Raw genomic sequence first — 243793 nt, forward strand, 5'->3', positions numbered from 1 at the left:
GTCTAATATGCAAAATGCTTCAAAGCTGGGCCCTCTTACCAGAGGTGTAGCATGTGGCCAGGGTGCCTGGACCACGTGCGTGCTAAGCCCCCCATGTATGTATGTACTTTTATTTTCATTTACAATGGCACCTAAAACTGCTTACCGACACCCTGCTGCTTATTTAGGTGTTATGCAGCATTGTTTATAAATCATGTACTTGTCCTGCATTGTCTGTACTGTTAATAACTGTGTTCTTGTGTGCTCATTTGTTTCTGTACTATGTAAGGCGCTGCGGAACCCTTGTGGCGCCATATAAATAAAGGATAATAATAATAATAATAATAATAATAATAATGTATGGGGTATTTATCTATGTTATGCCTTATGAAACAAAAATGATCACTTTGTGTATAAATAAGTCTGTGTATGGGGTATGAGAGGCGGCCCCATGCTTGTCCTGTATTATTATAAAGAAAAAAGATTTTTTTCATTTAAAATAAATTCTCTTAATGCATCTCCTACATTGGGCATCCTTTAATATTGTCACATATGGAGGTTTAGGACATTGGACACTATACTAGGCCTTAGAAATCATCCATCTAATGAGATGGAGACTTGTCGCTGCCGTTAGGGGGGAGGCAAGAGACCAGGATCTCCGTTGGCTGATGGAGATTTCCTTTCCTCTTCCCCTCATCTGCGGTGGCCAGTTTGCGTGACCCCATGGGTCACCTTAGCCGGCAGATGGTCCGCAGAGTATCCGATGCTGCGTTGGACAACGCAGCTTGGATAAGTAATGCAGCAGGAGGTGTGATATCTCCTGCTGCATTACCATACCTGCAAGGGTCGCAATTGCGATTCTTGCTGAATCAGGCCCATAGACCCTCATATTCCCGTGTCTCTGTTATTTGTATGCTTTATTTTAACAATTTCCTTTCTTAAATAATGTAACTGAATGGCCAAATATGGGTTTTAGATAATGTTATAATTCAATATCTTTTATTATCTGCAGACACAACACCGAAAATTCCGGCGTACATGAAAATACATGGTGAGTTTTTATTTATCAAATATGTTTGTCCAATCTCTATAAAGAGAAAAATTGATTGCTGATAAAAATGATGTCATCACTTTGGCTGGTAATGACAGCTGGTCTGACCCCTCCCACCAGTGTCAGTGAAGTTACAGGAAAGAGTGAGGGGGCGGTAATAGAGAGAGAGACAATATAGGGAGGGAGAAGAGGTGGGGAGAAAGTGTTGGGGTGGGGAATAGAAAGAGAGGAAGGGGGGAGAGAAAAAAATTAAATAAAAGTCAGACTACACTAGGCATTACAGCTAGTTTGTTATATATTACACTAAAATGATTTCCAATTATGCCTTACAACTTGTTCCAGGAAAATTGGCACTTAATAATCTTCATTTATCCCACATCTCTTCTTTTATGTGTTATTGTGGTGGGCAGCACTATGATTGGCACAGTGGTCAGCATTGCTGTCAAAAATGGAGGGATTGCGGCAGGTATGGAGATATCTGCTTCGGTTCCTCCTTGATAATATGTATTTGTGTGTATCCCCCTGTGACCGGACGCCTTTCGTCTAGGCCGGCCCTGATCACGGGTTAGCACTTTCGGACTCCCACTCACCGTCAGTGACCGCCTGTCACTGACTCCGTCCACTGCGCCGTGGCCGTGTGCTGAAGCTGCCACCACCAAGCTCCTTTCAGCGGTGCTTGGAACCACTTTTAGTTACACTCTGGCTCCTACCTCGGCACCTGGAACCGCTTCTGCTGCATATGCGTTGGACTAACTGCAGCCACACCTACTGATTGGTGTCGGCTGATTCCTCCTGATCCCTCACAATGGACCAGGTCTGCACGGTAGCTTGGTAGAGGGCTTGAACTTTGAGATGCTAAGCTCTTACCCAGAACAGCCGGAGAACGGAATAGCGTTTGGCGCAATTCTGTCGGTAGCAGGATTAAGATGCAATTGAAGTCAGGGAAGATGTTTATTGCTCAAAGACTTAAAAAAGATTCAACCTTCCAAATGAAGGGGTACATTAGCATACAGGATATCTTATCAAGTCAGCAGTTCTTCTCCACAAAGGATTTTCAGAGATGTACAACATACAGGGCTCACAGGCCCTCTTTTTATATCATTCTTACACACAATATCACAGGGGGGTAAATCCACCCTGGTTTCCACTCAACCAATCATGATTCCTCACATAATATAAGTTAACAACATATTACATTTCAAAGGAGTCACCCAATTTCCTCCTTTCTAATCCACCCAAAATCAGTTGGCTTCCTAAAGTATAAATTGAGTTAGCATATACTGTCTCTCAAAAGGTAAAAATAATGCAAATTTCAAGGGCATTTGTCCTTTTACGTATTTACAACTAAAACCAGTTTTGGGTTTCCCAGTTTTAACACTTTCTGAGTTCTTAGGAAGTTACACCCAATAGCAGCTCCTTAAAAAACAAACAAATTGTTTTTTTTCCACACTTGCTGGGTATTGTACACAGAGACACAGAGGAGCCTTCCTAGCCCGCATTTCAATGAAAGTGATGTAAATGAAGGGTTTGGCCATATGACGCTACTCACGCCTTCGCACAGGATTTGGTAGGGGTCTAGTCAGAAGTCTAGTTCACTAGCCCGATGCTGGACAAGAAATGAATTAATAGTGTTTGTAATCATTTATTTTTCTTTGCAGAGAAGTATACCAGCCCGGAGGCATACGAGGCCTATCTCATTCAGGAGATAAGGGAGATGGGAGAAACTGGTAAGTCTATATTTGTTAGAGATGTTTTTCATATAAATAACACAGATAGCTCCTGGCTTGCATGGCAAAGACTTGTGCATGTAGTACACGGGATTGTGCATTGTGTACGGCATGTGCAATGTATCACTGGGTCCTGTGTACCCATTTTAGAATGGAGTAACTCTAGTGTAGAGTGACAGCTAGAGGAAACTAAGGAAAGGGGTCTTCTCGTCTCCACCGGCCGGACCGCCTCTCCTTAGTTATGGTCCGCGACCGGCTGCGGAGTAGTGTAATGAGTCAGTGTGACCCATTATTATTACTGCTCTCTGATAATGCCACCAGCTTTGGGCCCTTTCACTGCTATGGGCCCTGGTGCAATGCACCGGCTACACCACTGGTAGGTCCAACCCTGCATCATGGAGGTGACTGAGAGCTTCATAGCTCTCTGATGTACAGATAATACAATGTCCTATTTATCCCTGTCTTTCTGTTATCCCCACACCATAAGAGACATAAATACTTATTCTGGTGTAATACTAATGTAATTTTCCTCATTAATAACATGTATATATTTCTGTTTATTTTTAAAGATATACTTCATCGCATTAAAGAGTACATGAAGACCTTGTGGCTCCTGGTAATTTAATTGTTCTATGCATTGTCCAATTGTCCTGATAGAAAAGCCTCAATTAATGGTCTTAATGGCATAAATTACTGTATTTCTCTGTTATAGTTAGTGAGGGGATGCAGTTTATAGACCGGCGGACTAAAAGATAGTCATCGAAATACCAACGTCTATCTTAATCCTGACGCTGGAACGCTGAAGGACACCAGCCCGATCGAGGTAAGTCCGGGGCATCCTTAGCGTTAGCCGGGTGGGGGGAGGGTTAGGTTTAGGGAGTGTAGCGGGGCTAGGGTTAGGTGTTTTGGGGGGAGGTTAGGGTTAGGCACCCCTAGGGGAGAGAGTTTGGGTTAGACACCCCTGGGGGGGTTAGGTTTAGGGTGTGGGAAGGGGGGTTAGGTTTAGGCACCCACAGGGGGGACTTAGGGTTAGGTACCCCTAAGGGAGGGTAGGGTGGGAGGGGGGAGGGTTAGGGTCCTTACCAACTGACATTGGGATCTCCACCTGTCGGGCTTCTCCTGTCGGGATTTGAACCGGCGGCTAAACATAGTGAGATTGCCAGAATACAGTATAGTTAGTGAGAGTGCTGGCACCCTGTATAGTTAGTGAGATTGCCAGCATACAGTATAGTTAGTGAGAGTGCCGGCACGCTGTATAGTCAGTGAGATTGCCAGAATAGAATATACTTAGTGAGAGTGCCGGCACGCTGTATAGTTAGTGAGATTGCCAGCATACAGTATAGTTAGTGAGATTGCCGACACACAGTAAAGTTAATGAGATTGCCAGCATACAGTATAGCCAGTGAGAGTGCCGGCACGCTGTATAGTTAGTGTGATTGCCAGCATACAGTATAGTTAGTGAGATTGCCAGCATACAGTATAGTTAGTGAGAGTGCCGGCACGCTGTATAGTTAGTGAGATTGACGGCATGCTGTATAGTTAGTGAGCTTGCCGGCACGCTGTATAGTTAGTGAGATTGACGGCATACTGTATAGTTAGTGAGCTTGCCGGCACACAGTAAAGTTAATGAGATTGCCAGCATACAGTATAGCCAGTGAGAGTGCCGGCATGCTGTATAGTTAGTGTGATTGCCAGCATACAGTATAGTTAGTGAGAGTGCCGGCACGCTGTATAGTTAGTGAGAGTGCCGGCACGCTGTATAGTTAGTGAGATTGACGGCACGCTGTATAGTTAGTGAGAGTGCCGGCACGCTGTATAGTTAGTGAGATTGACGGCACACTGAATGGTTAGTGAGAGTGCCGGCACACAGTATGAGTAATGAGTTAGTGAGAGTGTCAGCATACAGTATAGTTAGTGAGAGTGCCAGCACGCTGTATGGTTAGTGAGAGTGCCGGAACGTAGTATGGGTAATGAGATTGCTGGCACACAGTATAGTTAGTGAGATTGCCGCCACACTGTATAGTTAGTGAGCGTGCCGGCACGCTGTATAGACAGTGAGCGTGCCGGCACGCTGTATAGTTAGTGAGATTGCCGGCACGCTGTATAGACAGTGAGAGTGCTGGCACACTGTATAGTTAGTGAGAGTACCGGAACAGTGTATAGTCAGTGAGTTTGCTGACACAGTAAAGTTAGTGAGAGTGCCAGCATGCAGTATAGTTAGTGAGAGTGCTGGCACTCTGTATAGTCAGTGAGTTTGCTGACACAGTATAGTTAGTGAGAGTGCCAGCACACTGTATAGTTAGAGAGATTGCCAGCATACAGTATAGTTAGTGAGATTGCCGGCACTCTGTATAGTTAGTGAGAGTGCCAGCATACAGTATGGGTAATGAGATTGCTGGCACACAGTACAGTTGTATAGTTAATGAGAGTGCTGACACGCTGTGTAGTCAGTGAGATTGCTGACACACAGTGTAGTTAGTGAGATTGCTGGCACTCTGTATGGTCAGGGAAATTGCTGGCACATGATAGTGAAGAAGGAAAAGGGATACATATTACATAGGCAGTTGAATTCCCCTTGTGAATCCCCCTCACTCTTTGGCTAAATGTAGTTTCCTGCTTATTCCTTCTCCTCTGCCAGGCACACAACCCGGACATCTCCTGTGTGTTCCTGCATATATATCAACCAGACCGGCAAGGGGCCATTATGTGCAGTCTCCATCTGCTCCACATCATCCTCACCCACCTGCTGTTCTAGGTGCAGCTGGAGGCCATTGCTTATGACATCAGGTATGTATAATATACTATATGAACATTTCACTTTTAATGCCATGTGTGTTATACTTGATATTGGGAAGTGTATATGTACTGTGTGATATCAATTTAAAGTTTTATGTCAAATAAGGATTTTTGCAATCACATTTTATTGTAATCTGGGCCTGACTCAGAGTTGTGTGATGATGTCATTGCAGCTGCGACTCCGTACATCTTCCATACGGGATTGCGACACGCCTGCATTTTTTGCCGACACTCCCCATTACCCATACTTGCCTACTCTCCCGGGACTGCCGGGAACCTCCCAAAAATCGGGTGCAGCTCTCGGCGCCCTGCAAGAGTAGGCAAGCCCCCAGAATGGCGACGCCCCCCTGCACCCGCCATGATAGTGGGCGGTTCGGGGGGTGATGACGAGATTCGTGCCTAATCGCATCATCGTAGCCCCGCCTCCTGATTTATAATGCCAGTAATATCAGCATTATAAAGTCGGGGACGGGGTCGCGATAACGCAATCATTTCGGCACGCCCCCTTTCTGCCTACTGAAACCGCCCCCACCCTCCCTGCTGCACCGAAATGTCGGTAATTATGCCGTTACCTCCACTACAGTAGGAGTATCATCCAATCAGCTCCTGTCACTTTACAGGCTGCATTTAAAAAATGACAATTAGAAGCTGATTGCTTGGTACTTTTTCTCTCTCTGTGGCTTAGTACATCTACCCCTTATTGCTTTAGATTCATCTATTGACATACAGTACAACAGCGTTATTGGAGAAATAGCAGCGTCGCATTAGAAGTGGAGCGTGAGAAATAATTTTACTACAAGACATAATTTTTTTAGTGGGCTTTGTGGACATCCTTTAGGTGTAGCGCTTATTGCTGCCATTTTTATTGTCTATGTGTTACCTCATTGTGGTAGGTGCGCATTCACAGTTTGGGGAAAATGGGCTCTAAACCTAGTACTTTATTGGGACTAATATGCTGCGCCATCCTAGCCCCACATGCAAGATGCCATATTGTTTAAAACATGGCACCAAAAATGAAAAATAATGATGTATTATATGTCACAGAACATGCTGTGGAGTCGGGGGCCACCGCTGAGGGACCGCAGCACCTTGTGAGATCATGGTAGTCGGAAGTCCTGCAGAACACAAGTGACTCCCGAGCAGGGCCGGCAAAAAGATCTTAGGGTACAATGAAAGCTCTGCCCCCCCTTCTTTATGCAGAGATAAAAACAAATATGCGGGGTGGAATGAGGAAACGAGGCGGGACAAACACTTACATGTTTTATGTTGCTGGTCCTACTCCCGAGTGTGGAAGCACTATGGGTCAGTCCTTAACATTGGGTGTAGAATCAGGAGTGCAGGACAACAACATCAAGATACCGCTCACCAAGAGGGGAACGCACAGCAAGACACAAACTGAGGGCACGGGATGCCACCCCTCCAGAGGAGACTACCCGGCAGGACTTCCACCACTTGTGGACTCACACCATCCCCTGCACTTCCAAGAATTCCCCCGAACATTATAATAAGGTGCATTACAGTGATCAGTGACGTTTGCTGGCACAGTAACATGTAGCATAGTCCACAATAGGACATTAAGTATGATAGTACTGTGCCTTCCGAATAAAACCTAACAACTGTCACCATCTATCGCTATATGTATCATTTATTTGGTCACTCACATTGCTTATAGTAATTAACCTATAAATACTGCATTGTGTTATCCACTTTATGTTTTACAACTTACATGGTATATTCTACTCACAGGCATATTAAGAGAGGATGGGCCGACTGGGCCCCCTCCTCTCCCTGGTGGCCGGTTGCACATTGAGCACCGCAGTAGACTTTGGGCACTAGTCTGCGCATGCACAGATCACCGGGGAAATGGACAAGGATGGTGCAGCCTAGGTAGCGATTTGTGCAGTGCTGCTACCGCCGGCGTGGGACTCCAGAGAGGTAAGTATTAAAAATATGGGTGTGTGGTGTGTGCCCCCTTGGACCCAGGGGTCTGTGTTGTGGAGGAATCTTTTATATATAATACTTATCAATCAGGGGTGCCAATTATTGAAGATGGAGTCTTCAATAATAATATATGTATACTATATTTATATTAGGGATGAGTGGGTTAGGATTTCTGAAATTCAAACCCCCCCGAGCCCTCCCGATCCGAGCCAGATCCGAGTCAGGTTTGAGTTTTCCCGCCTGACTCGGACCTGAAATCGAGGCAAAACTTCATCATCCCGCTTTCGGATCTCACAGATTTTGGATTCTATAAAAGGTCCCCGCGTCGGCGCCATTTTTCACTCCGGCTGTGGACAGTGAAGAGGGAGGGTAGGAGTTGTGCTGCTGTTGTCCATAGGGGCTGTGTCCACTCCAAAGTCCATAGGGGCTAGCTGGGCTGTGTTGTGCAGTCTGTTGTCCATAGGGGCTCAGTCCATTCCAAAGTCCATGGGGGCTGGCTGGGCTGTGTTGTGCTGTGTCCCATAAAGGCTGTAGTCCTAAAGGGGTGCTGTAGTGTTGTCCAGGGGGTACTCTGTCCATCAGGGGTGCTGCCCCCAAGTGCAAAAAAACAATTCTTTTTTTTCTGTTTGTGTGCGCTGTAGCCGTGTCATAACTCAAGGGCCGGCTGGCTCGTCTGTTGAGAGGTGGTGTAATCCCAAAGTGCTTCAAAAAATAAAGAATAATTTTTTTTCTGTGTTTGTAACTTGTGTGCGCATTAGCCGCACGTGCATCAACAAAGTAGCAGCGCCAAGCGTGCGCCTGTGTCATAAGTAAAGGGTCAGCTGGCAAAGTGTGGAGAAGATGATGTTCATCAAAATGAATTATCAATTGTTCCAGGAAAACCAGCCTCCAGAAAGTACAGAGGGACCTGTGGTGGAGGATACCAGCAGGGATGAATTAATACTCTGTGCGGATGAGGATGTACACAACACTGAAGAGGGTGAGTAATCGGTGGATGAGGACGACATCTTGCCTCTGTAGAGCCAGTTTGTGCAGGGACAGATTAATTGCCAGCTTGTTTTGTGGGGACCCAAACGAACCAATAATTTCAGCCACAGTCGTGTGGCAGACCCTGGCGCTGAAATGATTGGTATGTTAAAGTGTGCATGTCCTGTTTAAACAACATAAGGGTGGGTGGGAGAGCCCAAGGACAATTCCATCTTGCACCTCTTTTTTTCTTTGCATTATGTACTGTTTGGGGCCTAGTTTTTCAAACTGCCATCCTGTCTGCCACTGCAGTGCCACTCCTAGATGGGCCACGTGTTTGTGCCGCCCACTTGTGTCGCTTAGCATAGTCATCCAGCTACCTCGGTGCAACCTTTTGGACTAAAAACAATATTGTGAGGTGTGAGGTGTTCAGAATAGACTGGAAATGAGTGGACATTAATGTTATTGAAGTTAATAATAGCATAGGAGCAGAAAAACACACAAATTATGTGATTTTTAGCTGTTTTTATGCTTGTTTTCCAAAAAAATACAGATCCAAAACACAAAACCCAGAACCCAAAACACGGAAGGGTGGTTTTGGCAAAACAAATCCAGATCCAAAACACAAAGAAAGATCCAGACCCAAAACCAAAACACGGAAAGTGGCCGGTGCACACCCCTAATTCATATATAATTATAAATATAAAGTTCAATTAACATACATTTTATCATATATATATATACCAATGAAAGATTAATCAGCGCCACCTGGATATAATTTATACACAGATAGAACAGAACTAATACTTAATAGCACTATCCCCTTTGGTACTGGGTGTCAGCTGTAAGCAAGAGATATGGGCATAGCAGTGGTATGCTGCTATTGCATAGAAGGATATTAAGCAGTGAACTTGATACACAGCGACAATAGTGCTAATTTAATAAATAAATAAATACATGCTTGGTCTGTAAAATGTCAGTGCAAATGAATACAATCAGATAAATAATGTGTATAAAGTGTCTGTGCAAAATTAGCTAGTTGTGATAAAATAACTCCTAAACCTTATTTAAAGGTAAATATTCCATTCAAAGGTCAAACATAATTAATAACATTGCCAATAATAGCCCTTAAAACATGATAGTGAAAATGGCTGTGCAGTAATAAAGTGCTTATTAGACCTCCATGTGTCAATGGGGTAGATGTATTATAGCGGCACTTAACGTGCCACTATAACGCTTCCCACTTCGCCTCTTTACCGAGGCGAAGCAGGAAGCACTACCATATACTATACATCTCATCGGCCGGAGAGGGGGAGCGTTAACTCCCCCCTCCGGCGCTACCCGCTAGAGACAGCACCCGCTAGGAACGGACCGGCACTCTGCTGGACTGCAGACAAATTGCTCCTGTGCCAGCTACATAAATGCATAAACGTACCAGGAGAAAGCGGCACTAGGAGTCTATCAAAAAAGATTTTTTTTTTATAATCATATAATTTTATTGGGGTATCAATATCAGAGAAACAGCAAAACAAAAAGCAAATTTCAATCCCCAAGGAGGCTTAAGGAATGAAATAGACAGTAAATAGTCATCAAACAGATAGATAAACAACAGGTATAACAATATGCTGACATTGAAATTGAACTTATCTTTTCTTTTTTCCCCATTTTCCCTTTTTTCTGCAAAACCTTAACAAAACAATAAGAAGAAAAGCGAAAAAGAAAGAAGACAAAAAAAAAAGAAGAAACTATATTAAGTGAATAAAAAAGTACAAATTAAAGGTTTAGAAATTATGTAGAGAGGAAAGTTAGGGAAGAGAAAAAAGAAAGGAAAAAAAATCAAGGAGCAGAGAGGGAAAGAGCGAGCTGGGGGGATAGAATAAAAAGTTGGAAGAAGAGGTACTGAGGAATAGAGGGGAGAAGAAAGAAAGAGAAAAAGAGAGCAGAAGGCAGATAATTATGAGGAACCAGGAGGGGTCACACCATGAAAACCGTACCAGGGGGACCAGATTGCGTTAAACCTGTCCACCGTGTTGTGTTGGAGACTCGTGATATATTCCATTTTGGCCACAAACCAGACGCGGTTGAGAAACTGTTGACGAGTGGGAGGGAGTGATTGTTTCCAAGAAATAGCAATCTGATATTTGGCGGCACAGGAGATGTGTAGGAACAACTTATTCTCATAATTTGATAGTTGGCAAACCGGGGCACACAGGAGCAACGAAGCAGCAGAATGTCAACAAAGATTTAATTGTGATCCTTCACAATATCAAAGCCAACATTTCGGGGCTATGTGCGCCCCTTTGACAAAGGGGCGCACATAGCCCCGAAACGTTGGCTTTGATATTGTGAAGGATCATAATTAAATCTTTTTTGACAGACTCCTAGTGCCGCTTTCTCCTGGTACGTATATATATATATATATATATATATATAGATACAGTCAGGTGCATAAATATTGGGACATTGATAGAATTTTCATATTTTGGCCTCTATTCACCATCGCATTGGCTTTGAAATGAAACAAACAAGATGTGCTTTAACTGCAGACTTTCAGATTTAATTTGAGGGTAATTACATCCAAATCAGGTGAACGGTGTAGGAATTATGTGCCTCCCACTTTTTAAGGGGCCAAAAGTAATGGGACAAACTAAACAATCCTAAATCTAACTTTCACTTTTTAATATTTTGTTGCAAATCCTTTGCAGGCAATTACAGCCTGAAGTCTGGAACGCATATACATCACCAGACGCTGGGTTTCATCCCTGGTGATGCTCTGCCAGGCCTCTACTGCAAATGTCTTCAGTTCCTGCTTGTTCTTGGGGCATTTTCCCTTCAGTTTTGCCTTCATCAAGTGAAATGCATGCTCAATCGGATTCAGTTCAGGGGATTGACTTGGCCATTGCATAACATTCCACTTTTTAGCCTTATAAAACTCTTTGGTTGCTATTGCAGTATGCTTCGGGTCATTGTCCATCTGCACTGTGAAGCGCCGTCCAATGAGTTCTGAAGCATTTGACTGAATATGAGCATATAATATTGCCCGAAACACTTCAGAATTAATTCTGCTGCTTTTGTCAGCAGTCACATCATCAATAAATACAAGGGAACCAGTTCCATTGGCAGCCATACATGCCCACGCCATGACACTACCACCACCATGCTTCACTGATGAGGTGGTATGTTTTGGATCATAAGCAGTTCCTTTCCTTCTCCATACTCTTCTCTTCCCATCACTCTGGTACAAGTTGATCTTTGTCTCATCTGTCCATAGGATGCTGTTCCAGAACTGTAATGGCTTTTTTAGATGTTGTTTTGCAAACTGTAATCTGGTCTTCCTGTTTTTGAGGCTCACCAATGGTTTACATCTTGTGGTGAACCCTCTATATTCACTCTTGTGAAGTCTTCTCTTGATTGTTGACTTTGACACATATACACCTACCTCCTGGAGAGTGTTCTTGATTTGGCCAACTGTTGTGAAGGTGTTTTTCTTCACCAGGGAAATAATTCTTCTGTCATCCACCACAGTTGTTTTACGTGGTCTTCGGGTCTTTTGGTATTGCTGAGCTCTCCGGTGCGTTCTTTCTTTTTAAGAATGTTCCAAACAGTTGATTTGGCCACACCTAATGTTTTTGCTATCTCTCTGATGGTTTTTTTTGATTTTTCAGCCTAATGATGGCTTGCTTCACTGATAGTGACAGCTCTTTAGATCTCATATTGAGAGTCGACAGCAACTGATTCCAAATGCAAATGTCACACCTAGAATCAACTCCAGACCTTTTACCTGCTTAATTGATAATGAAATAACGAGGGATTAGCCCACACCTGTCCATGAAATAGCTTTTGAGTTGATAATCCTATTACTTTTGGCCCCTTAAAAAGTGGGAGGCACATATAGAAACCGTTGTAATTCCTACACCGTTCACCTGATTTGGATGTAATTACCCTCAAATTAAATCTGAAAGTCTGCAGTTAAAGCACATCTTGTTTGTTTCGTTTCAAAGCCATTGTGGTTGTGAATAGAGGCCAAAATATGAAAATTCTGTCAATGACCCAATATTTATGCACCTGACTGTATATATACTGTATATATATATACATATATGTATATATATATATATATATATATATATATTTGCAAATACATGCATTATGAATTATGATTCCGAAAAGTGAGTTCAAACGTGAAATTCAAGCTCTGAATATCTGATATTCATTTACAGCATACATGCCGACTTTGTGGCAGCCCCTTCCCAGGAGGGGGCTGCCAGGTTGGTCCAGCAGGGAGATGTTGCCCATAGCAACCAATCAGATTCTACTTAACATTTAACAAGCATCTTCTAGAAGATAATAGCTAGAATCTGATTGGTTGTTATGGGCTACATCTCCACTTCTAAAAACTATCACTTTAGTAAATATACTAGAGATGTGCGCCGACCCCCGTGTTTTGGTTTTGGATCTGTATCTCCTTGTGTTTTAGATCTGGCTTTGGATCTTTATCCTTGGTGTTTTGTTTTTGGGTTTTGGATCTGTATTTTTTTCAAAAAATTATATAAACAGCTTAAACTACATAAGTTGGACTGTGTTTGTTCCTACAGTATTATTAACCTTAATATCAATAATTTTCAGACATTTCCATGCATTTTAACCACCTCACAGCTCACAATATTGATTTCACTAATTTGCACCAATATAGGCCAAAGGCTACAGCGAGCTGGCTGGCTAAAGTAAGCAACAGAGCAGCAGCACAAATGCACGGCAGTTTAAAAAAATATAGGACATCTATGAAACATTGCCACACAACAGTGGCAGACAGGATGGCAGTTTAATAAACTATAATAATGTCAGTCGTCAATGTTCCAAATTGTGCAGAATGTAAAGAAAAGAGGTGCAAGATGGAATTATCCCTCCCACCCACTCTTATGTGGGATATTAAAAAGGACATGCACAGTTTAACAAACCAAACACTTTAGCCACTAGGACTGACATTTTCGTGGCTGAACTCCTTGGTTTGTATGGGCCCCCACAAAACATTTTTTGGAAGGTCTACCTTCAATTATTAAGGAGGAGGTTGATGATGAGGGTGTTGGTGGTGGAGATTGCATGTGCTTGTCCAGACTGCTGGTAGCTGATACTGGACTGCTTGTTATTAATTTACAAATTATTATAATTTTGTTAAACAAATTGCATGAACTCGCTGCAAATGACGTAACCGTTAGGAGGTGCCTGGATGGTTAACGTCCCTTCCTCTGCTAACTTTGGCTTTACAAATGGAACAGATGCCTTCACAACTGTTGTCAGAATGTAGATTAAAATAATTCCACACCCAAGACGTGGTTTTTCTGGCTTTCTTTTTATCATGAGCAAGAACTGCTGCCACTGGTGGCTGATTTACGCAAACAACATCCTCATTAGCATCAGATAGGACACAAATTTTCCCCTCATCCTCCTTTTGCACTTCCTTCACACTTTTATCCTCATTTTTTATTATTTCACCATCTAATACTAGCACAGCCGTCATGGTGTCAGTGATCCGCTGTGAAACTGGGTGACAGCTGTTATACTTACTTCTTCTATCAAAGGACAGTTTAATAGTCAATTGTTTTTTTTTCAATTACTACTAGTAGTAGTCTTCTTGGTCCCTTTCTGGGATGAAGATCCACCCCCAGCAGCAGCAACAGGTTTAGCATTCAAGGATCCTTCTGAGAAATCATGGATAGGAGAGGAGTCAGTCATGCTTATGAAATTGGATGCAGGACTACTTCCGATCACCATTGAGGATGTTGATGATGATGCAGGTGTTGGAGATTGCAGGCGCTTGGATCCAGAGAGAAGGGAGCAACTAGGTGACACAATGGACTGATTGTAGTTACGTTTTCTTTAGCCAAAGTTTCTAAATTTGAAATACCCTTTTCAATTTGATGAATGCGCTGCAGGTGACGTAACAGGGAGGAGGTTCCTAGATGGTTAAGGTCCTTACCTCTACTCACTGTTACTTGGCAACGGTTACTGATGGCTTGGTAAAGGTTGTCCGGATTTGGGTAGAAATAATTCCACACATGAGAAGTGGCTTTTTTGGTCCTTTGCCCAGGCATGACAACAAGGGGATTTTTCCTACCATGGGCAACAACTGTTGCCTGATTTACAGTTTTTACACAAACATCCTCGGCATCAACATCCTCATCATCCTTGTTGTTATCGCCAACTACGTAAATATCCTCCTCATCCTCCTGGTGCAAATCCACAGAAGCATCCTCGATTTCTACATCAGCATGTTGACTTGTGCTGCTCATCCCCACATTTGCAGAGGGCACACAAATGATGGAAGGAGGATCCTCTTCAAGTACAGTATTAGAAGGTCAGACTCACACATGGCAACCGTGGACACACTTGGACTATCCTCAGGGATCTGTGACTTTTCGGAGCACACAGTTGGTTCCGGTGTCTTACTCGTCTTAACAATTTAAATTTTTTTTGTACCTCCCCTACAAGCAGAAGGGCTTAAATCATCACAGCTAGAACCACCAGTCATAAATAAAGGCCAAGGCCTTATCCTTTCCTTGCCACTTCATGTAGTGAATGGCATATTGCTTCTCTAAAACTAACTTAGCTTTAGACATTTTTTTCTTTAACAGGGTAAAAGTTGATTTTACATGGCCTGACTTAAGTCCTGGTGCATCGGCCTTCATAGATGAAGTTGACGGCCTTGCATCGTCATCATGACTGCTGCCGGCAGCTACAAGACTGGTATGTGGATCCTGCTCTCCTGTCATGTGACCGTCGTTCATACTCACTGCGGTCTTGCAGCAGTGTCACCAAGCAATTATAGTGCAGCTAAGTTGCGGCTAATGCACACAGCCACACAAAAAAACAAACTGGGGAAGAGCACCCCTGACTGAGGCAGCAGCCCCTTGATAAATGATACAGGCAGCACCCCTGCACAGCTACGTTGCTGGTGATAAGTGTGGCTAATGCGCACACTCACAAAAACACACTGATTGATTTATTCATTTTTTTTGACACTTAGGGGGGGAAAGCACCCCTGAATGAGGCAGCAGCCCCTTGATAAATGACACAGGCAGCACCCCTGTGCAGCTACCTTGCTGGTGATAAGTGTGGCTAATGGGCACACATACACAAAAAAAAACACATTGATTAATTTTGTTTTGGCACTTGGGGAGGTGCTTAATTTTTTTTTGGCACTTGGGGGGAGAGCACCCCTGATCGAGGCAGCAGCCCCTTGATAAATGATACAGGCAGCACCCCTGCACAGCTACGTTGCTGGTGATAAGTGTGGCTAATGCGCACACTCACAAAAACACACTGATTGATTTATTCATTTTTTTTGGCACTTAGGGGGGGAAAGCACCCCTGAATGAGGCAGCAGCCCCTTGATAAATGACACAGGCAGCACCCCTGTGCAGCTACCTTGCTGGTGATAAGTGTGGCTAATGGGCACACATACACAAAAAAAACCACATTGATTAATTTTGTTTTGGCACTTGGGGAGGTGCTTAATTTTTTTTTGGCACTTGGGGGGAGAGCACCCCTGATCGAGGCAGCAGCCCCTTGATAAATGACACAGGCAGCACCCCTGCGCAGCTATGTTGCTGGTGATAAGTGTGGCTAATGCGCACACACACACACAAAAAAACTGATTGAATTTTTGGGGGGCACTTGGGAGGGAAAGCACACATGAACGAGTCAGCAGCTCCTTGATAAACGACACAGGCAGCACCCCTGTGCAGCTATGTTGCTGATAAGTGTGGCTAACACACACAAAGAAAAAAATAAACACTTTGATTTTTTTTTTTGCCACTTGGGGGGAGAGCACCCCTGGACAAGGCAGCAGCCCCTTGATAAATGACACAGGCAGCACCCCTGCGCTGCTACGTTGCTGATAAGTGTGACTAACATGCACACACACCGAAAAAAAACCACTTTATTTTTTTAACACTGGGGATGAAGAGCACCCCTGATGGACAGAGCAATCCCTGGACAACACAGCCAGCCAGCCCCTATGGACAACAGCCAGCCATCCCCTATGGACAGAACAGCCAGCCCCTTTGGACATCAGCCAGCCCCTATGGACATTAAGCAACCAGCTCCTGACAAGTGACAACAGTAGCCAGCCCCTATACACAGCAACAGCACAGCACAGCGATCACAGCCCCCTCCTTCCTCTTCACTCCACAGCGGGAATGAAAATGGAAGCTATCACGGGGAACTTTTATACAATCCAAAACCCACGAGAATCCGACAGCGGGATGATGACGTTTTGCCTCGTTTTGAGATCTGAGTCAGGCGGGAAAACCCGAGCCGACTGGGATCTCGGCTCGGATTGCTAAATTCAGGTGGGTTCGGATCTCTGATATCCGAACCCGCTCATCTCTAAAATTTACCCCTAGCAATCTCCCTGATTGCACATTATCCACATTATGAAGATGTTATAAATTAAGTAAAAGGGGATATATACATTCAAATGGGATCATTAGTATCATTTCACTGCATTGGTTTTAAGGCACAATGATCCCTATGGCTCCATGCATTTTCAGAAAGTATCACTGTGTTTTCAACATCAATTAAATCTTACTGACTGCTTTGGGGCTCGTTTACATTTGGATGAAAGTCACTTTTATGACACGCCTCTCAGATGTAGCAGTACACGCCCACTTTACCGCCGCGCTCATAGGTGTTGCTTTCACAATCTCCCTGAGATGCTTTTTCAAAAGTAGGCAAGTATGCTCCACCCCCATGTGCAGACACATGTGACCAAGTATTGCTGTCATGTGCTTCACTATGTACCTGGAGTATCCCCCAAAACTCCAGGATTTAAACATTTTGAAAACTTAAATAGAGAAAACAATATTATGTTGTAAATAGAAATGCTTTTATTTGTCTTTCCATTTTTTTGAAATTAATGACTGTATTTTATTTATTTTTTTAATTAAATTATATGATACGTAGCATAGTATGTTCCTCTAATATTTACAGTAAGTACAGTACACCATATATGACATAGTTGTTTTAAAAAATGCACAAAACCATAACAAGAGGTTTTTATAATCCTTTCAAAACATAATAAAAATACTGGGATGGATCACTCCGAGGAGCTATGTAGCACTGTTTTTTAGCAGTTTAATACTTGTTCACCCTTAAAAAGATTAGGAACTTACGAAAGGGAACACTTGCTGTGCACAATGAAGCAGTGTTGTTATAAGTACAATAGGCCTATGACCCATAAACCAAGGTTTTTATAACATTTGAAGAATCCCTCAAAAAGAATAAAAATATAAAGTTATAGAATAGGCCGATGATCTATAAACCATTGTTTTTACAACTTTGAAGAACCCCTTGAAAATAATAGAAATATACAGTTATAGAATAGGCCGGTGACCTATAAAGTATTGTGATTACAACTTTGAAGAACCCTTGGAAAGAATAAAAATATAAAGATATAGAAAAGGCCAATGGACCTAGATTGTTACGTTGCTATTAAGATTTTAATACAAACACACCCAGGGGCCTATTAACGCCCAAAGGGGCTCTTGTGCACCGAGCCCCCTCTAAGAAGCACTCCCCCCCAAGTCCTGCATCTTGCCTTGTGCCAGCAAGTGGGTCCCTCCTCCTCCGTGCCATCATCTTCTCAGTGATGTTCGGGAAGGTGGCACATGCGCACAAGAGAGCAAAGGCACAGTGCCAGAGACTTTGCTTTCACTGAACGGTGCCATCTTCCTGAAGATGTCACTGGGAAGATGGCGTCGCGGAGGAGGGAAGACCCACTTGCTAGCAAAAGGTAAATATACTATGGGTTCAGGCTGGGGCGCCAGAGTGGGGGGGCGGGTACTAATTACCCAGACTTGTTAGAGTGGCCCGGATCCGACGCCGCCCCCCTTCCTCTCTCCTGTCTGCAGCAGGGGCAGTCTCCTTTGCCTGTGGGGGAGAGCTATCACACTGATGGCATCCCACCCCTGGATTTGCGCAGGGCTAAGGGGCTCACAGCTTTATATAAGACTTTTTATAAGATGTCTTCACACAGTCATAATCAGTCAGGCTGAGTATCCAGACCATCACTTCCATCTCACTGTCAGTCATGGGTGATGCTTTTCTACATATAGGGGCTTATGTAATAGGGTGCAACTTGCAGCCGATTCGGGAACGCCTGCGTGTCTTCCCGTATTTTTAAAGTGGCAATCATTTTAAAGGCAAAACCAGCTTTGCCAGAAATAACATTCATGTGCTGTGGTAAGCGGATATACAATCATTCTATGTTAGCATACATATATCATATATATTTTTAAACTTAAATATATATCAAAATGTAATATATACAAGAGATATGGCCTGTGCATTATCATATATTAGTCATGTTGCGAATGGGTTACTAGCATCCATAGTTTCATTGAACCAGTACATTTCCCATTTTAGAAACATATGGAGCAATTCTGGTAGTGGATCCCATCATGTAAATATGTTGGCTTTTCTGGTGATGGATCACATGATGTACTGTATGCAGTATGTACTGGGATATGCTAGAACATTTTGAGTTAATTGCCAAGATGTAATATATGCAATATCTATATATATTTACTAGCATGTTAGCATGTCTTGGGCAGGGCCGTAGCTAGGGTAGTGCAGCCGGTGCCATCGCACAGGGCACCACAGGTCAGGGGGCGCTGTTTGGGCCTGTCAAATTTCTGTTTATTATCCTTCTCACTTGTAGCTTCCTCTTATTTCATCCCCAGCATCTCCTGGTCTCCCCTATCACTTCCCTGGCCTTTCCCCATGAGGCCATTCCCCTTTTTTGGGTGTATTGTTCCTTTGAAAAATGAGGGGGGCGCCAATGCTCTTTCTGGCACAGGGCACCAAAAAGTCTAGTTACGGCTCTGGTCTTGGGCATACCTGCCTACTCTCCCAGGACGATTGGGAGCCTCCCGAAAACTGTCATCTCTTAGCTCAAGGGCCTTGGAAGAAAATGTGGGGCAAGTTGTTTGTTGCACAATGTGGAGGACATAGATGAAACATCATTGATAGAAATGGTAAGTAGAACTAAGGTAACAGTTTTATGTGATGTTAAAAATTTAAATTTTTTTATTAAGCTCTCCAACTTAAACAATGCATTGCCATTTAAAACACTGTCATTTTTGTACATTGAAATCACCATGTCATTTTGCCATTCCACAGCACCCTCACCATTAAAATACTGGAAGTATTTTTCCTTATTTACGTGCACGTTTAGAAAGACCTCTAGATAACCCTGACTCCATTGGTGTCCATCTCTCAGCTTCCTCAGGACACTCAATGGACCCATCAAAACCTAATGTTCGTACAGAGGTTACTCTGCGTCTTACAAAGTTGTGTAGGACATAACAAGCCAATACAACCAAGTGTATGTTGTTAATTCTCAACTTAATGTTAGTATGAAAATTATGAACTGGTTGCGCAATATTCCAAATGCTTTTTCTACTACCCTCCTTGCCCTTGAGAGCCTGTAATTAAAGATCCTCCTCTTATGGTTGAGTCCCCTTTGGGGGTACGGTTTAAGTACATTGGGGTGTAGTGCAAAGGCCTCATCCGCAATATACAACAAAGTTGAGCCCATATTTGGTGTGGCTAACGGAGTGGTGCCTTCTTGAGACTATCATAGAAATCCATCTGCTCCAAATCCCAGTCAGAGACTCTTCCAATTTTGCCATCATCTAAAAATATGAACTTGTAGTTTGAATTGACAAATGCCATAAAAATTCCTTATAGTAATAGGAACCACTTGAGGGGGTGGCATTAACCGAACATGCTTCCCAACAATGGCCCCTCAGCAGATGGAAAAATTCCAATGTTCTTCAAAATCCTCAGTTGTGGAAGGCATCTGTAAATATAAAATATTTATAGCATTAAAAATGTGGATATCGCTATAGATATTAACATGACAATTTTTATATTCTGGTCCTATGTATTGCGAAAGGATCCAGAAGAGAATCTTCTGGTTTCTGATGAACCTCCAGCTTCCACACAGACACCTACACCAGTCATCCCATCTACTGCCACTGTCCAGCCCATTAGGAGAGATAAGACAGCAGCAGCAGCAGAAGCTACAGACACCCACACACACCATGTTCTGCAGTCCATCATTGCAGTCCTCAATCGGAGGACCGAATCTGTGAGCACTATTGGGACTGCCAAACTTAGGGAAAAGGAGGGGTTTAAGGCTGCAGAAAAGATTTTACTGGAGGCTTTGGTGAAGGTTTATATAGGGGAGTTGTCAATGAATAGCTACATTGCTAACCTTATGGCCCACAGTGAGGCTTTCAGGCCTCTGTACCCATCACCCCCACCACACATAGGTTTTAGTGACCCAGTACAGTCGCTGCATGTCTGCCACCCCCAAATCCCTACACTGTGTCCCAAAACTTCAACTCCAGCAAGCACTAGCGGTTCAGTGGTGGTTTGTACTACTTTGACCCCCCCGCCAACACAGTTTGTACCACTTTGACCCCCAGTATCAGAACCTGTGATGCTTGCTTTGTTTATAGTTGTAGGTTAGGATTTATATTTATTCAATGTTATTGTTCTACTGTTTATATTTTTATATTTAGTTATGTGTTATAGGGTTTTTATGGTGCGTATCCAATACACAAGAAAAATGAGCGATTGAACGTTTACGACATCGTTATCATTCACTCGCTCATTAATCATGCAGTAATTATGCCGGCAATGACCGGTGATGCCCGCTCCCGCTGGTCGTTGTCGGCATTTGTCATTGCCTGAACATGCAGGCCAACCTGACGAGATCGTCAAGTTGTGCATATTTGCACCTTATACACTGCACAGGATGATGAACGATTACAATGTTGTAATCGTACAGTCGTTCCACTCTCGTGTAGTTGATACACACCATTAGAGTTTGATCATGTTATATTTTTCTAAAGCTTTATATGTTTATTTGAAAAGTTTAGTAAAAGTTTTATATTTCTGGGGGCGTGGCCTGGATGAGCTAGGAGAAGGAGGCTGACTTTACAGCTCCTGGGCCCAAATATCCAGTAATAGCATCCTGTACCCTCTGACCGGACTCCTGGTGTGGCACATAGCTGGATACTTACCTCTCCACGCTCCTGGAACCAGTTGGGCAGCCTGTTCTTTCTGGTGGCTGTGTTGTGGTTGCAGGCTGTCTCCTTCTGCAGCGTCTCATCACCGCTGGCGCCATCTTAGATTCCACTCTGGCGGCTGCTGCAACTCCTGGCTCGGGCACTGAGTTCCCTGTCATCCTGGTCGGTGTCCTGGACTGGTGGGAAGGTTTAAGACCCTGCTTCAGTTACTCTGCGGTTGTCTGTGGGCTCCTGTTGATCCACGAAGCACGGACCTGTCAGCCAACTTGTGGTTGGCTTCAGAGTGTGCTGCTGTTCCTGCTTCCTTTGATAAGAGCGAATCTCCTCTGGTTAGTGCCCTGAGTTGTTGGGGAGGCGGATGACCATCCCATAGTGCCCCTCTGAATCAGTAAAGGACTGCGGACTGAGGGTGGACCTTCTGCTTCTATCCTGTATATCCTGGAGTGCAGCTGCAGTTGTACTTATTGATGTGCTAGATTATTTCTCTCTGCACAGTTCTACGACTCATTGCTCACAGTACAGTCTGCCTCCCTGCACTTAATGCCTGACATTGTAGCTTACCCACAACAAAACCATCATTTACACTAACTTCCTGTTATAATATATTGTTATTACGTTCAGCTGCTGAAGCGGCTATACCCTCACATCCTATCATGGAACTTTTCATTACAGCTATTGCCAGATCAGAGGAATAGCTTGTAGCACGGGTGATGAATCTACATTCTGAGTTAATTCTTTCACATTATGATTTCCTGCACATTGTCTCTCAGACAGCCGCAAAGGTGGTCTGTGATCATGACGTGGGGAAAAGCAATGCCTCTTTTAATGGCTGCCTGAACACCATCAAACCGTGGAGCGGGATGTCTCAGATACCATTTGCTGACAGTGATCGGTACTTCGCTGTTTCTCCAATTTCTCCTTTGATCTCTGAATATGGCGACCCCACTTTGTCAGCAACCAACCAGCTCCTGGAGTTATCCTCCTCAGTGGTTGCATTTTCTTCCAAGATTGACGTTTTTCCGGTCCCTGAACATTCTGAATCGTATGAGGCTTTTCAAGCTCAATATATGGATATACTCTCCATCGAGGCTGCAACTAAATCCCAGACCGTTGAATTTGCAGCTTATGGGCCCTCTGTACCTGTGACGCCTCTCCACAAAGCCCATCTTTTTGCCATATACGCTATGCTGAAGATTCTGATTCCAACAATTCAGCATTATATGTACCCTTTTGCATATGTTTGGGTGGGTTGGTCCAAAGCTCCTTTTGCTTTTAATATTTTGCCAGAACCTGAGGCTTGGCCATATTAGTACTCCTTAGTCTAATGTACTTGTTATATTTATTGATGCCGTATCGATTTGATTTTCCATTTTCCGCACCAATATACAAGTATATATCCTGATTCTTTAAATGTTTATATTTTTCAAGCCACAAACAGTACCATATTTCATTTCAATAAATTGAGGAATTTCATTCCTCTTCAGATATCTGGGAGCCGGGGTATGACTACTGTTTAGTTACTTAAGTCTAATGCCCCTGCCAATTATTATTTATCCTGTACAATTTATATATGTTTATATCAATATATATATTTAAATATTATTTTGTTTGTATTTAGGCTGGGAGGTGATAGGGTTTAATCCTGATATAGACAGTCAGGTGCATAAATATTGGGACATTGACAGAATTTTCATATTTTGGCCTCTATTCACCACCACAATGGCTTTGAAATGAAACAAACAAGATGTGCTTTAACTGCAGACTTTCAGATTTAAAGTTGAGAGTAAATACATCCAAATCAGGTGAACGGTGTAGGAATTACAACGGTTTCTATATGTGCCTCCCACTTTTTAAGGGGCCAAAAGTAATTGGACTATCAATCAAAAGCTATTTCATGGACAGGTGTGGGCTATTCCCTCGTTATTTCATTATCAATTAAGCAGGTAAAAGGTCTGCAGTTGATTCTAGGTGTGACATTTGCATTTGGAATCAGTTGCTGTCGACTCTCAATATGAGATCCAAAGAGCTGTCACTATCAGTGAAGCAAGCCATCATTAGGCTGAAAAATCAAAACAAACCCATCAGAGAGATAGCAAAAACATTAGGTGTGGCCAAATCAACTGTTTGGAACATTTTTAAAAAGAAAGAACGCACCGGAGAGCTCAGCAACACCAAAAGACCCGGAAGACCACAGAAAACAACTGTGGTGGATGACAGAAGAATTATTTCACTGGTGAAGAAAAACCCCTTCACAGCAGTTGGCCAAATAAAGAACACTCTCCAGGAGGTAGGTGTATATGTGTCAAAGTCAACTATCAAGAGAAGACTTCACAAGAGTGAATATAGGGGGTTCACCACAAGATGTAAACCATTGGTGAGCCTCAAAAACAGGAAGACCAGATTACAGTTTGCAAAACAACATCTAAAAAAGCCATTACAGTTCTGGAACAGCATCCTATGGACAGATGAGACAAAGATCAACTTGTACCAGAGTGATGGGAAGAGAAGAGTATGGAGAAGGAAATTAACTGCTCTTGATACAAAACATATCACCTCATCAGTGAAGCACAGTGGTGGTAGTGTCAAGGCGTGGGCATGTATGGCTGCCAATGGAACTGGTTCCCTTGTATTTATTGATGATGTGACTGCTGTGACAAAAGCAGCAGAATGAATTCTGAAGTGTTTCGGGCAATATTATATGCTCATATTCAGTCAAATGCTTCAGAACTTATTGGACGGCGCTTCACAGTGCAGATGGACAATGACCCAAAGCATACTGTAAAAGCAACCTAAAGCTGGCCACACACTAGACCAACTTACATCCAACCAGCCAACTTGTTGATTGGTTGGAATGAAAATCTGGTAACGTATGGGAGTAAATGATGATCAGCAATTTGCTCCTAAATGCCAGAAAACAGATGAAAATGGTCGTTCAGACAAGTTTGTTAAATGTTTGATCTAAACTATTTGTTCAAACAACAGTTTTGGTCCATTTTCCAGCTTTTGGGAGCAAATTGCTGATTGTATTCCTTATCAGATTTTCATTCCAACCAAACAACTAGTTGGCTGGTTGGACAGATAATCTTTAGATGTGTGGCCAGCTTAAGAGTTTTTTAAGGCTGAAAAGTGGAATGTTATGCAATGGCCAAGTCAATCCCCTGACCTGAATCCGATTGAGCATGCATTTCACTTGATGAAGACAAAACTGAAGGGAAAATGCCCCAAGAACAAGCAGGAACTGAAGACATTTGCAGTAGAGGCCTGGCAGAGCATCACCAGGGATGAAACCCAGCGTCTGGTGATGTCTATGCGTTCCAGACTTCAGGCTGTAATTGCCTGCAAAGGATTTGCAACAAAGTATTAAAAAGTGAAAGTTAGATTTAGGATTGTTTAGTTTGTCCCATTACTTTTGGCCCCTTAAAAAGTGGGAGGCACATATAGAAACCGTTGTAATTCCTACACCGTTCACCTGATTTGGATGTAATTACCCTCAAATTAAATCTGAAAGTCTGCAGTTAAAACACATCTTGTTTGTTTCATTTCAAAGCCATTGTGGTGGTGAATAGAGGCCAAAATATGAAAATTCTGTCAATGTCCCAATATTTATGCACCTGACTGTATGTGATTTTTAGATTTCTGTTCCTGTCTTTATGTCGAGGACGGATCTGTTTTTGATTTCATTTATTGTTCAGGCCTTGTGGGCTGGGGTCGGTCTACACTAGCTTAGGGCCATCCAGTTTTTTTCCCGTTTTATTATTTTCAGTAGGGAGGGGGGTGGTTTTTTGGTGCAGCAGCTCCTATGAATAAGGGCCCTTCTCTCCCTCCCCTTCTGAGCACGCAGGAAGCACACTATAGTGACCACATAGGCAGCAACAGCTTCTGCATGATCCATTTTCACCGGTAAAATAACCAGAGTGGAACCAACAGTATCAACAGTAGAGTGCAGCAGCTTGGTATGTAGCAAATGTTCACACAATACAATAGTGAATTTGAACTTAAAATTAATTTGCATTTTTAATACTGAAAGAACAATTATCTGACAGTGTGTATAGACACTATATCAGCAAAATGATTTGGAATCAAAGGGATCATTTAGAACTAAATGATTATTGGGGACTGTGTGTAAGCTTTTTATCAGCTATTTTCATGATTGTTTTGAGCGCTCTGAATTGGTCTAGTCGTTAGAATCGTTGGGCAGGGCACCTCCTGGAGATCACATAGCCCCGTCCACAGCCACTGGCGCCTAAGGGGAGAGACTTCCTCCTAAGTGCACACGTCCCTCACCCTCATGTCCCCTCCTTCCCACCATTCTGTGCACAAACATCCCCGTGTAGCCGCCAGTGCACCCCTTTCCTGCATTTTTAAGAGGGGCTGTGGTCATGTGTCATCAGCATCAGGGCCAGTGGCTGCTCTCTATAATGTGTGGTATAGAATACAGATTGAAAGCTCCACTGGGGCAGGGATTGATGTAAGTGAATGACTAGATATTCTCTATACAGCGCCCTGTGGGCGGCAAAGTCGCTTCCGTCCAAAATGGGGCGTGGCCTAATTACCATAGGTCACACTCCCTTAATGATGTATTAGGGGCGTGTCCCGTTTAACGTCAGGCTGGGGGCGAGCCCAGCACTCCTTCAGCAGCTGGGCTGCCCCCAGCCCTCTCCCTGCACTGAAATCCATTCAGCTTCCTCGCGGTCTGGCACTGCCGCACAGCTGGGCAGGGGGGGTGCGCAATCTCCTGCGGGACACTTCGGCCCGCATTTGGAACAGTGGAGCAGTGCCCGAGAAAAAACGGGACTGTCCCACTGAAATCGGGATGGTTGGGAGAGGTGTGCCCTCTATGGGGTGGCACCCCTGCTCGACCACGCTGGTAGAACTTACCTCAAGCCGGCCCTGATGCCACTTACCCTCCATCATGACCCCTTCCATCAGGTACACAATGCTCTGCTCCTGGACTTCCCACCTAATGTATGATTGCAGCCACCTGCTTTGAACTAGGTAATTGATGAGAAAGCTATTTCACCACAGGTGACTGCAATCATAAATTAAGAAGGCAGTACAGGAGCAGAGCATATTGTACCTAATGGAACGGGTCATGTTGGAGGGTCAGCCACCATGGCCAATGCTAGAGGGTCTTTGTTGGTAAAGATAAGAAACGCCATCCTCCTTCTGTCTAGGGGCAGAACTAGGGGAGACAATGGAGGTGCCTGCCGCCAGGCTCCAGCACTCAAGGGGCACCTCCTCCATTGTCCACAATATATTCACCCCAGTTAGGGCTGTAACTATGTACCAGGTGTGTACCATGATGGCCGCCCAATACATGGCACCTCTTCCTGGCACCTAAGAAGCCACTATACACTAGTGGAGAGCTCCGTGTCAGACCACCAGCATACCCTCCAACATTTTCCTGTAACAACCCGGTACATGGGGGCGTGGCCGCTGATAAAGGGGGCGTGGTCACAGAAAAAGGGGCGTGTCCATGGGGGCTGGAGGCATCGTGCGCTGGTTGGTTTAGAACTTGCAGTAGTGTTATACTGCAAGTTCTGTATAATTATCGGTACTGGTGGCGTCAGGGCAGAGAAGCACGGAGGTCGGAGAAGATCCGGCTGGCACTCAGCAGCGCTGCGGGAGTCCTGTGTCCCAGCAGCGCTGCTTAAGAAATCTGGTGAGTGTACCCAACCGGTACAGACCACTAAAAAATGGTACTGTACCGGCTAAAACTGTATAGTTGAAGGGTATGCACCAGGTGCCGTCTCTGGCTATCTATAGTCGGTACCAACTCATTGGTATTGCTGCTCCTCAGCAGCTTCTTTTGTCAGTGTGTCATGTCCGGCGCCACCTTACCCACACCTCTCGGTTTCACTCCTCCATGGCATGCCTATATTCTGTGTGCAACTGTGGGTGCATTTGCTTGTGAAATGCAACATTACAGTGTCAGCGGCTGTGACGGGGGCACCCAAATTATAACTTGTCTCCGGGATGAATTTACGCCACTCTCTGTACGGAGTAAAGTAAGGACTCACACACACACACACGCACCAGCTCAGCTGCCCTCTCTGTATGACTCACACACACCAGCTCAGCTGCCCTCTCTGTATGACTCACACGCACACACCAGCTCAGCTGCCCTCTCTGTATGACTCACACACGCACCAGCTCAGTTGCCCTCTCTGTATGACTCACACGCACCAGCTCAGCTGCCCTCTCTGTATGACTCACACGCACACACCAGCTGAGCTGCCCTCTCTGTATGACTCACACGCACACACCAGCTCAGCTGCCCTCTCTGTATGACTCACACGCACACACCAGCTCAGCTGCCCTCTCTGTATGACTCACACGCACCAGCTCAGCTGCCCTCTCTGTATGACTCACACAGGCACACACCAGCTGAGCTGCCCTCTCTGTATGACTCACACAGGCCACTTACGGAATGTCTTAAACATGGCGCCCCGCATCTGATAGGCTCTTCCCATTTCCCTGTGTCATTCTCCATCAGGGATACAATCAGTGCCAGTGGAGCCCCTGTGAGTTCAGCCAATCAGCGCCGCTGAGCTCCCCGCCGCCCGCAGAGACACAGGGAGGTCTCAATGACAAGGAGGCTCTGCCGCCATTTTCCCTGTTTCTATTCTGCGGGCGGCTGGAGCCGGCTCGGGCTGATTCCTCGCACTGTACCGGCTGAGCGGCACCCTCATTGCTGTACAGAGAGGTGGGTGAGTACCCGTGCACCCATGGCCGGGGAGCGGGCAGTGTAGGGGTCACAGTGCTATGAGCATCCTACATAGAGCTCTGCCTGTGCTATTATCCCATAGCGGCAGCTCTTTCATGGGGGCTCATTAGAACGTTATTATCGGGCCTGGGCATCCTGCTGGGTCTGCAAGCACCAGCATCACTTGAAGTGAAATGTGTATGCTGGGACTTACAGTTCCACAGCAGTTGACGATGCCTTTGCCCTCCGTTATCTAACCTACAAGACTGATGTATAGTGACTGTGGTGGCTGCATCATCCCTTTGGGGGGGGGGGGGGGGGTCAGGATATATGTCACTTGCATTGTTATGGCTTGAGCATTTAAAATATTTCCTGTATTAAAATGACATTAAATGTATTTTTTTTATTACAGTAAATGTTTTTTCCCCGCTTTGCGTGTAGTTTTCCCTGCGTTGTGTCCTATTCGATGAGTAAAAAATCCTGTTTTATGCATATATTATCTTTCAAAATACTAGCATCTGCTGTCACCTTAATAATCGTATCAAAGCGTAAAAAGATAAAATCTGGTGGACCTCCCACTACCAGGCAGCATTGTCTGTAGGGTTGTTGCATTGCCTGCTCTGCTCTCAGCAGCTGACCCTTGTACTCCTACCTTAAGCTGGGTACACACTAAACACACATGGCGATATCGCCGATTATCCCGCACCAACAGGCTGATATATTGGGCGGTCCGTACACACTGGGCGATCTGATGCTCGATATGAACCACCACCACCTGCATTGCACTACATGGAATCGTCAGCCGAATTGCCTGATCTTACATGCAGGCCCGCCAAGAGCCGCAGCAGGCCTGTATAATGGGGCGTGGCCTAATCGCGGGAGGCGTGACCACGCCCCCTTCCCCCACAAAAAAAAGCTTTGCAGTGCGCTCGCTGGGGAGGGTGGGGGCGCTCTGAGCCCCCTCAGCCCTGCTCAAAGCCAGGGGGGGCGTGATCAGTGTGATCGCTCCCCCCCACAGGCTCAGCAGCCACGAGCAGTCTCCCACTGCAGCTCAGCACACAGCGTGTGCTGGGCTGCTTTGAGGGGGGGATGCCGGCCCCGGGCCCCTCAGGAAGCCCGGGTAATCTGTACCCGCTGCCCCCCCCCCCTCTCGGCACCCCTGCTTACATGCTGCACATAAGATCAGGCGATGAGGCTGACAAACCCACGGGAGCGCACACTACACGATGTGGTGCATACACACTACACATTTTTAACGATTTGTCGTTCCGATGTGTCGGAATCTGCCAAATTGTTAGATATTGTGTAGGGGCCATAAAAATGGTGGATTATCGGTATACATCACAACAAGCCCAGGTAGCATTTACTTTGAGCATTGGGTTTACCACGTAATGCAGCTGTGTCATTCCTCATGTCCCTTCCAGTATTTCCCACTAACATTATGAGGTTGCAAAATAGATCAATTGATTTTAAAACTAATAATGTTGTCCCGGTTAGAAACTACAGCCGCACATATAATGTAACACCGGACTCCTTCTAGCATAATGGAAGGAGTGCGGAGTTTGGGACTTCCACCACTCATATTTGCTGGACAGTTCATCTTTATGAATGTTTTTTTTTTTTTTTAAATTGTGCATAAATACCAGTTAAAAGGATTTTAAGAGCTATATTCACCCGTCTTGCACCCCTCTATGGTTACTCGAGTTTGCAACTGCTGTAGTAGATGGAGTGCTGGATTTTCATGACCGCCTGTAACGGTTCTTTGCTATGGATGTGAGATGCACATAGATCAACCTCTTCATTTGATTTGCTGCTGCCCTGTCCAGTCAGAGGCTACATTACTCACATTTAGTCTATGCTGATATTAGTTGACAGCTAATAGGGGTAGGTTAGCTTCCCAGGGGAATAATGGCTGCATATGGTTAAAGATAGTGGTACGGAATGAGGCGGCATTGAAAGAACGGTTTATATAAAAGTGTACCAGTGTCTTTGTTCGGTGATGGAGGAAAAAACAAGTGGCAATAGTATTCTGACTTGGCTGAAGCCAGTAACGGTAGAGGTAGCAGTATAAGTAGTTGTTCCTCCATCCAGAAGCTTGTTCTCATCCACAGCCCCGCTGCATCTGATCTCATTCTGTGGAGATACAAGGTGATCTGCAGAGATCCCAGCTACATGTGAGTTTTATGGGAATGGCCACTGATAAAGTCCCATTACAGGGAAGGAGAGCATTTAGGCACAAAACGATTTCAACTGGAAAACGAAATTTAATGATCAGACCGCTGTTTGGTGTTGTCAGTTTTACAAGCTGTAAAGCCAAAAACAACTGTTGTTTCTCTTTAATCAGGGTTCACATGAGATTCCTAGAAGTAAACTATATTTACAGGAATCTACTATAGTTCCAGTTGGGTAACAGTGGTTACACAAAGGGTACTGTCACCTATCATTGATATCACCAGATCTGCAGCTATACAGGCATACCTATACAATAGTGGAATTAATTCTGGACACTTTAAAAAAAAAATGTTTATTTGATATTTATGCAGAAAATTCATATTCTGCTATACCAAATCAATACTTTAATATTTTTATTTTAATCTATGATGTTTCTACTTAATATTTTAACATGATTTGTCAGAGAGAGAGAGAGGAAACCGAGAGAAGGGGAGAGAGAGAGAGAGAGAGAGTGAGTTAGTTTTGAAATACACTGACCAGCCACTGTCAGTGGTGAAGATGCAGGCTGTCACCAGTCACAGCAGGCAGCATGCTGACAGGATCCGGGAGCAGGTCCCATACAGCATCCATGCAGGCTCATGTGCTTTGTTCAGCACTCAATTCATCCAGACTGTGGCAGCCTTTGCAATCAATCTACTTTAAAATCCTCACAGCTAGTTGCAGCTCTGGTCAAAGTGTGAATAACGACTAAAATGGCTCAGAATACCTCGAAATGTGTTGACTGGTCGCCTGGGAAGAGAGGCAAAGCCATGACGCTTTGTGTGGAAGGGTATACCTACGAAAAGAGGTCGGGCGGTTTGGCAACGAAGTTGGGTGTAAAGAAACTCTGCATACTGGGAGAAAGCCCACGCTTACAAAACAAGATGAGCGCAGAATTTGTCGCCTGGCCCTGCAGGACTGGCAAAGGTCTGCAAAAGGCATCAACAACATAATGAAAACATCTGCTGTCCCAGTTTGTGACCGAAACATACGAAAAAAACTTTGTGACAATGGTTTGCGAGCTAGGACCCCGAGAGAGAATCCGTATCTAAACCAGAAACGTATAGATTGGGCTCTGACACACAAGGAGTGGACAGAAGAAGACTGGGACAAGATTATTTGGAGTGACGAGACCAAAATCAGCATCTTCGGGAGTGATGGAGTGAAATTTGTTCGGTTGGCCTAGGGAAGATCTTTTGCCCGAGTACACCACGGCAACTATGACGCACCCAGTGAGTATGATGGTGTGGGACGTTTGGCTGCTGTTGATGGCAATATCAATGCCAAAAAGTATCAAGAAGCAGCGCTGGACGAGAAACTGTTGCCCACAATCGAGGATTTGTTCGAAGGTAACCCACAGAAGTGTATCTTTTAGCAGGAGGGAGCACCATGCCACACCACCAACAGTTCCATGAAGTGGTTCGGTGATCACCAAATCACTGTCCTGCCTTGGCCAGGAAATAGTCCGGATTTAAATCCGATAGAAAATCTTTGGTCAAGGCTTAAAGTGATGGTATCACGACAAAATCCAAGAAACATAGAGAGAGCTGATGGAAGCCATAATCCAGGCCTGGTACCACGTGTTTTCACCTGAAGATCTGGGACGTCTGGTTCACTCGAAGCCTTGACAAAGCGAAGCTGTTCTTAAAAACAGAGGATATCCAACAAAATATTAATTGTGTATTGCTGAAATTGCATACATGTATTTTTTTCCCATAATAAAAGCATACCTGTAAATTGTACTGAATTTTTCCCTGGAAATTTGACAAATGACAACTTAAAAATAAATAGTAATGATTATACTCACATATACTTTCATTGGAATATAAATTATAAGTGATTATAATGTAAAAATAATGAATAACCGCAAGATTTTCTAAATTTCCTAAAAGTTTCCAGAATTAATTCCACTAGTTTACAGCTATAGCTGTTGGCAAAAAAAAATAATAATAATAAGGAAATTGTTGGTGTGACACTTTCCAATGTTTTTTTGGGAATTTTCGATACTCTATTTTACTGGCTGCCAACAATTGCCAGTGTGACACTACATTAACCTTGAAGTGTGTAGCAATGCATTTGCTTTGTGTATTGTTTCTTAGAAGCTATATATAGATCCATTAAGGGCATGCAATTCAGTTGAACAAATCTAGCTAGCAGCTCTCTAATACAAGCAAAGACATATGCTGTCAGCCTACATGTCCTCTGTTGGGGTGGCTCTGCTCCGTGTAGCCCTGTAACTGAAGTAGTATCAGGAGGAGCAGGCTCAGATTACAGGTAGGTGCAGTAAGGACACACCAACATAATCACCTCTACCACACAGCAGCCCAGTGAAAAATGTGGTTCCTGGGTGCTGCAGTCAGTACACTTTGGCCTCTGTGGGAAGGATGGCTTTATCTTGGGTGAAAGTGTCCTGAGACTGGAGGAAACTACTCATATTGGTGGCCTTTGTCTGATGAGCTGTTGTACTTATGTATGGTGTGTATATATATATATATATATATATATACCTTATTTGTCGTCAATAGGTATATACTTCTGGTTTGTAATTCCTCTTTAGTCTTTCTCTAACACTAAGCGATGTGTGTACACAGCGATGCGACATACGACCCTGCTGCAGACGGGCCGACACATCGGATGATATTCGCACCCCCCTGCATAGCACTACATGGGATCGTCAGCCGCATCGCCTGATCTTACATGCTGCACATAAGATCAGGAGATGCGGCTGACGACCCCACAGGAGAGCACACTACACAATGTAGATATTTTACGGATTTGTCGTTCCGATGTGTCGGAATCGTTAAAGATATTGTGTAGTGTGTAGGGGCCTTTAAGCATGTTCATCAGCTTTCTGGAGCCAAAGTGTATTTAAATGTCATAATCTCAATAGGATAAGTGTCTCCTGAAACAACTATCCTAGGACCAGAGAAAATAAAAGGTGCTGTTTCTGGGGAGATGACTATTACTGCACGTATAGACCCTCTGTTTTTTAAATTTCAGAAACTGACTCAAAGATGCCAATGGACCGAATTGAAGCTGGAACAGAACCTAGGAAATTTAGGTATTGTCTGCAATACTCATCACATATGAACTAGGTGTTCCCTCACACATTTTCTACAAAATACATATAGTTTGTCTTTCAATTTAACCTTTTATCAATATTCTTGGAACACTTTACAAAGAATGTGTGATCATCCACATAATGAGGAGCCGCTTCTTAGTAGACATAGTCATAAACAACTAAATTGTGTGTGTATATGTGTTTATACACAAATACATTTATAGTCTTACTGATTCCATTGCTTTTGGGACACACATGCCCCCTTCAAGGAATATTTATCAACTAGTACACCTAGCTGCATGACTCTAAACCTCTGGAAATGGCCAAAAAATATATATACCTTTCCATCAAATTGTGGGGTCTGCTACTACAGACCTGTTTGTGGCGGTTATTACAGAGCCTCTGTATTTGTGCTATGGAGATGTGATGACATTTTCTGTCATGCTGGTCTTTTTCTGTGGACTTACAGGCTTGCATCTCTCTTACGATTGGCCATTTGTCGGTTCTGCTCACTAATATGTAAATAAAATGCTGAGCATACACTGTCCAATTATTGGTCCGATCAGCTGATAATCATCTGAACGGCCCGATAGTTAGACAGTGTATTGCCGCGACCTAGCAATAATTATCGGTCTGTTGGATATGCAAAATTATCCAGCATATCCAATAATTAGTCGGCCGCATCTGGCAGCGTGCGCACTGCCCGCTGACCATCCGTGATTTTCCTGGTACTTCACAGGAGAGGAACAGGGTAATGTTTCCTCCCCATGGGTGGAATGCAGATATCGTGGCCATTCATTGTGACATATCTCACAGTGTATGGCCACAATATCTAGCGTTCCCACTAGGCTGTTTTAGCGGGGCGCGGCGCCCTGCCCTCTTTCTGGAAGGCAAAAAGCGCCCTGCCCTAACAGCCTGCGGGAACCGTCTTCACCCGCGGGTCGCAGTGTCCCGCGGGTGAAGAAATGTGCGGTGACCCTGTCACCGCCGGAGAATAGACGCCGGGCGCATGCAACCCGGCATCTATTCTCCCTGTCTGCAGGGCTTGGGGGCTGCTGCCCGGCGTGTCCGTAAATGCCAGGCACGCCCCCAAGAGTGAAGAAAAGGGGACGCGTCTTATAGACACGCCCCCTTTTCGATGATCACGCCCCCTTCTCGGTCGCGCACGGACATGCCCTCTCTAGCTCCGGCGCCCTGCCTCCCGCCGGAGCTAGAGGGAACACTAAATATCTGATGGGTTTCATCTTGTCAGATAAAATGTCTGTCGGTCTAACAGACATTTTAGCTGACAGTGTATGCCCAGCATAAGTATTGTCTGAAATGAAAAGATTTAATACCATTGGTTTGTCCTGCACATACCTGTGAACTTGTCTTCTATTTAACAAAACAAGGGGTCGAGGAAACCGCAGCAGAGGCAACTACAGCGGAAGAGGGGACCGTGGCATGAAAGTACATGGCTCATTTGGAAGAGAAAAGTTTTGCGATAAACCCATGAATGGCATTGTACCAATGAGGTGACAGCGTTGCTTCTCATTATATTATACATGAATGGATATTGTAGCTAGCTTGCTAGGGACTTTTTTTTATTCTGAAAGAGTAATTCCTGTAAGTTGGATCATAATGTGTATAACGTAAAGTTAGTCGAATTTATGATAAATATTCGAATGGTGTTTTGAGAGCAGAGTAAAATGTATGATGTCAATAGTTTTAGTCCCCGTTTAGTTTCTCAGGATATTTGCCATTAGAGGAGCTGAATAAAGTGGTTCACAGAGTGTTAATTTGAAGGCAATACTGTTTCCCTAATTCCGTATTTGCACCGCTTGCAGACGTGGCATGGGCCGAATGCATCCATATATGGACCCTCGCGGACGTAGAGGAATAAGGGGACGGCCTCCAGGATTTATGCCCCCTCTTCATCCTAGGGAAATGGGAGAGCACTTTCCCCCACCGCCACCACCTCTTCCTCCACTAAGGTTCTCCAGCATTATTCCATATCCTTTTATGCTTGGTAATAAACACTTCTACCTTTTTTTATATAATGATTTTGTTTTGTCTTTTGCCTTCTCCCTCTCCACATGAAGACGTGGACACCCCCTGCCACCACCACCGGGACTGATGGGATTTAGAGGAATGCCGCCTCCTCCCCGCGGTCGGGGTATGTTGCCGCCTCCGCCAAGGGGAAACTTTTCTCAGCCAAGAGGGTAAGTCCATTTATTTCTCTCACCTAAACTCTATTTCCTATAAATAACAATGTAATAAAATATATTTGTAGAGGCATAGCCTTAGCTAATGACCATATAGAGGAGCCATGTTAATATTGCATGCAGTACTTTGTTATATTTGTATATATAAATATAGTACACATTTAAGTCATGTTAGCTTTTGCTTTTCTTTAATTTAATTTAAACCAGTTTCCCATATAGCAAACACTTATGATTTTATCCTTCCACACAGCTTTCCCAATGGACGCGGTGCAGCACCACATCCTCCGCCACCTGGCCGGGGCCAGAGATGGCCCGCACCGCCAGGTGGCAGACGCTTTTAAAGAGACACACTGTTTACAATCCACAGCAGTTTTTATGTGGCCGGAGAGCGAAACCCTCTTTGTTTTTGACTTTTTATTGCCAAAAAGCGTTTAGTTGAGTTTCGAAAGAACTTCTTTTTGTTTCCCAGCAGCCCTCATGCATTAAGTGGCATAGAAAAATAAAATGCCAAACTGCATTTTATAAGACAAATGATATCTCTTTGGACACTTTATCAAAAAACACGTATTGCATAATAAACTGTGTGGACATTGGCTCTTGCACAACGGGACAGAACTAACAAGATGGGTCAAGCATTAACATAATTATAAATCTAAGTATTGGACTTCTGTGCAACGTTTTTAAGATTGCTCTGTGTTTTTCTTTGTATTACAAGCACTCTATTTTAATTTAAAAGAAAAAAAAATATATACTGTCATACATTTTTGTAATGCTAAGTGTTAAAGCTAAACATTGTAAACACAAAAAATTTGGTATGTTGTGAATACTTTTAGAAATTAGAACTAAAACCCTTTCTAGTCGTGTATAAAAAGCTTGACCTGGATTGAATGTTAGGTTGTGTAGTTAGTATAATTTGTAATCTGTAACATTTTAGTGGCTATGTAATGCACACGTTTTATTTGCATTACTTAGGACCTTTTTGAATAGTGTAATTTGTTTCTCAGAGTTTAACGTTCACACAGATCTGTATGCTTGTAAAACCTTTTTGTTTTTTTTTGCAAAAATGTATTCTGCATCTAGAAATTGTTTTTAGAATGTGAGCATATACTATCCTTTAGCCAATTGAAACTGTTAAATTGTATTGTTTTTGTAAGTGTAATTTATTTTGGTATAACTAAGAAAAACACTATAACTGTAAATTTTATTGGGGGGGGGGGGGGGGGAATCCCCTTTTACTCTTATGCTGAGGGCTGAATTTCAAGATAAGGGTTTTGGAGCTTAGCCTTTGTGCTCTAAACTCCCAAAGCTGACCAGTAAAACACAAATCTGAAGAGATCAGTAAATTTGAGGATGACACAATTCCGAAATGGATGAGTTTGTGACTCGCACATTAAACAAAAACTGTTGACGTTTTTTGTTTCCATATTTTAAGAAAATGTTGCTTAGTTCTGTTTTTACTTTGTAACACTAAACTGTTTGCTCCTGCCTAAGATCGTATTTATTCAAAATGTTAATACATTTTTTTTTTATCCGAATATAAATGTAAATCGTTTTTGGCTTGTGTTTTTACATTCATTAGCAAGGTCAGTCTTCTAGTGATTTTAGTTTTTTTGCTGATGGAAGGTGTGTCTAAGCTTTGTGTTGCAAATCTTCCCCTCTACACCGCTAAAATGAAATCCTTGGTCTACATACCTCTCCATATATGTAAGCACCTACATACCTGTGCAAACGTATATGCAGACTTGGTATTTTCTTTATTATATAAAGTAAAAACACAACAGCATAGCTGCTAATTTATATGGAAACTGGCTTCTGCTATTTATACCCCCGCACACACACACACAATGTAGGGAACTAATGAAAACTGACATTGTTCACAGTATCTATTGCCTATGAATAGTGAAGACTGAGGTTTTGTGGACTGGACCATGAGGGTGCATCATTATAACTGTCAATTGGTTCAGACCCCAAAATGTCTGTCTCCATTTTGTGTAGGTGATGGGTTCACTTTGATTACTTCATGAATAGGAAATGTTTGTATCAGTTTAAAAAAAAATGGATAATTGTAGAACTGTGGTGCGTTTGTTCAGCCGTTTTCCTTTACTGTAACTAATTTGGCCCTGATGCCCTAACTAGTCCTTGTTACGCCCACACTGGTGTGCGAGATGGGGCGAAGGCCTTTATCTAGATGATGTTACGTCACTGTCAGACTGAAAGGATGCTGTTATTGTCACCCATTGAAGCACATTGAAGATGGTGCACAGGCCATTGAAGAACTTGCCACAAGGTGAGAGTGATTCTAATTTGTTTTCTTTTAACTGTGTCCTCATCTTCTGCGATTTCTTTAGCAGGTAAGGCTTCAAGTTCAAAGACTATGCTGTCATCTGGAACTGTAATTATCTTTCCGTCTGTGCTACTCCCTTCTAAGCTACATGTACACCAGAATAATTGATAACACTATAATCCTGTATACACTTTCTTACACTGTTTCAAAGTACGCAAGTGCTTGGTGTGGAATGAAGGTTCAGGTCCCACTGCTTTATTAGCCAAACTCCCCCACACAATTTGGGAGCCTGGAGCAATGTGGTTGCAATTTAGCGACATATGCTCATCGATCCCTCTGTCCTGCTTTAGCCTTTTATATCAGTAAGAAGCAATGACCTAATGTTGGGGAGGCGGTGCAAAATTCTTCATAATTGACAGAGTTCCCTGAAGCCAGTAGTAAAAAGAATTTCCCAGCCCCCAATTGCTTAGGTAATCAATTATTAAATAGTCTCTGAGACCTATGTCAGTGGTGATGGATCACTTTTAATGTTGGATATGTTCCTGTTCACCTGCTTTATAGAAGAATTAACTCTCTCCTCCCATAAAACTCCAAGTTTCTTATATGCACTAGGTAATAAGGGGTGTGAATTACCAAACGTTTTCACACTTTTTTTCGTGATGAACGGCAAGTAATAGAATCAACAATTTAGTATGCTTAATTTTTTTCATCAATAACAAACCCCATTACCTTATCAGTACAGGTTTTAATGAATGGTATGATAAGGGATTAAATGTATTGGGCTGCAGACAGGGCCCCTATTCTCATTTCTTGAGTGTAGCTAAATGATTGCTGGATTCCATTCTCCAGTCTAATAAGGGGCGCAAAAGTAATGTGGAGGGATTCTCCCCTGTAGGGAGGTTCTTTAGTCATACATCCTGTAGCCAAACTACCAGCCAAGGTAGTTTAAGCAGTACTACAGTTATAGGGATAGACTGTTCATTTATCACACGTGATTCAGTTGTCACTGCGCTGCTGGTGTGACCCCTGCCTTTATATGGGATGTATAATGAAATGTCAATTCTCACAGTCCAGGTCTTATTCAAGCTTAACCCTTTTACTGCCAGTAATGTTGGGGCATGAAGGGTGTTGTGAAACACCCATCCCACATGTAAAGTGGTCACTATTACCATACACTATGAGACACTAGTGATGCGATCACTGCCTCTGCTCCCATGCGAGATGACTCCTTTCATCTGGTGCCTCTAGTACAGTTATTCCCAACGTCTGTCTTCAAGGCACACTAGCAGTCCAGGTTTTAAGGATAACTACACCTGAGCACAGGTGACTTAATTAGTATCTCAGTTATTTTCATTTAACCATCTGTGCGCAAACATGGATATCACTAAAACCTTGACTGTTAGTGCGCCTTGAGGACCGAGGTTGGGAATCACTAACAGTCAAGGTTTTAGATTCCAACCAGAAAAGATGGCAAAGCCTTTAAATAAATTGTCATTGATTCATTTGGGACAAGCCATTTGAGTATTCTATGGCGGACGGGAAAGCTCCTGGGGTAAAACACAGCAAACGCACTGATGCGTTTCGACCCTCCTAATACCCTAAGGAAAGTGAGGGCAAAGAATTTCCCAGCCCCCACCCCCTTAGCTGCTCAATTATTAAGCAGAACCCATGTGAGTGGTGAAGGAACAGTTTATATTTTGAAAAGGTTTCTCTTTTATCTGCTTATGACGAATGTACCAAAATTCGCTTAATTTCTAGAAGGATCATACACTAAGTTCCTGGTTTCTATGTTAGGTCAAGTCCTGTGGTAAATACAAAGAGATTTCATACTACTTCCATGAGGAACGAGAACTCCATGCTGAATGTGGGCTAAAGGACTCACTTGGACAACCCTAGCTGAGGATGTCACACAAATGGCTGAAATTAGCAGTACCATTTGTGAAATGTAATATAGGTGATAATAAGGAGAGTACAAATTGCAGTTGTAGCCGACTTAGGGCCGTACTCAATTTGAGGCGTTAAGTCCGGAACCTCGGTAATTTACCGCCGATGACGTCATTATCGCCTGTTTTAGTTTTACCCCGTGTTCAGTTTGAAAGACTTAACGCCTAGGCGGAAAGTCAATGCAATGTATTAGGCGGTAAAGTATCGCCTATGAATGGTTCAGAATTGGGGTTTTGGGGTGCAACGTTGCGGGAACCCCCGTGCAGCCTTCAGACAGTCCCCCAAAGGTAAACTGTCATCTTTTTTTTTTTTTAAACCACTTAAGGGTACCCCAAAAATTTACTTTGATTTTGGGGGCAAAAAATTTTTTTTCGGGGGACTTGACTCTGGGGGGTCCCCAAGTATGCCCCAGGTGTTTTTTTCATTGCAGGTGTTTGCGGCAGGTGGGTTTTTCACGATTTTTTCAAGTCACTTTAGCAAAATATTCTGAACCCCATTTTCAAGTGCCGCAAATTTGATGGGCATATTGTTTTGCCCTACAAAAAAAACTTCGAAATGGTCTTCTGCATCACCTTATTCAAAGCCGCATTTATGCACCTGCCGCGGCTATTAGAAACCCCGACCTCCTTCGGGAGTTAAAAATGGGGGTACCCTTTGTCATCCCCTATGTCTACACATCTTTAGGGGGGTCCCTTGAATATTTCCCAAAAATTCCCGTTTTGTTTAACCTGTAAAAAAACGGGGTAAAAATTTACAACAAAAAAAAAAAAAACGACATAAGGTTCCCCCCCCCCCCCCCAAAAAGCCAAACCAGCACCAGGCTTGCCGGCCAGCCCCATATTTTCTAAAAATATGGGGAACAAAATGTGTAGGGTTCCACCGTATTTTAGAAACCAACCCAAGGCTGCAGGGACCAGTTCTGGTTTTAAATATAGGGGTAAAAAAAAAAATGGGGGGATCCCCCTACATTTAAGACCAGCACCAGACCCAACCGACTGGGGTCTAATGCCTGGAGACCCAATCACCGGGGCTCCAGGTCCAAAGCATTAGCACCCCAAATCGGTCAGCGCAAGCCGGTGATTTCGGGGGAGGCGGGGACCCCCCCGAGCACCACAGGCTTACGCTGAAGCCCTTCACCATACCCCTGGTTCGGTGGGTATGGGGGCCAAATAATGTAAAACTATTGTGTTTTATAGTGGAACTACAAGTGCCAGCATGCCTGCCACTTTGCACTCGTGGAACAAGTGCCAGCAGACATGTGGCACCTGTAACTTCACTGTAAAATAAATAGTTAAAAAAAAGACAAAACACACACACACCGTGAAAGTATAACTTTATTACACACACCTACCCATTCACACATACTTACCTATACCAGATGTGTCTGTCCCCTTGTCCAGCAGAATATCCTTAATGAATGGGTCTGCAAATAAAAAAAATCATACTCTCCTATATCTTGGCGCTGGTCTCCGCAGTAATCCAGGAACTTGGCAAAACAAAAAAACGATTTTACACGATCCATGCAACAGCTATCAGTATATGTATTGCCACACATACTGATAGCTCCCGAATGCCAGCTGACGGGACTGAACGGGGCTCTGCAGTCCCATCAGCGGCAGCGCTAACTGTAGAGCGCCCGCTGATTGGCTCCGGATACTGACCGTTCCCACGTGGGCGATTCACACCACGTGGGAACTGTCAGTAGCCGGAGCCAACCAGCGGCCGCTGATTGGCTCACGGGACGTGCCAGTTCCGTGCATGTCCTGTCAGCTGGCATACGGGAGCTATGAGTATGTGTGGCAATACACATACTGATAGCTGTTGCATGGATCGTGTAAAATAGTTTTTTGTTTTGCCAAGTTCCTGGATTACTGCGGAGACCAGCGCCATGATATAGGAGACTATGATTTTTTATTTGCAGAGCCATTCATTAAGGATATTCTACTGGACAAGGGGACAGACATATCTGGTATAGGTAAGTTTGTGGGAATGGGTAGGTGTGTGTAATAAAGTTATACTGTCACGGTGTGTGTGTGTTGTCTTTTTTTAACTATTTATTTTACAGTGAAGTTACAGGTGCCACATGTCTGCTGGCACTTGTTGTTCCACAAGTGCAAAATGGCAGGCATGCTGGCACTTGTAGTTCCACTGTAAAATACAATAGTTTTACATTATTTGGCCCCCCCCATTACCCACCGAACCAGGGGTATGGGGAAGAGCCCCGGGTTTCAGTGTAAGCCTGTGGTGCTCAGGAGGGGAGGGACACTTCTTTGGGGGGTCCCAGACTCCCCCGAGATCACCGGCTTGCGCTGACCGATTTGGGGTGCTAATGCTTTGGACCTGGAGCCCCGGTGATTGGGTCTCCGGGCTGTGGCATTAGACCCCGAAAATTCCTGGTTTTTTTTAAGCCGATCCAAGTATCGCCGGGTCCCGTTTTCGCTTACTTTCAAATTGAATACGGGGATATGTCGGCACGCTCGCGATATTTTTAACGCCTACAAAACAGGCGCAGTCAGCGTTAAGTCTGGGCCGCGTTAAATTATCGCGGCTCGACTCAAATTGAATACGGGCCATAGCTGGTAACTTGCAGAAGATAGTTGGGCCTTTACAAAAACATGTTCAAACCAGACCTACAATGCAAGTTCCCAAATTGAGGGGGCATAGAATGACTAACATGACCACAAACCAAATATGTAACGATTAAGAAAGTCTGTACAAAGTGGATGATACAAAAGGTACCAAAACATTACATATATAATACATCAGAGCATATATAGAATTATAACTAAAATAAAAAAATAGTTATAGCCCAAGAACCATTTGACTTAAAAATCAGAGTTGAGACCATTTGGCCCCAGGGTATTGAGATTGTATAATATATCCACTGCATTTCTGTTTGTGCAAATTAGGGCAAGGAGTCCTTATACTACAATGATGGTCTTCTCTCTCAGTGCCCAAGAAACTTCTTCTGGTCTGCCTGGAGCACTTGTGTTCAGTTTTAAAATGGCTTGAGACAGAATGGCTATCTTTAATGTTTATTATGCAGGTTTTTCAATGTTGTGTTGCAACATTCTTCCTATCTCCATTTGTATGATGCAGACTGAATGCTCGGAGTCATAATTGGTGTTCTACACTAAGGGGGTATATTTACTAAACTGCAGGTTTTTAGAATTGGAGTTGTTACCCATCAGATTCTAGCTATTATCTCCTAGAAGGTGCTAGAGAAAAAAAAAAAGTAGAATCTGATTGGTTGCTATGGGCAACAACTCCACATGTAAAAACCTGCACTTTAGTAAATACAGTATACCCTTAAGAAGGATAATATATGCATGTATATTGCTAGTTTCTGAAGTATCAGATTCCCTATACCTTCTGAAGTCTAGGACATTAGTTTCTGGGATCAGGGTGTAGTCTTTAATTATGGTTTATGTCCCCTAAACCCACATCTAAGTAGTAACCAGTTTGCTATAGGGAAATTTTCCACACATTTATTGTGTGTTCAGCTACATGTGCAATACTAGCCATATATACTGTACCTACCCTTCTCACTTATACTTTTGCAACCACTGGTCATAGTTAATATTGTTATATATATATATGCATGTGAGAAATGTGCGAAAAGGCAGCAATTTAGGCACCCAAAGCAGGACTTTAGACAGGGTTAGCTGCTATATATGCACCTAAACCCTGTGATTGGGAGCATGCACACTCAAACGGAGCAACAACTGATTTGCATTATTAGAGCCTATTGCGTTTGGGCACCCCAAAAAACAATTAAATCACCCCAAATGACATTTGTGGAACTAACATATACTGACAGTTTGGATTGCTGTTACTTTGCTTTTTAACTCAACTGTCTGTGGAGCAGAGCTGCAGGCAGGAGCCTAAAACCATACACTGACGTTATATGCTTATACTCACTGGTCTGTATCGTGCCAGTGCCCTGAAGAAACTAAAGGTTTTTACCCCCATGTTGCAACAAGAATATAGGTGACCAAACGCATACAGTTTTCACAGTCTTGTGGGTTCATCTACTAGAGGCATATCCATGTTATTGTGATATATAGTTCTAGCCTCATGCCTTCATTTGTAGTACCCTGATCGGAGGTATTCCACCACGGTCACGAAAGGTCCTGCACAAACCTGATGTTTACTTCACCCAGAGTAATTTAACAGTTATTTATATTCCACAGCGCTTTACAGAGACTATTTGGTCATTCATATCAGTCCCTGCCCCAGAGGAGCTTACAATCTATATTTCCTACCACATGCACACAGTAGGGTTAATTTTGTTGGGAGCCAATTAACCTACCAATATTTTTGGAGTGTAGGAGGAAAACAGAGCACCCAGAGGAAACCCGCGCAAGCACAGGGAGAATATACAAACTCCACACAGTGCCGTAGCTGGGATCAAACAACCTTAGCGCTGTGAGGCAGTAATGCTAACCATTACACCATCTGTGCTCTCAGCCAAATCCCTTTATATATTCAGGATAGGAGGATTTTGTATACTTTTATGCCATTACTTGTTCTCATGGGAGAACGTACACACTGCCGTAGGACAGTCAGTAAACCTCCGACTTAAGTCAAGTCACTTTCTACCTAAAATTCTGATCTTACAGTAGATATATACATGTTCTATAGGCCATTCAAAGTATTGTGGACCCAAGAAATATTCTACAGTATTAAATTACAAACCAATAACTGTCTTAGGTAGGAGATTTGTAAATATTTCTCTGCAGTATTCCCAACTATGATCTGAGAGTGCCAGAACTGCCACCATATAGCAATAAGCCACTTGCTGCATAAGGACAATATTTACTACTCCTTCACTAGAAGCTACATATTAAACAATGTGAAACAATTTATTTTTATTATCACAAGTTTAAATAAGGATTCACAGAGGCATAAAAGCAAAATTCATGAATGTTCCTTCTCTTCCTCGCTGTTCAGCTCATCCCATATTGGCTGTTTCAGGTGCTCAGGTACTTTCTCCAGCTTAGTCTGTGGGAAGCAGAACAAAAAATTCATTCAGACTCTGAAAGCTAAAGCAGCATGTGACACAGCAGTGTTCTGCAGATGGCACAAGTCACACAGCGCTTCCGGATATACCCAACATCAAACAGCTAAACTTCTGTCTTACATCCTGTACATCTCACCTTTGTTATCTCTAGTGCAACACCTTCCGGGACATTGCGCTGGATATACTCCAAGTACACATTCGCTGTGCTTCCAGTTAAGTGCTTTAACTAGATTAAAGAAAATATCAAGGTTTAAAACCAGTTATAGATTAATATAGTTTGCTATGTCATTAACAGTAATTACACTTTCATTAAATCGCAATCCAACAGAAGTTTATTTTTTTAATTCCACAGTCTAACTTACCTCCAGGCATCTGTAATGTGTCCTCATCTCATATTGCACTCTGTGTTTTTTAAAAATGTGGATTGATTTTAAAAGGGTTAAACGTTCAATCTTTCTCTTTGGCTCATACCTAGTGAGGATAAAATATAGCACAAATATAGGTTCAGCCATCAACACTTACCAGGAAATATTAGTGAACATTAGTCTAAGTTAAAGATAATGGTGGTACTGCCGGTCCCAGCAGGCCTGTATCTACCACCAACTTACATGTATATACATTAGACAGAGCTCTTCTAATTTGATAAAACAAAGATCCTCCCATACTTCAAGTATAAAACTGATTGCATAGAAATATGCTTAAGCCATTGAGGATAGTTTGGCTACTAGGCAATACAGCTATGATAAATACAAACAGGCGGTGTATGGAGGTTCAGGAACATCTCTTGCAGAGATGTAAATACACATTTATAGAGTTGCTTTTCGCAGCACACCATTACACAGATACCTACACCTTCTCCACATTGAGGCCAAGTTCTTTAGCTGCCAGGACTGTGAAGTACTCATAACTGTCCAGCACCGTTTTGTCATGACCTTTTGCTAATACTTCTATTTTCTTGTACAGGATGTCTGGTTCATCTGTGATGCTTATCTGTATAAATTGAAATAAATCATTCAGAAATATTTTGTGTCCACTTGTCTTCACTCTCCCAGGACTGAGTACAGATGCATGTGTACAGTACTTTACTGACCCAAGACAAAGGCTTATTAAAGGTCAAATAAAATTCAACCCTGTTTAAGTATAGAAAGGCAACTGCTGAAGCCAGATGCTTTTTATTTGGGTTTTAATGAACGTCTGCTTCTATGGCAATGTTATTTTTGAATGCCTGCTGTTCAGTGTTTATACACTGGTATTGTGAGAACGCTGAAAGGATTTCATAGAGCAGTTGCTCCTAGTGTTGTCATATTTAAATAGATCATAGTTAATGCCATGGATTGTATACTTAAGGACTCTGCTTATTAATAAATGTATACAGTGCAAGCATACTCTGTTGCAGTTTACCATTAGGACATAACAGTAATAAAACAAGACAATGACAGTCAGAGGTAAGAGGGCCCCTGCTAGCAAGCTTATAAATCTAAAGGATAACAAGAGTAATAACCGAGGTCAAACGCTAGATATTGCATATTGGTTCCATCAGACTGCAAGAGTAAGTGCTCTGTGGTCAGAGTGTTGTTTGTGCATAGAAAGAGAACATGTGAGTTTTATGTGAACTGCATAGTGGTAATTTGGTAGAGTAGATCAGAAGTTCCCAAACTCTGTCCTCAAGGATCCAGGTTATAAGGTCCAGGTTATAAGGATAATCATGCTTGGGCATAGGTGACTTAATTAGTACCTCAGTCTTGATTTAACCATCTGCTTAACCATGGATATCCTTAAAACCTGGGTGCCTTGAGGATTGAGTTTGGGAGCCTCTGGCATAGATTGTGAGTGGTTCAGTAATTTGATGAGCTGCTGTAGAGGTAAATTTTCAGGGTACGGTTAAAGCTTTGCAGGCTAGAAGGAAGTTGTGAGGGGAAGAGAATTCCAGAGAGTGGGTGCTGCCCCAAAAAGAAAGACCTGGAGCCATGGAATAGGTGTGGAGGAGTCATAGCCTTAATGTAGACAAGGTCAGTGCGTACAAAGATGTGTGAGAATAGCCAGCATAACTAAAAAATTGAAGATATAAACTATTTGTTTTATTCAGTTGTGCCGACTAGTATGTGAATGATAATTAACGGACTCATCAACATCGGCCACGCTAAGATCTATTAATGTTTATAGCTTTCTCTCCCAAAAGGAAAATAATGGCATCCACATAAGAACAGCCAGGCTAGATCATAACAATTACCAAAATATGAAATTGAATCAAATTATAGGGTGACACAGAATCTTTAGGGCCTGACAATAATCTTACACATATATGAATGAACACAATAATAGTACATGTATAGTCATGAGCTAGCATGGATGTTGGTATAAATTTCATACGTGCGAGTTGCGAGTGAACAAACAGTGGGAGACTCAACTTAATACCCGACATCAGGCTGTATGAGGTGGACAGTCAGGAGGAATAAGATATCCTGGCTTCTATGTTATGTACACCTGATGATTATTTGTATTATTGGGTGGGAAATACTAAGGGTAATTCAATATGGAACGTAAACTTCGCTGTCGAAGTTTACGTTTCATATTGGAGCTTTTACCTGGGATAAAGTATCGGGCGCGCGCCCGCTTATCCCCATATTCAATATGAAACGAACGAAAACGGGAGCCTGCGAAGTGGGATTTGCGTAAAGTTACGAAATTTTCCTTAAAAAAAATTGTAGGACCCCCCCTAAAGTTGTAAAAACATGGGGGATCACTATGGGTACCCCCGTTTTAGCCTGTAAATGAAAGTCGGGGATTTAAATAGCCGCAGCAGGTGTTTTTTTTCCCGACATTGAAGAAGTGTTACAGAAGAGCACTTAGGTTATTTTTTTCGTTTTTTTAAGTGGTTCCATCAAATTTGGGGTACATGAAAATGGGTACTAGCATATTTTGATGTCCCTAAAGTAAGTTTTTAAAAATTCTGCAATTGTGCACCTGCCGCTATAAATCTATTCTAGAAAACACCTGCTGCATACTTGCAGAAAAGCCCTGAACCTATTTCCCTATTCTTAAACAATTTTTTCCCTTTTTTTTTTTTTCACCCCAATTTTTTAATTTATTTTTTGGGGTGTCCCTATTTTAAAAAAAAAATTTAATTTTTTTTTACACAGCTTTTTTAAATGTCATTCCCAAGGGTGCAGGCTATTTTTTTAAGCCTGCACCCCTAAACCCCAATTCTGCACTTTTTTTCGACACCTATTCAATGGTGAAAAGTTATCCCCGGTTTTTATCAAAGACTTTTCGAACCTGCGAAAAGTCTTTGAAATTGAATACGGTGTAAAACTAAAACCTGCGATAATGACATCATAGGTGCGATATTAACGCAAAAACACAGTTTACGCTCCCATATTGAATACCCCTATAAGCATGGTTAATGCATTGTCTCCTTCATCCAATGGCTGGACCAGATTCAGATCCGCACGCAATTCTGATGCTGACATAGTTGAGTTTTGATTTTTTTTTGTAACCTGCACATGTGTAGGCGCAACTGCACTGTAGTGAGGGAGACGCACAGAATCACATCTTGGAAAAGCTCTGGGTGATCCTGGGAGGTGACTTAGTGCACACGAAAATGGTCCATTTAGTGGGCGTGTTATGGGAGTGTCACTGAAATCGGCTGCTTGCACAGACGCAGACATAGGAGGTCATACACCTGACATAGGGCTGGTGCAAGTTTTGATGGTGCGACCGATGATGGTATCTAAAGATGCACCAAACTATTACTGAGTCTCTGGATGTTAAGTGGATGTCGCAGTCCTTGCATATTCATAGGCATGGAGGTACATAAGGGAAGGAGTTTGTATCACCATTTGCATAAAGTCGCAGATGAGCGCCTGAGTATAGATGCTGCTGCAGACATTCTGGGTCAGGCACGTCATTGACAATTGTACATTCTGGTAAATGGTACAAAAAGATGGATGAATAATGGAGCAGAAGATGCAAAAACTTTAAAATACTGCACAATTAATTAAACCCACAGTGCAGCACAAATCATGTGAAAAAAAAAAAAAAGTGTTCATCCACATATACACTCCAAATACTACAGTATCAAAGAAAATATTCCACACAATACAAGGTACTTGGTTATTACTGCATTTTCTTAGTGTATTATAATAAAACAAAACACCATAGTGAAAGCAACCATGACATAACTGCAATAATCCCCAAATATTTAGTAAAGGTAATAGTAGTCAGTATGGACCATAAAGCAGACAGGTCCCACTTTTAAAATGTCCTGTTTGGGAATCTAGAAACAAAGGTCTCCCTTGTGTGGAATATTTTCTTTGATACTGAAATGGTAGAAAGAAGCAGGAAAGTCAGCCCACGACGTACCTGGAGATAACAGCAGCCACCTTCTTCCTTAATGACCAGGTTTTAGGTTTTGTTTTTTAATAAAAGGTGCCAATATATAGATACTCTACATCAGGGGTATTCATGTAGCCCTCCAGCTGTTGTGGAACTACACATCCCAGCATACTCTGCCCTAATAGCAAAACTGGACGGTCATGCTGGTATGTGTAGTGCTACAGAAGCCGGAGGGGCACATGTTGAATACCCCTGCACTACATTCTTATCAGTACCATAAATTGTACAGGAACATATATAGTGACGTCATTTCATTATTACCAGCACTCAGACACTTACCAGCTTCTGGACTCTGGATTGTACATCATTGGGCTGCGGTTCTGGGGGCTGTGTAGTTACAGCGTGGCTAGTATTTCTAAATATACAAATTGGTCACTGAAGTCAACAGGTTTCAAGATGTGACAAAACAAGTCAGTAAGTGTTGGTACTTAGCAGCTTAATACTCATCTAGTTTACACACTTTCATACAAAAAGGACTCATTTTCACAATGTTGCATCTAGTTTATCCAGCTAAATGTGATCGTTTTTTTCTATTTATAATATTACTCAATATGAATAGTACATTTTACCTAGAAATATTAGTGCTATTGCATAAATATAAAAACATTGTTACTTATCCCGATTACACTGACCCCAAATATTGTTAATTACTCAAATTATATGACAAGATTTTATAGACCAATTACTATTCTCACACTGACGTGAGTGCAAAGGATAAACCTTGATCGAAACCCAGGATACCACTAAAACCACAGGCACTCCACATTCATCTGATTACCAGTTTTTTTTTTAAACTTAATGAAATATAATGATACAATTTTCTCCAATAATGCTGCATAACACCCTAACCAATGAAGCTAAATACATATTAAAATACAAACTAAATTAGTTCTACTAAATAAACTGAACAAGCCAACAGTAACAAAACTTGATACTCTTGTGTAGTTTTATTTTTCTTTAACCAATAGAACTACCCAACAAAATCTTCCTAATGCTGGGCATACACAGCCAGATAAAATGTCTGTCAGACCGACAGACATTTTATCTGGCCGGCTGCCAGCCGCAGATGTCGCCGGCATACACTGTGAGATTGCTCTTAGTGTATTCGGCAGACATCCGCGCTCCGCCCCCGGGGGAGGAGACATTTCCCTGTTCCAAGGAACACAGGAAATGTCTGTCGGCCGCGGCTGGGCATACACTGCCCGATGCGGCCGACAGTTTACCGGGAAATATTGCATCGGCCGGGCATGCTGGACAATCCGGCATGCCCGACCGAGCAATATTTAACCCTCGGTCGCCCCCCTCCCCCCCCACACGCTACAATTATCGGAGCGATCCACCGATATCAGGCGGATCGCCCCGATAATTGTAGCGTGTATGGCCAGCATTACTAATAACCTTTCACTGATCTTGTCTGCCTCACATAAGGATCATACCAGACCACCCCCACCCCACCCATTACAGCTGAGCAAACTGAAACCTTACATCAATAGAAAGAAGGCATCTGCCTCTCCAATATGATGAGCTATATGCTGTGAGGTTGCAAATTAGCAGGACGCAGTTTAAGAGTGGATATTGCATCACGTCACGAGGCGCATACACAATATATATATATATATATATACACACACATACACACACACATATACATACACACACACAACTGTACTGTATCCTCAAGAGAACTTTCCCCAGACACATCTTACATTCAGTCGCTTCTAATGTCTGTACTACATTACTTACAGTAGTCTGTATGTCTGTGTAACACTGCACAAACAAGAGGGAAGGGGCCATTTTCTAGGCACCTGCAAACACAAAAGCCTATTTAAAATGAATATAAGACATCTTCTAATACCATAGGTATGAATATACAGAATATATTGGCCAGCGGTTTATGACTAATGGCTGCGACCGCTTTTAATGAATAAGTAAATAGTGCAACATATTAAAAAAGGAAACAGCTATAAGTTGTGCAATGACACATACTGTATGTCCAGTATGTTGCCTGTTAATCCTCCATGTCTGTGTACAGCGCTGCAGAATTTAGTTGCACCATATAAAGAAAATCCTAAGTGAAAAAAAAATTGTGAGTGGATATTAATGCAGCATATATATATATAATGTAATAGGGCTATGTGGGAAGAGGACTTTATCCCAGCCCCCAATGACTGTAGACAGCTGCAGGGAACCCTCTGTAGGCACTGCCCTGCTTTTTGGGTATGATCAGACAGGCATATAGTGGCAGGAACACTGACCAGCTGCGACCTTCCTAGCAGCGAGCACGCTACGACTTGTAGTTCCCCACAGCATGCAGCCTGTCTATGTAAGGGGACGGTCGCCGCCTGTCTGCGCACAGCCACCTGGCTATATACGGGTCCCGCCTTACCTGACACCGGTATACCCTGCGGCAGAGAAGGGCAAAGCCTCTGTACGCGTTCATATTTACAGCATGACAGTCGCTTCCGGCGCACGGTGTGACGTACGCAGAGTGGGGGCATAGAGTCTCAGTCAGAGAAGAAAATTTCGTCTGTTCTAGCCGCCAAATACCACAGAGAGGACATACCTCCACCCTTCCTGCTGCCGCAAGCCTTCCCCAATCACCTTCCGACAGGCGGCGCTATGCCCAGATTTCTCTCAGCGCTGTTCTAGATTTATGAGTCTGCTCAGCTGCTGAATGAGCTGATGTCAGTAGGGATAGGACATCGAAAGAAAACATTGGAAGTACCGATGTTTTTAACATTGAATGCAAAACATTATTTAGATATAAACATTGGTTCTCTGAAACCGATGTTTACCGATGTTTTTTTTTTTTAAGCAAACTATTTAATCATTTAATAGACTAATAAACTTATACTATTTTTTTTATATATATATATATATATACATACACAAAGCAGCACAAGAGGGTATTTGATTTCAAGGTGGCATTTTAAATTAGATGTGTTTGCACATGTTTTTATTTTCTTGCTGCAGTATCTGCAAATAGCTGCTTTGGGCTCATTATCTTTTCTATCAAAGTGTTTCCACAAATGACTTTTGGGTGGTGCCATGTTATTTGTATTATCAGTACTCACTATTAGTGACAGACAGTATTGCAGAAGTGTTGTGTGTTACTGCTGGCTTTGCTCGCCACGCTTCGGGCACGGTGGCTCACTACACTCGCCACATAGTTATATTCCCCCTCTATGCCCACTTGGATGGTAGGGAATGACGTTGGACACTGGCTCATGATGTCATGGTCAATCTACGGAAGGGGATCTAGTTGTTACCCTCTCAGCTCCTCACCAATGATGTCACTCCAGACACTGAGGCACCGCTGGGTCTGTCACATGCAGAGTGCACATGCAGTGAGGGCCTGACAGTGACACTGTGAGACTGACAGCTCAGTTACCAATAGCTGCAGCAGCCAGACACCCCGGCAGCCAACCAGTGTTCACTGAGAGCAGCACCAGTGACAGTGAGCCAGGGATGGGACTGTCCTATGTGCTGCTGCTATTTGGCTGACCAGAGTGTCTGTCACTCTGTCAGCCACCTCCCCCAGCAGCAGCATGCACACAGCAGCTGCTTTGTACTCAGTCAGTGTTTGTACTCTATTCTTAATAGTTGTAGTTTTAGTTGTAACTGACTATAAAACAAGGAGAGAGCCAGCTGGCAGCCCAAAGCAGTGACAGCACCACAAAGTGTTACAAAAAAATAAAATAAAAAAACATTGGAAAAGCAGGGAAAAACATCGGGGGAGAAATCTTGCGATGGTAATGAAACATTGAATCAAAAACATTGCAGGGTTAAACATCGAACATCGAAACCATTTAACCGATGTTTCCGATGAAACATCAAATGATTCCCATCCCTAGATGTCAGTACCCTGACTCCTGGCTGTATGCACTGTGCTGTAGTGTAAAGGTGCCCACACACATAGCGATATTTTACACGATCTGGCCGATTTCGACACATTGGAACGACAGATCGTGTAAAATATGGCCAAATCGTGAGGAAATCGTGAGTCCCCACTCACGATCACGATGCGATGCGCGTCCCCGCTGGTCGCACATCGCATCTTCAGATCTGCCTTGCAGTAGGGTAGATCTGACAATCTAGGAGGCGATGCAGTGTAAAAAGTCTGACTGCAGGAGAGATCGTTTGAAGATTGGACACCAAATCGTGTGCAGATCATGTGTAGAGCTGCCGGGGAGAGTTTCAAGGGAAATCGTACACAAATCGTACACATCGGCTGATCGTGGGCAGATCAGTATATCACACCTCAGCATATCACACTCATTCCTGAGACGCTTACCAGTGTACAAAAGGTCCCCCTGGACAGTTAAGCTGCATACACACACGTAAAGATTTTCTGTCCAACCGTTCAACTAGTTGATTGGTTGGAATGAAAATCTGGTATAGTATGAAAGCAAATAACAATCAGCAATTTGCTCCCAAACGCCAGAAAATGGACTAAAAACTGTTGTTTGAACAAATTGTTTGGATCAAACATTTAACAAACTTGTCTGACGACCATTTTCATCTGTTTTCTGGCATTTAGGAGCAAATTGCTGATCATCAGTTACTCCCATACGTTACCAGATTTTCATTCCAACCAATCAACTAGTTGGCTGTTTGGACAGAAAATCTTTACGTGTGTATGCACCTTAAAGGTGGTGTAACCCTATTAATTATCATTTCAAACTAATTACAATGCTTATAAAAATAATCGGTTGCCAGGTAACACCTTTCATGTGTAGAAACAACACCCATATCTGCCAGCCTCGCCATGCTTCTGGTTTTATGTTACAACTGCAATCACATTGGACTGGGGATAACTGACATGTTAAATATGTAAAGTGGAAAAGTATTACTAGCAATATTGTTTATTTGTAATGCTGGCTACACACTACTAAATACAGAGTTAAATTGAACGATATATCTGTAGACAATCACCGGGTGTGTACAACCTATAACGCATACTGGCCTACGTTTGTAAAAGTATTTCAGGGAGATTGTAAAAGCACCAGCTAAAGTGGGCGTGTACTGCTACATCTGAGAGGCGTGTCATAAACTTTACTTACATCCAAATGTAAATGAGCCCCAGAGCAGTTATTAGATCCACTTGTTGATGAAAACACACTGATACGTTTCAGAAAATGTATGTAGCCATATGCTGGCCATACACCTGCACGACCCGCATTAGATAAGATTCACCTCACGACTCCCCAGAGCTCACTGGCAGTCCCGGCGGCACAATTAGTTGTTTTTCTTTGTACACGATCTGTCGTACGATCAAACGTGTGCCTCACGCGCTCATCAGGAAAAAGTCATTGAAATGACATGAATGGAAGCACGATGCATCGCATGTACAAAATACACGGTACAATCTGTACACGATACGATGGACCATATGGGCTGCACATCTGATCATATGATACGTTTTAGGAGCTGCGGTAGCGCGCATCGGATCGTATCCTACTTAAATAATACATGATTTTTACACAATTCATCGTACGGCACGTCAAAAAACGGGCAAACGGGCCAAAATGTGCAGGTGTATGGCCAGCAATAGGGATCATTGTACCTTATAACCAATGCAGGGAAATGATACTAATGATCCATTTAGAATGTATATATATTCTGTCTTTTTTTATATAACAGCTTCATAATGGGGGTAAGGTGCAATCAGGGAGATTATTAGACTCTTCAGGGAGTCAGGGAGATTGCTACTATCTCAGGGACAGTTGGCAAGTATGCCCATATGTCTGTGAACAACGTTGCTCACAAACATATCGTAGTACAAGGTAGGAGGACCCTGCTTATGAGAGCTTACATAGAAGGAATATACATAAATAGGATGTTACTTAGGGGTCTATGTACTAAGCCTTGTGGGGAGATTTATCAAAGCTTGAAAAGCAATAAAGTGGAGAGAGTTAAAGTACCAACCAATGAGCTCCACAGTTTATTTTTCAAACGCAGCCTGTAAAATGCTTTGATAAATCTCCCCCATGGAGAGAGATAAGGTGGATGGAGATAAAGTACCCACCAATCAGATCCTAACTGTCACTTTAGATACTGTGAAAAATGACAGGAGCTGATTGGTTGGTACTTTATCTCTGGCCACTTTATCTCTCTCCAAGGGTCAGTACATAGACTGTAAGTTAGGAGTAGAGATGGTAGCAGAGGAATTTGGAGGTCTGACAGGCTTGTCTGAAGAGATGAAAGGACATGAGAGTGTGTCTCACAGATCAGGAGTTGCACATGCTAAATCCTGTAGGTGGGAATGCAAAGAAATAATCCTTATGGCAGTGAGGCGGTGCAGGGCCATCTTAACATATGGGCACACTGGGCAGCTACCCAGAGCCCCACGATTTTAGGGTCCTTCGAGCTGGGGTGGGCTGGGATGGGGGGGCATCTTCATGGAGTGCGTGGCTGTTTACTCCTTGCATAGGGCAGCCAGCTGAGAGGCAGGCAGACATATGGGTAATATGGAAAATTACTAACAAGATAATCACTGAATAAATTGTTCCATGAGTTGTTCATGGAAGCACCCAAAAGGGGGCAGGGGGAGAGGGGGCATGAAGGGGCAGTATAGAGAGTGATGGAAAGCAGTTAGCATATTGCAGGTAGAAGATATAGTAACAGCAGATTAATACCAAAGCATACTAGGGATGGGCAGATCGATTCATTGTACTAAGTTGAGCCACATGGCTCAACTCAGTGGTGTGTCTCAGGACACAGCACTTAAGAGCTGTAGGAAGCAGAGGTGCCAGAGACTCTGAGTGAGTCGCTGACAGCTCTGCCCCCCGCAGCCCAGCACTGCAGCTCAAGGTCCTGCACTGACTCTCCTGAGTCAGTGCAATGCCCCGAGCCCTGGCAGTAGCAGCGTGACTCAGAATAAGTCGCTGACAGCTCCGCCCCCTACACTGCTGATCTGACTCAGTGCAGAAGTATGATCAGGTCGGATCAGCAGTGTAGGGGGCCGCAGCTGCCACTCACTCTGGCTCCCACTGACAGCGAGGCTAGAGAGGTGGGTGGGTGTCTCGACACACCAAACGCTGAGTGAATCGAATCATTCAAACATCTGAATGATTCGAGTCATTGTGTTGAGACACTCACTCACTAGCCATCTTTAAAGCATAATGCTTCTTTGCCTAGGGCATGCGCTATCATATAATACAATGACCTGATATCTGTAGTTACTAATATGTTTACATTTAAGCATGACTGAGGCCAATAAGCAGTATCCTCTTACCCTGTGAAAAGCAATGTTGAAATAAATACAATACTATATGAGGGATTTTAAGACCATTTAATTTATCCTTTTAAATAATTATTTCTATTGTAATAACAAAAATGATATCCAAAATGTGGGCCCAGCTATGGGCACCAGGTTCGTCTCTAGTTACAATCAGAGAACAAGCAAACAGGTGCTAACCTTCTGGGTAAATATATCGTACAATGTAATAGTGCTAATTAGCAAAACCTTACTTAGAGCTGCCCCTCCACATGTGGGGGAATACTGGATACCCCAAGAATAAATAAAAAAGTAAAAAGAAGTGTAAGGCGCTAGTCAGTTAAAAGGTATTTTTAATTACATGAAAATAAAAAATTATCACATATAATATATAAAAAAACACAAAGTCTCTTATTAGGCTATAAAAATAGTATGCACCTATAAGGCTCTATATGTAGTCCAGATATTTAGACAAATACATGTACACAATATAATGCTAAAATCAAATAACAATATGATACAATTATAACAGGTAGAAAAAGGAGGGGGATTTAACCCCCTATTGTACCTCAGCACACTGAATAATACCTGCAACAATATATGAAGACTATATGGTCATAGAAATTCAGAGATATTAGTTGCATGCATTTGCAAATACATGGGAGGCTGCTGGGCCACGTCACGGCTTCTCTGTTACCAGCAGTCCCTAACACTAAGGGTTCACGTCCGGGGCACAGTGCACCCCAAAAAACGTCCAGCCCAGGATCCCCCCAGGGCATCACACGAAAATGGAAAAAGAGTGACAGTGCAGTGTAAAGTATAGCTGTGTGTGAGTAATCATTAAGTGTGGAATGAGAGGTTAAAATATATGTGAAAAAATACATGAATAATAAACAAACATAAAAGGTGATGTGAAAAGCAACTATGTGTATTAAGTGGTGATGCCCTGAGGAGGCCCAGCCAGACCAGTCCCGGGGGCCCTACGCTCAAACGCTCACCCCAAACGTAAAATATACCAATTATAAGGCCTCATGATAAAGGCACATATATAATTTTGTCAAATGTAAGGCCTCATGATAAAGGCACATACATAAATGCATCCAAATTGAGAGCCAGCTTACCTGGGAGTCACCCCTGGGAACTCCAACTAGCACTACTAGAACCAGCATGCCCTACTAATGCTGGCTCCTTCATGCAACTCATAACAAACAAACAAAAATGGCAGCTGCTCAATCAATCCAGCAGTACTAATCAGGTGCATGAAAGGGAGGGGTCACACTAAGTCACACACTGTGCCCCGGACGTGAACCCCTTAGTGTTAGGCACTGCTGGTAACAGAGAAGCCGTGACGTGGCCCAGCAGCCTCCCATGTATTTGCAAATGCATGCAACTAATATCTCTGAATTTCTATGACCATATAGTCTTCATATATTGTTGCAGGTATTATTCAGTGTGCTGAGGTACAATAGGGGGTTAAATCCCCCTCCGTTTTCTACTTAGTGTGACCCCTCCCTTTCATGCACCTGATTAGTACTGCTGGATTGATTGAGCAGCTGCCATTTTTGTTTGTTTGTTATGAGTTGCATGAAGGAGCCAGCATGAGTAGGGCATGCTGGTTCTAGTAGTGCTAGTTGGAGTTCCCAGGGGTGACTCCCAGGTAAGCTGGCTCTCAATTTGGATGCATTTATGTATGTGCCTTTATCATGAGGCCTTACATTTGACAAAATTATATATGTGCCTTTATCATGAGGCCTTATAATTGGTATATTTTACATTTGGGGTGAGCGTTTGGGTGTAGGGCCCCCGAGACTGGTCTGGCTGGGCCTCCTCAGGGCATCACCACTTAATACACATAGTTGCTTTTCACATCACCTTTTATGTTTGTTTATTATTCATGTATTTTTTCACATATATTTTAACCTCTCATTCCACACTTAATGATTACTCACACACAGCTATACTTTACACTGCACTGTCACTCTTTTTCCATTTTCGTGTGATGCCCTGGGGGGATCCTGGGCTGGACGTTTTTTGGGGTGCACTGTGCCCCGGACGTGAACCCTTAGTGTTAGGGACTGCTGGTAACAGAGAAGCCGTGACGTGGCCCAGCAGCCTCCCATGTATTTGCAAATGCATGCAACTAATATCTCTGAATTTCTATGACCATATAGTCTTCATATATTGTTGCAGGTATTATTCAGTGTGCTGAGGTACAATAGGGGGTTAAATCCCCCTCCTTTTTCTACTTAGTGTGACCCCTCCCTTTCATGCACCTGATTAGTACTGCTGGATTGATTGAGCAGCTGCCATTTTTGTTTGACAATTATAACAAGCTCAGACCAAGACTTATGATTCTACTCTAAATGATGTTGAAAACAGCAGCAATATGTTCTACAAAGTAGAATATAGTAACACATAAAATACAACAATTGTAACACTTTCAGTATAAAAATGCATTTTCTCAGTTTGGAAAGAATGTATATTGTACCTTTTGTAGAAAAAACATTCACAATATATTTGTAACAAAGTGTTCTTATGCCTAAAAGTGGTTCAAGCAGGCATAATTAGTAAGCTTACACTGGAAAAATGAGCTGCAATTGTATAGTTTGCAACAAAAAAAAAAGTAGTATTTCAAGCTTTGAAATAGCAAGGCTGTGGATTTATTAGGCATGGGTGGCAGGGAGAGTAAGATTCGAGTGGCATGCATGGACAGTACATTTTTATATTTTTATTCCGAAACTCAATCCCCGGTAGTATCCCTTATGCACACTTTGAACTCAGAGTATTTTAGTTCAGAAACCACATGCTTTATCCAGCTTTCTCGATGGTCTTTATCTGGCAGTGAAGTTACTGGAAGCAGTGTTTAAATTACCGCTTCCTTACAGACTAATGTTACTGACATATGCCCCTTCCTGACAGGCTGATGATACTGACATATACCCCTCCCTGACAGGCTGATGTTACTGACATATACCCCTTCCTGACAGGCTGATGTTACTGACATATACCCCTTCCTGACAGGCTGATGTTACTGACATATACACCTTACAGACAGGCTAAGATATAGGGTCAGTGGGTCACGAGAGCACAGTCTCTGTTCTGTGCACATGAAGGGCGCTTGCGCCTACTCACCACATGTGCATACTGCTCAACAGGGTCTAGTTGGGCAAATTTTACCCTGGATCAAGCACTCAGTACTGGCCCTATGCAGACATGCATTGTGTTAGTCAATGTCTGCTTGTGCATTTTAAAAAAACAGAATAAAAGGAAGAAAATATCTTTAAATATTTTAAGGCTTAAGAATTTTTAAATATAAAAAGTAGACGGTAGGCGCTCTCAGGGTACTTCTCTAGCTAACTAAACCACTAGCAGCTTACTCTATGAGGTGTTCCAACCTCCTATGATTTATAATAGCAGTTGTGGGGGAAGGGTAAGCGCTCTGTGGTATAGAATGGTGTGTTATTTGTCCCTTATTGTGTATAATACTCATTTATTGGTACCTGATAATGGATATTATATAATGTATACTGTGGAGTTATGTGTGTTGGCTGTATCCTAAACTATGAGTTTGTGCAAAATATTATAGCTCTGGGCTTCTAATCCAACTGGTCAGCAATAACTGTAGGCAGAATCTTCAATTAATAGATATAGGGCCTAATTCAGACCCGCTCGCGAGCGCTGAGCGCTCGCAAGTGGGTCGATGTTAACCCAGTGCGCATGCGCACGATGGAGGCGGCACCGTCATGTGCATGGGCGAGGCCAAGATAGCGATGGCCAAGCCGTCGCTATGGGTCTCGCTACAAAGGGGGCGTGCTGTTGATGGTGTGTGACAACACGCCCCCTTTGGTGGGCGTGTCGGGGGCGTGGCTGGCCAGACGGAGGCGTTCCCATGGGAACGCCTACCGTCTGGGGCCGGCCCCACTGACATCACAAGTGATGTCAGTGGGAGTGCTTTCGGCTCTGATAGAGCCGAAAGCACTCCTGGGCTTGCGGCAACGAGACCCTACCACAAGGGTCTTGTCGCAAGTCCGATGGTCGCGATGGTCTTCACCATCGCGACCATCATCATGGCCGCTCGCTATAGCTGTGGGTGGTCACCCACAGCTATACGAGCGGCCAGGAGGCCGCTCTACAAATGAAGGACGGCCCTGATTCAGAGCGAGCGCTCTGTCAGAGCGTCCGGCTCTGAATCAGGGCCATAGTCTGTGTGTATAAAGTCACTGGTGACAAAGATTGTGAAAAAGTCAGTTCAGAATTATAAAATATATCTGCTTGGCAAAAACTGTAGGCAGTGTTTTCAATAATACTGGACTGGAGGTGTAGTCCTAATCCTATATGTTGCTCCCGTTACTTCTTGCCTGTTGCGTGCATTGTAAACACCTTCTCTTTCCTCTACTTCACCTTGGGTACCTCAAAACAATGAGTGCAGTATCAGGATTGTGCGGGCACTGGTGGTGCAGATATAGGTAAGTTGGATGGTACTTATCAAAACAGCTTCTGCTGGTCCTCCTGGTAACTGGCTCCTGTCCCAGTGGGTGTGAGTGAGAGGGTATGTGGTGCTATTTACTAATGATGATACTGATGGGAGTATATGAATTAAAATGATACGATTTATTAACAGATGATTACATAGCCATCAATGCATAAATATAAGTTCTGATCTTAACAACATTGAGTCTGTCTGGGATTACATGAATAGACAGAAGTGTACCTAGAAGCAGGCCCACCAAGAGCCGCGCCGGGCCCGGGTAAAAGGGGGGCGCGGTCTAATCGCAGGAGGTGTGGTCACGCCCCCTTAGGTAAAAAAGAAGTTTTGCAGCGGCGCTGCGCGCTGGCAATGGGGGCGCAGTGAGCTCCCTCAGCCTGGCGCATAACCAGTGGGGGTGCGATCAGCTTGATCGCTCCCCCCCATAGGTATAGGAGACTGCTGTGGCTGCTTCTTAGCAGCTGCGAACTGTCTCCCTGTGCAGCCCAGCACACAGCAGCGTGTGCTGGGCTGCTGTGATGTAAGGGGGGGAGCGGTGCCGGACCTGGGCCCCCACCGGACCCCTCCAGCAAGCCAGGGCAATAAGTACCCGCACCCCCCACTCTTGGCGCCCCTGCCTAGAAGAATTGATGCTGTTTTGAAGGCAAAGACTGGTCACACCAAATATTGATTTGATTTAGATTCCTCCTCTGTTCATTAAATTGCATTCTGTTAATTTATAAAAATAAACTATTAACACTTGTATTTTTTAAAACATTTTTACTTTGCAGCATTTTTTCCAAACCTGCCTAAAACTTTCGAACACCAACAGCAAAACTTTTTAATCCCAGGATGCTTCGGTCTTTCCCCCTTCAGTTTTGTTAACAAGCCCAAGGCAGGAGCACAATAGGAGAGAAGGAAGTAGGGTAAAAGTGAGGATGGGCCACGCTTCGGGCTGTGGTGACAAATGGGGGATGTATCTATAGTGGTGGTGGGGGAGGGAGGGGGGTGTGAAGTCGCTGCAGCGTACAGTAGGGGTACCTGGTCCTACTGATGATTAGAAGTAAAAGGATAGATGTTATGTGCGCTCCTTGGATGTGGGTGCAGGTTGGGGTGGGGTAGGTGAAAGGGGGGATTATGTGTGTGGCGAGGAGATGACTAGATGCTGAATTTTGTCTGGTGTGTTGGTGTGATGGGTGGTTGTGTCTGTGCAGGTGGGGTAGGTCGATATTGGGAATGAGTGTGGATTGGGGATATCTGAAGTGGAATGAGTATATAAATCAAAAACAAGGCAAGACAAATAAATTGAATCCAATCCTGTTTTAGACACAGTGCTCCTCTAGGATGGTGATATGGTGTTGTACTGGTAGGTAATAGTATTAAAGTATTAAAGTCTTAGAGTGTTCAGTCCTCTTGGGAGAGGTGTAGCCAGGTATATTCCTTGGTTGGGAAGTGGGTAGAGCCTTTTAGGGGGCTCCTTACTGTGTGGTCCTTACTACCAGCACATTCCCCTGCTGGACCTATGGTGTACAGATTTAGGAACCGGGATTACCTTTGTGATGATGCTGTGAGTACCTCCAGATGGCGACAACCCGCACTGGTGAGGAAGGATGCTTTCCTACCGGTAGGTGTGGAATAGTTCCCTCACTGTCAAGTTGTGTTGATGTAGCCTTTCCCCTACCCCACCCCAACCTTGCACCCACATCCAACACCTACCCTTTTACTAGGAGAGAGCACCCACATCCAACACCTACCCTTTTACTAGGAGAGAAGGAAGACTGGTACACTGAGGAATCACACAGAAGGAAACAAGTGACCAGGAGAAGAAACTCATAGAAGCTAGGAGTGTCAGGGCGGGTGCCCTGTGGACCCTATGGACTCCAAAGAAATACAGTTAACCTAGGTAAGTTTTACCATAACTCTCCTTTTCTTCTTCAGGGTCCATAGGGCTCCACAGGGAGACAATGGGGATGTCCCAAAACAGTTGTTCAAGGGCGAGAACACTCCTGAGCTGATACGAGAACCCTACGCCCGAAGGAAGCATCCTGAGAGGCAAATGTATCAAAGGCATAAAACCTAAGAAAGGTGTGTGTCACAATCCGATACAAGGAATTCCTCTGTGGAGGACAGGGAGCTGGGGGGTTAGGATGACTAGGAGATTGCTTGAGAAGTGACAGTACTAGTTCCCTCAATAAAGGTCAAACCCAGGTGATGACTAGACCTAACCAGAGGCTCGGAGTCTAACCCACTCGGTGGTCTTCACCAGTGACCCCTCCTATTGAGATTTGGGTTTCGCCCGCACCGAGTGAGCAGGTCACGGCCCTCTGGTTAGGCACCTGGAAGTAACGAGGGGACCAGGGACTGACACTAGTATAATGAGTGGAATTACGCACTGGTATGCTCTATGAAGCTTTGCAGGATTCAAAGGCAGGATACACCAGTAAATGACACAGGAGACCCATGCACATGCTAGTAGGAAGTGACGAGGAATAATGGAAGGTCAGATACTAAATGCTTTGGGTAACTCAGAAGATCTGTACGCGGGTAGTGTAAAGGAAGCTCAGTAATCCAGACAGAGAGGCACTGGGTGCACAGTGAACCCAGACGCAGGGTAGTGTAAAGACACTCTGTAGATCCAAAAGGGAAGACCCTTGTTCAAATGGGAAGTCTGTAGCTATCAGGCTAGGGACAGGCGAACCTCTGGGGGGAGGCTCATTGTCTGGGATTTGAGCAGATGGGGTATCCCGTTCCACCTGGAAAGGATCAGGTGTTGTAGAGACCTGTAGTGAAACTGGGCGAACTGCACCATGTCGAAGGTGGACATCATTGATCCCAAGGCCTGCATTGCAGAGTGAATTGACACTCAGCGATTGTGGAGCAGTCTGCGTAGTTTGTGTTGGATTTCTGAAATTTGTCCGTTTTGAAATTTTAAACCTTTTATCGGGCATATTCTAAGCTTCACTCTGGTAAAACAACCTTTTGTCGCTTAAAAAGTGTTTTTTTCTTAGGAGCGGGTTCATCCTCTTTAATTTGTAGAATAGTTTTAATAGCTCTCACAAGAGCAGGGATATTTACAGTAGTTTAGAGGGTGGCTCCTCTTCTCCTGAGATGGAGTCAGAATGAGAGAGATCTGTGTCTTCTGCCTTTCCAAATCATAACTGTGTAGATTGGGAAGATACTGTATCATAGTACGTAGGCTTAGTAGGTAAAGGCTTTTCTTTTTGCAGCATTTGCTGAAAAACCGTGGAGGTATTAACCAAACTCTGTACTGAAGTAGACAGTACATCTACCTATGGGGGAGGCAAGGATTTGCAGGGAGTACTGTACCTGCTGTGGACATCCAATAGGGCGAGCTACCACGGGGACTGCTACTAGGTCCGCAAGATTTGCCAGCATTTGTGGAAAGGCAGCCCAGGGTGGGTCCTGAGGGAGAGACGCCAGGGCTGATGGGCCTGTATAACAATACAGAGACCATCCTGAATGAGGTCCTCTGTGGCTAAGCACGCAGAGCAGGACTTACAAGACACCAGAGTAGGAGGAGCAGCATCAGGCTGCTTGTTGTTCTTTCCTCTGCCAGACATAGCCACAAGAATAACAAAATACACAGTATGATACAGTGCAGTGAACACCGTGGATAATATGGCACAGTGTAAAGTATGTGATAGCCCTCACAAGTATCTGGGAAATGTGAGATACAATGAACCCTCTATACCTTAGTATGTCAGGGTATAGTAGAATAAAGGGAAAGGTATAAGCTGTACAGTATAGATAATAGATATTAGCGCTAGCACAAGTCACATACTGTACAAATGCAGAAAAACATTACATGTTTGCAATGGGCACTAAAATCAACTACACAGACCATAGTGGCTGGTAGGATATAGCGCTGTATAACCTGGCCCGTGGGAGAGGTATACAGGAAACTGGACCCAGCATTCCCAGAGACCTGCTTGCAGAAAATGGCTGCCGCGAATCTCTGGGAGGGGGGGGGGGGCGGAGGGTGAGGAAGGAGCAGCTCAGGGACCAGGCTGGGGGAGGGGCTGCAGGGAGAGCATCTTCTCCCCTTGCTGACAACCACTGGATCCCCTGGCCTCCTTACTTATTCCCTGTGCCAGTATGTTATATGCCCCAGTGGTTTAGTGGAGTTGTGGGTGCACCATTGTCCACATCAGCGCCTCCGGTCTGTCTCCAGAGACCGGAGGCAAGACTGTGTAACAATGCGGGTTCCTGCGAACAGGGTTCCGCCTTACCTGTCCACTGAATTCCAGGCTGCAGTCTGGGGTCCAAGGAGCCTGCTAGCTAGTCCCCCTTGGAGCCCCACTCAGAGGGGTGATGGGGCGGCAGCACAGACATTTGGAGGACAGTCTGGTGCTGCTCGCCCATTATAGTTAAAAAAATATATAAATAAATTAAATCATAAAATAGAAGCTTGGCTGCTTAATACAGCCCCGTTAAAATGGTGGTCCAGCTCCTGCCAGACACCAACTAAACTGAAGTGCCCTTAGGCTGTGGACAGGGTATAGGGGGAAGGACCAGAGCATCCTGGAATTGAAAAGCTTTGCTGTTGGTGTCTGGTCCTCCAGGTCCCACCTACACCCCAATGTCTCCCTGTGGAGTCCTATGGACCCTGAAATACATATTTATATATATAATGACATGCAAATGGCAGCACTCCCGATTCCGACATCTTCAAGGGATGAAATGTTGGAATAATCAGGCTGTACTTGTAAAACCATATTGCAAGACTCCCAGTGCGGTCACTTTCATGTCATTGTATATTTGGGACTATTTAGTCCAGCTATAGCTAGCAAAATGCAGAGTGGAACGTTGTTTCCCATTTCTATATACACATTTGAAAGACACCAGAAATCATCCAATTCCATTGTCTTTTATTGTAAATTTTAGGTACAAATTGGACAACAAATACTGCCCTCTTCTGGTCAAGGAACATTAATAAGGCAACCATTTTACAAAGTACTGATCTCCAAGTCACATACAGTGTATTTGAAATACAGCAGAAAAACAGCTCTACATTTACTGTAAAAAAAAACCAAAAACAGTTTCTGAAATCTGTAGTTCACAATAGAAAACAAGAAATCTTCCCACAACAAAGGCAGTAGAAATACATAGAAATATGATAAACACAAAGCAATGTCATCTTGTCTCTTATTCTGTAAGGAACTATACATATGGCTATTGTCTCTGTTTTTATACAATTTAAATTCAAAAGCTTAAAAAAACATATTTACACCTCATCAATGTAAAATATAACAGCAGTTAAATACTTCCATAAAATATATTTAATTTGTCATAAAATAAATTCTCAGTACTCTGTATATACACTCTCTGATGGGGCCTGAATTCAACAAGGACTGCAAAAGACTATGGACCAAAAGTACCAGTGTGAGATTTGCAAAGCACAAAGATTTTGTTGATTTAGAGCGGCAGTTTTATGCAATACAAAACAAGGTTGGTTTTATATTGTTAAAAATTGCTGCTTTAAATCTTTGTGCTAAATCTCCAAAATCTGAGCATTTTGCAAATCTTGCACTATATTACATTTAGGCCTATATTCCGATATTTCTGCCTAAACATAGGTGAACTAATTAGCGGCTCAGTAATTTTGTCAACCATATCTGGTTTATAACAGGTCTTTATGTCAACATGAATAGAAATTCCCTCAACATGACCTCTTTACAGTGGTTTTCCACTGCCACTCTACCAAGTCGGAATTTTGTGGTGTTATCTTTCCTGTGGCTTCAGTCCGTCACTTCTCAGCTACTCACCTACTACTTGTTGCGTTGTTCCTGGCTGTACAATATATTTACTAAATAGATGTTTTCGAAGTCACATATTCCCTGCGGCTTTGACTGCTGAATGTAAAACGACTATAGTAATAAAAGCTAAAATCGGCTAGTTTTGCAAGTATTGTTATTGTCTTTTTAAATCCAGCAGTCAGCAGTCAAAGAGAATTGGCTTTGAAAACCTGCTGTTTAATAAATATACCCCAGGGTATAGCAACCCCAGATTCTCTTAGACAGAAGTTAGCAGTTAAGACTTAAGTATTGTTAATGTAAAAGTCATGCATACATTATTGTGAGTTCAGAACCCCACTAAAGTGGAAATTTTGTGTATACATGGCGGAGGCAGCCATTTTAAGCCTTCTCAGCTTGTAGTTGACAGGTACAAAATGGAGGCTCTCACCCCATCCAAAATTGACCTCCACAGCTGTAGTGACAAAATCTCAGTTGCAGAGGAGAAATGGAGTCACAAAAGCAGAGGAAAGTCTGGGTTCAGAATCTTTACATAAATACTATATCCAGTGTTTCTTTTATTATTTTCATTAGTTTGAGGCCCTGTTGTTGATGAAGAGCCCAGATCAATGTGATAGGTGCACATTTAACAGTCAGTAAATAGAAAAGAACCAGTATAACAGCACTATGATATACCCTTTTAATAAAAATATGTTCTCTTAAAACATTACTAAAATAGTATCAGATATTTAACAAACTTTGCTTATAATGTCACATTACATTTGTGTATAAAATACAACTTAAATACAGTGGGAAACCAATTTGTTTTAAAAAGTGTTGAGAAAAAATGTCAGTCGATTACTTGGGTTATCACTGGTTAGAGCCTGAGGCTCAGGGGAAGAATTTTAAAGTCTCTGGATCTGCTATTTGCAGCAATAGTTCCTGAGGCCACTGCCGGCTCAGTAACACAAAACTGGCAAATATCACAGTCCTTATATGGTGACAGGGGTAATTGGGGGGACCAATCACAATCCTCAGTTTCTTGACTGCAGCCTATGATTGATCCTTCCACCCTCTCCCTCAGACTGAAAGCGGAGGCACCAACTCATGGTACTCTGACTTGAGGGAGGGGTTACTTACTAAAATATTTTCCTAGGTTAGATCGCAGCTTTAATGCGGGCTGTAACGATAGTTTTATGTTTTTAAATTCAGGTGCATAGGTGAAGACAGCCTTCGCATTATAAAAGCTCTGTGGTAATGACGCACTTGTATGCTGCAGTATGTTGCACAAATTCCTAAGGTAACCTTCATCTTACAGCTTGAGGATATGAATGCTATGGCCTCCTCATAAATATACAAAAACAAATGGGATTGGAAGCATGTCTGAGGCAGCTACCATGTCTGAAAAGTCTTATTATGTATAACTAATTCTGACCCCCATATTATTGTGTAACGAGCAGATCATACTGAAATCTCTGCAGTAATATAGTATTTAGCCTAGTGCATTAGACCCACATTTTAAAGCAACAGATGGTCCCTTCTGCCTGATAAATGTTGGTACCCAGCTCAATTATTATACTTTTCAAACATTCTGGACTCCATTGAGAAAACCTTATTGCTACCATAAGCTTGCAAGGGCTTAATGCATCTCAGTACAGTGTATATAGAGGGCTTTATTTATAAGAAAGTGCTATTGTATTACATACACACAAGTAGGGGCAAGTGACATCACTAAGTGCCTTTAATGTTAGTGATGTCATTAGTTCCCAGTGAATATACTTTCAAAGGGATGTAGTTATGAGACCTGAGGGCGCGATGCCGCCGGTCTCAATACTTAAGATAGGAGTTGAAGTACTGACGCCTATCTTAATCCCAATGCAGGAACGCCGAAGGACGCCAGCCCGAACGAGGTAAGTCCGAGGCGCCCTTAGCGTTAGCCGCAGGGGGGGAGGGTTAGATTTAGGGAGCGTAGCGGGGTAAGGTTTTGGGGGGGAGGCTAGGGTTAGGCACCACTTGGGGGGCAGTTAGGGTTAGGCACGAAGGGTGGATACTTAGGTATAGGCACTAACAGGGTGGGTTAGGGTGCGGGGTGGGGAGGGTAAGGCTACAAGAAGGGAGGGTTATGGAGAGAAGGGGGAGGGTAAGTATACTTACCCGACCCCTGTCGGGATACCAACCATCGGGATGCCGCTGTCGTATTCTGACAGGAGGCATCCCGACAGCCGGCATTACATACCCATTCCGCTTTCAAGTAAAAATTGGGTAAGCTCAGAAAATGGCTGCCTTCATGGTGTGGATGACAGGTGCCTTCTGTCAGTTGCAGAATTATCTCTCCACAAATAAGTGAAGCCTTCAGTCTCTAACAGGGTTAATGGTTTTTAAGTTAATTACAGTGACAATAATCTGCGAATATAAAAACTTCCATCAATCACTTAACTTAAAACATTTTTTGTACACTAGTTAATATAGAGTCTACCCATCGTTAATGATGGCGCCCAATTATTCAACCGTCCTCCACCTGTTACCTTTCCTATCCTGCTCCATGACATTTCCAGAGTGCTGCTGTTTCCTACACGTAGTGAATGCAGCCATTTTGTTTCATACAAGGACCAATGACCTGACAGAGGGATTTGAGGGCAAGTCTTCATCAGACAGTGAAAACGGACAGGCTGCACTCTCTTGACTATTGGGTCAACTTACAAAATGGTTTCATCCATTGGGTACAGGTGAAAAGTGCACTTTAAGGGGCCTATATATTAATAATCGGATTTTAGACCCAATAATTACAATCAGTTATTGTCGCTTATTGCGGCAATAAAAAATTATATAACGCCAAATTAAGAAACACACATAGGGATAGATTCCTGCAATATATTATATAATATATAATGCAATCACTTTACTTTCTGGTTGTTGACCAAGCGCTACTGAGCATACGCCATCATCAGACTGTGCATGTGTGAGCGGCCACTGTGCAATCTGTTGCATATAGGCTACATTTAGCTACTGGGGCCAAGCTCAGGATATAATATAGTAATATATATTATATATATATTATATAATATATTCACAATATAGCAGCCCCCATAGAAAACTATTGCGTTCCAATATCTCTTTGGAAGGGCAGAACCTTAGTTTTTAAACATGTCAATTTGATTACAAAATCAGAATTGGGCAACATATGTAATGAAGTGCCATTATCTCCTGCCAGTCTGATTAGGCAGCCATTTCATTTTTTTCGCCAGACTGGAGGCGTCTTTTACTACAGTGTAACATACTGTACAAGACCACAGAGCAGGACTGTACCTGAGACCATTACCTCTATCCCTGAGTACTTGGTTCATGTGGAACAGTTAGAACCAGTTCATCAAATAAACTCTGCTGGATTGATACTTCCTTAGTGTTTACTTGAGTACAGAGATTACAAACTCATTAACCATCCTACTAAAATAAAAATTACAGGCAAATTGATTTGTGCTTTTGGGTCACTTGTGGGCCCCCCGAGATAGACACAAAAGGTCCCTGTGGGGTTAAAATTTATCTTTGGTTAGAACAAGAAACTAGAACATGAATGCAATAGAACAGTCGTTGTCAGCCCATATGTTAATGTGCGAGGTCCATTCACAGAGGTGTATAAACACTCCAAGGTCAAAAGGGTAGCAAATGTGAGCTTAGGCCTGTGGATCGTTGCCCCAAATGTAAATGACTGTGTGATTTCACACAGGCTGTAATGATCCCTAAGTCAGCCATCTTTTCCCTAAGTCAGCCATCTTTTCCCATAATCCCTAAATCAGCCATCTTTTCCCATGATCCCTAAGGCAGCCATCTTTTCCCACACCGAATACAGTCTGTCAGAGAACACTATTCAAACACCTGTATGAAGAAATGTAAACCTAGTGCAGAAGGGGAGACATAATATAAATAGGACATAACTATATGTAAGCAGCTCACTTTTTGATAAGACAGTTAGGGGTATATTTACTAAAAGGTTGATTTTAATCAATTTTGAAATATTTTACATCAATCTAGATCGATATTGTGTTTCTGGGGCTAAATCACACAATTACTAAAAGACAATTTTTGATTTTGTTTTGTTAAGTGCTAGTAAATGTGTGATTTAGCCCCAGAAACACAACATTGATCTAGATTGATTTAAAATAGATCAAAATCTATTAAAACTGACCTTTAATAAATATATCCCTTAGTCTAGATGTGTAGGCTATCACCACAATAAACTAAAAAATTAGCTTTGGGTTCAGCACTACTTTACCATACCACCTCCGCTGGGGTCCTCACTCCCTCTTACAGTCCCACGCAACATTCCACTGCTCTTCTTATTCACAGGAGAGATGATTAATACCCACCACTTGTTTAACATAGGCCGGGGGAGAAGAGAAGAGTAGAGGGTGGTCTCTTACACCGATGGGTGACCCTACCTAGTGACCCTAGTGGATCTGACAAGAAGAGCCTGGACGTAACGTCAGTTCTTTTTTCTTTTAATTTCATCTCTACAAACTTCACCTAAAAGTTAATTTTTTGTTTCTTTAAGGGGGAAAAAAAATGCCAAAAAAGGGCATCCGGGTTTCCCCATTTGATTTTGGCTCAAAGCTTACACACAGAAAGCATTACCATAAAAATTGCAGTTGATTGACTTAAAAGGACAATAACATCTAGAATTAAAATAATTATAGTGCATTTAGACAGCACAGTAAGTTGAAAGCTGCAAAAATGTTTCTGCAATGTCCCTAAGAATAGATAATGCTTAATCGATGAATATGTGTTGCCAGGCACAAGTTGTACAAAATAACCTATTTACATAATAACGTATCAGAAAATGTCAGTTAACCTCTATTTACTTACATTCCAAGTATCACTCACCGGGATCGTGCTTACGCCTGACTGCTCACACACATATGAATAAAACATTTACATGCATTCAAGGTCTCCTTTACCATGAAAACTGTTTGGGAGACTAAAGTGTACTGTACCCATTGCCTACACAACGCAAGCAGCCATTTTGTGGGCTGTAGCAATATTCACAAAAAATGCAACTTTCCTGGCAACAAAGTGCCTTTTGGTGATATCATCAGTTAGTTCTGAGTTGATAGGATGAAATCTAATGCAGGAGAAATGTCACTGGTTCGGTCTCCAAAATGGCTGCCTCTACTGGGTATAGGTGACACATGTTTTAAGTATTTTACATGGACACAATTCTTTTCTAATTACATTGTAAACAGCTGAAAAGACAGCACACAACTATCGTGTGTGTGTGTGTGTGTTTGTGTATAAAATGTATTTTTATTTTTGCAAGTAAGAATAAAAATAGTCCATTTTGCCACAGTTCTTTTTATAGCCGCCATAATCTATGTTAGTGGCAATACGGCATCAAAAATAATTTTTTTATGGAACCCACCTATTGGCAAGTTATAATCCTATTTCCATATTGTATTCTGTGAGAGGAAATAGAGGCTTGTCCAGTTGCATTGGTGGACAATACAGGACACCAAGCTACAAATCGGCGCCATCTTGCAGCAGATCAGCGTCTTCATCATCCAAGATTAGATCGGAGTGCATGACCTCTGTCTCCTCCAGGACATCCTCTAAATCCTGGGCCACGTCATTATCGAAATCCTCCTCCATGGTTTTAATCAGGCTGAAGTGATCAAACGCTGTGACACTGTCAGTGGGTAGAGTAGTTCTCACTATGGTCTTTGCAATAGTGTCCGCCATCTCGGCTGCTACAGCCGCTTTCTGAGATCTCTGCCTCTGCTGCTCCTCCTGCTGTCTGTGAGTTTTCATGTGCGCATTGCGACTCTTGATCTTGTAGAATACCCTGGAGTAGATGGTTACAGTATTGTTATACATGGTTGATATAGGTTTTGCTCCTATTAACTCTTGGTACATTATTGTAATAGTATGTGTTTGAGTTACCCGACAGTCAAGAACGTCAACATGAAAAATGTTCGACATGATCATAATGTCGAGATCTAACATGTCGTCACCAGAATGTCAACAGTACATTTTTGGGTTATTTTTAGGGTTTTAGGGGTAGGTTTAGGGTTATGGGTTAGGCTAAAATATGCAAAAATGTATTTTAACATGTTAAATTTATGAACATTTCGACATTTTATCCATGTCGACATTTGTGAATGTCAACATATTGCTTGTCGACCTAATGTCCAAGGCAACATTCTGAACATTCAGAACCTCTTTATCAAGTAAATGTATTTTGTCAGCAGCAAAACCTCTCCATAGAAGACATTAGCAACAGTGACAATTTAGGGAACAGCTCAAACTATATGTTTTCTGGAACAAAGTTGAATTATATTTATTGTATAGGGGCACATTAAAATATGAATATTGATTACATCTACTGTTGACCTATCACTAGATTCTCAACTGTTATTGTTTACTTTTACTGCATAATGCTACTGTTGATAGCCTTCATAGCAAGAACGGAAAAATCTAACACTAGAGGGACTTGGTGACAGGACACCCTGCACCCACATACAAAAGAAGCAGCCATTTTATTGTTGCTTATCAACTAAATATGAACTAGAAACCACACGGGGTCATAAAGCTGAAGCAGCCATGACGTGAGTTGAACCAGTACATGAGTGAAGCCTATCATTTACTAGAATTAGTTTGCAATAAAATCATAGGCTGTATTCCAGGAGAATTGGTCTATTCTATAATATGGTGGCCCCCAATATATAGCTTAAACGTTATGAGAAAGAACCTCTACAAATACATTTCATTTATACTAATTTTTGATATATAAAGCAGGGGAATTTTTTTAGTGGGATAATTATTATTATCCTCTATTTATATGGCACAAGGGTTCTGCAGCGTCTAACAAAGTACATAAACAGCTGATAAGAACAAGAAAACATTGACTTACAGTACAAGACAATGCAGGACAAGTACATGGTATATAAATACAGCTGCATCAGTGGTCACAGCACTCGAATAAGTAGCAGGGTGGCAGAAGTCAAGGTTTAGGTGCCGTTGTAAGGAGTATGGAGTAAATTATAGTATAAGTAAGGGAAGGAAAAGTACATGGGGAAGAGAGCCGCTGCTCATGAGAGCTTACATTCTAATGCGGAGGGCAGACAGGGGTGACACACATGGGGTAGACAGTGAGCATGGGACAGAGGGTTAGGATGAGAGATGGATGGCTTTGTCTTGAGAGCCTGTTTGAAGTTTTGTAAAGAGGTGGAGTGTCTGACAAGGAGAGGGAGAGAATTCCAGAGGTAGGGAGCAACACAAGTAATCAGTTGGCAAGAGAGGCAGAGTGAAGAAGGCGGGCAGGAGTGTAAAGGGGGATAAGGTCAGAGATGTAAATGGGAGATGAATGGGTGAGGGCTTTGTTAGTGTGAATTGAGTTCTGAAGGGGAGACAGTGTAGGGCTTGTAGGAGGGGGAGGCAGATGTAGTGCGTTTGGAGAGGAAGATGAGTCAGGCAGCAGCATTGAGGACAAATTGGAGTGGAGAGAGGCGGGAGTCAGGGAGGCCAGATAGGAGGAGGTTACAGTAGTCCAATCTGGAGATGACCAGTGATTGGATGAGGTCTTAGTAGCATCCAGAGTGAGAAATGGTCTGATCCTGGAGATATTAATGAGATGGAAATGGTAGAACTGCGAGAGGTACTGAATGTGTAGTTGGAAGGAGAGGGGGTATGAAGGATAATTCCAAAACAGCGCACTTGGGGTCTATGGGAGATGATTGAGCTGTCAATAGATAATGAAATTGTGGGAAGTGAGGTTATGCGGGAGGGTGGTAAGACGATCAATTCAGTCTTAGACTTGTTAAGTTTAAGAAAGTGCTGGGACATTCAGGAAGAGATAGCAGAGACACAGTTAGAGATAAGAGTAAGGAGGGAGGGGAGCGGTCAGTGAAGGAGAGGTAGATCTGAGTATCATCAGCATAGAGATGATATTGGAGGCCAAAAGAGCTGATGAGCTCACATAAAGAGGGAGAATAGGAGAGGTCCAAGAACAGAGCCTTGGGGGACACCTACTGTTAGTGGAAGTTTAGGGGAAAAGATGTCATGAGAGGAGACAGAGAAGGAGCGGTCAGAGAGGTAGGAGGATAGTCAGAAGAGAGTGGTCATAGAGGGGGAAAGGGGAATTGGTGAAATCAGAGATATCACAACTGTGAGTAAAAACCATATGGGAGGGTGAGTTAGGCCATTGGGAGAGACCAAACAATGATGTGAGGGTAAGGAGTTTAAAGGCAGAGAATTCTGTCAGGCTATCGATAGGGATATTGAAGTCACCTAAGATAATGGAGGGAAGAACTGAGGAGAGGAAGTGAGGAAGCCAGGAAACAAAGTTGTTAAGGAATTTGGAGGGAGAGCCTGGGGGATGGTAAATGACAGCTACTTGAAGGTGAACAGGTTGGAAGAGGAGTATAGCATTGAAGCTCAAATGAAGATAATGCAAGCGACGGTTCAGAGGGAATGAGTTGGTAGGAGTAGCTGAAGGATCCCAATACTACCACCATGGTGACCCCTGGGCAGGGGCTGTGAGAGAATGTGAGGACCCCAGAGGAGAGAGCAGCGGGAAAAGTGGTGTCAGAGGGGGGAATGCAGGTTTCAGTAATGGCTAAGAGATTCAGGGAGTTTGAGATGAAAAGGTCATAGATGAGGACCAGTTCATTACAGGCAGTCCCGGTGTCAGGTTTGACATTGTGGGATCCCCTACTGAGGGGTTGTGATCTTGGTTTAGGAAGAACTCGGGGTGAGAGGCCTGGATATAAGAACTCCTCATCCACGGATCTTGGATGTTGGCGAGACCTGGTCAATGGTGCGGAACCTAACCTGCAGGGAGGTGTTCGCCAGTGAGCCCTCCAAGCGGGATATGGGCTTAGCTGCACCATGCAGGCAGGTCGCGGTCCTTTGACCATCCAAGATCCGTGGGAATAGAGACTCGAGATATCAATGGCCCAGGGGAAGTGCCTTACAAAGGCACTGCTACACAGGGAGTACACTGAGAGTTTAATACTTGTGAGTATTCCTGGAATAAAGGATTGACACACTTTTCCACAACTGGATAGCACTTGTACTGCGGGGTGGCACACAAGGGAAACATTTAGGAGAGGAGTGCTGCCGCACTTTAGCACTGTGGGTAGACACACAAAGGATACACAAGGAACGGTGTGTGGCCACACTTAGCCACACGGAATGGCACTGGTAATATACACAGGTTGAGATGGAATGGCACTGTAGCTCACAGGAGACACTGGTAAATTAAATGTTCAGGCATAGATGGAATTGTACTGTAGCTCACAGGAGACACTGGTAACTTAAATATTCAGGCAGTGATGGAATTGTACTGTAGCTCACAGGAGACACTGGTAACTTAAATATTCAAGCAGTGATGGAATTGCACTGTAGCTCACAGGAGACGCTGGTAACTTAAATATTCAGGCAGTGATGGAATTGCACTGTCACTGAAAACAAAGCTCTCAGGCTGGGATATAATCAGCACTGTTGCTCACAGACAACACTTGTAGCTTGTAATTGGTGCAGCTGTGAAACACTCAGGATAACCTTGTAGCTGGGAATCACAGAACTGCATACACAGGTAGAGATATTAATCACCCTGGTGCCGAAAGGAGACACTGGAACTCCTACACAGGTAGAAAGGAAATAGCACTGCTGCTCACTGAGAAATGCTGGAACTTAGGCTCACAGGAGACACTGGAGATTAGGTACACAGGCAGGGATGTTTAGTTGCACTGCTGCTCATAGGAGACACTGGTGATTTAAACATGGAAACCAAGGAAACCTGGAACAAGACTCTGCTAGCACATAGGAGAGACAATTGTTGATCAGGCAACTTCCTGGAGTTCTGGGGGCAGATTTATACCCAGGGGTAGCAGATAATTGGAGCACAGCATCAGCTGACTGAGATCATGCTACCATTGGTTAGGAGGACTGTCACATGAGAGGAACTGTCATGGCGGCGCCCATGATGGGAACTCCGATCCCCAAAACACACAGCCGACCATGGAAGTCCACAAAAGCACCTAGGGCAGAATACTCAGCATTTCTCCCCTCACTGCACCAGACGTCTGACCACAAGGAAGTCAGGGGAAGCCGGCACCAAGGTAAGAGATAGCTGATCCTAGGCTGAACCCTGACACCTGGCATTCCAGAGGGCACAGGAGAGAGGGACAGATTTAGTAGGAGAAATCTGAATGAGATTATCAGAGTTGCTATAGCGTGGAGATGAGATAAATTTGGGGGATCAAGATGAAGAGAGTGTAGTTATGGTGCGGGCTCCTGAGTTAGGAAGGGAAACTGCAGAACGTAGGCATGAAGGGAGTTTAGTGTGACACATAAAGAGATAAGGGAGGGGAGGGAGTGCCTAGTGGTGGAGTAGTAGGACCATGGTTGGACAGAAGTGAATGAAAGTGGAGTAGCGGTGGGGGAAGGAAGCAGAGGGGAGAATAGCATACAGAGGAGTGGAGAGAGGGGGAGGAGGAGGCGGAGGAGACTAGGGGGGAAGGATAGAGGTGGGAACGGGGCAGAATAAAGGATTAGATAGACACTGAGTAATGGGGGGTGTTGAAGAACACATGGTCATGGTGTGGATGAGGTAAATTGGGTGAGGAAGCTAGAAGAAGGAATGGAGGCTGTATGAAAGAGACAGTGCAGTAGATTTGCATAATATGTAGGTAAAAAGTACAGTGTTGGTAAATAAGTATGCACAACAAAAACTTTTTTTATTAAGTGGCATAAATCTGGAGATTTTATAGAGTGTGTTACAAGATAGAGATGTTAGGGTGAGGGGGGATGTCGACAAAAAACAATCGCAATTCAGACAGTAAGGGAGAAAAAAAACAAAAAAACAATTGTGAGTCAGACAGGTTACAGATATGTCAGTGCCTGTGATGTGTCTTTCTAATTATTGCCAATTACTGCACCAAAGGTGCTAATTTTATATGTTTTTGTAATTTTTCATTGAAATTACATTTGATATATTTTTAATTCCCCCATCATACTTCCTTATATGGCTGTGCAGTATTCACACCTCACATTGAATTGGGGGTGAACAGGATGCTGTGATTTTGTGTGAAATAGGTTGTCTGTCTCTAGTATTACTCTGAGTTTAATTTAATGATTATTAAAAGTTATTTTTTGATTAACACATACAAGAGTGCCCCAACACAGAGTTCCTGTCTCACGTTTCTGTTTATGTAAGGCAGCCTTGCAGATCTTCATTGTAATAGATAAAAATACTCAAATAATTTAGTTTTTTTAATGCAGAATTCCGAATGACCACACATGTGGTTTACCTAACTTTTCTTATGAAAATGAAAGTAATGGAGCATACACACGGTCAGATTTGTCAGATTTGTCAGATGAACGACTGAACGATTGAACGATTTGAACGATTTTACCAAAGTTTTGAACGATTTGAACGATTGAACGATTTTTGACTACATTAAAATGAATGGAATCGTCCAAGTCTGACTGCAAACCCATCAGATGTCAGATATCGTTATCTGACAAACGGGAACGCGCATCGTTGATCGTCCATCGTTCAGGCATGTCAGATATGAACGATTTTCCTTCAGATATGAACGACTGAACGATTTTTAAATCGTTATCGTTCATATCTGAAGGAAAAATCTGATCGTGTGTATGCACCATAACAATTCTTTTTAACAGGACCATAAATTCCTCTATAAGGAGAGTTAACAAGTATAAATCTCTTTCTTACTTGCCGCAGACTTTACAAGGGAATATTGATGCCACGTCCGTTTCTCCGCTTGTGGTACTGTGCGCAGGAGAACTCTTCACAGAGCCGTATCCACTCTGAGATCCTGTCTTTGGTCTACCTGAGCCAGTGGTTGGAAAAATCTTGGTTGGGATACTTGTTCCTCCATGAATACGAGCATGGCCATTCAAAGCCTGCTTTGAGCAAAAGATCTGGAAAAAGCAAAAGAGTTACATATATTTAGCCATCTCACCCAGCAAGTCAACGCAGCCAGCCGGAGAACTATTCAATCAGATTAAGGGTCTGATTCAAAGGTGGAGGCTAACACATGTGCGGCTGCAATTTATTTAGGTTTTGCAGCTGCGATAATATACAAATTCTAGTATCAGCCTTCCCCTTGTGTACTTGCGAGCATCGGACATTGCAAGCCCATAGACGCCCACTTTCAACATCCGTAGACAGTGCAAACTGCCGGTGGACTCAAACACTGCACCATTGGCGCACCAACGCGATCACCATAGACACTTACGATGCGTTATGGCTGGTGCAGTGTCTCCTTCTGAACTTTCTCTAAGAATGGCCCCGGTGGCTGCGGCTCTGTGTCTTAGAATGCAGCCGCATTCACTGATGCGCCTGTGACACTCCCATAACGCACCCACGAGACGGCCTTCTTTTGTGATCACTTCAAGCCACCTTCTAGACAGCACCCAGGAATGCCCACGGCTTTCCACCACCAGCTTGAAAGGGATAATTTGTGGACTCAACAGAGATATCTGCGTACACATGTGCTGTAGCGCTTTCCAGGAATTTTTGAGCATGCACATTAGCAAATAATCTCTCAACTGCACAAACATTGACACAGCACCCCGGGGCTATTCAGTTACTGTCTGCAGTAAACCTCGAGTGTGCACTCAACACGGATTTCTGCACACACCTCAGAAGGGTGCAAATAGGAATCTGCTTTGTGTGCACCCCCAGGGCTTACTGCACGCAGTAATTACATAGCTCCAGGCATTTAACCCAGAATCTACGACTAACCGTGCGTTTGTTGTGGGATATAACTGAATAACTCTGGGCACTTAACCTGGGTGCTAAAGTCCGTGGTAAGTCCCATGGCTAATAGGATCTCCCCTATATGCTGTGTTGGGTCTACAAGAATTATATTACTTTTGAATACCCCATATTTCTATTTGTTATTGTAAGGAGAGTCTACACTTAATAGCACCTGACTAAGCAAATGTAATACAAGCAAATGTAATATTTTTTATCTTGAGTTTTTTCTGTACGAAATGCTGAATATATCCTTCTTAACGCTCTGTGACCAGGTGCCCAATAATTTATTTGGATTGGGTACAGGATCCCGTTGGTCGGAATGCCAGCAGTCAGAATACCGACATTGGCATCCCGACAGTCAGAATCCCGACACAAGTAAGTATACTAACCTTATCCATCCCACTAACCCACTTTTCCCGCAGCCTCCCCTCCCCCGCAGCCTAACCCATACCCTCCCCCCCTACAGCTCAACAATAACCTTCCCCTTAGTGCCTAAACCTCCCCCTAACCCGAATACTTACCATCGGAATGTCGGCGGTGGGGATTCTGGAGGCAGGATTCCAACTGCTGTCGGGATTCCGGGGCTGGTATTCTGAGCATCCTGACTGCCGGGATGGTGACTACTTCCCATTTCTTTAATTGATATACCGTGATTTTTTTTCTGATAAGTCAGATATCCATTGTTTCAAATAACTTGTGCTATGCTTTCGGGGACTAACATGGAAGGGGAGGGAGAGGAGCATTTTCAGGATTTAACCCCAGGGGTGGTAGCTGAGGATTGGTGTCCTGTCCCTTAATATACCACTGGAATAACAATATGCCTTCCTATTGCTCCAGTACAATTCACACAGTACTGTTGATGACAGGTTTGGAGAAGGGACAAGATGTACTTACAGCTCCACAGTTTCCCATTTCACACACAAAGGAGCCGGCAGGAGGGCCGAGGATTGCGCTGACATGATGGTCCCTCTCTGATGGGTGCAGGAGTTCTGGGGATTTCTGTACTTGCTCACAGTCATGTTCATATTGTCTGTGTGCAAGATCCTCCTCCTCATATGCATCATCAATACTAGTCTAGGAAAGAAACTAGCATGAGAATAGCCCAATGGTGCACCGTGGATATAGGCAGGTTACTTAATGATGTTTGATAGAAAAGTCCAGGAGTAGAGCATTGTGTACCTGGTGTAAGGGGTCATGTTGGAGGGTCTGGAACCGACTCTTTCTCACCTTTGAAGCAAAACTCTCACTCACTCCCTTATTGTCTCTCTCTCCCAATCTCTGCACTGACTATAGAAGGCCACACATCTCCCCCCTACATCTCCAACCTCATTTTACCTACACTCCCTCATGACCCCTCCACTCTGCCGAAGAGCACCACCTCACTAACACATGGATTACTTCTTTGCAACCCCCCCCCCCCCCCAACACAATGTCTGCTGACCTATGAAACACACTCTCATGGCCTTTTAGATTAGCTATTAGTCTCCAAGGCTCCAAGCGTGCCCTCCACTCTCGCTGCTTCAATCAAGCCCTTCAGTCCTCCTAACACCTCTACCTTTGCTACCATCTATACTTCACACTTAGGGCCGGATTCAATTAGACACGAAAAGTCATCATCCGCGAAAAAGTTTTGTTCATTTCCGCTTTTCTGCGTTCTATCTCCAAATTCAATTCCAGGACGTTTGAGCCTTAGCGGAAACTCAATGCAATGAAACACGTGGAAAAGTTTCTCCAATGAATGGCAGGCAGATAAAAGTGCAAAATCTCTATTTTGGGGTGCACATGTTGGGAATTGATTCAGAACCCTTTGGACACCCCCCGGAAAAGGCCAAATCAGCCACACAAAAGAAAAATGACCTCAAAACACCTCGAAGATTACATGTCATTTTTGGGGCAAAAATGAAAAAAGTGGGGGGACAAGGATAAAAACTAGCGAAATAGGTTTCTTGGGGGGCTGTTTGGATGGGCCAAAGGTTTTTGGGATTGCAGGTGCATGCAGCAGGTGGATCTTTCACCGGGCCCCCCAGCCGCAGCATCAGCCCTGACCGCTAGTCAGCCCAGGCCAGGGATCCCTGGGGAGTTGAGTACCCCTCCAATAAAGGGGTACCCCTCTCCAGGGCACCCCTGGCCTAGGCTGATAGCCCGGGGCTATCCCCAGCACCCTAGGGCGGTGGGTGCCGGGTTGATAGTGTATGTGTAATGTAAAAGAAATGGTTAAATATTGTCTTTAGTTGTGGAACAACACGTCCCAGCAAGCCTCCCCCGCATGCTGGTATATGGAGAACCACAAATACCAGCAATGCGTAAAAAACACAACTTACACTGTGACAGTAAAATGTTATTATAACATACATGCACACTCACACTCACTATCACACATACTCACCTAGTATCCAAAGTAATCCATAGGGGTTCCTATAAAAAAAATCCATACTCACCTCTCCGATGCGTAGGTCACCTCCTCTTCTCCAAGTAGGCATCCAAAGGGTGAAAACAAAAAAACGGGTGTTCCCAAATCCAAACGGACTGAGCAAAGCTATGTGTTTCCACATAGCTTTACTCCGCGCGAATGACCGGGGCACACGTGGTCCCCGTCATTGAAGGAGCCGCCAGCCAATCAGCGTACATCTCCGTTGGAGCAGCTCGCTAATTGGTTGTGTGCGGTCAGCGTGTCTCCCCATAGACTTTTATGGGGAGACACGCTGGGGGAGATTTCTCTATTGAAGTCTATGCTGGGAACCGCGACATTGCTGTAACCACAAGGGTGACCTCAATTAACACACAAGCAGCCAACACATACAATATGGTATGTGCTGGCTGCTAGCTCGGGAGAGATTTGCAGAGAGAAAACACTGCAATCTCAGGTGAGTAATCTCCTGCAAAACGAGATACTCGGGAGAGATATCTCGTTCTGCTTCACCATCGGCCAACTCGTTTAGCCTCAAATCGCCTGTTGGTAAATTTGGTGAAAAAAAAAAGGGATTAAATCACCCGAGTTTTGGCAAGTACCAGTGAGATAAATCACTTTGAAAATCGGGACCATCTCGAATCTTAGTAAATTTACCCCCTACTGTCAGTGCATCTTATTTTGGAGTACACACTGATTCCCCCAATCTATTCAGTACTTTCCAGCTGTTATGCATTTGCCAATTTCCGTTTTCGCGTCCCAAACAGGCAAAGGTGGCGGAAAGTACAACAGGAGAAAAGTCTGTGACTTTTCGCGGCTAATTGAATACGGGCCTTAGGACCTGATTCAGAGCCGGACGCTATTTGCGCTCGCTCGTTCAGAAAAAAGGTGTGGCTATTCAAATGAACCGTTCGCTCTTTGCGGTCTGTTCACGCCTCTAGGTCTGAACGAGCGTACAAAACATGCGGTCGTTTTTTGGAAAACTACGCCCCCTGGCCGCTCGCATCCTACGTCATGTCCGCTATTTATTAGATTAATTGAGTACATTGACCAGCGTATGAACTGCTCGCTATTCTTGTGGTTGGTTTTTCCTACCGCAAACTTGCGAGCAGTTCTGACTATAAAATAACCCAGTGATGTGGTCAATGACGCTGCTGTATTAATTATGCACACCCATAAAACGCCCGTTTTGACCTTTAAGCACGCCTGCGTTCTGATCTCCACTCCCCGTTTTCAAGCACCTTCCCCTGTTACCACCCACATACGCCTCCTCCTGTCACTCAAAATAGCAGGCATTCGCTATTTAGCGAACAAACAATTTTCGGCCGCACTGACTGGTTCGCGCATGCGTATTACGATCCGTACGCATGCGCAGTTGTGCAAACGTCGCTCGGAACGAACGAGCGGCCGCTTACGAGCGGCTCTGAATCAGGCCCTTAGTGTCATTCTGTTTGGGTCTGCTGCCCTCTAGGATGTAAGCTCATATGACGAGGGTTCTCTTCCCTTGTGTTTTCCTTCCTAATACTGCCCCCCAGATATACTAGCCCTGTTTTCTCGAGCCCATGCTCCTGGGCACTGTCTACCTCGTATCACTGACACTCACTGACTTGTCAATAGCTGGATCTGCAATTCTATGTTCTATTTATCGTCTATAAACTTGTTGACTGGTCATTGTACAATTTTGTATTACGTAATTATGTATTATTCGTTGTTGCCTGTGTATTGTTTAATACTGTTAAATGTGTTCTCTGTTCACCTCCTGTATCAGCGCTGTTTACCATTTGTGGCGCCTCACACATATAAAAGATTATAATAATAAAGTAAACACAAAGACAGCATGCAAGGGAGATCCGGTAAACATATAAATGGTTCAGTAATGCCATATCTCAGAGGTTCCCAAATGCGGTCCTCAAGGCTCCCCAACAGTTCAGGTTTTAGAGAGATCAATGGCTGAGCACAGGTGGTTCAATCAAATTGACTGAGGTACTAATTAAGTCACCTGTGCTCAACCATGGATACTTCTAAAACCTGCACTGTTGGGGAGCCTCAAGGACCGTGTTTGGGAACCTCTGCCATATCTATTTTCTAACTCTGTATTCAAATATATGATGTAGAAGAGGTTAGTTTTGATATATGTTACTACTAATCAGCTTCTACCTATCATTTAAAAAAATGTTAATAAAAGTGATAAATTGGAAAGTGATAAACAACCCCTGTCATCTTACAGGCTGTGTTTGAAAAGTGACAGTTAGGAGCTGATTAGTTGGCAGTTTATCACTTTCCAATTTATCACTTTCCAGAGCTTAGTACATCTCCCTCTAAGGTTTTTATGTACTAAGCCTTGGAGATAGATAAAGTGGATGGAGATAAAGTACCAACCAATCAGCTCCTAACAGGCACTTTTCGAACACAGCTTGTAAAGTGACAGTTAGGAGCTGATTGGTTGTTACTTTATCTCCATCTACTTTATCTCTCTCCAAGGCTTAGTACATAGACCCATAATATGACTATAAGCTTGTGATGTGCATTAGATAACAAGGAGGTGGTTGATACAGCACTTAGGGTGCAGTAAATAATAATGCTGTCTGATTTAGAATAAACCCTGCTTTCTCTCATTCATATTATATGTGCAGACTCTCCTTATTCCACATCCTGGGAAAGCTAAGTGTATATATAGGCAGCGTTATGAGGGTGAGGTAGTTGATCACCTGGGCTGGATATAATTTACCTTATATCATTATTACTAACAGTGAGCAGGTAATCCCTGCATGGTAATGGCTGCACACATTCTCCCTCTGTGTAATCACTATATTACTGTCCCAGCAGTAACACGATGACCCTCAGGTAAGCTTCCTGTACACGTTGGACAGATACAGAAATACAGGGACATTTTATAGCTGCCCGGCGAGGTCACATCCCCACTAGTACCTCTGTGCTACCAATATATGGTGCAGCTGCCCATGTCATGGACTCCACCCATATCAGCAATAGTATAGCACATGGCACCAGTGTAATATGATGGTTGGCAGTGTATACAGGACAGATACCAGTGTATACAGGACAGATACCAGAAACACCCAAGGACACATACAGCAGCCATAGCCCATGTATCAGAGGCCCATTGTGACCCACATGATGTCACTGGCTATATAATCCCCTGGTCACACTGGGAGTCACCCTGTTACTGCGATCCCTGCAGAGCAGGCAGGGCTTCAGATAAGTTCTGAGACTACAGGCTGCTACTATAACATGTCCGCTCAGCAGAGCGCATCACGTAGAACCGCGGGATATTCTGACACTCACATGCCGCCTAATATAGGCTGAGCTGCCAGTCACTTTGATGATTGGGTGAAGGCTGCTCGTTATCTGCCCTGAGTATGCAGGACCGGCGTCAGAACCCATGTATAGGGATGGCAGCACCCCACCGTCCCCGTGCCCTGCACCAACCTCTGCCCACCCCTCACAGGTTGGGATGGTGCTATCTGTATCCCCAACTTCTTCAACCTTGGATGAGAATAGTGCTAAGAAAATTTCCCCAAACCCTGGAGCCAGCAAAGGACCAGAGCAGAACCAGCAGGAGGCAGTACAAAGACAGTCCAGCATCCATTCCCCCTGTTTATCCCACATCCAGACCCGGGTATAGTGCAGGCATCCACCGGTGAGCTACTGCAGTTCCTGGGAGAGTATGTATGTCAGCGGTGCCCCAACCTGAGATACCTGAGCCCTGAGAAAATCAAAAAAAGAAAGAGAAAAGAGAAAGACTCCATGTGTGGGGCACACTCCTATAGTAATGAAAATTAACAAACTATAAAACTATGCATTTTATTGATATTCATTAAAATAAAGAAGGAAAAAATGGCTAGGATCACCTATCAGGTTAATGTTTAAACAATACAGACAAACAAACAATTCTCCAATCATAGGAGATACACTGAGATATTCCTGCAATTTAACTTTGTATATTTTACCAATGTCTATGGAAAAATATTATACAATTTTATAATAATAGAAGTATCTCTCAGAATCCACAAGACAAGATATTCAATATTGAAATATACAACATTAGATATAACCGGCAATCACTGTTATTTCCTATATATAATGAAATCTACAACATTTGATATAATCGGCAATCACAGTTATTTCCTGTACATCTGGCTTTAGTAATACAGGTATTCAGGATTGTATATAGGCAGATTTATAGTTGGCATATATCTCAATGAGGGAATAGGCAGTGAGTCTTCCTATATGCGCATATACTCCAGAAAAATCAGCACACTAAGGTGCGGGAAAGGCGAAATAATAACAAAATAATAAATAGTAATGGCTGGATACTTATCGTAAGCCCAGTGACAGCAGTGCAACCTTTTAAAGCTGGCCCCTAGCCCGACGGCCGTTTCGGTGGTGAACCACCTTCATCATGATGAAGGTGGTTCACCACCGAAACGGCCGTCGGGCTAGGGGCCAGCTTTAAAACCTTTAAAAGCTTGCACTGCTGTCACTGGGCTTACGATAAGTATCCAGCCGTTATACCATGTATCTGTGACATCAGCCATTATATTCAGTTACAACATGGCTCTGTATTGGATTGTATTTATATACTAAAGAAACTTGATTTTTTCTTAAAGGTGTTGTGCTGGTCTCTTTTTATCTTTTTACTCATTTGAGCACAATGTTATTTATATATATATATATATATATCTTTTTCCCCTTAGTTATTGACTAATTGACTAGTATAAACCCAATGACTATGTTTTTACATGCATATTGTTTCCATGTGTGTATGGACTGACCTATGCATTCATGATAATAAAAATATATGTTTGTATATATGTGTGTGTATGTATATACATACACAAGCACCCTACTACATTTTTTGTATTTTTGCCACACATATATATGTCTTTCACATGATTTAAAACAGATATATTTCATATACATTATATTCACGTACGCTCATTAATTAGTTTGTACACTCCTATGATATATATTAGTTACACTTTTTTACACTCTATCCTTGTTAATTTCTAGGTCTCACATTTATTATTTTATTTTTCACAACAGTATTATTGTATTTCCACATTTATTCACTTTTAACTATTTACTTTCAATGATTACCCCCAACAACACATTTTTATTTCTATACATGAACTAGCATATTCAAATATGAGATTTAATTAAATATGCATAATCTATATCTCAATATTAATAAATAGTAGCACACCCTCCATTTATTTATATAAATGAATCATCACCAACTAAATTCAATATATGAAATTTGAATAAATTATGCACAATCTACATTGTATTCGAAGTGAACACTTTTTATACTCTGTATCAACAGTGAGATACACCTATGTATGGAGAAAAATTATCACATGGCAATTGCCTTTACATATTTCTTATATTTATTCTTCTGATATTTTTTTTTTCATATATTTTATCTATATTTAATATAATTTTTTACTATATTATAATAAACTGCACTTGTTAGGTGTACTGCTCTAGTCAAGTTGTTATTAGAGAAATTAATCGGTCTTCCATTAATTTTTAAAAATGTCTTGATATCTACAGAGAATGGTTAATTTTGTTTGTACTGATATAAACATAGATTACTTTGTATTTACATAATGAGAATATCGACAATAAAAAGAACTCTATCTGCATATGTGTTCGTTTGTATGAAATCAGTTAGTATATGATTCAATATGTCTGCGTGATATGAATATTAAGAATGCAGCACAATTACAACTAATATATATGATTTAATATATGACTGGGCGAAGGGAGTGTTAACAGTGCAACATAATGATAACTAATGTTTAAATCATACCCTTCACTATTGGAGGTAAATAGACATGGAGGAGAATTAGTTTTATATATATGTGTGTGTATGTACTTATATATGTATATATATATATTTATTTTGATGTATTAAATACTCCTTTGTGATATCTATACATATCTACTTAGTATATCTTTGCAATTCGGCAGCGATAAGGAGGCAGTAATTGCACTAGCTATAATGAATCTCTCTATAGCCTTAGATATTGATAATTATATGACAAAAACAAGGATCACATGCCACTAACTCAATTAATGAGTGACACATATAATTATGAACACTGGTATTCTAATCATTATATTATTATATTTTTGTTTAACTTTGAAACTTCTCCCTTACTTCAGTGTAATCATGAGCACAAATTTTAAATTACATTGTTGCTAAGTCAGCTGTCACTCTGACAAGCTGAAAGCGCTTCACTGAATGTATGAACATGATGTCATCTTAAAGTCCTGCCCCTCTGCTGACATTACTTGTGGACTGGCAGATCCATCTGCCAATCTGACATGGTAACCTATCAGCTAACAGCTGACGTTATTTAACTCCGGTCTGAATACCACAGCCTTGTGCTTCCTCGACAAAGCATCGGCGAAACGTGCGTCGGTCAGCCTGCTGGGGGCTCCACAGTGCGCACTCTGGACACCTGCACCACGGATACCACGATTGAAGGGAGACTGAGTGTCAGGTACTTCCTTCTACTTTTTACTACTCTCTCATTACTGCCAGCCGCCGGGACTCTCTGCGCTGCTCATTGGCAACAGGGACAACGGTGTGATTAGGCTTTAAAAGCAGAAGCAGCTTATCTATTTTCATTGTGCCAATACTAGGGACTCTCATTTCCTGGCCTCTATTTATAAAACGGGAAACAGCAGATCCCAGGTATATAAGTACACAACTCTTTCACCTATATCTATCATATGTCAAAAACAAATTTTTGTTACATTTAGCCTCCCAGGTAGAACTGAGGGACGCCTCTACTACCAATATTGATTATATTATAGTGGTTTTCCCTGGTGTTTAGCATTTTAATTGTGTGCATTTTTTCATCTTCATACAATTTATTATTTTGTTATTATTTTGCCTTTCCCGCACCTTAGTGTGCTGATTTTTCTGGAGCATATGTTTTTTTTATAAAATTTCTGCTACCGCATATAGGAAGACTCACTGCCTATCCCCTCATTGAGATATATGCCAACTATAAATCTGCCTATAGGCAATCCTGAATACCTGTACTACTAAAGCCGGATATACAGGAAATAACAGTGATTGGCGATTATATCAAATGTTGTAGATTTCAATATTGAATATTTTGTCTTGTGGGTTTTGAGAGATACTTCTATTAATATAAAATTGTATAATAATTTTCCATAGACATTGGTAAAATATACAACGTTAAACTGCAGGAATATCTCAGTGTATCTCCTATGATTGGAGAATTGTTTGTTTGTCTGTATTGTTTAAACATTAACCTGATAGGTGATCCTAACCATTTTTTTCTTCTTTATTTTAATGAATATCAATAAAATGCATAGTTTTATAGTTTGCTAATTTTCACTACTATAGGAGTGTGCCCCACACATGGAGTCTTTCTCTTTTCTCTTTCTTTTTTGATACATATAGTTTACTCCCAGAGTGCACCTTCTACCTATATCATCTGTATACTGACCCTTCCCACTCATCATATATTCCTGTGCAACCAATTCCTTTCCACCTACCCCAACCCCTACTCATACCCAGAGAAAATCACTCAGTGGTTCTGTGATGCTGACTTATGGCTTCTGCAACACTGCCAAGAACACAGCTTCATCACTCCAGCCAACGTGGTTGTTGTGTATATGATATACAGAGAGGCCATTGGTGACTACTTGGACAGTGAGGTTGAGCTAAAAACCACATTCCTCACCTGCCTCTACTTGGCCTACTCATATATGGGCACTGAGACAGCCAACCCACTAAGGCCCTTCCTCGTAGAGACCAACAGAGAGGCTTTCTGGCAGCACTGACTGACCATCGCAGACTGCACCAGTGCCAAAATGATGCAGATCAATACTGACTCCAATTACTTTATGCAGGCATTCCAGGACCTGTGTAATGGGGGCATTATGCCTGGAAAGATCCACAAGGCTCTGTGTGTGTCTCCAGCCTCTGGAACCTTGGATGAGAAGAATGCCAAGGAACTTTGGAGCCAGATGCAGAACAAAGCAGCACCACCAGGGGGCAGTGCAGAGACAGTCCAGTGTACATTCTCCCTGTGCACTACATCTGGAACCTGTTATTGTACAGGCATCTACTGGTAAGCTCCTGCAGTTCCTGGGAGAGTATGTCTGCCAGCGGTGCCCCACCCTAAGAGACCTGAGCCCAGAGAAAGTTCTATGATGGTTCCGTGATGCTGACTCATGGCTTCTGCAACAATCACTCCAGCCAAAGTGGTGTTTGTGTATATGATATGCAGGGAGGCCATTGGTGACCACATGAACAATGAGGATAAGCTACAAGCCATCTTCCTCACCTGCCTCTACTTGGCCTACTCATACATGGGCACTGAGACATCCTACCCACTGAGGCCCTTCCTTGTAGAGACAAACAGAGGAGCCTTTTGGCAGCGCTGCCTGACCATCGTAGACTGCACCAGTGCCAAAATGATGCAATTAAACACTGACCCCCATTACTTTACACAGGTATTCCAGGACCTGTGTAATGAGGACATTAGACCAGAAAAGCAGCAAAATAAGAAATCTGTGCTGACATCTGCACTCACATGGATGCGGTGAGTGGCGTCCTCGGCAAAAAGGAAGATTCTGAGGAAAAAGACCTAAACCATGGACACATAACTGGTCATTTGATCAGATGAACATTTCTGGATTGCGGTTTCCATTCAGCCGTTTCTAATGACAACCAATAAAGCAGACTTTATTGTTTGCATTAAAACAAAACAAAATCCTGTTTTAAGTTTTATGTACATAAAATGTGTGATTTATATATGTTTATTTATGTAATGACTGTGACTGGTTATTGTAATTTAATCATGATGACATGATTGCTTTGTTCTGGAACCACTTCCGAAAATTATCCCTTATTGGCGGGGGGTAGTTTAAATATTATAAGATCAGTACTCTACTACAATGCCTTGAGGAAAACCCAATGGGTTGAAACACATCGCCATGGAGGTGCCGCATTTGCTAGCGCAATTCCGGAGAAAGTCATATACGACTCTCCAGTTTTAGAAAATGCTTTAAATGTATGGAACTATAGTAAGCGTAAGGCTGGGTACACACTGGACGATATGTCGGCCCGACGAGCCAACATATCGTACCGCTTATACACATCTGACTAATGTAATGAACGACAACCTGCAACTGCGCCGCATGCGATGTTGTCCGTGTAGAACAGCCAACATTGCATACGATCATGTGAGCGCGCATGTTGCCCGTACACACTAAGATATATATGGTCGATATGTCGTTCCGATTCGGCCGGAAACGACATATTGTGCCAACATCGTCCCAGTGTGTACCCAGGTTAATACCTGTAGAAGAATACTGCACAAGAATTGGGCAAAGCAATGCACTGGGGCCCGTACCCACCCATTCACAGGAATACAATATGTAAAAAAAGTCAATAAAATGAAACCTTTACATTTATTGGTACTTTAAAAAAATCAGTGTTTAGTGGATACGCATCGTAAGAGTGTACATTTATTCTGCTGCTAAGCATTAATTATGACCCATATATTATTGTCACATTTTAAAATGTAGAACTTAATCTTCATTTTTGTGTGTCGTGCATTTATACCATGAGTCATTGTATATTTGAGAAATAATCCCCGGGGGTTAACCACAAATATTTAGTATCCCCCGGCTGTATGAACAAGGGACCACAGCAAGTATCTCCGATACCTGCTGTGATCCTTCCATTCCCAGAGACAGACGCATCCCCCATAGGTTTCTATGGGGATGCGTTGCTGCCAAATTTACCAACATCCGGACTACGAACAGGGGGGTTAGGTTTAGGCACAAAGAGGGGAGGGTTATGTTTAGGCACTAACAGGGAGGGTTAGGGTGCATGAAAGGAGGGTTAGGGTTAGAGGCAGAAGGGGGAGGGTTAGCATAGTTACGTACCCATATCGGGGTTCTGAGCATCGGGATGCCGCTGTCGGTATTTTGACAGCTGGCATCCCGACTGCCAGTATTTAATACCCAACCTCAGGAAAAAGCCCTGACCCTGATGGCTTTACCATCAACTATTATAAGGGCTGTGAATCAGTGAGAGCCTGATAAAAGAAGGTGAATATGTTGGGAACGACAGGCACCAGCAAGGATATGTACATATTTTTAAGGTCATAGCCCAAGTACTGTGCAGGAGGGGAGAAGGATCTGTCTTTTATCATTTTGTAACCAAGTAATGTGCTGGAGGAGTTGTTTAATAAAAAGCATATATTTTGGAATAGAGATGGTCTGGTGCCCAACTTAATGTATCTGCACTGCACACCCACCACGTACCATCACCTGTGCCCACACAAGAAAACACTTTGCTGTAAAGCCTGCATGAACTGGGACCCCTATACATCAAGGAGGAGGTGATCTGTCCACTCACGCACCTCATATCAGCTACACAGTGAGGTTACATCTATTTAAATAGGTCCTTTACTATTTGTGATTTCACTTCCAGTAATAAAAGAAAAAATAAAGTTAAATAAACCACACAATTAAAAACACAAAAACACACACAACACAAATAGAATTATATATAAACAATATTATACAACATTGTTTTAAAAAATATATATAAAAAAATTCCTTATTTTTTTTAACAAGTCCTTAAAAAACATCCTGAATTCCCCCCAGAACAGAGTAGTGAGACGACTGCACACAAGTGATCAACTTACTGTATCATCTTCATTAACTTCAACAAGCCGTGTTCTTTGTCTGCGGCCCATCTGTGTAATTTTTTTCCAAGTATAATAATATTCTACGCACTGTGACACAGTCTTTGTCTTTATCTAGAATACAATAAGATTCGTATCACTGATATTGCATGCAGTACATTTTCATGACTGTAATTCATCTTTTCTTTATTTATCACGTACGGCTGATACAGACCCCAGGGTTTATATGATTGGGTGAAAAAGTGATGAATTGGAAGTGTTTTTGGAAAACACAAGAAGAAAGAAATACCACACAGAAAACCAGTGTCAAGCAATGCTTTCTAGGTGCTGCAAAACTACAAGTCTCAGCATAACCTCTGCTGACAGAGTACACAGGGCCTAATTCAAACCCGCTCGCGAGCGCTGAGAGCTCGCAAGCGGGTCGATGGTGCCCTAGTGCGCATGCGCGAGACCCGCATAGCGATAGCCAAGCTGTCGCTATGGGTCTCACACCAAAGGGGGCGTGCTGTCGATGGTGAGGACAGCACGCCCCCTTTGGTGGGCGTGCCGGGGGCGTTGCTGCCCAGACGGAGGCGTTCCCATGGGAACGCCTACCGTCTGGGGCCGGCCCCACTGACAACACTAGTGATGTCAGTGGGAGTGATTTTGGCTCTGATAGAGCCAAAAGCACTCCTGGGCTTGCGGCAGCAAGACCCTACCGCAGGGTCTTGTCGCAAGCCCGATGGTCGCGATGGTCTTGACCATCGCGACCATCTTTTTGGCCGCTCGCATAAGCTGTGGGTGACCAGGAGGCCACTCCAATTTTAGGTAGGAGGGCCCTGATTCAGAGCGAGCGCTCTGGTCAGAGCGTCCGGCTCTGAATCAGGCCCACTGTACCTAGTATTTACACTAAACCAAGAGAGGCTTAGCATGCTTAAGCTTGTTTTTTACAATGTATTTTTATATAGAACTTTCCTTCTTTTTGTATACAGTATATGATCCATAGGGTTTGTTTTAGAGACGGACACATTGTCGATATTGGATGCAGTGGAGCGATTATTTAGCACTGCGTATCTGCCAAAGCCGCACAGCGAACAAGTGGCGATGGATTAGAGTGCCAGTCAGCGTTTGGGGGCGGTAACGGGGGCTGGCTAGAAATAGGCAGGTGTGTCGGGACTATTTTCTGGGTGTGCTTAGTGAGTGTCTGCAAATGAATTTGCAGCTGGAGAGACCCGGCATCTAAGGAGAGCCGCTCTGCCTGAGACAGCATAGGCTTACTCAGAAGATTGATGTGGGACCGATGTTTCTGCTGTTGTATGTAAGCGGTGGATGTGAGAGGCTGGAGGTGGGCATTTTAGTGCACAAGACATCAGCTAAGTCATCATCATATTTTTGCAAGTCTGCTGAGTACGGAATCGAAGTCGCAACAGGATTTGCATCCATCTCTAAATCAGGCTCATAGTTCAATTAATCCATACAGCTATACAGATATGGCAGAAAGAGTATTTACCATCTTTTGAACATGGAAGAAATCTTTGTTGCACATGTTTAATGCTTTGTTAAAAGTTTTTTTCTCAGTGTTGCTCCAATAAACCGATCCTGCAAAAATATGTATAAACACAGTATTAACGATTTTGTTATTGTATAGCTTTGGGATACTGCCACTAAGGGCAAGGACTGAGTCTGGGGTCTTGATTCTGTAAGTAAGGGTTACACAGTCTTCTCTTCCTGCAATTAGCACATCTATGTTGAATATGCATGGCTGGATGTCTGTATTTACTATGTACAGTATACTATATTTAGTAAATACTGTACAGTAAAAGTGACAGTAAAATTAGGGTGATGGAGATATCAATGCTTATATGAAATAATTATGACAATTTGTTTTTATTGGTTAAAATAAGTAATCAGACAATGAAGTATAACATCAAGAACAGTTGACAAGGTGGTAGGAGAGTGAGGAGTTTCAAAAGTCACGGAATTACCATGATTGGCCACAGGGGGAGCAGAAATTCAAGAAATGAGTAATTGGGTTCCACAGCAGAGAATTGGGAGGACTAGTGGAGACTGAAAAACCATGACTCATACCGAATACAAGAGACAAAATTATACTATGTAATATAACTTTAGAGATTATGGACCCTCTTTATTTTATTAATAATAATAAAAACAAAATTAAATTGCAGTGCTTTTTACCCACCATTAACATAGGATTTCACAGTGTCACAAACTACACAGGCTATTTTTTAGACCTGGCAAGTGATTTGGAAGTGTAAATGCAGTCTAATAGTGAGCTATTCACACAACCAAAGTCATGACCCTACTGTTGCAAGAATAAGCATCTCTTTATAGGTCTGGTCATGTTGATGACTGCAACAGTGGAAACGTTTGATCCTTCTGGTGCAAGGAACTGGGTGGATGCGGCAGTTCATGCTGATTCTAGGTTAGATGCATAAAGCAGACACTCTGGGGTGTATTTACTAAAGTGTGTGTTTATAGAAGTGGAGGTATTGCCCACAGCAACCAGTCATATTCTAGCTATTATATTCTAGAAGATGCGAGATAAATGATAAGTAGAATGTGATTGGTTGCTATCGGCAACAACCCCACTTCTATAAACCCACACTTTAGTAAATATACTTCTTCTATAAACCCGCACTTTAGTAAATATACCACCTCTATAAACCCACACTTTAGTAAATATACCACCTCTATAAACCCACACTTTAGTAAATATACCACCTCTATAAACCCGCACTTTAGTAAATATACCACCTCTATAAACCCGCACTTTAGTAAATATACCACCTCTATAAACCCACACTTTAGTAAACATACCACCTCTATAAACCCACACTTTAGTAAATATACCACCTCTATAAACCCGCACTTTAGTAAATATACCACCTCTATAAACCCACACTTTAGTAAATATACCACCTCTATAAACCTGCACTTTAGTAAATATACCACCTCTATAAACCAACACTTTAGTAAATATACCACCTCTTTATACCCGCACTTTAGTAAATATACCACCTCTATATACCTGCACTTTAGTAAATATATCACCTCTATAAACCCGCACTTTAGTAAATATACCACCTCTATATACCCGCACTTTAGTAAATATACCACCTCTATAAACCCGCAACGTTTCAGGATGCCGACGGTCGGAATACCGAAAGCGGCAACCCTCCCACTAACCCTAATCCAGCCCTCCCGCAGCATAACCCTAACCAACCTGTCCCGCAGCCTAAAGCCGGGTACACACTGACAGATATATCTGTCCAATCTGTCTGGTGGGAAGGAAAATCTGGTAATGTATGGGAGCAAATACCAATAGAAATTTGCTCCAAAACCCTGGAAGACAGACCAGATTTTCCTTTCCACCAGACAGATTGGACAGATATATCTGTCAGTGTGAACTCAACTTAACCCTAACCCTCCCCTCCCGCAGCCTAACCCTAACCCTCCCCTCCCGCAGCCTAACCCTAACCCTCCCGCAGCCTAAAGCTGCGTACACACCTATAGATATATCTGTCCAATCCGTCTGGTGGGATGGATAACCTGGTAATGTATGGGAGCAAATAACAATAGAAATTTGTTACCAAACACTGGAAAACGGACCAGATTTTCCTTCCCACCAGACAGATTGAACAGATATACAGTATCTGTAGGTGTGTACACACCTTTACTCTAACCCTCCCGCAGCCTAACCCTAACCCTCCCCTCCCGCAGCCTAACCCTCCCCTCCCGCAGCCTAACTCTCCCCTCCCGCAGCCTAACCCTCCCCTCCCGCAGCCTAACCCTCCCCTCCTGCAGCCTTACCCTAATACTTACCTCAGCAATCTGCCGGTATTCTGACAATTGGGATGGCGCTGTTTGTGTTGTGACCGTCGGCACACTGCCGAGATGGACTACATCCACCTATTTGAGACACAAATAAGGTCTGATCCTGCTGTATTTTAGGAGATAAATGTAAATGAATGAAGGGTGTGTCATTACTGTGTAGTGACATTACATTCTACAAGGTGCACAACCATGTGGGTCTGCACTTAGAGTGACTGCATAGGAGTGGCAGGTATTTACTGTACATTCTGCCATTAGAGAATGGGCCTTACTGTTTCTTAATGAATAGCTTGTATTCTAGCGTACTGCAGGTGTGTCTACTTTACAGAAAAGCCTTTCAGTGCAGTCCTCATCCTATTACTTCTGAAATTCCACCCTATCATCATTGTTTTATTGTTCTGAACTCTGATATCACTAGGAATTTGTTTACTGCATATTGTTTTACACCTTTATAAAACATTTTAAAATAGTTTTTGTTTCCCCAACAATAACCTGTATCTCGGCTATAGGCAATTTGTAGAATTATTTCTCCTTCTATCTACTTAAGTGTGTTTGACAATGATAAAGTACTAATGATTATCTTCATCTAGATAGTGTTACATTACCCCCATTGCGCAATGGAACCTACCATCACACAGGTAGTGAAAGGATAAGGAACACTAAGTTCAGTTCTTTTTAGTTCATTGCAAGGTTGAGTCATGTAGGGTCAGTGTTACCAGGTCAGTCAGGGATGAATGGTATTTGTGGTTTGAGTTCTATTATGTCAGACCAGTGTCTGAACAGCACAAACCGTTACTTGTGTATTTCAATGTTATGTATTGTATGAAATTTAATTAACCCAAATATAAAAAACCCCACACACAATAGATATCTCATCACATACTTCTCATACTGTTACATTTTGAACCAAACTATTAAGTTTCAATTAATTTAAATGATTTATTATTTTCCTTTGTACTAAAATAATGTTGCCATTTAGGAAAGAAGCCAGATAAACTTGCACAACTGTTTTTGGTAGATGTAGTCACTCCTATTCCAAAAGCATGAAACAACTTTTTAGACTGTAAGCTCTTACGAGCAGGGCCTTCTACCCCCTTGTGCTTCTCCATAGTTCAGTTTCATCTACTTCTTACTCACCACTAGGGCACCTAACACTTAGTTGCTTATTCTCTGTTGCTTATCTGGGTGTTATGGTCGCTAATGTAGCAATGTATATTATCCATGTCCTGGTCCTGTATTGTATTGTTCTGTAAGTCGTTTGTCTACAATTTGTTTATGTACTTTTGTAAGGCGCTGCAGAACACTTGTGGCCCCATATAAATAAATGATAATAATAATAATAATAATAATAATAATAACAATAATAACTAAGGCCGCTACACACTACATGATATTGCTAACGACTTGGCCGATTACGACGCATCGGAACAACAAATCGTTCATATCGTGCAGTGTGTATGAACTACATCGTGCAGTGCGCGCTCCCCTGGGGTTGTCAGCCGCATCGCCTCATCATTTTTACATGCAGTAAAATCAGGCGATGTGGCTGACGATCCTATGCAGCCCTATGGAGCGGGGGCAGCTGGCATATCGGGTGGTCGGGCACTGGATCATCCAGTGTGTACGGACCGCCCGATATGTCAGCCCATTGGCGCTGGGGTTGTGGGTCGCATTGCTGGGTACACGATCATTTAGTACCCAGCTTAACCCTATCCAGCTTATCACCCCTGGTGTGAAATCTAAGAACTCGTAGCCATATAAAATCACTCTCTCAGGCTCTCATATGGTCAGAGCCGGCCCTAGCCAAATTAGTGCCCTGGGCAAGATTTTGGGTGGTGCCCCTTCCCCCCCCCATGGGATCCTGAAGAAGCGTGTGGCTTCACAGAAAGGGGCCACTGTGCTGTGGCCCCTTCCCCCATTGTGCTGCACTCCCAGCACCTCACCCAGCACAGCACCCATCACAACACCCTTCTCCCAGCACAGATCACAGCAGAGTACCCCTCGCCCAGCACCCCTGTCCCAGCAAAGCAGAGCACCCCTTACCCAGCACAGCACCCTTCACCTCTCTCCCAGCACAGCACCCACGCTTACCACTAGCCGTCGTCCAGGCACCACATCCCGCAAACCACCGCTGGCTGTTCCGCCACTGCCCGCTCACTGTTTGCTGCTGTTAGGCCTGATCGGAGCTGTCAGCTGAGCTCTGATAATAGATGCTGCACAGTGACAGTAGCAGCTGCCATAGTCTCTCCCCAGCCATGCCCCAAACCTCTGCCGGCACTAAGTAGGTGGGTTTGGGTACCCGTAGGCATTCCAAATGCCCCAGACATTTGCTTAGTTTGTCTATGCATAGGGCCGGCTCTGCATATGGTCATGGAACTAGGGGGTGCATTGCTACTTATACAATAGAATGTATAAAATGTATGTAGATGATTAGAGACTTGGGACCTGATTCTCAGTGGCACGTACTGCTGATGTGGGACGTTTTCTCTACTTCTGTGCATATGTCTATGTCACACTGCGCATGCACCCGGATAGCATGCACATAGACAGCCTGATTCCGATGTGGACAGAGTTAGCATCGCTGCTGCGTCTATGCAAAAGCAGCAGCAGGCGCCTGTAGTAGAAAGACGTTTCCTGCATGCTGTAGTGATCTGCAGCTGCGTTCGAGGACGCAGCTATCGGATCAATTGCGTGAACATCGGCCATCTGAGTAACCCCCAGAAGACGCAGACCTTGGCCTTGGCACTCCCACAAAACCATTTTGTGGAACGGAACCAGGTCAACGCCCCCTCCCCGCCACCAAATGGCCGCAGCCTGTCAATCAGCTCCTGGTGGTGGCAGGGAGGTCTGTTAGCGAAGGCACTGAGATGGTCCATCTTATGGGCGTGTTATGTGAGTATCGCGGGATTGTAGCTGAAAGTGATTGCATAATGAAGTGCTGAACCGCTCACATAGCACTATAAATCGTATGGAGAAACTGCACCGGCCATACGACCAGATGGTCTGATAGGCCGGATGGCAGTGCTGGACTAATTGGGGATCTCAGAATGCAGCAGCGTCGTCACACTACCCACAGTGACATAATGGCGGCACGTCACCGCACTCAGGGCCTGATTCTGATTTGGGAGTAAAGTGAGAAAGAGCGAGTAACTGCGCACCTGGACAATGCAATTGAAGGAGTACATATACATACGTTTTTTGCATGCAGGGTAAATACTGACGGCTTCTGCATGTAGCCCACAAACGCTGGACAGATTTATTTTTGCAATGCAATTTAGATTTGAACTAGGACACGCCCCTCCCAAATCTAAAGCTCTCTGCACTTTTTGAATCTGTCCCACCTGCAGTGCAGCATGGTTTTACCAAGGTGCACACTTACTTGCTCTTCCTTACTCTATTCTCAAATCAGAATCAGGCCCTCAGTACACTGCTCACTGAGCTGTGCCCATGGCCATCCTATAGCAGCACGTAGTAAACGCAACGCAGGCTCAGTGTACTACCAGCACTGGCTGCAGGAGGAAGACAGATGTGGAGCAACAATATTGTGCATAGAGCCCAACCATCAATGGTTCCGATCAGCGAAAGCACCAACGAATGGTGTCTGCGGCCATACATGCACGGTACAGGAAAGCCATCGGGAGGAAATTTCCCTGATCCCTGTACAGTTATCTACCACACACTTTATTTGGGGCAACATTGTCAACGCCGACACACATAAACCCTAAAAGTACACACAAAACATGATAATGGTTTATCCAGCCACTGATTTATCATCATTAAAACAAAATGATGCAATTTGTGCAAAGGGGAAGCACTAACATATTGCTACAAGTGAAAGTACTGCAAAGACCTAGAACGAGTGTGGTATGATATGTCGACAGTCATAATGTTGATGTGGTCATAATAATGACATTGATCATGCTGGCATGGTCACAATGTCGACATTGATCATTTTGACAATCCTTGTGTAGACAGTGATGAAATGTTGACATATCAGAATGTCGACATATCGGCCATGGTGGCCCACCAGTAATTTTCCTGCTCCTGACGGCTGCAGCGGCTCCATTAATGCTTCCGGATCCCAACGGTCATGTGACCATCATATTCCTCCCCTGTCCCTAATTTCTACCCCTAACCCTCCTTCTAGTGCCTAAACCTAACCCCTCCTCCGCAGTTGATCTCCAACCTCCCCCAGCAGCCTATCCCTAACCCTCCTTGTGCCTAACCCTAATGTTGACATTCTGAGAATGTGGACATTTCACATGTCGACATTCTGTGAATGCCGACATGTTGCGTGTCAACATTTTAACAATGTCGACATCATAACTCTTGACTACATCCCCCTAGAAATGCCTATCCAACACTTATATCATGTTCTGCATCTGTTCTAAATATTTACTAAAGACAAGCTGTGTATGTTTGTCCTCTGACGGCCTAGCTCGGGCACCACGCAGTTCGTACTGCTGCAGAGCAAACACATCAAATTCAGCTATAAGGTTCTGTTTACAAGAAATTACAGAGGTAATCATTTCAACAACATTTCTGTCTTTTCCTTGTAACTGTACATTCAGTTCTTTCAACAAAGCTGTCAAATCAGTTGAAAAATCTAAATCCGGCAGCCAGACTTCATCTTCTACAGTATTGCTTATTCCACATCAGACTGGCAACGCATTCATTTCAGACAATAGATCCCTACATCTATGCAGAAGTTTATCTATGCTCATAAAAAGCTCGTTGGGAGCTGCTTCATTTTTAGTGTCACCATCTCCTTTTTACCAGATTATCTATCATTCCAGCACACTGTGATGTGTCGGTCAGATCTGTTGGGTCATGGAAAGAACTGAACAGAAAGCACAGTCTTTTTGCTCTTTTTTTCAGTAGCTCCAACAAATCCCCAGCCATGAATTCTCAGTGTTGTATGGCAATGTTATATATAGCAGAGGAAACAATATCAGATTTGTTTGTGCAGTTTTGAAACAATATTTTTGCTACCTCTAAAAAGGCCTCTGTGACAATTTCATGTAAAGATATCTTGTGCTTGGCAAGTGTGTGACTCACACAACTCACACAACAACACCCTTGTGGAGGTTTGCTGGGCCCTGTAAAGATTTACTGTTGGGCACTAAGATGCAATTTTATTTCTTTATATTTCTTCTTTTAGGTTCACTTTTAACAGGTAAATCACTGTCAGACTTCCTACTTTTAAAAATCCCTCTCCAAATTCATTTTTTTGCAATACCTATGTGTGAACGGCAGATCAGACATGGAAAACTTGGAATCAGACATAAAAAAAGACAATTCCTGCTACCGTCCAGTTTTTAGTTTCCTGAAACCGGGTGCCACATTCACACCGAGTTCAACGTGTACCACTTCCACAGGAAAGGGCACGAAAAATGTCCACACTCCTATCCCTTCCCTGGATAACTTTATAGACTGTTCATTAGTACATACATCTCTTCAAGTGCTGGAACTATATTCAATTAAAAGCAAAAACATTATCCAGTTGTGTAATTGGAGCTTGAAATACAGAAGTACTTGTGCATGTCCAGCTTTATTGCCATATTTGGCTGATCACTTCAAATTTGTTTATAACCTGAATCGTTGCTAAATGACTACATATAAGTGGAGAATTATACTCTGGCATCATTAATCACAGCTTTAACTGTATTAGCGCCAATATCATGTTTAAATAGTGTTCTTCCTTTTATTTTGATAACCAATAGTGGGGTGGCACTGTATTCATTTACTAGTGTTTCATTACATCCTTTTCTCTACATACAAATGGAGGACACTTCTAACCTGAGGGTATAGAGGGAGCAATGCAAGATTTGGAACTTAAACTGCTAGAGCACGTTTGTAATGTATTTCCTCCCCTATATAATCCTTACTTATTTCTTTCAACAAAGCCCCCAGAATAGGACTAAATGAAAGAATTGGACAGTAATATTTACAGAGTCGTGACGGGTGGGACTATACTATCCCCCAAATGGATTTAGAGAAAAGGTTTTAACGGTAAATTTTCTTTTACATCATTTTTGGGGGACACTGCTAACCTTGGGAATGTCCCAAAGCTGTACCGAGGGGACGGTATACTCAGCAAAGCTGTTTGAGACAGACCACCATACACCGTAACATTATAGATATGTGCCCAGGGAATCCTCCCAGCTCAGGCTTTATACCACTACATACAAGAAGCTCCGCCAACCTGGAAGATCTGGTCATGGGGCCATGAAAATGAACAGACAGAAACATAATCCTGCCCCCCAAGATATGCCTGGCCTGATCTGACACTGGCCGCCTAATTCATGTACCCCCTAATGGACCAGAAGGACAATGATTACAGAAAAAAAGCTTTTTAACCGCAAATATACTGTAGAAGTGGAAGAGAGAAGCTATAAACTCCTGTAGAGATATTTTAGCTCATTGTTGAACAGTGTCCCTGACCTATGTGTAAGTCTGATGAGAACAATGCTGAGATATCACAGACAGCAACCCGTAACAGATAACAGACTCCTTTTCTTATTTCAAGTTTTATATTAATCTATCCTTAATCAAAACAGGTAAGCTGTAATTATTATCAGTTCCTATTATGTAGGGGCTTGAAATATTACTACTTTTCCTATATCGAAAACTTATTACAAGTTCACTGTATAAAACGCCATGGTGTGCGTCCAAAAAGGGGCTCAGGTAGACCTTTACCTTCCCTAAAAAATATCAATCTGTTCTCATATGGATCTTTTGCACCAAAGATCTGGTGGAAGTGGGCACTGTTAATGATGGAGAATATAAAACCAAGCAGATGGATAGTGGTATTACGGTCACATAGATGGGTACAACTCAGCATATGGGTGTATATATGAATTTAGTTTCACACATCTTTAGCAGCTTTTTTCACCCTTGTCTTGTGGCTTATATATATATACACTATGTAGACAAAAGTGATTGGACACTGACAGCAAATAGATCAACTGTTATGATTCCTGGAGGGAATTGACGGTATGATGTAGAGCCAACTGACGACAGCCTTGAGGGCTGGAATGTATAGTACTAGTTGTGCCGAGGGCAAGAGGTGTGATGCAGCCTGTGGGCTGTAGAAGCAGCCCCGAGGGCTGGTTGTGGCCTTTATAGTCGTGGCCAAGGGACTGATGGTGTGAAGCAGCCTTTGGGCTGTAGGAGCAGCCTTGGGGGCTGATTGTGGCCTTTATAGTCGTGGCCAAGGGACTAATGGTGTGAAGCAGCCTTTGGGCTGTTGCAGCAGCATTGAGGGCTGATAGTGACCTGGGGCCCCAGGACCGTTGCAGCCTTCGGGCTGATGAGACTCATGCGAGGTATGCAACAATAACATGGGGCTGCTACCAGTGCCGCCGGGATGACACTGGCGACGGTGTGCCAGGTTGCGCACCTGGAACGCAGAGTAGCTACCAGTGCCGCCGGGATGACACTGGCGACGGTGTGCACAAGTTATGTATAGGCTTATGACAAGGCACAAGTTATGCATAGGCTTATGTCAGTGCACAAGTTATGTATAGGCTTATGTCAAGGCACAAGTTATGTATAGGCTTATGTCAAGGCACAAGTTATGTATAGGCTTATGTCAGTGCACAAGTTATGTATAGGCTTATGTCAAGGCACAAGTTATGTATAGGCTTATGTCAAGGCACAAGTTATGTATAGGCTTATGTCAGTGCACGTTATGTATAGGCTTATGTCACTGCACAAGTTATGTATAGGCTTATGTCACTGCACAAGTTATGTATAGGCTTATGTCACTGCACAAGTTTCTGGACAACAGCAGGGGGGTATGTTTTGCCATTCCACCTTAAGTACAGTGACCAACTGTGACACTGAAGAAGGTCGGGTCGGCCTAGAATGCACCCGTCACTCCAATTTGTCCCAGAGGTTCTCAATGGGGTTAAGATCTGGGCTCTGAGCTGACCAGTCTATCCGGGTTAGCGAAGTTTCTGTATACCAGTCCAGCGTCGCCCTGGAAACATCCTGATGATCTGGTTGACTACAGGCTGATCCAGACCCTCCTACTTCAAAAGTGGGGTCACATGAACGAGCAGGAAGTAAAGAATGACAACAAAGGTGTTCTAATCCCAGTCTAATGCAACCTATAGCCATCCGCCTTAAATAGCCTTATATACCATCGGGCTGGTTTTCTATCCCAATCCACCCCTAGTTATCAAAGCAAGGTCTATTAAATAGAGTTTACTCAGGTGGGCTTTTTTACTGGTGGGCATTTTAAAATACATATGATTGTAATTTACTTGTATACTATAGGCAGCAGCAGACATTAATAGTAAAAAGCCAATTTTTCCATGACTCAACCCCCGATGATTTTTATGCAATTAAGGCACACCCTAAAATTTATCTACCAGTGTCTCCTATTGTTTAACTATAATTTGGTGTAGGTTTTAGAAGAAAGTGTGTGCGAAGATCAAGCTATTTTATATTTTGACAAGTGATCACCGAGTGGAGGAAGTAGGAACCTGTATATGCATGTTGTGCTTAAGGTACACATAACCTTCAACTATATAAGCAAAGGCCAAGAATGCAGGTTACATATACAACAGGTTAGAAGATACCTTGTAGAGCAATTTGTATAGTAAGCAGTATCAGCTTTGAGGATGCCAAATAATTTAGCAGATTATGGGCCGTAATCAATTAGACGCGAAAAGCCGAGATCCGCGAAAAAGTATCGCCGATTGTGATTGTACGCCTATCGGAAACTTATCTCCGTATTCAATTCCAAATAATTTTTTGCATACGCGGAAAGTCAATGCAATGTAATAGGCGAAAAAGATTTGCCTCTGAATAGCAGAAGAAAAGAAGAGCATTTCTTTTATTTTGGGGTGCAATGGTGAGGAAAACACTCAGAACTCTTGGGACAGCCCCCAAAGGACAACTGTGTCAAAAAATTCCTGAAAAAAACTTAACACCCCAAAACAGTACTTTCATTTTGGGGGCGAAAAAGCACAAAGTGAGGGGACAAATGAAAAAATGATCGAAATAAGGTTCTTGGGATGCTCTAAGAAAGGGCCAAGTGTTTTTGTGGTTGCAGGTGCTTTTATGAGGAATTTAACTTTTGTTAAAGATTCACTTTAGAGACATTAAAAGATGCTTGCACCCATTTTCAGGTACCCCAAATTTGCCAGGACTACTTATTTTCTCCAAAAAATACTGCTTTATGCCATTCTTCACCACTTGTGCAGAGACGCTAATTAGAGGCAATTGTACCAACTTAAGTACCCCAAACAGTTTCATTAGGACTAATCGGGCACTACTACATTGATCCCCAATGTTTCTGCATCTTTTTGGGGGTTCAGGCTGATTTCCCCAATTCTGACACCACTTTCCGCCTGTTCTGACTTCGCGTGTCGCCGTTTTCGCGTCTTTTGGAATGGAATACGGCAAATAGCGAAGACGCGCACGATAAGTTTCCGCGGCCAAAAGACACAATGTAGATGAAAAGTCCGGCAGGCGGAACTTTGTTGCGGGTGCGAAAGTAATTGAATACCGCCCTATATGTCAGTGATGTCACCAGTTCCTACTGATTTGATAGATTGCATTTGGCTATTTGTTTAGCCGGCAGAATGCTGCCTGCACAATGTAACTGTGTCCGCCTATCAACCCAAGGGCATTTTAATCAGAAAGCCTGTACTACCTGGAAATCTCAAAGAGTCAACATGATTTTAATAAACTATACAATTCTTGTGTATCCGGGACTTTGCTGGAACACTTTAATCCGGAAAACTGGTTCAGCATGTATTGCTACAATGTTCAGCTCTCAACGATAATCCAGAAGAAGTGGATGATTTTTTAGTATTGCACCTGCTCTGTAATATTCTGTAATTCCTTAATATTTAACTTGAAATACTCAATAAAAATACAGAAATTAGGAATTATTAGCTGTCAGATAGAGAGGTTGAATCCTGTATTTACATAAACACATAGTGAAAGATTCAGACAGATATAAAACACACAGCTTCTTAGCAAAAAAGTATAACCACCACTATAAATCAGTAATAGACAGGATTGCCATTATTTGTACACATTTTAGGAGCTGGTTAATAAATTGGTTTAAAAAATGTGCTTATAATAAATAATTCTGTGCAAAGAAAGAGGGACAGGAGTATCTGGTTGTAAAATAGGGACAAGCCTTTAAATGGGTATATTGTTTGGTAGGGGGGCACAGCTATATAGTGGGTGGTGTTTGGATTGCTACAGGATCTACGGAAAAGGTTATAAGCCAATGAAGTTGAAGGAGAAAACTACCAGAACTTGAAATGATTGGTTTGCGTGTTCTGCATATTATTTTTCAGTTTCCTGCTGTGTTTTCCTGGCTTCTTTCTTTAATTCAGCCACTTATATCATGTGGCAAAGTTGCTGGTTAGTTGGTTTGGATATTACACGAGAGCTGAGCAGCGTCGTCATAACAACAGTACACAATTCTACAAAATGATAACAAAACATGCCTGAGAAAGCACGGAAGGACAATAAAGAAATGTATTTAACAAAAGTTCCATGAGGTTTTTTAGCCAATTTCCACATAATTTAAACATAAAAAAGAGAAAAGTCCCTTCAAGACAATAAATACAATAAGGTTCTTTAGGATCCATTCAAATATAGAAATGGATAAAAACACATGGGTGTAGATTTACTAAAACTTCTCAAAAGGAAATGTGGAGGTACAGTATTCAGCATACAACCAATCAGATTTTAGATATCATTTCAGTATTTCAGTGACGCACACAGGGGGGGGAAGGGGGTTCTGATTACCCAGAAACCCCTCTAGTGGAACAAATGTTTTTCTGGCTATGCTGCATGCCTGCAACTGGAGCCCCGCCCCTCGCGGCATTATGCTTGGAATGAAATGCATTTTAGTGATGCCTATTTAACCCATACTATGTCCATGGTTCCATGTGTTGCCCATTTATAAATACAATCTGTTGTACTAATAGATACTTTATGCATGAGCTATATGACAGGTTGCGCTGTGATATTTTATTAGGAACATTTACATTTTGGAACACACTAGTGAGAAAAGCTCCATTCACTTATCTGTCCTAAGTTTAATGCGTTTTTTAAGCATTTATTACTACGGGAAAAGCACCATAAAAGCAGATAGGTGTAAAAAAAATTCTTAGTGTTACAGAACAAACTATACTAAGGACAGCAACTAAGAAAAAAGCTTCGGAAGAAAGAAAATAGATACAGCTGGTTTAGAAATAAAACAGAAAGGGGTCATAAGAAAATGTTAGGCAATATGAACCATACCAAAAATATTTAGATCTTGTAAAAGTTTATTGTCAATGCACAAGTTATCTATAGGCTTATGTCAAGGCATAAGTTATGTATAGGCTTATGTCAAGGCACAAGTTATGTGTAGGCTTATGTCAAGGCATAAGTTATGTATAGGCTTATGTCAAGGCACAAGTTATGTATAGGCTTATGTCAAAGCACAAGTTATGTATAGGCTTATGTCAAGGCACAAGTTATGTATAGGCTTATGTCAAGGCACAAGTTATGTATAGGCTTATGTCAAGGCACAAGTTATGTATAGGCTTATGTCAGTGCACGTTATGCATAGGCTTATGTCACTGCACAAGTTATGTATAGGCTTATGTCAAGGCACAAGTTATGTATAGGCTTATGTCACTGCACAAGTTATGTATAGGCTTATGTCAAGGCACAAGTTATGTATAGGCTTATGTCACTGCACAAGTTATGTATAGGCTTATGTCAGTGCACGTTATGCATAGGCTTATGTCAAAGCACAAGTTATGTATAGGCTTATGTCAGTGCACGTTATGCATAGGCTTATGTCACTGCACAAGTTATGTATAGGCTTATGTCAGTGCACGTTATGCATAGGCTTATGTCACTGCACAAGTTATGTATAGGCTTATGTCAGTGCACAGGTTATGTATAGGCTTATGTCAGTGCACAGGTTATGTATAGACTTATGTCAAGGAAACAAGTTATGTATAGGCTTATGTCAAGGCACAACTGGCAGAAGGAGTCATTATTTTGGTTTTGTATGTGTTGAGTGTGTATATGTGTTTCAGTGCAGTATATGTGTGTTTAGTGCAGTGTGACTTGTTGTTAGCGAGGGACAGCATATAGTCTGCATGGGAGCATTATATTGACTTGTACAGGGTTGGGTACCGATGCTGGCATCCTGACAGGGTTAGGATACCGACACCTGCAAGTAAGTATACTAACCCTATCCCTAAACCTAACCCTCCCCCACACAGCCTAAACCTAAGCATTCCCACGCCACAGCCTAAACCTAACCTCCACCCCCGCAGCCTAAACCTAACCCTCCCCCACACAGCCTAAACCTAACCTCCACCCCCGCAGCCTAAACCTATGTCCATACCCTCCCCCCCCTACCTCCAACCTAACCCTCCCCCTAATCCCAATACTTACCGTCGGGATGCTAGTGCCGGGATTCTGAGCACCAGCATCCCGTCGCCGTGATATAAACTGCATCCCCTTGTACAGTAAATAACTCCCTCTTGCTGGGTAGACTGCATGCCAATATTAGCAGCAGAGAAAGGAACCTCTCACACCCACTTCTCTGTCTGTATGTGGTGCTGCACCATATATTAGACATGCTGACTGACTGGCTGCAGTTATTCTTTATTTGGATAACTACTTACATTCCCCCTACTAGTTACACCTGCCAGTAATACTCATATCTGAAAGAGAAATATTATGCTCAAAATTATTATAATATTATATATAATATAATATTATCATCTTCGTATCATGTACATTTTATGCTGACCTAGTTATCTAAAGCATATCTCACATTGTGATCAACATGGTTTATTATTAATGCCCAGACAAACGACTATAATTATACAGTGGAAAACCCAGAGAGTGTCTAAAGCTGCATACACACGGTATGATCTGCACAACCAACGATATCACTGAACGATTTCCCCGGACAAACGATACTGGGTGTACACACTGAGAAATGTCTACGATAGATATCTTTCAGTGAAGTCATCCTGCCACATCTCTGAACAGGTAAATCTTGATGACATCATCCAAGTTGGCCTGCATGTACGGACAACCATAGATATCGTTATAATCCCTGCGAGAACGCGCATCGTTGGTCGTTCGTTGTACGTTCGCTGCATAAAAATGAACATATGAACGATTTATCGTTAACAATAGCGTTATCGTTCATAGATATCGTACCGTGTGTACGCACCATAATAGCCTTTAGTTGTGGCTTAGAAAACAAAAATTCAAACCAGACAGGGGTATTTTCACTGCCCAAAATGGTATTATTCTACAGCAACATTTCCACAGCACGGCAATTTCCGTACGCCACAAATACACTTTAAAGGGAACATTACCAATATCAGCTCTATAAGTACCCACACAACAAGGAGAAATCACTTATAGGTTTGTTTAAAAAGACACAAATCAGTTTTTGAATATTCCTCTTTTATTCCCACTCTTTCCTAGGTGAGGAGGGTCCAACTAGATTAACAGGTAAGGGCTATTGAGAAATGAGGGAGTGCAGTGGACAAAAAATTTAAATCTCACCAACATTGTATGTTCTCCATTATTCTTCAGAGTAAGATGCTTCACATTTAAAAGTGAACTGCATGAAAACATAAAATAAAATCCCTCTCCTGCAACTAGCAGGACTGCTGGAGGGCTGAGTATGGAGCACTAAGGACAATGCCAGCCAAAGAGCTGCAGACACGCTCCCAACATGCTGTAGCCACACTTCAGCATTGCACTGATGCAAAGAGACACAAAATGTAACATTGTGGCTTAGTTATGCACTGACATGGTTTGACCATGTATCCTTCATACTGGGGCCAAGCGTTGCTCATGTCAGCACAGCATATCAATACGTATCTATCAATATGTGGCTGGAAAAGGGGGTTGTAGGGAAATTGTGGATGGATAATACAGCAAGTCTACTGGAAAGCTTTTACCTGCATAGTGGTAATTTGCTAGTGGGTGACTTTTCATTCTCGATGTGTCTTTTAAAAGCAGCATTTCCAGAGCAACCTGTATTAAAAAGACAAGAAAGGTGTTTAATTAAATGTTGTTTTTCTGCAGTGTTGGACAGTCAGAGTTACAGTCATACAAAATACAAATGATATACAATAACAGAACCAATTACTGATGCGAGCTTACAGTCTATAGAGAGAGTACAGTACATGGAGGACATTTTCCTGTAAAGCTGGGTACACGCTACACGATGTGTACCCAGCACGACTTCGCTGGCGACGGGTCCGTGCATACTGCATACACACTTGCCAATGCCGGGTCCGACGGGGGGAGCTACGTGTCATGCTGCCTTCTGTCGCTTGCGACCCACGGGAGCGCTCACATCATGGGTACACACTAGATGCGCTCATATCATGGGTACACACTAGACAATGTACCCAATGTGTCGCCCTGAGACATCCCGCGGATTGGACGACATGTCATCTAGTGTGTACCCTAACTTAATTCACTCACTATGTGTAACACTTCTACACCTGTCATACAGATGTGTCCTCATACAAGGTGGCTTTAGTCGTGGCTAACAGCCAAGTCCCTAGCTACGTGGTTGTTTCTCGCTCAAAATGTGCATCTTATTTTTGATCTGCGACATTTGTACATCTGTGTGCAAATTAGTCTGAATCTGCATGTGAAGTGCTAAGATGCAGCGGCCGCTGCCTTTTCCCACGCCAAGTGCCGTTGTGCTTCATCTGCGACTTTGTACATATTTAAAACAAATTAGTGTGTGGTTAAAGTCGCAGCCTGGCGTCTCTAGTACACTGAGTGGTGTTTCGCTGCTATTGCGATAGGAATAAGATGCAAACTTTAAAGAAAAAGACATTACACCACTCAGCGTGTCTCATTAGCGCTCTGTGCCTCGCGTCTTATGACGTACAGACGCTAGGTATATGAGACCACCACCCTGAAATCCTTCAAAAACAGACTCAAGATTTACCTGTTTACTCAAGCATTTCAGTATTGTCCATTAGTTACTAAAAAAAACACAACCCAAATGCTTAGTTCTCTTTTTTGTTTAGCTTATTTTGTATCTTGTGTTTTTTTAAATAAAAATGTAAAGAACTTTGAGTCCTATTAGGAGAAAATTGCAAAGTAAATATTATTATAATTATTCTCTGTACTCCTAGAACGTTCTATATTTAGCTTTGTACTGCAACATGGTCTGCCAAGGTTATACCAAACTCAGAGGCAAGGATTTCATGGAAATTATTTTAATGCTATGCATCCTTTGTTAGCAAATTAACAGTATGTAGCCATTGTGTCGACATTCAGAATGTCGACACCAAAATGTTAACATGGTCTGAAAGTTGCCATTGAGAATGTTCACATGGTTGAAAAATTGACAGTGAACACGTTGGCATTCACAATGTCAATACGACATGTCACTGTCAGACTTATGGTTAGACTTCGGTTAGGGTTAGTTTGCGCTTGGGGCTCTAAAACTGAAAAAACGCCATGTCACACATTGACATAACATTCTGAATGGTGACATTACATATCACACCCCAATTTAACACATACATTATAAACATTATGGACATTAGGGAAACTGATGACAGAGCATGGGTGTTCTTATACATATATGTATAATTTAACCAGCTGTCAGAAGGATCAGTGATCTCTATTTTCTGTGTCACTGTAAAATGTAGTAAATCACCTGTGTGCAAGCACCTTTGTAACATTACCTATGCTATATGTGTATGTAACCTTTATGGCACAGTTACACAACTGTTACAACACCTGCATGAAGCAACACTGGTGCATACCTGGCGACAAGGAGGCAGCCGTATGGAAGGTGCCGGGGACATGGCACCACAATCGCATCACTGTGACCCTTATACAAAGCCCCAATTCCCAGCATTGTAAAGTGGGGGGTGGGGCCACAATGATGCGATTCAATGAGAATTGCGTCATCAAACTGCCTGGACCGCCCACTTCACTGGAAAATTCTTGGTACATAAAAATCCAGCCTTTCAAACAGTGCCAAGCAACTGTAATGCACTATTTGTTTGGACACTTTTTTCAGAACGGCTATCCTTAAAACCTGGACTGTGCCTGGAGGGCCGTGGTTGGGAAACCCTGACCTAAACTATAGACGGGATTCCAATCTCTTAGGACAGGCCTGGCCAACCTGTGGCTCTCCAGCTGTTGTGAGACTACAAGTCCCAGCATACCCTCCCACTGATCAGCTGGTAAAGCATGCTGGGACTTATAGTGTCACAACAGTTGGAGAGCAACAGGTTGGCCAGGTTTGCCTTAGTATAATAAGACATGGCTTGCTGTAGTTTATCATAATAGTCTAAAATGACCCAGTTGGACAATCTCTGTTATGTTGCACAGCACTAAGTCTGACCATTCATAAGAGGATTTTTGGTACTCACAGTTAAATCCTTTACTCTGAATGCATCCAGGGGACACTGATAAACATTGGGGTACAGAGGGCGCTGTGTTGGAGTAGGCACTTCTGTAAACTAAATACTTGTTTGCTGCTATCTCCAACCTCTCTACACTCTTCAATCACCTTAGCCTCCAGTTTATAACTAACCAAGCTCATAGAAGATATCCAAATCAAACACTCAAACCAACAAAGCACTCAAACAAAACAGAGTGAAGAAGAGATGGGACACTGGGCCTGGGTCATAGCCGGACGCTCTTTCAGAGCACTCGCTCTGAATCAGTGCCCTCCTTCTCTTTTTTAGAGCGGCCTTCTGGCCGCTCGCATAGCTGTGGGTGACCACCCACAGCTATAGCGAGCAGCCAAAAAGATGGTCGTGATGGTCAAGACCATCGCGACCATCGGGCTTGCGACGAGACCCTTGTGGTGGTATCAGAGCCAAAGGCACTCCCACTGACATCACTTGTGATGTCAGTGGGGCCGGCCCCAGACGGTGGGCGTTCCCATGGGAACGCCTCCATTTGGCCAGCCACACCCACCAAAGGGGGCGTGCTGTCACTCACCATCGACAGCACGCCCCCTTTGTAGCGAGACCCATAGCGACGGCTCGCCCGTCGCTATCAGGGTCTCGCGCATGCGTACGACGGAGCCGGCTCCGTCGTGCGCACTGGCCCAACATCGACCCGCTTGCGAGCGCTCGGGTCTGAATCAGGCCCACAGTACCCCTTCCCTCCAGATGGATTTAGAGAAATGGATTTAATGGTGAGTACCAAAAATCCTCTTATTTTCTTCCATCCAATCTGGGGAACGTTGGTAAACCATGGGGACGTTCCAAAGCTGCTCCTACGAGAGGAGTATATTAAGATAAGGCTATGTACACAATTATTATTATTATTATTACCAGTTATTTATATAGCGCACACATATTCCGCAGCGCTGTACAGAGAGTTTCTTACCATTCATATCTGTCCCTGCCCCAGTGGAGCTTACAATCTATATTCCCTATCACATGCACACACACACTATGGCAGTGTTGGCTAACCTTGACACTCCAGCTGTTATGGAACTACATAACCCAGTATGCACTGCTACAGTTTTGCTATTAGGGCATGCTAAAACTGTGGCAGGGCATATATAGTTCCACAACAGCTGGAGTGTCAAGGTTAGCCAACACTGCACTATGGTCAATTTGTGTTGGGAGCCAATTAACCTACCAGCATATTTTTGGAGTGTGGGAGGAAACCGGATTACCCGGAGGAAACCCACGCAAGCACAGGGAGAATATACAAACTCCACACAGTTAGGTCCGTAGTGGGAACCGAACCCACGATCTCAGTGCTGTGAGGCAGTAATGCTAACCATTACACCATCTGTGCTACCCACACAACTAAACATCCAAAATAAAGTCATTAAATACAAACATTCATTTGTAAACCTCAGAGAGCAGCCGCTCTGTAATCAACCACCAAACTAGTAGCGAGCCACAAGCATGAGAACAACCTCAAAAAGCAACCTCAAAAACTTACTAAACTTATGCATGTTTGAAAGAAGCCTTAAATTACAAGGCCACCACTATAACATTACCAGTCATCCTTTCTTGTGTGAACCCAAAATCACTAGAAGACACTTTAGCTTTAGTAATAGAGCTAAGCTATCAATAATAATCCACACCACATCAACGAGTAAGAGTTAAACAATACACCTTGAAGCAGGAATAACAAGATCCCAGGCAATATGGAAGAAAGGAACAACTTTTGCCCTAATAAAGCGCACAAAGGAACTCAATCAGACCCGCTCGCAAGTTGCGGTCGCTCGCTTGCAAAAAGGGGCCGGATATTTAAATGAAGTGCTCGCACTGCGGCGCGTAAGGACGTCCACTATGTTTTAGCGAGCTACGGCAAAGTGCACTCGCAAGTGTCTAAGACGCCCCCTTGCCACTCACAACACACGTCACGGAAATGAAGGATTAATCGGGACCATCGTGAGCCATCGGAGCTGCTCTAAGCCCTTGGGGTTGCCTTAACCTGCCGCAAGCACAGCGATCAGTGCTGGCTGAAATACATACAGGTGACGTGTACAATGACGCTGCTTTGCTAATTATGCACGTCCTTTAAACAGCGTTCTGGTGGCCAGACACGCCTGCGTTCGCACATCCACTCCCCCGTTCACAAGCACCTTCCCCTGTTACCTCCCACAAACGGTGCTGTCACTCAAAGCAGCGACCTGAGAATGGCTTATGAGCAACCAAAATCAGATGGCAACGAATGGCTTGCACACGCAATTATACGCATGCGCAGATGGCCGAAAATTGCCCAGAGCGAGCAATTGCGCCTTAGCAAGCAGGACTGAATCAGGTCCAAAGTACAGAGACAACCTCCTGGTAAAGAACCTTAGCCTACAAGGTAAGTGACACAAATGGCAGAATCAGCAATGCCGAAAAAGTGCCATGAGTAGACCCCATGGAATAATCTGCGGAACATGGCAATTGAATGTGGAGAACCTAAGGAAGAATCTGAACCCCATAAAACCATACAAGGTACATTGAAGAAGATAGATAAAACCAAAGACCAACCCCAAAACAAGCGGGGCTGCAGCGCAGTCCAAAAGTTAAATAGGGGCGCCACACCAAACGCTTCCAAACATCGCCGGCCAAAACTCCATGGCAGTTGGTGTGGCGCCCCTTTTTGAATTTTGGACTGCGCTGCAACCCCACATCTGGAGCCTCCACTGGTTGTCGCCACATACACCATTCCTTAAATCAGCCAAATATCCTATGTTTGGAATGCCACAGACATTGCAACTCACCCTCGCCATAAACTGCATCTTTATACCATGTCCTTTGTGACAAATATACTAATCCTAAATACCTAGTACACTATAAGAAAATGAAGATGTAAAATTCAGGAAAACGTACACAGTCTGGGTACAAAGACAAAAGACAGAGCTTTGATACGAGCGACTAGCGCCATTTCTCGCTCCACGAATCGTAATGCTTAATATTTGACTTTATACCAATGCCTTTGCGACAAACATACTAATACTACAGATGTGTCCACATACACCTATCCTCAAATTGCACCAAATAACCCTGTTTGGCACACCATCGACTTTTGCGACTAAGCCGCGGCATGCAACTTTTTATTAAAATAATCTCTGACTTGATACTAATTCCTTTGCATCAAAAATACTAATTGTAAGCACCAGTACACTATAAGCACATTTGTATGGTACTAAGATGCAAAATTCAGGAAAAATTAACCAAGCACAGTAATTGCTAAACGTGGGGGACATCTAAGTCGCACCAGGCTTCTCGCTCCATATGCTGCAAAAAGCAAAGGTGTATCACATCTGTCACATACACAAATAAATTGCTAAGTATGAGCCTGTTTGCATTCACATCACTCTTGATCAATGGAGATACATGTGGGAAATTATTCCCTGGCCCTTATGACGATCTGATTGGCCGAATAAGGGAGCCATGATTCAGCCCCCCAAAAATTGTAGTCTCAACAGCCCTGCCAACAAGTTAACCAGTTAGGAAAAATTACTGTTATGGAAATAAGGTCTAAATATGGTCTTCCCGGATAAGCAGCCGCCAAGCATGATCGCAAACCTGCATTGTATATTGATATACTAGGTTAAGCACCAGAAATACTGAAAGACATCCCCTAGTCCTTGGCCTTCTTGCACACCAGGGGAAGCTAAGAATTTATAGAAAAACACAATAGTTGCAACTGCAATGGGACAGTCATAACACCCTCGAGGAATACCTGCAGATCCATGGATCTTGCAGTCAACCTCAGGCAGACCCCACTTTTCAGCAAGCTGGACAAAGACCTGAGCCTGAGCTGGGAGGCCATTCTCAGGGAGAATGGCCTGAATGCTCCACGCCATTCACCAAGCATTCACCCCGCTGGGATTACAACTGCAAAAATGTAGCCTGGAGATACCATATCATGCATCAGAACAACTGTGGGATATATAGGACAGGGAGATGATGGGGTTCATCTTAGAGGAGCAGATGAGCTCATAGCACAGTCTCAAGAACAGGTATGTTTCCAGGTTTAAAGTTCCTACAAGCAAAGGTGCTGCTTAACCCACTATCCGTGGCCAAAGTGGTCCACACCCAACCGAAGAGAGGGGACTAAAACGGTGATAGCGCCATGTCAATCACCACTAAACCAGGGAGCCTCTGAAGAAGTTTGGATACCAGAGAGTGGAGTTTGCAGCACCATATTTGCCACCTAACCCATGACTGTCCTGCAGAGAATGACAGAAGCAGGTGTTAACATAGCAGAGCTCTTTGCCTGACCTTGATAAGGACAGCACCATCTCTTCACTGACAGGGATGGATTACAGCGTGTCTGCTATCATCTGAAATGGGACAGGAGGAAAGAGCCCTAAATAGCTTTTAGCAAGAGATCTCCCAAAGAAGGTCCACCATTTCAGAAAGAAATTCCACTACATAGCCTCCTAGATGATGAAATATATAAAACACCATCCACCAGAGCTTGTGACTTGCACAAGAGACCCACTCCTGGAGCATGTCACAGAGAAGCGAGGAAAGAAAAATCGCCCGATTAGGGATCCAAGAGGTCTGTGCCTCTAATGCTTGTGACACAAGAATACTCAAGGGAACGAAAACACAGATAATCAAACACCACTGAAGGACAATTTGCATATCGCAGCAGCTCCGCTCTGAAGGATAGTGCTAGTGCCAGTCCGGAGACCTGCATCTCCAACATGGCCACTTTATCCCAAATGACCTGCTGGAGCCTTGTCTAGAATTCATACTAACTGCACATTCCGGCCTCTGTTTTTGAACTACCAGATGGAAATAAAACCTGGCCTGTCGAACCTGGTTGAAAACAACAGGAAACCAAACCCAGAAGCACAACAGTAACATTTAGGAAAGGAGGCATGACAGAAAAATAGTGGCAGTACTGAACCTAAAAAACATAGAAACATAGAATTTGACGGCAGATAAGAACTACTTGGCCCATCTAGTCTCCTAACATGTGGAGAGTATATACACAGAACATCTAAGTCAATCAGCATACAATAATGTATTTTAAACACAATTTATTAATACCACTAATACTATACCATACTAATACCATGCCATAATCACTGTTGAGCACAGTAACAGAATATATAAAATAAGCCAAACAATAAGTTCACAGGAGGCAATGAAACATAGGCCCGTATTCAATTTGAGGCGAAAAGTCCGGATCCGCCATACTTTTTAGCCGATGACGTCATTTTCACCTGTTTTGCCTTTACCCTGTATTCAATTTGAAAGACTTTCCGCCTAGGCGGAAAGTCAATGCAATGTAATAGGCGGAAAAGTTTCACCTATGAATAGCAGGTGGAAAAAAGTGCTGAATTGGGGTTTTGGGGTGCAACGTTGCGGGAACCCCCCTGCAGCCTTCAGACAGTCCCCCAAATGTAAACTATGTCAAAAATAAAAAAAAAACACTGAAGGATTCCCCAAAAAATGACTTTGAAAAAGGGGGCGAAAAAAAAATGTTGGGGTACAAAGTTAAAAACTAGCGAACTTGACTCTGGGGGGGTCCCCAATTATATCCCAAGTGTTTTTTTGATTGCAGGTGCATGCGGAAGGTGGATTTTTCACAATTTTTTCAACATCACTTTAGCAACTTTTAAATATGCTGACCCCCATTTTCAAATACCCCAAATTTGCTGGGATAAGTTATTTTCTGGAAAAAATACTCCTGAATGCTATTCTGCACCACGTATAAAAAAACGCAATTTAGCAGCTATTAAGGCCGTTTAAAAACACCAAATACCTTCAGCAAGCCAAATCGGGGGGTTCCATAGGTAACCCCCATGTCAGAGCATCTTTTGGGTGGTGTCAGGCTGATTTCCCCAAACTTGACAGTACTTTCAGCCTGTTCAAGTTCGCCGTGTCCCGTTTTCACGTACTTTCAAATTGAATGTGGGGTAAAGCAGGAACGCGCGCAATACTTTTCCGCCTACAAAACAGGCGAAGTAGGCGAAAAGTCCAGGACGTGAAAAAGTATCGCGGCTCGGCTCAAACTGAATAACATAGTGTTATCAAACAGAGCATAAATAACAATTTTTCGTACCAATGTGAAGATGTGAGTGTCACCTTGGGTTAAAAAGCAGGGGGTTTCCGGAATACACCCTGCTAGACACTCACTAATTGTGGGGTCGATGTATGAAGCAGTGAAAATAGTGGAGAAGAGGGCCAGTGGAGAAGCTGCCCATGGGCAACCAATCAGCTTTGAGGTAGCATTTATCATGTATATTTTATAAAATGATAGGTAGAAGCTGATTGGTTGCCATGGGTAACTTCTCCACTAGCACACTTCTCCTATCTTTTCACTGCTTCATAAAGCTACCCCTGTGTTTTGTGTCAGAATCAGAGCCAAATAACTGAGTAGTGTGATAGTAGTAAAACATAACAGGTGAGCTAGTTAGTTAGTACCCAATCTAAAACATAGAGATAGTAGCGTGACATAACAGGTGAGCTAGTAAGTCAGTACCCAATCTAAAACATAGAGGTAGTAGCGTGACATAACAGGTGAGCTAGTAAGTCAGTACTCAATCTAAAACATAGAGATAGTAGCGTGACATAACAGGTGAGCTAGTAAGTCAGTACCCAATCCAAAACATAGAGGTAGTAGCGTGACATAACAGGTGAGCTAGTAAGTCAGTACCCAATCCAAAACATAGAGGTAGTAGCGTGACATAACAGGTGAGCTAGTAAGTCAGAACCCAATCTAAAACATAGAGGTAGTATCGTGACATAACAGGTGAGCTAGTAAGTCAGTACTCAATCTAAAACATAGAGGTAGTAGCGTGACATAACAGGTGAGCTAGTAAGTCAGTACTCAATCTAAAGACATTTAGGGCGCAATTCAATTGTTTATGCGGTCCGGATCTCCCGTCTAAAGTGACAGGAGATCGCGGGCCGCTATGTAATTGCTGCCATTTTTCGCGCTAATCGCGCCCAAAGTGGTCGGGGTTAGCCGCGTAAAGCAGCTACCCTCGACCAAAGTGCTGGGCGCGACCGCGAAAAGTGATGTTTGGGCGCCCAAACTGGTCACTTTTCGCACATTTCAGCTCTCACCCCCTGGGGCTGCGAGCTGAAATGGAGCGTTGACAGCTGATCGCGCCCGACAGGAGCAACAATTGAATAGCTCCTTCGGGTGCGATGGGGGCTGGAAACAATTGAATTCCGCCCTTAGAGTAGTGTGACGTAACAGGTGAACTAGCAGTATCGGGAGATAGCAGGTAACATAGCAAGACTGTGCACAATTAAATTAAATGGATGCAAACAAGTACAACATTATATACATAAGGACATAAGTACTCATTAACACAGCAGCGAAAGAATCAATAACAGCAGCAAAATAAATAAATAATTATTAACATAAAGGACTACATCATCAGAATTCTAGATTGGCAGGTTATTTTTCCTTACACCCAGTAAGACAGCTTCCTGCGAAGAAGTGTTGCTTATGGGGCTGAACACAAGCCCCCCTCCTCCAGTGGCCTAACATAAGCAAGCATAATGTTCTCCAAGAAAGTGAGACTGCCACCATCTAGAACCTCAGAAATGTATGCTTGGTAGTCCTTACTGACCAATGTATTCCACCTTGAAGGTCATGGCAGTCGGTCCTGACCACAGCATGCTGCATCTGCATGCCCTTATGGGAGAGACTGGGGTTTCTTGCTGCTGCAACTCCCAGACTGCTTTCTGGTGCTATGCTGGTTTTCTACAGCCAGTGGCTAGAGCAATCAGACTGGGTCTTCCTGAAGTTCCAGGTTGCTGTAGGCCCTGCCCAGAAGGACATAGAAGGTGGATGGAGAGGAGACGGCACAGCTGCCAGTCTGTCTAAATCGCAGTTAAGGACCCATTTATCAATAATCACATAGCTGGTGAGGGTTCCATAGGCAACAGCAGCACAATACCATCTTCAGATGGCATTAGCTGCAGGGGCCAAACTTAAACTTGGTAAATCTGACAGCATCGCATCCCCCATAGAAACCTAAGGGGGCTGTGGCTGCTGTCAGAAATGGATAGATATCTCCGATCCCTCCTTCATACCTTGAGGTGATACTAAATATTTACAGGTATCCAGTTTTTGGGGAATATGTTGCAAATATTTAATGATAAATAGGCCCCTTAGAGAAACGGGTTGCAGAACTGTTCCAGCCACGGCTTCCAGAGCACTGCTTTCTGGATCATGTACCACAGGATCAGCTGTATGGGCTCAACGCGGAAACGCAGCCACTTCTCTACCTTTCAAGCGGACACAATATCCTGAACCAAACAGCGATTATGCTCTCCTAATAGACAGACTCCAGCGAATTACAAACAACCAAGGAGCTTACATTGAGAGCCACATATCCCGACTGCCTCTGTAGATACCCACATCTGCCGCTCCTTCGAGGGGGAGCAGACAGCATCAGACAAGTGTTTGCTTTACATAACTACCTACTCCGGCACAACGCTCTATACACCCCATTGTTTATCAGTGTCCCCCAGATCGGATGAAGAAAATATAATTTCAAACATAAAATAGGCAAAAAAATAAAAAAATTTTACCATGAAGTCTCCTTTGGCTTCATAGAGAGAATGCAAAGCATATTCCAGATTGGTTCCTCCTCCTGGTAGTACACTGGAGCACGACATGCTCAGGAATACTTCCACTGAATAAAGACAGCAAGGAAAGCTTAGTACAGCTGCATGGAGAGTACAGTACATGTCTTCCTTACAATGATATGAGACCGGAGACAATTCAAACCTCATTGCTGCGGTATTTGGATAGAAAATCGACAATGAATAGGTCGACAGTCAATAGGTCAACACCAGATGGTTGACACTGCAATAGGTCAACAGGGACAAAATGTCGACAGGTACAAAAGGTCAACCGGTTGAAATTATCGACACACAAAGCATTGACACATGTTTTTATGATTTTTCAACATTTTTAAGTTTAGGCACTGGGTTAGGGATAGACTGCTAGAGGGGACGGTTAGACATTAGGGGGGAGGGTTAGGGAAAGACTGCTTGAGGGGAAGGTTAGGGTTAGGTATTAGGGGGAGGGTAAGTGTTAGGCACCAGGACGAGGGTTATGGATAGGCTGCTAGAGGGGATGGTTAGGCATTAGGAGGAGGGTTATGGATAGACTGCTAGAGGGGATGGTTAGGCATTAGGAGGAGGGTTATGGATAGACTGCTAGAGGGGATGGTTAGGCATTAGGAGGAGGGTTATGGATAGACTGCTAGAGGGGATGGTTAGGCATTAGGAGGAGGGTTAGGGATAGGCATTAGGGGGAGGGTTATGGATAGACTGCTAGAGGGGATGGTTAGGCATTAGGAGGAGGGTTAGGGATAGACTGCTAGAGGGGACGGTTAGGCATTAGGAGGAGGGTTATGGATAGAAAAGGAAGCTACAAGTGAGAATGAAAATAAACAGAAAATTGATGGGCCCGAACAGCGCCCCCTGCCCTGCAGTGCCCTGTGCCAAGGCACAGGTCGCACCACCCTAGTTACGGCCCCGGTGTAAGCAGACTCAGAGACAGTAAGCAAAGGAACAGGAATAGAAGTAGGGGTATTACGATCTTGCACCAGACACCATACTTCCTTGCCATAGCACTAATTAAATATTATGGGGGAGATGTAATAGGGTGTGACTTTGGAAAAAGGTAACACAATCAACCCGGCACCCACCGCCCGGGGTACCGGGTATAGCCCAGGGCTATCAGCCCAGGCCTGGGGTGCCCTGGAGAGGTGGTCCCTTTATTGCGGAGGTCCCCAACTCCCGAGGGATCCCCGGCCTGGGCTCACTAGCGGTCAGGGGTAATGCTTTGGCTGGGTACCCGGTGTGGCAATACCCCACCCCCCTCTGCTAGAAAGAGTCCGGTGCTGGTTATGGAAATTACAGGGGACCACTACTAATTTTGTCCCCTGTATATCCACAACCAGGGCTGCCGCAGCTGAGCCCAGTGCTGGATATTAAAATACAGGGGACCCCTACATATTTTTTCCCCTGTACTGTATTTTAAGAACCAGGAGAGGCTGGTTATGCTTGTGGGGAGGGAATGCAGGTAATTTTTTTTTTTACTGTGTACTTTATTTTTACAACACAGAAACCTTCACGGATCTTACTGATCTGTGAAGGCTTCTGTATAACTCAGACCTTTTAATGCTAGTCGTAATAAAAGTCTGAGTTTTCATAGGAGAAAACTCCCCGGTAATCGCATTACGTAATAGCCTTGAACTCACAAGTTCGCAGGCTATTACATTTGGTGAGTTTTGAGATAAACTTGGCCCTTTACATGTGCGAGAAGGTCTGAGTTTGGCTCATACAAAAAACTCACACCCTATTACATCTCGCCCTAATATCTAGGGTAGACACTAATCATTACTAAAGTTCAATATGTTTGCCAAACACCTTTTTGCTTTGATTCTTCCCTCTCCATGTGCGGCCATGGCCTCCATACCAAACTTGCTCTGCGCAGTGTCTTCTTGGACGATAAGCGATGCTGGAGGTCCGGAATTTCTGCCTGGAATCTCGGTCCAATATTGATCCTCCTTAAAACACAGCAGTTTTTCTGAATTAGACATTATAATTTATTAATAGACAAGATCCTAACTGATGCACTGTACTCACAGCACTCAGGAACCGCATAGTGCGTACAATATATTTACACAGAAGCTCAGTGCAACAGGACAAAGGAAAGCTAGAGGACTACAGTACCGTAGAAAGACCAGCTTAGAAAAGATGCTTTGTACGTGGCAGTTGCCTTGTGGTTTATATCATGCATTTTGTCTATTTTATGTTATTCACGGCTGTTTGCTTTAAAGCATTATTATGGTTCAATCTGCATTTAATAGAGGACACCAGTACAGATTTATTTAAATTCCATTCTATTATGTGCTGACACATTAGTAATCATATCCCATGTACAACAGAAGCTCACAAGATCAGCATCAATAATAATATTTTTGTAGATGTTAAGTACTGCCAGTGCTCACGTTACAATTTTCAATTGGAAAAGTTGCGCAAAACAACCAATCAGCTTTTAACTATCATTTATCAATTACATTATATTACATTACATTATATTACATTAATACAAAATGATAGGTACAAGTTCATTGGTTTCTATGAGCAACTTCTCTAAACCTATAGGTTTGATGTATCTCCCCTTGAATCTGACTGGACAGACTATCTAGCACAGAATAAAGTAAAATAGATTATATGAAAGAGTTACTAAAATTCGTGGCGGGACTGTATGAAATGGATTCATTAAATGTTTAGTATAAATTTATGAGTATACATTGGGGGGTAAGGGTGATTTAGAGTTGAACGTCTGCAGAGATATGCAGCTGCATGCATTTTAATATCTATAATTTCAATTACACGCATCTTAAGTTACGCGCAATCTTAACTCATATAGAAGCATCCAGGGCTAACACATAATCAATATATTATCATCATCATTAACAACTGGAAATCGACACCCGAGAGTGCAGAAGTTATGCTTGTAAGGAGCATAAGGAGTAATATATATGTCCCTCTCAATAAGACACACCTGAAAGGGGCACACTTAGCTTGTGTCTACATGTCCTGGCTTGTGAACAAGCTGATCTGCTTTCAAAGTCAAGATCATGTCGTGAAGAATTACAATGTGCAATTGCCCCTGTGTTTGACTCTTAAACACCCCCTTAATGTGTAACTTAGGGCAGACTCCTTATTATTATTATTATCAATTGTAAGTTCTGGAACATTATTATTTTTCCTACTTGTAGACAGGAGTTCTACCTACCCCCAACATCATGACCGTATCTCAGAAATCCGCAGTACTAAATAAATAATATAGTATAGTAGACATGCAGTAAAGTAGACATCATGGCCCAACTCACGTCATAAGAATGCAGAAAAAAGGTTATATTAATACTATGAAAGCCTTTTCTATAAAGTAGCTTACAGTTTAAGTTTATTTGTTAATATGGATATTATACAAATAATATATACGTATCTATCATATCTTACGGTTTTACATCAACGGTGTGTTCTCCAGGTCCTGGTGTAGCACTGGTCCCATCAATGCTGTCTGAGAAACATATATAGTATGACATGTGTTACTTATTCATTATTACCTGCATCCCAAGTGGGAACACAATCACTGAAGCCCATAAGGAAATTTGGAGCAAGCTCAATGATGTTGATTGATCCGCTTCAGAGACCCCACTCTGCTTGTCTGAGCATGAGCGTGTGGTAGAGGAGGGGCTTCTGGAACAGATAGATCATCATGGCCGGGTCCCCCTCATTGCAGTACTTCTGCCACTACCTGCAGCCATAAATTAGCCCCCCTCCCCATTATACAATAATTGCCTACCTTTCTGGAAAATCCGTGAGACTCACAAATTTAAGTTCCCCCGGAAACCCGAGAAGAGCAGGCCACCTCCTGTATATTACCCATTTCCCCAGATAAATTGTTAAATGCGTAACAACGCGATCTGCCTCACTGTAGCCCCCCTTTGCCTGAGGACACAAATCACGGGATTTTGCTGGGAGGGGCTGGCCCAAGGAAATTCAAATCACGTCATCGCACCCCCCACACACTTCTCTCTAGGTAGAAAAAGTATGTATTATACTACTGCATTTTATACAGTTGCATGATCAGCTTTACTTGCACATGTGCCATACACATAGAGAAGGAAGACATTTTGCAACTGCTGAGATACAAGTTGTGGTTGAATCAATATTCTTGGGAAAGTGGTCTAACAAATCACTAGGGACAAATCACATCGCTGCTGTATGAAGGGTCTCAGTAATGTCATGGACTTCTAGGCTGCATATTTAGGAACATTGGTACAGTTCACAAAATGGCTGCCACAGCAGTGTATAAGCAACTATTAGGCATGCATTTCACTCACATTCATCCCAACCATTTCTAATAATATCTCAGCCATCAAGTGCTAATAAAATATCCTTTTTTTTTTTATCATTTTGGTGTCTAAAAGCTAACATAAAAGTGATATAAAGCTAACTACTAATCTACTAATGCCCATCGCTTCCTTTTTGGTGCCAAATGAGTGCAACAGTCAAACAATCCTATTCCCTTAAATAATGTTCGCTTAGCTGCATCAGGCCTCTGAAATTTGGAATCTTGAAATCTCTGGTACAAACGAGGTACATAGAGTTTTAATGCATATTCATTTTGAAAATAAAATACTTACTAGGCCGACAAAGCAGCACTCTTGGTGTGGGTGTCAGAGGGGTGAGAGGAAGGTGTGCGTTGTGAGTGGCCGTGATGACGCTGCTAAAAAGGCCAGATCCCTGTCGCACAGGACTGAGCATAGGAGGTGGAGTGTAAATAGGCATCTCCTGAGTTCCGAGCAGCAAGGGGTCCCCGATGAAATAAGGGGAGCGGAGCTGGCTTTGGTACAGTGTTGCGCCTGAGTAAGTTGCATTCGCACAGTAGGAAGGGGGAGGTATGAATAGTGGTTCGGGTCTGTGGCGATACTTTCTCCTTTCCTGCTGAGGTTTGGTGCTTTCTGCCGCTTTGCCAAATTTCGTACCAGGGTGGTGAAGTTTTCTCATAATTTCCTACATGATAATTCACAATATTAACAAACTGCAGCCTAATATTCCTGTATATTATATAACATAATTTCTCACAATTAATTTCCAACAATGTGTAATAAGTTATGTGGGGGAGGGGGCGGGGGTGATTACTACATTAGTCCACTTCTTGAGATTTGTGTGGTTTACTAGGACACAATAGGGTATGTCCTAGTCACTAGTGTCCTTTACACAGTGTGGAGCTACAACCTTCACAATGGGAGTCTTTACCTAACCTTAAAAAAATGCAAGTGCACAACACATTTTATATGCAACTGAGCCTCTATTACCATACAGCGCATACAAAGGTATTTGGCACCATTCTGTATGTCCATGTTTTATGCAAATGTTTGAACTATTGTGTTTCTTTGTACGTTACATGCACATATAAGCAAACAGGAACACCTGACTTTAATGTCCTGCCTTTTTTTGTTTTCTCAGTATTAATGCGTTCAGCCTATAAATAGCTCCTAGATCAGTGGTGTCAAACTCTGGCCCTCCAGCTGCTGTGGGACTACCGTACATATCCCAGCGTGCTCTGCCATAGTTTTAGCATGCCCTAATTGCAAAACTCTGACAGTGCATGCTGGGATGTGTAGTTCCACTGCAGCTGAAGGGCCCCAGTTTGACACCACTGTCCTAGATGGTGTATAAGGCACAATTTGTAAAGTGGTAGCAGGAATCTGGTGACTGCTCTTTCTAAAGGTGGAATACAATTTGTCTGTTTGGCTGCCATTGCTGTTGCCTGCTGCTTCACAGCTGATCCGCTGTTGCCCCTACCGGTTCCCACTTCATAATAACAGCATTTACAATTCACCAGGGCAGCTCTAGCAGGGCAGAAACTTGATGATAGCGTATTTGTTGGAAAGGTGGTAAGCTATGAGCGTGCCATGATGACAGTCACTGAGCTCATCAGTATGGCTCAATTTACTGCTGGTGTTTGACTATGGAGATTGCAACACTATAGGCTTGATTTTATTAACTGTAAGCAATGGGTGTGGCTGAAATGCCCAAATATTATCCACATATACTTGTGCATGCAGTGTATGCTAAACACATTGGTGCAGAAAGCCATTAGTGGAAGATATTTATAGTCCAAAATGTTCTTTTATACAAAAGCCAGTGCAAGAGCTTAATGCAGAATATGTGGAATAAGCTGTGCCAGCAGCTAGGAACAACTTATATCCAGGTATCCACGAAGGCAACTTTTTGTTCTGATGTTGTTGCCACTGCTCTGCTTATGAGGGCATTTCTAATAGTTACTGGGGAAAAAAAAACATTTTGTGAAATCAATGACCTAAGTTTACATTGAGCAATAATCTTGCTTAACTGCAAACAGTTACAAAGACAGCCTGAAAAGGATCCTGGCAATAAATACTACATGGATAATTATTAAACATTTTAAGGATGGGTGGGCTTATTTCTGTGTTAATATTGTTTTAGTAAAATGTGCAAGGTTCCATGCCCGAGGAACGAAAATGGGGGTTCTCGTTCTAAGCAAGCCTCCCCCACAGCTTCATGTCTATTGTGAGGTCCCCTGCCTTAGGACTGCTTAGCTTGCCCTACAACCATTGCTTGAGCAGGTGGAGGCAGCTGTTTCTTCAGCCCCAAACGTATGGGCCGGGAGCTCTTCCCATTGACAACTGTTAGAATTGTACCGGTCTGTTCTAGGCATCGCAGGATGGCATCCCTAACATAAGGGAGAGGTTCCAGGCAGGGGTGTCTTAAGAGAGGAGGGGGCCCGTGTGCATTCTCCATGCAGGGCCCCCTTCTCTCTCCCCGGTGGCTGGCAGCCGACTGACGCAGCTGGCCGGCCATCGCAGAAACAGTAGACTCTGGGCACTAGAGTGTGCCCTGAGTCTACTGCGCATGCGCAGAACAGCAGAAAAATGGCGAAGGCGGCCATTTTCCAGTTTTCTGTGCAGCGCTGACACCCGACGCAGGACCACGGACACATGAGTTTTAAATTATATGGGTGCAGGGTGTGTGGTGCGGGGCCCCCCTGGACCCTGCACTCATTATTAGATACGCCCCTGGTTCCAGGGGAGAGACCTCAACAAGGACTTTAACAGAGGGTGAATCTAGGCTAAGACACAAAGGGGTATATTTACCAATGGTCGATTTTTTTAGGTGATCTTTATGTTGATTTTAATCTAAATTACTAACAATATCTCTCATTTACTCTTATTTCAAAATCGAATGAGATGTGGGTCAATTTTCAAGGGCGTAAAAATGGTCAATTTGGAATGTGCACTTCACAAACACCAACAAAAGCACCTACAAAACCAACAACAAAATCACCTGCAAAATCAGCAACAAAATCACCTACAAAATTGACAAACGCTTCCTTATGTACTATTGGGCTAAACATACCACATGCACAGTAAGTCACAAAAACTCATTATAAAAAATCTGGCTCACACCCAAGCAAATTGAAAGGGTGTTTTGTGGAGAGAGAAGGGAGGAGAGTTCAGCAGGAGAGTGGTGATTGCATATAGGTGCTTAAACAGTGAATTCTGAGAGTTTTGTCCTGTCCATTTCCATATTGTTATTTTGAAGTTTGCCTTATGTTTTTGTCTTGTCTTATAATTTTTAGTCTTTGTCATTGTTTCTGTGTGTGCCTGGGGAGTGTGTGTGTTTAAGTTTTGTGTTTTCTCTAGTGTAGTTTGTGTATTTATTTTTCGATTTGTTATAGAGGCTGCCAGTAGTAGGGCAAGACAGAATAGGGAGGTAGAAGATCCAGTTGATGAGGATAGTGTGATGGAGAAGGTAGGGGGCCAGGATTCCAATTTGGGGGAGGAGCCTCAAATTCACCTGTTTTTTAATAGTCTATTTATTTGGGTATTTTTCTGTCGATTTTGAAGTTGATTTTCAATCGGACTTTTAGTAAATGAGAGAATCCTGTAGTGTTCTATGTGAAAATATCGATGTTTGGTTGATGGTCGATTTCGGTTGGGATTGGTTTTATAGTTGATTTATAGTCGATTTTGCCTTTAGTAAATCCCCCATATGAAAATCACACAGAAAATCACCTATAAATACACTAAAAAGCCAAAATCAACCTTTTGTAAATATACCCCAAAGTCCATAATTTGGTGAAGTATTTTTGAATGCATAAATTATTGAAGTCTCTAAAATTGCACCAACACAGACACAATGACCATTAATACAAAACAAAGTCTCAGTTGCTGTTGGAGCCCAAACATACATGCACTAGTTGGTCAGACTTTAAATATATAGTGTGTGTGTATATATATATATACATACATACACATATATTATTACTATTATTGTAATTAAGAATTTTAGATTAAGATACTACATTATATAGAATTGAAAACATAGAAAATTGCCTTAAAAGTGACACTGGCCCAGCCATCAGCAACAGAGGATAAACACAGCAAGAGAAGCGGACGGAGACAAGCACTCACAGAAGATGCACATGAGCTGACCGTCTTTGGAGTGGACGGCGGGGAGTAAGTCATCCTTGTTAAGACGGGCATTTCGTCATCGGACACACTGCTCTCCGGCTGATCTGCTCGGCAGCTTAGCTGTGCAATAGGCTCAGGAGACGCAAGCGTTACAGGCACAGAGACAGGCATGACGATGGGGGTGAGGTTTTCCTCCTCACTAGTTTGTGGCTTCTCACCTTCCTCCTGCACAGATAATTACAGACTTTCAACCTAAATTACCCACTATCCCGACACTAACAAAACTCATGGAAGACAAACTGCTTACAGCTTTCATGTAGAGATCAGTTCACTAACACAACCTTCATTATGGAAATAAAGTGACCATTCCTGTCCAAACTAAGTAGGATTAAAGCTCAAGCTCCTTAGACTATAGACAGGTAGAGTAGAGTTTATTGCAGCAAACTGTGCACCATAGATATGGACTAAAGAGGCCGTCTGCCTTCTGTCATGTTAATGCCTTGGTGTGCACATGCCCTTCTATAAGGTTTACTGAATGCCTTACTTTTTCTTTTTGCAACTCTCTAACCTTTTTAAAAATACCTATCATTGAGCCTTTTTAAGTTCCACTACTCTTGGTAACCCACAGTTCTGCTGGGCTCTCTGTAGCAAATATAGATGTACAGAAATGACTGAAAATACAGAAGGAAGGTAAAAAACAAACAATGTATACTACTTAAAGTCACGAATATAGGGCTTGACTCTGAAATGCATGCAAATCTGAATGTGGCTGTATCTTGTGGTGTTTAGCCAACTGCGCTTGTGCCGCAGCAGACATAAGTAACTTTGAGCCGCTATGATTGATTTTGAGACATACACATCTCAGTCGCTTCCCACGGATAGCAGGCTGTTCCTCACTGAGTGGCAACTGGGCAGCAACGGTCTGCTCACACATAAGAGAGGCATCCCGTGGGCGTGCTGTCAGAGTTGTGAGTTGATCTCAGCCGTGTATATGGGTTGTGAACACCATTTCAGTCGTCTCATCTGCACCAAGCATGGGGTAGGTCAGTGGTTCTCCAACTCGGTCCTCAGGACCCCACACAGGTCACATTTTCATGGTCACCCAGCAGGTGCACAGGTTTAGTCATTACTCACTGACACATTTTAAAAGATCCACAGGTGGAGCTAAACATTTCAGTTGTGATTCTGTGAGGAGACCTGGGAAACAAGATCTGTTTGGGGTCCTGAGGACCAGTTTGAGAACCTGTGGGGTAGGGGTAAGTGCCATTACTAGTAATGACTGCTGCTCTCTCAGGACTGGGAGCAGGGTGATCGTCACACTTGTGACCCCAATTTTATGCAAATCATGCCCATAGACAGCAAGTTTTCAGGGACAAACAAGAGCCTAAAACTATTAGTTATTATTAACAATAATTTAATTTAATTTAAAAAGGAAAACAAGAAATTGGGCCAAATAATAAGTTGTCACAAATATGTAGAAAAAAAACCCAGCAGCCCCCGATGAAATAGCGCCTGCTAAGATTCGCGTTAGGAGGTATCCCCTTTTCTTCCACCTCTGAATTTTTCCCCAAATTGGATGTTCTTTTGCCCCTACCGACTATCCACTAACAGCCATTGGGGTAGATGTATGAAGCCCAGAAGCGGTATACGCGCATGTTAGGTCGCTGATACCGCTTCTCCCCGATGTATGATCGGGGGTCTGGGCGGTAAATGACGGGGGCGCTTTGCGCCCCTGTCATTATCGCCGCTGCTATCTACAAGATAGCGGCAGGGCCATGTACGAACAGTCATACCGCATGACCGTTCGCCGGCTGTAGCTGCTGGGGCGGCTGCCGGCTCGAGGCTGCACGCGGGGATCTCGCGATATTTGCAAGATCCCGCGCATGCTCAGTGGAGCCGGCAGGGACAGAGACGCAGGGCATCAGCACTAGGCTGACGCGCTGCTGTCTCTAGCGCAGGGGTGGGGAACCTTTTTTCCGCTGAGGGCCATTTTGATATATATATAACATTCGCAGGCCCAGTGCAGGCCACACCCCCTCCGTGTGACGTCACGTGGCGGCAGGGCCACAATTGACGGTGATTACAGCAATGCCCGGAGCATCCTGAGGATGCTCCAGGGAGCTGTAAGGGTTAGTGGTGTGACCATCTGAAGAGTCCAGGCGGCACTACTGCATAGATTCTGGCTGCAGGACACCCTGCTAGCCAGATGAGGCTAGCAGAAAAAAGCTCCGAGGGCCAGACCAAATGATTCCGCGGGCCTTATATGGCCCCCGGGCCTGAGGTTCCCTCAGTAAAGAGGCAAAGCAGGAAGCGTTATAGCGGCACTTAACGTGCCGCTTTCATACATCTACCCCAATGTAAAACACATATATTAGCTCACACCTATATTGATCCTGTGTGGCTGTATGTTGGTTGATAATGTTTTTCAACAAAATTGAATTGAATCTCCAATGTGTGGAAATAAAAAACAAAGTGCAAAGTTCCAAGTTTTAAGCTCTAGTATTAGTTACCGTCATCAGTGGATGTATTAGGATAGAAAAGTTGAAGGTTGGAGTCCCTGGTGGTTGCTCCTGGTAACCAAAGGAGTATGGATTGAAAACTGGAAAACTGTCCCTTGCAGTCAGGTCCCTTTACCTGCCGCTTACTTATCTCCACAGGTAGATGGATAACCTCTAGCAACACTGCAGCGAGATTGCCGTGTATGAGTAGTAGTATCCCTCACGCTGCCCCGGGGCTCCGTGTGAGGTATCAGCTCCCGTGGCCACATACCTGTGCCGGATATAGAATGCGGTCTGTGAGGGGTGTCTCGGAGAGATACGGTGGCCGCTGATAATGCCGCTTGGCAGCTGTTATTCCTTACCCCGGCTGGAAGATATGCACGATGTGTGGATCTCCGGACCTGCTTTCTCTGGGGACAAGCTGTGCAGTCTATTCACTAGCGGTAATAAGTAGTGAGCTCCTTGGAGATACTACTGGTGTCAGTCCATCTCTATACATGACCTTCTTTTATTTGACCACAGATACTGTTTACTAGTGTGTACTCATATTGGGGTAGATGTATGAAAGCGGAAAGTTAAGTGCAGCTATAACACTTCCCGCTTCGCCTCTTTACCGAGGCGCAGCAGGAAGCGCTACCGAGGAGATGTAAGAACATCTCATCGGCCGGAGAGGGGGAGCGATAACTCCCCCCTCCGGCGCTACCCGCTAGAGACAGGAGCGCATCAGCCTAGTGCTGATGCCCTGTGTCTCTGTCCCAGCCGGCTCCACTGAGCATGTGCGGGATCTCGCAAGTATCACGAGATCCCCACGTGAAGCCCTGGAGCCGGCAGCAGGGACAGCGCTGTCCCTGCTGTGGGTATAGGCCAGCGCCAGGCTGTAGCTGTCGATAACGACATATATAGCCGGCCGAACGGTCATGCGGTATGACCATTTGTACATGGCCCTGCCGCTTGGCGCTGCTATCTTGTAGATAGCAGTGCCGATAATGACAGGGGCGCATAGCGCACCTGTCATTTAACGCCCAGACCCCCGGTCATACATCGGGGAGAAGCGGTATCAGCGCACATAACGTGCGCTGATACCGCTTCTGGGCTTCATACATCTCCCCCATTATTTATTATTATTGTTTAAGTGGCCAAAATCTAGTTGTGGGATTATTATATACACACATTTTATCCATTTTCATTATGTTTTTCTTTTTATTGTTAAATATGTGCTTTTGTATTCTATATATGTGGAATACATAATATATATTTATTAGCTAAAGCCTTGTTCATTTGCAAACTGTAGGGGGTGATATAGCGCTGCTTCCTCTTTTACATGTCACAGATACAGTATGTACTGCATGATTGAACACTGGACAGTGACTTCCAATGCTTTGTCCGCAGCAAAAGCCGCAAAAAACAGCGCAACTTTAATCATTATAACAGCACCTTTTTTAATAAGTCACCTGAAGTTATGAAATACATTTAAGTGAGGGAAACTTGCAGTGAAAACATTGCAAGCTATGGCACACACTCTACTGCAATAAAGTCTGTTTTACCTTTAGGCCTCTTGGGACAAGGAACCTAGATAGGCTCAAAACCTTGCATTCTAAATATGCTTAGTCTACTAAAGAAACATGTCAATAACAGGTTCTTTTGAAAATGTATTAAAATACAAGGAATCCACCTCAGCCACTTGCAGAAAGCAATATCATAAATGACTACAATATAAGAAAACGTAAAAGTACATTACACTTATGATTACGATTACTCATGGTACAAACCTTTATACTAGGAATTATTACCATCTCCTGTCAACAGTGTTTATATAGCAATATAAAAAGATTCAGCTAAAAAGCTGGATATACAAGTTCAACAAGACACCTGACTGTATGTTTTATAGTATATCAATGCAATGTCTTTGCAAACATAAGATACAATGGCATTTACATAAAGCAAAGCAAAGAGCAAGCAAGCATTGCATTAACCGCTCCAGTGCAAGGATGAGCAATGAGTATGTTTATTTGTGGACTCTTGGGCACCAGCACTGAAGAGGTTAAGGGGTATGAGTATTAACAACATATAGGATATGTGGTTACCTGTTTAAGGATTGTGGCCGTTCTCACCCCGCCATGTGACCTCAAGTGACCGTTCAGAGCTGGGAGGCTCTTGAATTCTTTGAAGCACACTGAGCATGTGAGCCGGTTTTTGGACTCCAGACGGTCTGTGTACAACCTGCTTGACCCATTTAAAAAAACATTTAAAAAGAAGTTTCCGAACATAGCAGCTTGTTTTCCATTCTCATCTCAGTATATATCAAAGTTGTCCACATGGGGCTTGCGACGAGACCCTTGTGGTAGGGTCTCGTGGCCGCAAGCCCCAGAGAGCTTTCGGTTCTAACAGAGCCGGAAGCTCTCTCACTGACATCACTGGTGATGTCAGTGAGGCCGCCCACAAACGGCAGGCGTTCGCTTGGGAACACCTCCGTTTGTGAAGCCACCCCCCGGCCATGCCTACAAAAGTCGTCGAGCTGTCGATCAACATCGACAGCCATCCCTTTTGTAGTGAGTCCCGGAGCGAGCACTTTTTGCGCTCGCTCAGGGGTTCGCGCACGCGCATTGCACATGCCACGCGTGCGCACTGGCCCACCATCGACCCGGTTGCGAGCGCACAGCGCTTGCGACCGGGTCTGAATCAGGCCCTAAGTCCTTACTGAAACCACTGGAGAAAAATAAAGCAATTAGTCAAAGTTACAGTAGAAACTACCCAAAACAATAATTTAATAAAGTCATATACAAGGTGGACAACTCTGTTAATTTAGAGCAGGGGTAGTCAACATTCGGCCCTCAAGCTGCTGTGGAATTACACATCCCAGCATGCCCTGCAACAGTTTTGCTATTCGGGCTGTTGTAGAATGAGGGTCGATGGAGTTGGTGAGAGACTGATTCTATGCTGTGACGGTGGGATCCTCCAACGCCACACCTATGGGCTGCCCAGAGGATACAGCCCAGTTGGGTCTGTGGCAGCCGAGCCAGGCCAGTGGCCCATTTGTGTATCTTTAATGGGTGCAAGGTATGTGGTACACACGGGCCCCTGTGTCCAGGGGGGCCCACGCCACAAATACCCTGCACCCATATAATTATACTCACCTATCCGGACTCCCGCATTGGCCAGTGAAATCACGGTTTGCGCATGGGCAGTAGAGTTGTCTCCAGGAACATAGGGTGGGCGACATGTTTCTGGATATCTGCAGGTGCGCAGTAGACTCTGGCACAAAGTCAGATTCTAATGCGCTGCCGGAGAGGAGGGGGCCCACATGGAGGTTGCACACGGGCCTCCTGCTCTCTTAAACCACACATGACGTGGTCATACCTGCAATTAGCGGGCAGTGACTTTCTGTGAAGATGTGTGAAGACTAGCTCCCCTTGATAGTTAGGGCTGAAGAAGTGAGGCCCTGAATGGGGTCTAGGTTGTTCCTTATTTTCTGTTGCTGTATGCTGGCGAAAGCACCATTTTGTTTGTTTAAACCTGAAAAAAAAAAATTGTTGATTTAACATCATTAGCTAGTCTGCGCACAACTTCACAGATAGTCACTGTCTTGCCTGCTTCTTGCAGGTATGGCCACAGGCCTCCTGGCCATCATTGGCCTGTTTTGGCTGACCCAACCCCACCTGGGTTGTATCCTCTGGGCAACCCATAGTAGTGGCTACACCCCTTTTTAAACTTGTGTAGGAGGATCCCACCATCACAGCACAAATTCAGGGGCTCACAAGCCAGTGGCGACCCTACCTCATTAGACACCCGCTGCAGGCAGGGACAACTGGGCTTGCAGAGCGCGCGGCTCTGGAGAGAAAGGGGGCGTGGCCTCGTGGAAGAGGGCATGCTGCACGTAATGCTACAGCGCAGCACCCGGCTCCTGTCACTGAGGGGGAGTCGGCACTTTGGTGTCACCCCTCGGTGGGTGACACCCAGGTGCGGCCTGCATTCCCTTTGTGACGCCACTGTCACCAACACCACCTAGCTTCATTCTACTACAGGCATGCTAAAACTGTGGCAGGGCATGCTGGGAAGTGTAGCTCCACAGCAACTGAAGGGCCACATGTTGAATACCCCTGATTTATAGTTTTATACTTGTTTTAAAGCCATTTACCTTATAAACAATGCTGAAAGAAGAAAGCAGTTATTACATCTAGCTAAGTCTCATGATTATAACCTGATCTCCGAAACAGAAATCAGTATAGCTTCCAAAATCACTTAAGTTTCAGAAATCGCTGCAGAGGGGGTGATTCAGCTGCGGACGGATATGCTATCACAGCTGCTTACATGTTAGCAGCTGAGATGGCTGTAATATGGTAATGCAGCAGGAGGCGTCGAACCTCCTGCATGCATTACTGATCTGAGCTGCGTCCAAGGACGCATCATCGGATCAACTGCAATCCCTCGGCCGGCTTAGTGATCAGGGGTCACGCAAGGGGTCGGTCGTCGCAGATGAGTAAAAGGGGTCAGGAAATCTCCTTCAGCCGACGGAGTTCCTGGCCTCTCCACTCCCCCCCAATGGCGGCGACGGACTCCGTTTCCCAAAATCTCACCGCCTGGAAATGGCAGCAGACTGTCAATCACTGACAGTCTGCTGCCGGACAGCGTGCGGGATCGTAGACCCGTATTGCACATGCACAAATCGGGAATCTGCATGATCCCTGTCACTGGGTCCGAGCTGAATCACCTCCTGAAATACAGTAACTCTGCAGACCATTGAAGACCATGCTGGGAACAATCTCCCCTGCTGTTTGTAATCTCTGTATGCTAAGCCTTGCCAGGATCAAAGATTGTGAATTGATTATGCTGTCTGCCACAGTCTGAATGTATCGAGTGCTGAGCTGCTCATGAGGCTGCCAGATACTCTGCTAAGATCCTGGGGCGGCTGCTGTAAGATGATATAGTGAAATGCTAATAATGCACACTGTTTAATGTCAAAGTTTATCATGCAAACACAGAGGGCTGACTAACTCCGTATTTCATGTATGCGGAATTGATTATGCTGTCTGCCACAGTCTGAATGTATCGAGTGCTGAGCTGCTCATGAGGCTGCCAGATACTCTGCTAAGATCCTGGGGCGGCTGCTGTAAGATGATATAGTGAAATGCTAATAATGCACACTGTTTAATGTCAAAGTTTATCATGCAAACACAGAGGGCTGACTAACTCCGTATTTCATGTATGCGGTTGTTGGAAAAGTGATACAACACAGCACTTTGGAAAAGATGACAGTGTGACAGTGTGTGTATGAAGCCAGCCCCTCAGCCCCAGAACCTGTTTATGTTAAAAATGCCCCAGTTTTATGGGATTGTGTGACAGTGTGTGACTCTGGTGAAGTTCTAACCTAGGCTAAAAACCTAATCCTTGCACATATATATATATATATATATATATATATACACACAATATATACACACAGTATTTGTCATATATATATATATATATATATATATATACATACATACAGTATTTGTAATTTATTTATTTTTATTTTTTGACTCCGCAATGCAAAGCTGAAAGGTACCTGTTATCTGGAGAGATTGTCTGAGGTTGCGCATCCGACACATGCTGTAAAAAAGTTGAAATATTCTCGCAATTTAAAAGAACAATACAGTAAAATAATAGTGCATAGTGAATGAGTTTGTTAAAAATAATAATTATTAGCAACAATGGTAATAGCAATATATGATTTATTTCTCACATATAGGTAAATGGGTGGGAGAGGTCAAAATTTTTACATAATTTCAGGGGACAATATAATATGTGGCATGTTATAGATGATGTGCACCAAGGTGCATTACTATCCCAATCATGATTCGATTCTGGAAATAAGGGGAGACACCGTGGTATACAATAATATGTGACAGAAGGAGGATTACTAGTATACTGACTAATTATGCCACCTGTCTCACTGGAAGGGACATGTATCAAGCATTGAGAGAGAAAGTCCAGCAGTTGAACAAAGCAACCAATCAGCATCTAATTGCCATTTTAAAGACTGTACTAGATAAATGAGAGTAAGAAGCTGATTGGTTGATTTGGCCAACTTCTCCACTTTATCTCTCTCCAAGGGTTGATACATCTCCCCATTTGTCAGCTGTGGCAAGTCTTCACCTGCTACATATTAAAGAGTAAATAGTAAGGATCTGTGTCCCTCTTACACAGACCATTACTATTTCCTCTAGAATAGGAAGCAGGGCAGTCACCCATATTATATACAAACCGGTTGCTCGGGCAGGTTCTCAGGGCCAGAGTAAATCAGTTCAAATCAAGGCAGTCACATAGAGAATAACCTGGATATCCTAATGCTGATTTCTTCCTCTACCATGCACTAGACTCCACATTTAATGTACAGCATGTTACTTTACCTGTGGCCACACAGTATTTGGAGAGTGGTGAGCTCTCTGACCGCCATGCAAGTAGGATGTATCTTGTGCTAAGACCTGCTGGTGAGGGGCAGCGTTGGTCATGACTCCCATATTATCCTGGCTATAGCTGTTTATAGCGTCTGCATTTGGTAGACTCACAGGGCTGTCGATGAGAACTGGAGGTCGAACTTCATTATTATATGGCTTTTGTGGACTGAGTTCCTGTTGCAGCTGCTGCTGTGGCACCGTGTTCTGTTTGTATGAATACCTGAGTGGCTGGGCGTTCTGATACACGTACTGAGGCACGGCACCCAACTGAATAAGCTGCACGCTGTGAGACTTCTCCTGCGCATAATGCTCAGCCTTGGAATTACATTCAGTGTTATACACCAGTTGTTGGAGTTGCATGTGATGATTATGGGATTGCTGCACATTGTGGTGCATCTCTTGCCCTGCGGGCTGCATCTGGTAATACTGAGACATGTGACCAGAAAACAGGCGCTGCTGCTTCATGTCCTCAACTAAAAGACGCTGCTGTCCAGGCTGATGCTGTTGCATATAATAATGAGTCTTCTGCATGTCCTGTGATTGCTGCGGTAGTACCTGACGAGACTGCACTTGCTGTCCAAACTGGTGGCCTTGTTGCATTAAAGATGGCGACTGCACCTGAGAAGGGTGTTGAAAATACTCATAATAAAAATGTGACTGTTGCATGGGCTGTAGCTGATGCTTCTGCTGTTGGTTTGCTAGTCCTGGATACATTTGTTGAGAGACCTGAGGATATCTGTCCAAAGTGGTTGGTTGAGCTTGCTGCTCGGAGATTGGTTTGAGTGACAGCAGCTGCCGGAGAGTACTGTCGCTGTCCATAAGTGACGACTGTTCCGGTGCACCCTGAGACATGGCATGGATTCTTAAGTTCTGCCTGGCAAATACCTGCGTGAAAGAGTCCAGCTTATGCAAAGCTCCGCTGGTCACTTTAGGCCGATTGTCATGTGGAGGATAGTAAGACACCTGGTTGGCATCTGTTACATCATTTTGTGCCTGTGAATTCCACTGTAAGCTTTGGTCGAAGCAATTTAAATCACTGTTCTCCTGAATGTGACTACCAGATCCCACGTTTGTCCAGTGAGCTGTCCGGGATGCGTCAACATGTCCAATATTTTTAGATCCAGAAATTAACGTGACATCTCTGGAATCTTGGGATAAATGGGGGGAGGAAGAGGACGACTCCGAGGCATTTATATCCAGCGAGTCATAAGTGTGGTTGAGCACCTGGCTTGGCACCTGATGGTGCATTTGTTGATAGTACAAACTATCACTGCTGTTGGAAACGAGATGTGTCTTGTATAGCTGCTGATCCTCCATGGTGACTTGAGTAATCTGACCTTGTAGGAGCAGTGCCCATATAGGATAGTGTCCCTGAGAGATGGGTAGGTAGAAATAAAGAGTCAGTTAAGTATTGAACGTGCCCATTTATTTGGATGGTGTAATCCTTGGAGTTATAAATGTAGAGGATCCTCAAAGGGTAAATGTTTTGCCTCTTCAGAAGGTGAGAAATAGTAGGAAAGTAATAATCTTGTGGAACAGGAGTCCATCTGCAAAGAGGAAACACAGTCATTTAAATGATCCACTGCCACGATACTTGAGTATACAAAAGGGCTTTGCCAATGTCCGGCCAATGGCATCATTTAATTCCACTGCCCAGGAGACAAATGAATCAGTGGGAGTTGTTGAGCCAGGAATGTCTGATGTGCTATATCTTCAGGACAATGGCGGTGATGAGAAAAGCCATAGGGTAGAGTAGCTTTATCCTATGTTTTAATTGGAATAGTTTTTTTTCAATTAATTACAGGGGTGGGTTAAAAGTGACAGTGGGCCTGATTCAGAGTTGGACGCAGAGGAGTGATTTGTGGCTACTGCACACGTCCCAAACCAATATTGCTGGCTACAAAAACGCAGGTGTGTCGGGACCATTTTCTGGGTGTGCTCTAGTGAGCCTATGCAAATTCCCGGCATCTTAGGTGAGGTGAACATTCTGAGACAGCATAGGGTTGCTCAGATGTTCGATGTGCACCGATGTTTCCAATGCTTCATCTTTTGTACGCAAGAGGTGGATGTAAGACGCCGGATGTGAACATCAGGCAAATGATTAGTTAATTAAGTGGGTGTGCGCACTTTTGTGAGGATTATCAAAATATTATTTTACATTTGTACATGACTCTGGGTCTAATTCAGAGACGGATGCTAATGCAAACACAACTGCATACTCTCACGGATCGCGCCATTAACACGGTCACGCATGCCCGTGTTTTTCTAACCCCCCCCCCCGGTTACTACCCCCAAATGCTGACTACCTGTGAGTGGGTCCTCTGTGCATGGTCGCTGCGTATACACATTAGCGAACGATCACTTGGTCTTGTGTCAGTCTCTGAATCGAGCACTCTATGCATGTTACACATGCCGATATCCTCATTTTGCCTAAAACATGCTTACCATTTTCAAAAGACGTTACCAATAGACACCTTTTTAGGTAAATGTAAAAAATATTAGAAGTGAACCCAAATAGAGTGAGGTAAAACACATTATCAGGGAGAATTATTTATTTTTGTTATCCTGGGACACAATATGGTGGCTACATCTCTATGCACAGATTAGACACAAACATACAATTATACCACATTCTATAAAGACAAAAATTAACATTAAATGAGGATGGGAAAAAAATGTAATTAAAAATTAATCCTGAGGAAAAAAAAACCTTAGAAAATGAATGTGAGCTTTTAGCTGGGCAGGAAGGGCCTAAGATGGAGTTGCAGATGTCTGTTACCAAGCTACTGTATATAAGATTACTCAGCCGGGGCAGTGCTGTAGCGGTACCACGTTGCTATGGTAATATGTAAGCTTGGGCCGCCACTGAGTACAAATCGATAGCATTTGACAAAAAAAAGCTCTAAAAGCTGAATGCTATAGATGGTGACAAATACTTTCACCTATTGCAGTATTTAGATGTTCCCCTAATATTCCATAAATTGAGAACAATTGGGGGCAGTTTGTACTAGATTCTAGGGATTATGATATAGCAGCCGTCCTCAAGAGAAGATTTGTTTGGAAGCATGATGGCAATTAAAAGTGGTGGGTAACCAATCAGAAAGGGGTAGATTTGATTGGCGCAAACTTTTAAGGAGTTGGCTCTATGCAAATCTTCAAAATACTAATTACCTAGGTGCTCTTCTAGTTCAAATACAATATTACCAGTCACCTACGCCAGGTGGGCAACCAGTCCAGGTCATATAGATGTAAAGAGAAAAAATGTAGGTGTGTGCGTGATTTAAAGAGAAAAAGCTCCACTAGCGAATTTGAAAACCATGGATATATATATAGTATACATAGTAAAAAGGGATTTTCTAATCTCTGTCACATCGTTTAACTTTTCCTGCATTGAATCTACTATCCTGGGGAGAAGCCAGCAGTTAATAATTCTATTTACTAACATGTCTCCTCTCTCTTTGTTTCAATGGTCTACTAAGATGGCTGTGTCTACATCCTGGGAACTGTTTGCTTGCAGGACTCCACTACCTATGTTTAAGTACGGAATTAAAAAGAAAAAAAAAACTCCTCTACTTAAAGCACATACCGTCTATTTAATGTATGTTCTTCATCTATGACCGCTCCATTGATATTGCCCTCTAATGTGCACTGGTCAAAAAGCGTTGTTACTGCATTTAGCACTGGAGAAGCTGCTTAACGCGGCTAATCCCATGCATTCTCACACAAAATAGTGGCCGTTGTGGGAATTCATTGAATAGCTCCTGGGCAACAATTGAATCGCCCTTAAAGTATTGTCTCTTCATTTTAGTTTTCATATTTATTTCACTCACAGAACTTTTATTTTATTTTTTTCTTCCTGTTGAGGTAAAGTTCAAACCGTTTCCTGTCAGGTGAGTAAATATGTGTAGGTATAATCTATTTAACTGTATATAGTGAAGATTAGACAAGCAGTATATAGAATACGCAACAGAACATTTGTGCAACAACCAATCAGATATGGGGGCAGATTTATCAAAGCTTGGAGAGAGATAAAGTACCAACCAATCAGCTTCTAATTGCCATCTTACAGGCTGTGTTTGAATGACAGTTAGGAGCCGATTGGTTTGTACTTTATCTCTCTCCAAGCTTTGATAAATCTGCCCCCATATCTGATTGGTTGTTGCACAAATGTTCTGTTGCATATTCTGAACGGCGATGTTCATCCGACATATCGCGGGTACACACTGGCCGTTGGGCAGCAGACACATTGGCCCATCAATTGATCGGCCAATGTATCTGTCAGTGTGTACCCATCTTAAGACTTTTAGCAGCACACTGAGCTATTTACCTTTATCTATGCAGACTAAACAAGCATCTAATATCTAATTGGCTGCTATAATTTTAGTTCACATTAATATCTAAATGCAACATTCTTGTTAGGGGAAAAACCGTACAATAACAAACAGTATTTCAAATGGATTCCTGGTGAATATTGTAGTGACTAGACAAGTTCTAATAATAACTAAACAAGTTACCTGATTGTAGATACTGAGGAAATAACTAGACTATGTAGAATAATGCTCCCCCGCTGTTGTGGAATTACAAGTGCCAGCATGGCCTGCCAGCTTTTGAAAGAGCAGCATGGTATTTGTAGTTCCACAACACCCACAGAGTCCCAGACTGCCCAATTCAGTTCTATAGAGTTGCAATTAATGACTATTGCTATCTGTCCTGTGATCCTGACATCATCGTCGTCAATTCAGACTGGGAAGAAGACTCCAACATGCTGAAGAGACAACGTTTCCCTCAAAAACCATAAAACAGCATTAAAAAACTAACTTCTGCAGAAGAAATACATTGAATGAGTAATATTTACTTTTATATACCACATAAACATTTAACTTACAATACTGTACTTCCTTTTTGTTAGTTCTAGTACCCTTCCTTCAAACCTATAAATGGCTTTTTTCCAGTAAATGCATGTTCTGTCTTGCTTATCTAATAAGTCCCACTAGATTTATTTTTCATAGGTGCAGCGATTTGCATTACTATATTTGAAACAGGAACTTTGAAACCCTTTATAGGGTGTGTAAGGTTTTTTTTTCCTTAAACAAAATACATTCCTATAAGGAAAGTTTATCACTGATAAAACAAGCCCACAGTTCTTTTTTACCACAGATATGGAAGACCTATAATCAGATGTTCTTACTTTGAGTGTGTTGGGATCCAGACAATTGATATCCTTACAGATCCTTTTTAAAACGGGAGAGAAATGATGGCTTAGGTGTCCCTAGAAAACGAAAAGAACAAATACTGTAGGTTAGGGCCAGGGGGGCAATAAGCAATGTATGGGACATAAACTGTTATATACAGTAAACCTTCCCCACTAGTTTGCAAATCGATTTTTAAAGCTGAGTACATACTATACAATATATTGGTCAATCTGGCGATCCACAATGGATTGCATTGACCATCATATAGTGTGTACCCCCAATTAAAATTGTGGCATCATACAGCGGATTGTGTAGTGTGTGCAGCAATGTGCTATATGGATACATCACATTGTTGCTAGATCGGGGCATTGCTGAGGTGTGTACCCAGCTTTACTCTCAATTTTAATCATGATTATCTTTATAATTAAAATAAAAAAATCTTACAATGAATTTGCCATTTGCCAGGTCAGCTCTCTTCAGCTTGGGATGTGTGATTTATGGTGAAAGGTAAGAGGGTGAAGGAAAGCAACATTAAACTCTTATGGCAATAAGGGACCCTGGAATATCTGGCAAATGGCCCCATATTTAAAGCAAATGATAATGTACTGTACAGTAATTAAACACCAAACATACTATGAAAGATTATTCCGAAGACTGCTTAAATTTCATGTTACAAAAATGATATTATTAAATTGAATGCTAATAAACTGTCTAATTTATTTGAATGAATACAGTGATTATGGGGCCCATTTATTAACGAGTTTTAAAACTCGTTGCATATGATGATGGCGCTCCAGCCAATCAGCTCCTAACGGTCATCCGTTTGAAAAATGACAATTGGGAGTTGATTGGCTGGAGCACCATTTATCATACGCAACGAGTTTTAAAACTCGTTGCATATGATAAAACTCGTTGATAAAAGGGCCCCTTAATGATTCCCTTAATTACATACACCTTTGGTGCTCCCCAGATATTTTTAGGCTGATCTGGGCCCCAAGGTTAAGACTCTTCGATATTACAATTGTATGCGAGAGTGAAGGAGGTGTAGATGTGTGTCTCTTATCTAATGTTTAATATTGCGGTTTGTTATAAAAAAAAAGTTTTAAATAAAGGCAATTAAAAAATGGTAATTATATATATTCATGGTTGACTAATCTCCCGGAATGGCCGGGAGCCCCCCTGAAAATCGGGTAGCACTCCCGTCCCCCGGCAAGAGAAGGCAACTCTCCCGGATTGGTTGCTGCCTCCCAGACGGGGCAGCCAGAAAGTTGGTAAGTGTCACATCCGCCGTAGAGGATTCCCCTTTGTAGGGAGTGAAAGCTGAGGTCCTGGGTTGAGGGAAGAATCGGAGGCGCGGGGCCTGTATATATGATCTCCTCATCCACGGATATCAGACGTTGACGAGACTAGTCCAAAGGTGCGGACTTTAACCAGCTGGGAGGTGTTCTCCAGTTCTCCAGTGACCCCACCAATCGGGATATGGGTTTTAGCTGCATCCAACTGGCAGGTCGCCACCCTTTGGACTGGTGTCTGATAACGTGGGAATAGAGACAGATATAAATGGCCCAGGAGATATACTTCTAAAAAGAAACACCAATACAGGAGATAGCTTTATGTACTATAATGCTGATAGTGGTAGGTGTCCTGTAATGAGAAGGAGAGCACTCGAGAGTCGTACACTGGAGAGGAGTCTAAACGCTAAACTGCATCAAAAGACGCTATATCTAGTACACCAGAAAGGGGTCCTTGACGCAATGCTGCGCTGAGATAGGCACATAGATTGATACACCAGAAAGGGGTCCTTGACGCTACTTTGTGTCGGAATCCGGCATGAGTAATGTACACTGGCAAGATGATATGGCACAGTTACACAGAGAGTCGATATAGATGGCACACAGGCTAGATGTTCTGGACGCACTGTTGCACAACGAGTTGGTATAGGGGCACACAGGCTAGATTAGCCCTGGCCAACCTGTGGCTCTCCAGCTGTTGTGAAACTACAAGTCCCAGCATACCCTCACACTGATCAGCTTGTAAAGCATGCTGGGACTTGTAGTTTCACAACAGCTGCGCCACAGGTTGGCCAGGCCTGGGCCAGATGTTCTTGATGCACTGTCGCACAAAGATCTGACACTGGTTTCACAAGGAATCGCAGAGGAACCTGGAACGAGGTAACAGGAAGGATACACTCAGAAGCGACAACGTTGCACAGGCAACTAACTTCCTGTTGCCCAGAGACCGGCTTTATGCCCTGCAGTAGCAGATCATTGGTGGACAGCGTCAGCTGAGCGCCATCATGCTACCATTGGGTACAGGGTAGTCAGGTGATTCAAACTGTCATGGCTGCGTCCATGACGGCAACCGTAGTAACCAAGGCACAGCATAACCAAGGAGGTCTACATGTCACTAGGAATAATACTCAGCGCGTCACCCTCCACCGCACCTGGCGTCTGACCACGCGAGTGACCAGGGGAAGCCAGCGCTGAGGTGAGTAACGGCAGATCCTAGGACGCAACCTGACCGTAAGTATGTATATATTTTTGAAGTTAAGGAGGGTTGGTCTGTCCATGTTCTATTAAAAAACAAAAATGCATGAGCAGTTTAAAAATAAAATCATTCACAATTAATTATAACTACTACAAATTTTCGCATTTGATTATAACTCTATAGTTGTCATTGACCAATAAACTGGCTAATATTTTTGCTCAGAAATTGATGGGCTTTTTTTTATGATTGAATTAGGTCAAAATCTTTTTAGAACTTTTCTAATACGATTTTTTTTTTTATATTATTTTTATACACAGTATATGATAAAAATAACAGCTTTTATGGTATACAGTGCATGAACCTGAACATTAAAAGCTTTTAAACTATTTAACCTCCTTAGGGCCGTATTCAATTAGCGGCGACAACGGTTGTTATTTTCGCAATAGGCGAAAACTGACTTTTTCGGCAAAAAAAAGGCGATATTTTCGCCAAAAACAGGCGAAAATGCAATTGGCGAAAAAAACTGGAGGAAAGTTTTCTCCATTCCAGACCAGGCGAAATTTTTTTTAAAATCCCTAGTTTTGGCTAAAAATGTGATTTCTTTCAGAACCCTTTGGACACACCCCCTAATGATAAATGACCCCCCAAAAATTTGTAAGTTGTGCACTTTGGTGAAAAACAACCGCGCAAATTTTGGGTAAAAAAAACGAAAGAACATTGAAAATGGTTTTAATGTATTGGGTCTGATTTTTCGTAGGACGGTATGGATGTGTGAAGTATTTTAAACATTGCACGCGGTCACAGCAGGCGGTTTTTTATGGTTTTTAAAATTGCATTTGTACGACAGGAAAATATACTTGCACCCATTTTAACATATCCCAATTTACGTGGAACAGTAATTTCACAGAAAAAAAATTGCTTCCTATCATTTTCAAAGGTTTTTTTTTTTCGCCCAAAATTGTGCGGCCCTTTTTCGCCAAAAAGTGCGCAATTTATGAATTTTTTTGGGGGGGGGTAATTTATCATTAGGGGGGTGTCCAAAAGGTTCTGAAAGAAATCCCCACATTTTTAGCCAAAAATATGGATTTTGCATTTTTTTTCGCCTGGTCTGGGATGGAGAAACTTTTTTTGCCAATTGCGTTTCTGCCTGTTTTTTGGTGAAAATATCGCCGTTTTTTGGGGGGAAAAACGTCCGTTTTCATCTTCGGCGAAAAAAAACGGCCGTTTTCGCCGCTAATTGAATACGGCCCTTAATAGGCGGTCACTTATCGATATTCACGATATTCTTGATCGTTACAGTATCACCATAATAAAAAGGATCCTCAGGTGGCGCTATCTGCTACACGGTAAGTAATGAAAAGATCACATTTTATTTTCGCTTTGCATTATTAACTGAAGATGAAGGCACTCATGGTCTGCCTTGTAATACATTTCGGAGAAGTGGTATTAACAACCTTTTTATTTTGCAAAAAACACAATTACCAGCACTGCAAGAACTATGGTAAATAGAGAAAGCCAAGATAAAACAGGAATCAATATGGGACAGCCCACTGCACATCCCCCTTTTACCCATTCCCCTCATACAATATAGAAATAGCAAATATACAACTCAAATTGGCCCTTTTATTGTCATGGGATTCTATTATAAGATGCCCTCAAATAACATAAACAGCTTGATAATCCCTTCCAGTGCTCATCCATACGGCTCAAGCATAACTTTTATTTCATTAACATCAAAATCCATTTTCCCCACAAAATAAAGGGTGTCGAACCACACCAGCGAGGCTAGCCGGACCCTATTCAACTTTCTCTTATTGACTGTAAAATGAGATAAAAAATGTCAAAGTATTCAAGTGCTTTCAATAACAGTAATAAAAAAACCAATGAATTCTTGGGACCAAGACAAAATACCTCCCATCCATCTAATTAAGCAGAATTGTCTTGATAACACACAGGATTATCAATAATATTTAATATTAAATATCAAGAGAAGCTTATGTGTCCTTGCTCATCTAGCCTCAATACACCACACAGTGCGATATGCCAGGCGTGAGTGAGCAGCCAGCTCCCAGGCATCTCTGCTAGCATCGGGCATCTGTTCTTTTGCCGAAGATGGGTCTAAGTTGCAATATGATGTGACTAGTATGCACAAGGAGACACTGCTGATTTATTTGATATGCGACACTTGTATATCTGTGTGCAATCACAATTAAAAAAACAGCCTCACAATCCAACTGACTGAGGGGTCTATTTATCAAGCAGTGAAAAGCATAGAGAAATGTACCAGTGGAGAAGTTGCCCATAGCAACCATTCAGCATTGAAGTAGCATTTATCAAGTACAGTCTATCAAATAATAGGTAGGAGCTGATTGGTTGCTATGGGCAACTTCTCCTCTGACTCATTTCACACGTTTCACTGCTTGATAAATAGACCCCTGAATCATAAAGTTTAGAAGATGTATCAAGAAATTTGTTAGTATTTATCAAGTTAGTGTAAACAATGTTGTTAGTGGCAATAAACAGTCTTTAGGAAGGTATGAGTGAGATGACCTCCTGCAGAATGGATATTTCGTTGTATTATGCTGATGCCGGGGAACATAAGTCACCAGAGAGGTAGGTTTCCACAAGACCTCTACGGTGGTGCTCCTTTATTAAATATGTAGAAGAGGTGCAAAAATCGGCAAGATGTGTCAATATTGTATATACAAATAATGTAGTATTTTATAAATAGACCTCTAAGTGTCACTGAAAGCAAAGCAAACTCTTTTTCTACATGATGTTCTACATTACACCTTTGTCTGCACCTAGAGACTTTTGTGGTAAAGTAAGGTTCAAAAACAAACCCACATCCTTCATACTCCATCTTGTTGAACAGTGTATTGCAAATTTCTGATGGAGAGATGCATGATATAGCCATGGTATTGTCATTTCTGTACTTTTTTAGATTTCCCATGCAATCATTTCTTCTTTATAATAATCCCTGAAAACAGCCACCTTTAAACTAACTAAAACTAAACTTAAAGAAAGTGGTATACTAGAGGAATGAGATTCAACATATTAATGGGAAACTGGTGTCCTAATAGACACACTAAGATTATAACAATATCTGGTATGGAGTTTACAAACTACCAAGGCGCTTTCATGTGTACAGACTCAACCGTTACAGTTACTACAATTGATCACCCACCTACGTGCCTTCTTCTTGGAAGTAATCTGTGGATACCTCCCTGAATATTGCATGTATGCTGAAAAGCGTTGGAAAGACTGCCCCAGTAGCTGACACACCAGTGTATACAGATGTGACCACATACATCTATCCTCCATGCGCTACAAGTCGCGCCACACCTAGAAAGGGCCTGTACAGTTGTGGCGGTTGGTGTAAAAGCAAAGGCGTTCCGCTTACAGACACACAAACCTCAGCATTAGCCCAACGGATTCTTAGAGGGGTAATCATTATGAAACGTTAACTTCACTGCCGAAGTTAACGTTTCATATCAGAGTTTTTTTCTGCGTTAAGTCTGGTGCGCGCTCCCGCTTATCCCCGTATTCAATATAAAATTAACGAAAACGGGAAACTCCGAAGTTGGATTTGCGTAAAGTTACGAATTTTTCCTTAAAATAATTGTAAGACCCCCCTAAAGTTGTAAAAACATGGGGGAACACTATGGGTACCCCCGTTTTAGACTTTAATTGAAAGTCGGGGATTTAAATAGCCGCAGCAGGTGTTTTTTTCCCGACATTGAAGAAGTGATGCAGAAGAGCACTTAGGTTATTTTTTTCGTTTTTTTAAGTGGTCCCATCAAATTTGGGGTACATGAAAATGGGTACTTGCATATTTTGATGTCCCTAAAGTCAGTTTTTAAAAATTCTGCATTTGTGCACCTGCCGCTATAATTCTATTCTTCAAAACACCTGCCGCATACATGCAGAATAGCCCTGAACCTATTTCCCTATTGTTTAACAATTTTTCCCCATTTTTTTTTTTTGCACCCCAATTTTAAAGTTAACTTTTTTTGAAACAGTTCTTCAGGGGTGCAGGCTTTTTTTTTTAAGCCTGCACCCCTAAACCCCAATTCTGCACTTTTTTTCGACACCTATTCAATGGTGAAAACTTATCACCGTTTTTTATCAAAGACTTGTCAAAACTGCGATAAGTCTTTGAAATTGAATAGGGTGTAAAAGTAAAACCTGCGATAATGACATCATAATTGCAATATTAAAGCAAAAACGATGTTATCGCACCCAAATTGAATACCCCTGTTATTAGCATAAGTTAGAAAATCAAGCTTCCATGGCGGCCCGCAACTACAGCATACTTGCCTACTTTTCCGGAAAGTAGGTAAGCACCCAAAAATCATGTGGCGCTTCCGGCCACCAAGAAAGTCTGCAAGTCTCCCGGCCACCTTCCCCCTAACACTCCCCCCTGCAAATACTTGCACCACATCCACCCTCGCAGCGGGGCAGCGCGGGGGGGTGTTACCTGAGTCATGCTACAACGCGTCATCGTGACCCCACCCCCTGCTTCACAAGGCAGCCAGAATGCCGGTACGACCTACAGCTGCTTTGCGCACTACAAGAATCAGACCCAGAATGTGTCTGTACATTTCTGCAGCAGATTGAAGAGGTTGTATTGACCCACATTGTATCCATTGAGTCCGTTAAGTTCAATACAATTACTCTAGCATCACCTTACAAAATAGACAACATAACTATAGGTGCAGCGCTGGGACATCCCAAATAGAATCACAGCTAATATTGATCCAATGTTAAATTTCTATACATTACAGATATAATTACTTTTGTATATTTTAAATGTATTTTAATATTTCTTCCCTTGGATACTTGAGACACATACAGCCTGGTATTGTTGTGTCCTGATACACTGTTTGGGAATCACTGTGTTTCTAGCGATGTAACAGACACATACACACGAATACTGACCTAGTGTGGAAATAGTCTGCCTCCCATGTGAGTACAGGATGGCTGCACTTTAAAAACATAGATCATTATGTTTGACATTTAGCAGCTGTAGAAAAATGATGAATTCATTTACTTATACATAAATTATCTTTTGGTTAATTAGGTTAATGGGCTAGGAAAGATAGCTGTATTGCCATGAGGGTTACCGAGATGCAATTAAAAGACTCACAGCAACATTTAATACCGGTGTTTTCATTTTTATTCATCACAGAAAATATAAGTTACGTGGCCACTCTGTGCACATAATTCAGAAGTTCCCATTTATAAGTGTTCAGGAAAAGTAGGGCATGAGATCACTGTAGGAGCACAGACAGAAAATACATCCTGATGAACAAGTTTATGGATGACAGTGTCCTATCAATCATCATTACCATCTGTATGGGCTGGGTTGTAGTGCAATAAATAATGAAATCATCTGACATGGCTTATTTCCCAGAGGAAGGCTTTTCCTAGAAATTAAATTCATCTTTGACATAGAATACATGTCATTACACATTTTTAAATACTACCTGAAACTATATTGCAAACATAATGTATTTTGGAGACATACATATGCACTGTCACATGAATAACTAGTGAGATAAGTGTTGGAAAGGTCACTTTGGAGTATTACCTCATTATCTATCACAGCCATCTATTTGTTTTTTTAAATAAATGCCACTGAATGTACTCTGGGCCTGATTCAGACTCGGATGCTATTTGCGTCCGCTCGCTGGCTAAAAGGGGCCGGCTATTTAAATCATGTGCTCGCACTGCGTCGCGTAAAGCCGCCCACTAATAGCGAGCGGCCGCACTATGCGCTCGCACCTGTATAAAGACGCCCCTTTGCCACTCGCAACACACGTCATCTCCGGCAGTTGTAGGATTAATCGTGAACATCGAGAGCCATCGGAGCTGCTCACAGCGCTTGTGGTAGCCTTTTCCCACCACAACATTGCGAGCAGTTCAGGCTAAAATACAACCCAGTCACGTATGTAATGACGCTACTTTGCTAATTATGCACACCCATTAAACTCCTTTCTGACGGTCGGGCACATCTGCGTTCGCACATCCACACCCCTGTTTTCAAGCACCTTCCCCTGTTACCACCCACAAACAGCACTTTCTGTCACTCAAGATAGCGGCCCGACTGCGGGCTACGGGCGAGCACATTCCCATCGCAATGACTGGTTCGCGCACGCACATTGCGACTCATATGCATGCGCAGATTGCGAAAAATCGCTCAATGCGCGCAAGCGCAGCATAGCGTCCGGGTCTGAATCAGGCCCTCTGTCCATCAAACTGTCACTTGCTACATATTAGTTCTGTGTTCTTCATTTGCTACTCAAAGTAGATGTCTATGTGACCAGTGCTCTGTGTGATCGTTTGCAGGCAAACATGAAAAAGTTAAGTAAAAGTAAAAACATTAATTGGATATCTTGCCTACTATAACTGTATGACACCATCATTTTTTCCTACTTAAAAATGCTTGCTTAAGTCTCATTTATATCTTCAAAAAAAATCACAACAGTGAGAGAACATCAGGGACAGTCTTTATTATGTCTTACAGTTGTGTTTTAAATTTTTTTATTACAATGGCGGCGATTCAATTCAATGCGATGTTGAATAACCCCGGGAGGGAGCTTCCGAAGCTATTCAGTTCAGCGCGGTTAGGTCAGAGAATGCCAGTTCATCGCAACTTAACCGGGCGCGCGGCTGTTAGCGCAGCGCTAAGCCAGAAAACAGCCACGGCTCCGGCACTTTTGTCGGATTTCTCCTCGCATCCCAGGAGGGTGCGAGAAGAAATTCCTTAGCCCGACCAAACATGGCGCTGTATTGAATAGCTTCGGGAGCTCCCTCCTTGAACTATTCAACATCACATTGAATTGAAACACGGCCATTGTGATATGTGTAGCTAGAATGCTAATTCTTGTATAATCTGCACCAAATTAAAATATAGATCAGTACCTGAACTCCACAACTTCTGAAGACATGTAAAAAGGGCTCTGATACAAATTACTCAAACCTGTAGAATCCACGTGAATTAATCAATGTAGTCCTGTTTATCTTCCTGATTAAATGTGAAGATGTATAAAATATTTCATCTGGTGATGATGGCAATTTCCAGTAGCTGCCAGCTTGCTCCATTGTGCTGACTAAGTATTCACCCATTCCTGATGTCCTTGATCTCACCTGGGTAACTCTTTCCATCATATTCAAGATAGAACCAGTCACCAACATTAACTACATCATCTGAAGGCACTAAGTTCATCAGTAGAAAGAAATGAAGTTGAAAATGTTTTGGCATCTGCTGTGATACAATTTTTCATGTATTGTGTCCTGTATTTCATGGAATGACACAGTGGCACCATGGGGTGCCTGGGGCACTTGAAGGGGTGCCATGAGCTGGTGGTCCAGGACCAAATCAAATTATTTATAGTCAATGTGAAATCAGTGCTGGTAGCTGCCAATCATAAACTATGTGGACAAACAGAAGCGCAGTCATGTCCACCACTACATAACTGGCCCTTAGGAGGACAGGTAAGCACTATTTACATCATTGAATAGTTTTTTCTGACTTTCTCAATAAAAAACCTTTGGCCTAGGGGTGCTGTGTAAAAAATGCTGACATTCTAGGCCGCCGTGATTCAAAAACATTTGGAAACCACTGCTATATGGGCTTTGCAACTTAATGAAAACATCACTGGGCTGCTGTACTTTAGCCTTGGCATGCTGGCTGCTAAAGGGGAACACCGCCTTCAGAACATTTGTATTACTGCACTGCAGATAGATTTGTAGGATAAAAGACAAAAAGCTAAAACAAAAATTCCCTACCTGAAGTGTGCCAGAATGCCTACGGGACAGGTGACCTTGAAAAAGATTGATGTTAAAATATGGTGGTAAGGACTCCAGGTTTATGACAGAGAAATCCAGGGGGCAACTTGGAGGCTTTTCTGAGAACCTGCTCCATATCCTGAGACAGAGCACCTGAGGAACTGTGGGCCTGATTCAGAGCCGGACGCTATTTGCGGACGGTCGTTCTGATAAAGGGGGTGGCTATTTAAATCGCTCTTTGCGGTCTGTTGCCGCCTCTATGTCTGAACGAGCGAACAAAACATGCGGTCGTTTTTTGAAAAATATGCCCCCTGGCCGCTCGCACCATACGTCATGTCCGCTATTTAATAGATTAATCGAGTACATCGAACAGCGTATGAACAGCTCGCTATTCTTGTGGCTGGTTTTTCCTACCGCTATACAGCGAGCAGTTCTGACTTTAAAACAACCAAGTGACGTGGTCAATGACACTGCTGTATTAATTATGCACACCTATAAAACGCCCGTTTTGACCTTTAAGCATGCCTGCGTTCTGATTCCACTCCCCGTTTTCAAGCACCATCCCCTGTTACCACCCACATACGCCTCCCTCTGTCACTCAAAATAGCAGGCATTCGCTATATAGCGAACAAATGTTTTTCGGCCGCACTGACTGGTTCGCGCATGCGTATTACAAACCGTACGCATGCGCAGATGTGCGAACATCGCTCGGAACGAGCGAACGGCCGCTTACGAGCGGCTCTGAATCAGGCCCTGTTTTCATAGAGATAAGCTGTTCATCACTCCAGTCTGGAAGACTTACCCCAGAATGCACACCCCAGGTAAGGGAATTATTTTTTTTTTATTTTTCTAGAAGGTGTAAAAGGGTTTACTCTAATTTCAACCCTCTTTTATTACTTATTTGAGGAATATATGTGATCCAGACATCCAAAGATTGAGTGCCTCAGGGGTCTATTTACTAAGCAGTGTTAGGAGACAGAGGCCCTGATTCAGAGCCGGACGCTCTGACAGAGCGCTTGCTCTGAATCAGGGCCGTCCCTCTTACTGTTTGGAGCGGCCTCCTGGCCGCTCGCATAGCTGTGGGTGACCACCCACAGCTATAGCGAGCGGCCAAAATGATGGTCAGGATGGTCAAGACCATCGCGACCATCAGGCTTGCGACGAGACCCTTGTGGTAGGGTCTCGCTGCTGCAAGCCCTGGAGTGCTTTTGGCTCTATCAGAGCCAAAAGCACTCCCACTGACATCACTAGTGATGTCAGTGGGGCCGGCCCCAGATGGTAGGCGTTCCCATGGGAACGCCTCCGTCTGGGCAGCCACGCCCCCGGCATGCCCACCTAAGGGGGCGTACTGTCAATCACCATCGACAGCACGTCCCCTTTGGTGCGAGACCCATAACGACGGCTTGGCCGCTGTTATTCGGGTCTCGCGCATGCACACACAACGGAGCCGCCTCCGTCGTGTGCATGCGCACTTGGGCAACATCGATCCGCTTGCGAGTGCTCGCGAGCGGGTCTGAATTAGCCCCAGAGTAAAAAGTGATAAGGTGCCAGCCAATCAGCTCCCAACTGTCATCTCACAGGCTGTGTTTGAAAGATGACAGTTGGGAGATGATTGGCTGGCACCTTATCACTTTCTTATCACTTTTCACTCTGTCTCCTAACACTGCTTAGTAAATAGACCCCGCAATCTGATATTGGAAATTGAAGTATTGATACAAGTTTCATCTTTATTGAGTAAGTGTACAGTAGTCAAGACAGTGGGCCTGATTCAGAGCCGAACGCTCTGACCAGAGCGCTCGCTCTGAATCAGGGCCCTCCTACCTCATTTTGGAGCGGCCTCATGGACGCTCGCATAGCTGTGGGTTACCACCCACAGCTATAGCGAGCGTCCATGATGATGGTCGCGATGGTCAAGACCATCGTGACCATCGGGCTTGCGACGAGACCCTGCGGTAGGGTCTCGGTGACCGCAAGCCCTGGAGTGATTTTGGCTCTATCAGAGCCAAAATCACTCCACTGACATCCATCTGACTCCACTCCACTGACATCACATCCACTGACATCACGCCGGGGGCGTGGCTGCCAGACTGAGGCGTTCCCATGGGAACGCCTACCGTCTGGGTCCGGCCCCACTGACATCACTAGTGATGTCAGTGGAGTGATTTTGGCTCTGATAGAGCCAAAATCACTCCAGGGCTTGCGACGAGACCCTGCGGTAGGGTCTCGGTGACCGCAAGCCCTGGAGTGATTTTGGCTCTATCAGAGCCAAAATCACTCCACTGACATCACTAGTGATGTCAGTGGGGCCGGACCCAGACGGTAGGCGTTCCCATGGGAACGCCTCAGTCTGGCAGCCACGCCCCCGGCACGCCCACCAAAGGGGGCGTGCTGTCACTCACCATCGACAGCACGCCCCCTTTGGGGCGAGACCCGGAGCGACGACTTCCTCGTCGCTCGCCGGGTCTCGGACATGCGCACGACGGAGCTCCCTCCGTCGTGCGCATGCGCACTTCGGCACCATCGACCCGCTTGCGAGCGAACAGCGCTCGCGAGCGGGTCAGAATCAGGCCCAGTATTTATTAGTGATTGGTCTTAATTATTGTGAAACATCTGAGACTCCCATCATATAAAACTGAAGAAAGACCAAACAGTGAAGCGCTATCACCTGAATATCCTTTGCATTATCACTTTCTAGCTTGGTGCTAAATATATAATACAAACATCCTCAGTGTACATTAATATAATTTACAATACATACACATACACCATCCAATGTGACTAAATTGTAATAAACAAAAAAAAACACCATATAAACATCTATGCTCCTATGCATGTGAAACTGGAGAATGCATATATGCTTTGGAGGGCTCATACAGTATTGCTGGCAAGCGTGTTCAGGAAATATTTATAACCTATATCTTGGTGCTCTGTCATTTTCTGTCACGTGTAAACCATTCTGACATTCTTTACAGTAACAAGAAAACATTAAATGCTGTATATAGCTTATGGAACAAACCATCAGAACAAAAATTAGGGAAATCTCCATTAACACAAATAAAAATGCACTCTGGGAAAATACTTATAAAAATTTAAATGGGAATGTTTTATATTATAAAATAAAATGGAGGTTACTGCCAGTGAGTCGGTCTGTGTACTGAGATGTCTTTAGATATGGACCTTCGCTCGGAGGCTCCTATCTAAGTCACATACAGAGAGGCTATCTAAACTCCTGTAATAATTCCCCTCTCTTCCTCCACCTTCCTCTCGCTGTTATGTGTGTTGCAATGCCGAACTGCCACGGCTGAGAACAGGAGTTTCATGATCCTACAGAGGAGCGTAGTTGACCTACTGTACATAGGGAAGGTCTAGCACTCACCTAGTCTGCTACCCATCCACCTCTTCCTTCTCCATTATTCCCATATATGCAATGCACACAAGTGCTTGATTAGGTTCAGCTGTCTCAACTGGAACCAGAGCGGACGAGGAGGGCAAGATGGGATGGGATGTAGGGTCAGACATTAGGGTCAATCAGGTACCTCCCCCGCAATTTGGTGGGCTACACCGGTACTGGTATATTGTTTGTTTTGTGTTTTGTTTCCCTTCTACCCTTTGTTGTACTACTGTGATGTCTACATTATATTTGTATACCTCCCTTTAATGCATCATTCTGCTTGGAGATAGCTTTTATTATTTTTAGTAGTGTTTTTCAATCATTGCCATTCTTGTAATTTTGGACATTTTCATATTATGAAATTTAATAAAATAACAGCAAAGGAAAGTTGATAGCAGGTGCTGATCCTCAGCAGAAATGAACTACACTATAATGCTCTTCACATTTTAATTATACCAGTAGAGAACACACAGCCAGCTTAGCTGTGAGGATAGAACCGTGCGTGATGTCACACTTCAGGATATTAGGGTAATAAAACCTTAATTATTATTTCTCACAGCCTATGCTGAAAACCAAAGGAGGGAGGGGGGTGTCTAATCACACTCCGCCTGTGACTGGGCCTCCAATTTACACCCCCTTACCACCGACATTTAAAGATATTGACAAGCTTTATTGATTTGCTGGTTCAGAATTATTTGACTAATTACTCTTCCTGGTCTGAGCCCCTACAAGCAACCATTGTTACCAGGGCATCCAGCTAGAGTAGTGGCATGTTTGTACAATACTTTCAGGGGTAATAATGCAGCTTTAAGTTTATATTAAATCAAAATTAGATTACAGCATGAAGCCCCCACAAATGAACTTAAGGACTGTTGACCAAAGACCAAATTGTGAGCACTTACACGTGTGCAGCAGCGACAACAATATACATGCATGCAGTGGCAGCAACATGGAGGCAGTTTTTTCCAGTGACAATTGGGTAAATAGCTATAAATAGACATTGAATAAAGTACTGTAAGTCATCCTAATCATATTCACTGCTCAAAGTCAACCAGCTCACTAGCTTTTCCAGAGCTTATTCTTATGAAATCCTTTCACCTAGCTCCAGCTACCCTGAGAACTCCTGCTTCCTGCTATAACAAATGGAAGTTTTGGATTGAATTTCATTTAACACTCTGAGGAAAAGAAATCCATATATATATAGATATATCTATATCTAGAGTTTGAATCAATATTTCCATTTGTAACAGCAGGATGCAGATCGGCCTAAAGTGGTCTAGGCATGCTGCGGCTTCAGAGGGGTCAGCGGAACATGGCTCGAACCCATAAGTAAGGGAACAGCTGTTGCCTGGGTCTAATGCTGCGTACACACTAGATGATATGCTCCATAAGCGATATCATCTAGTATTTCCCCTGCCGGGCTCAATGTCGCTAACGACATTGAGCACACACACTGAACGATATCGTTAACTATATCGCTCAGTGCCGGCACACTCCCTCATCCCTGAACATGCACAACCTGACGATATCGTCAGGTTGGCCTGCATGTTCGGGCGATGAACGACATCTTCAATGACCCTCGGGAGCGCACATTGTTGGTCGTTCACTGACCAATGTGATATTGGACGTGATGAAAGATAACGATATCGTTCAAATTGTCCAAATTATTGTCTAGTGTATGCGCGGCTTAAGTGTATAAACCAAGTAGTAACCAGCCAACTAAATATATATATTTGGAACTGCTCTGACCCAATCATCTAGCCATCACAAAATGGCCTGTCAGAGTCGTATAGATTCTTGCCCATTTTTCCTGCTTCCAACAAGTCAACTTCGAGAACTGACTGCTCACTTGCTGCCTAACATATCCCACCTCTTGACAGGTGCCATTGTAGCGAGATAATCAATGTTGCTCACTTCAACTGTCAGTAGTTTAAATGTTATAGCTGATGGGTGTATATATACATATACATTTTTATATATACACATACACATGGCCGGCTTGGGAGCCGTTCAAGCAAGTAGCTGCACAAGGGCGCCACATCATTGGGGGCCAAGTGCGGCAGCCACCTAGGATTACCATAGGCTGTGTCTGGGCAGAGAGTGACACTGTTTTGCAAAATGCTTAGCTCCCGCAGGACACGCTGTGACTGTGTCACTGTCTCCCCATCCAATCGGTTGACGGACAGCGAAGGAGACAGGCTTTGGCACCCTGTATTCAACTGCCGGTGCAGTGCTTCTCACCTACAGCACACGTAACACTACTGTCCTGACAGGGGCTCAAAATACCGATGGTTGCTCTCCCTAGGAGCGCCTCTTTTAGAAAGTGCTCCGTCTCCGTATGGCACGCCTCCCGTTAACGTCAGGCTGGGAGCGAGCCCAGCACTACGTCAGTAGCTGGGCTGCCCCCAGCCCTCTTCCAGCACTGAATGGATGCCACATCCATTACTATTCTGCGGGGCCAGCTGCGGTGGTGGAGGTGCCCAACCTCCCGACCGCCTGCGAGACACTTCGTCCCATGGGTGGAACTGTAGGGCAGTGTCCAAAAAATGGGACTGTCCCACTGAAATCGGGAATGGCTGGGAGGGGTGCACCCTCTATGGAGTGGCAGCCCTGTTCGACCGCACTGATTGAACATGCCTCGAGCCGGCCCTGACAGCTGGCGAAGGATCATTTTCCAGGAACCGTTCCTCTGCATCCCTGCTCCCCTCCCCCAGTGTCTTCCGTGCTGCCGATCACAGCTGATTTTGAGGTTTCCTACCATATGGGTAATTCAGTCACATATCATTATGACATAAGTGATGTTGTAACTCCTCTATTGATCTTAGGCCCTGCTAGATTGACAAGGTAACCCTGTATTTGAAGACCCAGGGGTCCTCTATTGATCTTAGGCCCTGCTAACTTGACAGGTAGACTGTGTCTGAGGGGGAACAAAGGAGTTGGGTATCCATCAAAATAAATGCCACCCAACAATCAATATTGATTCCTTGGTGAGCAGCTACGCGTTGCAGATGTAACATACCTCTTTCTTGTGAAATCCCCTACAGCAGAAGTTCTAAAGGCCTCCGTTGTAAGTGTCCTGAATCTATGAGTTACTTTACTACTATTATTTTTCTGCATGTATAAACTTGTAAGTCATATTATTAATAATTTTTGTAAATTAAGCCTTGGAAATATTTTTTGGGATAAAACATATAATCTAGTACATTCTTCATGATTCTTATTGAACCTGTTAGCCTGTGAGGCCCATGCTAATGACCTATGAGTAATTGGGTGTGAAATAATTATATTTGTTCGGGAAACGCAAAGACTCAGTGACACTCTTTAGTGGTGGCAGTGAAATTGTGTATTTATCGGTAAGCGACTAAAGTGAGCACCGTCACGACCTAGCTGATGAAAACCAAAGGCAGCAGCACCAAGACCGCAAAGCCTTAAAAGAGGTGGTGCAGCAGCGGGAAGCACTGGCTAGAGATGCTTCCACGGATGTCACAACTATGTCTCCAGCTCCATATGGCTATTCATTCAGGGTGATTCAAGTCAGCGCAATTTGAATAGCGATGGGAAGAAGATCCCGGAGCTATTAAACTGACTGCGCTGTGCCCTGCACTTAGTCGGGAGATTCTGGTTACCCATACTTGCCAACTCTCCCTCATTGACAGGGAGACTCCCTGAAATAGTAGCAATCTCCCTGTCTCCCTGAAGAGACTAGCAATCTCCCTGACTGCACCTTACCCCCATTATGAAGCTGTTATATTAAAAAAATACAGAGATATATACATTCAAATGGCATCATTAGTATCATGATGTCAATGATCCCTATGGCTACATGCATTTTCTGGGCAGTATCAGTGTGTTTACTTTTGATTTGGATGCAAACCAGTATTATGACACGCCTCCCAGATGTAGCAGTACACGCACACTTTACCACCGCGCCCAAAGGTGCTGCTTTCACTATCTCCCTGAAATGCTTTTCAAAAGTAGGCAAGTATGTGGTTACCGCACCTTAAGCCGGGTGTTAAGTTGCGGTAAGCATCATTCTCTGACCTAAGTGCTGGCCGTGATGCTCTTCATGCTTGCGCTAAGCCAGACAACAGTTGGATTTCTGGTCGTACCTCAGACATGGAAGGTAGTGTTATGCACCCAACTAATTTTGATGACACCTGACTTTAAAAAAATTTTTGTGGTGCAAACAGATGCATTGGATGTAGGGATAGGTGCTGTACTGTCTCAGAACAAAGAGTCTGAAGAGCATCCTCTCATCTATTTAAGAAGAAAACTGACTGTACATAAGGGAAACTACAGATGTGTCCTCATACATCTAGTCTCAAAATGCCAAGTGGCGTGAGATGCCTGGCATGATTGAGCTGCTAGGTCCCATGCAACTGCTTGTGCCGAGTCCCTTTTTTGACAGAAAATTTGTCTTAATCGCAATGCGATGCAACTAACATGCACCAGGACTGCACTGATTAATTTGATATGCAACACGTACATCTGTTTGTGGCTGTCTGTAAATGAAGCATAACAGAACTTGGCATAGAAAAAATCTACAGCCTCTGCATCATAGCATTCGGTAACAGAAAATGGAAAAATTTCTTTGGCAGAGTTGATTAAAGAAAAGTCTTACTTTTACTGCCCTTCAAAAAGTGTGCATGACAGATGTGAAGTTGTGGCCAGCGCACTCCGCCGTGAGGTCCGACCAGGACCCCAACCACTCCATTAGGCACCTCAGACCAGTTGCCACCCCTCTGTGAAGTTTTCATCCAAATCCATCCAGTGGAAGGCCTAGAATAGGCTCCCTGGGTCAAAGTTCTGTCCAGCGTCCCCGGGTCAAAGTTCTGCCCAGCGTACACCAACGGGAGGTCCGATCAGGACCTCAACCCCCTAATATTTCTTCTGGGATCCAATTTTAACACTTTTTGAAGTTTTCGTACAAATTCATCCAGTGGAATACTCAGAACAGGCTTCCCGGATCATAGTTCTGCCCAGCGTACACCGACGGGTCTTACGACCGGGACCCTAACCCACCAAAAACCTGGATCCAGCGGAAGTCTTCATCAGATGACTGCCGGAAACTAAAGAAATGGCTGGAGTTGCTGGACCCGGTAGACCACCTGGGATATTTTGTCGACATTTTAATCATGTCTACATTTCAACAGTGTTAACATGATGAATGTTTACCTGGTCGATGTAGACATTGCCAGCATGTTGACATGCTGCATGTCAGCACTACGACCAGGCCAATATTCTCATGTTGACTAGACCCTCTTAAAAGATAAAGAAGAAAAACCTAAACAAACAAGAGTGTTTGGATTGTTTCAAAGTTATCACTAATAACAGTACGGGAATAAACAAGATTTCTGCGACACATACAGGATGTAAATATAGTACAGCCATGGCCAAAAGTTTTGAGAATGACACACGTATTGGTTTTCACAAAGTCTGCTGCTTCAGTGTTTTTAGACCTTTTTGTCAGATCCCAACAGTAAAGCATCCTGAGACCATTCATGTGTGGGGTTGCTTCTCAGCCAAGGGAGTGGGCTCCCTCACAATTTTGCCTAAGAACACAGCCATGAATGAGGAATGGTACCAAAACATCCTCCAAGAGCAACTTCTCCCAACCATCCAAGAACAGTTTGGTAATGAACAATGCATTTTCCAGCATGATGAGCACCTTGCCATAAGGCAAAATTGATAACTAAGTGGCTCGGGGAACAAAACATCAAAATTTTGGGTCCATAGCCAGGAAACTCCCCAGACCTTAATCCCTTTGAGAACTTGTGGTCAATCCTCAAGAGGCGGATGGACAAGCAAAAACCCACAAATTCTGACAAACTCCAAGCATTGATTAGGCAAGAATGGGCGGCCATCAGTCAGTATGTGGCCCAGAAGTTGATTGACAACATGCCAGAGCGAATTGCAGAGGTCTTGAAAAAGAAGGGTCAACACTGCAAATATTTTGACTCTTTACATAAACTTAATGAAATTGTCAATAAAAGCCTTTGACACTTATGAAATGCTTGTAATTTTACTTCAGTATACCATAGTAACATCAGACAAAAAAGTCTAAAAACACTGAAGCAGCAAACTTTGTGAAAACCAATACTTGTGTCATTCGCAAAACTTTTGGCCATGGCTGCACAATATTTGGGGATAATTCCAGAGAGCACTGTGGCTCATATTACTCAAGTTCCAACTTAGTTTTCAGCAAAGTGTATCTGCTTCACAGCTTCACTATTGCTTTAATATCGTATTTTGAAGAAGCTTTGAAGAAGCAGTGCACTGTAAAGAGCAAATTTTCCCTGCCACTGTCTAAAACCCTTATACAGTAAATGGCACATCTCAAACTAATACTGTTCCATCATTTTACTCACATAATATCATGAGCTATAACAAAATAAATGTTCACTATTGAAAGTAAGGATTAAAATTCTCTTTAATAACCAGTTAACTGACTAATATATTTTCCAAAAATGTCTCCAAAATTGTCGATTTTTTTAATTATGAAATTATGTAAATAATAGCTATTTAAACCTGATTCAATGTACTTTTTTAAACAAAAATGCAAAATCAAGTGGGGACACTGGGTGCGGAGCAGCAACTCCTGAGATCTGCGACTACACTGCAGCTGCTGGATGATGCTGGGGCAGGGCTGCCCAATCATGTGGCCACAGTTATGGGGACACTCTGGGGATGGACCTACAGCCAGCACCATATGGGTAGTGTCTTTGAAGTGCCAGATCACATGGTCACAGTCTACGGGACACACTATATGCAGAGCACCTGCACTGTGACTGCAGTGCTGGGTGGGGGGTACAGGTTGCCAGATCACTGTGGCCAGCAGTGATCGGGACCAACTGGAGGTGGAGCAGCAAGTGTATAGAGACCAGGAGATGCCTCTGAGATTGGCGGCTGCTCGAAAAATAGCTTTTGGTAGCCGCCTAGTGGGATTTTCTGACTGGTCGCATCAGATGCGACCATGTCAGGGAAAGCCCAGCCTGGTTGGTTGCATCTGATGCGCCCACACAAGGCAAGTGGTTAAATGATTAATATTTTAATATCTTTGTCCTGGAGTGTTAATACTCCAATATGGCAACAGACAATAACAGAACCAACCGCTGTGTTTAATATGAACAAATTGTAAAACATATACACTGGTGGGTCCTGGAGAGAAGAGTTCCTATAACAGACTCACAAACAATAAGAAATTAAAACACTACTGCCTGAGAAAGCGGACTGCAATCCATGAAACGCGTAGCTTTTGGACACCACAAAGTGATATTATTGATTTAAAAAAATCTTATTTGATTTTTTTATGCATTATTGTCTTATTTTTGCTTTCATTCATAAGTCTATAAATCGGACATGAGGATGTCACATTTAGGAAAAAATATATATTTAAAAAAATTAAAAAACAAAAAAAGCTAGGAAATTTGTATAACCTTACATTCATAAATAAATACATTTGCTTGTCACATAATTGTAGATACTATAAACATAACATATTGCCTGACATATTACTATCTACAAGTGTGCCCCCAATAAGAGTTGTCTTTTCTTTTGTTGCCCTATGCAAACATTTCCCCTTTTTATGTGTACATAACCATGGGGAGCACCACCAACCGTATCTATTTAAAGATTGGATATTCAAAATAATCCTTTTTATTGTTGGCTAAAACTTACTGAATACATAATTAACTTGAGAGGGGTATGCCCTGTGCGGGACTCCCCTTTTCCTTCCAATACGAGTGTTGTAAACAAAATAAGCTACTTTTTTCTCATCAATATGCAGTGATCATATGAAAGGACACAGTGTTCTTTTTACTTTGCGCAATCAGCTGCAACAGTCACATTTATTTGCACAATTTTATAGAAAATCGATTTAAAAATTAAAAATTAAAATTATTGGTCTGAACATTTATTTATATTTTTCTGCAAGAATCCTGTAATTGTGTATCAGTCCGATTATGTTTATCTCTAAAACATGTATTGTAGTTGTTGAATGAAGGAGAAGTTTTCTGCAATTATTTACTCTTTTTCTCTACGTCAGTGGTTCCCAAACTGGGGCACTTGCAGGGGTGCCACAGGTTGGTGGATCCAGGACCAAATTAAATTATTTATGGTCCATGTGATAGGCAAAACTAGAACTGATGGCTGCCAATCATAAAATATGTAGACAAACCTGTCCACCACCACATAACTGACCCTAAGGATGACAGGTAAAGCAGTTTACTTAATGTAATATATATTCAAAGATTTTTCAACAAAAACTATTTGCCTAGGGGTGCTGTGAAAAAAAATGCTGATACTGTAGAGCAGGGGTTCCCAAACTTTTTAGAATCATGGCGCCATGGAGTATCAGCATTTTTTCCAAGGCACCTCATGGCCAAAAGCTGAGAAATTCAGCAAAAATGAAATGTAGTAAATTGCGTTTATATGTCACCCTTAGGTTCAGTTATATGGTGGTTGGTTGACAGGGCTGCACTTCTTTTTGTCCACATATTCTTTGATTGGCAGTCATTAGCACTGGTTTTGCCCATCACATGACTAAAAGTAATTATATCTGGTACTGGAACACCAACCCGAGGCACCCCTGTAAGTGCCCTGAGGCACCCCAGGGTGCCACGGCACACAGTTTGGGAACCCCTGCTCTAGAGCATATTATTTAAAATAAATTAATATAAATTTTCATAAATTTCTTTTTATCACGGGTTTATTAGTTTGCTTATTTACATTTAAAAAATCTGTCCTATTTCACATTTTGAAGAAGATACAATTCGTTACATAGGAACCAGGGCCTGGAGAGAGGAGGCATTTCAGAAGTCAGGAAGTTATACACATATGTGCTATAATTGGACAGTAGAAATAGAGAAAAACCGCGCTAATATACAAGCATAAATCTAAAAAAATATTTAATAAATAATCAATGATATGATAAAGAGAAATGACATAAATGGCATTAGGTACATGTACCACCAAAATATAATAAAGATAGAAGGAAATAATACAATATTAAGATAATAAAATGTTAGTATATAAGACAATTGAAAAAAATGATAAAATAATGAAGTAAAGGAATGGTGGTGTCATATAGATGACAATAAATTGTAAATAAATACAAATGTTCTCTGTTAATAACGTCTCAAGCTGTACTGTGTCCCAGAAATAAATCAATGGTCTGTGATTTGTACACAGTCAGATGCAACAGTTGCAAAGGTTAGTTTCCACAGATTAAAGTCAATAATACCTGTAATGCTACAGTGTATCCGCTTTCCGTGTCAAGTCCATATAGGTGAATAGTACAGGGATAAACGTGTTGGTAGGAGCCACTTTACTTGAAGCCGACCACAGAACACCCCGTCAGCCGCTACCGCATCCAGGAGGAGCCGCTCATTGGCTAAGTCCACGTGGGTCCCAGCCAATGAACGGCCCCTAATGGAAGCCGCCGCTGATTGGCCGTCGGCCGGGAGACTGAACTCATTAGCAAGACTGTAACAACATGCTGATACATGCTGTTACAGTGTGTCCGCCCACAGAATTGGATATATGCGGAGAACGTCGCGGGACATAAGGGTGAGTATTGGATTTTCTTTCAGGTTTTGCACTAGGATACTTTACGATGACAAAGGGACGTGAACATCTGGCAGCAGGTAAGTCTGTGTGTGTATGTATGTATGTATGTATGTATGTGTCTAATAAAACTTTAATTACACGGTGTGTGTAGTGTTTTTTTACTAATTTCTTTACCGGTGAACTACAGGTGCCAGCAGGCCCTTAATGCCCAGCATGCTGGTACCTGCGGTTCTCTCCAAGTACCAGCATGCCGGGGAGGCTTGCTGGCACCTGTAGTTCGACTGGAAAGACAATGTTGATTTTTCTAATTTTACACAACACCGACACTATCAACCCGCCACCCACCGCCCAGGGGTGGCGGAGATAGCCCCGGGCTATCAGCCTAGGCCAGGGGTGCCCTGGAGAGGGGTACCCCTTGATTGGAGGGGTACGCAACTCCCCAGGGATCCCCGGGCTGGGCTGACTAGCGGTCAGGGCTGATGCTGCGGCTGGGGGCCCGGTGAAATGGCTCCCCTGGCTGTGGCATCAGCCCCCTGCTAGTAAGGGTCATGGGCTGTTTTTAAATATAGGGGTAACCCTATGCAATTTTTTGCCCCTATAATTAAAACCAGCCCAGTTCCTGCTGCCTTGTGCTGGTACCTAATTTACGGACAAACCCTATTCATTTTGTTCCCCGTAATTTTAGGTACCAGGACAGGTTGGCAAGTCCAGGGCTGGTTAGTGTTTTGGGGGGACCTCACGTCATTTTTTTCACAAAATAAATAAAAAAATTAACAAGAAAAAGAAAAATTAATTCTGCATGTTTCTGCAAATTTGTAAATTTGTGTGATGTATGTTTTTGGTGAAAAGTACTTCAGAGTTTGGCCGATGGAGAGAAGATTCGCGATTGCAAACTCGCCCGAGTTTTAGGAGTGAGATGAATGAACTCTCTCACAAACAAACCCGAGTTTGCCTTAGTAAATTTGCGAGATGAAAAACATGCCTAAAAACACTCGAGATTGTCATCTCGGCCAAACTCGATACTTAGTAAATTTACCCCATGTGTCAAACCTCTGAGCTTATACTTGTTGTCCGCTAAAAGTAACTTTTTGGAAGAATTCAAGAAAAGTGTTAATTATGTTTTGCCTGTTTTACCCTAATTTACAAGATAAAAATGTATTTATTTCAATATGCTGTCAAAGCCCCTATCTCTTCTGCAGGAAAACAAAAAATTGGTCAATCAAAAAAGTTATTTCTGGCGAAGTCATCGCAGGATGAAAATGCAAAGACTGTTCCAATCATGGCACATGTATGGATCATTAATTACAGTGACATTTTTAACTAAAAAACATTTTTTTTGTGTGAACGTATATCAGCGTACTTTCATAGTTTTAAAAAAATATACAACAACAAAAGACAGAGTAGGAGATTGTTACCGTAAAAAGTGCTGAATTAGCAAATCTGCTTCTGAGTAAAGTTCTCGGATTAGATGATATATAAACAGTTTCAGAACCAGTGTTAAACTTTTGAAAACACTCATAGCTAGGAATATTTTCTTATGTTGCGTAACAGCTGCCAACAGTTACTGCAATTACTGTAATACTGAATAGAGATGGGAGGTAGACTTTCTCACCTCAAAAAGATTAAAAAAAAAAAATTAAAAAAAAAAAGCCACAGTCGGGGATATAATAAGAAACACAAAAAAAATGAAAGAAAGAAGTCACACAAACTTTTCTGCATTGATGCAGGGGGTGTGCCCATGATAATTCAGGTTGCAGGAACAATCAATTAGGTGCTGCATACATGACACTGTCTGGAAAATGGGGTGGAGGCAGAAGCGCGCGCATCTATGTCTATTGGCGGTCACCAGTCTGTGACTTTATGCAAATGCCGATACAAAGCTTTTCCCTTGTGTACATCCGTGAATCCGAATGTGCAAGGACTGAGCCACCCACTGTCAGTGTCCGTAGACTGTGAAATACATCTTTGGATACCACCATCAGAACTTGCATCAACTCTATGGCAGGTGCTGCTTCTCCATCTGAGTATGGCCTCTATCAACTGTGCATTCAACCACTTTCACCAACATGCCCGCGACACTCCCATAACACACCCATCTCTGTCACCGCTTAGGATCGCTCACTACATTTTCAATGCACTTCTCTCTGCATATGCCTGAAATTTCAGCTGAGACTCATGACACAATTGGGATGCAAGTGCAATGCAACTTAAAAGCATGCACAGTAGCAAAAAATCTCTCCACTATGCCCGTAATCCGCCACTGGCAGGACAACATCCACCTCTACGGCCGACATCCACCTCTGGCAGTACATCCACCTATGAATCAGGCCCAGTGTCTTCTTTGCAGACAACATGTCTCTGGTGCCCAAGAGTCCTGCGACTGTGCTAAAGACTACTGTACATCCACAGATGATCTAGTTTTTTCCCAAAGCCTCCAGCCTCCTGTTTGAGATTTTGTCTGTGTTAGGTCTTCTCAGAGTATACAAGGGAGATGTATCAAACTGACTAAAGAGGACAGGTTGAGTAGTTGCCCATAGCAACCAATTAGCTTCCAGCTATCATCTTATCGAATGTACTTGATAAATGATCGGTACAAGATGATTGGTTGTTATGGACAATTTCTCCACTTGTCCCCTTTAGAAGGTCTGAAACATCTGGCCTACAGTCTCAGCGTACATAGCGATTCCTCTAACCAACAAGGACTAAGGACCCGATTCACTTATTTCATTAGTAACTGGGTCTTTGTATGCAGCGGTACTGCGAATGCCGCAGCCGCTGTCATTTATACAGAGTTGCCCACCGCCTGCATCTCTAATCCATCGCTTGCGTACACTGACGCATACTCGTTCGCACCATTGATCTTCTGAGCAACCCTTGCTCAGAATGTCTGTCGGAACAAAGCCACCAGTGCAACTTCATACACAGAGCCGCAGACCATTAAGCTCCCACAAAACGATTACGACATGCCAGCATTTGACTAGTAACCACCCGTTATCTCCAGTAAATGCACACTGACTGTCAATCACTATGTGTTCACAATTCCTACTGCGATTGCCGTCAACACTTCCAGATGCATGCATAGTGCAACTAAGGTGCATGCACATGCTAAGCTAGCCTAGCAGTAAGCAAGTGTTCTTCTGTCCCATCCCCTTTTAGAATGCAGTGGGACGACACAGATATAAATTTATCCTATGAAAGAGTCCCTTTCTTCGGAATCCATGTCCGATATGAGTAGCACTAGGCTGTTTACCTTGGTGGCTCAGTTATATCTGCACTATATGCCAGACTTAATTACCAGAAAGATCAGAGGTCATCTGCACTGCCTGCACTCCAAACTCCTAGGTGGCACTGATAGTTCAACACGATGCCTCACTCTGAGTGTGTCCAGTCCCTGTTACAGTTAGTGTATCGCAGCTCCATTCTATATATTCTATATATCCTGAAGGGGAAGACAGGAGAGGGTTGAGGAACTAGTTAATCTTTAAAATGAGTTGACAGTTGACCCTTACTGAAGTGAAATGTAAGGAGGAGAAACCAGGAAACATGAGGAGGAAGGGGCCAAATACAATTCAGTAGCCCACCAGAATACAAGTTCCTGAATCAACTGATTTAATTAGCTGGTGCTTTTGACCCTGAACTTTCAGGACTTTCAAGACGAGTCAAACTCCCATTCCTCTTATAATATCTCCTTGCACAGTTTTTTCCTTAGACCAGCTCTTTAACCATTTGGTATCGGGATGATTTTTCGACCCAGGTTCAATGCTTAGGTCAGCCATTGTAGCTTGGCTGTCAAAGCTGACCTTCACTTGGGTGGGTACACTTCTGTAAGGTTTACACAATGGGGGTCCCAAGATAGAGATGATGGAGCTTGCCTCTAATATGTTGGGCTTCTTCCTCCGAATAAGTTAACGCGTCTTTGATTTCAAGTTAGCAGCCAAATCCCAGCTCACTGGCTCAAATACTGATTGACAAACAATAGTTTGAAAAGCCCTTTTGTAATAAAAAAAGCCATTATTTGGAGTAAAATTAGACAATAACGTCATAAATCTTAGCACTCAAAGAGAAGTACAATTCTCCTGCAAGACCTTCTATAATTTCCCAGTTGTTAAACATGCATGAGAGTAATCCAGAGGCCACAGACTGCTTCTCTAGGGCAGCATAGTCAGTAAAGAAGCGCATCTAACCTTTTAAAAGGCTAGGTAGAAAGACTATTAACAGTAGTTTTCCCTCCTGACTACTAGCTTAAAGTCTTGGGAGTGTCAGTAGAAGAGGCTGACCTCCTCCTCTTTGACAACTCTAGATTGTGCTCCATGCAGTGGCGTAACTAGGGCAGGGCGAGCAGGGTGCGTGCCCTGGGCGCCGTGGCCAAGGTCCGGCCCGCCCTAGTTAGCCACCAGTGTACCGCTGACCGCAGTGAGTGCGGTCAGCGCTACACATTTACACAGGACCGGCGCTAGGCTTCCAGCGCCGGTCCTGTGCTGCACACCTGAGCCCGTTCCCTCCCCCTGAGCGCTTGCCCAATAGCGCCAGGAGGCGGGCTCAGGCTGTGCATAACACACGCATCACCGCCAGCGTTGGCGGCGATGCGTGTGTTAAACAGCAGCCAATGAGAGTCAGATAGACTCTCATTGACTGCTGCAGCACCCACTACAAGAGCCGGACGAAAGTCCGGCTCCTGCAGTGGGTAATGGGACAGATGTCATGACATCATGACATCTCTTCCATTATGCTGAGCGCGCCACCCCGGGAGGACTGGCGGGCGGCGGCGGGAGCGGTGTCGCGGTCCGGAGCAGCAGCGTGGATTCAGGTAAGTATGTTTTTATATTTTAAAAAAAAAAAAACATGTCAGCACTACTGGGGGCACAACGGGGGAGGGGGGTGGCTACTACTGGGGGGACCTCTACTGGGGTGGGGGCACAACGGGGGGGGGGTGGCTACAACTGGGGGCACCATTATTGGGAGGACCTCTACTGGGGGGGCTTTTACAGGGGGCACTTAATCGGGAGGGGGAACCTCAACTGGGGACCACTACTTGGGGGGGGGACTACTACTGGGGGCATTACAAAAGGGGCCTACTACTAGGGGCACTGCACTGAGGGGACCACAACTCGGGGCAATAACAGGAAGGACCACTACAGGGACCACTGGATAGGGGGGGTCACTACTGGGGGCCTGCATCAGGGGGACCACTACTGGGGGCACTGCATGGGAGGGGGGGGACTACTGCTGGGGGCACTATATAAGGGGCTTACTGCTAGGGGCACTGTGGGGACCACTACAGGGGGCACTAGATAGGGGGGGATCACTACTGGATGCCTGCATAAGGGGGACCACTACTGGGAAAACTGCATGAGGGGGACTACTGCTGGGGGCACTATATAAAGGGCACTGCATAGGGGGGGCTACTACTGGGGGCACTATATAAAAGGCACTGCATAAGGGGATACCACTACTGGGTGCACTGCATTGTGGGGACTGCTACTGGGGGCACTGCATAACATGGAACACTACTGGGGGCACTGAGTAAGGGGAACTAATTGGGGGCTGTATAAGGGGGACCACTACTGGGGATACTGTATAAGGGGCACTACTATGGGCCTGCATAAGAGGAACCACAACTGCATACTGGGGGTACTGTATAAGGGGTACTACTGGGGTTAAGGTGCATATGGATAGGAATGTTCAGAGTGAAAATAAAGGGGTGTGTCATGTTGACATTTTTAAGTGACCTTCGGCGCGCGCACATATCGGGTTGTTGGGGTGGGGAGCTCCCTTTTCAAATTTGCCCTGGGCTCCAAATACCCTACTTACGCCACTGGCTCCATGTCTGGGTGCTCAGCATTATCATTTAGGAATACTGAATATATCCCAAGTCCTAGCTGCCTGCTGCTGGACACAAGGGTCATCTCAGATGTCATTGATCACCAGACAGGTATGAGTCATGATTGCCCCATATCTGAATTAATCCTGATGACGACTAAAGTCAGGGAACTGGGGGCTCGATTCAGACCCGCTCGCTAGATACGTACGCTCGCTCGATGCGTATGCAAATTCAGCTAACATCAAGGCAGACGATCGCACGCCAAGGCATAAGCACGCCCAATATGTATTGGCATGCGATCACCCTGTGTATGCAGACGCCCACCTGCCTGTCTTAAGACGCCCACTAATGCACATCACCTCCAGGAAGTGTATGCAACCATCGTACCATCGGAAGCGAACGCAGGGCTTGTGGTTGACCATAGCCTACCGCAAGCACTGCAAGAACTTCAGTGTAAAAATCCAGCCAGGTGACGTGTACTATGACGCTGCGTCTTAATTATGCACGCTTTGGAAACGGCGTCGAGACGCTCAGGTACACCTGCGCATGCACCTCCACTCCCCCATTTTCAAAGACTAACCTCTGTCACCACCCATGAAAGGCTTCTCCGGTCACTCACTCTGAGGGGCAGTCTATGCGCAACGAGCGTACGCTTCCCACTTCACTCGGATTGGTTCGAGCACACGCACTGCAATGCGTATGCATGTGCGCAATGCAAACATCAGCAGACTGCGTGCGAACGCTTCCTAGCAAGTGGGTCTGAATCGGCCCTGGGATCCATCCTGTCCATCTTACTATCCAGCTACCTACTGGAGTTGCTGATACAGGTAAAGTCCATTGTACACCTAAGGCTACATTTCAACGTAGCTCATCCTTCTCTACAGGAGATATTGTCTTCACCTTTTGCGAAACCAAAGCACCACACTCTACCAAAACCGTGGTGGGGATTATGGTTTTGACTCTGCTAGTTGAGATCATATAATCAATTGCACATGTGCTCCATTCAAAAGGCACTTCTATGCTAGTGGAATAAGGGCCTGATTCAGAGCCACTCATAAGCGGCCGCTCGTTCGCTCCGAGCGATGTTTGCCCAACTGCGCATGCGTACGGATCCTTATACGCATGCGCGAACCAGTCAGTGCGGCCGAAAATTCATGTGCTCGCAAAATAGCGAATGCCTGATAATTTGAGTGACAGAATGAGGCCTATGTGGGTGGTAACAGGGGAAGGTGCTTGAAAACGGGGAGTGGAGATCCGAACGCAGGCGTGCTTAAAGGTCAAAACGGGCATTTTATGGGTGTGCATAATTAAAACAGCAGCGTCATTAACCACGTCACTGGGTTATTTAATAGCCAGAACTGCTCGCAAAATTGTGGTAGCAAAAACCAACCACAAGAATAGCGAGCAGTTCATACCCTGGTCGATGTACTAGATTAATCTAATAAATAGCGGACATGACGTAGGATGCGAGCAGCCAGGGGGCGTAGTTTCCCAAAAAACGACCGCAAGTTTTGTTCGCTCGTTCAGACCTAGAGGCGTGAACAGACCGCATACAGCGAACGGTTCATTTGAATAGCCAACCCTATTTTCTGGACGAGCGAGCGCTAATTGCGTCCGGCTCTGAATCAGGCCCTAAGTCTATAATACATCTTGAGAAATCTATATGACTATTTCAAAGGTGGTTGACTCCCACAGTTGAGGGATCTTTCCCATTTTATGGCAAGGAGGCCCTTCTCAGTTCCAGTTTGTCCATTAATCAATACAAACATGACAGTCTACTAAACAATTTTTGCTTCATTACCATGCCCACAGTACATAGTCACCCTAGTAGTCAGCCCTACTAATCGATTTTCTGGGATTCAGGGCTATTTATATTACTACTCAAGGGCTAGGCCATGAAGGTCCAGGCAGACAATGTCACAGTGGTACCTTATCTGAGCCATCAGGGGGTACTTGCAGCTCCCAGCCCTGCGGGAAGCATCTAGCATTCTGCACTGGGCAGAGCACCAAATATCTCAGCGACCTACATCCTGGGATTGGAGAACTTGTTGGGCCTTGCCTGGACCCAAACAAGTGATCCCTTAATCCCTTCAAGATTTCTGCTAATGGTGTCATGACCAAATCACAAGCTCTCCCTCTACTTGTGCCAAGTCCTATGTTTATTGATACACTGGTGGCTTTGTAGCCATCACAGTTGGTCCACACTTATCCCTCAGATCCATCAGAAAGTCAGACTTGAAAGAATATGAGTTATTTTCTGGTCTTATATATCAGCATAAGGGCCTTGCTTACCCTGTTATTCAGATGATTATGTTGGTCCAGAAGCCTTTGTCCTTCCACATCAATCATACAGTTTGAAAGTTATAAGGAACAGAGGGCCTGCTTCAGACCCGGTCGCAAGCGCTGTGCGGGGGCGTGGCTGCCCAGACAGAGGCATTCAAATGGGAATGCCTACCCTCTGGGGCCGGCCCCACTGACATCACAAGTGATGTCAGTGGGAGAGCTTTCGGCTCTGTTAGAGCCAAAAGCTCTCTGGGGCTTGCGGCAACGGGACCCTACCACAAGGGTCTCGTCGCAAGCCCGATGGTCGCGATGGTCTTGACCATCACGACCATCATCATGGCCGCTCGCTATAGCTGTGGGTGGTCACCCACAGCTATGTGAGCGGCCAGGAGGCCGCTCTAAAAAACAAGAAGGCCGACCCTGATTCAGAGCGAGCGCTCTGTCAAAGTGTCCGGCTCTGAATCAGGCCCAGAGTTTAACTATTCCTCCACATATTCTCCTCCTGCTGTAGAATGTGACTTTGGTACATCCCACCATCTGTTTGTACTTATGTTAAAATCCTTTGTCTAACTAAAGTCTGCTAAAAGTATAAATCGTATTCCCAATATATGCAATGTACACAAATGTATTTATTTATTTGTTATCAGTTACTTATATAGCGCCAGCATATTCCGTTGCGCTTTACCATTGGCAACAAACTGTAACAGAACAAGACTGAGTAATAACAAACAAAGATGTAAGAGACCCTGCTTGCAAGTTTACATTCTATAAGGAAATAGGCATTAATACACAAGGAGGTGCTACCTATTGCATATTGGCCTAGCCAGTTTGCAGAGGTTCTTGGTGGGCTGTATGTTCCAGTCACACAGGAATGTTGGCCTAGGCTCATGAGAATGTGAAAGTGAAGATAAAGGAAATATGTAAAGTTATGGTGGTTATGTGGGTGGTTCTGGAATTTCATAAGCTTGTCTGAAGAGGTGAGTTTTCATGACCAAATCACAAGCTCTCCCTCTACTTGTGCCAAGTCCTATGTTTATTGATACACTGGTGGCTTTGTAGCCATCACAGTTGGTCCACACTTATCCCTCAGATCCATCAGAAAGTCAGACTTGAAAGAATATGAGTTATTTTCTGGTCTTATATATCAGCATAAGGGCCTTGCTTACCCTGTTATTCAGATGATTATGTTGGTCCAGAAGCCTTTGTCCTTCCACATCAATCATACAGTTTGAAAGTTATAAGGAACAGAGGGCCTGCTTCAGACCCGGTCGCAAGCGCTGTGCGGGGGCGTGGCTGCCCAGACAGAGGCATTCAAATGGGAATGCCTACCCTCTGGGGCCGGCCCCACTGACATCACAAGTGATGTCAGTGGGAGAGCTTTCGGCTCTGTTAGAGCCAAAAGCTCTCTGGGGCTTGCGGCAACGGGACCCTACCACAAGGGTCTCGTCGCAAGCCCGATGGTCGCGATGGTCTTGACCATCACGACCATCATCATGGCCGCTCGCTATAGCTGTGGGTGGTCACCCACAGCTATGTGAGCGGCCAGGAGGCCGCTCTAAAAAACAAGAAGGCCGACCCTGATTCAGAGCGAGCGCTCTGTCAAAGTGTCCGGCTCTGAATCAGGCCCAGAGTTTAACTATTCCTCCACATATTCTCCTCCTGCTGTAGAATGTGACTTTGGTACATCCCACCATCTGTTTGTACTTATGTTAAAATCCTTTGTCTAACTAAAGTCTGCTAAAAGTATAAATCGTATTCCCAATATATGCAATGTACACAAATGTATTTATTTATTTGTTATCAGTTACTTATATAGCGCCAGCATATTCCGTTGCGCTTTACCATTGGCAACAAACTGTAACAGAACAAGACTGAGTAATAACAAACAAAGATGTAAGAGACCCTGCTTGCAAGTTTACATTCTATAAGGAAATAGGCATTAATACACAAGGAGGTGCTACCTATTGCATATTGGCCTAGCCAGTTTGCAGAGGTTCTTGGTGGGCTGTATGTTCCAGTCACACAGGAATGTTGGCCTAGGCTCATGAGAATGTGAAAGTGAAGATAAAGGAAATATGTAAAGTTAAGGTGGTTATGTGGGTGGTTCTGGAATTTCATAAGCTTGTCTGAAGAGGTGAGTTTTCAGGGAACACTTGGAAGGTGTGGAGACTAGAGGAAACTCTTATTGTGCATGGGAGTGCATTCCACAGATTGGATGCAGCCCAAAAAAAGTCCTGTAACCGTGAATGGAGTAATGTGTATGGATGAGAGACACGGATCTTGTGCAGAGCGCAGATGTCTTGTTAGGAGATACTTTGAGATAAGCGAAGAGATGTACGTCAGTGTAGTTTGGTTAATAGGCTTATGTGTAAGTTAAAACAATTTGTATTGAATTTGGTAGAATACTGGAAACCAATGGAGGGAATAATACAGCAGAGCAGCAGACGGTGAACGTTTAGTGAGGAAGATCAGCCTCGCAGCTGCATTCAACATGGATTGTAGTGACGAGAGTCTGTTTTAGGAAAGACCAGTAAGGAGACTATTGCAATAATCAATGTGGGAGACAATGAGTGCATAAATTAGAGTGTTTGCTGTGTCTTGTGTAAGATATGGTCATATTCTGGATATTTTTTTAGATTATGTAATATGATTTGGAAGCAGACTGGATGTGGGGAACAAAGGACAGTTCAAAGGCAAGGATGACACCTAGGCGAGTTTGTGGGGGTAATATGTTCCTAACTACATTGATTTATAAACATATTTAGAGATGAAGAGGAATACTCACTTCAGCAACATTTACAAAACTAAGATATTCAAAAAAAATTGTGCAAATCAACATAACATTATTATAAACAAACAAATGTTATGGAAACACATCTACCATAATGTGCAGCATCTACATTACCTGGAAACAAAGTGATCATTTTGCACAACTATTCTGCTAAACAAATCCAGTACAAACATCATAGTTATAAATAAAGTTGTGCCCAGCAATGGGTAAAGTTGGTGAGCTTCTGAGCTAAGACATACATGTGGCATAATCTCTCATGGGTCATTGGTTTTAACAAAGGACTATTCATAGATACACGAAATGCAGATTTTTACGCAGTTGAGTGATTATTGGTAATTTGCGCATTTGTCTGAGTTGTGCTGCGCATGCATTAAGTTCCATTACCGTCCTCGCTCTCAGTGAAGACTTATTTGCAAAGTGATTGATGGGCAGGAGCCGTTTGTGGGCAGGAACGGGGATGGCACCAATCCCGTACGTAGTAAAATTGGCCCCGGCACCTCAGATCCCATGGCCATTCTGCGCATCCAAAGGTTACTCAGAAGGCTGATAAATCGACTGATCTGTGACTGATGCTGCCTCTTTGTACACAGGGGGTCATTCAGACCCACTCGCAAGCGGCAGTACGCTCGCAAGTGGGTCGATGTTCCCCACTGCGCATGCGCACGACGGAGGGAGCTCCGTCGTGCGCATGCGCGAGACCCGGACTGCGACAGCCAGGCTGTCGCTCCGGGTCTTGCACCAAAGTGGGCGTGCTGTCAATGTTGATTGACAGCACGCCCCCTTTGGTGGGCGTGCTGGGGGCATGTCTGCCAGACGGAGGCGTTCCCATGGGAACGCCTACCGTCTGAAGCCGGCCCCACTGACATCACTAGTGATGTCAGTGGGAGTGATTTTGGCTCTGATAGAGCCAAAATTACTCCAGGGCTTGTGGCAGGGAGACCCTACCGCAGGGTCTCCGTCGCAAGTCCGATGGTCGCGATGGTCAAGACCATCGCGACCATCTTTTTGGATGCTCGTATATGCTGTGGGTGGTGACCCACAGCTATACGAGCGTCCAGGAGGACGCTCCATTTTAATGGAGGAGGGCCCTGATTCAGAGCGAGCGCTCTGGTCAGAGCGTCCGGCTCTGAATCAGGCCCACAGTCTCTTAGAACACAGGATAAAGCAAGCTACAGCAGTGCGTCTTAAGGCACAAATGCCTGTTACTCTAGCCCTTTCTGAGTGTGCTGCAAGCTGTCCTTTTAAACGCTATGCCTGCTAAGAGAAGGAATGAGTGGCACATGTGTGTGCCTACAGAGACAGGACCAGGAGTGGGGAAGCTGGAGAAAGGTGCTGCTAGAAGCAGCATGTTACAAGGGCACTGCTGTAGGCCCTAACAACATCTATATAAAAATAAATATATAAATTTGCTTCAAAAATTATATTTGCACAAGTTTCCCCCCACTGCTGGCTTCATAATTATCACAACAAAGAGTTCTGTGTACACTATGTATATGCATTCATGTAGAAAACCCCTCAGAAGACATTGAACGCTTCGTACACACCTCCAAAATCAGGATCACCTTAATAATGCCCATCTGCTTTAAAAAACAGGGCCAACTTTTGGGGATATTCTATTTCTTTAGTGTGGAATTCAGTGTGCTGTTGATAGTGGCGGTAGAGAGCTCCCGGAGCTATTCTATTCAGTCTGCTGTTTAGTCCGAATATAAACCAAGTCGGAGAATGCTGGTTCCCGCGACTTAACCTGGGTGTTTAGTCGCAAGAACCGGCATTCTCCGCCTAAAGTGCCAGGCTGCGAGGCTGTTAGCGCCGCGCTAAGCCGGAAAATGGTCTCGCAGTCGGCACTTTAGAAGGATTTCTCCTTGCACCCTCAGAAGGGTGTGAGAAGAAATCATTAGTCGGACTAAGCAGTGTGCTGAATTGAATAGCTCTCAGAGGGCCTGATTCAGAGCCGAACGCTCTGACCAGAGCGCTCGCTCTGAATCAGGGCCCTCCTACCTTAAAATGGAGCGGCCTCCTGGCCGCTCGTATAGCTGTGGGTGACCACCCACAGCTATAGCGAGCCGCCATGATGATGGTCGCGATGGTCAAGACCATCGCGACCATCGGGCTTGCGACGAGACCCTGCGGTAGGGTCTCGCTGCCACAAGTCCTGGAGTGATTTTGGCTCTATCAGAGCCAAAATCACTCCCACTGACATCACTTGTGATGTCAGTGGGGCCGGACTCAGACGGTAGGCGTTCCCATGGGAACGCCTCCATATGGCAGCCACGCCCCCGGCACTCCCACCAAAGGGGGCGTGCTGTCACTCACCATCGACAGCACGCCCCCTTTGGTGCAAGACCCATAACGACAGCTTGGCCATCGTTATTCGGGTCTCGCGCATGCGCACGACGGAGCTCCCTCCGTCGTGCGCATGCACATTCGGGCACCATCAACCCGCTTGCGAGCGTCCTGCGCTCGCGAGCGGGTCTGAATTAGGCCCAGAGTTCCCTCCCGGCACTATTCAAATCCCGCTGAATTAAATTGCTCCCTTAGATTTAGATGTATTATATCCTTTAAATTAGGGATGTGCAGGCTCGGATAGGTTCGAGTTTGCACGTGGAGTTCGGATTTTTCCCTCCAAAAAAACGGAACTCAGAACGAGGCAAAACGTCATCTTACATGGACGAACATCATCATTCCTGGTCTTTTGTCCAGGAATGATGATGTTCGTCCATGTAAGATGACGTTTTGCCTCGTTCTGAGTTCCGTTTTTTTGGAGGGAAAAATCCGAACTCCACGTGCAAACTCGAACCTATCCGAGCCTGCACATCCCTACTTTAAATATTCAGTCCCTCAAAACTGCTCCTTTTCTTTTTGTGTAGATCAGTTACAGAGTCTGGCACATAGCTGGACATATCTCGCTTGAATTAGGAAATACCAATCATTCCGCTGAAGATTTACTCAAAACATAATCGACAACATTTTGCAGTTTCAATTTCTACTCTATTTTCCTTTTTGTAATTAGCACATTTTTTAATCATGATTGAGGACTTTTTTTTGTAGCTGCCAAGGAAGCATAAGGTATATTTTTTTATATACATGCATTTAGTTACTTAGGTTTTCCTCTGAACTCACTGAAATGGGGAAGAAAATGTGACCTCACCAAACATCATACAATATATAACATTACACAACATCCTCCTCTAGCACAGTGTTGTGGTCTGTTAAAAAAAAAAAAAGAGCAACTTTTCTAACACTAGCACATGAGCTAACAATATAAAAAACAAAATACAAAAAACAAAATCCTAACATTAAAGAAACAGCCTGTTGATTGATCGAGCAAAAAACTCTATCACTTGCCGGCACGATTTACCACACTGCGCGGATCACATGGGTAGAGAGAGGGAGTTAAGCCTCATCTGAAACACCTTAGACAGAAAGTGCCATCATCGTATTTGCTTACTAAGAAGGCACAGAGCCAATGTCACACCTAGACTAGGAGTAATGTCATGGCCTATTTCCTTACATATATAATTTAAATAGCAGATGAGGAGTTTCCCTCTCCAGGGCTGATTTTATACATAGGTGTAAATTAGTCCTGGGTGCATGAAGTATAGCCCATCTATGCTGCACTGCAAGGGATACAATTACAAAATGTTTTCATTCTTTTCATGCTAGGCATATACAGCCTGCCCGTGCATGCTGCAAATAAATACTGACTAGATTATTTTATAATTGGGCTATTCCGTTACACCTCTCTAAAATGGTTTGTATATTTGTCTTGCAGCCCAAAATGATTTTTTGCTAGGTCAAAATTTACACCCATTTGCTGAATTTGCTCCTGATACTAAAATTCTAAAGCCCTGTTATACGGTGCTTTCTTTGTGTGAAACGCTCCACTCTTTCAAATGAGAGTGCCCCTGAGTGGTACAACGACGGGGAAGACTGGTTACCCCTGGCTGTGCTAGCATGCTGTGTGACATTGCCGGGTAAGTTGGAGAAGTCTATTTATGAAATGAGCTAAATGAAGTTATTGTCTGGACTAGTTTAAGGAAAACAAGCATTTATTTTTAATAAATAGCCTTTAATTTGGTGCCAGGGGTTGTTGGGGGGTGGATGGGTGGGGGTATAGGTTTATTTTATAAAAGTGAATGCTATTCATTTGATATTAGGGCAGGCTGGAAGGAAATAGGCCTATTTAAATGTGAATGCTACTAAAATGAGTGTTAGGCTGATTACTGTGGTGCACACGTCTCCATGTTCTACTGATGTATTAGGGGGTGGGGCAGGCAGACAGGTTCCCACACATAAAGGATATGTGCGCCTTCAGTTACATCCCCCTGTAATTAAGACACACATTTTTCAGCATGTCATACCTGGAACTTGACTTAATAAAGTAAGTCATATCTATTAGAGTTGGGAACCTCTGTTAAAAATTATATTATCTACGCGCCTTGGTCCTTAATTATATTTTCCATTAAGTATTTAATTATAAAAACCATAAATACACAAAGTCACAACAATTCATCGGTGCATCAGTTCACACAATCAAAAGTTAGAGGGGAACTCCGTTTTTAAAAGTATAGCTAATATTCATATTATGCAAACTGTGGTGTTTTTGTAAGTTCATGCAAGTTCATGCTATATGAGCAGTAGTAACTCTCCATCCAAGAGGGGGAATTCAATTGTTTTTGCGCACCCGATCGCTCGTCTAAACTGACAGAACCATATTCAGGTTTTTGTGCATGTCGCACCCAAATAGACAGGGTTTAGCCACAGCTAAACCCATCTAAAGTCCTGCGTAGCAGGCACAAAACTGCAACTTTTCGCCAGTTTCTGCTTGCCGCCTTAGGAGGGTGCGTACAGAAAAACAATTGAATTTCCCCCACAAGAGTTTAGACCTCCGCTGAGCATCAAAGACAAATTATCTACAGACATCAAACTACTGTGCTTCTCAGGACTGCGAGTTCTATAAAGCAATGCCCTGTTGATATACAAAAACTTTAAAATAAAGAAACATATGAAATGCTGCATGTGTAATATAAAATGCGTCAGGTGGGATCATGTATTAATTTAGAGCTGCAACGTAGGGGAAGGATGCAGCACAGGGGGTGGGACCTGTATATACTAAAATATATGTACTAACAACGGAAATAAGATCTACAGGTTGCAGCTGCAAAGACTAAAGAGACACACAGTGGCAAACTAGGATTTCTAGAGGGGGGTTTCCAAATGCTTGAATTTAGAGTGTGGCCGGTCCATGAAAAGGGAATAATTAGCATTTACAGTGCATCCGGAATGTATTCACAACGCTTCACTTTTTCCACATTTTGTTATGTTACAGCCTTATTCTAAAATGGAATAAATTCATTTTTGTCCTCAATATTCTACACACAATACCCCATAATGACAACATGTTAAATGTTTTTTTACAATTTTTGCAAATTTAATAAAAAAAAACCTAAGAAATCACATGTACACAAGTATTCACAACCTTTGCTCAATATGCACAGCCATTTTCAGATCTCTCCAGAGATGTACAATTGGATTCAAGTCTGGGCTCTGGCTGGGCCACTCAAGGACATTCTCAGAGTTGTCCTGAAGCCATTCCTTTGAAATCTTGGCTGTGTACTTAGGGTCGTTGTCCTGCTGAAAGATGAACCGTCGCCCCAGTCTGAGGTCAAGAGCACTCTGGAGCAGGTTTTCATCCAGGATGTCTCTGTACATTGCTGTATTCATCTTTCCCTCTATCCTGACTAGTCTTCCAATTCCTGCCGCTGAAAAACATTCCCACAGCTTGATGCTGCCACCACCATGCTTCACTGTAGAGATGGTATTGGCCTGGTGATGAGTGGTGCCTGGTTTGCTCCAAACATAACGCCTGGCATTCACGCCAAAGAGTACAATCTTTGTCTCTCTTTGGCAAACTCCAGGTGGGTTTCCATGTGCTTTTTACTAAGGAGTGGCTTCCGTCTGGCCACTCTACCATACAGGCCTGATTGGTGGATTGCTGCAAACATGGTTGTCCTTCTGGAAGGTTCTCCTCTCTCCACAGAGGAATGCTGTAGCTTTGACAGAGTGACCATTGGGTTTTTGGTCACCTCCCTGACTAGGGCCCTTCTCCCCCGATCGCTCAGTTTAGACGGCCGGCCAACTCTAGGAAGAGTCTTGGTGGTTCCGAACTTCTTCCATTTACGGATGATGGAGGCCACTGTGCTCATTGGGACCTTCAAAGCAGCAGATATTTTTCTGTACCCTTCCCCAGATTTGTGCCTTGGAGGTCGACAATCTTGGACTTCAGGCTTGGTGTGTGCTCTGACATGCACTGTCAAGTGTGGGACCTTATATAGACAGGTGTATGCCTTTCAAAATCATGTCCAATCAACTGAATTTACCACAGGTGGACTCCAATTAAGGAACATCTCTAGGATGATCAGTGGAAACATGATGCACCTGAGCTAAATTTTGAGCTTCATGGCAAAGGCCGTGAATACTTATGTACAAAAAGCAAGAGGCTGAAATGGACCTTTGGTCTACCTAGTGGCTGTAATACACCAGCGTGGGTCTTTAACAAAAAAATAAAGTTGTTGTATTTTTTACATGAAATGCTAAATAGGCATCTCAACTGCTCTCGCATATGCCTCATACAGAGGTGCACGCAGTACTGTACCAATATTTGTGCAGTTGAGCAATTTTTTTGCTACTACGCATGTGCGAAAAGTCTAGAAGACGCTTACTGTGCACACGCAAACCAATGTGTGCGATGGCGTAAGCATTTGCGTATGACATTGCTATGGCTTGAGAAGACGTCTGCAATCAATGGGCGTTTCTGGATGGAGACTGGGAGATGATCGCAAAAAGAGGAGGAGGCATGGGTGTGTTATGGAAGTGTCATGGGTGAGTTTTAGCATGTGGCTGCGTTCTCTTTCACAGCACCGCAGCCACAGTGTCCGTATTTTGAGGAAGATACAAGTGGAGGCTGTACGCAACGTAGGGGCTGCTCATGGAGTCAATGTTGCGACTGATGGTGCGCTGATAGTTGAATGATCGGATCCACCAGCGCAGTTGAGCATTACTCACATATGCAAAGTGGGGGTCGATCCCACAGAAGAGGAAAGCTCAAGCCGATATTTGCATATTTTCGCACTTGCGAATCCATAAGAAATCGCACTTCTGAATCAGCTCCACAGACCTACCACTTGCCCAGTGTAAGATATGATAGTCTTATACTGTAGCTAGATAATGGCTAACATTAAAACACATTTTAACCATTATTTCTTTAAACAGTCATCCTGTTAAATCCTTCAGCTCAAGGTCATGGAGAAGTCACGCACTTGACAGGTCACAGAAATAAGTTTTCCATGTCACAGTACATACTCTACAAACATGACATCAGTTCATAAATATAGAATTGCAGGAAACGTCCTGGAGCTATAGAAATATTTTTACTTCCCATATATTTAATATCAACCGTTTATGACTGACCAAAACTGTACAACATTTTGAATATATGAAAATCTCTTCGCAATGGGGCACATTAAACACTCGTATCATAGCGGAGAGAGGTGTAGACAGCCAGCTTAAGGACTCCATGTGAATCACTGAAGTCCTGCATATGTATAAATACTTTTACTGACTGCCTGAAATCATATAAAAAAACAAACCAATTTTTACTCACACATAACCTATTATTTAATGTATTTTTCACATTATAAATCCGAAAATATGAATAACCTGGCTTTAATTTCTGTGTCCCCATGAAGGCAAGGTCCAAAAATATGGTACATAAATATATTTCTTATAAAATCAATACATCACATCAGTGGTTCCCAAACGTTTTCACTTCACGGGACCCTTAGTGTCTCAACAAGCAGCCATTAGGAAAAATAATATACACACATTGAAAAAAGAAAAAATACATGCAGATGGTGCTGAAGGCACGGAGCTGGGGAGACATGGGAGGATGTGCTGGAGAGACACTCGGAAATGGGAGAGACATGAGACATGGGGGGTGATGCTTAGACCAGGGCTCAACAAATCCCGGGAGGCCAGGTCGCCATGGCTACCAGATTTTGCTGCCTGGCTACCAGATTTTGCAGTGAGGGAGGAAGCAGATACTCATCAGCTCCAGCGGAGATTAGTGCCTATAGTATTGCGGTGATCATATCATGCACAAGAGTGCATGTGCTGAGTGTCGCCTGCGGTGACTGCTGTGTCTGTGTCCGTTCCGGCCTGTGCTGACGACTCCTCTCCATCCTGGCCTGCTCTGATCCCTGCTGTCTCTCCCAGTCTACGCTGACCCTCCTGTACGTCTCGGCTGTCTACTGTCTCCTATCTCCGGCTGCATAGAACTCTCCGGTAGTAGGGTCTATGCGTGGCCAGGGATGGCGGAGCGGCTTCAGAGGGATAGTGGTGTGACCACGAGGGGAGGGGGTTTTTCTTGTACTTTCTGGCACCGTTGTTTTATATGAAATGTGGTCCGTTATTACTGGAGGGTGGAGCAGGAGAGATGTGCAGAGCAGTGAGAGGGCCTCCATTTTACTATATCCATTCAACTGTGACCATTTTGTGGACTAGTATAGTGTGTATAACAGTTGCATAAAACACAGAGCTGTGCTCATTACTCCCTCCTGTAATTTTTTTTGGGGGGCGGTGGTCTGGCTCCTACAATTTCATCCTGGCTCCTAGATTTTAGAAAAATTTGTCAAGCCCTGACTTAGACACATGGGGGGATGAGGCTGAGGGACACAGGGGGGAATGAGGATGAGAGACACAGGGGTGAGGCTGAGAAATACGAAGGTGGGGGCTGATGCTGAGAGACACGGGGTGATGAGGCTGATGGACATGGGGTTGAGGCTGGGAGACACGGAAAAGGGATGAGGCTGAGAGACACAGGTGGGGGATGAGGCTGAGAAACACAGGATAGATGATGCTGAAGATAAAGAAGACACAGAGATGTAGCACGAGTGACACAGCAGGGATGGCGCTAAAGGGGAACAGAAGAGAATAGGCTAGAGAGATACAAAAGGTATGAGCCTAAAGATTAACACAGGAGGGATAAGCCGATGGGCGACTGGCCTGTACCTACCAGGGAGGGATGGAGGACCCAAAAACATGAGTGTGCTGGGCCCCAGAATGATTATGGCTGCGGACGGAAAAACAGTGGGCAGACCAACTCAGATGCATGTACAATAATAAATCAAAACTTTACTGAAAAAGTGGTACAATAATGAGTGTCTGCAGGCAACAGTGAAACATGGTGGAAGTTCCTTGCAAGTTTGGGGCTGCATTTCAGCAAATTAAGTTGGGGATTTGGTCAGAATTAATAGGGTCCTCAATACAGGCAGGTACTTATCCATCACGCAATACACTCAGGGAGGCGTCTTATTGGCTCCAAATGTATTCTGCAGCAGGACAACGACCTCAAACATACAGCCAATGTCATTAAGATCTATCTTCAGCATAAAGAAGAACAAAGAGTCCTGGAAGTGATGATATGGCCCCCACAGAATCCTGATCTCAACATCATCAAGTCTGTCTGGGATTACATGTAGAGACAGAAGGATTTCAGCAAGCCTACATCCACAGAAGATCCGTGGTTAGTTCTCCAAGATGTTTGGCACAACCTCCCTGCCGAGTTCCTTCAAAAACTGTGTGCAAGCGTACCTACAAGAATTGAAAAATTGATGCTGTTTTGAAGACAAAGGATGGCCACACCAAATATTAATAATAATAATTTTATTTATATAGCGCTTTTCTCCCATAGGACTCAAATTCGCTTTATATTAATTTGAGTTAGATTTCTCTTCTGTTCATTCACTTTGCATTTTGTTAGTTGACAAAAATAAACTTCTATTTTTGAAAGCATTCTTACTTTGCAGCATTTTTTCCACATCTGCCTAAAACGTCTGCACATTACTACAGTAAATACTATATATTACACAAGCAAAATTGCAATTTCAGACCCTGTGCATTGCAATATGGTTGGTCCAGGTGTAAATCTAACTACCAAATAGTTCACCTGGATTTGCTAGGTAGTCTAAAATGTGGCCCCCATAGTGTAAATGGTCAGTCATCACCATCACCCCACAGCACCGGCAACAAGAAAAGAGAAAAACATACTACATGTACTGTAAGTCATGTTCAGAAAGTAAAGCAATGGAATGTAAAGACAGAATATGCTAGCACTATATAAGCAAGCTTTAACAAAATAAATAATTAAGTAATGATCACAAATGAGTCAATTTATAACCTAAGGTGTCCAGCTGTGACCCCCCTAACCACCTTCCCCCCCGCGCGCCCCCTCCTACCACACACTGCTTGTTTGGAGATTTGTACTGTGATTATTATTCTGTTTCATCAATGTGTTTTGCACATACAGTAATATACTTTTGTATAACTCTCTATTAGTAGTAAATTACAATTGTGCCCATGTGTATTGTGGGTGCACTACTTTCTGGGACTTGTTACTCTAGGCTAGTAAATTACCTAGGAGGTACACACATGCTTAACGTAATAGTCCACCCTAGCCCAGACATTATCCAGAAAATACATCTTTTGAGACATGAAACACATTTAAAACAAAATTACACATGTTTATTTTGTGGCATGTGCTAGTATCTATGGCAATTTGAGGCTAAAAGTCCAGACTTTTTGCCTGCTGGACTTTTCGCCTCCTTCGCCTGTTTTCCAGGCGGAAAAGTATTGCGAGCATGCCCGCTATTCCTCGTATTCAATTTCTAAGTAGGCGAAATCGGGAACCGGCGAAACTTTAATCAGCAAAAAAATACGGGAATTTTCGGGAAATAATTATAGGACCCCCCTAAAGATGTCCAGACCTGGGGGATCACTATGGGTGTCCCCATTTTTGCCTGCAGAAGAAAGTCGTTTTTTTTAAATAGCCGCGGCAGGTGCATAAATGCGGCTTGGAAGAAGGTGATGCAGAAGAGCATTTAGAAGTTTTTTGGGGGGGAAAAATAACTATGGCCATCAAATTTGGGGTACTTGAAAATGGGTGCAAGCATATTTTTAAGTCCCTTAAATGATTTAAAAAAAATTCAGAAAAAGTGCACCTGCCAATACTCCCACAATGAAGAAAACACCTGCCGCATATAAGGGAACCCCTCTGGACTCCATTCCGCAAATTTAGAAGTGTGTTCCCTATTTATTTTTTTAAACCCCAAAATTTAAAGTATTTTTTTGGGGGTGTCCCTATTTTTCTTTTAAAAAACTCTTTTTAACACAGATTATTTTTAGGGACCATTCCCAGGGGTGCAGGCTATTTTTTTTTTAAGCCTGCACCCCTAAATCCCAATTCTGCACTTTTCTTCGCCTGCTAAAGGCAAGCAAAAATGATCCCCGTTTTTTTTACATTGATTTTTTGCACCGGCGAAAAGTCAATGACATTGAATACGGGGATATTGGAAATTGGCGAAAATTACATCATCGGCGATAAATTCTCGCCGATAATGGACTTTTCGCCCCATATTGAATATGAAACTATGACTAAGTACAAGAATGCTGGGATTTTCAGACTAGGGGGAAGATTAAATTAGTCACGGTAATTTATTGCAGGATAATTAATCGCCGTGGGCAATTTAATTAGCACCCCATAACAGGGATTTCTTTTCGGAGACCCGAAAAGAAATCCCTGATAATTGTGCTGTTATCGAGTAATAACAGCCAGATAACACATGATCCGTGAACTTTTCATGGATTCAGTGTGTTACCGCCCGTCAACACGTTCATTTAACGGGCACAGCTATCGGGCGAATTTGGGAGGCTAATTAAATAGTCCGGGGCGTAAAAGCCTGCGGCTACCTCCAATTATTACCCACAGTAATTTACAGCGGGTACATGAATTCCCCCCTAGATATCTTTGCATTCTAAAGCGAGGATACATTCAGTCCCTATAACATTAAAGCGAAAAGGGAATGCTTTTTTGGACAGCTCTGTTGTTAATATTCCCCAATCACATCAAAGTTATGTTGACTGAGAGTACAGTGCCTTAGAACACTTCTATGCAAGTGTGTTGTCGCTTTAGAATGACTTTTGCTGCTTAGTAAGAAGATTGCGGCAATCTAAAACCTCAGTGTGACCCTGTCCCTAATTTTAAAATAAGGACCCTCAGTGTCCTGAAATCCTCAAATAATTTCTTAGTTATTTAACTATTTTAGTGATTCATACAGTCTACTGTTTACGGCAGGGCTGCCACCAGGAAAATTGGGATAGTGTTAATTAACAGGGCAGAAGCACAACAGAAACATAATAGAACTGTTGTAAAACCTAGATTAAAGAAAAAATATACATTCTATATACAGCATTTTAAAAAGAAACAGTACTTTTGTTTTGCTACACAAGGCATAACTTATAAAAGTACAAAAAAAGTTGACATAAACATAATTCTACAATTAAGTCTAGCGGTGATAATCCTTGTGAGCATTTTGCTTTCTAAAGGCATAAAAACATATTTACCAAAATAGAAAGATATGTTTATATAAGCATTATTTTATTTTTATTACATTTCCGAAAACAAATGCTTGCAGTTTAAAAATTGGCTTACTCATTCCAAATGAAAAACAAAAATAAGGTAAATACGCAAATATTTAACAAAATTCTATAGTACAGAAAGATGTATTAAAACTTTACAAAATTATATTCTCTATTGCAATTTTACTGGAATAAGCTTTAATTGCATCATAAACAGAATTAGGCAATATTTACCGATACAATAAGACAATGTTCTTAAAAACACAAACTCAAAATATTAATATATATCCACAGTACATTAGAATAATGGATTTTGTAGGTCACATACAAGTATAGAATCGTCATTGATAACATAATTTTCCAAATACATCTGCATTTTGATGTAAACTATGCCTTAAAATGACGACAAAAAACTTTTTTAGAAAGTAAACACTGTCATCTAGAAATATATAACTGAGCTATCAAGATTCACGAAACTAACAAGCCAGAGCATGAGCCGAACATCACTGTAATACGGAAAAGTATTTAAAGATCTATGTACTGTAGTTTCCCGTACATCACAAATCAAGTTGGCACTATAGGAGATTAATAAATGACTTACAAAAGGTAATATAACAGAGTTAATTAATAACTGCTAAAGAATGAGAATTTACAACATGGAGTTAAGTGTATTAAAGACATTCAACTGACTAAATAGAAATAGGCATACTCATATTGCTTTCTTTTTAATGCAACAACTATAAAGTTATTAAAACAAATGTACAAAAGAAAACATAGAATCAGCAGATAGCTGATCCAATATGGTGTTTGCAAAATTATTGAGATAAAATAAAAATTAGGTACAATACCTGAGTGAGATTCTACATTTGGTTTCCTTTTAAAAAGGTGAACTCCAAAATGTTTCATTAGTCTTTGTTTCCTTTATTCTGTAACCAACATAAGACAGAATGAATGGTTAGATGACTGCAGGTTATGGGAAATTCACGGTAACTAATACAGGTACAGTGACAGAACGGGGGGGCGGAGGTAGGACCGCAAGTCTACTGACAGCGGCCAAAAGATAAGGAGCATATAATTCTAATTCAACAGGACCCATGATAATGTAAAAGGAATTGAGAAATTAAATACTGTATGCTAGCATTTTCCAAACTGGGTGCCACAGTGCACTTATAGGGTTGCCGCGCCGGACCTTTTTTATTATCAGAATAATAGCCAAGTCTCTGGGGCCATGTGGTTCTCCAGATTTTGTGAGAACCGAATTAGGGAAGGGACGGGTGGTGGTGACAAAAACAAAGCAGCAGCTCCAGTGCTTCCTTCGTGCTGCTCTTTAGTGAGACTCAGGGGTCAGAAGAGCATGTGCAGAGCACTGATTGGTGGAGCTCAGCATATGCTCCTCTGACCCCAGCAGAGAGTGGGACTACAGCGCCAGTATGGAGGAAGGAGCTGCTGGTTACACATCGAGGTGAGAGGTACCTTAGTGAGTCTGTCTGTCTAACTGTGTCTATGTGTGACCCTCTCTGCCACTATGTACGCATGTATGAAGGGGTCTAAGTGTGACCCTCCCTGCCTGTATGTATATGTCTATGTGTGACCATCACTGCCTGTATGTATGTATGTATGTATGTATGTGTCTATGTATGACCATGCCTGTATATATGTATGTGTGTGTTACCATGCCTGAATGTATGTATGTGTCTATGTGACCCTCCCTGCCTCTATGTACACATGTATGAATGGGTCTATGTTTGACCCTGCCTGTATATATGTATGTGCCTGTATGTATGTATGTATGTATGTATGTCTGTGTCTATGTATGACCCCCCTGCTGTATATATGTGTCTAGGTGTGACCCTCCCTGTCTGTATGTATGTATGTATGAATGTATCTATGTGTGTATGTGTGACCCTGCCTGTATATATGTATGTGTGTTACCATGCCTGTATGTGTATGTATGTATGTGTGTGTGTGTCACACTCCCTGTCAGTATGTATATGTCTATGTGTGATCCTCCCTGCCTCTATGTACGCATGTATGTATGGGTCTATGTGTTGTCGAAGTCAAATAATTTAGTATGATCGTTTGCAATTATTATCTGACGATCTAGTCGTCTGTTGTCTAATAAAGGGTAAATCGGACGCTACTTTGCGTCGGCGCAATCCAATGCGCACAATTGCGAACCCACCACACACATACACTGATTCACATAGCGCACGCACATAGTCTTATATGCTTACACATAGACACTAGTTTGTGTAACCACATGCGTACACATAGACGCCCACATGTGTCCCCACATACATACATATGAACATTTCCTACATTAATGCACAGATGCACATACGCGAACGCATATGTATATAATGGTTCCTAGTTACAATAAGTTAATAAAGAAAGTTAATAAAGATCTTTTTAACAAGTAATTATGATGAGATATGTACTTAAATAAGATCTAAGGTTTAGAACATAGTAGACATGTCATGTTTGGTATTATATTAAATCACTGTTCATTTGCAGATCTCCGGTTCTATCGGCAAGGAGATCGCATCATGCGTTGCAAGTTACGAACTATAGAGAGTTATTGGTTAGCATGTTAACATTTTGTATGTAGTGTCTGTAGCCAGTTTAACCAGTTCTGTGACCCTCACTGCCTGCATGTATGTGTCTATATATGACCCTGCCTACCTGCATGTATGTATGTATGTGTCACCCTGTCTGTACATGCATATGTATGTGTCTATGTGTGACCCTGTCTACCTGCATGTATAGTTCTATGTATGACCCCGCCTGTATGTATATATGTATGACCCTGTATGTATGTATGTACTGTATGTATGTGTTTATGTGTGACACTGCCCAGTGGCGTAAGTTCATCCCAGATGCCCGGAGGCAAGTTATAATTTGGTGCCCCCCCCTGTCAAAGCAACTGACACTGTTATGTTGCAATTCGTATGCAGACAGGCTATAGATAGACGAAGGCAGAACTGACGGTCTGACATGGAGCTCTCCACTAGTGTATGGTGGCTTCTCAGGTGCCGGGAAGGGGTGCCATGTATTGGGCGGCCGTGACGGTACACTCCGGGTACATAGTTACAGCCCTAAGTGGGGTGAATATGTTGTGGACAATGGAGGATGTGCCCCTTCAGAGCTGGAGCCCGGCGGCAGGTGCCTCCATTGTCTCCCATAGTTCTGCCCCTGACACTACCTGTATGTATATGTCTTATGAATACATAGGACGTTAATATTGTAAGAGAACCTCACTTGATTTTGCTATTATTACATTAAATTAGTGTGAGAATTTCCAACGGAACCTCAAAGCTAATTGAAATTCTCCCTGCGCCTAGGGGTGCTGCAAAACAATTCTGAGACAGTAAGGGTGTCAGGAACCAAGAAAGTTTGGGAACCATTGCTGTATGTCAAATATTATCCAGGCAGGAAAGCAAGAAAGTTTTGACACCAATCAATTTATTCTGCAACACAAGTTACAATTTGGAACTTCCTTTTCAATTCCTGTTTTAATTTCCTGTTTTTACATTTAATGTTTCTAAAGCAACCACATTCTTTGAGTTTTTGCAATAGTTATCTTTTTGTATTATTATTTTGAATACCAACCAACTTGCAAATATGACTCCCTCAAGGTTACATATCAGAACAGCAAAACAAAAAGAAAAACATTTTTAAATAAAATGCATTAAGCAAAACAATCTATGCTAACAACAACTACTTAACAAAATATATTTGTTATTGATAGAAAATAAATAAAATTATAGAACATGAACAGTGCACTAGATACGTTCTAGTCTATGGGGTCGATTCAATTACCTGCAAATTGCGGACGCAATGTTCTGAAATGTGAACCAGTGAACCTAACATCGCCAAAAAGTGTTCACGCCCATAGCAGTTCATACAAAAATCATGGGTGCCTTATATGGTAAATAAACATGCAAGTCGCACCCGTATTCACAGGTAACTGAATAGATCCCTATATATTATCTTGTGTATTAATATTTCCAAGCAGCCTGAATTGAACAATAATAATAACAAACAAAATCTTATATAGCATAGTAAAGCATAAAATATAGTAAGATATAATAAGTACAACATAAAATAAGGTATATTTTATAACTTTAAACATACAGACCCATAAGCACCAACATTTTAATGTTTTACTTACACCAGTTATGATGTCAATAAAACTGAGCCTTAAACAAGAATCTGAGTTGCTAGCAAAGCAAAAAAGCAAATAACTTTGTACCTTGGTACAACCATGCTGCACTAGAGCGCCTGATTCAGATGTAGGGGCTTATGTTATAGGGTGCGATGTGGTGCCGCTGCGGGAACTCCTGCAAGGCTTCCTGTATTTTTAAAGGGGCAATCATTTTAAAGGCAAAACCAATGCCCCAGTTTCCAGGAACGCAACCTGGCACTGCCCCACCCCCAAACGTCTGCAGCCTGTCAATCAGACTACGACACAGGGCACTGCGACTATGATCGCAGGACCCGTTGTGTACATGCGTAGAACGGTTCCTGCGCTTGCTCCACATTATCGGATAAGTACGTAAACTAAAACAATGAGATTTACAAAAATTTAGATTTGAGAGGGGCGTGTCCAAACCAACTTTAAGTTGCTCCTCTCCAGGAGAAGCCCAGAGAGGAGATGCAGCTGACCACTTAGGTGGTGGGGCGGGGCTCTTCACGTCACTAGGCCCCGCCCCCAGCACAACAAAATGTCATGAATAGAGAGTCCGTGTGGAGGGGACGGAACTAAAATGACGCACATCGCGTTATTTTAGCCTCGCCCCCTCCATACGAACACTGTATTATATCCCATCCTGCCAATTTTACTAGGAAGTGGGCAGGGTGTGGGAAATTCTTCCAGGGGAGCGGGGAACTACCCGGAAAATCTCCCACACCTTCCGGCAGAGTAGTCAAGTATAGTCCAAATTCAAATATAAATTGCAGTGTAAAGAAAAAAAGCTGTCCAGCATTTGCGGGCTACATGCAAAAGCAGTCAGTGTTTACCCTGCATGCAAAAATATAAATAAATGTATTTACACTCCTTGCATTGCAACATGGTGCAAAGTCACCTTGCTTTTATTGCTTTGCTCCCAACTTTGTATTGTATTGTATTTATCACTAAAACAGAATTTAAATGAAACAAACCAATAAAAATTACATCCAAAAAAGAACTATACAAATACCTTAATACTTTCTATATTGAAATGAAATACAGTATATAGCTGCTAAACATAAACTACTAGTTTCCATCAACATCCTTTCTGTCTAGCATGACATGGCAATTAAACTACAGTAGTTTCCCCTGCAAGACACTAGTTTAATAAGAATGTTAGTTACTGTACTTTTGCTTTTTGTTTTTCTCACCAAAAGAAAAATGTAAAAGTTAATAAACATTTAGAGATCAGTTGTGCATGCTCTATGAGGACCACCCTAAAAATGATTATTAGAATCCCCAGTAATTTATTGTTTTAAATTTTCGATTCGAAGAACAGATCGATTTTACTTAAAAAAATAAAAATCTATACTCTTTATCGCAGTCAAAATTGCAGTGTACTTGGGGCCTGATTCAAAGATGGTCGCTATTCCGAAGTTTACGCAACTGGCCAATGTTTTGTCTACTGTGCATGCGTCTGTGCCACACTGCGCCCGTGCAGCGATGGTCTTGCAATGGCGGTCACAGTGAGGATATATTCGCAAAGTGATTGACAGGCAGGAATCGTTTGTGGGCGGCGAGAGGGAGTGGCGAGTCCTGTGGATAAATAGGCTAGCTTCATATAACCAATGGTACAAAACAGTAGGCAGTCAGTGTTGCTGGAAGCTCTCTGTCTGCTGTGTACATGTGTGATGTCTTCTGCACAGGTAGGAGCATCAAATTATTCACCTCAGCATAACATAAATTGATCAGCCACCCCCACTCATGCTGCAGCTGATGAACAGAGGAGGAGAGATCAGCATAGAAGCATAATCAGGAGGGTAAGTACATACCCAAAATTTCTATCTGTCCTGTGCACAATAGTCTGTAAGAGCCTGATGCTGTTCTTATCCTGTTTTTTGAGGTGCTGTTTATTCTGGTGAGACATGGGTTACAAGTGAATAAGGGGTGCATCGGGTGGACAATATTGCATTTGAGAATGCACAATAGATGGATGAACAACGCTTATGACTAGTAACTTTGAAATTAATCAATGGGGTAGGTGATGAGCTCACACAATAAATCAAATATTATATATATAAACACAATAAGGCAAATCTCCTGGTATACAATATAATAATGTTGGTATAGTACACATGTGTATGACTCTAAACGGCTTGGTTGGATAAGAAATAGCTATTTATTGCTGCAATTTCATACAAAATAAATAATGTAGAATATAAAAATACAAATCATCCAAATACTTAATATTCAATTCCATATAACAATAATATAAACATAAAACAAATATATAAAAAAGAAAGGAATAAATCCAAATGTAAAAAACATATCAAAACAATATATAAATGATGAGCATGGAGAAAATGATGGTATAAATGAATGGATGAATGTGATTATTACAAAAATGAATGCTAAAATAAGCAATAACCATTGGTAAGTCTCAGGACCTCATTCAGAGTCGGTCGAAGCGGCCGCACGGTCGTACGGAAAAAGGGTCCGAATATGCAAATGATTCCCTCGCAAGTTGCATCCCTAAGTTCGGATCGGTAGTTGGCCGACCAAGGGGAGGAAGCGGTCGGAAGACAAAAAAACATGCCCCCTTCTCGTACGCATTGCACGTCATCTCCGGGCATATAAGGATTAATCGAGACCATCGGGAACCATCGGAACTGGTCGTAGAGCTTAAGGTTGACCATACCCTCTCTTAAGCTCTACGATCATGTCAGTGTAAAAACCTCCCATGTCACATGTGCCATGACGCTACTTTGTTAATTATGCACTCCCATAATCCGTATGCACTCCCATAAAACGCCGTTCACATAATGAGGCACGCCTGCGTTCGGATCTCCACTCCCCCGTTTTCAAGCACCTTCCCCTGTTACCACCCACAAACGCCTCCATCTGTCACTCAAACTACCGACCTGGCTGTGTTCAAGGAGAGAGAAATTTCTGATCGTAGCGGCTACTTTTGCGCACGCGCATTGTGAACTTTACGCATGCGCAGTGTAGTGAACATCGGTGGCGTACGACGGTGCGGACGCAATGACCGACTCTGAATGAGGTCCTCAGTTCCAAGGGGGCAATCGACTTAAAGTGAAATAAAACTCAGTCACTGGTCTCAATAAAGTGATCTGGAATAATATCCAGCTTGTAGGTATTTACCAGACTTGTGTAGAAAAGTCACATCCCGATGAACATGCAGGAGTAGCTGCACTGGCGAGCTTGAATGAATAAAGCATAAGACTGGAATGAAGTAACATGAATGGTGCCGGTCCTGAAACTATCCATATGAGATCCTAATGTTAGAGTAGTCGATGTCAGTGGGCTGCTAGACGCGTTTCCCTGTGGAATGTCCCACAGCTTCCTCAGTAGCAAGAAGAATATTGCATTTGAGGTTATGCTCAACCAGGGTCTAATTCAGAGATGAACGCAATGATGATTCCGTACACAGATAAAGCGATTATTTGCCATTGCACATGCATATAAGTCACACTGAATGTGCACTGCGATCGCATTGCGATTATGGGCGCACATATGAATACACCACACAGTGATTGACAGGTTGTCAGTCACTAATTAGAGGTCCCAGGGAGGACTCCAAGGGTGGTATTCAATAGTATCGCCCTCTTAAGCGTCCGACAGGAGCTATTCAATTGTTGCTCCTGTCGGGCAGGATCAGCTGCCAGCGCTCCATTTCAGCTTGTAGCCCCAAGAGGGTGTGAGCTGAAATGGGCGAAAAGTGACCTGTTTGGGCGCCCAAACGACACTTTTCGTGATCACACCCAGCACTTTGGTCGGGGGTAGCCGATTCACGCGGCTAAATCCGACCACTTTGGGCGTGAAAAGCAGTAACAATTGAATAGCGGCCCTTGATCTCCCGTCACTTTAGACGGGAGATCCGGACCACGAAAACAATTGAATACCGCCCCAAGTAAGCTGGCTCTCAATTTGGATGTATTTCTGTATGTTCCTTTACCATGAGGCCTTACAATAGACAATTACATGGCCCACAGTGAATACTGTTATCATGCAGTGTAGGGACCACCAGTAGCAGAGAAGCTGTAAAGTTGGCCTGGTGGCTTACCATGTATTTGCAAATGCATTCAACAAATATCTTTTCACATATTATTGCAGGTACAATTTAGTGTGCTGGGGGACACCCCCCTTTCTGTTTTTTTTTCTTTTGTTAAGTTTGACCCATTCCTTTTATGCACCTGAAGAGTATTAACAAATTGATTTGAGCAGCTTCCACTTGTTATGTTAGCGTTTGGGGGTGGTAACAGGAGTGTGATCAGAAAAACGCGTGTCTGTACGTTTATACGCCGTTTCGTGGGTGTGCATAAGTTAGCATGAGAGCCCTCTGCCTGAGAGGAGAGCTTCCAAGTCTGCGGCAAGTCAGATCTGCCACGAGGGTAAGATGGCCGCTCTATGTGCGTCGATGTTACCGATATTTACGCAGGTATGCATCGTCACAGACAGGTAAGAAGGCAGCAGTGGGCATCTTTATGCTCGGATGGTCTTTGCAAACATTAGCATATATTTTTGCAGCTGCGTTGCGTACAAAAACGCAGCTGCGATCTCATTAGCGTCCATCTCTGAATTAGGCTCCTAAAGTGGTGCTGGACTATAAGTTCTGCTGGACATTAATTTTGCAGGATAAGGAGTTTGGTGCTGGACTCTATTTCCCTGCTGGACTTGACTGTTCTGCGGGACTTTATAGCAAAGCTTTGTAATCTGCATTACTGAGGACATCGAGTGACTATACCAGCAACCAATTACATGCAGTGCAAGTGATTATTGCCATTAGTATATCATTACTTCATCCACTAATGTAATTAAATCATGTGAGTGTAGCGAAATCAGGAAGGAACACATTCCCTGTTTTGTACCAGATAGGTTATATAAAGGTAGCCTCATCATTCACAGGAATCTATTTGAGCGCTCTATTTATTGTGTTGATTTTATATATACTGTGTATGGGGTTAGGACCCAAGACATCCGCTAAGTCATTAGCATATTTTCGCAAGTCACCTGCATATGGAATTGCAGTCGCTACAAGATTTGCATCCATCTCTGTATCAGGTCCTTATTTCCAAGCTTGCAATACATCCACATCTGCGGCCAACTTGCGTGCAATTGCGAATCAGCCCCTATGTGCACACATAACCATATTGCATAGGAATTCATATTGATCTCACCTTGAAGCACTACAGCACACTATTATTAAGTAATGTTAACTATATTTGATTATAATTGGTAAATACTTGTCTTTAAATACTTCTCTTCAATAATGATCTTAGGAAGCCTTGAGAATAAAGCCTCACACATGAGCATACCATGCGGCTCGATGAGAGAATCATGATCAACGTTCATGACACATTGTCAGGAGAATTCTTTCACTGCAATGTCCAGTAAGAAAGGAAAGGGCTGCTAGGGGGTTTGAGTCTTTATTTGGCCTACCAAGGTTTCTTGTGGACTCACTATTCTACACTTAGCAACATCTGTATACTCTGTTGTACAGCATCATTTTTTAATTAGTGTTCACCATATGAAAGGTGACACTTAGGAGGTGATTAAATTCTTAGTAAAATATTTAGATATTCATTTGCTTCGTGCAACAGCCATTATTTCCCGTGATAATGCCATCGGTTATCCACGTTAAGCTGCAGCTGATATCAGAATCAGTAGTGGTCAGCTATGGTTCTCTTCTCCTACCGGTCAGGTTCAGGTACATTGATGACAACCACTGGCTTAAAAAGGCTGACGATAGGTAGATATAAAAATACAGTATATATCATTTTATATTTTATTAATATATATTTATATTTGTCCAGGTCTGGTCTAGAATGGATAAACAACAACAACAAAAATAATAATAATAATAATAATAAATAACAGAGAAAAGGTATAAATGTAATATACCCTAAACTCACCAAATATCAGATAAAGGGTCTAATTCAGAGAGGCATGCAGTGGCCATAGCGGCTGCGTCTTTTTTGCGGTGCCTAGGCAGCGATAATATGCAAATGCTGGTTTCAGTCATCCCTTTGTGTACTAGCATGCGCCGGGGTGTGCAAGCCCTGAGCCGCCCGTGCACACTGCAACACCGCCGGTGGTTCTGAACAATCCCCCATCAGCCTATGGCAGGTACAGTGTATCCGTCTATACATGGCCTCTGTGGCTGCGACTCTGCATCTGAGAACGCAGCTGCTTTCACTAACACAGCCGCGACGCTCCCATAACACGCCCACAAGACAGATTTTATTGTGTTATCTTCAGATCGCCTCCCAGCCACCACCCAGGTTTTCCCTCGCCAACGTTGATACTAGTGGTCCGGTACAGAACAGCGCATTTGTGCGTACACACAGGGTGACACATGCATTGTAGGAGTTTCCAGAATATTTAGCACAAGCGCGGTAGCAAATAATCGCAAACTACATGAACATCAGCAATGTGTGCACTTAGTGTTCACCCAAAGTGGCAGTAAAGTGAAACTGATGAGGAACCACACATTAAATGGTTTATGATAAAAGCTTAAGATACTGTGACGGGGACCATTGTGTTGCAAAGTGTCTTCCTGTGGTTAACAAATGTATAATAACATTTCTGCTTAACCAGAAGCTGATTGAAGAGTTTGTTGCTCCGAGTGTTGTTGTCACTATAGTTTTATCTCAGAGGCGGTAATGGGAGCGCACAAGTCTCCTCAAGTACTAACAGCAGGAAGCCAGTATACAGTACAGCTTTTTAGGTGTTTGTGTCTGCATATTTTTATGCCAAATTATACACACAACCCAGCTGGTGTAGTGGTTAGCATTACTGCTTTAGAGCACTGAGGTCTTAGGTTCGATTTCCACTAAATCCCTAGCTGCGTGGAGTTTGTATGTTCTGGGTTCCTTCCACAATCCAAAAACATACAGAGAGGTTAATTGGATTCTGACAAAAAAATTAACCCTAGTGTATATATGTGTGTGCACTGTATATGTGGTGGGGAATATACTGTAGATTGTAAGCTCCACTAGGCAGGGACTAATGTGAATGGGCAAATATTCTCTGTAAAGCGATGCAGAATATGTGTGCGCTATAGAAATAACTGGTGATAGATAGATAGATAGATAGATAGATAGATAGATAGATAGATAGATAGATAGATAGATAGATAGATAGATAGATAGAATACTTGGCAATATGATCAACACTGTCACCTTGCATAAAGTACATTGGCATGGATTCACCGTGAGGGCTAACCACCCAAGCATGGTAGAGTATCTGTTCAATGATATCTTCCACATTTCTGCTGCTTAACCAGAAGTTGATTAAACAGTTTGTTGCTCCGAGTTTTATAGATTTATCTCAGAGACGGTAATGGTCATAGTGAGATATAGTAGGTGCTGCTCCTATACCACAGTATCAAGAGTCCCTCCATCCTAGTCATCATATTTCTCTCTTAGGACCAATACAACGCCCAGGTAATGTGCTGGGTCAGTGTTCAGCTGTACAACCTACGTTGAGAAGAGATTACGGGGAAGATGTAGCAAACCTTTGAAAGAGAACAGGTGGCCATTACAGCCAATCAATTTCTAGCTTTACATTATCTAGTACATTTTATAAAATAATATCTAGAATCTGATTGGTTACAATGGTCAGCACCTAAGTGTCCTCTTTAGAAAGCAGCTGCGAAAATATGCTAATAGTCCAAAGCCTACCTGAGCATAAGGATGCCCACCGCTGCCTTCTCATATGCTTACAATGTAAATATTGGTAATATCGACGCACATCGAGCGGCCGTCTTGCTCTTGTAGCAGGTGTGACCAGCCGCAGACTCGGCACTCTCCTGACACACAGAGGGCTCTCATGCTGCGTAGGAGATCACAAGGGCTAATTTATGCACACCCATGTAACAGCGTCCAAACAGTCAGAGACGGCTGCAGTTTTGTGACCACCACTAAAAGTTGACTATCTGTCGCTCACTTTGTGAATTAATCCTCGGTGTGACCATAAGAGCAAAGCAAGACTTATACTCATGCACACTGGCAAACAATCGCTCGATCTGTGTAAATATCGCCATTGTGTCCATCTCTGAATCAGGCCCTCAGTATTTACACTCCCAAAAATGTTTTGACACAAATGATCTAAGATTACTAGGTAGAGCTTAATATGCTGGTGTGATGTGCAAAGGAGGAACACACAAAGATTTGGTGCTGCTTTGTAGGCTGCAATGGGTTGGGTATGAAATACCGGCCGTCGGGTACCTGCTGGCGTCGGGATTTCGTTACCTATCTTTAGTCTCGGTTCGGGCTTCCGATGATGAGATTCTGACGGTCGGCATACTAACTACATCTCGGCCTCAATATTTAAACTTTAAAAACAGTCAATAAAGGTCCAACAAACAGAAATGCATCCCCACTAAACATTCAGTCGGGTGTGGTTCAAAATGTCGCCAGTTTAAAGGTCAATTTTCAGAAGGTTGACCCCGGAAGGTTAACTGGTTCTAAATGTCAACAGTAAAAAGGTTGACATGGTCATTAGGTCAACAGGGTTAAATGATTGACATGGTCAAAAGGTCGATATTTAACATGTCGACCAATGCTTACACCTAACCCTATACCCAACCATAAAAATCATGAAAAAACGATGTGTCATTATATTAGTTTCGACATGTTAAATGCCCTTTTGACTGTGTCGACCTAATGACCATGTCAACCTTTTTAATGTCGACATTCAAAATGTGTCAACAATCTGGGGTTGACATTTTTATTGTCTTCCAATCGTTGTTCTTTGCAAATTTTATGAGAATATTATTATTGTTTATAGTAGAGGGTTTGATGTATCAGGCAGTGTAAATAGTGGAGAAGTTGACCATAGCAATCAATCAGCATCCACCAATCCTTTTATAGATTGTACTTGATAAATCCTACCTCAAAGCGGATTGGTTGCTATGGGCAACTTCTCAACTGATCCACTTCTCTACTCTTTTCACTGTTTGATACATTGATCCTTGCAATTCATGCAGCGCTGTACAGAGAATATATATCATTCATATCAGCCCCCGCCCCATTGATGCTTACACTGTAACGGTAGTTGTTCTCCTAGTCTCTGTTCTTGGACCTCTCCTATTCTCCCTCTTTAGGTGAACTCATCAGCTCTTTTGGCCTCTAATATCATCTCTATGGCAATGATACTCAGCTCTACCTACAGTGTACCTGGTGTTAACCACATATGGTATGCAATGCCCCTTTAAGTTTTTCTTAATAAAATATACTTTTATCTTCAATATCCACACCATCTGCTTCCATACCTACTTTTGTTTGATGCTGTTCATATATATCACCATGAGGAATTTGGTCGTATAAAATAAAGATGCGTACACACTGGGCGATTAAAGTGGACGACTGAACGATAACGATATCGTTATCGTTCAGTCATCCACTTTATCGTCCATTTTTAACACCAAAACGATGAACGATAACGACAATGCGCATTCCCGTGGGTCGTTCGTCATTATCGTTCATCGGGTAAACATGCAGGCCAACCTGACGATATCATCAGGTTGCTGCATGTTGGGGAATGGGGGAGAGAGCCCGGCGCTGAACGATATCGTTAATGATATCGTTCAGCGGGTGTGCTCAATGTCATGAACGACATTGAGCACACCCTGCAGGGGACACACTAGACGATATCGCTCAGGGAGCATATCGTTTAGTGTGTACGCTCCTTATGACTTTGGAGGAAGATAAAAAGAAACCTTTATGTGTATACATCATATTGCTAACAAGTAAGCATACATGTAAGCATTCTTACTGTATGGTGGACTGTTTGCACACTAGGTGCCTTCTAAGGAAGTTGGATACAATAACGATAAAGATATTCTTGGATGAGGACTAATTCACCACTTTCTGTAGAATTTAACACAAAGTGTGTAAATGAGTTTGGACTCTAAACCTTATCACACCATTAAATATTTGTTTATGTTTTTTACATATTGGAAACAACATTTGGAAGAAGTTCTACATCTGAAGGATTTCTGGAAACATCCATAGCGCGAATATTGTAAGGCCGTTCTTTTCTGTATCTACCTTTTCTCCCCTGACCTCTCCCCCACTCCCTCACTCGTATCTCCAACTCTCTCTGCTATTTCATCCTGGATGTCCCAGCGCTTTCTTAAACTTCACATCTATATAGGAAAAAATTCTGAAGTACCCTGGGCACAATTGACACAAAATAGCAGCTGACTGAAAAATCAATAGATAGTACCCTTCACTACAATCTTGATTAGCAAAATAAATAATATGGTGATAATTCAGAGTACGCTGGTGTCACACAAATAAAACAGTATACTTTCCTTAAAGTCATACACACTGGATCTTGTGTGTAAATTAAATTCCTCTGAATAGATGATTTTTCATAACATGAAAAAGATCATGCAGAAATATGGTGCAGTACGTCACACACTATTTTATTTCACACAACTTCCAATATGTACAATGAGAGTGAACTAGTAATCATAAACATATACTAGTCTCCAATAAATAACCAATATGACAAAAATCCACATGGCTTAGAAAGTAGGAGAATTACCAGAAGTCTCCTTGAAAAGGGCCTGTAGTTTGTAATCTGATGGAGGTCTCCGGAAACCTCATCCACAGTCCTTGTCCAAGCCAATCTCCGGGTATCCCCTGTCACACTGGGCAAACGCGCTTCGAGGGACAACAGCTCCCTTCCTTAAGGCAGTGACACTTTGCTCCAAAGGATTCTCTTATATACCCTTAGTCTAATGAACTTCCAGGTCTTAGGTCACAGACATTAACAGGGTCTTAAAACTTTATAAAAATACATCATACTTAATTTATAGGACTAAAACAATTATCTTCCATCTTCTCCTTAAGTTCGGGTCTCAAATTAATCAAGAATAAAGTCTCAAATGTTTTAAGAGAATTTTCACTGGACTGGAAGTACGTCATAACTACTTCTGGTTTCGGCACGCGCTGGTATTTTCGATAAGTACAGTCCGCTTCCCCAATCTCTCTTTTAGTGGGGCTTGTCTCCTCTTGTCTTCAGGTTACCCCAAACATCTTCCCCAACTGTGGGCTCCTGGGTCAGGGGCAGCACAGCTGGCCCGAGGTACTTTCGGTTTTCGCGGCCATCTTGTATGTGGAAGGGATACTTCTTTGTTTTTTCTATGGACAAGTGGCCATTTATAATGGGGCAACTTGCCATGGTCAATGTAAAAGATCATAATGCTTGCTGCCATCTTTAAAATGGGGCAATAGCCATATGTAATAAGAAAGAAAACATATCTGTAATTGATTCATAAATAAATAGTAAAATCCAGTCAGGGCATTAATATATGGATAAAATTCATGTATAGATACAATTCATACATCAAAATGCAAAGTGATGAGCAGCAAATGAGAATAAATATATATAGTGCAAATGCATAATAACAAGTGCAAATGCATAATAATACCCCTATATAAAATTAAAATTGATCATAACAACATCCCAAAGTGCATAAAAAAAGGAACGGTGTACCATGAAAAGTGTTTCACATTCCCGATATAAAAATACTGATATTAATAAACTAAAAAAACTAAAAGATTCAGCGGATAACGGATTAAGGAAGAGATAAATATACTCCAGACTTTGGTACAACCATTTCAAGAACTCCCGGAATATATAAAGATAGAGAAGGATATTGAATACAAAATTATGAAAAACACGAGAGATATTATCAAGAATAAACTAAAAAAAATTTAAAAGGGATCACGAATTCTATAAAGATGGAAAAGGCGACATATTTAGGGAAGCTACCAATGATGGATCAACATATTCTATAGAAGACACAGTGGTAGAAGAAGAGGACTCTATAATTATAACAGAAAATACACAATTACCAACTTGTTCAAATAAGGAATATGATGGAATACACAAGCATGAAGGAAGATCTAAAAGGGACGCTCTCAACTCGTCATATAAGTAAAGAAAGAGACAAAGGAAATTGAGTGGGATCCCTCAGAATAAACATCAACAAAACAAGGAAAAATTATAACAATAAGTATGAAGCACGTCGGATCAGCTGGACGTTTGAAGAACCTATCTATAGGAGTATACATATGGGAATGAGGAGGAAACCACAATGGAAAAAGGAGGAGAACAAGTGATGGTTGGCTGACTAGATATGATTATAATGAGAATGACCATAATTATATGAATATAAAATATGGGAACTGGAGAACAGGCCAAAGGAGAAATCCCTCCCCATATAGAGAAGATAGATATCCTCAGAGAGAGGAGGAAAACACCCCTTTTTTAGACAGGGGTCGAAAATTCAGGAGGAGATGGTGAAAAAAGAAAGAACAAGGGGAAAAAGATGGGGGAGAAAGAAAAAGAAGAAGAAAAAAAAGAAGAAAAAGAATGAAGATGACCCTAATAAGAATGGAAATATGCCAAATAACCAAATAGGAGAAGTAAATCAAAATCAAGGAAAATTTTAACCTCAGCAAAAGTCCTTTATTGGGAGATGAAGAGAAATTACTCTTAAAAGAATTAAAGTTTTCCCTTAGTAATGACATCAACCAATTCAATACATTTGTGGATGTGGAAAACTTTTTGAGGAAATTGACTATGAAAAAATAATTTCAAGAACAGGAACAAGAAAAAAACAACAATAATTCAAGAAAGAGAAGAAAATAGTTCAAAAAGCGCTGTCATATCACTGATATTAATAAAAAATGTTTTAAAAATATTTTTTAAATATTACATACAATAATAACAACATAAAACATAGGTAAAAAAATCATATATCACTTATAACCAATAATCCATCATGATTGATAGCCATATACAATAAAAATGAAAAAAAGAAAAAGGAAAAAACCCTTGGATTGTCTGTTATTCAATGATTCTATCTTGTTAGTAGTAACAATTACTTTTTTGTATCCACTTATATAAACAGATTGTATCCACAGTATTTCTTTTAATTGGTTACGTTTTAGTAGTGCTTCATAGAAAAAAATGTCCAAAAGACTGAAAAGTACTGAGAATCTCCAGTTAATAATATTTAAGCTCTTTTTTGCTTTATCTGGAAAAACAGCATGTGGGAGATATTTGAGTGTTCATTCCCAATTTGCATAACTAGTATTGCTAAAGGTGGCCAAACATAATTGCAATCTGCCAATTTATGGCGAAGTCCCGTTTCTCCCACAGTTTTACACTCAAACTATAGGACTTGTAGGTAGTGAGAATATCAATAATCCCTGCTGCCACTTTACGTTCATATCATAAGTGGTGAACAACTGCGGATTGTTGGGAGGCAGTGGTGGATATTAAACATGAATTTGTTCTCACCGCCGTTGATTTCCCTTTGGTGATCTGAATCACACTCGGCAGGAATATTAGACCACCGCTGCTCTCCGTCTGTGGCTTAGACTGTGGGAAGCCCTGAGGAGTGTTGTCGGTGTTGACCAGTCAGCACTTTCCAGTTAGGGGACACACAGTAAAAACAAGTCTCTACGGGTTTCTCCTGAGGAAGCCGCTGAAATGATTGGAGGCGGAGAAACGCCTCCAATGTCGGCAGCGCTTGGGGCTGCCCAGCGTGTCCGTAAGTGCCGGGCAGGCCCCCAAGAGTGATGAAAAGGGGACACGTCTTATAGACACACTCCCTTTTCAATGGCCATGCCTGCGTTTCGGGCGCGTGGCGAAGGTGCGCGTGCGGAAATGCCATCTCTAGCTACGGTGCCCTGCCTGCCGCCAGAGCTAGAGTGAACACTGGATAGTGTATCCTTAGGCAAAAAAAATCAATTACAAAGTAGCACTCATCAGTATGTGTTCATCACAGAATATACCAGACATCATAGAAAAATAGAATCAATTTTCAAAAGGCATTGGCATCTTCTGTTAAAGGATCCGATATTAAGAAAGATGATTCCGATTAAACCTCCATTTATATATAGGAAAGCTCCCAATCTGAAGAAAAAGTTAACGAGAAGCACTTTGACCACAGAAAGTACACACCCCATTAGGAATAAGGGATTTTTTAGGTGCTGAAGCTGCCTTGCGTGTAAAGAGGTTAAAAGTTCATCTACTAAATATATGGACTTTGTAATTAATGGGCAGACACATAAGATAAATTAATTTATGACATGTCACACTACTAATGTGATTTAGTTTATAGAGTGCAGCTGCCACTTGGTACACGTAGGTAGAACCAGCAGAGCCTTGAAGACTAGACTTGGGGACTATCTACGGAATATCAGGAAAGAGGTCACTACACATTCTCTCTCCAATCATTTTAAAGAGGTCCATAGTTGTTCAACGAAAAGGAATCATACATTTTATGGCAATAGAGAATGTAAAAGATACATGGGAAAACAGAGATGAAGAAACGAGACTGGCCAAGAGGGAAATGAATTGGATATTCAAATTAAAAACATTATCCATAAGAGGGCTAAATTTAGACTTTGAGCTGAAATGGTTTCTGTAGGGGTCCATAAAAATGAATAACCCCCACCATACCACTATATCCGCTGAACCTTTTAGTTTTTTAGTTTATTAATATTAGTATTTTTATATCGGGAATGTGAGACCCTTTTCATCGGACACCCCTCCTTTTTTATGCACTATGGGATGTTGTTGTGATCAATTTTAATTTTATATAGGGGTATTATTATGCATTTGCACTTCATATATTTATTCTCATTTGGTGCTCATCACTTTGCACTTTGATGTATGAATTTTATCTATTTTACTATTTATTTATGAATAGATTACAGATATGTTTTCTTTTTTATTACATATGGCTATTGCCCCGTTTTAAAGATGGCAGCAAGCATTATGATCTTCTACATTGAACATGGCAATTTGCCCTATTATAAATGGCCGCTTTTCCACAGAAAAGACATAGAAAATGTCCCTTCCACACACAAGATGGCCGCGAACAACGTTTGGTGTAGCCTGGGGAAAATAGGAGACAAGCCCCACTAAAAGAGAGATCGGGGAAGCGGACTGTACTTATCGACAATACCAGCGTGTGCTGAAACCGGATGTAGTTATGACGTGCGGCAAAAAGTCTCTTAAAACATTTGAGACTTTATTCTTGGTTAATTTGTGACCCGAACTTAAGGAGAAGATGGAAGATAATTGTCTAATAAAAGTCCTATAAATTAAGTATGATGTGTTTTTATAACGTTTTAAGACCCTGTTAATGTCTGTGACCCATGACCTGGAAGTTCATTAGACCAAGGGTATATTTTCTTTGGAGCAAAGTCACACTGCCTTGAGGAAGGGAGCTGTTGTCTCTCAAAACGCGATGGCCCAGTGTGATAGGGGATACCCGGAGATTCGCTTGGACAAGGACTGTGGATGAGGTTTCCAGAGACCTCCATTAGATTACAAACTACAGGCCCTTTTCAAGTAGATTTATAGTAATTATCCTACTTTCTAACCCATGTGGATTTTTTTCATATTGTTTTATTTATTGGAGACTAGTATATGTTTATGATTACTAGTTCACTCTCATTGTACATATTGGAAGTTGTTTGAAATAAAACATACTACACCATATTTCTGCATGATCTTTTGTTTTTCATGTCATGATAAATCATCTATTCCGAGGAATTTCATTTACACACAAGATCCAGTGTGTATGACTTTATTTATTTATTTATTTATTACCAGTTATTTATATAGTGCACACATATTCCGCAGCGCTTTACAGAGAGTCCCATTCACATCAGTCCCTGCCCAATCTAGCTCCTCCCTTTCCTTCAAACCACACATTCAGTACCTTTCATAGCGTTCCCGCTTCTTTCACGGGGTGCTTCGCCCTGCCCCTTTTTTAAAAGTCAAATGTGCCCTGCCCCTTTGCCAGCACTCTGCTGTCCTCCCAGTGACCTTTTACAGGATCGCCATGCTGGCTGCAGAGCTGTCTCAGCTCACTACAGCTGCTTGGCTCCCCCGGCGAGGAGAGTTTGGGGGCAGCCCAGCATCTCCGTGAGTGCTCAGTACACCCCTCACAGTGATGAAATGGGGGCACATCCCAAGGACACGCCCCCTTTTCTAGTGACCATCCTGCCCCCTGGCCACCCCAGAAGGAACACTGCTTTCGCAGCCCTGCTGTTTCCATCTCAAAATTATATGCAGGATCAGATCTTTTCTCACCCTGGATGCTACTAAGACCCTCATTCACACACTGGTTATCTCCATATTGGACTACTGTAACCTCCTCCTATCTGGCATCCCTGACTACCATCTCTCTGCACTCCAATCTGTCCTCCATGCTACTGCTTGGCTCCTCTTCCTTGTTACAACTCACGGATGGATAGTGGATGCTAGACCATATTTTGGGATTGGCGAGACCCAGTACTGAGGCGCGGTCTAACATGTCAAGAGTATTCACCAGGGATCCCCGCAAGGAGGTTTGGACTTACCTGCGTCCGACACGGAGGTCGCAGCCCTCAGATATGGTTCCCTATTACAGGTGCTGCTGTACTCTGGATAGGAGTGGAGTACGATGAAAACGTACAACGTAGTCGACAAGCCGGGTCAGAACCAAAAGACGGTACCAGGGAGCAGATGTATGCAGGTCACGGAGGATAGCCAAGGTCAAAACCTGAATACCAAGCGCAGTACAAGGGAATAGACAAATTCAGGTCACAAACAAAGCCAAGGTCAGGAAGGAGCAGTAGTAATCACTTGGGAACGCTGGAGTATGGTTTGGGAGCCTATACTCTGGCACAGGAGTGTCCTCAGGAACCCCTTATATAGGAGACTTGAATTTGGCGCCCATGTGACGTCAACTATGGTATGCCTGGCTGAGCAGCCTGCGCGGCCCTATGGGAGCTACGGCCGCTATCCGGAAGAAAAAGGCAGGACTGCACCACAGCATGCCCCAAACGGCTGCAGGGAGGGAGAGCCGGCTGGACACTGAACCTCCCGCCTGCTGCCTCATAGGATACCAGCGCTGCCGGACCGTATGTAGATGCCGGGATCCGGCACGCTGTAACATTTCTCTACAAATATTCTACAACTGTCTCCCCTCTTCTACAAGTCCTACACTGTCTCTCCTTCCCCTTTAGAACCCAATTCAAACTTCTCACACTCACTTATAAAGCCCTCATTTCCCTTCACACACCTGGCCGCTCACTTTGCTCCACAAATGCATACCGCCTCTTCTGCCAACTGATTACTTTCTCCCACTCCTGTCTCCAAGATTTTGCCCGTGCTGCTCCCAACTGTACCTCTTTAATTCTCCACCTCTCTAATAATCTTCAAATGGGCTCTTAAGACCCACGTCTTCATCAAAGCCTTCAGCTCTCATCCTAACCCACTGCTCCATGATTCTTCCTCACTGTCTACCCCATCTGTGTCACCCATGTCTGTCTGCTCCTCCTTTTTAGAATGTGAACTCTCATGAGCAGGGCCCTTTTCCCTCATGTGTTTCTCCTTCCCTTATTCATAGTCTCAATTACTCCAAACTCCCCACAAAGGCACCTAACACTTGATTGTTGATCGCTATTTCAGCGAAGTTTATAAACCATTTCCCTGTCCTGCACTGTTTGGTAATGTTAACAACTGTTTTCTTGCTTGCTCATTTGCTTTGCAATGCACTGTGGAACCCTTGTGGCACCATATAAATAAATGATGATAATAATAATAATAATAATAATAATAATAATAATAGAAATATCCATAATATTGGAATACATATGGACTAATTATGTATATAGGTTCTATTTTATCATTTGCATTACTTACTGCTTTTTATATGTCATTAAGTAACTGCATATGTTTTAAGGTTTATTCTAATTGGCTGTTTTGGTATGTTCATTACAAGTATTATACATGTTTTAAAGGTTTTTTAAGCATATATGTTTACATCCATATGACTCTATTTACATACTTTTTTGAGTGTGGGAGGAAACCAGAGTACCCGGAGGAAACCCACTCAAGCACAGGGAGAATATACAAACTCCACACAGTTAGGGCCGTAGTGGGAATCGAACGCATGACCTTAGTGCTGTCAGGCAGTAATGCTAACCATTACACCGTCTGTGCTGCCCATCTTCTTTATTCTCCTCCTTCTCTTGCTTGCACTGTAGCCCTGCCATCATGCCTGCTATACTCACTGTTTCCACAGTAAAAGGCACACAGAAGTTTCCTATGCGTGCCTCTCTCCTCATTCCTCCAAAGTGTGCCTCTCACCCCTATCATTCCCCAAGTGTGTCTCTGGGGTGCACCCTGCAGCTCTTACAGCCTCCCCCCCTCCCCCCCTCGGTCAGAGCTGTAATTACCGAGGCAGCTTGTCCTGCCCCCTCTGCATGACGTCATGCTCTCCGGGAGGCGTGGCCGGCAGAGGCACAGAAAAGGCCTGTTACGGCCCTAGGATTAGGCATCCATAGGTAGTTATATGTGGAACACATGAACAGGGCACACAAGCAAAAATCAAGACTTCATTTTATGAGGTGAGACATTTACATGAGATTACAGAGGTACTGAAAAGGGACTTTCCTTGGTTAGCAGGTTGCCACAGACTCTTATTCTCACCACAAAAGGACTTGATTTTTACATTTGATTGGGAAGTATTCTATCACCCTATACTTGTAATGGAACAGAATTTGATGCAGATGTATTTATAGCTGCAGAAATAACCATGTCATGTAAACACAAACACAAAAGTGCCATATAATAAAAACAGTCCACAGCAATTTACCCTATCCAACTAGGGGCCTGATTCACTACGGATCACACAGCTGTTATAGACGCCCAAAACCAGCATAGAGACGCCCACTACCGCTTTCGCACATCTGTAATACTTTGCAATCCTGCGTATATATCGGGAACATCGGACCCTCACGCACAATTACAGCAGGTCTGACCTTACTCAGAAATTGCGAACCTCGTCACTCGCAGTAAGTACACAAGCTGCGTATGCCGTCGCAGTGGCTAATTTATGCACGCCCAAATAACGGAGTTCAAGCGGACAGGCACGCCTGCGTTTCTTCGACCACTCCCGTCACCACCCCCAAACGCTGACCTGACGTTACTTACTCTGCGATGGTTTTGTATGTGCGTAGGCGAACGCAGTGTGATCGCAATGCTAACTTGCACACATGCCCTGCGGTGCATACGCATGCACAGTATGCAATAATCGGCTGCCTGCGTATGCTATCACAATAGCGATCCATGCTGAATTAGGCCTAAGAGTCACTGTAGCTTCAATTCAGTGTTCTTATAGTTACATAAACTCATGAAGTGTTCCAGAGATTGTGGTTACAGTTGAATGTGCAACCATTTATTTACGTGGTGACACATAGGATGCCACGGACTACAAGTTTGATGGCAACACAAATGAGAACGATCATGACAAATTAAAAAAACAAACACATTTTGGATTTTGTTAATGCTTAGGTTAAACAGTACTGGCGGGTAATTTTATATTAAAGGAAAATCAAATTTCATTAGGAGGATATGAATACATTACAGGTGTAATATAAGTACACTCTATCTATGTGAGTTCTCTAGGTATAATTTAGGAATACATACCATTTACCAGTGGTTGGGATGCCGGCGGTCATAAGACTGACAGCAGCATTCTGATGTCTAGAATCCCTACAGGGGCCGGTAAGTAGTCTAACCCTCCGCCTCTTTCCTGATAACCCTCCCTCGATGGTGCCTAATCCTAACCTCCCCCTGGTGGTGCCTAACCCTAACCTTTCCCCGGTGGTGCCTAACCCTAACCCCACTCCCCGCAGCCTAACCCTAACTCTCCCGGGTTGGTGCCTAACCCAAACCCCCCCCCCATCCCTGGCCTAGCCCTAACTCTAACCCACATAGTTACCATCGGTATGCCGGCAATCAGAATTTCTTTGGGATGCCGGCATCGCGATTCCCGGCGTTGTTATACTGACGTCCGGCATCCTGTCCGTCGGCATCCAGACCGCATCCCGTAACTTATGCCCATTTTGCTAACAACTGTGCAGCAGTCCCATTGAGCACACACAGGGAATCCCAGCATAGCTTATTTATGCATATTAGTGGCTGCAGTCATGCTAAATAGTGTGGGGTCTAACTGAGGATGAAGGTAGGTGTGGAGTGGCCTTAGAGGAAGAACAGACTTGCTGCAACACTGAGGCTGGATTGAATAGAGGCCAGACAGGAGGAGGGTGCAGTAGTTGAAGCAAGAGAGAAGAATATCTCTGTAGGAACTGTTATTTATTTTCATTCTATGACGTTACTATTAGCTACTTAATTTACTATGATAGCATTATTTTTTCATTTACTCTGGGGGCACTATTAGTTAATTTAGGATGAGAGCTCTGTTATTTATTAAATTTAGGACGTAGGTAATAATTGTAGTACAACATGTGCATGCTGGCATTTGCAGTGCCACAAGAGTATGCACTTTAATTTAAGAGTATTATCCTGGTACCTATTGGCCAAGGGTACCATAAAGGGCCCAGTGCTACTCAGTATTAGGTCAGTACTGTATATGTGTGGGGTCTCAAGCCTGATAAGGAATAGGATGGGCTTTTAGAAAATGTGAGGAATGGAATTTTATATTATTTTTTCACTTTATTTAATATTTTTTTTCTGTTCTGACCGGCATGATAGCAGTAACCACATGCAATTTAAGGCAACTTGCCTGTCAACTAACTCTCACTAGGGACCTTACTCAACAGTCTGCTGAACGCAGATTCCCGATGGTCGGACTGCGCATGTGCAGTACGGGTCCTGCGTGTTCGCACGCAGTTCAGCAGCAGACTATCAGTGAATGATAGTCTGCTGACGTTTATGGGTGGGAGTGGGCGGCGACTCCCTCCGTTCCCCGAAATGGAGGCATGTTGCCGCTGTTGGGGGGAGGGAAGAGGCCAGGATCTCTGTCAGCTTACAGAAATTTCCTGTCTTCTTTGTTGTATCTGCGGCGACCGGCTTGCGTGATCCCATGGTCACTCAGCCGGCCGATGTGATCATAGATTATCCAATGCTGCGTCCGTGATGCAACCTGCTGCATTAACATAATTCCAACTACGGAATTGCAAAGCTGATTGCGTGCGGCTTTGCAATTCCGTCCACTACTGAATCACCCCCTAGGTTTATAAAAATCTGATTACACAGTCATGAGTATAAGTTATTTAGGTCTCTTCCTATCAGAGATCACCTTGTTACTGGTGGGGAAGCTTACTAACTTGACCAAGCTAGCACTAAGGACCAGATTCAGAGGTGGATGAAGTGCCAATGTTTGTGCAGTTGAGCAATTATTTGGTACTGCATATGCGCAAAAAGTCAGAGAAACCCCTACAGCACATGCCTACCACTGACTATACGCAAAGATCTCTGTTTTGAATGGAGTTGCTTGTAATAGAGCTGGTGGCGTAAAGCCTTGGACGTTCTTGTGACTGGGAGGTGGCTTGAAGTGAATGCAAAAAAAGGTTGTCTAGGGTTCCCTCTAAAAAAGCCTGCCGGGAGCGGATCCCAGTGTCCCATGGGTGGTGAAAACTGCATTGTAGTGATCACAGCCGGTGAATAGATGCCGAGCGCATGCGTCATTCACAGAGAAGGGAGAGCTTGGGGGCAGTCCGGCATGTCCGTAAGTGCCAGGCATGCCCCCATGAGTGATGAGAAGGGGTTGTGTTGAAGACAAACACCCCTTTTCTCATGACCATGCACCGGAGTGCCCTTTCTCTAGGTCTGGCACAATGCCTTGTATCAAGTATTGATGGTCATCGCGATGGTGCACAAAGTGTTTAAGTCCACTGGCGGATTTCCACTGTTGACGGACATTAAAATTAGGATTTTGGCACTTACCAGTAAAATCCCTTTCTCCGATTCCACAGTGGACACTGGAGCTCAAGACACTGGGGTATAGACGGCAGGATGAGTGGAGCCGGCACTTTAAGTCTTTAAGTGTGAGTGAATCCTCCCCCTCTAACCCCCAGAAGCCTCAGTTAGAGAATTGAAGCCCAAGGAGATGGAACAGAATCAGAAGACATAAACTGGGAGATGGAATCAAACAACAAGGATGGAAAAGCCGCATAGAAACATACATAACAAGAATGTATGCAACATGTATAAAACAAATGAACACAATGGCAGGTAAAACAGTGCTGGGGGGGGCATCCAGTGTCCCCTGTGGAATCGGAGAAAGGGATTTTACTGGTAAGTACCAAAATCCTATTTTCACCTTCATCCACCTTGGGACACTGGAGCTCAAGACACTGGGGCCGTCCCAAAGTTACCGTCCTCCGGGTGGGAGAGCCCTGAGTAACCGGCAAAACCCTGCGACCAAAGCAGACACAGAGACCTCAAAGGCCACTTTATGAACCAAAAACGCAAAGGTGGTCCACGGCCCACACAGAAGAATTAAACTGCTGAGGTGCCACGCAGGCAGCCCAAGAAAAAACCCACCACACGAGTTGAATGCGAAGATAGAAAACCAGCGAAGCCGGGCACTAGCAACATACGCCTGTCGGATGGCCAAATGGATCCATATATCCTTATAAAATATATTTTCTAACGTCTGAACCCATATCCCCTATTTCAGGGAATATTCCCTAGTCAACGAGCGCTACTAAAGGCGCTTATGCCGCGGGAATTACTGCATAGCTCCGCCTATAACTGGCCAGGTCCCCGGGCTCTGTTAACGCTCTGCTGGTAGCCTCCTTCCGGATCATAAGAGCGGAGGAGCGGGAGCCGCTAAGCCCCGTCCCCAGCCCCAAAGCCCGGCAAACTGAATTCAGCAATGTGCTGCAGTAGGATTACCCGCACACTAAGAATGAGCTGGGGAATCCTCACTGCACAGTAACTCCGACCCCTGTCCTCCCACTGGCGTTAGGCATTACGCAGACCACCACACCATGAGTCCCCTATATAACAAGCAGCACTGTCACCCCTCTATCATATAGGGAGCGCAGCATTGCAAGCGGGGGAGGGGGGCTGGTTGCAGGACTTAATTTGCCCGCTAGCCGGGGAAAGACATTTACTTACCGCTGCTGGCGATCGGGTCTGCGGCTAGGCGTGGGGAGCACGAACGCAGCTTCTGTATTAAGCTGTGGCGTGTCCCTCTCTGAGCTACTGCCAGGGTGCCAGGAACCCGGACACCCACTCTAGAATAGCGGTGGCGGGTCCCTCCTGATGCCTCCGTGTAGTAGGCTGACAGATGCAGCTCCCTGTCAGCCTGTCCTCAATGCTCTAGGAGCTATAAAATAAAATAAAGATAAAATAAAAATAAAATTATATTAAGTGTAGGGCTGAGCTCAGCCCCAAATGACCAGCTCTCTCGGGCACAATTCTAAAACTGGGGCTTCTGGGGGATAGAGGGGGAGGAGTCACTCATACTTAAAGATTTAAAGTGCCGGCTCCACTCATCCACCCGTCTATACCCCAGTGTCTTAAGCTCCAGTGTCCCCTGGTGGATGAAGGAGAAAGTGATCATCTCAGGGCTTGCAATATCTGGCACTCACAATTACAGAAGGGGAAGGTTGAGACTAGAGTTTGCACATTGTCGCAGCAGCGAATATGAAAAAAATCACAGCTGCATGTGCATTAGCATCCACCTTTAAATAAGACCCTAAGAATCTCTGTATTTGGATTGTACTACACAGGTACATAAGAAGCAAAGGGGGCGGATCTAGGCTCTGTGTCCAGGTGCCAAGTAAAAAAATAATAATCAGGGAGCTCTGTACTATCGATGGTCTAGAACAGGGGTGGGGAACATTTTTTCTGCCGAGGGCCATTTTGATATACTGTATAACCCTTTTCCCTCCCCTTAGTCCTTTAAAATAATCTCATCCAGCTAAACAAAATCCCAATCCCAAAAAGTGTATCCCAAATACACTCCCAATCTGCCCAACTCGTTTTGTGCAGAGGTAAATCACAATTTATCTCCACATGGTTTGACATTCATTGACTTGTTAATAAATCAATCTAGTAGTTACAACTTTAACCTCAAACCATCACCTGCCTTGTCACGATTTCATACCTCTCAGAAGAGTCTACTGTGGTTATTTCACCACACACTGTTCCCACTACGGTGGGATGATCATAGTCATTGTTGGAGAGAGACATTACTGCTTATGTCAATATGACTAAAACTGAACCGTGTGGTGGGTGCGATAGTGTGACAAGGTGAGACTGGAACTTCTAAAAAGTTACAAATACCTGCTTTCCCACTCACACTTAAATGGCACATATAATGGTATTAGTGTTTATCAACTTTATAAAAAGCTGTCTGGAATAGAAACAAAATACAAAATGTTTGTACAGTATGCAAAGAACTTATTGCCACCATTATAACCACCACTATTGTCTAAGGTTCCTTTGGGGTCTTATTCAGGCTCTGGTTGGTAGTTTTTGCAGGTAATTCATTTGTTGTCTTTTACTTTTCTAGCCTTTAATAGTTAAATTAGATCTAGAATCGGATATTTTCTATGGGCAACACCTCCACTTTTAGGATTGACAGTGCACGTCCCTACCAACACCAGAGCCCTGGATCTCCCTGCTTTTAAATTTATCAATATATATTACCTAAATAAGGTATATTTTTACTTTTTTTTTTTTTTTTCAATTTCAGAGAAACAAAAAATCTCAACTTCTAAATTGATAATGAACACTTAAGCGGCCCATACACAGTGCGATTTTTTGCACTATATAGCCTATTTAGATCAATCGTAACGACCAATCATGTACATCGTGTGCGGTATTTGTACGATTACGTAAATCTGCCTCGTAGATCTAATGGAAAAACGGTAAGATTATCATGTACGATGTGCCACACATCGTATGCTTTTTGCTTGATGAACGATCCGATGTACGATGTACGAGGTCTTACATAATCCCTAGCAACTCTCCCCCTCCATTTTGTTAGAGACGACGCATCGGTATCGTATGATCATATGTACAATAGTACACCATTTTTCCAAATCGTATAGAGAATTTCAAGGGAGGAATCTCAAGGGAAATCGTACAACACATCTTAACGTTAGGAAATCGCACCGTGTATGGCCGGCATAACAGTAGATGTTGCTGCCTTCAAGATATAAGATTTAGAGAAACCAGTTTATTAAAGAAAAAACACAAGGACAAGAAAGTAAACCCAACAAAATTGTCAACATTTTTTATATGATTTTTGATATCTTATGTTGTGCTCAAAATGCTTTTTTTTTTAAAACATATGTAAAGAGGAAAAATGTTACATTTCCAAACCCTTCTAGCTCAAATACTACATGAGATTTTTTTTCATTAATTATTATTATTATTATTATTATTATTATTATATTTGAGACACTTTCTTATAGGGGGGAGGGGGTGTATCAAGCCTTGGAGAGAGATAAATTACCAACCAATCTACTTCTGTCACTTTACAGGCTGTGCTAGCCAAATAACAGTTATGGTGCATACACAAGGTCAGATTTTCCTTGAGATCTGTACAATAACGATTTAAAAAATCGTTCAGTCGTTCATATCTGAAGGAAAATCTGACATATCTGACATGTCTGTCGGATGAACGATGAACGATGCACGTTCCCGTTTGCCAGATAACAATATCTGACATCTGATGTCTTTGCAGTCAGTTTTGGACGATTCCATTCATTTTAATACAGGCAAAAATCGTTCAATCGTTCAAATCGTTGGTAAAACATTCAAATCGTTCATCGGACATATCTGACCGTGTGTATGCACTATAAGAAGCTGATACATTGGTACTTTATCTCTCTTCATTGTATCTCGCTCCGAGGCTTGATACATCTCCCCCCTAAATATGTGCAAATAAAATCAAAAGGTAAATTTGCATTGAATCACTTGACATGGAAGGGCCCACTGAGCATGATCCAGAACCAAGCATATGCAAGTACAGCAGATGCAGAGTCGTACACATTTCTAATCGTATCTTCGTTTGAAGCTAAGGAAGTGTAACCGGGCTATAACGGATCGTTCTCACGTAGACAACCGAAATTGAGGTCTATGCAGGTTGTGCCGATGTCGGGGAATGGAATTCCCCTATTGAGTCTATCCAGGTCTCAAGTTAGGTCAAAGTAAATGAGTATATTGGGTGAGATTTTAAGGGGTTACTAAGCAACACTATGTAGTGCACGAATATAAACTGTAACCCATGGCAACCAGTCTCGAAGGTTCTGCACATAGCACCATTTTACAAAAGCCACTAAATCTAAACCACAAGTTGCTTTACACAAAGCTTGCACAGAGTTATAGGTAAAGGCTTCAATACATTGAAGGACTTTAGCATTTGCAATGTAGATAAGAGCAAACTATTGATCTACTTAATCAGTTGATCACATGTGATTAGGATCGATTAGCTGTACATTGATGCAGCTTCTATATCTAAAGTTAAATCAGGCAATGATTATATCTGACCAATCACATCTGATTGGTCAGATACAAAAGATTACCATAATGCGAGTTTATCCATTTTGTTTTTCATCTGATGTACTGTAGGCATAATATTCATATCTTTTATATTTTTATCATTATTTCAATGGTACCTAGTTGTGAAGGCTCTGCAGCTGCCAAGAGCACATGTAACTGCTTTGTGCCATGTTCCTCGGGCTCCCATGTGTCTTGATTATCCCAGGGGTGGATTTCATGGCCAAGACAAACTTCAGAATAAAAGAGTGCCCTAGTTTCCCATTTCAGAATTAGGAGATCCCTATATCTACCAGACATCAATAGATTTTAAATTACTACCATGAATGTTATTCACACTTGTGGTTCCAAACCAATGAAGTATCAGTGGATGCCAGGTAGAGATGGTTGAAAATTTCAAAGTGGTACGATGACCACAAAAGAGCTATCGGCTATGGATCCCGATTTCAACTTGCAGTTATCATTTGCTGCTTGCATTTGCCATTCACGTTGGAGGTTCTCTAATCAGATTTGAGGTTTGTGTTCACCAGTGATGTTACTGCTTTTGAACTTCAAAATATTATTTTTATTTCAAGTATTTCAACATTTAGTTTTCAATCAAAAATTTTTTGCAATTCGATGTCTGCTGGCTATAAACATACTAAAATGAACACTGTTGAACAGACCAGAACATTTTTTAACCTGTTCTAACTTACAAGAAATTCTGACAACTTTACAAATGTAAGAACCGATTTATCAAACTCCAACAGAGGGTTCGGTATGTTTGACAAAATGTCGACAATGAGGATGGGGCACTGTGAGGTCAAAGCTGGCATGCCGACATGTAAGTCATTTTATTTAAAGCATTTTGACAGCATCATATTTGAAGTTGTAAAACTGACATAGTTAAAATGCTTTCAATTGCATGATTAACATGTTGGCATGCCGGGTTCAACCTCACAGTATCCTCATTCTCATTGTTAGATGCAGAGTTTTTAGCAACAGGAATTTATGTAACCAAATGTAATAAATAGGAAAGGTATCAGTACATTACAAAACAGAGATCCTTTGGGTTCTATTATACCTACTGCAGTTAAGAAAAAGCCCACAAAGGTGTACATATCCTTCAGGAAGCAGGAAGCTATCCTGAGGCCTACAGAGAAGACCTTTCTACGCTGTACCTGGATATATTGCGGTTTCCTTTAAAGGTGTGTAACTGCATACACATAAAAGAATGACAGGAATATCAGCTTTCTTTGGGCTAGATGTACTAAGCCTTGGAGAAGTGGAGAGTACCAACCAATCAGCTCCTGTCATTATTCAAACACAGCCTGTAAAATGACAATTTAGAGCTGATTGGTTGGTACTTTATCTCTCGCCAAGGTTTAGTACATCTCTCCCTTTGTAAGTGAATGTATACATAACTTATTTTGTGCATATTTCCTCTACAAATCAATGTTAACCTTTATTACCTTTACAAAACAAGAATAATATTTAGCATAGGGGCATATGTAGTATACAAGTCACCATTTAAACCGTACATCTTCATGCCCCTGACAAGTCAAGTGCTTTTTGCAACACAACCTATTGTCCGGGCTGCAAATGCTAATGCATGAAAGGTTGTACTGTGGGCCTGATTCAGACCTGGTCGCAAGCGCTGAGCGCTCGCAACCGGGTCGATGGTAGCCCACAGCGCATGCGCACGACGGAGCCGGCTCCGTCGTGCACATGCGCGAGACCCGGCTAGCGACGGGCAATCCGTTGCTCCGGGTCTCGCACCAAGGAGGGCAAGCTGTCGATGTTGAGTGACAGCTCGCCCCGTTGGCTGCCCGTTTGTGGGCGGCCCCACTGACATCACCAGCGATGTCAGTGGAGAGCTTCCGGCTCTGTTAGATGAACGAGACCCTACCACAAGGGTCTCGTTGCAAGCCCAATGGTCGCAATGGTTCTTGTCCATCGCGACCATCATCAGGGCCGCTCGCTATAGCTGTGGGTGGTCACCCACAGCTATACGAGCGGCCAGGAGGCCGCTCCAAAAAAAAAAAAATGCCCTGATTCGAAGCGAGCGTTCTTTCAGAGCATCCGGCTCTGAATCAGGCCCTGTGTTCTAAGGCTGGGTACACACATAAAGATTTTCTGTCCAACCATCCAACTAGTTGATTGGTTGGAATGAAAATCTGGTAACGTATGGGAGTAACTGATGATCAGCAATTTGCTCTTAAATGCCAGAAAACAGATGAAAATGGTCGGTCAGACAAGTTTGTTAAATGTTTGATCTAAACAATTTGTTCAAACAACAGTTTTTGTCCATTTTCCAGCGTTTGGGGGCAAATTGCTGATTGTCATTTGCTTTCATACCTTGCCAGATTTTCATTCCAACCAATCAACTAGCTGGATGGTTGGACAGAAAATCTTTGCATGTGTATGCAGCCTTACATTTTCAATGCAGCGTTCAAACTTTAGAATGCAATGGTGAGAACAGCTGTCAGTGGCAGTATCCATTGCTGGCTCCCAAGGCCAGGGGCGACGAGAAAGGGGGAGCGGGTACTAATTACACAGGCCAGGACTATTTCGAGGGGTCCGGCGGGGGCCTGGGACCGCTGCCCCTTTCCTTTCCCTCGTTTTATTTGTCAGCAGGGACCAGCGTTTGGAGGGCATGCTGGTTCTTGTAGTGCCATTAGGAGGACTTAGTGGTGACTCCAAGGTAAGCTGGCTCTCAATTCAGATATATTTGTATGTGCCATTATCATGTGGCCTTATATTGGGCAATTATATGACCCAAATTGGATATAGTTATCAGTTTTGGGGAGGGGTTTGGGGTGTGGTGCCCCCCGGGGTTGGTGTGGCTGGGCCTGGAGGCTTAGCCATATTTTTGCAAATACATGCAACTGAGATCTCTGAATTATCTACCACCATGTAGTTCTTCAAATTTTATTGCTGATTAGTGATCTTAGTGCTGGGGGATTACTTTTTGTTGTTTCTAGTATAGAATAACCGCTCCCTTACATGCACCTGAGTGATATTACTAAAGTGGTTGAGCAGCTACCAACATGTATTGCATATTTGTCAGCAGCCCAGCACACGCTGCTGTGTGCTGGGCTGCAGTGGGTCCAAGTGGTTTCTAAGAGGAGCGTGGCCATGCCTCCAGTGGTTAGGCCACAACCCCCGAGTGTAACGGGGCCTGGGCCGACTCTCTACTGCCCTGCCTGAGGCTGCCGCAGGTACACACTGATGAAGATGATGGCCACCAGCACTAGCTGGCTGCTTCTGATTGGCTGATTGTGAATTGACTTCTGAAGCGTACAGGTGCTTTCTTCTTTACTTTTGCCTACCGTATATACTCGAGTATAAGCCGAGTTTTTCAGCACATTTTTTGTGCTGAAAAAGTACCCCCTCGGCTTATACTCGAGTGAAGTGTAGCGCTGACCGGACGGAGTTCGGTCAGCGCTAAACAGCACAAACACACAGCCGTCGGAGCTGGCAGCTGTGTGTTTGCTGTAATCAGCAGCTGCTGAGAGTCTGTCAGACTCTCAGCGGCTGCTGCTGCTCCCACTGCGGGAGCCATCTTCCGGCTCCCGCAGTGGGTGATGGGAGACACGTCGTCATGACGACGTCTCTCCCATGCAAAGCGGCCGGAGGAGCGGACAGCGGCGGCATCAGGAGCGGGAGTTTCTAGTAAGTGATTTTTTTTTTCTATTCTTATTACGTCTCTCTCTACTGGGGGGGGACTACTGGGGGCACTACCAGGGGGCGATTACTACAGGGGGCACTACCAGGGGGCGATTACTACAGGAGGCACTAAAAGGGGGGATTACCACTGGAGGAACTACCAGGGGGGGATTACTACAGGGGGCACTACCAGGGGGGGATTACTACAGGGGGCACTAAAAGGGGGGATTAACACTGGGGGTACTACCAGGGGGGGATTACTACAGGGTGCACTAAAAGTGGAGATTACCACTGGGGGTACTACCAGGGGGGGATTACTACTGGGGGCACTAAAAGGGAGGGATTACCACTGGGGGCACTACCAGAGGGGAATTACTACTGGAGGCACTGAAAGGGGGGATTACCACTGGGGGCACTACCAGGAGGAATTACTACTGGGGGCACAACCAGGGGGAATTACTACTGGGGCACTACCAGCTGCTGCCATTTCCCACCCTAGGCTCATACTCAAGTCAATAAGTTTTCCCAGTTTTTTGTGGTAAAAGTAGGTACCTCGGCTTATATTCGGGTCGACTTATACTCGAGTATACTCGAGAATTTGTTTTTGTGCTACTTTCGTTCGTACACAAGAAGCACTATAATATCTGCTGTATTACAGAGGGTTTTTTTTTTTTAAATAACATGAAACAGCGAATGTATTTTTTGTTATGAAAACAATTATTAAATAAGTTTTATGCTTATATGACCATTTTGGGTGTAAGAGAGTGGATCCAAAAGCCTGTATCCTGACGTAGTGGTAGATGTCGCCCCGTATTGATTTTCTGTATGTATGCACTGGGGGTCTTAGCAGAACACTGTGGAAAACTACAGCACAATTCTTCTTTTATTTTTGCAGTTATTGAATAATTAAATAGAACATCACAAAAAGTTGAAAAATGGAGAATCCGGAAGAATAAAGTAAACTGAATTTTGAGCCGTCATTGAATATATGCAAAAGAAGAGGATGACGCCTACTGAAATACACATTCGTGGGAAGACTTTTGCGTCTGATAACGATGTCATGACTGCTGTACAAGACTGGTTTGAGGACCAATCACCAGACTTTTTCCTGCACGGAATCAAGAGGTTGGAGCATCGATGGGAGAAGTGTATTGAAATAAATGGAGACTATGTCGAAAGATAAAAATAAATGCCATTTGAACTTAAATTTCTCTGTTTTTCATGGCCACCGACTTTTGGATCCACCCTTGTATGTGTATCTGGATGCAAGTATACATACACCTGGCACATACATGTTACTGGTTTATGTATAGCATACACACTGTATGCCGAGTCTGTATTACACATGCAGCTGTCTTTCTCAGAAATTGACTAGGGGCAGGGGGCACATAAATAAAATATTTTCCTAGATGGTAGTGCAGCTGCCATCAGCATAAAATGCAATACATGCTGCTTAATATAAAAGACCATAAATGTAAATAAAAAAACAAAAAAAATGTTTCATATGTTAATGTTACTTTCAGGATGTAGGTGTTCCTGGTTCACAGTAAGCATTCAGACTATAAGCATGCATTGTGAGAGCGTTCTTATGCAGGCAAGTGTAAAAATGAGGACAGATGCTCTACTGAATTTGGGAGTGGCAAGTCCAGTAAAGTTTTGTTTAATGACTTCTATTAAAATGAACCTGGCATCCTGGTGTGTATGGTGTGTAGTTTGCTGAGACTACGTAATACATTTCTACAGTTATGTCCAGCTATATTGTTGCCAATCGGGCGCCACGCGTAATGCAAGACGCGCGTACGTGAGCGGATACACGCACTGCGTACGTGACCACGCCTCCATAGAAATGCATGGTGCTATTGCAGTGTGCACCATAACGTAGCGTGGCGTATGTCGTCATGGGGAATCGTATGGCGCGGTGCGTGCGCACCTTTGTGGCGCGATCAGCCACGATGTAACTGGGCGCCTCTGTAGTTACTTAAACAAAGAATCACCACCTTGTAACAAATGCATAAATGACAACTGAAAGAAACATCTATCGAAATGAGAATAAAGCGGGCTGTACACTATGATAAATTTAGAACTTGCAAAATAGTTTTGCGAAAAAACATGTAAGAACAATGCTTTATTCTAATGGGTCACCGTACCCAACAATCTTTTCATAGCTTAATATACAAAATCTCAATTTTACCTTAACTCACAAGAAGTTTTTTTTTTAAAAACCAATTGGGCGGGATGTACCGTATCGCGGATGCAATGCTTAGTACATCCCACCCAATAGGGACACCTTCGGTATGGGTACATGCCGAAGGTGTCCCAATGAAAAGCCCATTGGCTTCTATTGGGTAACACCAGCTGAAGATGGCGTTACCCATCGGGATAAAGCTTTGTACATATGGGAAATGCGGTAAAACACCCGAAAACTGCATTTTTGGGGGGGGTTGTTACAGCATTTTCCCCTTTTGTACGTCCCACCCATTATGTGTTAATTTGGTAACAAAGCAAAAGGGGGCACATCTATCACTGCAGAATAAACTGACCAGGATTGAATTCCTGACCCTCTTTCTTCTAGAGCAGATTGGCGGCGGCAGCGACCACGACTATTTTGCGGGATTGAATAAAAATACTTAGTGATCCTTATAATGTCAGTGCGCACTAACTCCTTGCTTACTCTACTGATCAATGACCGTTAGTGAACACGGATGGTAAAGAAGTGATGCCTCTCCCAGGTGACCCTTAATAACCTTCCTATGGGGGCATGATCAGAGAAAGATTCAGGGAGCTGAGCGAGGGACCGAAGGCAAAGTGGGGATATTGTGATGAATGTCGCATCCTCCCCTATTCCCTGTGTTGAAATCCTGCATCACCTCTCAGCTGCATTATATGCAATACCTCAATATTACAGGGTACCAGGAATCTAGGTACATAGAGACACAAGAGTCTGAGTATATACCACGCTCATTTAATAATATTCATTTATTTATATAGCGCTTTTCTCCAGCAGGACTCAAAGTCACTTTACAAGCATCGAATGCATAGCACAGAGCTTTAGTATTACAGCAAGAAGAAAACAAACCAACAAAACAATGAACATAGTGAACAGGGACAATGAACATTTTTCAGGGTTAGTGCAGCCATTTTGGGTAATAAATTCCACAGGTTACATAACCCACCAACGAAAGTTACCAGGGGAGGCAGCCATTTTGGGTGCGCTACATAGGTTACCTTAATCCATTTCAGGGTATTTGAAACAGTCATTTAGGTACAGGTACCAGAGTATTTTATTTATATGTCTCAGATTATATTCAGTACCTCAGTAGTTAACAAATTGGTATCACAATAAAGGCCACTTAAATGCATTACAGTCTCAGGGCCTGATTCAGACCCGGACGCTATGCTGCGCTTGCTCGCATTGAGAGATTTTTCGCAATCTGCGCATGCGTATGATTCGCAATGCGTGTGCGTGAACCAGTCATTGCGATGGGAAAGTGCTTGCCCGTAGCCCGCAGTCGGGCCGCTATTTTGAGTGACAGATAGTGCCGTTTGTGGGTGGTAACAGGGGAAGGTGCTTGTAAACGGGGGTGTGGATGTGCGAACGCAGGCGTGCCCGACCGTCAGAAAGGAGTTTAATGGGTGTGCATAATTAGCAAATTAGCGTCATTACACACGTCACTGGGTTGTATTTTAGCCTGAACTGCTCGCAATGTTGCGGTGGGAAAAGGCTACCACAAGCGCTGCAAGCAGCTCCGATGGCTCTCGATGTTGCCGATTAATCCTACAACTGCCGGAGAGGAAGTGTGTTGTGAGTGGCAAAGGGGCGTCTTTATACTGGTGCGAGCGCATAGTGCGGCCGCTCGCTATTACTTAGTGGGTGGCTTTACGCGATGCAGTGCGAGCACATGATTTAAATAGCCGGCCCCTTTTAGCCATCGAGCGACCGCAAATAGTGTCTGGGTCTGAATCAGGCCCTCAGTACATGAGAAGTAATTCAGGAAATTGACACTTTGGGCGCAATTCAATTTGTTGCAGCCACCTACGCGCCTGACGGAGCTATTCAATTGTCGCTTCTGTCGGGTGTGATCAGCTGCTGGCACCAGCATTTCAGCTTGCACCCCCGGGAAGAGCGAGCCGAAATGGGCGAAAAGTGACCCGTTTAGCCGCCCAAACGGCATTTTTCGTGGTCGCGCCCAGCACTTTGGTCGGGTGTAGCAGTTTTAAGCCGACCTCATTGGGCGCGATCGGGGCGATATTCTAATCAATTGAATCTCGCCCCGCGATCTAAACGGGAGACCAGGTGCGAAAACACAATTGAATTGCGGCCTTTAAATCCACAATAGTCATGGTTTGGGAATTCAAAGGCTTATTTCAAAACATAATGCAATGCACACAAATGTGCTGTAACCCACAGCTACCAATCAGATGTTAGCTTTCATTATCTAAATTGTGCTAGAGAAATTACATCTATAATCTGACTGGTTGATGTTTTCGAGAACATTACATTATGTTATTAAATAACCAGCAGGGTCTGAAGCCTTCCTTTTTCCAAAAGATAAATAAAATAAACGTAATTAAATTAGCAATGCATTGCAGGAAAGTATATTTTATCTAAAAAAAATGTAAACAAATCCAAACTCCCTTCTTTACCCCCAATAGGCCTTCATCAAGAGCTCACGTCACAAACAGTGACTTTCAGATATGGACAATAAAATAGCCAATGCTTCTATTTTTATGAAAAAAGGTGCCGGTACTCACTTAAAGTTACAAGCTGATACATGATTTATAGTAGCTTCCATGCTCTGGGCAAGTTTTAAGATGCTTATTTTATTAATTGTTTAATTTATTTAACTGATTTCTTACTCTTTTACTAGTTGTATCATCAGAAAAAAAGTTCTGCAAATAGTAAATATTTATACTACAAATTTAAGAAGGTTTTTAAAATTAATTAATGTAGATGAAAAAGAGTTACCAAATTGAATCTGTCCCACAACATACAATGTTAAATTAATGCTTTTTAGCTATGTACTGTCGGAGGAAATTAGTGCTTTTTAAGTTAATGAAAAACTATTTGCATATTACAGGAAACTAATAAATTTTTTATGTGGTGCTAGTTTAATATCACAACAAAAAATTAACTTTGCTATAAAATATTTTTAGAATTCTGACCTGGCAGTTGCTGGTGTTATATTTGGTAAAATCCGACACAACCAGCTGCCTCGTCCATGCTCCATAAACAGGTATTTATTTATTTATTACCAGTTATTTATATAGCGCACACATATTCCGCAGCGCTTTACAGAGAATATTTGGCCATTCACATCAGTCCCTGCCCCAGTGGAGCTTACAATCTATATTCCCTATCACATGCTCCCATACACACTAGGGGTATTTTTTTGTTGGGAGCCAATTAACCTACCAGTATATTTTTAGGAGTGTGGGAGGAAAACGGAGTACCCGGAGGAAACCCACGCAAGCACAGGGAGAATATACAAACGCCACACAGTTAGGGCCATGGTGGGTATCGAGCCCACGACCTCAGTGCTGTGAGGCAGTAATGCTAACCATTACAACGTCTGTGCTATCCTATAGAGTTTATGCTAAAGTCCAATTTATACTTCTTTTGATTTGTGACAATAATGACCAAATAGAATAAAACAAATATTATTTTGCTGTAATAAGTCTATTTTTAGTTTTGTGATAGCTCCCTTTTGAGAAAAAAACCCCCCTCACTTATTTTACATAAATCTTTTAGAAAGGTTTTCATAGTTTAATGCAGAACTTTTAGCTAAGGCAAAACACACAGATTTCAGGATTATCTCCTATAGAAGTGGTACCCAAACATTCTTGAATCACGGCACCCTAGAAGAGTATCAGCATATTTTCATGGCACCTCTAGGCAAAACAATTAATATTGAGAAATTGAGCAAAAATGATTAAAGTAAATTGTCATCCTTAGGGTCAGTTATGTGGTGGTGGACAGGATTGCACTTCTGTTTGTCCACAGATTTTATGACTGGCAGCCACCAGCACTGGTTTTGACTATCGAACTGACCATAAATTATTTCATTTGGTCCTGGGCCACCACCCACGGCGCTTTTATAAGTACTCCGCATTATCCCAGGGTTCCACGGTAACCCACGGCACTGTACTCCTTGTAAACAAGAAATTATGCAACAGTAGAAATGGAGTTTGTGGAATTCAAGGTTATATTTCACGCTCAGTTATAGAAACATAAACAGTTCACGTCTCACAAGGCTATCATTTTTTCTGTGTTTTACTCATGAAAAGAATATAACAATACTTTTTAGGCCTGCTTTTATAGCTGACTGACCCAAAAATATTCTGGGATACGCCAAAATGCTCAATATGCAAAAAAACTCAAACTCCATTCAATTCAACGCGAATTATATACCCCCGGGAAGGAGCTCCCGGAGCTATTCAATTCAGTGCGCTGTTAAGCCCGACTAAGGATTTCTTCTCGCATCCCACCTGGGGTGCGAGCAGAAATCCGACAAAACTACAGGCGTGATGCTGTTTTCTGCCCTTAGTGCTGCGGAAACAGCATCCCGCGGGCAGTTTAGTCGGAGAATGCCGGTTCTGGTGCCTAAACACCATGTTTAAGGCACGAGGGGCTAAAGAACCGGCATTCTCCGGCAAAACAACGACCTGAATTGAATAGCTCCGGGGAGCTCCTTCCCGGAGCTATTCAATTTGCGTTGAATTGAATCGAGCTCAATGTAAGAAGATTCTACAAATAACACAAAGAACTTTATATATGCTCAAACAAAGATACATAAATAACAATAACTCCCATATTTAAAAAAAAAAACGTATGTGCCGCAGCCCTTACAACCGTTGGGACTGACGCTGGTGTTATAATGTTTGTGATCAGGTTAGAGTCGGCATTCTATCACAACAGTCATGCTCTTTCTAGGGATAGAACACACAAATCAGGTCAAAGTACAATATAAAGCTGCATTCCTGAACAGAGCTCTGAGATACGTGCCAATATATTTTTTTTATCTGCTCTCCCTCCCTTCAACAGCGTTTTGTTATTTTTTTTTAGCAGCTGTACCCGTTATAGACAATGATATATTAAGTTGAGGGATGAGAGAGCAGTTTCATTTTTTTTTTGGCCGTTATCATTACTAAAAATAAAATTGATATGTTTGTAAATCAGCACCAAGTACAAAATTGCATTGCACATTATGCTCGGCTTGTACGCTATTTAAGATAGGGATTGTTAAACACTGTAGGGAACACAACGACAGTACACACGATGATGTGAATGCTGTAAGGATCATGAGTGCACTATACACTTTTTTTGTGCACCCCTGTTGTGTCCAAGTGTGTATTTTAAAGTATGTGTACTTTGCATGCTTTCTGTGTAGGGATTAATGATCTCTTGTAGAAGTAGCCATATATATCATCAGTACTCACTTGCACCATCCCTATCCTTGGTGCAAGAATTAATCTCTTCATATGCTTACCTCTGAATGGTACACGACATACTACTTACTGTATGTGCGAACGCCAAGTTGTCATCCAGCTATGCCTACTCAGCTGCGAGTGAAGATACAACTGAAATCCGTACGACTCAGAATTGCCTGTATTTGCTCTAAGGGGTATATGCAGAGCCGTAACTAGACTTTTTGGTGCCCTGTGCAAGAAAGAGCATTGGTGCCCCCCTTATTTTTCAAAGGGACATAAGGTACCCAAAAAAGGGTCATGGCTTCATGGGGAAGGGCCAGGGAAGAGATAGGAGAGGCCAGGAGATGGTGGGGATGAAATAAGAGGAAGCTACAAGCAAGGATGATAATAAACAGAAATTTGACAGGCCCAAACAGCGCCCCCTGACCTGTGGTGCCCTGTGCGATGTCACCGGCCGCACTACCCTAGCTACAGCCCTGGGTATATGTATCAAAGCTTGATGTGAGATAAAATTGTGAAATATATATCACCAACCAATCAGCTCCAAACTACCATTTCTTAAACACAGCCCGCAAAATGTAAGTTAGAAGCTGACTGGTTGGTGATATATATGTCACAATTTTATCTCACATCAAGCTTTATACATATGCCCCTAAGTTACATATGCAAGCTTCGACGCATGCGCATGTTGGCAATATTCACGAGACCAGTCCACAGACGGGTTTGTTGTGCAACTCTGAATCAAGACCAATCGGTCTAAATTATCACTAGTATATAATTTTAACTGTATAATAACACCAGGAACACAGAGGGGTAAATTCAATTAGCTGCGAGGCAGTAGGTGGGAAGGTTGTCACTGTAACAGTGTAGAAACGCTGGCAACGGCAACTGAACTCACCCCCCTCACAGCCCAATTTCGCCCCGGACTCGTATTTTTTTTTACGCAGCCCAACAGGCTGAAAAGAAAATGCCACCAGTTTGGAGCTACTGGAAGTGCAGCAAATAGCCGCACTTTCCCGCTGGATGAAGTGCCTCGCAGCTAATTGAATCAACCCCAAAAAGTCCTCCTTGTTTGGAGTTCTGACTCCTCCTCAGGTGGAGAGGTTTTTACTGTATTTATTGTCTGGCCTGAGTAGTGTTCCAAAAAGAGCCGGGAACAGAATGAACCACCAACTGGTCAAACAATACCACTAACATATGTGCCATTTCTAGTAGAAGAATACATGTGCAAGACTTTAATAATATCTATATTCTGTTTTCAGTGACCTTGACAGAATCTTTATGTCTATATTTCTATAGCCACTTGCTGCTGGTCAAAGGTCAGAACTACACAATTACACATATTTTTAACATGAGCGAAGGCGTCTACGTAGGCCCTGCCAGAGTTTGTTTTATATATATATATATATATATATATATATATATACTTAGCTATTTAATACATTTTGATTAGCACAGAAATGTTACAATTAAAATAATTGCTGACTTAAAAACTTTTTGTGTATTTTTTATCCACACTCAAAATCTATAATAAAAAAAAATATATATTTAATTTAATTAAAACATTATGCCTCAAGTCCAGTGTAAATTCCTGAAATCTACATATGTACATTATAGGGACTGCATGTATGTAATTGCTGCAAAGTCCCAGACTGAATACTATTAAATATAATGTCATTAGAAATGGTCAAGGGCAACAATAAAGCATGTAACCAGCAGGTCACCTATGTGTCCGCCCTGCTGTAATCAATGCAAGACTCACATTCATTTAATTAATAAGTAACTTAATCAATCCTCATAAGCCCTTCTAAAATCTTGCAAAAAATTCCAATAATCATGAAAATCGAGTTTTGTGACCAGTCGACAAAATGACTCCACATTTCACTGCAAACCGTATAATTCTCTCTGCATTTTTAACACTTGAGTGCATATAGCATTTACATACAATGGAACATTTCAGGTAGATATGCAGCTTCAAAACCTCTTGAGTATTAGACTGCGTTACAATAAGCAAAACTGTAACAAATATATGTATATATATAAAGCTTGCTTCAAAATAGACTGCAGCTGTAGAATTCTGCAAAGCACATTTATATTGACAGCACTTGCATTTACACAGCAAATAATAAAGAAACTCGGTTTTACCCATATTATGTGTATGTGTATATATATATATATGTGTAAATATGTGTATGTATGTATATATATATATATATATATATATATATATATGTATATATGTAAATATGTGTGTATCTATATCTACATATATATATATATATATATATATATATATATATAATTATATATATATATATTTCAATAAAGATTGCAAACGTATCAGCTCTCTGCTACGTTTGTGCACTTCTGCCAGTTAAAGTGAAAGTCCCAGTACTCCGATCTATTGTAAACCAGTAAGAACTGTCCCCACCCCCACACTGTCAAAAAGCTGCTTGAGGTTGGAGTCTCTGCCCCGCTGTTATTTCCATATGTCACTTTTTGACAGCAACGTGGACTTGTGTGAAGTGTCGCAAGTCAGCGCAGTCGCATATGATCGCAGTCGCAGCAGTATCGCCTAACAGACGCAACAGCAGCCCAGCCAGCCACGAAAGGTGGCACCTGACAGCTCTCCCTGGTACAGCCTGCAACAAGTGTGCCCCGGTCAGCCCCTGAGTGTGCAAGCTGCAGTCCTGAGTGTGCAAGCTACAGGAACAAATGCATCACCAGTCTCACATTTATTGCAATGCACAATACACAGGACACACGTATTGTCTATAAAACAAAAATTACATTTGACAAAAAAATAAAAAATAATAATAATAATCAGAAACTACCTTTTTTTTCTTCGTCTTTTAAACTTAATTTCCAACAGGAGTTACTTTCATGGGGGGTGACATTTGTAATAAATAAAGATATCCGTATGCAGTATATCACAGGGAGCTAGCACTCAGCTGCTGCAGGGGGAACTGTGTATTTTGGCCATGCAGATCATTCTCTCCCCTTCTGCCAAGCAATCTCGAAACCAAAGCCAGTTCCTGAAGTTTGATGTAAGGAGCCCGGCAATTGGTGTGTGCCTGGCCTGCCCTTCATTGGTTACTGTACTCAGCCCCAGGATTGGCCTCTCTGCAGTTGCTGTCTGTCTGTATATGTGTTTTCTCCTCCTGTCAGTTTGTGATAATGTTGCCTCATGATTGGTTAATTTAATTATCTTTCATGTCAATTTTTTATCTGTTTCGAAACTGCAATGTGGGAGGTGATCATTCAATCAGGAAGCAAAACAAAAAAAATAAAAATTCATATTAAAGCTCTGGAATGAAGAGGCTACAGCTTTTATAATGTGAAGTCAATATCAACTGCAGACTTTGTTGTGCTGAAGTGTTATAGTGTTCAGGGATAGTTGCTAATTTCCAGAGACAGTCCTGTGTTTTAAAGATTTTTCTCTATACATTTGTAACCTGGGCAGGAAATAGTTATGTGGTCGACAATACGTCAACAGTATTATGCTGATGGGAGAATGTCGACACGTTGTTTAAATCATTTAAACCGTGTCGGCATTATAACTTTAAATATGATGCTTTACAATCATGTTTAAAGTTATAATGCCGACACAGTTAAATTGCTTTAAACAACATTACAAGTGTGTCGGCATTATCCCGTCTGCATAATGCTGGCAACATATTGGGTGTCAACGGCATTAATGTCGACCAAACACATGTGTTCCGCCTGAATCTTATTTTCTGCAATAAAATGTGAATGCATAATAAATTCCCTCTTCTTGTGTGTGTTAAATATGGCTCTGACCATCTGCTTGTTCTATATGCTTTAGAAGTTAATGTTAATGAGCAGTAATTAAAATGTAAAACCACTATGTCTTAATGTAACTTCAGTCAAGATGACATAGTGGGTATTGCAGCGTTTCAGAGATCGCCAAGATGCTGTTTTTATGAGCTGTATTTTGAAATTCTGGCAAATATTCTATGGTTGCCTTATTTGTACTCTCCCAATGAGACAATTAGTGAACAGTTGTACTTGAGGATATATGCACAAATATATAATTTTCTGTATTGTAATTGCTATTTTTTTATTTGATAAATATCACTTTTAAAAGCCAGGGCTTATTGCCCTTTAATTTGCATTCAGCAACACAAATCTAAACATGCACATGTCACTGCTGATAAAATGAGTGACAGCATCTATTTTGGGGTTGCAGTAATATTGATGGAAACACAGCCTATATCAGTTCACTAGGAAATAGTAATTCATGAGGTCTGTTATGGCTAATATTCATGAGACATGACTTGATACTATGAATACCCCTAAATTGCTAGAGAGAATTAATCGCTGTCCAGACAATAATTGTGGTTCCAAAGCACAAAAATTCTTATTGCATTCAAAAAGAAAGGTACACGCTTTGATCTATCACAATTAGCGCAAAGACAATTAAATACAAAAGGTACAGCCAATACATACGCAAGCGCTCTGAATCCAGATTCCCGACATCAAACGTGAAGCCTCCGTCATAAGAAAGAAAGAAGATGACTGACTACAGGCCTGAGAGCGCTTGAATATATAGTGGACAACACAATAGGAACGAGCTGGCATAATTTCATTGGTTCTTGTTCTTGTCATTCTGGTACGATGCAGGTCATAGGACAGTTCATATGGTGACAACAGGGATGTGGTCCATCCTTCCAGACGAGATAACACTACATACAAAGTACATATTCTAACCAATAATTCCCTATAATCCATAACCACCGAACGTAAAATGTGACTCCTTCGCCGATAGATTCAGATATCTGGAATTAAACAGGGTGTCAGTATGATACCAAACATAACATGTCTACTAAGTTCTATACCTTACATATCATATATGTACATTTTACACCATAGTGATTAGCTAACAAAATCTCTAATATTACGCTCAATGCTAGGGAACCATTTATATGTATGCTTGCATAAAGTAATGTGAGATATTTACAGGAATTCATCAGTGTGCGTTGTAAGTCTGAACGCAGCGCAAACATGCGCTGCGTGTATGTGTCGTGCATATAGCTCACAGTGTTATATAGCGCACACAGAAAATTACACTACTAAGACTAACGTTGATCACCCATATTCAATGAAAAGGGTGATTGGTGCTAACCATAATCATTATACTTATAAAAAATGTATAGAGACTCTTTAGCCAAAATCACAGCTTTACAGAGACAATCTAGATCACTATGCAAGTTTCCTATAGTATAACTTCCACTCAGACCTAGTGTCCATATCCGTTCACATATATATAATTTAATCATAAAATAGAATAAACTCACAGACAGCAAAATATAGGGTATACAGAGCAACTCTCCCTAATTATGTAAAAACGACACAATGTCTATACTTTCGTTAAGACCCCTAGGGGCAAGGGTATCCAATGAGTAAATCCAATAAGATTCTCTTTTTGAGAGTTCTAATTCCCTATCTCTCTCCATATGGTCTAATTTTATATGCTCTAGAGCTGAAAACTTGAAGCTTCTACAATCTGACCCATGCACTTCTTTGAAATGTCTGGGTAGACTGTGAATGCGGATTTTATTCCTAATATTTCTCAAGTGCTCTTGGATGCGTATTTTCAGACATCTCTTCATTTTCCCTATATAAACTTTGTTACATCCACATGTGATTTTATATATTACAAATTCTGTATCACAAGTTATTCTATCCTTAATCGTGTATTCATTCCCTTGTCATAAATCCAATAAAAGGGTGATTTGTCCATAAATTTACAGCAAATACACTTCCTACATGGAAAGCAACCCCTGCTAAAAGGAAGAAATCCAGAATTAATAAAACTAATTTGTTGTCTATTCTTAGATCTTAATTTGCTAGGTGCTAGGATACTCTTCATATTTCTAGCCTTTTTTAACACAAGTTTAGGTTTCTGTGGAAGAATAGGGCCTAATATTGGATCCTTCAATAATATATTCCAGTGCCTATTCAATTCATTTCTTATAGATTTATTTTCTCGATTGAACTGAGCAATAAAAGATCTATAATTAGAAAACCTTTCATCAGGGATCTTTGTTCTTTCTATTAACAGCTCATCTCTATCTAAACTAAGAGCTCTCGTGGTTGCTTTTTCTATTTCCTCCTTCTTATAGCCTCTTTCACTAAATCTATCTTTCAGCATTTTCGACTGTTGATGGAATTTAGCTATATTGTTACAGTTCTTTATCAGCCTTAAGAATTGGGCATAGGGTACATTTTTAATCCATGCTGGAAAATGGCAACTAGAAGCTGGAATATAACTATTAGCATCCACGTTTTTAAAATGTGTACTCGTATTTATTAGCTGATCGGGCTTACTTTCCAGTACGACATCAAGGTAATCAATACTAGTGCTACTCTGTTTAAATGTAAAATCCAAATTATATTCATTTTTATTAATATAAGTTATAAAGTCCTTAATACTATCGTCGTCACCTTTCCAAATAAGAACTAGATAGTCAATATAACGACTATATAAAATAATATTGTTCTTATCAAATTCAGAATTAAAAATATACTGGTCCTCCCATTGTCCCATTAATAAATTAGCATATGAGGGCGCCACCTTTGTACCCATTGCCGTACCTTGCTTTTGTATAAAAAACTCGTTTTCGAATACGAAAAAATTATGTTCAAGAATAAACCTTATTCCATTCAAAATAAATCCTCTCTCTATATCATCCATACTTGAAACATTACAAAGGGTCTTATTAACTGCTCGATTCCTACTGATAACGCGAGGTGTTTTGGATATTGTTTTTAAACCTTACTTATTATAAGAAGAAATGGAATAATTCACATCAATACCAACTTTAAAAAAAATGACAATGTTTTACTTCAAAAGCAAATCAATTCTACATGTATTATGGTATTATTGTCAAAGCAGACTTACAATCCAAAAAAAACATTAGTTCAGCAACAGTTACAAAATGACTATTTGCAATGCCTAGCATAGACTCCCAAGGTGACAGTCAGCCCTGTTTATACTTACAGCCCAGCGCCCCGCGACTCTCTCGACCTATGATCTCTCCTGCTCAACCCGACTGAACGACCCCTCCCCTTTTTGATCAATCTTTTATACTTTTTCCTCTCTGCTACTGACATATTCTAAAATGACGAATATTAATTAATTAATTCAATATTCATGCGCACTAAATATTTCACTAATTATATATTTTAATCATAACAAAAACCTATAATCTCCTTTCTATGTTCTCAAAATACTGGTGACCGCATATAGGCCAAGGCTATCCTGATTAGCTCCCTCCTTGTTTAGCCAGATATGAGACCTACTGTCTCCTAGTCTGTTCATACTCAACTAACCCATTATTCTGTCTTGCTAGAGAAGAAATGGTTTTGATCAGTTCTAATTTATACCTATTTCTGTAATAACATTTATACCTTTAGATTATACAATATTAAACAATAATAACTGTTGCTTCAGACACACACCTGCCTACTTTAGAGAGAAGGTAGACCTCATCTCTAGGCCTGAGGCCATTCGACACATGTCGGTCCTCCGCAACTTACAACTAATATATATTCTGAATCATTTCTATGTACTCTTAATTGCAATGAAAATAATGAAAGACATAAGCATGCATATATTCGTGAATTGCTAAAGGAATATGTACGGTCACATATTCCGGCGTTATCAGTTCCATCCTCATGAAATTTGAGGGGTCATAACTCCGAAAAAAGTTCATATCTCTGAAGAAAGTTCATATCTCTCATAGATTGTATCGTCTGATTTCTTCTTAATGCACTGGAACATCTTCTTGAAGCATTTCACTAATATATAGAAAATCAACAACATTATCATGACAAAAAATATTAATCTTCCCGATGGGTGCATAATGCCGCCAAACCAATTTTCAACCCATGCGAACTAGGTACTGGGGTTCAACCAGGTGAACCAACTGTCGGGAATCGTACCATCATGTTTATTCAGAAAATTCATTTTTAACCTGAGTAATTTCATTTAACCTTTATTTTATGTCTTCTGCTTCAGAAGAATTTGTGATGTATGTACAACACTTTAACTATTATACTGTTTGCAATGTGACACAATATCCAAAGTTACAGCTGTAAGGTAGTGTGTGCTGCATTTTAATTCAGTGTTTATTTGCTTGAAACTCTCTTACCACAATGTCTGCGATATTGTTTATTAATTCCCTATGTACCAAATGTTGTTATGTTACCAAATCCTAAACCAACCTTATAACTTTGGGACAGTGTAAAGAAGTGCTTTTACTTTTCCATATACCATTTGTATTTCTATTTACCATTCTTACACAGTAATTATTTCATATGTTTCTTTTAGATTTTCTGTTGTGTTACCTTTGCATCAGGTAGCAATGTTCTTATATGACCCTTTTCAAAAGAATTCACCGGTAACCATCAATAAGCCTTATGCCCACACATATAATATAACCCCCGTGGTAGTGTCATGGTTTATTAGACAATGTGTTAGAAAAGCATTATAAGGAACATTACAACGGGCACCCTTTTCATCCACGCTTTCTTCTTGCTTGTTCCATTCTGCGATATGATGACTGTATGTTTTATTGTACCCCAACATTCCTTCTGTTATTACACAGTTTATTAATGCACTCACATATAATTTTTTTATTAGGTTTTTGTGTATTTAATAATTTCTAAAAGATCCCCAAACAAGTTTGATTCAGTAAGATCCTCCTTGTAAGATTGTGATACAAACACTGGTTCCCAAATAAATACCTTCAGCTCCTGTACCATTTTGTTAATAGACATGATGTTGTCCTGATCATACCTTGGATACCTTGCTAATTTTAAATGTAGGGAACCTGTGACATTATAAGGTTCAAGTGTGTGAGTTTCACATAGTGAGTGAAATGTTGTTTGATTTGAGTGCAATGAGATAGACATTAGCACAACATTCCCTGAATGACATGGTGACTACATACCCAACAATCAACTTTATTGTTCTTTCTATAAGCTCATGATAAGTGTCCAGGGAAGAAGTGTCAGTTTGTATAGAGATGCTTTCTTTGCACCATTGTATACCCCTTTTCTGAATTTAAACCACAGTATTTACATATACACCTTGGAATTGTGAGGCAACCCTTCACACCTTTGCCATACTGTAATGGCTCTTTTTTCCCCGATACTTCATCAGATGTATCTTGTACGTAGTACCAGTATGAGACCTTATTTACCTGTATTTTGTTATTTTAATGTATTTTCTTTTCAACCATTTTAAGAATTTTTTTCCCTTGGTCTTTTGACCATCCTCTGATGCGTACCTATACCTGGGAGTATCAGTAGTAGAATGAGTGTGCGTCTTTTCTGACTCTTAATGTGATTAAAACCATATCCCTTATGATCATGAGTTTTAAAATAGGAGTGGAGTCTACCAATATGACCCCGGCAGTACCCCTAGGATAACACTCCACACCGTCCTCATCAGTCACCAGTCCTTGTCATCTCCTATTCACTATAAAAAAAAAAAAAATGGAAAAAAAATAACTTTCCCAATCAATGGATACACTGAGACTTGATCACCAATAGCCATCTTTCCTTTTCTTTGTTCACAACCCACAGAACACTACTAATAATGTCCCCGATTCTGTGAACCTTATCTTGGCCTGAACTGTGACTTTGATCAGGCCCATCATCAAATAAGTTTATTAGATTTAAATCACAGTCAATGTCTTTATCTGCGTCTTCTTTGGCTTTAACTGACCTCACCGCCAGGTCGGCAACCTTCTTGCAGTGAGATTTTGTGAATCAAATTGTCCTTTTCAGCCACATCAAGGTTGTTAGCAGAACCTGGAACGGGCCTTGCCATCGATCTATGAGACAACCAGAACATAAGAAATTTCTCACCATTACATAGTCTCCAGACTGGACTCCATGACAAGGTTCTTCTGGGAGTCTCTTCATAAGCTTTCCTTCAGATGCTGTGAGAATTGTATAACATAGTCTGTAGTTAAATCATATAACAGTGACAAGTCTGTTGCTGGACTTACAATAAGGATAGGCAGTTTTCAAAAATAAATAAATAAATAAATAAATAGCTCATAAGGCACAGGTTAAGTGATCGCTTTGGAGTGGTGTGGATGCTATACAAAACTAGAGGTAAAAGCCCCCAGTCAACTCATGGTAGTCTCCATACCCACCTTATCTAACTTGTACTCAATGTTAGTATTTACACATTCAATTTTGAGGTTTTTTTTAATAAACCCATATATTGACATATTGCTTGTAAAATACCTTCCCTGTAAAATGTGTACCTCTGTCACCTTCAACAACACATGGGATACGATATTATATCTGGAAACATAAATAACTGCACAATTTCTTAGCTGTGAATGATGCTGCACATGATGTAGGATTTCTGTGACAACATCCAGAAACTGTGAAGTCCTCACAAACAATAAATGGCCATATAAACACAAGGTATCCAGGACACTGAACCTGCTAATGATAGTGAGATTAGTTGCAGGAAGGACACAAATATCAGTAATAATCATCAATTGTATCAGCTGAATCAGATCTAACAGTTCACTTCTGGGGAATAGTCATAAACAAATTGTTGAATAGAATAAACAGGCATAACTATAACAGTAAGCTTAGACATTTAAGTTAGCTTCAGAGACAATAGTCTGTGAGGTACAAATCTTGGAATGATTATTAATTAAAATAAGCAAACATAGAGAAAGCAATAAGCATAAGCGTTACATGAACATTGTCATCACCAGAGACAGGAGCCTCTGGGGTTCAAATCTTGAAAAAAATAATAAATCAGCATTGTCATCACCAGAGACGGGAGTCTCTGGGGTTCAAATCTTGGAAAAAAATAAAAAAACAAAATAAAAAACAAAAAAAGGGGGGTCAGCTGGGCCAGCTGTGAGAGCCGGGGGCGCTGCCGGGGCTGCTGGCTGACTGCCACCCCGTTCCACCTCCTGTTGCCATATTGCCAGACATTGCAAATACTTAACCCTATTCTTCACCAACCTAGTCAAAATAATTGCTGCTTTCAAAGCTTCCAGAACATATTGGTTAAATGTGCCAGCCATGGGGAAATGACCAGAGGTCCATTCAGTCATCCCACTCCACCCTGCAACAAACCTCACACTCTCATCTCCGTACTTGTCTTTCATAACTGCATACATACTGGTCATTCCTAATCACATATATATATATTTTTTTAAATGACTACCCTCTTAACTCTTGGCAACTCACTCGATGCCATATTAAAAAAAATGTCTTTCTCTCGCTCTGCTGCAAAAATAAAACTGCATTTTTTTTTTCAAACAGCCAATCTCTATGACCTTGAAACGGGAACACT

General features: G+C 42.8%; 3 protein-coding genes and 1 pseudogene across 5 annotated transcripts; 2 read left to right on the forward strand and 2 right to left on the reverse strand.

The window, feature by feature from the left end:
- Positions 1-28105: 28105 nt before the first annotated feature.
- Positions 28106-38231, forward strand: LOC148518254 (uncharacterized). 3 transcript variants are annotated; one of them, XM_088477293.1, is made up of 6 exons: positions 28106-28270; positions 33478-33538; positions 34930-35052; positions 35365-35511; positions 35620-35739; positions 37879-38231. In XM_088477293.1, exons 2-6 carry the CDS (start codon positions 33492-33494, stop codon positions 37928-37930), a joined length of 489 nt encoding a protein of 162 aa, XP_088333419.1. In that variant the 5' UTR covers positions 28106-28270; positions 33478-33491; the 3' UTR covers positions 37931-38231. The 3 variants fall into 3 exon arrangements, with proteins under 3 accessions (XP_088333419.1, XP_088333417.1, XP_088333418.1); XM_088477291.1 differs by lacking the exon at positions 37879-38231 and adding an exon at positions 35993-37294 and having other exon boundaries at positions 28118-28270; XM_088477292.1 differs by lacking the exon at positions 37879-38231 and adding an exon at positions 35993-37294 and having other exon boundaries at positions 28118-28266.
- Positions 38232-44822: 6591 nt separating this feature from the next.
- MRPS10 (mitochondrial ribosomal protein S10) lies at positions 44823-51909 on the reverse strand. Its single transcript, XM_088477294.1, has 7 exons — positions 51775-51909; positions 51132-51193; positions 49668-49743; positions 45844-45983; positions 45356-45464; positions 45130-45219; positions 44823-44974 (listed from the first exon to the last, which is right to left on the reverse strand). Exons 1-7 carry the CDS (start codon positions 51826-51828, stop codon positions 44891-44893), a joined length of 615 nt encoding a protein of 204 aa, XP_088333420.1. The 5' UTR covers positions 51829-51909; the 3' UTR covers positions 44823-44890.
- A 19096-nt stretch (positions 51910-71005) lies between these two features.
- On the reverse strand, positions 71006-235345 carry TRERF1 (transcriptional regulating factor 1). The gene is made up of 17 exons (XM_088477531.1): positions 235263-235345; positions 191657-191734; positions 144197-144277; positions 138961-140555; positions 138117-138160; positions 134656-134791; positions 130095-130298; positions 126258-126627; positions 125068-125128; positions 123463-123602; positions 121612-121715; positions 110545-110620; positions 94233-94321; positions 92744-92857; positions 80501-80680; positions 78557-78765; positions 71006-72658 (listed from the first exon to the last, which is right to left on the reverse strand). Exons 4-17 carry the CDS (start codon positions 140323-140325, stop codon positions 72334-72336), a joined length of 3417 nt encoding a protein of 1138 aa, XP_088333657.1. The 5' UTR covers positions 140326-140555; positions 144197-144277; positions 191657-191734; positions 235263-235345; the 3' UTR covers positions 71006-72333.
- LOC148518257 (cyclin-dependent kinase 5 activator 1-like) lies at positions 85486-90155 on the forward strand (annotated as a pseudogene).
- Positions 235346-243793: the final 8448 nt, after the last annotated feature.

The sequence above is a fragment of the Taudactylus pleione genome, unplaced genomic scaffold (genome assembly GCF_031769625.1).
Source record: "Taudactylus pleione unplaced genomic scaffold, aTauple2 ptg000201l, whole genome shotgun sequence".
Lineage (NCBI taxonomy): Eukaryota > Metazoa > Chordata > Amphibia > Anura > Myobatrachidae > Taudactylus > Taudactylus pleione.

Bases quoted from the DNA above. Each gene is read 5' to 3' on its own strand.
- LOC148518254 (XM_088477291.1), top strand. From the start codon at position 33,492: ATGCCAATGGACCGAATTGAAGCTGGAACAGAACCTAGGAAATTTAG. The intron at 33,539-34,929 runs GTATTGTCTGCA...TAACAAAACAAG, and splicing joins ACAGAACCTAGGAAATTTAG to GGGTCGAGGAAACCGCAGCA. The intron at 35,740-35,992 runs GTAAGTCCATTT...CCTTCCACACAG, and splicing joins AACTTTTCTCAGCCAAGAGG to CTTTCCCAATGGACGCGGTG.
- MRPS10 (XM_088477294.1), bottom strand. From the start codon at position 51,828: ATGAACGCGTACAGAGGCTTTGCCCTTCTCTGCCGCAGGGTATACCGG. The intron at 45,984-49,667 runs GTAAGTGTCTGA...CAATTTATACAG, and splicing joins AATCCAGAGTCCAGAAGCTG to ATAAGCATCACAGATGAACC. The intron at 45,465-45,843 runs GTAGGTATCTGT...TATCCTCACTAG, and splicing joins GGCCTCAATGTGGAGAAGGT to GTATGAGCCAAAGAGAAAGA.
- TRERF1 (XM_088477531.1), bottom strand. From the start codon at position 140,325: ATGGAGGATCAGCAGCTATACAAGACACATCTCGTTTCCAACAGCAGT. The intron at 121,716-123,462 runs GTGTTTGGCAAA...GTCTTTATTCAG, and splicing joins GGAAGAATCAAAGCAAAAAG to TGGAAGTATTCCTGAGCATG. The intron at 92,858-94,232 runs GTAAATACTCTT...ATTGTATTCTAG, and splicing joins TCTTCCATGTTCAAAAGATG to ATAAAGACAAAGACTGTGTC.